Source organism: Peromyscus leucopus, chromosome 4, assembly GCF_004664715.2.
Source record: "Peromyscus leucopus breed LL Stock chromosome 4, UCI_PerLeu_2.1, whole genome shotgun sequence".
Lineage (NCBI taxonomy): Eukaryota > Metazoa > Chordata > Mammalia > Rodentia > Cricetidae > Peromyscus > Peromyscus leucopus.
The window spans coordinates 101,561,810-101,810,640 of NC_051066.1; the positions used below are offsets into that span (position 1 = coordinate 101,561,810).

Sequence of the window (248,831 nt, forward strand, 5' to 3'; positions counted from 1 at the left end):
TCATTTAAACCACCACAATATATTCACTTAATAAAGGCTATATACAACAGACCTATAGCCAAAATCAAGCTACATGGGGGAAAAAAAAAACCAAAAGATTTTTCAATCAGATCAGAAACAAAACAAGGGTATACATCCTCCATTTCTATTCAATAAAATGCTTAGCAAGAGCAATAAGACAGGAGAAGGAAAGAACAGGGATACAAACAGGAAATACAGAATCAAAGAATTAGTATGAAAGCACCAAAGACGCTGGATGGCCAAAGCCCTCCTAAGAAAATGAATACTGCTGGAGGTATCAGCATAACCGATTTCAGGTTATACAACAGAGCTATAATAATAAAACCAACATGGCACCAACACAAAAACAGACACACGGGCAAATGGGAAAGAATAGGACCCAGGCAAAAGCCCATATAACTATAGCTTGATTTTTTTTTTTACAAAGATGCCAAAAATATATATTGGAGGAAAGACAGCCTTTTCAACAAATGGTATTGGGAAAACTGGATGTCCACATGTGGAAGAATGATAGTTACACCCTTATCTCTCATCCTGCACAAAAATCAACTCCAAATATATCAAAGTCTTCAAGGTAAAACCTGAAACTGTTAGATGAAAAGGTAGGCACAACATTTCAAGACATCAGGATGGGTGAGGGCCCTCTGAGGGACTCCAGTACCTCGGGAAATGAGAAACAATCAACACATGGGACCAGGTGGTATTGCAAAGCTCTGCACAGCAGAGGGAAGGGCAGTGAAGGGAGCCTGAAGAAAGGGCGGAACCCAACAGCTGCACATCAGACCGAGGATACACAAAGAACGGGGTGGGGGGGGGAAGCCCCAAACTGTAAGAAAACAACCCAATCAAACAATCATCTGAGAACTTGTGGGGGGCCTGCCCCCACTTTCCCCCCAGGGTACACTTAAGCAGGGAGAAATGAGGAATATGTAGACAGAAATATAGAGGAGAGAGACAGTTAGAAACACAGGATAGGCTCGGGAGGGCCTGGGTCAAAACCCACAGAGAATTCCCAGTGGAAGAAATACAAATGGATAATAAATATTTTTTAAGTGTTCAACATCTAGTCATGGTGCCACATGCCTTTACTTCTAGCACTTACGGAGTTGTGGCAGATCTCTGTGAGTCCCAGGCCAGCCCAAGCTACATAGAGAGACTCTGCCTCAATAAAACAGACCAATAGCCTTCAACATCCATATCCATCAGAGAAATGCAGATTAAAACCATTCTGAGATTCCATCTCACCCCAGTTAGAGCAGCTGTCATCATGAAACACGAGGAACCCACTTTTGGTGGGGTTGGACATGGTGCAACAACTATGGAAATCAGCGCAGACGGTTCTTTTGTTTCTTGTTTTGTTTTTTGAGACAGGGTTTCTCTGTGTAGCCCTAGTTGTCCTGGAACTCACTCTGTAGACCAGGCTGGCCTCGAACTCAGAGATCCACCTGCCTCTGATCCCCGAGTGCTGGGATTAAAGGCACGCGCAACTACCACCTGGCAGTGAATGTTTCTAAAAACAAACAAGCAAACAAACAAAAAAAAACCTAAAACAGAACTTTCATAGATAACCCAGCTACACCACAGAAAGGACTCAAGCTGTACCTCCTGGGGCCACAGCGGCAGAGGATTCATCTCACCACAGGGATGCTTGCTCGTCCGTATTTACTGCTGCAATAGTCACAATAACAAAGAAATGGAATCAGCCTGGATGTCCATCAAGAGATGAATGGACAGTGAAAATGTGGAAAATATACATAATGGAAGTTTATTCAGTCATAAAGAAAAGTAAAATGAGAATTGGGAAAATGGATGGAACCAGAAAACACTCAGCTCAGAAGCACAGCATGCTCTCTCTCGTATGCAGAGCCTACAGATTCTACCTGTTATAAATGCACATGTATGTGGGGAGGAGTATGTCTAGAGCCTGGAAAGCTAGGCAAGGCCCATGAAAAGGGAAACATTCTCTAAGGGAGGGAAGAATAATAGAATGCATGTGATACAAAAGCCAAAGATGGATAACTGAGGATGGAAATCTGTGAGTTGGGCAGGGAGGTAGGGGGAGGGTCAACCAAACACAGCCATGCAAGAAAAAGCAATAAACAAGAAATCAGTTACTTGGCAAGCTAACCAAATCCTAAAATTAAAAGCAAAACACCCAGCCGGGCGTTGGTGGCGCACGCCTTTAATCCACACTCGGAGCAGAGCAGCGATCTCTGTGAGTTCGAGCCAGCCTGGCTACCAAGTGAGTTCAGGAAAAGCGCAAAGCTACACAGAGAAACCTGTCTCGAAAAACAAAAAAAAAAAAAAAAAAAAAAAAGCAAAACACCCTATATGAGTGGCTAGAGCTGCTGTCCGATGCCATAGGCTACCAAATGAAAACCCCAGTGACAAGGGCGGGCTACCGCCCTAAGACTCCCAAAGCCCTGCTGACAACTTCCGCTGCTGGTGGCTAACAACAGAACTAGATGATGAAATCCTACTGCTAAACATTCACACACACACACACACACACACACACACACACACACACACACACACACAGAGAGAGAGAGGGGGGATGTGTCTAGTTGCAGGACACAGAAAAATACAGCAGAAATGGGGCTCCAAGCTTCCTCCCTGCTGGCTAGCCCTCAGTGGAGAAAATTCTATGCAGACTACTAAGAGAGAACTGCCAGCCTTACTCAGTGTAGACCTGTGTGCAACAATATTGACTGGTCAGGCAAGATGTGCCCACTGGTACAACAGAGGCAAATCTGTTATGGGGTAACCAACTGTTTCCTGACTGGAGTTGGGTCCCTTCCTTCCTTTTCCCTTTCTGTTCCTCTTCCCTTCCCTTCTTCATCATCCCTTTCTTCCCTCTCCTTCCTCCATCCCTTCTTTCCCTTCTCTCCCTTCCCTTTCTCAATAGCCTTTTTGAGACAGGACCTCACTGTAGTCCAGGATGGCTGGGAACTCACTGTACAGTAGGCTGCCTTCAAACTCAAGGAAATTCTTCTGCCTCAGATTACAGGTGTGATCCACCACCCCTGACGGCCCTTATTTCTTCAGTGTTTCTGTGGATAGATAATTTAAGGCCGACAGACATTTTTCCTGTGACACTTTTTAAAGGTGTTGGTGGGGCTGGGAGATAGCCCTGTGGTAAAGTGCTTGTTGTGTGAAGAGGGAGGGGAACTTGTTCCCCAGAGCCCTGTGGTAGAACATTGTTTTAAGGTGTGTTATTTTTGCTTATGCTCTGGAACATTTGTTTAAAGATGTAAAGATGTGTTTGATGAAATAAAATTTACCTGCTATCAGAAGGCTGCATCAGCAACTAGCTGAGAGGAAGTGGGAGGGAGGAGCCAGGCGAGAGGGTTTTTAAGGAGGGATGAGGCGAAGCATGAGGGCTTTTTTGGAGAGGAGGAGAGTTACTTGCTATTCAGCCTCTCTGAGGAGCAGAATTCCACCTTAACCTTTGAATCTTGAGTTCTTTAGAGCGATAGAGTTTCAGTTAAGTTCCCTTCGTAGCTCTGCAAGAGTCGGAGCCTGAGAGAACAGAATTCCCTCCGGCTCTGGCCCTTGGGGCCTGACCCCTAACTGCTGCTGGTAGTGGTGGAGTTACAGTTGCTGATTCAGATAGCCGTAGCTTAAAAGGCAGCAACAACTAAACAAAAGGATAACAGAGCCCGTCAAAAAGCTGAATACGGTGGCATGCACTTGGAATCCCAGCACTGGGCAAGCCGAGGCAGGAGGATCCCTGGGGCTCACTGGGCAGCCAGCCAGTCTGGCACCTCTGTTCTCACATGCACCAACACTGCATGCATCTATACACACACGCATGCACACACACCCAAACAGTGTTTGTTTACTGTTGTCTTAGGATTATTGCTGTGATAAAATACCATGACCAAAGCAACCTGAGCTTTCAATACTCGCTCCTTCTTGGACACAAAGACAAAATTCGACTGTGAAATATGCTCAAGCTTAGGATCACAAGCAGTTTATTTGGATCCGACTTTCTTACCTATTTTATACAATACACAGACTGAGTGTCCAGCATGAGAAAAGTTTCAATTTTGGAAAATTAAATATGTATCTATATATCTATATCTATATATGTATTATGTTGGAATGAGACTCGAGATTAAACATGAAATTTACTTAATGTTGTTATTGTCTTAGTCAGGGTTACTATTGCTGTGATGAAACACTATGACCAAAAGCAACTTGGGGATGAAATGGTTTATTTGGCTTTCACTTCCTCATCACTGTTCATCAGTGGAGGAAGTCAGGACAGGAACTCATACAGGACAGGAACCTGGAGGCAGGAGCTGATGCAGAAGCCATGGAGGAATGCTGCTTACTGGCTTTCTCCTCACGGCTTGCTCAACCTGCTTTCTTTTCTTTTCTTTTCTTTTTTAAAGATTTATTTATTTATTATGTATAGAGTGTTCTGTCTGCACATATCCTTGCAAGCCAGAAGAGGGCACCAGATCTCATTACAGATGGTTATGAGCCACCATGTGGTTGCTGGGAATTGAACTCAGGACCTTTGGAAGAACAAGCAGTGCTCTTAACCGCTGAGCCATCTCTCCAGCCCCAGCCTGCTTTCTTATAGAACCAAGAACCACTAGCATAGGGTTGGTGCCCCCCACAAGGGGACAGATCCTCCTACATCAATCACTAGTTTTAAAAATGTCCTACAGACTTGCCTACAGTCCCATTTTTATGGAGACATTTTCATAATTGAGGTTCCTTTCTCTGATAGCTCTAGCGTGGGTCAAACTGACATAAAATTAGCTAGCACAACTGTCTCTGGTCTCTATTTCTGATGAGATCTAACTTATCATCTAGATCATTATTCCCTTAGAAATAATGGTGGTTTTCTCTTTTTCTCTGGGTATGTCCAGGAGTTTCTATTTTTAGTTTTCAGAAATCTGTGTTGTAAGCTTTTTAAAACTTACAATTTACACAAAAATTGGGTTTGGGTAGGATTACTTAAAATGTTCTATTCTCTTTTCTGTCTCTCCTCTGAACTTATTATTATACATTAATGCAAACATCCTAGGTTCCGTTTCTCTTGAGTCTTTGATCACTGTGCTGCACATAATTCTACAGGTCTATGTTCAAGCTGAGTGACATCTTCTGTCATTTCCTTCACTGTTAAACCTATCAGGTGAATTTTATATTGCAGATAATTTAATCTTCAATTCAAAGTTTTGGGCTTTGGTGTTTTTTTTTTTTTCAGGGTTTATTTCTTTGCTGAAATGTCCTATCTTTTCATTTACTACAAGCATATTTTCCTTTACATCATTGGGTATAGTTCTGAAAAGCCATCTTGAATTTTCTAATCTGATCATTTCGACAGTGTGATCATCTGTGTTGGCTGTTTTGCTTCTCCTGTGCTGGATGACTCTGGATCACACACAGGTGAAGTGTGTGGCCATGAGTGGGTGGGGACGGGGCTGGACTCTGACACATCCCCCGAGGAGCACTCATTACTATTTTTGCTTTATGTCAGCAGTTTGTTAGACTCAAGCTGTCAAGTCCCATTTCTTGTGCAGCAGTCCAAACCCCCCATCTGTTACTTCACCCTTAACTGAACCACTTAGAACCAGCCCTATCCAAGAAGAGCTCATGGGTTCACGCAAAGCTGGTGTAGTTTGCACACAGGGTTTCTGATTTCCATTCTGGCTTTCGCGTTGCTGGGACTTCACTTTCTAATGCTCACCTGAACTCACTAACTCTTTATACATTTTAAGTGGGCATCTCAGACTCCATTTGGTCAGTTGCAGTCAGTTAAAAGCTGTGTAAACCCAGAGAGCTAGATCTTTGTTATCTCTTCCTCTCAAACATCGACCTCTCTCTAAAGTCTAATTACACTCAGCCTGCTGCATCCAGGCAGTTAGTTTTTGTGGCTGTTTTTATGTTGGTGCAGAGTTTGGAATTTTATGTGTGTGAGAAGCAGTCTAGTTAGTTATACCTTCCCTGGAGCCAGCTGCAAGTGTGCAAGGTCTCAGCACACTCACCACATTTCCTATGATGAGCAAGAGTCCCTTTGCTAACCACCAGGAAAGGCTTTGTCTCCCATTGTAACATTATTATTTCTCATCTCCCAAATGAAATTTCTTTACCTTGATGTGAGAGTAGAGAAAAATTAACTCCTTGGAGAACAAGTGAATGTTTTTACAGAGCGAAACAGGACTGACGATCCCACAGCAGAACTTTGTACTACTGAACAGGGGCGGCGGGAGCTGAAGGCACCACTGAGAAATATTGCAATTAGCAGGAGCTAAGGAAGGGCAGATCAGGGTCCTCCTGGTCGGTGTTTTCATCTCCGAGCGTTCTTGAACATTCTTACCCTTTCCTTACTGGGTCAAGGCCCTCCCCTCCCAGAGTGGCAACACCACCAGATATACTCACTAAATTTGACTTCCAATTTCCTCCAAGGTATAAGCCTCCTCTCATTGAGCCGGTGAGCATCTGAGTGTAGGCGGTCAACATCTGTGGGCAACATAGGCTTGTAAGTTAAATACTGAGGTCAGCTGTGAGAAGAGCAATCAGAAGCAGACTCCTCCTGGAGGAGTCACTCCTCATCTTGTGTGTGTATGTGGGGGGGGCAATCAAACTCATTGATCTTTGTTTTTTATACTGACATTTTATAGACTTGAACAGAAATGCTACAATACACGGGCAAGCTTTAAACACGCTTTAAATCCGTTCCTCTAAAACCTGCCCTCCTATTCCCAGGCTATCACGTGCTGCCTGAGACCACTAGAGGGGAGTAAAGCATTAAATGCGACCACAGTGCAGCTCCACCTGGGATCCTGGGTGGCTCATGCTTCCAGCTGCTGCCTGTTTGCTGCTTCCAATCAACCCCACTTAACTGCTTCAAAGCACACAGAAGTGAGGGAATCCCCGTTTCCATATGGACATCTTCCTGTGAGCTCTGAGAGCACACATTCCTCAAGCAAGAACAGCTCCTCAGACTCCCGGGCATGCTCACTCCAGCTCTGTTTCCATGATGACAGAACGGTTCTCGGAAGAGCCCAATGTTGAAAACAAATCCTCATGGGAAGCAACCACGGTGTCCCTGCTCCTTGTTTTCAGAGATCTCGGCACCCTGGCTGGCAAATTCCTTGCCTCTAGAACAGTGGTTCTCAACCTTCCTAATGCTAAGACCCTTTAATACGGCTCTTCATGTTGTGGTGAGCCCCCCAACCATAAAATTATTTCATTGGTACTTCATAACTGTAATTTTGCCAATGTTATGAATTGTAATGTAAATATCTAATATGCAGGATAGCTGATACATGACCTCCCGAACGGTTGAGACAGCTGCCCTAGGTGCTTGATCTCCGAAGCCAGTTGCCAAGGAAGGGCAGTGGGCACAGGAAGAAGGCTGCCCTGATGAGGTTGCTCTGGAGAGCCAGCTTAGAGGGCCAGGTATTAAGAGAATCCAGGCACACATGTATTCTTTGGTTTCTATTCCTGGGTAAGGGAACTGTGTTCCTCAAGTTATAGGTTCCCAGTAGTTACAGAATGATAAGGTCAAGACACTGTTAACTTCTGAGTCAGGTAGCCGTGAGTTTGGTCAATTAGCTGATTTCTAATAGTGACTGAAAACTAGTAATGCAGTCTTCTTCAGTCACACATGACAGCTGTGGCTACAAGGTGTAGAGAAATCAGGTTCTCCCTCCCTCCCTCCTCCCTCTCTGTCTCTCAATCTCTCAGTCTCTCTCCCCCTCCTCTTCTCTCTCACCCTCCCCTCCCTCCATCTCTCTCCCTCTCTCCCTGCCTGCCTCCCTTTCTCAGGGAGCCGTGGTCCTTAAAGTCTGAGCCCAGAACGGGTTCCAGCCGGAAAGAACAGCAGGCTGCTGAGATGAAAGACAGAAATTGAACATTTCCAACTTCTTCTATCAGTTAGGTATCAGAGTCAAGCCTGCGATCACACTGCATTCTTACAGCTGTCCATCAACGTTGACGATTTACATAGTCTTAATTTGTATAGGCTAAGCTATAGGTCCTCAGAACTCCCCTTCTTGTATGGTTATCATTAAGAAAGGCTCAAGGTATATGCTTGGGCAAGATCTGGATGGAAGGGAAATAGCCATACTGGACTCACATGCTTCTCTGTTACTCAAGTCCAGGTTACTCACTTAGTGAAGGGCTTTTACAGATGTGAAAAAAGCCCCACATCAAGTGACCCAGTTAAGAGGATTACCTCGCATGAGCCTCGCTTCCCTGTACAAACAGACGATGCCTGTGGACATTAGCTTCAGCTGGACACATGGGCTTCCAGCCTGATGCTGCATTCTTCCCTGGGTCCAAGGCTTTGGGCTTATGTATCCTGCCCCAATAACACGTGATCAAAGTCCTTAAGATTCCCTGTCATCCATCCATCCACAATCTGTGGTCTGTGTCGCTTGCTGGTTCTGTTTGTGTCTGGATGCCAGCCGGCTTTCCTTCACTTACACCAGAGCAGATGAGAAAGGCAGTTGGTCTGTGGGCTTCCCTGTATCTTCAGGCCCAGCCTTCTTGACCGGTGCCATCTTTTATATGACCCTCTTCCACTACAGAAGACACAAGTCACAGAATTCAGGGCAAAGGCTGGTAGAAAGGTGAGAGGTAGGAGGAGATGAAGACAGGTGGGGGAGGAAGAAGGGGAACAACGAGAGGTTGAAGGGTGGCCTGGGAGACGCAGAGGAAGATCAGGGGTGATAGCAGGGATACAGGAAGTCTAGCAAGAACACCTGCGCCCACCTTTGACTGCCTTTATCAGCATCCCTTCCTGTAAGTCAGGAAGGCTGCCCACACTGAGCTTGTGATTCATGTGTCTGTGTAAATAGCTATATGTGTAAGTAACTATATGTGTAAAAAGCTATTTGTGTAGTTTTATGTATAAATAGCTGTATGTGTAAATAGCTATCTCTTAAATCAGTTTTCATAACTTCTGGGTTGTTTATTTGGGACAGAATATCTCTACATAGCCCTCTTTGTCCTGAAACTCACCATGTAGACCAGGTTGGCTTTGAAATCAGAAAGATCCACCTGCCTCTGCCTCCCTACTGTTAACTCCCATCAGACTTACTTCAAGGTTTTTAACACTAAAAACTGTGGCCTGTCACTCATATGCTGGCTTTAAAGGTACATACAGAGCAATGGCGGTAACATGCTACCACGTATAGAACAAGACACGCCACTTCATGTGCGTCTGCGCATACACACTGGACACACGCCGTGCTTCAGGGGTGGACTTCAGCTGAGGCTTGGAACAAGCAACAGGGCTTTCCGAGCACGTCTACTTATAACTTCTATCACTGATGTTAATTTTAGAAATGTGGACTTGCTTGTGAACAAACTTATCACAAATACTGTTTTATCTGCTGCACTTGCAAAAGACTGGATATCAACATGCATAGAAGTTGCCACTGCCATCTGTGTTTCCAAAACATGATCCATGGTGACAGTGACCCAGCCCTCCCCGTGAAGGTATTTCCACGGATGATTTTACCTGGCCTCAGCAAGCAACGGGTTCTGCCAGGTAATGAACTTACAACAACCAATTCACACCAGGGCACAACTACTCACCCTGTGTGCTCACTGGGAAAGGGGACAGCTCAGAGCAGACAGAGTCAAGGTTTCTAGACTAGAAAGAGAGCACAGCTGTGTACCCACTGAAATGGAAGCCAGGCATCTGTTAGGGTATGCATCTCAATGAAGAAAACAAAGCTATGACTGCCCCGGAGGAGGCAGGGTACCAAGGAAAGATTTTCTCTGACAGACTAGCATTGCGAAACTGGGCCTGAACAGTTTATCTATGGTCTCTAGAAATCATGGAGGCAAAGGCCAATGGGGGCAGATCAACTGATTTTGTATTCCTAAAATCCCACAGAGAAACTTGGTGTGGTTACAAAGTATCAGGACAAGTGTGGGTTTGCCAGCAGTAACCATTGAGGGTAGGGCTCTCGTGGTAAAGCAACTGAACGTCCTGAGAAAGCAAGAATGTGTTGTAGGCCTGGTGGAATTTGCTTAATAAGTTGCACATTTGACATTGTAGGTCAGTTCTTCAGTGCCAGAGACAAAGCTCATTATATAATCACATACTTGTCCTTGCTGGGAATGAGTACTGAGGAAAGACAGTCTCTGTTGTTTCCAAGCTTTCTCTGCTCAGCCAGTTGCTGAGGTGAGCAGCCATCAGAGGTCTGTTTTGAAAGCTGAGTCTGGTCTGGGATGTCTGCCCCTTACACCTACCTTAGGCCTTCTCGGGAGGAATAAGGACAGGCAGGTCCTTCCGGTGGGCAGCTGGGGCCAGGAGAACAGACTATCTGAGCTTGACCCGAGCGAGGGAGCAGAAGCTGAGGACGCCAAGTTTTCTAGCTTACAGATTTCTGGCTGTTTGGCCACAGAATTTTTTTTCCCCAGCTACAGTAACATGGTCTGTGGGACCAAGGACAAAAGCCTCTTCAGTTCTGGCAGTCTTTGGTGCACATGGTGCCCATATCCAAACCGCATCAAACTTCTGTGTTTGTTTCTGGTCTTTACAGACTTCTCTAAAAAGGACAAAGCTTAGCACTTCACCGAAGGAAGCCACTGGGTGACCACGGTGCCTTTGGGATGATTTGCTTTCTCCCAGTACTTAAATGTTTACTTAGGAACAGGTAAATAACTGTAAACAATCCATCTTCAAGGAAGGACCATGTGAAGGTCAGCCTGCACTACACATTCAGGCGGTGACTGGAGAGGGAAACTGGCTTTGAGCAGACGACATCTTTATCTCTAGATGGAGATGCTGCTGCCAACTTTTCTTTGGCCATGGGCCAGATACATACCGGTCTGAGAAGGTCCTCTTTCCTTAAAACTTAGTTTTAGGCCAACCTCTGTGCATCCTGGGAACACAAGTTTGCTTGATCTAGAGCTGATACAGTCACATGTCATTTTTACCAAGTGCTGAGAACATGGAATGAAAGGGATCAGTGGGGGAAGATTTCACATCCGGAACCTTGAGGAAGCTAAGCTTCGATCACTCAGCTCAGAGGTACCCAGTTCTTACTATGTTGGAGCGTCACGAGGCCCTTTGCAAAAAAATCTCATTTGAGCCTTCCAAACCCTACGGAACATGCTATCATGGTAAAATGGTTGCAGGAGGGCTCCAGTTTTCCCAGCAATGAGGGTATGTAATCTCATGCAGTCTGGGGACATTCAGCAGGGTCTGCCCCTCCTCCCTAGTTGGTTTAATCTTCCAGGTGGAAGTGAGGTAGGGCAATAGATGAACACACAGACACAGTGGCCTGCAGCGTGCCCTGTGCATGAGGCACAGCTGTCTTGTGCCAGTCATTTTCAAGGTGGAAGGGGATGGATTTTTAAGAGCAACATTTTCTAGAGCTTTTCAGCCATTGGCTGGATGAGGGATGTGCACCACCCTAAACCAATTAGGCACAAGGAACTGAGACCATTGTGATTAGCTCAGGCCAAAGAGAGCTGAGCTACAGAAAGGGGCAGGCACCCCTCCTTGCTCTAAAAAAAAAAGACAATGTTTGGTTTGGCAGAGAAGCAACAGCATCACCGACATATCCTCCTTTCTCTTACGTGGAGTCCAGGCTTGGCAGAGAGTGATGGGATGCGGATATTAAATATGTTTTATCCCAAGTTATATCAGGAGATTTGAAATTACATTTCCAGAAAATGCCTACATTCCTTCTCATTCTTAATGAAACAAAGCAAAGTGAAGTCTGCCTACTGTGTGCCTGGCTTTCCCACTGGCTGCTTAATTTCTAATCACAACATAGCCCACAGATAGTATCCTACCCCATAGACATAAAAGAACATTACTTGTTTACTAAGTGTGTGTGTGTGTGTGTGTGTGTGTGTGTGTGTGTGTGTGTGTGTGTGCATGTGCACCATGACACACACACGGAAGTGAGGGACAACTTGTGAGCGTCATGCCTCATCTGTCAAATGAATCCAGGGTATCAAACTCAGGTCACCAGGCTTGATGACAAAGCACCTTCACCTGCTGAGCCAGATGGCTCCAATTCCATCAACTTTTAATACTGACTAAACTCTTCCTCCCCCCACATCGGTCTTATACAGGAGCCTGATGAATTCATTTTCTTTCTTGGGAACAGGGACGGGGGTGGGGTGGAGGGGGGAGAGAAGTGGAAAAGATAAAGGATTAATTTATCCATGACTGTGTTTGGCAAACACAAACAGCACCGCAAAGCAACTGAGTAAATCACCGACTCCCAAGCTGCCGCAACTTATACGTGAGGCCGTTAGTGTTTAACACCTTTATGAAATGTGAACAGGAAAGGGTGACCCAAGACAGTGGGAAAATTGGAAACTTGGACATGGGTTAGTCAGAATTAACAAACAGGAAAAACAAGACCAAAGACTCATGGCACAACACGGCATCACATAGAGAAGACCAGAAAGAGGAGCGTCTCAAACAATAACCGCATATGACATTTCCCCAAATATAACATCAAATGTTATTATCTAGAAAGATAGGCTCTCACTGCTCCAATAGTGGCAGGAATGTTATAGAAGCAACCAACCACTTCTGAGTTGGAAAAGCAGCCACTTTCGAATCATGACAGCACCCTAGACCTGTGCAAGCTCAAGCCAGACAAAATCCCAGTATTGGGGGTGGTGGGTGTGAGGCATGAAGGCCTACCCCTAATCAAGGAGCAACTGGCTTTAATAGTTGCTGGGTGTGGGAGTTTGAATGCACTTGGCCCCATAATCTCATAGGAGTAGCACTATTAGGAGGTGTGACTTTGGTGGAGTGGGTATGGCCTATTGCTTGCGAGTCAAGATGTAGCCAGCGCCATGTCTGCCTGTAAGCCACCATGCTCCCAGCCATAATGGACTGAACCTCTGAAACTGTAAGCAGGCCACCCCAATTAAATGTTTTCCTTATAAGAGTTGCCGTGGTCATGGTGTCTCTTCACAGCAATAGAAACCCTAACTAAGACAGAAGTTGTTACCAGGGACTGGAGTATTGCTATGATAGCCTGACCATGTTTTTGTTTGAAGTAATACGAACTCTGGGAGTTTGGGTTAGGAAAGCAGTGGAACGCTTTAAGTGCTGCTTAAATGGCTGTACAAGTAGGTGCATGGAAGACAGTAGCACTGAATGTGATTTGATGAACCGTGGGGATCAAGAGATTTTAGAGGAGAAGAATATTTATATGTAGCCTAGAGACTGGTCTTGTGATATTTTGGTAAGGAAAGTGGCTACTTTTTGCCCTTGTTCTTTGAGAGTCCAGCTCCCACCTTTTGAAGGGTTCTTAGGTGGAGAAGAGAAGAATTAAATGTTAGGAAGAGGGACCTAGACAACAAGAAAGACAGAAACAGGATAGCTTTGGGAGGGCCTGGGTCAATACCCACCACCCTCGTCTTTTATTGAAAAGAGCTTTTTATAACATTGCCAAGGAAAGAGGCAAAAGACCTTCCCCTTGAAAGATCAAAGCACAGCATACAGTCAGGTGTAAACCCTTCCAAACACCTAGTAAACACACCCGTGTTTAAATCATCTCCTTTACGCAGCCCTACTGGGTAAAGTGAGCCCAGATTCTCTGACCCTGATAGTCTCAGTAGAGCACCTCTGTGGGCTCCCACATTGTCCAAAGAGTCTGCCTGAGGCTAAAGTGAAAAGTTTTAATTAATTCCATAGAAAGTGGTAATCTCAGAATAGCCTAGTACAGACTCTGTTGTATGGTTATTAGTGGTAACTCGAATGAAGATATATAACGAAAGGGAGCTCACTGAGCAAATTACAAAATGCAAAATTTAAGGAGAAAAAGAGTGTCAGAGAGTGGAGTGAAGTCCTGAGTTCAAGGAGGAAAATGGATCAGAAATAGAAGAGAGGGAATGGTGACCTCAGGGCAAGATCCCACTCTGTTAAGTTTTCGGTTTTTGAAAAGGAACTAAAAAAAAAAAAAAGCTTAGAGCCTAGTGTGGTGGGGCACACCTTTAATCCCAGCACTAGGAAGGCAGAGGCTGGTGGATCTCTGAGTTTGAGGCAAGCCTGGTCTACAGAGCAAGTTTCAAGACAGCCAAGCTTAGGCAGTGAAAGACAGAAAGCTGGTGAAGATGTAATTGAAGGAGGGGGCCAAGTTCCAGCCCCAACAAGCAGCAGAACTTGGCAACTTTTGCCACATGACTATAGCTTTAGAATTAAGAATAGAATAAACGAGTTTTGCCTCCATGTCTAAAGAAAGCCTCTGAGGCCAGGCATGTATCAGGAGTGTCCTTGAATGGAGGCCTAATAGAAGATATTGCATGAAGCTATGAAGTTGAAGCCTAGATTGCCTTGGAAACCCCAAGATGTTAGAGATGCCAGAGTAGTGGGATACCTGCTGAGGAGAGCTAACAGGGAGTAGAAGCAGTCCAAGAGAAAAAATTGTGTTGCAGTCAACCAAGATGAAAGGTGCTGGAGATCTAAAGAACATTTCAACATCAGACATGGAGAGGCAGAGTTTGGAGTTTGCCCACCTCATTTTTGGTCTTGCTTTGGTCCAGTATTTCCTCACTATGCTCCCTTCCCTACATTTTGGAATGGTAATGTATATTCTGTGCCATTATGTGTTGGAAGTATATAATCTGTTTTTTTATTTTTATTTTACAGGTGATTAAAGAGACTGCATGAATCTCAGATTTTGAACTTTGGACTTTTAAACACTGAGACTGTGATAGACTATAGAAACTTTTGAAGTTGGACTAAATACATTCTGCATTATATTGTTACAAGTTTATGGGGGCCAGGGAGTGAAATATGGTAGTTTGAATGTACTTGACCCCCATAATCTCATAGGGAGTGGCACTATTAGAAGGTGTGGTTTTGTTAAAGTGGGCAGAGCCTTGTTGGAGGAAGTGTGTCACTGTGGGAGTGGGCTTTGAGGTTTCCTATGCTAAGGATACTGCCCAGTGTGTTATTCAACTTCCTGTTACTACAAGCCAAGACGTAGCCAGTACCACATTTGCCTGCATGCCACCACACTCTGTCATGATGATAAATGGACTAAACCTCTGAAACTGTAAGTGGCCATCCCAATTAAATGTTTTCCGTATAAGAGTAGCTGTGATCATGGTGTCTCTTCACTGCAATAAAAACCCTAAGACACTGGTAGAGGGAAGTCGGTTTAGGCTGTGACTTCTGCGAAGTTGACAATGATTCGGGGCAGGCCCTACACCCAAGAGTCTATATACACTGTTGCAAAAGAAAGGAAGGAGGGGAGGAGGGAGGGAAGAGGAAAGCGGGGAGGAAAAAGAGAGAAAAAGAGATCTTGTCTAGATAAAATTAAAAAAAAAAAAAGCAAGTTCCCACAATATGCTACCAGAGATTTCCATTAAATTAAAGGATTAAAAAAAAAATAGGGTAAAAAGAAGAGAGCAGAAAAGTGACATCAAGCGAATACTAATCATAAAAGAGTTGAAGTGGCTACAGTATTACTGTGGAATGAACTTTAAGATTAGAAATACTAAATTAAAAGGGTATCTTATAATGGTGGAGGATCAACACATTAGGAAGATACAACAAATATAAACAGACATATACACATATGTACCTAACAACATATATACATGAAACAAAAAAGAACTGAAAGACAAGGTAATGAATAGTCAGAAATTAACATAACTACTCAGTAGAAAATGTTATTATACATGGACATGTGTATCTGTTTCTCTGTGTGTGTGTGTGCGCGCGTGCGTGTGCGGCCGGGCGCGAGCACGCATACACACAGAGGACAGAGGTAGCTTTAGATTCCGGAATCAGCTTTAGACAGAGTTGCGAGGCACTCTTCTGTGGTGCTAGGAACTAAACTTGAGTCATCTGTCAGGAAAGCCAGCACTCTAAAGCACTGAGCCCTCTCTGTGGCTCTCCATAGCCCTTGCTTACTGGGACAAAAGGCAAAACCATCAGCACAGTTGGGGCAGACTTGGTGATGCCATTAACCAAAAACCTAAGGCACATTGAAAGCTTTTGGTGAATGGGAGATACTCTTGCCGGGTGAAAGGTACTCCACCACAGACCATAAAACCAGTCTCTATAAAAGAACTGGAATCATTCAAATTATATTCTCCAAAAACAATGGAAAAATAGGGAAAACCGTATATGTATATGTTGGGGGGTGGTTCCCAAATTCTTGGAAATAAAGTGACATATTTCCAAACAACGCATAGATCAAAAAACAAGTCACAAGGAAAACCAGTGCAAACTAATATACAACATATTGATATTTATGAGTTGAGCTTAACACTACATCTGGCTGGTCATATACACAAGTAACCAAAGTCTGTATTTTTTGAGTTGATTTCAAGTATGATGTCAATGTACCATTTCTAGACTATAAACTACCAAATAAATCATGACAAATCTACAGATTACACACAATTTTATTAAATACTTTAACACTGCAAAATAAGTCAGCTTATAAATATAAACGTAGAGGGCTGAGTAACCGAACAAGCACCACACAGACACAGCACACAGCACATCATCCAGGCCCCCAAGATTAAGGCAGCGTCAAGCCTCAAGTAACTGCATGAGAAAACTTTACTCAGGAATAGTATCAGGCACATGAAACGACAGACCTCATAATTGATTTTCAGTATAAAGTATTCCCATCCAGTTTCTCGTGTGAATAGTAATGATTCTTGTGAAATATGGCACATGATTAGTCTAGATTGGCAAACGGGCTGTCAAAGCCACTATCTTGCTGGCTAGTCAGGGGAGCAGTTAACTTTCTCAAAAGCTTTGGACATACTGATGATGGTCCTGTGCCACTCAGTTTTCTGTTCTGCTGGGATGAGTGTCCCAGAGTCGCACCCATCTTCCCTTGCTGGGAAGGCAGGGTCTCTCTGGGCAGATCTGGAGTGTAACCGCTCCGACGGACCATATTACTTTTCTGGGCGTCTGGAGGACAACTGGGTGCTGAGAACTGTTTCAACTCAACAGAGTCCCCCAGCATCTCCGGAGTCCTTTGTGACAACAGAGGACGATCGCCACAGGGTAAAATCCTATCAGAAAGCCGGCCTGGAGAGCTGCTAGGCCCCCCTTCATCCTTCACTGGAGTGTCCACACCCTGACTCGTCTCAGATACAGCACTCTCAGTTTCTGTTAGAGAACCACAAAGAGATGCTTTGAGCCTTGGTATTTCACTGGGACCTCCAAGGCTTGTGTGTATGGATCCTGAGACGCATCTAGGTGAAGATTTCTTTTCAGCAGTTCCAAGGAAGGGGATGGCTGAATAAAGAAGTGACTCAGAGCCAGCTCCACCGGGTGGGTCTTCCTTCTTGTGCAAATCAAAGGCACCTTCGCCCCTACGTGGAACAAAATCAGGAGCAACCTTCTTTGCCAAGATGTCTGGGGGCCTGCAACTCTCATCCCCCCACTGACGGTCAGAAGGCAAAGCTGTAGAAGTCACGGGCTTTATTTCTCTGTGTTCTGAATCCTCTAACTGCCTCTGGAAATTAGATGCAGCCCTCCTCCTAGGAACTTGCTCACACACACTTCTGGGGATAGTTTTTCCACTGTTTGGTTTGCTTTCAATGTACTGTGGAATATTCTGATTCACACTGCTCCTTTTTGATCTTTCAACGCCCATCAGCATCTCTGAAGTCAGGGGAAATGCTACTATGTGCAAAGGAACACAAAGTTAGGAGCACAAGAATTAAGAGAAAATAAACACTTTAAAGAGAACCATATATTTACAATTTTGTGTATTATCAAAGAAAATGCATCAGTGATAGACCAGTATAAATATTCTTTTACTCGTATCCATAGCAATGGTAGTTTTTGTGGCTGAAACGTTACATCCTGTGCTGGCTAGTTTTATGTCAACTTGACACAGCTGGAGTCACCAGAGGAGGAAGGAAGCCTTATTCTCAGCCATTCCATCTTTTTTTGGATGGGTACTACAACATTTTAAGAGCTGACTGCAAAGCAATGTGGCTCTGCCTCTGATGTCAGGCATGAAGTTCTGACACAGTGTGCAGAACAACCCCATGGTACTCAGAAGGAACACCCCTCTGTAAAAGCCAGAACACGGCCCCAGATCGGAGGAAAGCCAGCCACAGAACTGAGATGATCTGAGTAGTGACCTCGGAACCCTGAGTTGACCGACAGAAGCAGGTTCCACTGAGGACATGATTTTCACGTCCTTGCCCCCAAACCAGAAGTCGGCTTTCTTGTTACATGCCACTGCCCTTTGTACCTAAAGTGCACCAATCCAACACCTACACAAGTAAAGCCTGTGGCTATATGAGAAACATTCTGGGTGCCTGCACAATCTCGGCTTCCAGGTGACCAGAAGATCAGAGGGTTCTTCCAACATAGGCATGTTAATTGGGAAATAGCAATTTTCTCCTTGTGTTTCTACCAGTGTTTACTTTTCAGACGCTAAAGCTGTGTTCTACAGGACATCATTTCATTATCACCTGCTCCTTTAATGTACGCGCTACTTTGCCCGCTTATGTATTTATGTTTAAATTCCAATAGCCTCATTTCATCTCCTTGTTATCATTCTCTATTACCTTGAGTTCTTGTAAAAATAGCAAGTATCAGTATTTTGTGAAACCCTTACCCCATTCACATTCAGTGGTTGCTGATGTTGCAACCTACTTTTAGTATCTATTTATGTATGTCTTCTGGCTTTCTTTCTCTTTTTTGATTTTGTTAGACTAAACTTTTTCTTAAAGGTTTTCCTCTAATAGTCTGGAAGTCATATATTCACGTCTTCTTCTTGGCTTCCCTAAAGTTTACATCTTTCTAAGAACAGTCACTATCTTCTGAACATCCTCAGGTTCTGCTTTTTAAGTAGTCTTTTGCCTTCGGTAGGCATTGTTAGCTTTGTTCTGCATCTGTTTCTACATCTCTTTCATGCTGACGACGTTCTTGAAATGCATGGTGGTTCTTGGTTAAATGTTTACTCTTAGATGTCTTGAATGCAGTGTCTGCCTGTGCTGCATGACTGAGGAGCTGGTGGAGGGGAACAGTTGTGTTGCAAGGAGGCAGAAAGACCCGACAGCCGATGCTCAGGACAGAGGCTACGAGCACATTCTCGACGCCAGGCAGCCAGCACTCTGGTCTGCCTCCACCTGGTCCAATACCAGGGTTGGGAAGGGAAAAGAGAAACGGAACGGGAAGGAGAGTGGCGGGGAAGGGAGGAGAAGGAAAGGGGAGAAGTGAAACCAGTATTTCCACCTGGGCACTGTTCTACACCAGCAGCTCATCACCTGCCGGCACCACGGGCCGCTGCTTCTCCTGGGACACACGATCCCGCACGTGACACAGGTTTTGCTGTTGCCCCTCCCTGTGCTGCTCTGGGGCAGTTCTGAGCTGAGGTTCCCCATTTTCTCACACATCCTAGAGCTTCTGGCCTATCAAGTGCAACTGCTCAAAATCCGGTTACAATTTTGCCTTTTTTCCCTGCTTTGTCAATTAAAATCTTGTCCACCACTCCTCTGGATGGATGGACGCCACAGCGACAGTTGGTGAGGCTATGAGTTTGTACCTGTGGAAAGTGCAAACCGGCTTTCTTTCTCCGTACCCCAAGTACAACCTTATGAACCAGCTGACTCCTTATGGAGCCCCCTTTTTTCATACAGAGAGTATCAGCTATCCAATCGGAAAGAGAACCCACCTGAGTGGCCTGCCTGCGCACACCTGACTCCGCAGTCTGACTCTGCGATTGTTCCCAACAACTCTGCCATTGTAGCGAGCTTGCTAGCAGCGTTCATAATCTTCTTCTCAGCTCTATGGGGAATTCCAGAATATAAAATCAGAACAGTTTAAAATGAAACTCATGAGACTCCTCAGTCCTGGGATTGTTTCCTAATGGCTCTGCCAACACCGAGGGAAACCCAGCCTAAACTTCTCTCTCGATCACATAAACTGTCCTGGTGTGGTCAGGACACACAGTATACATGATCACATAAACCGTCCTGGTGTGGTCAGGACACACAGTGTACATGATCACATAAACCGTCCTGGTTGGTCAGAACACAGTGTACATGATCACATAAACCGTCCTGGTGCGGTCAGGACACACAGTGTACATGATCACATAAACGGTCCTGGTGTGGTCAGGACACACAGTATACATGATCACATAAACTGTCCTGGTGTGGTCAGGACACACAGTATACATGATCACATAAACCGTCCTGGTGTGGTAAGGACACACAGTATACATGATCACATAAACCATCCTGGTGTGGTCAGGACACACAGTATACATGATCACATAAACCGTCCTGGTGTGGTCAGGACATACAGTATACATGATCACATAAACCGTCCTGGTGTGGTCAAGACACACAGTATACATGATCACATAAACCATCCTGGTGTGGTCAGGACACACAGTGTACATGATCACATAAACCGTCCTGGTGCAGTCAGGACACACAGTGTACATGATCACATAAACCGTCCTGGTGTGGTCAGGACACACAGTGTACATGATTGACAGCACACTGTCCTGGTGCGGTCAGGACACACAGTGTACATGATCACATAAACCGTCCTGGTGTGGTCAGGACACACAGTGTACATGATTGACAGCACACTGTCCTGGTGCGGTCAGGACACACAGTATACACTGAACTCACCCCTCTTCCTTTCCATTATCCTGCAGGATCTGCTGAAGGCAAGTCAGATAATACTTGCGCATCTTGCGGGCAGTTTGCTGCCGTTCCCGCAACACTTCCGCCTTCACCATTTCTGCGGCTCTTTCCTTGCTCTCCTGAATGTATCGAAGCATGTCACCTGCAGAGGGTGAAGAAACCCCCATGATTTTCACTGTTTCTCCAAAAACAGAAGGTGCAAACTTCAGAGCAGTTTCCTGGCAGATGAGGTGAAGAGAGCACAGTAGAAACGTTGTACTTCCCACACTCTTTGTAATGGAACACTTCACAACGCTGTTTGAGTAGACTCAAAAGAAAAGCACTCTATCAGCCCTAAGATGGCGATGGCTGCATGTTGGGAAAAACACCGTGGATTCTGTTACGTTCTAAAACACTCAATGAAGTGAGCAAGAAGTCTGTGTTCTACTGTACCTTACGATACGGTTGAGGAAAGAAACCCCAGGAGTGGGCAGAAAGGCAGACACTGGAAAGGAGGAAAACATACGTCCTTCCCTGTGCTCTAAAGGTCTCTAGTCCATGCTCAGCCAGTGCTTTCAGTAAACAACTCACAAGGGTCGCACAAGATGTTCTGCACAGAGTGGAGAGAACTATGTTTCTGTCTGAAAGTCACATAAAATCATAATCCATACTTTTCTCTTCGTCTCTGTGGCTTTCATTTTTACTACTACTGATGAAAGCTAACTTTTAAATAAATCTAGGACTACATTCTACATCTAGAACTTAGCCACTCTTATATCAGGAATGCCTACTCACACAGGAACTGCCCTGTCAATGTCAGTAAACATCCGAAAATTAGATGCTCTGTGTACAAATGCTAACTGGGGGTCCACTTTTCCTCTGTGAGATGGGAGAACTGAAATGATGTTGCCACATTAACCTCCAATTACCCTTCCGAATGTTAACTAAACCAGAACACGTGCCTTATGTCAGGATGAAAACTGCATCATTTCCACTTCTTGTAAGAGTTGTTTGCTGTAACCTTGCCCTTTGCTAGTATGATGAAGAGTAACTGAGAAATCTCACTGATGAAACTGACTGGCCTTTCACATCTACAAATGACTTTGATACCCAGCGATTAGAATCTGAGATTTTTCCTGCCTTTTGTTAAAAAATGAAAGCAATTTTAGGAGGAAAGTCCATTTCTCTACATAAGCCCTGACTGCTGTATGAGATACACACCCATGCCATGCACTTTTGTAGTTAAAACACAGGCGTCTTTACTCTGGAGGCACCCTGGAGATGCTCTACAAGGCGGCTGGTACTGACAAAGCCCTGACAAATTCCTAGCCATTTGGAATAAGAAGAAATAATACTGACTAGATTCATCCCCACAGTTCCTACGTCTACAATAGAAATCTGACTCAGATGACACACTCCCCCACTCCGTCCCTCCCTCTGTCATATTTCAGTCTTCCCATGGCATGTTCTTTACTGCAAGTTATTTATGCTCTGAGGCTATTACATTTTAAGGTAATTTGAGTCTAACGTCTAAACAAAGATTAAAAAATGATAGTCAACAATATAAAAGTAACTATTCTTAGGAACTAGAGATGACTCGGTGGTTAAAAGTACTGGCTTCTGTAGCTGAAAGTTTTCCTGTGTCCCACCCGGTCTGCAGCTGCTCAAACCCAAGCAAACACACAGAGGCTTACATTATTTTTAAAGTATGGCCATGGCAGGCTTCCTGTTAGCTAGCTCTTATATCTTAAATTAACCCATTTCTATTAATTTATGTTTTGCCACATTTTCTGTGGCTTTACCTATGTCCCATTACATGTTGCTCCTTGGGCAGCTGGCTGGCATCTCTCTCTGCCTCCTTCCTGTCTCTCTAGTTAGAATGTCCCACTTGCCTCCAAGCTGCCTTGCCATAGGCCAAATGGCTTTATTTATCAACCAATCAGAGCAACACATATTCACAGCGTACAGAAAGACATTCCCCCATCAGGCTTCTCTTGCAGAGGATCAGGCTTTAGTTCCCAGCATCCACACAGTGGCCCATAAGCACCCCTAACTCCAGGGCCAGGGGACCTGATGCCATCTTCTGGCCTCCACAGGCATCAGGCATGCACATGGTGCACAGACACATACTTGAATACATGTAAAATACATGAATACATGTAAAACAAAAATAGATGTTAGAAAAAAAACTACTGGTGTCACTTGGGCAAACTAATCCATTACTATGTGATTTTTGAGATGGCATCAATAATCTCTTCTAAAGCTGAAGAAAAAGGCAGTTTGGAAAATTCACTAAAATGGTAAACCCTGAGTTTCAATTTTACGACAGTGAAAAAGACCCACCCCAGCAAGGATCTGGAGAATCTCTTTAGGGACTTACGTTTAATTTTTTTGACCGCTTTAATGTACTGTCCACGGAGTTCTTCCAAGGCCTGCCTACTACATGGCAGCCACTCGCTCTCAATGGCTCCTTCCGACAGTGACCTAACCCCCCCCAAAAAAAAAAAAAAAAAAAAAAAAAATTGCAGAACAACAGAAGCTGTAAATAAAAAGCATCACTTGAAAGAGTTACACACATTCTTACAATCTAATAAAATGACATGAGATATGCCCAGGACGCCACACAAAGGAACCACCATTATTCAGTTATTTAGTATAAGGGGAAAGCCGGGGTAGAAACTCAGTTGGTAGAGGGACTGCTTAGCATCCATGAAGCCCTGGGTTCCACCCCAGAAATCAGGAGTCATAGTGCACACCTATACACCAGCACTCACTGGACTGAGGCTGAAATTCAAGGTAATGTTGAACTACATTTGAGGCCAACCTTGGGAGACATTAAACCTTGTCTCAAAAACAAAACAAAAAAAAGGAAATCGGCAAATCAACATTATGATTGCCTAAGTAAATACTGGCAAATCCACAAGGTGAAAATGTACACAGCTACTGGAGAGCACGTTGTAGGAGGTTCCTAGTAACACAGGGAAATGCTTCTCTAATCTTATTATATAATCCCCAAATCCCAATTTTTTGAACATTGTACACATGGCATGTATATATAAACAGCCTAAGTGATACAAAACAAAGGAATAATACAGTCTTCCCTGTGAATATATTTCATGTGAAATAACACAATGATTCAGGGCGACATTTCTACTAACATTAAGGCGCTCAGAATGAGATGGTCTTAACTATAAAACTTTACCGTGGTGGTGATCTGCAAAGGCCCCTCAACGCTTCCAATTGATTCTTCATGTCATTGTTTTCTTCTATTAATTCTTCAACCACTCTGCTGTTCTCTTCTACAATAGAAAGCCAGCATTAATCTACGGACGTGCTTCAGAGGGGGCTGCCTACTTTCCGGTTCTCTCCCGTGTTACCTCCCCGGTCAGCCCTGCACTGAACCTTCCCCTGTGCAGTTTTCTCAGCATTTAAAATGTTTCCTCTTCATCTCCACTGCACATATCCTGAAACTGGTGTCCCGCTGTCTGGGGTGAGCGTGCTGAGCTTCCCAGCTGCAGGGAAGCTCTCCAGAATGGGGCTGCTTTGCTTCTTGACGTGCTTCTGCTGGAACTGAGTGCTGCACACAGCATGCAAGAATTCTGCCAGCAGCTACATTCCCCACCAAGATCCGGTTTTCTAATTCTATGTATGCTCAGCTCCTAGTACAGAGTTGATGTTCATAAAGACCATCGTTGAGCAAGACCTCAAGAGAAAGTAAAAAGAGAATAACCTAAGGTAGGTACCCTTCTTTTACATAGTGCAAGGTGTTCAGAAGAGGCTGACAGAGCCCAAGGGCTGGGGAGCAGAAAGCTTGCCCGGCAGAGTGCAGACCCAAGGTGAAATAACACAATGTTTACTAACTCAGTTTACTGGCTGGATGGGACTGAGCAAATTCCTTATCTTTCTAAGCCTGAGTTGTCCCAGGTGTAAAATGGGGACAGTGTTACACATCTTAACAGATTACACACTAATAAAACAACTACTGCATACCAATGCTCAGTAACTGTGAACAAAGCCACCCCATCAGCAGACCCTAAGAACTAAGACACAAGCGCAGTGGACTTGGAAGCCACTCACACCTACTCTATCACTCTTTGATGGATGCTATCAAAAAAGGAACTTAAAGACAAACAAGCGGAACTACAGGGGTCATGTAATAGATTTATGACAAGAATGCAATACAATCATCAATGCCTTACTTAATTGTGACCCTGGCTCTTTCATCAGTCCACTGTTTGGAAAGAAGCCACCTTCCTTGGAGCTTTTGACTGGCACAAGACACCAGCTTCAAAACTCACTGTGCACAGTAACTACACAAGGTGTGGCGACACACGGCTTCGATCTCAGTGCTCAGGAGGCTGAGGCAGGTGGATCTCTGTGAGTCTAAGGCCAACTCAGCCAACAAAGTGAGTTCCAGGCCAGCCAGGGCTCTATAATGAGATGCTGTCTCTAAGTAAGTAAATACAATAAAATAACCATTTCATGATCACAGTGTAGAGTGCTAAATATTACTATGTAAAAATTACAAACACTGAGGAGGGCTTAACAAGAAAGTGTTACAATCCAATCCTTTAGCTGCTTCATGAAGGACAGACTAGCAGATAAAAAAGGAAGCAGAAAGGCGTGAGTGAGTGTCAACATCAGACCAGATGTGACATGAAGCCAAGAATAAGTGAACGGCTTGCTTGCCTCTCCCCACCCCCACACAACTGTTTGAGACCCGGCATTCAGGTTTGTTTTTATTGTTATAATTAGTCATTCAAACATTTACTGCTTAGTATAATGTGGGTACTATGATTCTGACGACAAATAAGATAAGAAACAGTTTGGATGGTAGAATCCAGAACAGCAACAGAGAGAATGGAGGAGGAACCCATACTGCTGTGCCCACCCATCTCCGTTGGGAAAATCAAGGACTTTGCAGAGAACATTTCGTGAGTTAATCCTAAAGCATGAAAGTTAGACCAAAAGGTAAACAGCAGGGTCAAGGACACACGACAGAGTGATAATACCACAGGCAAGGCTCAGTAGCAAAGGAAACAACCGGAAACGGTTCAAATGTCCAGTCAAGAAGACGGGGTAGAGGGAGTGGAGAAGAGGAGGACAGAGGAGCCACGGAAGGCCAGCAGCTCCCTTCTTCGGAGGGCCATGGGAAACGGCAGTGGACAGCCCTGTCAGCATGCACGAGTGCACCGGAGCGAGGCTGGCCCAGACCCCCACACTTTATTTATGCTATTCCCACTTCCCAGAGCAAAGCTGGGCTTGACCAACACTTCCATTTCCAGTGCACGGAGCACTGCCTGACACACACTCAGGCCTGCGAGGTCTCATCCATCGAGAAAGGAATGTGAAGCTCTTTAATTCAGTAGTAAAGACAGATCCAAACTGGATTCCATCAGCTCCACAAGAGCACTGGTGCCCACGTTCACAGAAGCGTTCCACCTCAACATGGGAGCCAGGCCCCGCCAGCCTCCTAGGGTAGCAGTGAGCCCGAAGTGCTGACCTCCAAGTTTCTCCACTGCAGCCTTGTACGTCCTTTCTAAATGCTGAAGGTGCCTACGGCACTTCTCCAGCTTCCTTTTCAGATCTCGACACTCCTGCGTTTCCCTTTCAAGTTCTCGGAAGCAGAGTCCACAGCACCAATCTTTAATTTCAAAGATCTTTTTATCTGGAAAAAAAAATGAAATAATACAAAACCTTTTTATGAAACTGTTTGGGTTACGGGCAGGCAGAGAAAAAAAACCCAGCTGGCAGAACTCGTGACCAAAGGCCACAGCATAATTGAAAGAGCAGGGTGCTCAAGAGGGAGGCCAGGTCTAACTTCGGTCCCAATACTTGTTGGCATGGTTACTTAGCCTCTGTAAGGCTTAATGCTTTGATCCATTAAACTCGATAATGCCATCCAGTTTAAAATTGCTATGAAACCAATGCCCAGATCTTAATATTGAATACCATTCTCCATAAAGGGAACTTCATAAAAGACAATTTAAGAAATGGCTAACTGGGGCTGGAGATATGGCTCAGAGGTTCAGAGCATTGACTGCTCTTCCAGAGGACCCAGGTTTAATTCCCAGCGCCCATATGGCAGCTCACAACTGTCTGTAACTCCCATTCCAGGAGATCTGACACTCATGGCAAAACACTAATGAGGAGAAAAATGGCTAACTTCAAAAGTAGAAGATGCATGTACAAAATGAAACAGAAATATCTTGGCAAGCCAGAAAGTATAAAGTATTGAAAACTAAGAAAATGTGAATCGTACACATAATGACACGAATGGAGAGATAAATAGCTGAACAGATGAACCAGTAAATAAAGAGAATTGTTTTTATTATTATAAAAACATGCTGAATGCCAAGTGGTAAATGTAGAGAGATGTTCGGAGTTGGAAAACTTATCATTTTGCAACCAGGATATAAAGACAATCAGGCAAGAATCACCAGCGACCACCATATCCAAGAGAAGGCTTTAACGAGAAGGCTGTTTGCACAGTCCTCAAAGTGCCTCTCTGCAGACTGCTGACTGGCTGCAGATGGAGGGAGGGCAGTAATTATATAATGAATAAACACAATTTTGACCAGGTGATCAAAATTAACCTCAACAATAAAAGAAAAAAACGGCCACTGTGCTTCCAGATGTGAAAAGATACTATCAGTGTAGCCTTCCGGCCAAAGAGACCCAATCTGAATAGATCTTGAACAGAAGATAAACCTCAAATGAATAAGTTCTGTTTTGAAAAAAGAATGGCTTTGTTGATACCCATGGAAAAGCTGCCCCTTTCTGCACAGAAACAGAGGAGGAGGGAATGGGGGAGAGGAGGGAAAACGTGGTTGGGATGTAAAGTAAATAAATTTAAAAAACAAACAAGCAAAAAAATGAGGGGAAAGAAAAGAAAGAATATTAGTCCTCAACACTTCAAAGCGATAAAAGACAAGGAGACACCATGGGAACGCTTTCTGTCAAAGGATGCAAAGGCGAATGAGTACAGGACACAGTGTAAATGAGTATAATGTACAGGGGAAGTGCTATCCTAGACATCCTTTAGGCGAAGAAAAATCAAATTACAAAGAATATAATGTGTATTAATCCATTTTTATCATGTTTAAATAAAAAATATATAATTGTCAAGATGAAAAAAAAGAAAACCTAAATGGCTTTTGGAACTTGTGGGAACCCGTTTCCAGGTTCCTCGTGGCTTTACCCAGCAGTCCGCATATAGAGGATGATTGGACCACGGGCCTGAGTGCAGGTGTCTGAGATGGTCTGCACTTGGCTGTGCTGGGGGAGGAGGTCTTTTGCTCCACCCCTTGGCATCTCTATAAATCCCCTGGGGCAGAGACAGTCAGGGCCCGTTGGAATAGGTTCCAGGCCCTCTTGAGGCTATCCTGTATTTTCTGTTTATCTCCACAATCCAAATCCTTCTATCTAATATTCCCTGCTGCTCGCACTCAAGAAAACTCTGGGGAACTGTGGGGTTGGTGGGTAAACGCCCCGCAGGAAATCAGGTTCTCTGTTACCACAGGCTGGGAGCTGCTGTGGGTGGAACTGTGGTGTACTGCAGACCTACTATTTCATAAGCCGAATGGTGGGTTCCTGGTGTTAGCGTTCATAACTTACCTACACACTATTTATATTCTTGGCATATATGAGATATTTCATCATCAGTGGTCAAATTACTTAAAATAATAAGATTAGGAAACTAAAACCAAATCTCATATCCCCCATGGTAACTTCTGGAAGTAGTACTGTGGTAGTTTGAATGTAATTGGCCGCATAGGCTCATAGGGAGTGGCACTGTTAGGAGGTGTGGCTTTGTTGGAGTGGGTGTGGCTTTGTGGAGGAAGTGTGTCACTGTAGGGGCGGGCTTTGAGGTTTCCTAAGCTCAGGACACTGCCCACTGTGTCAGTCGACTTCCTGTTGCCTGCAAGATGTAGGACTCTCAGCTCTAGTCTCACATCTGCCTGCACGCTGCCATGCTCCCCGTCATGATGATAGCGGACTGAACCTCTGAACTGTAAGGGAGCCATCCCAATTAAATGTTTTCTTTATCAGAGTTGCCGTGGTCATGGTGTCTCTTCACAGCAATAAAAACCCTAACTAAGACAGGTACTATAAAGGACTTTACAAGATTTAGTCTTTCTGTGATTTTTATTATTCTATTGTCAATAAAAAAAAAAAAAAAAAAAAAAAAAAAAAAAAAAAAAAAAAAAAAAAAAAAAATAAAAAAAAAAAAAAAAAAAAAAAAAAAACTGAGCCAACAGTAAGCAAATAAGTCTGGTTACTGGGGGTCTGAGAGGCTGTGGGAGGGGGTGACAAAGATTTTCTGATGTAAGCAGGAAAACTTAGCTACAATTTCCTAATGAGTTTACAGATATGCTCACAGGAAAAAGACAAGAGAAAGAAAAATGAATTTTTGTACAGTGCTGTTGGCCTTCAGTCAAAGACAATTTCTTTCACAAGAAGCCAAGTCACATCTAAATTTTATCTCTACCATTTAATAGGTTACAATGTAACTCTCAAGTTATTACAAATGTGATACATGAAACAAAATACAAATTAGGGTCTTACTGCCATCCACTAAAGAAACTCAATAAGGTATTCCCAGCCACCTAGAACTTAGAGGTAAGGGGAAAGGCTCTGCGGAGAACATTGACAAAACCTGCCAGCTAAAGACCACTGTGATACTGCGTTAAGTCATGAGAACGTGTGACTCAATACACAGTTCTGTCCGCTCTTTGCATGTTACAACAGAAGTGCCAATTATGCAGCAGGAGAGTAGGTGTAGGACAGGAACAGACTACAGAGGTTCAGTATACTAGAAAGGATGGACTCTTAGGAATTTGCCAAGTCCTAGTTCAGAAATCTCAGTGAATAAGAAACAGACTCATATTCCCAGGTAAACTCTGAATACAAAGGGCAACAGCAAAGTGTAAGATATAAGTTACTTGGGGCTGGAGAGATGGCTCAGCAGTTTAGTACACTGGCTGCTCTTCCCGAGGACCTGGGTTCAATCCCCAGCACCCACATGGAGACTCACAACTGTTTGTAACTCCAGTTTCAGGAGATTCAATGCCCTCTTCTGGCTTCTGTGGTGCACAGACATAAAAGTAGGCAAAACACTCAAACACATAAAATTAAATTTAAAAAATTTTTAAAAACATTACTCAAAAAAGGAAAAATTTTACTGCATCAAATGCTTATGCATTACCATGTACTTTGCTATGTTAGAAATGAATAGATGAAAAAAGCATCATACCTGTCCTAAAATCTATACAAATAAAAAATGGTCAAAGTGCACCAGAAAGATTTGCATTAAATGAAACAGTTGAAACAGGGCTCGCAGGATGAATCAGCAGGTAGAAGCACTTGCTGCACAAACCTGACTACTTGAGCTTCATCCCCGATCCCATAGTGGAAGAAGAGAACAGACTATAGAGTTGTCCTCTGACCTCCACACCTGCATGGTGGCACATGTGTCCCTACCCTACACTGCATGTACACACACACACACACACACACACACACACACACACACACACACACACACACACACACACACATGTGTATATATATAAACAACTGGGGAAATAAGATAAATTAGGAAGGTTAGAGGGAAGACAATACAGAAGGAGGGGGAATGGATAACACTAAAGATGTCTGAAATAGCCATAGGGAATCATATTTTATATTTACCTAATATTATATGCAATACTTACATGTGCATACACAGAGTATAAATGAAGTTATGACACTTGGAAAGATAATATTCCCCCACAAGTCAGAGATCTAACAAGATCCCCAGAACCAGGCATGAGAAACCTTCTTCTGAGTTGTTGGTCAAGTTAGTCCAAGAGACTCCCAAAACAATACAGGTTATTTATGCTGCCCTATGTTGCCTCCCCAGAGTTGAAGGTAAGTCCCTATGGCTGCAGACCACACACACAGTGGGGGATTTGAGCTTGATCGAACCTGAAAGACTAGCTTTCTTAGTACCAAAAGTTGTCAAGGGAGGAAAGCAATCAAGTCCTACCCAGTTGTCATGCCTACAAATCACAACAATGACCAGCAAGGCAAGATATTAAAGTCAACAGTGGCATAATTGGCAGCAACCAACAGCTGTGGTGGTATTCTAATTGTACTGAAATGTGATTTTGATTGTATGTAATAAATAAAGTTACCGTCAAGCTATTAGACATAGCAAGAGTGTGCGGTGCGCACACGCCTTAATCCATAGATCTCTGTGTCAGGATACAGCCAGCATGGAGACATATGCCTAAGACTGGCTGTACATACAGACAGTGACAAGCATCACGTGTTTTACAACCAATGAGAAGCAGAATGACTATGAAAAACGACTTACACACAGGAAATAGCTCTCTTTCGGGAAGCTGGGACACAGCAGGAGGAAGGGTGAGATTTTAGCTCTGAGTTGACCTCTTGCTTTCTCTTTTACTTTTTCTGTTTCTTATTTAATAAGACGGTTGGTTACATCTACAAACAGCTCTGTAGTTGGACTAGGAGACCCACTCAACAAGAGGGAAATCATGCCTGGAACTGTCAACCCAGCCAACCACCATGGTTAGTGAAGTCCTAGATCCTAATACTGCCACTTTCCTAAACCAGTAGAGTTCTAACTGCATTCTAAATAGTTATCCTTATACCCACAGATAAATGAAGCACTCACCTCTCTCCTCAAAGAATATTCATTTTTGCAGAAGGAAACTATTACAGAAATCCACAATTGCCCAAAATGCAGAGAGCAGCTGATTGTCAGGCACCCATCTCTAAATGATACATCTACACCACTACTCCTACACCATGGCTCAGGGAACACCATGGAAATTACGGAGGGGGTCTAGGAAGACAGCTGTAAGATTGTACCTTCTAGATATGACAGGCAAGAAACACTAATGAAATCTCAACAACATGGCTGCTTAAACAAGATCTGAACAATTATAATACCAGGTGACATGCCAAAGTAGATGAGCTAAATCTCACAGGGCTTCACCCCCTAAACAAGAACTACAGGCAAATAAGGCAAGCAAAAGAGAGGAGGGAAAGAGAGAGGGAGGGAGGGGAGGAGGAGGGAAGGAGAGAGAGAGAGAGAGAGAGAGAGAGAGAGAGAGAGAGAGAGAATAAGAGAATTAGTCTTTCCCAGAGATGAGCACTTTGACTACCCAATACTAAATGGTCTGCCCTGAAATTATATATAGAACCAACACTAAACAGACTCAAAAGTTTGCATTTATCTATTTTTCTTCTCTCTCTCTCTCTCTCTCTCTCTCTCCCCTCCCTCTCTCTCTCTCTCTCTTCTCTCTCTCTCACCACACTCACTCTAATAATAATAACAATAACAACACACACACAATAATAATAATAATGAAATAAAAAGAGACTATAAGTTTGAGGGGATGGATGGAAGGGATTGAAAGGACATAAGGGAGAGGCTAAATGACATAATTGTATTTTAATTAAATAAAGAGAGAAACAATAAGGAATCAGTTTCAGTGATTTGAACGTAGTCTCCACTATTCATATTTGGCAATTTCTTGTATGAAGCCCTTGATTTCTCAACAGTTAGGACAAATTTCTGACTGCTCTAGCCAACTCTCACTCTTCACTTTGTAAGCATCATCTGTGCACAGAGAGAAGCCCATCACGCTAGAAGAGGCCTAAGTGAACCCTGCCCTGAACACAGAATGCAATCTAGACAGGAAACAAAATCAGTACCAGTTCCCGCTCCCGCTTCTGGCAAGGCCAAGGGCTGAGCACAGCGTCCAGAGGTGCAGACAGGAAGGAATACTGGGACTCCAGGGTCTCCCTGGCCAGGGTTCCAGCTGACAGGATCTGCAGAGGTCTTGACCACATTTCTCTGAAATAAATTATCTTCTTACTTAACACCTGGGAAAAATATCTACAAATATGTGTTTAAAATTCTAATTTTAAAGAACAAAGAAACATAATTCTAATATTAAAAATGCAAAAGGAGTCAGGCAGTGGTCGTGCACGCCTTTAATCCCAGCACTTGAGAGGCAGAGGCAGGCAGATCTCTGTGAGTTCGAGGCCAGCCTGGTCTACAGAGCAAGTTCCAGGACAGCCAGGGCTACACACAGAGAAACCCTGCCTCAAAAAAATAAAACAAACAAATACAAAAAGAAAACACCACCTATCAACAGTCTTGCTTTAATTATCAGCAGTGTCTCTCTTAGGATGGTATATGAACAGCATCCAATATGCAAATGGACAGGCCTCCCTGGCTGGCTACAACACAGGACAGGAGATAATGAACAATATCAGAATTATTTCTGATCTAGCACACTTTCACTACAGCAGGAGTCAAATTCTCTAGCAACTATGATACAAATATTTTACTTCCTAACATATTCAAAACAAGTACTTGAACATATTCTGTTACTAGGCTAGGTAAGAAAGACACTTGAATGCCAAATTAAAGACAGACAATGCTTACAGAAATGGACCTATTGCACAAGGCCTTTCTTCATGATGAAGGCTCTTAGTGTCTGTCACTCTCTTGGGCATTAGACTTACTAAATTCAGTGGTTTTTAAAGCAGTATGTTTAGATTTTGGACACCTACTAACTACCAAAGAAACAGAACATGTGACATTGCTATCTAGCTTTAACTTGTCTCTAGAAGGTGACAGAATGTGCTGCCTTAAGTTTGCTTGAAATTCTCCCAATATTTCCATTCTCTTCCATCCATTAACAACTATTTTATTAATATCTTTTGATAAAACATTTTCTTAGAAATTGTCTTTCTCACTCCTGCATCCTTCCCATCTTAGCAAGCTCTTGGTCTATTTCGATTTCCATGAGCAATTCTAAACCCTATGGATTTAATAAACTATAGATCAGCCTTTCATATTTTTGGAACATGGACTGCAAACTTGGAATCACGAATTGACCCCCAGTGTCCTGAGCTGAGTTGACTACAAGGCAGCAAGCAGGTCAAGTGCTTCTATGGCAAACAGGAGATTAGGCGTTTCAAGTCATCGTCCCCAGGAATGCAAGTCGACCCACCCAAGGACAGCTGTGCAAGTCTAAACTCTGAGCTGCATTGTCTCATGTCCACAGCCGTGAGCCAGATAAGTCACACAGATGGGCTTACACTGCTTGTGCAATTATAAGCCCTGGAAGAGCTCCAGATTGATTTTGCATTGACATAAAATGAAATGCCTTGAAAATCCCACATTTCCACTAAAGGAAAAGTCAAATTCATTAGCAACTAAACTTGGAATGTAATAAACATACAAGGTAGTGTCAATTTGTTCACTTGTAAAGACTCTTTTCTAGACAAACAAATTTGAAAGCATCAACATGATTTCTTCATCACCTCTACTCCTAAAAACTGCTATTTTTCTTATTTTAATATTTCTTCCCAAGATTCTCAACGAAGTATTAAGCAATGCTCATGGGAAGTAATCTTGCCAGTCATTTTTATTGATGGCAACTATGTAATAGTAACACCACTGTAAAATCAAGGATAAACACATGAACAGGGATAAGGAGGGCTGCCCACTTCAGTCCCTCCGGCTCGAAAGTTCTGTCCTTCTTCATACGGAGGATGCAGACAGGCCAACAGACGTCAGGGTCAGGAATTGGGCCAGGGAGCTGGATTCTCTTTTTTCTGGATGGCCAACCACAAAACAGATTTGCCCAAAGCAACTTGCTAGTTTGTCTCCTACACTGGAATGCCCACCCTGGCTTATAAGCATTTCCAGTAGGCATTAGCACTGAATGCTCAAAAATGGCCTAGAAAAGCCTTTAATGGTGATGTCTTCATAGACCTGAATGCTAATGGCTAACGTTTGCCTCATAATCTAGTCAGACACTTTCCCACCTGGTCCTAAACACTGAAACAGGCTGGTCACACACTAGAACATGATTCTGGAATTTTCATGAATGTCTCATCCTTCAATCCTAAATTGCTCAGGCTGGATTCATCTGGTCTCAGACAGTACTTGTATGACTAAAAGAACACAGAGAACTCATTCTGCACGTACACATATGGGGTACCTACGAAACGGACTCCAGGAATTTTGGCAAATGAATCAAACCTCTTGCTTGTTTCTTTCTTTTTAACAATTTTGGGACCTCATTGGCACTTTGTGTATAATAAGACATAAATTCATTGAGGACAAGATATTGACTTCTAACCTTTTCAGAAAAAACAAAACAACAAACAAACAATCCTGTCTTCATATGACGTATACTTCTTGAAGTGGTTAGGACTACAATTATTTAGTTTCTAAAACATCATGCCCTTATAAAGAATAACACACATATATGTTTAAGTAATAGCTGTCTAGAGGCTAAATGACCTGCCTCATAGTTGGAGCTATGGAGCAATAAAAAAAACAGCACCAAATGGAATCCATTAGCTCTGCTGCAATGAAGCTTGTTTTCACTGGTGAAAACAAACATATTTACCTATTAATCATATGATGAAGGCAAGAAAAGCCCACCAGAGTCACCTCCTACAATCATAATTACCCTTGGGATTCAACAGCTCTCTCTACTCTAAAAACGTACCTTTTTCCACTCAGAGACAATACTGTCTGTGAGCAAGGGCAGCATATCTTGAAAGGCTTTTTGTATGCAGGCTTTTACTTTCTCAAAATACTGCACAGATACCCATTTTGAAGAACAAACTGACATGACTTCCAAAAGCTGCCTGCCCTGGGAGTCACCAGCAAACTCCTTCTGGGTGTCCCTTAGGAGGAACTCCAGCACAGTGAGGATGTCATCCTCATACTGATGGATTTCCAGTTGCGTCCGCTCGGCCTCCTGCAGTGTCCACTCCCTGCGACTCTGGTCCAGACATGCCTGGAACTCTGTCTCCTTCTGAAGAAGTAGCTCAGTTTTCTGCTTCTCAAAGTCCTCTTTCGCTGCCGCAAGCACCTCATTAATTTTATTCCGATGATCATCTAGAAACTGCCGGTAATCTTCCTCATTTTGTTCTTGAATCCTATGGATTTCTTCCTGTTTTTCTCTGTTCCATTCAGTTCGGGCCTTAGCCAACTCAGCCCTGACAACCACAGGGACTTCCTCATCCTTCAACTCCAGTTCCTTCCGGAGAGAGTGAATTTTCTCTTCCAGTTCCTTGACAGGTATTACATGTGGCTTCATATTTTCAAGCTCACTTTTCCATTTCTCTTTAGCTTCAGAGAGTACAAGTGACAGCTAGAAGGTACAGGAGCACACATTTCAGTAGGTCAACAACACAGATCTGAAAGTCTCTGACAGTCTTTACTAACAACAGATCCTAAGAATCTGGGCTAACCTCCCAATTAAACAAGCAATTTAAAACACAAAATAAAGGGAAAATAAATCTAGATGTGACATACATTCTGTAGAATATGCTTACACTAGACTTAAGGATCTTCTTTATTCATTTTAGTGTGTGTGTGTGTGTGTGTGTGTGTGTGTGTGTGTGTGTGTGTGTGTGTGCGCATGCGCGTGCTCAGGTACACTCACCTGTGAAGGTGCCAGAGGCTGGCACTGGGACCCCTGCCTCTCATGCTCCATCTTATTTTTTGGAGCGAGTCTTTCACTAACTCTGAATCTTGTTCCCACTGGATTGGCTGGTCAGCAATGCCCCTGCTCTGGCTGTCTCCAGCCATGCTCAGGTGCACGTGCACCTGGCTTTAGGTGGCTTCTGAGGCTCCAAACTCGTCATTTCATGCTTGCACAGCAAGCGCATTACCGACTGAAGCATGTGAGATCCTCCTGCCTCAGCCTCCTGAGAGCCGGGACTGTAAATGCCTTCTGTACTCTTAGAGACCTTCTGGCTATCTGCTTTCTGTGTTCTACCCAACTTTAATATTTTACTCGACTTCTGAGTCTCATCATACTGCTTCCTTTCTCTCTCCCTCTGAGACATTTCCTTTCAGATATTTCAGACACACAAAAAATACATAAATAAGAAATACTTATGCACTTACTATTACACAGTAAGAAAATACTGAAATTTCATTATTTGTCTATTTTTGAGACAAAGTCTCATGTATCCCAGGCTGGACTCAAATTCTCTGTAGTCAAGGATGACGTTGAGCCAGACGGTAGTGGCGCACCCTTTAATCCCAGCACTTGAGGCAGAGTCAGGCGGATCTCTGTGAGTTCGAGGCCAGCCTGGTCTGCAGAGCAAGATCCAGGACAGGTACCAAAGCTACACAGAAAAACCCTGTCTCAAAAAAAAAAAAAGATGACCTTGAACATCAGGCTTCTCAAGTGCTGGAGTCACAGACATGCACCATCACACAATTTCATTGTTCAAATGTTTAACTCTATCAATCTAAAGTTTACTGTGACACACAGGTGGGTAAAACCACTTTCCCAAAGTATTACTGGGTTATCACAAGACTACTCAGCATGGAGTAATCCATTCCTCGTTCTTTGGCTTGGAAACAATTTGTTAAACATTTTATTCAAAGTTGGGCCTATCTTTCAAGTCTGTCTTGTATGAAGTATGTTGTTATGAGTCAAGGCAGTTTTTGCTTTCAAATACATTGTTGTGTGGACTACAATACCTTTTCCAAAACAGTGAAATAAGGAAGTCTAGTCTTTTATTTTTCAAAATAAATTTTAGAATTACCATGCCAAACTTTAAATTTATTTCCAGCTTGCTTCCCCTTTGATTGCAATCAGGTTAAGATTCATAAATTAAATGGGGGTGGGGGTTACACATCTGGGTTTTTCTTTTGAAGAGCACAAACCCTTTAGAGAGCTGGGTATTTACAAAGTGAACACGCTCTAAGACTACAGTCAACTCAGGAAATCTTCACACGTGTGAAATGGTAACAAGGGGCAAAGAGGCCTGTTCTCAATCTCAACCCAACGGTCCACAATAAAACGGGGTTAAGTTCTAAGTGCAGCCATGTCTCCGATGTGAGGGTCAAGGTGCTGAGGTACACGGCCTTCCCCTCCAGTGAGCTAAGAGCGATTCCACGTGCTTAGGCTCCATGCGCAGTGTGAGGGTTCAGCACCAGCAGCAGGTGCACACTCCAGAGTGGAGGTGGGAGGACATGGACAGAACGGCGCAGCACTCACCCTCTGGGCCACCGCCAGCTCCTGCTGCTCCGCCCACTCCTGCTGCTGGGCTCTCAGCAGTGCCTTGTACTCTGCAAGCTTGGGCAGCTCCTGTAGCCAGCGACTGCGGGCATTCTGCACAGCTGTTTCCACCTACAGGCGATGACAGGAGAGAGGCACAACAAGGGTAAAATTTCACAGCAACTATGACCTCACATATATTTTACATTGTGTCTCCCTAAGTTACAACCACACTGATTTCATAAACAGCAAACAGCAATCCTCTCTAAATTACATTCTGTCCCCTGCAAAGGGCAAGGCGGGAAGTGGGAATCTGTATCTGATGAGCAATGCAGTCATCAGAAGCTTCATACAAAGCTCTGTCATTCCCCACAAAGTTCTATTGCTCCTGGAAGGAAAACTAAAGTACCCCAGCAGGTCGCCTAGTGCCAGCTGCTGTCAATCATCACACCCACCCCTCCTCGATCATGCTGGACCAGCACACCATGTGCACACGTACACGGACATGCCTCATACCTAGCACAGATTGCTGCTGTCAAGAATGAATTTGGACGTAAGAATGCACATGACCCTTCAGGTTCAGACAAGAACTCTATAAACATGATGAACTTTAAGGGTGAGCAGGTTATAATCTGTCAGCAATTACATGGACAAAGCTTATTAAACTTTTTTTCTTTCTTCTAAAACAGATAGACACATAGCAATGCAGAGCCAACACAAACATTTTCCAGTGAAAGGACTAATTGCTGTGCATATAAACTCCAGGTAGTTAAACTAGAGCAAGAAGATAAGAGTTCCTACAGAAATTTATGTTTTCTGGAGACATTTCCTCCATACTGTGTTGGCTTTTCTTACTTTTCTTCATATGATCTAAAATTTCATATATACTGAAGAAGCATTCTTAAACACTTCTCTAACCAATGTTTTCTGAACCTTATTTAGTAAAGACTTCAGAAGATTGCTGACCTGGAACTCACTATGTAGACCAGGCTGGCCTAGGACTCACCATGTAGATCAGGCTGGCCTGGGATTCCCTGTGTAGACTAGGCTGGCCTGGGACTCACTATGTAGACCAGGCTGGCCTGGGACTCCCTGTGTAGACCAGGCTGGCCTGGGACTCACTATATAGACCAGGCTGGCCTGGAACTTGAAATCCTGCCTCTCTTTAAGAGCAACACCAGGCCTAATTTCAGGAAACTTTAGCAGACAAAGGTGTCCTTGAAATGCCACATATGTCTATTTGCCTATGTTTCCTGACTGTAAGACAGCCTACAATAACATATAGAATAATGCATATGCACAAACTGCTGAGTATTTATCAAAAGCTAAGAATAGTTAAATACCTTCCTTCAGTTACTGTTTTTCGGTTTTTGTTTTTGTTTTTGTTTTGTTTAGTACAGGGATTGAAATGAGGGTTTTATTGTGCTGGGCAAGTATGATATCACTAGTCTACACCCCCAGCCCAGGCAGCTTCTTATTTAAAGTAAAATATCTAAAATAATAAATAGATAATAGACTTTTAAGACATGGCCTGCCTTCGGCACTCTGCTCTTTTTTCGCACATCAACAGTGCAGCTCTCCAGGAGAATCACTGCACTAACTAACCTAGGTACACGAGAATAAGTCGTCTTTACTCTGTTAGCACGAACCACACTTTCCTCAGGACAGTCTTGCTTTGCAACTGTTCTCATCCGTGTCTACAGCCAGGCTGTGGATGCTGCAAGGGAAGGCAATGGCACCCCTTTTTGGCCACTGACGGGAACTGCAAAGCTGCACTGCGGGGCAGACCTGCCAACCCATTCAGCAGAGAACTCCAACACCACTGCCGCTAAGTATCTTCATCCAAAACTGCTAACGAAGGCACCTTAGTGGACTATTTTCTACAAAACTAGATGTGAAAGATTCTTCATTACTTCTTAATTTGAATGTTAAAACAACCAATGCACGTGCACACACACAAACACACCCTCAGGCATCCTAACACTTAGATTTCAGAAAGCAAGCACTTTGAAAACTCAAAGAACACAGAAAGAGTTTTATAACCAAAATGAAAAAAGTTTTACAGACACTGCAGTATCTATTCCAGTCTAGAAATGCTAAAACCTTTAAAACATATAAAGTCACACCCCAGTTCAAAGGCAGCATTTCCGGGATTTTCCTTGATCAGCAACCCCCAAACTTCACTCGGCTGACCGCGCCCATCACCTGTTGCGTAATACTCTCACAGTACTTGAGCTCCAACTCAACTTCAAGCTTCCTCAGAGCTTCCTTGACGGCAATCTCCTTCTCCTGCTCCAACTCCCGCTGGACCTTGCGAGCCTGCTCCTCTGCCTGGACCGCCGCTTCCGCCTTAGACACGGCATCCGGAAGGGCCACCTGGTCGGTCTGACTGCCGGAGTCGGAAGTTGCCTTTCTCGGGGTCTTTACTCTGTGGTTCAGCTTGGACTGCCACTCCTTTTCCAGCTGTTGAATGAGTTTTTGTCTGTTCTGTTTTTAGAAGGAATAGAAGAAAAGCACTCAATAAAGTAAAAACTAGAATTAAATAAACGTTACTCAAAGAGAGCAACTACAGGTGTACTTAAAACCCTTGGAGGGTGGCTGGCGAGCGTTCTGACAGGGTGACGCATGGTGTCATCTATCAAGTTCACGGTCCACAGTCACACAGATCGTCTCCTTTTAGGTAAGTTTAAAGTTCTGCACATTGGGCACATGTGTCCTGCAGCAGCCAATGGACACAGCTGATACATACTCCTGGAGTTATTATATGAGGGCTAGATATTTAGTCCACAAAAATACATTCCCAAGCAACACTTGAAAATTCCTCTTCGGTTTACTACAGAACAGAATTCCCATGAAGACTTAATGACAGTGCTAAGGGCAGAGCACCCCACGGTCAGTATGTGACCAAGAAGTTCTGACTCTGTCACTGAAGAAATGTCACGACAAAAACTCACAGAGTCGTTTGCTATTAACTACAGAGTTTCACATCGACACCACTTTCCACGAGCAAGCACTGAGTAAATCTAATCAACAGGGTGTAAGAAAGTCTCATCGACTTCAACACCCTGGAATCTTAGTCAGTATATATTAAGTTGGAGGGAGGCGTCACAGACAGACCCTCTTCATGCGTTCCCCATGCTCAGCAACGCAGTGGGGTGGGTCTAATTAGTCTTATACAAAACTATAAAGGAGCAGACCGGCCTTTCCTTGTTTGACTGTCCCATTTGCTGATACCTGGAGTTCTAAAAGAACTTCCTGGCTACCACACTAACAGAATAGCAAGCTCAAAGGCAGAATCTATGACAGAATCTTCAACAAGCTAGAATTCTGGTTTGTTTGGGTTTTTTTTTTTGTTTTTGTTTTGTTTTGTTTTGTTTTTTATTTCTAAGTGTTTAATATCATACTTCAGTCCTTAAATTTCTAAGAAACCAGCCAGGCATGGTGGTGCACGCCTTTAATCCCGGTACTTAGAAGGCAGAGGTGGATGGATCTGAGTCCAAGGCCAGCCTGGTCTACATAGCAAGTTCCAGGCTACAAAGTGAGACCCTGTCTCAAGAAGAAGGCAGAGGAGACAGAGGAGATAAATGCCCATGCTGGCAAGGATGCAGACCAAAGGAAGCCTGGACGCTGCTGTCAGGGACGACAAGCCCAGTCCAGCCACTGTGGAAGCCAGTACGGAGTTCCTCCAAACCAAAACTAAAGCTGGGAAAGGGTACAGCCATCCCACCACCAGTGTTTATCCCAAAGACGACGCAAGTCAGCACACGGCAGAGACACTCACACTCCTGCCATGCGCCATACAACAGCTAAGTACAGACGCAACCCAGATGTCAGCAACAGGGGGACCAACAGAGGATGCCATTCACACACGACAGAGCGCCCTTCAGTCACGAAGAACCACCAAGCCACAGCATTTGCAAGAAAGCAGATACAGTTGAAGACAAATGAAGTCAGCCTCAGAAGAATAAATACCTCATCTCACCGTGGGTCTACAGAGTTCATAAAGATACACACAGTCAAGTATATACAGGAACATGAAAGTACAAGGAAAACCATCTAGAAAATAAAGGACCAGTGGGATGGGGGAGGGGTGAGCAGAGAAGCCAGGCAGGGCACAGCACTAGATCTAAGGACAGTCTTATACTTGCATGAAAGTGGCCTAAGTAACACGCTACATTTTGTAATTAAATAAATTAATTTCTTAAAGTTTCGGCTGCTGAGCCTGCTCATCACTTTTCTCCTAATCCAATGCATTATTCATTTATGACTATAATGACATAATTAGAGACATTGGTATAGACTTACTAGAGCCATTTCATAATAGGAAATGAGACCATAGTTTTATTTCTAGGAATCAAAGAAATATCCAAAAAAAAACTTATATCCTGATTTGGGATAAAGATCATGGAATAATTTTGAAAAGTCAAAGTGGTATGATGTGTTCTAAGAGCCAGATTCTGAGAGAGAGAACAGATGCTATCTACATACTTGCTAATTAATTATAAGCCCCGTGTTCAGGAATTATGACTTCAGTTACTAACACACAGAGTGACCAGAAGCCAGGTGTGGTGTCTCAGTCCTTTAATCCCAGCACTCAAGAGGCAAAGGCAGGCAGATGTCTGTGAGTTTAAGGCCAGGCTGTTCTACACAGCAAGCTCCAGGCCAGCCAGGGTTGGGAAAAATCAAATAAAATAGACAGAGTGACCCGAAGAAACTCTGACCCAGCCCCTTTCTGCCAGTGACGTCACCTCTTCCTCGGCCCGCTCTTTAACGCCAGCTTCTTGCTCTTTCAGCCAGTTCTGTTTCGCCGTCTTAAGAGTTTCTTGGTACTTCTCCTCAAGTTCTAACTTCAGTTTGCCTACATACTCTTCTTTGTCTTCCAGAAGCTGCCTCTGTAAACAAAACTCAGGTTAGCATCTCAGCATCTCTATGTAGGACCGACAATCGCCATGTTAGAAATGTGTCAATGTGGGCACGGTGGAGGCAAGGTCATTCCTGGCTTCATAGCAGGTTCAAAGCCAACCTGGGCAACAGTATGAGACTCTGTCTTTACAAAAAACAAAACGGTGCATGCGGCATGAATCTTGGTCCTACACGTTTTATAAACTCTGTACCTAACACTCATATTATTGATTCTCTCCTTATTTTAATTTTTATAAAATTACTAAAAGTTAAGTTCTCACTTTCTAAATAACTTTAAATCCTTTGTAATTCTTCTGTAGCCAACACTAACTAAAACCACCCCTTTAGAAATTCATTTTCCACTGAGCGCCATAACACACACGGCATGCTTTCCGTCATGTTGATCTACTGATATATAGCCAAACTATTACATGAAAAGAACACCCATTTGCTCGTGACTGCCGTCCCCACATATGTGATGGCAATACCTTGCTTTAAGATCTCATATTCAAAAACATCTGGACAGAATGTTGAGTCAGGACTCTGGACCTAGCTTCGAGTCTTGAAGCAGGTAGCTTTCAAACTGTGGCCTGCAGGCTGATCCAAGCCAACCAGAGTCAGATCTCCATCTCCAGAGGACAGAGCTGACCACGGCTTCCCATGAGCGCACCAGACATGCAGCAAGGGCAGCAGGAAGGACTGGTCACATAAAGAACCCTCTGCTCTTCCTCCAGCTCCCGAGAGACCAGTGGTCACATTCTCCAGAGTCTCACCTTCCTTGTCACAAGATGTCAGTCAAACTCGTCCTTCCCAGGACAGTAAGTGACAAGCTCTGCTATGTGCAAAAGGTGAGGGAGAAAGCCAAGAATGGCCTCTGCACAGCACTCACAGCCGCAGGCACACTGTGCACGGCACTCACAGCCGCAGGCACACTGTGCGCGGCACTCACAGCCGCAGGCACACTGTGGGGGCACTCACAGCCACAGGCACACTGTGCGGGGCACTCACAGCCGCAGGCACACTGTGCGGGGCACTCACAGCCGCAGGCACACTGTATGTTGTGCGGCACTCGTAAGCTGTGCAGGACCTCCTGGGCAGGCACAAGCAGCAAACACGTGGAAATGGAGATGCCAAGGGGAATGAGTTGGTCCAGACTGCTTTGTGTCCCAGAATACGTCTATAAAGGTGAGGCTGGAGAGATGGCTCAGTGGTTACAAGTACACTCTGCTTCTGCTAAGGACAAGGTTTGGTTCCCAGAACCCATGCCGGACAGTTGACAACAGTCTGAAACTCCAGCCCCAGAGGTACAACGTCCTCTTCTGGCCTGTGACAACTGCACTCGTGTGCACAACATACCCAGAGATATACACATACATATAATTAAAAATAGTAAGATAAATCATAAATTAAAATTTTAAAAAAGAAATGGGATCTTCCCCCATCTTAACAATTTCAATAGTTTTTAATTCTGTGAGCCGTTATAGCTTGATATAGTCAAATAAAAAGGCCTCTATGAACACCTTCCCTTCCTCCCCACTTCCACAAAGCAGAGGTTTTAGTGTAAGTGATGGAGGCAGGGAAGGAGATGGGAGCAGCCTACCTTTTGCTCCTGAGCCTTTTCCACGGTCTTCCTGAGGGCAGATTCCAGCTCATCCTTCTCTCTGCAAACTTCCAGGTAACACTCCTGCACAGAAGCCATCTCCTTGTTCATCTTATCGAGGTCAGACCTTGGAGACACACAACCAGCAAGTAAGTGGGTGTGTGCATATATGCACGTGTGAATACACACACACACACACACACACACACACACACACACACACACACACACCTCCAAATTACGGAGCAAACAGGCAGTGAGGCCGCCTCTTACCTGAGCTGTGACTGGGTCGCCTCATAGACTTCAAAGAGATGCTGCTTTTCCACAACGTGCTTCGCTAAAAGGCTCTCTCGAATCTGAGCCTTCATGGCTTCGTGGTGCTGCTGGTAAGTCCTCTCACACCTAGCAAGAGAGAGGGGAACTAGAGCCACGCAGCACCAGGGACAGGATGAACTGGCCTGCCTCCCTTCCTGTCTGTCTTCCTACCTGTCTACCTTCCTGGTGCCTACCTGCCTGCCTTCCTTCCTCTTGTTCTCATTAATGCAAATTATAATTAGGTTAGATTGTTTTTCCCCAACCAAAAATAAGAGTTCATTTAAAAGCACTGGTCTCACAGGAATCTTCAAAGATTTCTTTCTTACGTTTCTAGAGAAAACTGGACTTGGGTATGACAATGTCCCAGTACTTCAAACAGAATAGTTAGTCTATACTGAGGACTGGTATTTATAAAGAAATAACTGTTTAATTGAAATAACTGAGAAACAATCCCCAAATTCAAATCATATATGTTTGATACTCAAATACCAGCAGCAGCCAACTTACAGATTATCTTCCAAAGGACTGTTTGCAAATGTGTCACTCAGTATTTGGAAGACAAATGCCTCCAAGATCCCCAGATGAGCCTTTAGAATCAGCCTAGTATTTCAGTGCACTACAGCTGTGATGAGCTGGGTTAGCCCACCACATAACTCTGTCTCTGTGTTCCAAGTTATAACGTGGGAAGTAGGGGCTGACCTCTGTCCAGCTGAGATCTCCACAGGGACAGTTCACTCCATTTGGAGAGAGGGCTGCAAGGGGAGAAGACTGTGCTACCCAGAAGATGAGCAATGGACACCAACGGGACTCACCTAGCCACAGCCTCCTGCTTATCATGGTCAAAGTCCTGTACCATCTGTCTCATCTGATTACACAAGTCTTGGTTTGTACTTCTCAGTTTCTCTTCAGCTTCTTTAAGTTCCTAGACACAGAACAAAGGATTACAGAGAGAAATCCCACCTTAATTGATTAGTCTAACATCTTAACACCCTCCATCTTATACCATTATCTCATACAATCTCTCTCACAATTCTACAAAAGAAAGAGTATCTTCACACCTAAGTAAGATAGACATATTTCTGTAGTAAGTAGCATTCTACTAGGAGTAAACATTAAAATATTGTATTTGTTTTAAAATGCATCAAATGGAAATATTTAACCAGGGAAGTATTAAGCTAATTGATATCTTAGAATTCAATAATCTTTATCAAAATAAAAAAGGTTTTACATCTTGGTCAACAGCTGGCTAAGAAGACAGATTGGTCTATTGGTCGGGCTACCACACAAAATGGGAACCACTCAACCTTCCAATAACAGTACCATCCAAGCAACAGTAAGGGAAACAGCCAGAACCACAAGAACTTCCCAAAACATGCCCACTAACTCACACCGCCGTGTCTGCCACATCAGTCTGTGCTCCCTGGGGATTCAGTAAGGCCACGAAAGCCTCATTAAGAGACATTCATTCACCTGGTTCTGTTGCTGTAAAACTTGAACTTCATTTTTCAGACGCAGAATATCTTCTCTGACAATTGCCTCAGAAGAATCAAGCCATAACTGATCAGTTGTTTTTTCAGAGGTATCTGTTTTAGTCTGAACGTTTAGAAAGGTTTTAAGTTTAAATAAAATAAAATAAAATTACACACTGTGAAGTAATTTCACTTAGGAAAAAAAATGTCTAAATATGTCTTTTTCTTCATCTTCTTTCTCAAATACAATCAATACAATCATCAAAACGGAAAGCTAATACAGATGTGTAACCAGCCAATACAGATGTGTAACCAGCCATCCTACAGACTTCATACAAGCGCCTCCATTTTCCCTCTAACTCCCTTTTCTGCACCGAGATTAAATCTACGCCACATTGCATTTAATTGTCCGGCTGTAACAGTTCTTCAGTCTGTCTTTCAAACCCATGGCATTTTCGAGGAGTACTAATCAGTTACTTTGTAGGGTGTTTCCCTTATTTTGTTTTTCTCTAATGTTATTCAATTCAGGTTAGGTGTCTAGCCCGAATGCTAAGAAATGACCTAAGTTCCTTGTAGAAGACAAGGGATGCACACGTCTCATCACTGGTGACGAGCAGCTGAAAGCAGAGTCTCCAGGTCCTGCCCCCACTGCCTGCTGTCTGCACATGCTGTAGTTAGTGAGGTGTATCTCAGGAGAAGGCTGTTTTAAGATTAGACAATATCCCATTTTGGTTACACTTTCACTCAGTAGGACTCATATATTCTATTTATATACTTTTTGCTAGCATTACCTCACATATATGTTTATTCAGTAGGTACTATTTTTAAGATATATGATATGCTTCCATACATTACTTTCTAGACAAGCCATAAAATTGGACACACTGCTGGGTGGGGCAGGAATTAGTTCCAGTCTCTCGACCGCTACATCAGCAATTATCTTCAGCTGCTGAAGTGGATGGGAATCGGGGAAACAGTTCTTTCACCTGCGTTCTGTGGTGCCACCACAGTGGAACCTCTTTGTTTTTATAACTGCTTGTCTCCTTCCATCTGAACATTTCCATATCTATAAGTTCCTTATTCTCTAAAGGAGAGTCAATACATCTAGTCAGTTTATGAAAATATCTGAAATCTATTCCACGATGCTATCTGGACACTGTCATGAGAAAAGTAACTAACACAGATTGTTCCAAAAAAGGGCACTTGCTGCCCTGACTACATTTCAGAGATTTCAGACCGTGAGCTAGAGAAATGATGAAATGCTGTAGGCAGAGGTCATTGGACAATTCTGGTAGAATCATGGGAAAACCAGGAGGCTAACAGAAATTTAGGCAGTGAAGTCTGGCTCTCCAGGTTTTGGCTGGCAACTGGACTACGGGCCATTCATGGAACATTCTAGAAAAGAACACAGCTGCATTCTGTAGCATCCTGAGAATTTGAGTGAGGCTAAATTTGAACGTAATGGACTAATTTGTTCTGGGGAAGAAATTTTAAGGCTTTACAGCATCTGGGCTGAAGTGTGGTTACTACTGACTACACTGTTCTGCTCTCAAGTATCCAGTGAGAGAGAGGAGGCAGAGCAGAAAGGTATTAAAAATGTAGTTTGGTAGGAAAAGGAGTGTTAACAAAGTGAAAGTTGCAGACATGGCAGATGTGGGAAAAACAAGTGTTTAACGGTTAGAGATTATTACAGAGGAACCTCCCACTCCTCACTGGGTGTGTCTGAGTTAGAGTTAACTGAGCATCAGAGGTGCGATGTTATGATTAAAACTGATATGCTCGGGTATCAAGCTGAGAAAGGGCAGAAGGATGACTGTTAGTCTGGATCATTAACTTCGAAGTCCTGAGAATCACCTAGGAGACACACCTCTAGACGCCTGTGAGGGCACTTCCTAGGAGTTAAACTGAAGAGGAGAGGCGATCCACCCCTAACACAGGCGGCAGCATCTCATGAACTACAGACTGGGATGGAGAAAAGGAAGCCAGGTGAGTGCCATCATCCATCTCTCTGCTTCCGGACTGCAATGGCATGCCACAGCCAGCCCTGTGGCCTCCCCACCTCCATCCCTTCTCCAACACGATGCGCCGTATCCCTTTACCACAAGCTAAAACACACTTTTGAGTTGTTTCTTGCCAAGGGTGGTAGAGCTATCTTATATATTATGGCTGATCCCTCAACAGTCATTTTCAGCACACTGACAGATGTGCATCCCCACATGAACACACACAAAAGAAATTTACTGGGGACCAGACACAAAAAGCTTGCTTTCTGTGTTCGGTGTTTTATATTCACAAAGAATTTAGAATATGGACTCTGTTGGAAGGTCAGTATGGTTTTCCTAAGACCCTTACATATTCTATCTATATACACATTCTATCTTTATTTATATATATTTTATATATATATACATATATCTCATATAAATATTTTTAGTTATGTGTATATGTGCAAGTATGTGCTCATAGATGCAATGCCCAAGGAGTCCACAAGAGGCTGTCAGATGCCATGAAGCTGCCCAACAAGAGTGCTGGGAAGCAAACTCAGATCCTCCACCAAAGCGACTGCACACCCATGACCACAGAGCCACCTCTCTAACCCCACTACATTCAGTCTTAACTGCCCAACTGGTCAAAGGAAATGAACTGATCTACTCTCAAACACTGCCTAATGCTATATATGAGCAGTCTCCTGATCTCTGTCATGTATTAGCCTGGAAATGCCACAAAACAGTATGCTTTGATTGTTTGTTTTGAGACAGGGTCTCACAATGCAGCTCTGGCTGTCCTGGACCTCATAGAGTTCCCTTGACTCCCAAGTGTTGGGATTAAAGGTATGCACCACCACTTCCAGCTGAATTTTTAATAGAAACAATTTTTTTTTTAATTGTAGATGTACCAAAGTGCTAAAACTATATGTGGCTCCACATAGCCAAACTGCCTTTTAAATATTAATATGCACCTTATATACTTCTATTATCAGTGAATCCCACAAAGTCTTACATATAATAGCTCTTCAAAAACAAAAATGAATAACTACCAAGATGCAGGACAAAAACAGGATATCCAAGAGGAGACCCAGTGAGGGCCCAATATTGATGGTGTAGCAGAAGCCAGAGGCCTCAAATTGGATCAATGACTCTTTGCAATGAACACTTGCAAGTAAAGCTATATGGACAAAAGGTTTACTACATGACTCACTGTGTCACATGGCAGCTTCCATGATGAGATTTTCTTTTTCTTTTCTTTTAAATAAATATTATTTTGTTTTATTTTGAGGGGAGATTGCAGAGGCAGAGAGCAGATGAGGGGGATGAGGAGGTAAGTGTGATTGAGATGCATGTGGGGTTCACAAAGAATGAATAAAGACTTAAATTAGAAAAAAGAATAAACTATTTTCTCTCTTTCCCAATTATGCTTCCTAACTTTACAGACCAATTGAAAGTTCTGTTATAAAGATTTGGGAAAGAAGAGTCCATGCAACATTCAAAGGTGATCATGAACTCTCACTCACCATAAAATACATATAATACAGTCCAGACTTGATTGTTTAACAGAAAACAAACCAACCTTCTGGCTTTTATAGTACCAGAAGGAACCTTGAAGGATACTGGTAGGAAAAAAAAATCACTCAATAGTCTCCCTCAGCTAGCTATTAACACTGTGGGCTACAGTACTGATTGGCATGGCAAGAGAGTCCCATATGTGCAGTAGTGGCACATCTGTCATGGGTGGCACATCTGTCATGGGGTGGCACATCTGTCATGGGGTGGCACATCTGTCTTGGGGTGGCACATCTGTCATGGGGGTAACCATTTTTTAAATTTTAAGTCACAATAATTGGCATCTTAGAACATCTCACGTACTTTGACAGAATTTTTTAATGAACAGGACTCCTGGGTTAAGAATCAGGACATAAAAAAGCAATAGTCAGATTAAAAACTATTTCCCTTCAAAAGAAAAGGCATATACTCCCTGCATTCCTTTCAATGCTCCATTTTCTTTTCTTAATTATCAATTCATTTCTGCATTATTTTTCTTGGCTGTAAAGATGATGAGTTTGTGAAATGAGGAAGAAAAAAGCCATTCCCAAGATCTGGTGACAGGAGCTTCCGGCAACGACCCTGACCCTTATCGTCATATAAAGTAACTTCAATTTCCTAAGACTGACTGTGAAACCTCAGATGGGCCACAGACTCCCTACCTTCATTTTCCTCATCTCCAAAGATACTGGCTAAAGAATACTGAGGTGGATGTCAGAAGTGGGTATGGTAGCACACTCCTAATGATCTCAGTACTCAGGGAGCAGAGACAGAACATGACAAGTTGAAGGCTAGCCGGGGCTATAGAGTGAGACCCTGTCTCAAAATTTAAAAGACAGAACTCAGAAGTAAGTACTGACCAGTGCTATACACCCCATTTCCTCACAGAGACAAGTTCTTTCCTGTAAGAACACAGCCCGGGAGAGTTCAGGAGCAGAGCTTCTAAGGCAAAGGTTTTCAACCTATGGGTCATGACCCCTACTGGGGGAGGGGCAAAAGACCCTTTCACAGGAGTCACATAAGACCATTGGAAAATGCAGATATTTACATTATGATTCATAACAGTAGCAAAATTGTAGTTATGAAGAAGTAATGAAAATAATTTTATGGCTGGGAGTCACCACATGAGGAACTGTATTGGAAAATCAGCATTAGGAAGGTTGAGAACCACTGGAGGGATCTCACTGGACACGATTACTAACAGGATTTTCAAGCACGGTTGGTTCAAGCCAACCAACAAAATGCACGTGCTTTTTACAGAGTACTCCTTTCATCTGTGAACAAAGAATTTAACCTAACTGGCATCTCATTTACTACATGCCAAGAACAAGCCAAATCAGCCTTTCAAGTGGCTTTTTTCCTGTAAGCTTTACTTCTAGGAGTCAAAGGAACCCCAGGAAACCAAAACCTTAACTGACATCTACAAAGCATAAAGGCTTTCTTTACTGGGCATTTCAAAGGGACTTCTGAACTGTACAGGCTCCATGGACCTCACCTCCACGCCTTTGTAGTCATCCTTCGACTGGAGAGCTTCTGTGATCCCACGGCAGTCTTTGAGATCTCTCTGTAGCTGAGACACCAGATGACGCTTCACGGAGTTGCTATTCAGCAAGTGCTGAACTTGGGCTTTCAACTTCAAGATAAGCTCATCCTTCGAAAGCTCTTCCTTTGGGGCTTCTTGCTGTGCAGTACTGATGGGGGAATGGCCAGTTTTAGGATTAAACCAAGTAACCAATCAAACACGGTTATTCTTTAAAGCCCTAACCACACGGTAATGTTTTTTTGTTTTGTTTGTTTGTTGGGTTGGTTGGTTTTTGTGAGACAAGGTTTCTCTGTGTAGTTTTGGTGTCTGTCCTGGATCTTGCTCTGTAGGCCAGGCTGGCCATGAACTCACAGGCTCTGCCTCCTGTGTGCTGGGATTAAAGACGTGTGCCACTACTGCCGGACAGGTAATCATGTTTTTTATGCCTCAACTGTCAGGGCATTTTGGACCAACTGTATTTTTAACATTTTGTTTCTTTGTCTTCTGGTGCCTCATACATGCTAGGCAAGTATTCTAACACTGGGGCTTCACCCCAACTCTGCTCAAGGATTTGGAACTTGGGGGCTGGAGAGATGGCATGGTGATGCTCTTTAGACCTGAATTCAATTCTCAGCACATGGTGGCTTACCACTAACTCCAGCTTCAGGGGATCTAATGCCCTCTTCTGGCCTCCAAGGTTACCAGGCACTTCAGCAGGGCACACGCTAACATGCAGGCAGAACACTGGTACACATAAATCAAAAATAAATAAATTTGAACTTTGTCATATACAAGGACATCTTCTTTGCACAAAAGTTCATTCCTCAGAAGACATTCTCCCCACTTAGTCTTTCTGCCTAGATACAAGCAGTTTAACTCGGACATAGCTCACACCTGTGACTTTTGGGTATGTGGCATGCTAATATTCAATGAGGCAATATAGATATTGAGGAGGAAAAAAATAGCGAACATCAGCTACCCTAACCAACTACTGTTAGCGCTTCCAATTTACGGACATAGAAGTCTGGCAAATCCAGGCAACGAGAAAACTGAAACAAAAGCCACGCTACTGCAATCTAAAGTCCTTTCTCTCTCCTTCCTCCTTCCCTCCCGTCTCTCGACAGTAATAAGGACTGGACCGCCTGGCCTCCTGCATGCTAAGCAAGTGCTCTGCCGCTAAACTGTATTCCAGCCTTTAAACGCAACTCTATTTTCATTAAGCTTAAGGCTTACAATGAGACTCTATTTTTTTAAAGGCATTCTATTATTAGTGTGGGAGGTGACATGACAGGACCACTGCCCTCATGAACTCTCAGTAGCTGTGGCTGCCTGTACACGACCTACACACGCTCAAGCCAGTCACCACTGTCACTACTGCAGCAAGAGGGGGAGCTTCATCGGTCCCCACTCTCAGCTGAGGAGCTGTTCGTAGCTGATGGCTTTTGGGGAGGGAGAGTCAGTTTTCTCTAGGGGAATGGCCCCTGGTAGGTTCATGCCTCAGTGGACGGCCCTACACGCATGAGCACATGGCCAGCAGGTTGGACTCAGTGGCTTATTTAAAACAAAACAGCAAACAGGCGTCGGGTTGGAGTGGATCTAGGAAGCAGGAGGGGAGGAGACGGGAAGACAAATATGATCAAAATAGTGTATGCAAGTATGAAATTCTCAACTAATAGGAGTGTCTTCTTTTCTATATTGGAAACAGTGATGTAAGTTTCTAAACAGTTTCCCAGTGGCTAGCGACACTCTAAAATCATAGACACTGGAGAAATACTAAGGACAGCCAAGCGAACCTCAGACACTAGTGATAATGTAAATATACTGGTCCATTAACTTTAACAATACAAACTGTTAATAGGGAGCATGGGAGCTGATATATAGAACTGTGTAAAATATAAATCTCTATTTCCAAAATATTCTAAAAGAAAAAAATCTATCTAATAAAGAAATAATGATAGCTGAATTAAAGTTTTCCTCCTGAAATTGAAAGATTTCAGATGATTTTAAATGAAATGTTAGGATATCGTGCATGTGTGAAGAGAGAATGAACAAATCACTAAGTAAATTTATTTTTAACAATATAAATGAAATGTCTTAGGATGGATATAGTATATATAACAATATGCATATACTCTACATGCATGTCTGCATATATTAAACCTCACCTATTTAAATCATTTCTATTTCTGTAGAAGTAACTATATTTCTGTACTATTCTGTAACAAAACTTTAATACTAGCAGGCGGGTGAGTTCGAAGCCTTATGTAAAAAAAAAAAAGAAAAAAAAAAGAAAGGAAACACAAAATACTCTGCAATATGGTATGGTAAACTGTGAGTCCTCACTTTACTCAGCTAGCAAATGAGGCCTCCATAATTCCTCTTCTAACTGAAAGCAGGCTGATAAAAATTGTTAACAGGGCGCATTAGCACGGGAGCTGATATATAGAACTGTGTAAAATATACTTTTTGTATAATAACACTTTGTACTCCTAGAGGAGGCCCAATCAGAGAGCAGAGAAAGTGCTTGTAAAATAATTTCCCTCCTTCCTCGAAAGGAAAAAAGTCAGAGTGGTGACCATTCTGCCCGAGGCCCACAGCACCCTATGGAAACTGGTTCCCTGAAACCCAAAGAAACTGTAGTCCCTTATGAAGCCTGCTGAGAAGACCAAAGGAAAACGGCATTCCACTTGGTAAATGTTTATTACTTGAGCGTAGCAGCCAACTATAATAATGGAGAGAGGAAGCCGTCTGCAAATGTCTACAGATTTAGCCACTCAGATTCCATGAATGTAAAATAGAACACTGAGGCTGCTAACCCTTTAAAGTTTACTAAGCAGTAGCTGAAGGAGGTGGTGGTTGGTAATAAAAGCTGGGAGCCACCGATACCTGGGTCAGTGATTTGGAAGCCGCTCCAGAAGAAAATAACTCACACTGGGAAAATTTGCTTCCTTTTATTCAACAAATCAGTTCACTGGAAGAAAAGTACAAATTTCTTCTTTCTTGAAATTTGACATGAGAATGCTTCTCAAACATGGACAATCAACTATTAACTGCTGTTGTGTGAGAGGATTCTGAGCTAGATGCGTCCTCTAGATGCTGCGGTTATTGGTGGCTTTTCCAGAGCTCTCCTCTCACCAACTACCCACTCTGGTTCACTCTCCACTTACCCAGCTGAGTGGCTCAGTCTTTTCTTTATAATGATGATGAGATGCCCCGAGTCTGTTAGCTATAGGAACATACATTAGAATTTCTATGAGCCAGGCGGTGGTGGCGCACACCTTTAATCCCAGCACTCGGGAGGCAGAGCCAGGCAGATCTCCGTGAGTTCGAGGCCAACCTGGTCTACAGAGTGAGTTCCAAGAAAGGCTCCAAATCTACACAGAGAAACCTTGTCTCAAAAAAAAAAAAAAAAAAAAAACAAAAAACAAGCAAAAAAGAATTTCTATATTGTGGCTATGAATGTTATGTAAATAAAAATAACAAGGGTAGCTAGGCAAGGTAGTGCATGCCAATAATCCCAGTACTTGGGAGTCCAGGGCAAAATTGTGCATTTGAAGCCAACCTGGGATACACAGCAATATCCTACCTCAAGGGAAAAAAAAAAGACACAAAAGGAAGAATTCATTTTAATGGATAAAGATAAAATGTGTCTATTGAAAAAGAGTTCAATGTGGATGTATTCATCACTCAATTCCAAGGCCAACCACAGCACAAACTAAAATGAAAGTAATAACAAACTAGAGAAAAATATTTTTGAATCAACTATATCTTTAATCTTCAACATAAGAGAGATAAAGAAGAATGAAGTTTAAAGGCAAAAGGCTTGACTATTTCATAAATATGAACAGAAAACTAGACCAGGCCTAAAGAGATTTGAGTTCACGTCCTGGCGGCACCAGTGACTACCTGAGCCAAGTGATTCACCTCTCTGAGCTCCAGTAAAGCCAACATTAGTCACAAAAATGAGGATCAAAATGCTTTAAAAGTATGTGTTGAATTCAAAGTTGATAAATGTAAAATCTGACCAATGGCATATTTTAACCAATAATGTATAAAATAACAGAAATAGCTATCATTTTTTTTAGCTAGGTCATACTCCAAGAGACTCACATTCATTATCTATTTTAATTCTCACTTTAAGTTCCAAGAAAGAGCAAGCCCGATAAAAGTAAAAACAACAAAACAAGCTCAGAGAGTTAACAAATTGGCGTAAGGCCATTTACCTAGCAACAAAAGGCAACGCTGTGGTTCAAACCGTCCTGCATCTGAAGCCTATGCTCTTTCACTAGTTCCTGAGAATTCATTTGGCACTGACAAGAAATGAGGCATTCACGGCAAAGTCTGTGTTCAAGATGATTAGTGGAAGCCTTTGCTCAACACCGTGTCAGTGGGTCAAAGCACTCACACTGAGAGCCGCTTCCCACTGCAGGCCTTCCACACCTCTGCTAAGGCTGAGCTGACAGCAGTTCCCCCACTGCATCCATACCAGGTAATTATGGGATGGAAAGAAATATGGGTCACATGACCCTAGATAAGAGCCTGTGGATGACTTCCACCAAAAACATCAGTCTAGTTTCACTATTTTCTTCTTTGCTTACCTCTAGGCTGTCATCTGTAGAGATGAGAGCCCGAAGACAAGACACTCAGGTAAACGGAGCCTTACTAAGCTAAATAACAGCATTTTCTTTTGCAGTATCACCTCATTACTTTAGATTTCTGTGGTGATGTTTTATTTGTGCTGAAATGTGGTGATATTTTACTTGTGCTTTAATAAATAAAGCTTGCCTGGAGATCAGAGGAAAAGGGGCCAGCCATTATAAGTAAACAAAGAAGCCAGGCAATGGTAGCACATGCCCTTAATCAAATCACTTAGCAGGCAGGATCTCTGTGTTCAAGGCCACACTAGAGAACAGAACCAACCTTGGTGATATATGCCTTTAATCCCAGTACCAACCATAGAGGTCTGGAGGTCTGTACAGACAGTGACAGAGCTGCATAGGAAGAGCAAGTGATGTAGCTGGGCTAAGAGAGCCAATGAGAGAACAGAAGAGAAAGGCATATAAACGTGAGTATACAGGAAGAAGCTCTTTCTGGAAGCTGCGGAGTTGGTGAGGTGAGGTTAGCTCGTGGTTTGTCCTATTCCTCTGATCTTTCTCACAGAAATTTAACCCAAATTTCTGGCTCCGTGTTTTTTATTAAGACCGTTTAGAAATTTGTCTACAGATTCCAACCAACTAAATCCCATCTTACTGCTCTACAACTAAAACGGCAGTGTTAAAATGCAATCTTCCCAAAGGCCATTAAAGGGGAACTAACTTGTCAGGAGACTGAGCTTTGTACTCGGTTGCTTAATACTTGAGACACAACACGTATTTAACAACTCAGTAAGGACAGTGGACAGTCAGTGTGGCGGAGGTCAATGCTTCAAGAAACACTTTCTTCAGAGTTGGAAGTATACGTCGGTGATACAGCTCTTTGAGTGAGTGAGGTCCTAGGCTCCATTCCTCAGTAAAAGAAGCACTTGCTTTGGCCTAAACCAGCAGGGGGAACAGATAAACCCTTCAGGCAAGCCCAGCACTGACCAAACAGCACTTGGCTGCTTATTGGGTATGTCTCCTTTCCTCCAGCCAGGCCAACTGCAAACTCCTTGGGGAAAGGACAGCATCTATTGGATATTTTGTAATCTATTTCAGGACCTCACAAAGCACCTTCCATGTAGCAAGGATGCCAAGTTCACCAAGTGTGTAGAACATCCTTTGATATAACTATAACTAACCTATAACTAACCCTTCAACCTTCTCCACTCCCTCTCCATCACCCTCGCCCATGTGACTGGTAAAATATCTACAATAACAGTAGCATAAAAGAACCCCTGTTTTAAAAGTGAGATCTCAGAGCTAGAGAAACAGCTCAGTGATTAAGAGCACCGGCTGCTCTTGCAGAGGACCCAGGTTCAGTTCCCAGTTCCTACGTCGTAGCTTACAACCATCCATGACTCCAGTTCCAAGGGATCTGAGACCCTTCTAACTTCTGTGGACACCAGCATGTGCACATGTATACACACAGGCAAAACATGCCCAACAGAATCAATCCAAAACGTTATTTATGATCTCAGGCAGGTCCCAAGGAGAATGCAATGCCATTGCCAAACTTATTTTCTCACAGATGACTGATTAACACAAGACAAGTGTTTTTAACATGCGAGGCTAACACTAACAACAACAGGCATTTGCCTCAATAGTTCAAACACATAGTCTGTATATTTGTGGAGTGTGTGTGGTGAGTGCACATGTATGCACACAGGTGTGTGCTCCCACACTTGTGTATCAGGTGTCCTGCTCTATCACTCTCCACTTTCTTCCCTTGAAACAAGGTCTCTTACTGAACCTGGAGCTAGGCTGAGTGGCCAGCAACCCTTGGCCATCCTCCTGTCTCAACCTCCCACAGTGCTGGGTGCTGGGGATCTGAACTCAGGGCCTTATGCCTGCACAGCATCCCAACTGAGCTATCTCCCCAGCCCCATAATCTGGGTATTTTAACTTCATAATCCCCTCCTTAGCTTCCAGTAACTGGTGTCTACCTAAATGATGAGGACTACAAGCACAATATTAATACTTCAGATTTCTGTTCATTGGCTTTTCAGGTATTTATATTTCATTAAGAATTTCTAAAGCACATTATCCTCTAATCGGGACTTTATCTTCTGCACGATGCCACCCAGGTCCCATGCCTCCATCACCAGCTTTATTAACAGTCTTCTACTATTCATGCAGTACCTGTTAGCTTTGGATTGTTTCCAATTGACTTTTTTAATGCCCAAGTCCACACACGATTCAGTGAGCTCTATACTCAAGTCTCCTTCTGAGTCACCTGGAAGTACTCCGAGGTCTGCAGCAGACTCATAGAGAGAAATCTCAGCTTTAAGCTCTGTTAATTCCTCCTAGAACGAAATTATCAAAAACAACTTCCATTATTTTCCTGGATAAAAAAATCAGTCATTTGGGCTGGAGAGTTGTCTCAGGGGTTAAGAGCACTGGCTGCTCTTCCAGAGGTCCTGAGTTCAATTCCTGGCAACCACATGGTGGCTCACAACCATCTGTAATGACATCTGGTGCCCTCTTCTGGCCTGCAGGCACACATTCAGACAGAACACTATACATAATAAATAAATCTTTTTTAAAAAAAATCAGTCATTCTATGTTTCAAACTTTAATGAGCAGTAGAATGCAGAAAATCGTCTTCAAATACATTCTTAACATTCATTCTACATAACTTCATGAAGGCCAGTTCCTGCCATATTTTCAAATAAACCAAATGAATGAGGAAGCAAAGGCAGACAGTTCTTTCCACAACCCTCTTATTTAAAAAAAACAAAACAAAACAAAACAAAAAAAAAAAAAAACCCTTAGCTGGGATACCTCTGGCCTCACTGTAGCCGAGGACAAAACAGATAGCTAGGCAGGGGCGAACTATGCTCTGCCTGCATGATCAACAGGCCGAGCGCTTCCTTCGGCTGAGGCAACACTAAAAGTCCTCTCCAGCATCTTCCTTACCTTTCAGGGAAATTAAAGTGGTGGAGGCTGTGAGAGAATCACATCCCAACTAAATAGTCCCCACACCTGTAGATGCCTGGTCCCCAGGATACACCTGAAGACTATAGATACCCTGGTCCCCAGGATACACCTGCAGACTGAAGATACCTTGGTCCCCAGGATACACCTGCAGACTGAAGATACCCTGGTCCCCAGGATACACCTGAAGACTATAGATGCCCTGGTTCCCAGGATACACCTGCAGACTTTATATACCGTGGTTCCCAGGATACACCTGCAGACTATATATGCCTGGTCCTCAGGATACACCTGCAGACTGAAGATACCCTGGTACCCAGGATACACCTGCAGACTACATATGCCTGGTCCTCAGGCTACACCTGCAGACTGTAGATGCCCTGGTCCCCAGGATATACCTGCAGTGTCAGGAAAGACATGGATAGACTGACTGGCAGGAGGCAGAGGCTTGGCTCTGCAGTTCATCAGAACTGGGCTGGAACACCTAGGTCTAACTAACAGTGGCATGGTATGGGTGAGATCTTGAAAAACTTTCCTGGGCTGGTCTGAAGAAGGTCCAGTCACTCTTATTACATAGAGAAACCTAAGGTTCAAAAAAGGTGCTGTAACATTGCCTAAGTCTCTTCCGAGAGACAGCACTCACTTGCAAAGCCTTATTCATGCTCTCACTTAAGATGTGGGCCTTCTGTGCTTGCTGCAACTGTAGCTGTAGCTGAGCCACCTCCTGCATGGAGCCTGCAAGAGAGTCATAGAATAGGTTGTTGTGGAATATTAAGATGTGTCACATCTGTTTATTCTGTGGAACATTTGTTTTAATGATGCAAAGACGTATTGCATTCTTTTAAGTTGCATTTGTTTAACTCTATGAAGCTGTGTTACTGTGCCTGTCTAAAAACACCTAAATGGTTTAATAAAGAGCTGAACAGCCAATAGCAAGGCAGGAGAAAGGATAGGCGGGACTGGGCAGAGAATAAATAGGAGGAGAACTCTGGGAAGAAAAGATCAAGGAGCGAGAAGAGAAGGAGAGGACATCGGGGCCAGCCACCCAGCTATATAGCCAACCACGGAATAAAAAGTAAAGAAAAGTATATAGAATAGAGAAAGATAAAAGCCCAGAGGCAAAAGTAGATGAGAAAATTTAAGAAAAGCTGGCTAGAAACAAGCCAAGCTAAGGTCAGGCATTCATAAGTAAGAATAAACCTCTGTGTGATTTATTTGGGAGCTGGGTGGTGGACCCTCTAAAGAGGAAGGGCCAAAGAGCCAAAAGAGTGAGAGTAAAAACCAACAACAATGTGTAACTGGAAGGAGACAAAGCACCACATCTACAAACCCAGGATCCACCGAGGCTTGAGGTGGAGTCTGCTTCACTGTTGACTTTAGAGCCATGTAGACAGGGAGCCATGGGAGACCTCAGAGACCTAAATCTAGTCCACGTGTTTCTCAGATTTGTACTCAGGAGCTCAGGGCCTGGGCAACTGGAACATCGGACCCTGTGAGCCCAATCAGCCACAAGCAGTTGTGAGCCCCATGGGTGCTGTGAACTGGACCCTTGTCCTCTGCAGGAGCAGGAAGTGCTCTTCACCTCTGAGCCATTTCTCCATCCCCAACAAACTAATACTCTAAATGTACTCAGAGAGATTCTAGTGCAGAGGGCCATTTGAGGGTTTCCTTAAATGAAAACAGGCCTCTCAGAAATAGCTGAGGGAAGCCAGGCGGCGGTGGCGCTCGCCCTTAATCCCAGCACTCAAGAGGCAGAGCCAGGGGGATCTCTACGAGTTCAAGGCCAGCCTGGTCTACAGAGCGAGATCCAGGACAGGCTCCAAAACCCTGTCTTGAAAAATAAAATAAATAAATAATAAATAAAAATAAAAAAGGAAAGGAAAGGAAATCCTACCTTCAAAGCCTTTAATAACCAAGGAAAAGACTCACCAGGTCATGGCAAGGGCAAATGGATCTGTAGCCAGGCAGGGCTGGAGGAGAGCCTAAACTGGAAGGGTCCAAATCTGGTCCCTCAGCAAACACACATCCATAGGCAGCCTTTCCCGTTAGTACGTTCACGGTGTGATTAAACTACACTCCTACACACTGCCCATCGTCTAACTAGTTCATATGCCAAAATGTGACTTGTACCTTAGTTAAAAAAATTGATTTTGTCAACCAGAAATTAGGATGATTTAGTCTGTTCAACAGTCTGCGCATCAACATTGACATTTAATTGCCTTTAACATCATCTTATAAAAATAATAATTAAAAGTATCACTACCATGAAAAGCATCAGAAGCATGTCTCAAGTACCACAGAGGCCACACTAGAAATCTTAACAGTGACAAAAATTTAACTTGCTGTCCACATAAGGACACGATGAGGGGATGAAAAACTGAAGGTAAACAAAATGACAACTATTTAATCAAATACTAGGTATAAAATGACAAATACAGTGAGATCTTATCATCAAAGGTGGCTGGGACAGAACCTCGTCTTTGGGAGCAGAGCCCTGCCTGGCATGTGCGGTCCTTTCCTCCGCAGGAAGCAGGTTCAGGCATCACAGCCCAGGTTTCTCAGAGGAAGAGTGCTGGCGATTTTTATTTGGAATGTACACTTGTTTGGATTTTCCAGACTGTGTAACAGAAACAAACCCTTCAATAGGAACTGCACATATAATCCTCCCTAAAGGAATCTGTCACTCGTGGACTTCTGTCTCCTCTGGCTTTGTATAGTTTGGGATCTGGGCTGGTGAGACGGCTCAGTGGGGGAAAAGCTCTTGAAATTCGTGTCATGAAGAGGTGGCGAGACAACCTGAGTGTGAGTTCCAGACCATGAAGGTTGTCCTCTGTCCTACAACCATGGCATGCAGCGCAAGCCCACACACCCACACACATGATAACAGGAATCCAGCTACATTCTGTACTGTTGTGGAATATTCCTTTACACTGTGTGAGATGTGTCACTGTGATTAGTTTAATAAGGAGCTGAATGGCCATTAGCTAGGCAGGAAGAGATTAGGCAGGTCTTCTGGGAACAGAGAGACTTCAGAGAGGAAGAAAGGCGGAGTCGCCAGCCAGATGTGAAAGACATAGGATGGGCAGGTACAGAGTAAAGGTAACCGAGCCACGTAGAAGAATGTAGATTACAAAATATGGGCTAATTTAAGTTGTAAGAACTAGCTGACAACAAGCCTAAGCTAAGGTCAAGCTTTCATAATTAATAAGAAGCCTCCATGTCACTGTTTGTGAGCCAGTGGTCCTGAAGAAAAAGTTCGTTTTCACTGTACACGCACCCCATTGCCTCTGTGGGACCCTCCACAAGACACGCACCTGACTGCAGCAGGTGGGCACACTGCTTCTGACTGTCCTCTAGACTCCTCGTCAGCCTGTTAATGAGCTCAGTCTTCTCTAATTTCACAGCTTCTTGACTCCTCTCCAGCTGCTGCACGTGATCCTTTAACCGAGCACAAACGCTTTCCTAAACGAAGGCAACAAGTCATTTTCACAATCAGCTTTAGCAGAAATTAAAGTGTCCAACGTAAAATCATCACCTGGTAGTGTGATCTCTTGTACAGGTTAACCTGTTCACATGTGACCTGGGGGGAGGCCCGGCTAACAAAGGACACTATAAGATACTGTTATTTTAAAATCAGATTTTACCCATGCCAAAGGAAATATATTACAGTCCTGTTTGCATTTTACGCTGTGTTAATGAATATATACAAATGCAGGCAAACCACTTTGAGTCACAGAATCCGTATCCTCAGACAAGGAAACACATGAACACATGGAAAATCTATTCTGAGCAGCCAAAGGCTCATTCTGTTCAGGGCAGCCAAAAATAATCTGTCCCTCCTCCGAGTTTCTTTTCAATTTGACCTGTTTCTCTTATATTCCTCTTTCTACCTTTTACACCTCTTATTTCCCTTGTCTCCTGAAGGCATCTCTTCAGCATGTTATGCATACCAGGCATTATAATGAATACTTGAAAAATTAATGACAAAAAAGACATGGTAATTGTTGAGTGTGACTGTATGAGGATATATAAAAAATACACACTGTGGGACAAGGATCTGTGTTGACTACATACATACATGGAGAGGGAAAGGTACTGTGCCAATATTTCTCCACAAAGAAAACATATTTGGAAATAAGAAAGCATGGGAATTTGAAGAAACCATCACTGTAACAATCATCACTTCTCACCTAAAAGCCACTCAGGCTGAATGTCAATCAAAGCACGGATGAGGCAGGAGAATCAGTGGAGCAGCAACCGTCTTAAGCTTCCTGAGAAGCCCTAAGAAAACCATTAGCAAGAGCTCTGAAGTAAGAACACATGGGCCTTTGGTACCAGATTCCCTAGCACAGCCTAAACCTCAGCCATGCTCTCGACATGAATATAGGGATGCCCAAAATGCAAAAGATCTGGGCGTGTCCCAGTGCAAAGGAAGGGGCTCTCTCTGAAGGCTCTCGCTTTGCTTTAAAATCCTGTGAATTTTCTATGTCATACTGCAGCTGTGTTTGCTTTAAATTTTTTCTACCAAATTTTTAGCAAAATGAAGCTTCTGGAAAGCAGTCCCTGTTTATTTAGTGCTGCAAACTTCTTGGCTTGCTGCTGCTGTTTCCCAGACCAGCTTGGGAAGCGCAGCTCTAAGGAGCTAGTATAACATGGCTGACGCACTATGGAGCTATCAGGAATGCAGTACAAATGCTTGTCGTGCAAGGGTGTCGAGGCACTCCAGGTACCAGTCTAGAGGTCCCAACAGTTTTGAATTGTTACAATGTTGTATATACAGTCTTTTCTACATTGAAAATCTGATGTCTAAGGAATGCATTAAGTTAATAATATGCTAATAACCATGTATTTCTCAAATCGCACTAGGTACACAGACATTCAAAAAGCTCTGCTGTGTCAGAGAGTCGCGCCTCCCGTTACATGCAATTAGCAGTCTCTGTGTGGAATTCTCTTTCAAAATACAACTAATACCCATCCGTGATTTAAAAGAAAAATAAGTCTTAGGAACTTTCTCAATTTTTCTTTAAAAGGAGAAAGAAATCTAAATCTAGCATATTTAACAGGAAAACCTGAAGCTTTCCCACAAAGATGAGGACCAGGGAAGGGATGTCCCTTCATGCCTTTGAGCAGCACGTTGGAAGTTCTCACCAATGAACTACAGTAAGAAAATGAAACAGAAAGAATACAAATTACAGAGAACAGAGCAAGTCTCTCTTTGTCTATCAGTGACATAATCTGCTACACAGAAAATCGGAAGGAGGAAACCTACTAAAACTATAAGCAACTGCACATGAGCTGCGGTGTGAGCTAATAGGGGAAATCACCTTCCCGTACACCACAACACACAAGTAGAACTTGAAATTTAAAAAAGTCATGTCATTTACAATGCCACTCCAAAATGAGGGTCTTTAGTTGAAACGTAAAACATAAGATCTAGTTGGACAAAACTACAACACTGAAGAAATCAATAAAGACCTATATAACTGTAACAGTACTCTGTTTACAACGGAACACTCGGTATCATCAAGATGCCACTTGCTCCCAAAGAGACCTACAGAGTCTGTGTACTCTCAGCACACCAGCAAGTTACTTTGTGGGTGTCAACAAACTGAGTATCTTAAGTTTATATGAAGGGTTCCACACATCACCACTACAGTGGGAGCGCATTGAGAATGAAGGAACACTAATCACAGAGGGCAGGAGGTGAAATCATGGGAAATTCTTTATCTTTCTCTCACTTCTGGTGTAAACCTGAGTTTTGTAGCACTGTTCCAAAGGAATACCAACTGGATTATAAAAATACAGATTGGTACAAGTACTTTGACTCCTTATTACAAATACTGCGGAGCCAATTGATAACACGTTTAAAGGGGATACCATAAAAAAACACCCCAGGTTGGGGATAATCACAGCAAATACAGCTCAGGTTTAGAATCTAAAGTCCACTCAGCACAGACCAAGGTTCGGTTCTATCTTCAGTCTGAGGTCTCTCTTCTCAAGTGGTGATGGCAGGCATGGGGACAGATGAAGAGGCCAGAGGCACAGGCTCCGACTCCTTCGCTGTCCTGCGATAACACAGACTGGAGGGGACTGGTGGCACTAGAGCGGGAAGGTTCAGGGAGGGTGTCCTGAGAGCCGTTTTTGGGTCTGCCACATCTGTACCAACCATTCCTACAAGAAAGGGTTCCAAACACACCAGGAATTCCTCCCAGCCCTCCCAGTGAGACAGTGTCAAGGCAGCGAGGCAAAGCTCGCCAAACACTCCACGGGAGCTGACAGACTCCATTTTCCTAAATCTGCCACCACCAACCGCTGTAATACCACTGTGTATGTTATCAAAGGCAACATGCATAAATAAACATTTTAAAGCAAAATAAGAACTATCTTTTAACTATATAGAAGGTCACTGAGACGTATAGACTTTGGGTCTACTTAATTTTGGTGTGTGTTTTTTTTTATAATAAAGTTTATTTAAAAATTAGATAAATAAAAATTCCTTAAACAATTGACAAAAAAAAGGTAAAATAGAAAAAAAAAAACTGTACCCCAAACTCCAGTTAATTTCTATAAAGCAGACTCTTCAATGGTTGAGCATAGCCTTTATCTTTGTCCATCCCTAGAAACCATTATGATCAAATTCACAACAGTTTTTATGTAAAAGGGAAAAAATAATTAATAAATTGAACAAAACACATAAATAACATAAAAAGAAAATGGAATGGGGATAGAGTCACACTAACAGAGCATAGTAGTGCATGCCCATAACCCAGAGTCACACTAACAGAGCATGGGAGTCACACTAACAGACATGGTGGTGCATGCCAAACAGAGTCACACTAACAGAACATGGTGGTGCATGCCCACAACCCAGCATCACACTAACAGAGCATGGTGGTGCATGCCCACAACCCAGCATCACACTAACAGAGCATGGTGGTGCATACCCATAACCCAACACTCAGGAAGCAAAGTCAGGAGGATCCAAAGTTCAAAGTCACCGTTAGCTACTTAGCAAGTTTGAGGACAGCTTGGGTTATGTGAGACTAGGTAATAAAGCAATATATATAAAATAGAAACAATAATGAAGTAAAATGTCACACAATTATTCTGCCATACTAGGTCTACCAAACATGGGAAAAGGCAGAGTCGGCCATGGAAGTCAGAGATAACAACCCAAATCAGAGTGAACTATGCGTGTGGGAGGTTTGTCGTGCCCTCTCCTTAGTTTCTTCACCTTTTCTCTTGGGTTAAATTAGTTCTTAAACTACATTAGGGAAAATTCATTCTGAAGCTGTACTGATTCAACCTCAGGTTCTGGACACAGGCAAGTAACCCCGCCACTCGACGCACTCTGAGCTTTCAATACTCACTCCTTGGACACAAATAGAAAGTCGACTGTGAAATATGCTCAAGCTTAGGATCACAAGCAGTTTGTTTAGATCAGACTTTCTTCCCTATTTTATACATTATACAGAATGAGTGTCCAGCATGGGAAACATTTCAATTCTGGAAAATTTGAAAACCCATATATGTATGTTGGAATGAGACTCAAGATTAAACATGAAATTTACTTAATGTTGTTACTGTCTTAGTCAGGGTTTCCACTGCTGTGATGAAACACCATGACCAAAGCAACTTGGAGAGGAAAGGGTTTACACTTGTTTGGCTGACACTTTCACATCACCGTTCACCACCAAAGGCAGTCAGGGCAGGAACTCAAACAGGGAGGGACCTGGAGGCAGGAGCTGAAGCAGAGGCCATGGAGGGGTGTTGCTTGCTCCTCACGGCTTGCTCAGCCTGTTTTCTTATAGAATGCAGGACCCAGCCCAGGGATGGCACCACCCACAATGGGCTAAGCCTTCCTCCATCGATCACTAATTTTAAAAATGCCTACAGGCTTGCTACAGCCTGACCTTATAGAGCATTTTCTCAATTGAGGTTCCTTCCTCTCAGATGACTCTAGCTATGTCAAGTTGACATAAAAACTAGCCAAGGCATAAATATATTACACTCAGTCCAAAGATTTTTCTTATACAATACTGACTGTGACCTAGAGGTTTGGTGTAAAATTTTCTATTTGAAGCATCTGTCAGCCATCAGAACACTGGACTCCAGATAGCCAATTTCTATTCTCAAAAGAACCATTACTCTACACTCTTTAAGGAGAAGTGAATGTCCAGAGACCTACAAAAGGCTGCTGGGTCAACCCCAGGTTCTGGTCAGTGGCGGTATACCCATTCCTTTCAGTTGGCATTTACTCTACAGGAATATGAATACATATAAATATTACAAAAACTAAAGTTTGACTAGCACTCTGAGGTCTGAGATGGTACCAATCGATTCTACAAGAAAGGTACCCAAAATTAGGGTTTCAGATATATTCATGATTCAAAAAAAAAGTGGGTTTTTTTTGGGGGGGGAGTTCAGTTACAATTTTATACCTATTATTAGCAGCAAAATTTCTACCTGGGGGACCAAAAAATATCAGTTACAAAAAATAACCACTTTACTCAATGGATAGTTGCTCATCAGGAGTCACCTGACCTGCTCCTGAAGTTCGGTTCGGGTGGCATCCAAATTCTTCTGTAAGGATAGCACCTGCTCTTCGTACTTCTGTGTGAGGCCTGTGACGATGCTCTCGTGCTGTTCCCGGGCTCGCTGAAGGGATTCAGAATGATGGAGCTCCACCAGCTGCTGTTTCAGGCTCTCCAGGGTGACTTCAGTTGTTCTGGCCTTCTTGGTCAACTAGCAAACACACACAGGGTAGCCATGTAGATAGCATCTTAACTCTGCTCTTTAAGACTGTCCCCGGCTGCTACTCACACACCCACGGATGCTAGGCACAATTCTTCCCTGACAACTAGACTGCACAGTACCTGCAGAGGGCACATGAGGAGTCTGAAGAGCAGTGGTCCTGCTGCAGATCAGCCCTGGCACTGTCTGCACGGCTCCATGAGCAAAGGGAGGCCACCCAATTGTAGGGTCTCAGAAAAATGTGTTGCTCATTCAAAGACTGCAAACCTACAAATGGTCACTTACTAAATAAAAAGATTTTTGGTCTTCTTTTTTGAGACAGGATCCCACTGTCTGCCCAGGCTGGCTTCAAATTCCCAGGCTAAGTGATCATCTTTCCTCAGCCCCGAGTGGCTAGCACTAGAAGTGCATGCCACCACATTCCAGCATAAAGAGTTCTAAAAGCAAAGCTGATACTGTGGGTAAAATCACAACCCACAGATGGTTCCCCAATGCCCTAAATCTGTGATTATGCAGGCTTTATAGTAATTAATTAATTGATATAAAGTTATAGATAGGATTACAGTTACTAATCAAATAACATTAAAATAAGGAGACTCAAAAAAATTTAGGAAACTTGATTTGGATCAAGATGTTTACACTCTCAGCATTTGTCAATAACTGATTTTATGACCTTGGGCAAGTAATTTGCCATTCTAAGACCTGCTTCACACATGCATAAAATGGTAAAGTATAGTGTCTTCCCAATCAGAATTCCAATTAGATTTTTGTTTTATAAAACGTTAACCATTGATTTACAAAATCTAAAGAAAAAAAGAGAGGGAAATTTTCAAAACATTTTGAACAGGGACAAGCCTTGTTTGCCAATTTTAAAATACACCTGTGGTGATATTGTGTTTCCCAATATATCATGCATCCTAATAAACTTATCTGGGGGACAGAGAACAGAACAGCCGCTAGATAGACACAGAGGCCAGAAAATGGTGGCACTCACACCTTTAATCCTCGCATTCTGGAGGCAGAGATCCATCCAGATCTCTGTGAGTTCAAAGCCACACTGGAAACAGCCAGGCATGGTAACTCATGCCTTTAATCCCAGGAAGTAATGGCAGAAAGCAGAAAGGTATATAAGGCATGAGGACCAGGAACTAGAGCCTGGTTAAGCTTTTAGGCTTTTGAGCAGCAGTTCAGCTGGGATTCATTCTGGATAAGGACTCAGAGGCTTCCAGTCTGAGGAAACAGGATCAGCTGAGGAGTTGGCCAGGTGGGGTGGCTGTGGCTGGTTCTGTTTCTCTGATCTTTCAGCGTTCGCCTCAATACCTGGCTCTGGGTTTGTTTTTATTAATAAGACCTTCTAAAAATTCATGCTACACACACCACAAAGCCACCATCATGACAGCATTCAAACAGAAACAGAAAAATACATAAGAGAAAAAAAAAACGTGTGCATGTTAAGTTTCATCTCAACCAGCACTCAATCAGCACACACTGACCACCAACTGTACGCCAACTACTGGCCTAAATGGCTACAGGAATGAGGCTAGCCCAATGATGCCTTCGAGATATTCTTTGTCTTTTATAAGAAAGTGAAGAAAGAGACTCGGGGTAAAAGCTATAAGCAGGAGTTGGCTGGTTAGATGGCAAGAGCCATGGACTAGGCATTCCCAAGAAGAGGCAGTGTGCGCGGGCATACAAACAAGACAGGAGGGAAGAGATGACCCCTGACAGAAGGTCACCTTGTCCCACAGGTAAGGTAGGTCACGCAAAGCCTTTAAGTAAAGAATAACAAAATTAGAACTATATTCTGGAAATATATATATTTATAATTTGCAGGAACAGTAAAACTAGAGGAGCAGAGAGACTTGAAGGAAGAACATGACGCTCGGAAAAGGACAGATGCTGTATCCACAGAGAACTGCCACCTCCCCCTGGTACCCACAGAGAACTGCCACCTCCCCCTGGCACCCACGGAGAACCGCCACCTCCCCCTGGCACCCACGGAGAACTGCCACCTCCTCCTGGTACCCACGGAGAACCGCCACCTCCTCCTGGCACCCAGATGATCCCAGGTGTGTGGCAGGACATGTATCAAAGTTCTTCTGAATGCAGTCTTCTACAAACTAAAAGATTTTTGTTCTTTTAATTCTATTTATTTATTTATTTATTTATTTATTTTTTTTAATCTGTGAGTGTTTTGCCTACATGTATGTCTGTGAGCCACACATGCCTGGTGCCCACAGAGGCCAGAAGAGGGGGTTGGACCCCTGGGACAGAAGATACAAGTTGTAGCAAGCTGCTATGTGGGTGCTGGGAATTGAACCCTGGTCCTCTGAAGAGCAGCCAGTGCTCTTGGCTGCTGAGCCACGGCTCCAGTCCCCAACTGAAGTTCTGTTGAAGAAAGATAAAAGCTTACCTTTTCTTCACTGACTTTGAATGCTTGAATCTGGGTCTCTAGCGCTTTTATCTGTGCCTCAAGCTGGATCTCCCTTTCCTTTCCATTCTGAAAGAGTTTCTGGGATTCCCGAAGGCTGAGGGTCAAGCCGTCCTTCTCATCTGGAGCATGAAAGATATTTACATAAATACTGTCACTGTTGTGGGACCATAACTGTCACAACCTCTAGGATATCTACATCTGAATGAAATTCAATTCAGAAAAACGAGTTTTAGTTGCTTTAGAGAAAAACAAAAAACAAAAAAAAAAATTTTTTTAAACTGACACCAAAAATAATTCAAAGAACCTTCACCACAAAGATTCCCAATACTTCGAGCATCTGCTCACTTAAGAAGCTTCACAGATACAAAGCTTGTGCCAATCAAAATGGTTCCCTAGAGCAGGTCATAGTTGGACACAGCTGTGATCCCAGTACTCAGAGGACCACATAGTGAGAAGTACTGATCCCAGTACTCAGAGGACCACACAGTGAGAAGTACTGATCCCAGTACTCAGAGGACCACACAGTGAGAAGTACTGATCCCAGTACTCAGAGGACCACACAGTGAGAAGTACTGATCCCAGTACTCAGAGGACCACACAGTGAGAAGTACTGATCCCAGTACTCAGAGGACTACACAGTGAGAAGTACTGATCCCAGTACTCAGAGGACCACACAGAGAGAAGTACTGATCCCAGTACTCAGAGGACCACACAGTGAGAAGTACTGATCCCAATACTCAGAGGACCACACAGGGAGAAGTACTGATCCCAGTACTCAGAGGACCACACAGGGGAAGTACTGATCCCAGTACTCAGAGGACCACACAGGGAGAAGTACTGATCTCAGTACTCAGAGGACCACACAGGGAGAAGTACTGATCCCAGTACTCAGAGGACCACACAGAGAGAAGTACTGATCCCAGTACTCAGAGGACCACACAGAGAGAAGTACTGATCCCAGTACTCAGAGGACCACACAGGGAGAAGTACTGAAAACAAAAAAAAAAAAAAAAAAAAAAAAAAAAAAAAAAAAGTACTCAGAGGACCACACAGGGAGAAGTACTGATCCCAGTACTCAGAGGACCACACAGGGAGAAGTACTGATCCCAGTACTCAGAGGACCACACAGAGAGAAGTACTGATCCCAGTACTCAGAGGACCACACAGGGAGAAGTACTGATCTCAGTACGCAGAGGACCACACAGTGAGACCCTCACTCACAAAACAAGGCATCTGGGGACTAATCACTCCTTCACATCCTTGTAAGGAACTCTTGAATCCCCCAGTCTTCGGTCCTTCCGTAACATTTCACAAATTCTTCTCTCCAAAAAGATCTTGTGAGCATCACAGAAAGAGCTTTTGTTTCACTACCAGTTAAATTTGAAATGAGATGAAATGCAGTCATAAAATTATTCCACAAATGGAGTAACACTGGCTACAGCTGGAGCACAGAATAAGCAATCAGACCTGCTCTGTGTCCTCCAGGTGATTACACCGGAAATGGCGGCAAGGGCTCCTAAGTTCTGCTGCACCGCAAACTACACATGTCATCTCTAAGGGGATGGTCATCAAGGTAACGATGTAAGGCCGCCAGCGGTTCAATAACGCCCACACTGCCCACACTCTCTGAATCTAACACCTGGGAAGCGGGGGTGGGGGGGTGTCAACAAAATAAGAGGAAAGGAAAAAAGAAAATGCCTGGTCACAGAAGTCTTGCCAGGGCTTGGGGTCTGCTCCGACTCGCGTGAGCCCTCTGCCCAGCTCAAATGAGGGTACTGGAAATGAAAAGCACAAGAAGCTAGAACAGAATAAAATGAATTTCTTAGAAACCAACTGCCCAGCTCTCATGCAGCAGAAAAGGCCCCAAGCCAGCGGCCACCTCACCTTGGATTATTAGAAGCTGGTGGTTCAGATACCGAATCTGGCGCTCACTGTCGTTCAGCTTTTCAACTAAGCTGTCCAGTTGTCTCTCCTTCGCTTTGTTAAGAACCTGGAGTTGAATAATATGTATATTTTCTGCAGAGTCTGCTTTGGAATTAGAGACAATTTATTAGATAAAAAACACACTAAAATATAAGTCTGTGATCAGCTAGGGTAGTGTATTTCAAGCTCTTTAAACAACTTGGTGAATTATCATGAAACTAATTCAGTGGATTACAACTAACATCCTTTTGAATATGAAGACAGATTATACAGAATGTATCAGAGAGCATCGTATAGTGAGAATACTCATTTACATGAATGGACTACCGCAGGACAAACTCCACACTTTCCTAGGGGTCACCACCAGGAAAGGAGGCATGCCTCTGGGTTCAGGTTAAACACTGACTCACTATCAGTGTAGACAACTAACACGGAGCTGCGACAGAGAAAAGTGCTCTCGTCAAAGCAGGGCAAGACACAAGCCCAGGAGCTGCTGTCACACTGTCTGAAAAGGACACTGCCAGGTACACTTGTCAAAGCATCCTCCAGCAGAAGGGTAAATACATTGGGTTATGTTTACACTGGCATATGATGGCTATATTCCTTAACTAGTAAAGAGAGGAGTGAACGCTGACATCTTCAGCAGAAACAAAGTTATTGTAGAAAATGTTTAGATTGGAGGGAGAAGAAAAATGACAGGTATAAAAAGAATAACACTTCATTTCCATAATGATATTCTTCATTTCCCACTAGGCATATGCTTCTAGAAACTTATGACCAGTAAATACATATAAAAAATTTTAATATTTATTAACAGAATGATTTGAACTCTTTTCTAAATTAAATTTAAAAAAAAGAAACTTAAGGCCAGGCATGGTGCTACATGCCTTTAATCCCATCATTCAGGCAAAGGCACACAGGTGTCTGTGAGTTCAAGGTCACCCTGGTCTACACATCAAGTTCCAACCAGGGCTTCATACTGAGACCCTGTCTTAAAAAAAGAAAAAGAAAAAATCTGAGTATTGAAAGCATCTCTCTGGCCTTACAGAAGGAGGGGGCAGAAATGTACTGTCTCAAAGCTCTCTCTCTCCAAATTCACCTGTTTTTATTAATTTTAAACTTTACTATAAAAAAAATTGCAAATAAAAAGATTACACACCAAAATTAACCAGGCCCAAAGTCTTTACAGTTCAACGAACTTCTAAACAGAGTAGCCATTCAAAACAGAAGCTGTGGAACTTCACATTGGATTTTACAATTCACTATCAAATATATTTTATGCATTTATTCACCATCGAAAACAAAAACCCCAAGAGAGTTAGAACTAGAAAAGCAGTTAGTTTATGGCCCTCTCCTAGCTCCCACTCATCACCTGCAGTCTGTCCTAGTTCCTCTCCCGACACTTCACCCCTCCTCTTCTCTTTCCATCATGTTTCACTGCACCCACACGTGCGTGTGTTTACACATGTGCCTGTGTTACCGGCTAGGTTCCCACAGGCACGAGAACATGCAGGGTTTCTGCCTGAGGTTGTGCGGCCTCGACTGACCTCATTCTTTAACTGTTGTTGCTGGGAAACTTGGCACTACCATAAAGTTACTCAACTAACTTCTAAATGTCAACTTAAAAAAAAAAATGTATAATCACCTTAGAAATAAAGTAACTTAATGCAGATTTTTAAGAACAGTAAGGAGAGACATAAAGCATGTCACTACCAGAGAACCTGAGGGAGCAGATGCGGGCGTGGCTGTTGACAACTGCCACTCCATCTCAAACCACCCCAGCCACATGCTAGTTCTACTTCTCTGTGGCGTTCAAATCGAGAGAAGCCGCTCCCACACTTGCTGCTGAGCCTTCAAGACAAATGCGCTCTGGGGCTCCCTATAGCTATTCTGTGGCCCTAACAAGCCTAAAGCAACACTCTGCGTCCAAACAGAGAAGGCCAGTTTTCTCGAGGACCTAGCCCACACATCCAATAGTATATAGGACAACTTCTCCAATCACTCTAGAATCATACTGGCTCATCAATATACACAATAATTCAAAGTTAATTTAATTCTCCAGGAGCACAATGATAAAAGCTTCCATCTATGAAAACACCAAGGCTAGTCACTGCATAGCTTTTTGTTTGTTTTTAAACAAGCATTTCATCTCAAAATCCTCTAGTGGCTTTAAGTGTTTTCCTTATGATGATTTTTTTTTTAAGATTTATTTATTATTATGTATACAGCATGTATGACTGCAGGCCAGAAGAGGGCATCAGATCTTGTTACAGATGGCTGTGAGCCACCATGTGGTTGCTGGGAATTGAACTCAGGACCTCTGGAAGAGCAGTGAGTGCTCTTAACCTCTGAGCCATCTCTCCAGCCCCTTATGATCATATTTATACACACTCTACATCAAAAGTCAAAAAGCCTAGGAAGTGTGGTGGTTTGAATAAAAGGGTCCCCACAGACTCCTATATTTGAATGGTTAGTCACCAGGGAGTGACACTGTTTAAAAGGATGAAAAGGATTAGGAGGGGTGCCCTTGTTGGAGGAAGTATGTCACTGGGGGTGGGCCTGGAGGTTTCAAAAGCCCATGCCAAGTCCAAAGTCTGTCTGTCTGTCTGTCTGTCTCTGCCTACAGATCATGATGTAGCTCTCGGCTACTGCTCCAGCGCCAGCACACACGCCAGCACGCACGCCGCCATGCTCCCTGCCATGATGATAATGGACTAAACCTCTGAAACTGTAACAAGTCCCAGTTAAATGCTTTCTTTCATAAGAGCTGCCTCGGTCATGATGTCCCTTCACAGCAACAGAACACTGACTAAGACAGGGAGCAAGTAATGTATCAACATCAATTCTGAATACAGTAGCAGGTTTGTACAATCATCACATTAAAACATATAAAACGAAAAGAAAAACTAAGAAATTCATAATTGATTTATTAATTACCCGCCTACAGAGTAAGGAACCCAAGACTAGTAGGATAAGTGTAATCATGTTCCAAAGCAGACAGGAAAACACTTAAGTTCAGTGTGATTCAATGCGAAAACTTTCATCTGACATTTTAGTTTCAAATAGTGCTACATTAGGGAGCATAGCACAATGAATCGCAATGAAATATTTAATTCACAGCTGTTTTATTTTATCTTTACCCCACCAACAGCTCCCTACAAACGTTTGCTCTTGTGAGGTTCAGGAATGAAAACAAGGGCCTTACAAATTTACAAATGCCACACATGCCCCAAGTACATCAGGCTGTCTGGAATGCTCTTTGCACTCAGGCTGGCCTTGGCTGATGCCAGATCCTCCTATTTCTCCCCTAAGAGCTCATATTACAGGTAAACCACCGCTCCCTAGTTCAATAAACTATTTTGAAATAAACATTAAAGTGCTTATTAGTTTGCTCATAAATAGCTCAGTATATACTTTCAATATAAGGAAATGGGGCTTGTTTGAAACGTCAACAATTCTATTATTGTTACTTAAAAAATATTAATTCTTAACTATATATATAAATATTCATTAAGTGTTCAAAATTCCCCGATTATGTCAATGAAAAATAATACAGCTGGCTGTAGTAACACATCTCTAAGCAGAGGGATTGTCATGGGTGTGAGGCCAGCTTGGGCAACACAGCAAGGCCCTAGCTGAAAATAAAACAAAAACAGTCAAATAAATAAACATAAACAGAATACCTACTTTCATTAGCTCCTAAAAATTGTTGCTGCAGGCCTTCAAACGTGTCACTTGCTGCCATCTCCTGGGCTGGTGAGCTACCGCTCTGGCCAGAAGATTGGTAAGGTTTATAGATTGCTTTATATGGCTCCAAAGCTTGACAGCTGGGCCCTGAGATGAAACAAATTGCTATTAAAAGATGACAAATAAAATTAACAATTAAGATTTGGTCTTTTCTTCCAAAATTACCTTGCTAGACACCTCCCTCCACTTTCCAAGTGCTGGAAGTTACAGATGTGCACCACCATGCCTGGTTTATGCAATATTGGGGATTGAACCCAGAACCCCATGCATGCTAGGCAAGCATTCTACCAACTGACCTACAACATCCCCAGCCCATAATCAAATATCCATAGACATTTGTGCTCAAAACTAGTACCCACGGTTACTGAGTACTATGAATTGCTTCCTAGTCCTCTTGAGCAGACAATGGAGTCAATTTCAAAAATAAAATTTAAGCCGGGCGGTGGTGGCGCACGCCTTTAATCCCAGCACTCGGGAGGCAGAGCCAGGCGGATCTCTGTGAGTTCGAGGCCAGCCTGGGCTACCAAGTGAGTCCCAGGAAAGGCGCAAAGCTACACAGAGAAACCCTGTCTTGAAAACCAAAAAAAAAAAAAAATAAATAAATAATAAAATAAAATAAAATAAATTTAAGAATGGCAATGAGATTTGTACCACAAATGGTTAAGATAATGTCACCGTCTTGGGAACATAACACATGTACATGCTCAATAAATGAGAATATGTGATACCATCTCATGTACAATAAATTCTCAATTATTTTTCAATGAACAACATTCTCCAGAGACAAAGAGAAAATAACTATCTTTTAATGGACCCCCCTCCCCCAAAAATCATCATGTCATTGAATGATACAGAATAGCAATTGGGAAAATGAGACACTTCTTGTCATTGAGAAATTCTAAGACACACTATCTCCTGATGCCTTCTTAGAACTCCCCACATTCAGTTCATGGCGTGTTCCTTTAACAGTCACCCCATCTACCGCTGCAACACCACACAAAGCAGGAACTGGATTTGAAGTGTTGGACTTGAACTCATTAGAAAACTGGTGAACACGGAAATGAAGGAAATTAAATGCTGTGATCTACATGAAACTGCTCCTTTAAAAACAGCTTGTTTCCCAGGGAAGCACCTCACAGAAGACAGAAGCGGTAAATGAGGAGCCACTCCTTGAGAGACTTAACCTTTAACGTTTAAAAAACTATTCCCCAAAGGCTTCTATTGTAAACATCAGGCTTGGCATCGCAACTGCATTTGATCACAAACAGAAAACTAATTGAGCTAGAACCTGAGTGAGTCGATTCGGAAAAACTGTTGTAATTACTTTACCAGTGTAAGTACATGCGTACACACAAACTCTTCAAAGTCACATTCTCACAGTACCTGAAACGTGTCCCTCTGAGGATCTGAAAAGGTAATGACTCCAGCTGCCTGCTTGTGAAATTCCTGCTTCTGACCACCGGTGTACGGCCTAAAATCTGCCGGAAGGTGATACAGATCTGCCGGCTCGGGTTTACTTGGAGGGCTATAGCCACTTCCGCCCTCATCCCCGCCTTCTCCGGGATGGTACCCGAGATGCTGCTCTTCAGTTTTATGTCGATTTTCTTCCCAGCCATTGCCACACTGTTCTCCAAAACACAAGTCCGGTACAGTCCTATCAGTCAACAAAAGTAAAGCAAAAGCACGAGCCTGCCCTACCCGCAACAGCACTGTGGTCACCACCGCACTTACATTCACGATGTGAGATCTGGGCAGTACGTCATAGTCACGCTCCATCCACTTCCTCTCCAGTTGCTCAGAAGGAGGCAGTCTTGAGAAAAATCAGTACTTTAGATCTACACTCTATCATATTTAGCCAAAATAACACAAAGAAGCCCAAGATTCTAGTGTTTGTTTTTCCTTCAACCTTAACCCCAAAGTTTTAGAAAGCAGTCTCAAGTTTACATTCCTATCAGCAGAGGATCAAAGGAAGATTTATGGAGTACAATAAACAAGAGGAAGTGATCCCAGGTCCTTACTCTCCCATTGGGCCGTCCACACTGCAGTCCGAATCACGGCGCTCAGGAGAGGAGAGGTCATCATCCAGCATGTCGAGAGGGAGGTCTGTGAGTAGCTGCTGCAACTGAGTCAGGAGAGTCCCATCAGCATCACGCTGACTGAAACACAAGACACTACCCAAAGCTGCCTGAAGCCGACGAGTGACCGAACAAAGAGATTCCTTACTCCTCCACTTCATGAGCTTCTTGAATTGCGCACGAATCGTGTTCACATTTTCACTTGAGGAAAGGGGACAGCCTGACACCAGGATTACCAGCAGGCTTGACTTTTTCTACAAGGGTGTCAGGTTTATATGCACACATCACAACTGAAAAGCCTCTTTGGGAAGCACAGCAAACCTGTAATCACTGTGCTCATTCACGGCGTCGGGTTCCACAGAGCAGACCTGCCTGTCAGGATCCCACTTCACCAGAAGTCAGGGGCGTGACAACCAGACAGCCCACAGGAAATCTGAGTTGCCAGATGTACTCACCCAGGTGGTGGGGACAGCAGCGACAGCATTATGACCTAGGAGCCCTTAAGCTCTGGTAATGCCCTCGAGACCCCTCTAGGGAGTGACTGGTTAGAGAAAATTGTCTAACCCCGGGATGAAAAGATATGTGATATTCTCTGCTCCCAGAAGATGCAAAATTGTGCGTTAAAACGAACAAAACAGGGCTCATTTCAATATCAATGTGCAACTGCAGAATGACAGGCATGATGATGGGGCGGGAAAGAAGGACCCCAGATGCCACGCATCCATCTTTCCAGCCCCCACTCCATCCTTTAAAAGTGCGGTATTAATGAGGTTATAAGCTCTGTTTTGTTGAAGTTTAATGAATCATAGATCCTTCAAAACGGCACGAGATGACATAGGATGAGTCGGTGCGCACTGGGCTCAGGAGCTTTCTTCCGGGGAACTCACCTCTTTTTCCCTCTCGTAGTCTTCTTTGTCAAATTCTTCATCTTCATTCTGTGTCTGCAGGGCTACACTGCCAAACTCCAGTGACATGGTTCTCCTGAGGGGGGAGGAAGAATTACCACTCACACAAAAACCAGCCATATGACAGCCATTCATAGCAAAGGGAAAAGGCAAAGGATGATCAGAACAGTAACCAGGCTTCCCAAGAGGCGAGGAGGTATTTGCAACAGTAAGATGTTTGCGAACCAAACTCAGAACGCTAACAAACTAGAAAGGCCGAACAGAGAAACCTTAAGGATCCACTCAAGTGCTGCCTCAAGTCATGCACCGAATGCCGTAAGGGTCCTCAAGACTCTGCCCCGTGCTCTGAATTCCACAAATACAAACTACATGTTTTCCAGAGAGAAGTTCCTCAACCCTCAGCTAGTGACTGTTCCCCAGAAACTGTTCACACACCACAAAGCTTAGGGTTCCATGACTCCCCCTCAGCAATCAGGGTCCGGGAAAATACTACAGGACAGATGAGAAGCCAAGGACCGTACCACCATGAGGCTCTAACACCAAAGCTCCCAGGATAGCAACTACGAACGCTGGACAGACTTCTAATTATTTAAATTATATCCAGGGACCTAAAGGCCCCAGTTTCCAAAATATTGATAATTCTGATCAAAAGAAAAAAAAAATTGTAAGTATGTGCTACCTACCAGTGGTCTGGTTAACACTGTCTGCAGTCCAGGCTCCGCACGCCAGGGAAATGTACTTCTGTGTGTGGTCTGAGTCACAACTCATTCACTCCAACTTCCAGGCTGTAAAAAGTCATTAAACTGAGTCACATAAGAAGCCTACGGACCCAGCAACACAATTGCATTTTGTCATAAAGAATATAACTCCCTTTCTGGTAACAGTTGTGAACTACATCACAAATGTCGTAACCGTTAGCCCTGTACATAAAAGAAAAAAAAAAAAACCTTTATCAGATCTCAGACACCCCAGATTATATGATGTAATTCCATTTGTATACCAAGAAAAAGAAACCCATTTCAATCATGACACAACACTACCTTTAAAATACAGACTGTTTTATAGCTGTTAAAAATGTGAGCTCAAAATCTGTGCTTTTACAGATGAGGCATAAAACACACATGCACAATCTTACTGGGGAATGGAAGCCTTGTCTCTACCCAGTCCCTGCTGGAATTCTCTTGTATATATCATACAATAAAGACCAGAATATGATAACCTAAGATGGCTCATGTGGGGAGGAGAAAACAGTACTCCCACACCTCTGGGTTCAGTTCATTGCTCAAGCAGACATCACGTCTGGACAGTCTCAGAGGATGGAAACAGAGATACACTTTAACCTATCACCCTAAGGAAGTGGGACAAAGTTGAGCCAAAGGCATCCTCCAGGAAGAAAAAAGGATCCTTCCAGAGACTGGAGAGTTGGCTCAGTGATCAAGAGCACTTGCTTCTTCTGCAGAGGACCCAGGTTCAATTCCAGTGTCTACATGGCATCTAGCAACCATCTGTAACTTCCAGTAGAAAAAAAAAAGCCCATTTCTGTCCTCCACAGGCAACAGGCATACAAGTGGTGCCGAGATATATTTGCAGGCAAAAGACTCACACACATAAAATAAAAATACATTTTTTAAACTGTGGAGAGCAAAAGATATCAGTCATAAGTCTGCATTCTGTGTCACAGAATACATTAACAAAGTCAAGAGTACCAGGTGTGGTGGCGCACGCCTTTAATCCCTGCACTCGGGAGGCAGAGGCAGGCGGATCTCCTCCGTGAGTTCGAGGACAGCCTGGTCTACACTGGGAGTTCCAGGACAGGCAGGGCTACAGAGCAACCCTGCCTAAAAAGACAAACAAACAAACAGAAACAAAGTCAAGAGATAAAATTACAAAAATTGTAAAACTACTTACAAAACACTTAACAAAAAGTACCAACGTTTTCCCCAAGAAAATGAGAATAAGGTGGGAAAATAGCATGAGAATTCATTTTAGAAAGATACGTAAAATGCTCATTTAACAAGTGTCAGAGTCTGAGCTCAGGCTCGGGAGACGGCTCAGTGCATCAAAATTCTTGCCATTTGAGTATGAAAAGTTCAAATCCTCAGAGCCCACATTACAGCCAGACACACAGCACAGACAGGCATCTGTAACTCCAGCTTCAGAGACTGTCCAGGAGGTCATGGACCAGCTGGCATGCCCAACACACTGGAACAGCAACAGAGACTGTCTCAAACAAGGCAGGAACTGAGGACTGACACCAGAGATTGTCCTCTGACCGTGACACATAAGGCATGACACCAGCATAGACATGTTTACATATACAAATACACACACAGACTCACACACACACACACACACACCTCGTATACACAGCTACATACAAAAACAGAGGTTAAGTCCATGAAGAATTCAGGAAGCTTAAGTAACAAACTGCCCCCTTCAACTACTGCATTCAACAGTCACACTTAACCTTGACTACGTTTTTCGTGGTTTACAAAACTGCTGGTGAAATGTGAAAAGATAATCATCTTGGAAACCATCAATACAAAATGATTATGTGCCCTAGTAAAACTGCCTCTGGGTGAATATGGCAAAACCATGCATTACTAGAAACAGTGACTCCTATATTTGACCAGAGAGCTGACCATTTAAAAAAAAAAAAAAATCAAAGCATAGACTATATATATGGATAGTGTGCTTTTTAAAATACAGCTACTTGGTTCACATTTTCATTCTAGCCAGGAAACTTTTCCTAACCCCATTAACAAGAATATAAAAAGCATGTTCTGACTCAGACCAGACAGACCTCTGACCCAGCACTCATTTTCTGGTCTTCATCCCCACCCCCAACACACACACACACACACACACAAAGGGATAAATACTTCCAGAATCTTGCTTTTGTGACCAAATTTTAATGTATATTTTCTTTTTCAAAAATACTTTTTTTTTTTTAATTATGAGTGACCATAACCACTGGGTCACAGGCCTTAGTGGAGCTGGAGTCACAAATGGCTGTGACCTATGTAATGTGGGTGCTGAAAAATAAACTCACATCCTCTTACAAGGGCAATGACGAGCTCTTAGCCGCTGAACCATCATCTCTCCAGCTGCAGTAGAAAGGATCTTTAGATAGACCTTACAGGATGCAATAGAGCTGTCAGCAATTAGTACTGAAGGTCCTCCTTCAAAACCCTGGACTATGGCAGCTGTGCTGTTTCCATGTCTTTACTAATGAGACAGGGTAAAAACAGCGTAGGTGTAAGAAAGGAGTGACTGTAACTGACTGTGGGAAACCTGACATCTCCGAGATAAGGACTCCGCCCTCCTGTAGATGCCTGCTTCATCAAAAGTCCACTCTCCGCACTTCCAGAGAGCTCGTCTTATTATCCTTCGCTTGTGGCTTCAAACTTCAGCCTTTACATGAAAACAATCACGTATTGTGAAGCTATAAAGCGAGATTCTGCTTAAGTCACACTAAAATTCATGACTACAATTGTGAACTACATGTTAAGGGCCCTGGGAGTTAGGAAACGGCACCCACTAGGCTTACACGCTAACTTCTCTTACAGAATGGAAAACAGCCAGAAAGCAACAGGTTGCTTCAGACCCTTTCCAAATGCTGTTCTGACTACAAAGGGCACGGAGAAGCAACTGGGGGGGGCGGGGGCACACAGCCATGGACACAAATGACGACAACCTCCTGCGATCCGTGGTACCGACAACCGCTTGCACAAACCAAGGTAGGCAGAGGACAGCAACCCTAAAATACAGGAAGGTTCCTCCACCTAGTGTACTCACGCAGCGCCCTTACCAAAGAGCTGGGCCCGGCGCCCAGGAACCCGAGGCGCGCACAGGTCTGCCGGTGCAGCGCCGGGGCCGAGGGCCAGGCAGGGAGCCAGCGTGCACAGTCGCCCCGGTGCAGGAGACTCGAAGGCAGCTCCCGATCCCGCAGCAGCCCGCCCGGCCGTGAAGACTGCAGTCACCGAAGCGCCCTCCAGCCACCTGCAACTCCTACTTCCAGCCTCAGAGCACCTTCCCGGTCCAACCAAGCCCGCGAACCCCGCCACTCGATGAGCAGCCGCCTCCTCCAATCGCCGCCGCCGCTTGATGGGCCGGCCGGCTGGGCGGAGCGACAGGGCGGAAAACCCGCCTCCCACATGGTCGGTTGAGAGGTCGCCTGCAGTTGCTAGAGCGCGGCTGTTCGAAGAGGGCGCCAGTGGCGGCGGGAAGCTCCCCGGAGCCCCCATTGGGGAAGTCGTAAGCCAATCACAAAGGCCTTCTGAGAGGGCGGGCTTAGAGTTGCCTAAAGACGGCGGAGCGTTTGCCCTTCCAGAGAGAGGTAAGCGAGTGAGCACACTCGGTCTTTCCCCCATCAACTCTTAGAAGTTTCCTCCAACTTCCAGCCTTGGTAGTTGTTAACTTTGGCCATATCCTCAGACGTGACATGTGTAAATGAGTGTTTTTTTGATGATAGGATTGTGCGTGCTCCCAGGTGCCTCTTTACGACATGCTTGAATCCCCTTGGATGTTAGCCTATCGTTAAATCCCATTACGTCGTTGACCTTGGAGACCACAACCACATGGAGTAAATCTTATGTTTGCCTTCCACTTTTAGCTCGTCTCTCTTAATTGAGGAGGGTGGCCGGGCGTGGCATGGACACAGGTTGTAGCCCCCTGAGTTCTGTGACAATTACTGTCTCTGGCTTCTTTGGTAAGAAGGGTCCCGATGAATACTTGGTAGCGTCAATTACCACGTCCTTTTAAACCTTTGCCATGTGTACCATGTGGAGTAAAATACTTTTCCAAGGCTCTTCCAAATCTGGCTAGTTTTGCTCCGCCAACTGCCACCCCATCCTTGTAATGCCCGCCTTGACCCCCCAGCTGGGTATCTGATACAGAATGAGAGCTCGATCCAGGGAAACAATGAAACCCCAAGGCTGAACTTCCAAGATGGCTTCTGTTTCAGCTGTGCCTTTTTTTTGTTTTGTTTTGTTTTGTTTTGTTTTTTCACTTCTACAGCCCTTCACCCACTCCGCCCTCAGGACACACTTCACTTAGTGGAAGTGGAGTCCGCTACCACGGTCCACAATGTGCACACCTGCTGCAAGGGCAGCTGCATCTCTTTCCTGTTACAGTTGGTTACTATGTCTTTTTCCCTCACAGAACAATATGAACATCTTGAGGTATTTACTTTTAAGCATTTATCATCCTGCTTCATGGCCCATGCTAGGCACTCAAAAACAACAGTGTTAACTTGTTCATGAATAAATTAAAGGAATGGGCAAATAAAGGAAGATGTTGGGTGCAGAAAAGATCAATGAAAGGCATTCAGGTAAGTGGCAATTGTTCAGAAGGTGAGCCAAGATATCTGCTAAGGAGAATGAGACTTGGGCACACTTCATTACCAAACTATGTCTAGTGTTCCATGCTGAGGTGCATGGTGGAGTTCTGTAGCGAGAACAGTAAGACATATGAGAGGAAGAGTTGGCTCTTTGAGTTATGTATGTACTTTTCCTTCCAGAATTTCTGTCCCCTAGCATCCTCAATCTAGAGCTGCCATGAAGTTCTGTTGGGTCTACCTGCCTTTGTGAAGCCTCACTCAGGCGGGTGTAACTTTCGCTGTTTCTTCTCATGTTTTCTCTGGGAACCCACATATGTTTTCTCCGGGACTTTGAGCTTTTACACTCTTTCTCTCAAGCTCCCCTCCCCGACATCTGGCTGCTGGTCCACCATGTTGGCCTGTACTCCAGCTTAACTCAAACATCATGGCCTTTTCTCCTCCTCTGGCAACTACCGAGATTGACAGCTTGACTACTCTGGGGGTTTCCTTTGAACGCTTGTACAATTGTCCTCAAGCTCCCATTTGAGTTCATTCTTAGTTCCTGTTACTAAGGAGACCAAGAACGGGGACCCTGCTTTCCCTGGAATCACTCTGCTGTGCCCTGGGAAGCCGACTTTTAAGGGAACATCAACAAGCTCCCTCACTCTGCCTTCAAGTTACCTCAGTCAGTAAAGAATCCAGCAGATTAGAGACAGAGTAGAAAAAAAAAAATCAGGTTATTAATACTCTTAGCTGACCCTCTCTTTTGCATCCTCAGGATCAGCTGTGACCCCCATCCCAGGACCCTCCACAGCTCCCCAGAATCAGCTGTGATCCCCCCACCCCAGGACCCTCCACAGCTCCTATATGCAGCCATATGGCTCTCCAGATTCTATATCTGCTCTCACCCTCTCCCTTCTCCTGGGCCCTAGAGCACTGCATTCTACTTGTGGTTTCTCTATACTTTAACCATACTTTAAATACCCTTTATTAAGCTCTCCTCAAATTACTCAGTTTGAATGAGCCATCTGTTTCCTGTCAAGACACTGATCCACCACACATATGATAAAATTTCCAAGTCCCAAAATACCAGACATATAGTGTCTGTTGTCACAAAGCAATATTCATTTATTTTTTTTTTAGAAAAGTCATTTACAGATATTTACAGGCAAATGAACCACCATTTTAAAATAGAGGTTGAGAATATGAGATTAAAGTAGCATGCAGACATTTCTTGCATCTTTTGGGTGTGTGTGAACTTTAGTGTCTTTAGTATCTGAAAGTGCAGATTTGCTTCCCTAGCTACAACACCACTTGAGTCCAGTGTTGACTACCCATGTGTGCTGCTTACGCTATCAGAGCTCCCTGCATCTGGACCTCCTGGCTACCCAGTCTCTGTGCATCAGCTGGAAGGAAACCATAGTCCTGCCCTGTCTCTGATGCAGGTTGCCTATAAGTTCCTATCACTGCGCTGATCCCTTTTATGAAGAAAAATTATGAAGACCTAAGATATATGGGGGAAATCAATGAAATATACATTATTTTCTAACTGTGGAAAGGAAACCTACATAAGAAGCCAATGGTAGCAGAAATAAAATGGTGAGCTGTTACATAAAAATGTCAGACTTCAATGTATTTGATTTCTGATGATTTCTATCCAAAAGAACTAGTCCATATTGTACTCAAAACTTACCAAATATATCATAAACCACAAAGGTTAAGTTGTATCTACTTAGCCAAAATGAAGTAGTATTAAGATAACTATCCAGAGAACTCAGAATTAATATTTCTCTCCTCTCCCCCTCTCTCTCTCCTCTCTCTCTCTCTCTCCCTCTCTATCTCTCCTTTAGTAATGGCCATTTCTTTATATGCAAATGCAAGTAAGAACTGACTGAGTATTTCTGCTATTACTAAAACAACCAGATCCACTTATATCAACATTACCTGCTTTACACTGAAACACCTGGGGTAGAGCTATGTGAGTGATGACTTGTTTAAACCCTTGAGCAGTTGAGTATAGACACAGAGTAAGGGGAAGTCCTAAATGTTTCCCCTTGACTACACAAGCTGCTTCTCAGTATTAATTTCTAACAAAGGAAAAACTATGTTAGGGTGCCAACGGACCTTGGAATGCACCTCTGAGCTCCCTCATCTTATAAACAAGAAAACAGGAATACAGACAGGTTTAGCAACCTGCCAAGAGCCACAGAGATGAATAGTCTGAGCCTAGAGCTTCTCTGAGGATTCTTAATTTCACCACCAGTTTACCATCGGGCTGTGTGTGACAGGCCTTTCCAACCCTTCACCTATGTGTCTTCTCTCCGTTTGGTCTGATCACATGTAGAGAGGGAGACAGGACACACCTAGAGGTGGCAGCCAATCAAAAGGAGAGTTTCCTCTACTTTGAATTACCTTCTGTACTCTCAGCAAGGATGGAACCAGTGCGGACTGAGCATGAAGAACACTGGCTTTGTTTACTGTCTTTTATAGCCATGTACTCAAAATCAGAAGGAAGCAAGAGATTTGGCCTCATGAACTTGTCCCATGCTGCATATGAACAGTGCAGATAGCTAAGATTGAGGAACACGGGCCAGTGAATTCGGGCCCCACCTTTTCATCAACAAAGGAGACAGAATGATGAAACCGTCAGTGGCTTTCACTTTCATTGCATGACACAGACACAGTTCTGAATTTGATGTCAGCGTCGTCTTTAACATGGCAGCAACAGTGAGTGCTACTAAAGAGAAAGCGGTTCAAGTCAACACTGCTCATCAAATTGCTTCCTCCTGCTTTTTTAGCAAGGAAAAGCTGTTTTGGCAACTGGTTCTGTAGCTATAGAAGAGGAAAACACCTGGAACTACCCTCCCCCCATATGAAAATGTCCCCAGATTATCAAGTCCAAGGCACATACCACTGCCTGAGCAGTTCGAGTTGTCTTTAGCATATGAAACTGTAGTTGTGCTTTTAGCTCTTAATGCAATGTGGCCTTTACAAAGTGACCTCCGTGCATTTGCATAACTCCTTCTCAGAGGGATCGAAATTCTTCCTCTCTGACTTTCATATTTAGAGGGCATTTTATTAGTTCTCTCTTTTATAAAAGACATAGTCCGTGGTGGTCTCAGAAAGACATGTTTCACACTTTGTGTTCTATTTCATCTGGAGAAAAGGCTTGAGTTGTCCTTGTCCCTGACACAAAAAGGATATTCTTCTGATGTCACTGCCACAGTGTCTGGAGCTGTCATTTCCTGGAAGGCCCAAGTCCTGTATTATTACCTTTTCTTACTGGCTGTTTAAGGCTTAATTCACTTCCAGAAGAGATGATTGGCAAACTATTATCCATATGGTATTTGATAAGGTGGCCAACATTATCAAACACATGGTCCTTGGTCCTCACCTGGGAAAGGAAGCACAAATATATTCAGGTTGAATACTAGTAGTTCTTCTGAGAGATGTAAACAATTGTGGAGGGTGTGTCCCTAGAGTAGATATTTCACAGAGTAAAGGAAAGGTGCTTTTTCACTCTATCCTCCTTGATGAACCGTTTTATCACTCCCCATGACCCTTATACAGCAGCGTTCCTGTAGGTTCAGAAAATGGCTAGCCCTTGCCATTAATCCAAGTCTACAGTCAGTCCTCTCTGAATGCTGTTGCTTGATAAATTCTATCACATCACCACTTCTATAAATATCCAGGTGATTTGTGTACAGGCACATTACCAGGATTACAGCTATCTCCATAGAATGGAGTGTTCCACACTACCCCATCTCTAACCAAAGCAGGCCCCTTGGAGAAGTCCTGCCTCTCCCTAGAGCCTCAACACAAATCCTATCCCCTCCAAGAAGGCTCCTTGGACCTTCCCAAGAGGCATTCATTCATGTCACCTTCCTGCAAGCTTCATTAACTGTAGCTGACTCAGAAATGTCTGTTTCATGGTATCTACTGTCCGCATGCTGAAGGAAATGGATTTGTAGTATTTCCTCCAGGATTGTCATGCACCTACCATCTGCATGCTTTTCTGTCTCCTGGGCTCACTGTCTTGGTCACCTGACCTCATGTATGCTCCTGTGTGGAGATAGTGAAACCTTCCAGGAGAGAGAAGGCCTGCCGCCAGCACACACCTACTTAATAATCTTGCCAGCTTCCTACAGGGGATTCTGAGTTCTGCCTGCGTATTGGTTTCAGCTTATTGGAATAACCGGCAGAATTTGAATATGGGCTATAACCTAGATAATGAATTTACAATTGAATTTCCTGATTTTGATTATTATACTAGAGCTATGAAAGAAAGTGTCCTTAGTTTTTGTAAGCACACAAGACAAGGAAAAGGAGACAAGGATTTTAGTATATTCTCTAAGGTCTTTGAACCTCAGTGAAGATTTTCTCTCTTCCTGTTCCAGTTTAGCTGAGGAATCCTGCTGCATTCTTAATTCCAACTCATTCCGTCTCTTCTCCCTCCGTGTTTCTCCAGCCAACACTGTGCTCCAGGATTCCACAGTTCCCACCCTGAGGTAGCAGTTACTGTCCCTGTGTGTCCCACACACTCCACTGTACTTCCCAATCAATCCTGCAGATGTTAAGTTACCCCTCCTAGCCCACAGACCACAAACTAGGCACTGGACAAATGCACAGGTGCTGTTGAGCCGGAAGTTTTAAAGTATTCTAAGTTGAAAAAGAAGAGAGCGTACATAAAACTCTATCTGGTGACCCTGCCGGCCCCTGCTCTGCATGGCAGCAGTCGGGGACGGCTGAGTGGTGACTGTTTTTGCAGTTCGGCAGAGTCAGCCCCACCCTGTGCTCACCCCATTATTTACCCACTTCTTCCTTATATACGGTTGGGCCTTGCAATATTTGCCTTTGTAAACCCCACCTACAAAAGCTTTTAAAAACTGTGTGATTAAAAAAAAAAAAAAATGCTGGTCGGTGGTGGGGCAGACCTTTAATCCCAGCACTCGAGAGGCAGAGATGGATCTCTGTGAATTCGAGGCCAGCCTAGCCTACAGAGCGAGATCCAGGACAGGCACCAAAATGACACAGAGAAACCCTGTCTCAAAAAACTAAACTAACCAACCAACCAAACACATTACATGAGACTTGAAATATGTCGTCCAATACTGTCAACTCAAACTTTCTCCAACTGAAACTACGCTGCTTTCAGAACCACAACTCATTTCCCCAGACGGTGGCAACCATCCTTCTACTTCGTGCTTTTAGGAGTCTGGCTTCCTAAGATACCTCATTTAAGTGGAATCATGTGACACTTGTCCAGGGACTGGCTGGTTTTTACTTAACCAAACTTAACGTACTCTCAACATCCTTGAGAACACGGTGGCATGTGACCGACTGTCCTTTGCATGTCTCAGCAGTATTCCTTTGCATGTACACAGCATATCTTCTTTCTCCTCTCATCCATGAACTTGGCCATTACTTCCACTTCTTGGCTGTTGGGATATCACTACCGTGAGCACAGTGGAGTTCTCCTGAAGATCTCCATTCTCCTGACCAGAAGTGAGGCTGCGACTTTGCATGGCCGGTATACTTTTAAGTTTCTGAGAAACTTTCCCACTGTTTTCTGTTTTTAGGGATGGATAATAGCCAGCTTAGTAGACTTGAGGTGGACACTCACTGTGGCTTTGATTCGAATACGTGTTGATTAGAAATGTTGGGCACTTTTTGCCATCTGTCACTCGGCTGTGGGCCTTCTCTTCTCTGGAGAAATGGCTCATCCTGGAGGGATGTTTTGTTTTGTTTTTGTGAGTTGCAGGGTTTCCTTATGTGTTTTGGATATTAACGCCACCAAACATTTTCCTCATTCTGTGGTTGCCTATTAACTTGGTAGTGCAAAGCATTTAGTTTAGTGCAGACCCACTTCTCTGTGTTTGCTTTTTTGGTGCTGGAATTCTGGCAATCTGTTTGTTTGTTTGTTTGTTTTTTGTTTGTTTGTTTGGTTGGTTTTTGGTTTTTCAAGACAGACTTTCTCTGTATAACAAACAGTCATGGCTGTCCTGGAACTTACTCTGTAGACCAGGCTGGCCTCAAACTCACAAAGATCCTCCTGCCTCTGCCTCCCAAATGCTTGGATTAAAGGCGTGTGCCACCATCCCCTGGCTTCTGGCAATCTTATCTAGTAAATAGTTAACAAGACCATTGTCATCGAAGCACTTCCCCTTCGCTTTCTCCTGGCAGTTTTGTGGTTTCATGTCTTGCAGTTGAGTCTTTGACCCATTTTGAGTTAACTTTTGTTAGTGGTGTAAGAATCCAGTTTCCTCCTTCAGTTTCCCACGGGCATTTGGGAACATCCTTTCTCTGATGTTTGCTTTGAGAAGATTTAGTGAGCTTCTTAAAGATCGCTTGACTGCACACATAAATCTGTTCCTGGGTCCACGATGCTGGTCCATTGGTCTAGTTGTCTAACTTTATGTCCACACTACTGTTTTGATTAATGTAGCGCTGTAATGTGTTTTGGGGTCTTCAGCTTTATTATTCTTCAAAAAAAAAAAAAAAATAGGGGGAGGGTTTGGTTATTCAGACTTCTTTGTACCAGGTGACCGTGAATGTTAGGGTTTCCTGTGTCTATAAAATGCCATCAGGAGTTTTATAAGAATTGTAATTGCATGTGTAGATTGCTTTGGGTGGTGTGGACATTTAGTGATGCTCAGTCTTCTAACCAACGAAGAAGACATCTTCCTGTTTATTTGCATTCTTTTCAGATCCTTTCATTAGTATTTTATAGTTCTCACTGAAGAAATATTTCTGTTGTTGTTGTTGTTGTTCTTGGTTTTTGTTTTTGAGACAAGGTTTCTCTATGTAGCCTTGGCTGTCCTGGAACTCACTCTGTAGACCAGGCTGGCCTCAAATTCTCAGAGATTGGCCTACCTCTGCCTCCCGCCGACTAGGATTAAAAGCGTGTGCCACTACCTACTGGCTGTATTTTTTTCTTCTTGGTTGAGTTTATTCCTAAGTACCTTTTTATTATTGGTGCCATTATAAATGTAACTGTTTTAATTTCCTTCTGGATAGTTTTCATTTGTGTGTAGAAACTCAACTAATTTTGCATAAAATATGCTGTCTACTGTGAATTCTTCCTATATGACATTTATTATGTCCTTCCTATTTTTATTTTTGTAATTTTATTACTATTAATTTCTTCCTGATTTCTTACGTGTGTATGTGTGTGTGTTTCCATCATGAAAGGATGGAAATTCTGTTAAATGCCTTTTCTACATTCATGGAGATGATCGTGCAGTTTTTATTCCTCTTCCCATTCTGATGGCTAATCTTGGTTGTCAACTTGACCACATCTGAATCACCTAAAACCCAAGCAGCTGGGCACATCTGTGAGGGATTTTCTTGACTGGGTCATTTGAGGTGAGAAGACCCACTCTATATGGCCTTGGTGTCCAGATAATACTCATCAAAAAAGATGAGTTCAGCTGTTCCTTTCAGCATGAGCTTGAGAAGGGCCAGGGCTCATTCTCTAGATACTGGACATCGTTCACCAGTAAGGCCACTTGGCCCAGTGCCTTTCTCTGGTGGGGGAGTTTTGATTACTGGGTCCACCTTCCTAGCAACTTTATTATGTTTAGATTCTCTATTTCCTTGTGATTCAGTCCTGGGGTGTGATGTGTTTTTAGACACCTGTCCATTTCTTCTAGCTTATCCAGCTTGTTGGCATATAGTTGAATATAGAAATCTTTTATATCTTAATTTCTTGATACCCATTATAGTGCTTTTTTTTTTGTATCTTAGCTAAAAGTTTATCAGTTTTCTTAATACTTAAAAAAAAAAATCTTGTTCGCGGCCTTATGTCATTTAATTCTGCATTGCTGTGACTTGGCTGTGGTTTTCCTCACCTGCAGGAGTCTGCTACAGCTACACGTTTGTCCTACTGAGCTGAACTGAAAAGGGCAGAGAGAGGCTGTCCTCCACATCATGTTCCAGCGTGCCTTCCCAAGGCTCTAACCACACCACTTGTCCTGGCTGTGTGCCTCAAGGAAAAGCAAACCCTTGGCCTTGACCTCTGCTGGATACTATGTGCAGATGAGAACTGTGATGTACAATGATAACACAGTCATACCTTGCCTTCGGGATCCACCAAGAGGAGGTGCTTTGCCTGGCCACCTTGTAGTCCGCTCAGCACATACTGGCCAGGAGATGTTATACTCTCTCGAACCAGGAAGTCCCCATCCTTCACCAGCAGTCTCTCGGCTGCCCGCCTGCTCAGCCTGCCGTGGAAGCATTCCTCATTCCACAGCTGCTGCTTGATGTGTGGCAGAGAGTGTGAGCTCACAGGCTGGGCTGTGGCTCCGGGCTGCACAGTTTCTGGTGCCTCTAAAACCAAAACACAAAAGAGATACCACAAAGTATCTCCTCATCAGTCCATTCATCCTTCCGTGTTCAGGCCCTGTTTAAACAACACCGCAGAACAAATGTCCTGCCTGGCAGGCCCGAAGTTAGAGGTGAATTTAAACACTGTCATTGGCTTCTGTCACTAGGAAAGGTGACCAGGCACAAGAGTGAACACAGTGTTATTGTGGACTGTGGTGACGATAATTACTGTGTGGTTCTCATTTATTATAACAGGCTCTTGTCAGGGCTTTACACAGTTCATGTTATTTTATTTTCACAATTAGACAGGCCTCCAAATTAGATTTTAAGAAAGGATAAGTTACTTATTCAAAGCCACTCTGTTAATGTTGTAGATCTGGGATCTGAAACAAGGATCATCTGACTCCAAAGCTTGGGCTTTTTAGTCCACAAACTCCAAGGCACTGGCGCTGGATGTAAAAACTTTCCATTTTCCAAATTTGTCTAGCTGTTCTATCTCTGTAATGCCCATGAAGGTCGATGGGAGATGGCAATGGTGTCAGGGTGATACACAGCATCTCCTAGACATAGCACACTCAAGAGGCTGAGACAGGAAGATTACTGAGAATGTAAGTCTAGCCTGGGCTACACAGCAAGTTTGAGACAAGCCTATAACTCAATGAGATCTTTCCTCAAAGCAAAGTAAATGGCTCAGAGGTTAAGAGCACTGGCTGCTCTTGCCCAGGACCCTGAGTTCAGTTCCTATGACCCACAGGCTGGCACACAACTACCTAGAACTCTTAATTCCAAGGGATCTGGCTCCCTCTTCTGGCCACCATGGGCACTACATGCATGTGATGTACTTGGCGGGGCGCGGGGCAGGGCTCGACAACACATGACTCACTCACATATATGTGTATGTGTATGTACATATATATCATTAAAATAAATAAATCTTTTTTAAATCCACCAAAATAGTCAACTATCAATTTTTATGATTGAATTTTGGTAAAAGTCATATATTTAATGACAAGTTAACACAAAATGAACCACAGAAACCAACACTGTGTTTTGCGATGCAAAGACTCTTTTGCATAGAAACCAGTCTTCACTAACACAAAGGAGCATTCCCAGGCCCTTATGGAAGGGTCTCACCAAGAGAAATGCACTGGACTCAAACTGTGGAACTTATATCCCACCATGCTGTGACGTCACTGGTATCGACAACCTGCAGTACCCTATAGACAGCCCAAGTCCCCTGTCAGTACGCTGGAGCCCTGCCCTACTTAAGAATGTCTGTGCACATGATAATTATAGTTAGCACCACGAACATATCTTGTAAAAAATCTTCAGTCTAAAAACTAATGGTTGGAAAGAATGCTCCCCCACAAATCACCATCTCTTCCGCCGTTGCCAGAACGGGCCTGAGGAAATGTGTCCAGACAGTGACTAATACTTGTAGTTGGCCTTGGTGCTGCTTGTTCTTGGATACAGTGGAAATCGTCTAACGAGCAGTCCTGTGTGTGTTTGTGTCCGGGACGGGCGCCACAGAGTGCAGAGCGATGCATGCAGGCATGCATCATGTCAGGGACATGCTCCCCACAAGTGCGAGGCTATGCATGCAGGCATGCATTGTGAGGGTGCAGGCGGCTTAGTGTGGTGCGGGCTTTTGGCTTGTTCTAAGATTATGAACGGCTTTTGGACGAGGACAAAACAGAAGAAAACAGACATTATATCATCTTGAAAAGAGTCAACAGTCATGGGCCAGCCTGGGAATGCAGACAGCGTTTTCTAACACAGGTTCCCAGATTAGGACAAAATACAGCGCACTGAGCAATTTCAAATGTTCCTTAGCATCAAATTCTGTTAGAAGCAAACTATGTGATAGATTTTCCAATTCGTTTTAACTTGAAAAGTTATATATGTTCATTTGTCTTAATTTGGGAAACGAAAACAAAGAAAAAGTCAACCATGGTCTCATCACCAACTGTCACGGCTCAGTGCTGTGGCATGTCACTCAATACCTTGGTTCTGTGTGACAACTGATGCTAAATGAACTGCATGCTTAGGGTATGCAGCACACAAGCACACTTATTCTAAAACAGAAGGGCAGGTTCAGAGGGGAGTGCCCATTTTTTAAAGACGGGCAGAGGGGTAAGTAGTAGGTCCTTAGTAATTCATCAGCATGGAGAGTAATCAGAGGGAACTGTTGACATCTGGAGTGCTAGGTACAGCCATCGGGGCTTGGAAAGAGGGTTTTTCATTTCTCAATTACCCCCATTCTTTATCATTTGCATTCTGTGAGTATCTATATTACTTTTGAATGTTTAAAATGTCTAATAAAATGCATGCAAAAGTGAGGACAGTCCCATAACTCAGGATACAACTGGAAGGCGCAAACTTTGAGGAGACTGTCAAGTTTGAGGTGAAATTTTCCATTTTCTAAAACTCACCCTATTCTCCTCTCGGCACATGGCCTCGTGTCCTGTCGCAGAAGACCGAGAGTGTGGTCAGTTCTGGCCATGTGTAGTCATTATGCTTCAGAAAGTTGCTGTGATGTTGAATTCGTGAAAACAAACCATCACTCCTACAGGAAACGCAGGGTCTCCTTCCCAACAAGCCTCAGGCCACAGCAGTCTCTTCAGTTAACCCACAGTCTTATTTGATGTGAGTTTTGGATTAAAGATACTGGGTGTAGCATATTTTGTTAACACTGAACTCACAGCCATGGCACTATAATTCATACTTGATTGATGTTTTTATAAACCTGTCTTTTCTCATGAGGGCACTACACAGTTTTCTTTCACTTAGAAACACTACACATCACTTTAGTACCAATGCTTGAGGACGATTTTAAACAGTGAAATCATCAAGAAAAATGGCACAAAAATGTGGGGAGAAATTGGCATTAAATGTACCACAAAAGGACACTTGAGGTTTCTGTTTGTTTGTTTGGTCTTCATTTTGTGAGACAATTTGACTGGGTAGTCCAGACTGTCCCCAAACTCACTAAGTAAGCCAGTGTGGAGATCCACAGAGGCGATCTAGTGAGAACTTACTCAAGGTCAGAGAATCTGAGCTTGCTTTACCCAGCAGGGCTGCATAATGGGATGATATGGTAACTAGGGGCGTGGTTACCAGGTGTTTGGAAGGGTCTACACTTGTGTACTTTGTGCTTTGATCTTGCAAGGAGGAGGTCTTTTGCCTCTCCCCTTGGCATATTATAAAAAGCTCTTTTGAATAAATCTCTGGGCGACTGGGTATTGACCCAGGGCCCTTCCGAAGCATCCTGTGTCTCTGTCTTTCTTATCGTCTCTTTTTACCTTTCTACCTAATATTTCCTCATTCCTCTCTCCTCCACCTAAGAACCCTTCAACAGGTCGGAGCTAGACTCTGACAGACTCCCACAAGCCAGTTTGGTCTTGAACTCTGTGATCTCTGGCTCGGCCTCCCAGGTGTTGGAACTGTAGGTGTGCACCACCACTACACTTGGCACTTAGAGAGTGAAAACCAAAATGAGGTAGAGCTTTCCCTTGCTGACGTCAGTCAGAAACATGTACGTAGAAAGAGTGAGAGTCTTTGTGGCTCTCCGTACGTCCACAAATCACAACAACCAAGGCATCCTGAGTATTGATTTGAGGGTATGACTAAATCATGCTGAGCAAGCCACTTCTCAACTGTAAACCTGTAAATACTGAGAACTGATACAAGATTGTATGATGGGAATTTACCTGTATTGCTGAAAGTAAGAATACACCTCCATCAAGTGCCTGAAAATTTGTTAGAAAATTCTGACAAAAAAAAAATGTTAAGTGTAAATGAGAGGTTAAGATAGTACCCCAAGTTCAGGCATGGTGGCCACGGTTTTAATCCCAGCACTTGGGAGACAGAGGTAGGCAGATCTCTGTGAATTCAAGGCCAGCCTGGTCTACAGAGCAAGTTGTAAGACACTCAAGGCTACACAGAGAAACCCTGTCTCAAAAATCAAAGAAAGGAAGGAAGGAAGGAAGGAAGGAAGGAAGGAAGGAAGGAAATTACAAAGATATGTCAACATAGTATATACAGCAGTATAGAATAGGGAACTGGCCCAATAAAGTGTACTGAGGAGCCCTGAAATACACGTATATATACAGGATCTTAATATAACAGAGTGGTAAGATGAAAGAAAACGTTTTTAATCAACAGTGTTTGGAAAGCTGATTCACAAAAAATGAAGCTAAATCCACTATCTCATAGGAAGTATAAAGGGTCTAGGTAATAAATTATAAAGTCTAAAAGCAAATGCAGTACAAGCCAAACAAGGAAAACTAATCAAAAGGTGTATGTTGGAAACAGTGGAGATAAAAAACGGAAGTTAATCAAACAGAAAACAAGACAAGCCAGCTGCTTTAGCAAGATTGATAAAATCAATAAACCTAACAAAGGGCCGGCCACTCAAGTAATGAGAAAACAGCTCCAGAGGGGATATATTACCAGAGATCCACAAGACAATAAAGCAACAATCAGAGGAAGAGTCTGTACCAAGTTTCTGAAGAAATGACTTCACCAAGGAACTGACATGCCTCCCTGTTTTGTGTTTTGGCTCCTGAGACAAACTGCAAACTCTCATGCCCACGGCAGTGTGAAACAGGCTGGAAAGAGCTGAAGACTCCAGAGAGGCACGCACGCTGGCATCCGGTCCAGGTGAAACGTGGAGGATGGTGGCAGGAACAAGGCAGGGGGCACAGCAGGGACGGCAGGACAAGAGTCATCTCGCAGAAGTGAGCCAGGGCGGCAGCAAGTGGCGCCTGTCTCTGGCTCTGTCTTCAGAGTTGCCGCCATCAGGACTCCCAGGGAGTGCTGTCCCTTTGTGAATGTGAGTGTTCAGGGCAGATGTATACCTATGCCACCATCGGGCTTGAGTACAGAGATGGAAGGCAGTTTGGCGGGTGATAAGGACAGCACAGCCACTGGATGCTGTGTGACATGTTGTATAGAGCGTCACTCGGCTGTTTCAGAGGTAGAAATGTACATGGAGGCAGAGAGAGGTAGTTGTCGACAGGTAATGTCCTCCCTGCCACCTCACTACTGAACCCAGACAGAGTAACTTCTAGCTTCCCTTACAGGGAGGTGGCCACGTGTCCGGGTTCTACAATGGCAAGTGAAGAAATGAATGATGTCTTCCAGTGAGAAGAAATGATGTCTGCCACTTTGGGTCACACCACTTAAAGGAATATTCATGCACTGCTTGTCTTTCCTCTCATTGTGTGAGTACAGATCAGGACCCACGAAGGCACCTTGAACCAGCCATGGGAGACAGATGTTCTGCCTAGTCCCAGCCCTGGGCTACCAATGCCTGAACGAGTAGGTAGAAATAAATAAGCCAGTCAGTTCTACACTACAGGGTCTGGGAGCCTGTGCTGTGTCCGGCCTTCCCTCTGCCCAGCCATATTCTCTTCCTTTGCATCCAGATACGGGTGCCCTGAGACCTGAAATACCAAGCCCCACTTTAGTACTTGCTTCCGGAGAATGAGCCTGACTGGACTGTGTGAGAAGAGTGACCTTGCCTCTCTGCCCAAAGACAGACTACCTGTCACACAGCTGACAGTGAGGGCCGCTTCATCTAAGGCTCTGCTTGAAGGCCAGGCCCAACCAAATTTTGAAATGTCTCAGCTCACAGCCTCCCGAGCTGAAATGCTGATTTGGGGCAGCTCTGAGGAAGCTTCCTGGGCAGTGACAGACCCTCCTCAGGGGCTGCTTCCTCAGCTTTGGAGCAAGCCAAGCTTAGTATTACACTGCTGACCCCAGTACTTTGTGAAAAACATTGTTGTTTATTTTTCAAAAGATTTTAGGCTTTGGGCTTATTTAGCTTTTATTTATCCGTGTTTCTACTTCAGCTTTCACCATCCCAAGCAAGCTGGCAGAAAAACGATTGCTCACCTCACTGTGTTTGACCCACAATTGAAGTGTAAGATTGGAGAACAGAGCACCTCATTTCAGTGCCGTACAGATGCCTTATCCAGGGGTTTGATGGGGTTAAAGTTAGCATGGCCACAAAACAGGACAGAAATAGTGGCCATTGTTTCTCTCGCAAAGAAACAAATGCAGGATTACTGCCTGGCTTTGAGAGAGAGCCTTCCTTGATTAAAAATACACATCAAAAACTCAAAAGAAACGGAAGATGTGGGAAGAATTATTTAAAAACCATATACTAAATCCTTAAAATCCATAGCATGTCCACAGAGAGAGATCTGATTGTCATTAACTACAGCAAAGGTCTGAGGTCAAGAATCAGCAGGTAGGCACTTGCCAGCAAGGCCCACACTCAAGGGCAAGACCCAGACCCACAAGGTGAACAGAGAAAACCCGCTCCTGAAGATTGTCCTGAATGCCTTTGTATGTATTTGTGCATGTGTGTGAACACACAAAAATAAATAAATAAATGTAATTTAAAAACTTAAAAAAAAAATCTTTTTAACACCCCAAAGATGAAGCCAAGGCAATAGATTTTAAAATGAGAGACTGTGCCTATGCATAGTGGTCCCTCAAAAGATATGTTCAAGTCCTAATCACCTGTCTAATTTGGCAAAAGGGTCTCTTCAGATATAACCAAATTAAGGATCGTTCACAACCACCTCATCTCACCCAAAATGCAGTGACTTGTCCTGTTGGGCAAAGACAAGGGAGCCACAGGAAGTAGAGAGGTGAGGCCGATACAGAGATTGGAGTGCCTGTAAGCCAAGCATTGTTGACATTTACCAATCAGCCGCAGACGCAAGGGCAGGGGCACTAGGCAGATTGCTCAGGGCACCGAGAGGAGTCAGTGCTGCCAACAGCTCAATTTGGACATGTGACCTTCATAAGCAGGAGAATCGGGAGCTACTGGGCTCAGACGCCAAGCGTAAGGTAATTGGTAGTGACCAGTTCACCGGGATACGAATAATGCAGGCAGTGGGAAGGCACTTACTTCCAAGGTGCCACGGGCTCCCTTGTGGCTGGGTTGAGCTTTGATGTCCAGCAGAGCCAGGGCTCTCTGCAGAGCCTGTGTATTGACATAGCAGGGGTCATCAAAGAGATCCCCTCGACAGTTCTTCATGGATGCAATGTCACTGTGCGCCCCGCCCTCATGGGGGATCCCTGGAGAGGAGAGCAGTGAGCAGTGAGCATTCTGATTTTGCTATGTAAATCATGCCGGAATGGAAGAGCAACAGGAAGCTGTGCATCACACACATGCCCACCCCAAACAAGGACTGAACTCTGACCCCAACAAGGTCTGGCCTCCCTGCACCTCTCCGCCAAGTTTGGCAGCTTTACCACGGACTGAAGCAGCCACGGGGTAACAGGAAACCCTGAAAGAAATGGCCAGTGAACACAGGTACCTGCCGAGCGCCAACGCAGGGTGATAGTCTGGGAGGAGGGGAAATTTATCATACTGAACTGAACATGGGTCGCTAACCCCCTTTTAAGGGGGTTATTAAGTCTTATTTCCTTTGCACTAAATTACCTTAAAAGTAATCAATGAATGGATCGAGTAAAGTTCTTATATTTTTGCTTGTGAGCCTAGCCTTTTTTAAGGACTGAGTCATCTCTCCAGCCTTTGAGTACAGAAAGGACAGAAAGTCTAGCTCTTTTCTCCTCTCCTAGGTTTTTCTTGCCAAGCTCAGCCTCTCACCAGTTGCTGATGGTTAGCTGTGTTTGATAGAATGGCCTCCACCCTCCTGCCACTTCCTCCCCTCTCAGCCACTGCATCCCAGTCTACATACCGTGGCCAAATGCTCTCTTAAGACTGAAAATCCAATCACAGTTCTCAGAGACTTAAAAACCTTCTTGCTGCTTCCCACACTCTGCTGGGCTCCTCTATCTACCTGGCTTCACTTGCACGGCCCTGCCAGAGGCACACTGGCCTTCAGCAGCACGATGGCCACTTAAACCTCAAAGGTCAATTCAAACCTTTCTTCAGTAGACCCGTCCCTTACCCTCCGAGACTAGATGGCTCTCTGCTTCCCTGAAAGTTTGGACTTAAGCTTGGAAGGCCATTCCATGGGAGCAATTAATTCTCTCGTGTCTGTTACTGGTTAAGGTCTGTACTGCATCGAGGCTGCATGTTCTGTAAAAGCAAGGGTAATGTCTGCCTTGCTCACAGCTGCTAGCCTTCCCAGGTCTGGCACATGGCTGTTATTGGATGCATGGGTATTAGCACAATCTTTCCTGATCTGATGGCATGAAGGACTCCACATCATCCAGATGGTTGTGTCCTAAGGATGCCAGGGTGAATTTTTTGGCGTCTATGTTTAAATGAGCACATTTATAAGTTTCAGCTGTACATGCTCCAGGATCGGCATGAGGTTGTACCCGAAGCAGTGATGTTTCCCTGCCCCAGAGCCGTAGCTCTTGACTGCCTAACTGTAAAACAGCATTTCTTCTTCTATTGCTCCAGTCACGCAACCCCTTTGATGTGGTCCACACAAGACAAGCTCACACCAGACTTCACACGATGGTGAAGAGAGGCCCAGCGGTACGACTACACTCTTAATGCTGCTCCTCGTTCCCTGTTTCCGTCTGTCAGCTGTTCCTGTCATCTCGCCAGGGTTACACTTTGTATGTAGGAAATCCCAAGGGAGGATCCGGTCTCTACAGAGGGAGGGGCCACCAGGGCATCGTATTTGTGCATTCTGTGGCATATGACTGCTTGCTTGGTCAAGGTAGTGCTTGCTTGGTAGGGTTGGGGTGCCTACTTTAAACTTATTTCACAAATAAAAAGTGACTGCAAGCAGTCAAGGCCTGGAGACAGTGTTTCTACCGGTAGGGCAAGCTCTCTCTAAGCATCATTATGAGCTTAGAGACGACAATGACCTGGCCAGGTTAGGCTTCTGCCCCAAGTTCTAATTCTTCCCATACTCAAAATTATCAGGAGCTGAAATGGAGATGTACATCTGCTTTTATATTTCAATGCTACGAGAGGCCTCAATACATATCACTGAGGAGATTGTTGAGTAAATACAGACTACGTGAGACACAGAACAAGTCAACCTCAGCACGGGAGAGCGTGCTGAGAGAACTGCAGAGAGGTCAAGTCCATCCCATTGCTAAATCTAGCTGGGAATTCCCAGGAGGAGGGAAAGGGGAGCTATGGTCCCAAGAGAGCATGATTTCAGACGAACTTGCACTTATCGTCAGTTCATTTCATATTTCAGCCATATAACTAAGAATTAGTTTAGAGTTTTACATTTGATCTCAGCCAGCCAAGAAGTAATTAACTTAGGGTTTTCATTGACTAAAAGGAATTTCATGGACAAAATTTTTTTTTGAGATGCAGTCTCACTATGTAACCCTGGCTGGCCCAAAATTGCTATGTATACCAGGCTGGCCTTGAACTCATAGAGTTCTGCCTGCCTCTGACTCTGGAGTGCTGGGATTTGAGGCAAGTACCACTATGGAATTTTAATTTCTATCAAAAGGAACTATGTTTTCAGAAGGTTAAAATGCGGCCTTAGCTCACAAATCTTTTGGTACAACGTGTAGAATGGTGGTAATCAGAGATATACTATAAACAAAAGACCTTCACGTGTCTCCAATTGTATAAAAATGGTCAGTAGGCTATACTGGCAAAAATAGATATGAAAGGTGATAAACGGTCTGCTGAGTCCTTAAAAGTCATCTAATTCCTTCCCCACCTAACCCTGCAAGACTTAACTTCCTAAATAAATAAATAGTTCTGACAGTTAATAAGAATGAAGCCACTAGCTGGCAGTACAACTGCTTTTATAAACATATTTCTAATATGAGAGTTGAAGCCTTGTGTTTGTGTCACAGGAAGTCTGTCTTGTAGCCGTGAGCACACACAGTGATGAGCACAGAGCTCCTGGGCAAGGTTATGGTGGGGGATTATTGATGCATTCACATCTCAGTCATCTCCCCGGTTCCCTCTGCCAAACCAGAACACAGGTTACATCTTAATCACTGTGGAATCGGCATCTGTTTCCATACTAATTCATCACCTAGTCTTTGGAGTGGAACTTCTTTGAGCTTTGCACAAAAGACATCCCTTTCCAGTGAGAGTTTTCATGATGTCAAAGCAGTGCAAAACCCCAGAGGTACAGCCCCCAGCTTGGGGAATCACATGAGATCAAGGGAGAAGCGTGAAGCTGTTGAATGATACACGATGACATTCTGACTACTCTGGGAAGCACGCAGCCCAAAGAGTGCATGCTTAGTCTCATGTCTGCCATTTAAGAGCAGGGGCCCACACATTCATATGACTTAAAAGGAACTGGAGTGGCGGCTGGGACGACATTGTACCTACCTATTGACCCGCTCTGTCCCATACAGTTCTCGTACACACCGCTGCATTTAGAGTTCCCGGGCTGCACAAACAACAGATTGCAGGATGTTTATCAAGAGGACACATTCATAAAGTTCACAAAGAAAAAGAGAGATCTCAAGAAAGTATAGCAGGCCACTTCCCTTTCTGGCACAGAAGTCTGACAAGCTGGGAACAGAGAATCTTGTACTTGATGGTTTTCCTTTTGGAGTTAGCTGCAGGGGTGAATCTGATGGGGGGGGGGCGGTGTCAAAAGAGCTGTCCACATCCTGTGTCTTGAGAGCCCCTCTTCTCCAGAAGTCACATTCCAGCACTCAAAGTCTCAGCCAGAAAGTGATGTTTAACTCATTTGTGTGGATGTTTGTGGATGTGTTTGTGAGTGTGTGTTCACATAAGTATGGAAGACAGAAGACGATCTTGGGTGTCCTTCTTTGGGAGCTGTCCACTTGGTTTTTTGAGATGCGGTCTCTCACTGGAACCAGGGCCTCACTGATGAGGCCAGGCTCGCTGGCTAGCCGGAGAGCCCCAGTTTTCTGTCTCTTGCCCCCCGCAGTACTGGGACTATCATGCCACCTTGCCTGACTTTCTCTTTTAATGTGGGTTCGGGGTTTAAGGTCAGTTCCTCATGTTTGTACTGCAAGCGCTTTACAAACTGAGCCGTCCCAATCTCTGCCTTGTTTTGAGATGACAAACTAGAACCCTCCTCTACTGAGGTTTCTGTTAGACTCACTTGTCACTCTTGCAAACCTCAGCCAATCAGAGGGCTTCAGTCATCCTCATCTTTACATGTATGCTCTTCGTCAATTGAATGGAGATGTGGGGATGCCTTGGAGAAGTGCAGTGTGCATGCTTTAGACAGGTTTATCTGGAGCTACAGAGGTGAGGGCTCAATGCTGTGTCAGTTGTAAGGCTGGAGTTTGGATTCTCAGAGTCCATGCAAAGCCCTATGCAGTAGAACCCTGGAATCCCAGTGCATGTGTGGGAGAAATGGGAGGCAGAGATGGGTGAATGCCCAGAACCTCCCAGAACATCTAGCTTGTGGTATAAAGCCAAACAAAACAAAAGACACCCTGTCTCAACAAAGTATAAGACAAGGACTCACCCTCAGATTGTCCTTTGACCTCTATATGCATGCTGCAGCATGCACATACCCTCACACATGAATGTGTACACACCACACATGCACACACATTTTTAAAAATTAAAATAAATGAATAGACTTAAAGACATCTGACAACAGCATGTAAGATGATCTGAGGTCATGAAATCAGTGACAGGCATGTGGCTTTCAGAATCATTTAGGCAAGTAGGACCAGAACTTGATTAGGTTCAGTGAAGTCTGAGTGGATAAAAAGGATATTCCCATGGTGAAAGCCTGGATACTGGACACAAGTTGGTATGGGCTCCAAAATGTAAGAAAAGACAAAGTCTATTGATGAGAGGAAGAGGGACAGTAGCGTGAATAAACATGACTAGGGGAATGGAGTATGGCATGAGTGTACCTTTAACCCCTGCACTCATGAGGCAGAGGCAGGTGGATTTCAGTGAGTTCAAGCCAGGGCTACATAGTTTGGTATTGGAGCTGAAGAGAGAGGTAAGGGCTGAACGGTAGGAAAGGTAGAGGACAGATGTATACTCGGGCGAGAGGCAAGGTCTAAGCCCAGGAGGAGCCATGGAAATGCTTACATGGTGGTAAGTAGGGCTGGGTTTTCCAGGGGGAAATGGAAGAAAACATGATAGAAAAAGGAAAGACTCAACTTGCCTTTGAAAGCATCAGAAAAAGGTGGAGGCGTAGCTCTGTGGATAGAAAGCTTTCCAGAGAAGCCTGAGGACTGTGGTCCAGGTCTCTAGCACCATGTAAATACCAGACAGCTCCCAGCCATCCCAACACATGAAGAAGGGAGAGAGAATCCGTTGAGCAAGCAAGTGAAGAGTGCTGGACGTCAGCCTCTGGCCTCCATGTGTGCTCACAGACATACCATTACACATATGTGTACATATCTACACACAACAAATACGCAAAAGCAAATGTCAAGATGGATCATGGATGACAAATGTTACACATGTGAGCATTCACTGTCAGGATTCTTTCAACTACAGTGAAAATGTCAGACAGACAACATGGGAGCAGAAATGAAAGATTCAATAAGGGAGGACCAAGATGAAAAATGATGTTTAGGAAGCCAACAGAAGAGGACTCTCGGAACAGCATCCAACAGGTGCCAGCCTTAAAGATGCAGGAGAAGGCCATTTAGCAAGTAAGTCAGTAGGGGCCATTGTAAGTCATTTACATCAGGCTGTCAGGCAGAGTTGGGGGTCTCAAAGTCAGTGTCCGTGTGAGAGCAAGGTGGTCCTTACAAGTGGGAGTGAGAGGAGGTGAGCCAGTGTTGGGTGGGTTGCAGTGGCCAAAGCTTATCCACAGGCAGAAGAGAGAGAACCAATGGGGTGACTTTGAGACAGAGACTGGACAGAACGAGGACAGAGCTGTCTGGAGGGGTACGTCAGCACAGGGGAGGGTCATATTTGGACACAGTGGCTCAGGAAGAGACGCGGGAGCATGGGAAGACTGGGGAATGCAGAAAGATAAAGATGAGAGTGATGCTCATTGGACGGTTTTAGTTTTCCTAGTGAAGACAGATATGACGTCATCTGCGGAAGCTGTGGGTAGGGTATTGGGAGTAAAAACAATCCAGTGTAGACTGTAGATCACCCTGCTTTTAAGGAAGATGGTACTTTCACTAAACTCACTTTTGAAAAAATCCTCAAATTGAGGGCTCTAGTGGTAAGAACAGAATCACGTCTCTGGTACCAGTAACAATAAAACATCACTTACTAAATAGCACAACTTTTCACACCGGATAGGGCAGTAAGCCATTTGATCTGTAGCTTGAACTTTGATCCGCACATCTGAAATGCCGCCTGCAGGTGGCTGCTTCCCTGGAATTGCGTTGTAATAGTCATGATCTCTGTCTTCAGATGTGCTGTCAACATGTACCTCCTCGCTGTAAGGGGAAAAAAGAAGTCCCAGGAGGCTGGGTTGGGATTCAAAGGCTATAGGGGATACAAAGAGATCAGAGCCAAGCAAATCATCCTGAGAAACTATGTATTTGAGTTTTAAGTTTATTGCTGTGATTAAGCAATGTCAAACATCTGGACTGCTGTGCTGAATTGTTTAGAAGTCTGTAGATAATCCAAATGGAGGAAGCCAGCGAAGAGTGTCAAGGGTGAGACTTCTGCATTTCTCTCCAGTAGTAATAATATTGATAGTGAACAATGCCTTGCCTGGATGGAAGGCTGTTCCAACACAGCATCACAAAAATGTAAAGTCTTCTTGAGTATCTCTGGCTCACTCCAATTGCTTCATTTTGGAAATGTTTTGGTCAAAGAAAATCTATATATTGTTCCTTGGGTACAGGGCCTAGCCTAGTTCACTAAACTAAGATGAAATAGAACAAGAGATCTGTGGCAGCTATCTTGTCTGCACAAATCCAGACAAGTATGGTTTTCATAAAGAACTATTAGAGTCACATGTGGCAAGTGGGGGAATTCTATAAACATGCAATTGTTTTAAAAATTGAAACAGGATTAAAAGAAAACAAATAGGCTTTTCTTCCAAATTGGAATTAACAAAAGTTTCTTATAAAAAGAATAAGTCAAATCAAATCTCCTTGTGATTTTGCATGCCTGTGAAGGGCGATGTGATTGAGTGCAGGCATGTGTGTGCCGTGGCATGCATGTGGGAAGTCAGTTCTGCCTTCATCCTTGTTTTGGGGGAACAGTTCTTATTTCTGCTGCTTCACTGTGGACTCCAAGCGAGCTTCTCCTGATTCCACTTCCCATCTCACCATAGGAGTTCCAGGATGGCAGGTGCCCCAGGGCCATCTTCTTACTTGGTCTCTTGGGATCAGAACTCAGGTCATCAGGCTTGAGTGCCAAGCTCTTTTACCCACTGAGCCATCCTCCCCAAGCCAAATCAAGTCTCTTTAGAATGAGCTCACCTACCAATCCACATGACCGGGTAGGATTCTGGGTAAAAGTTAGCATCAAGGGTGACCCTTTCCTCTGTTGCCCTGGATGATCTACTTCATAAAGAGGCATCTCCAGACTCAATGCTTGTTGATACACAGGATGACAATTTGGGGAAGGGTACATTTAAAAAATACCCAAGGATTTAATTTCTTGAGCGTGAACTTGGTGGCAGGTGGTGGCCTGAAAAGATCAGCTTTCATGGCCTCAGACACCAGCTTCTTGGGTCACATCTTCTTCACCCCACAGACTACATAGCCAGTTCTAATGCCTACCAGCAACTAACAGATTCCCGCCGAGACCTTTGATTCTTTCTGTTTTACTCTTCAGTTTTGGTTTGGTTTTTTACCAATATGCACGAGATCCGGAATTAAAGAAAATCAGAGGAGCTTGTCAATGTTTGTTATTTTAGAACTCCATGCGGTCTGTAGCTTTGTGTAACCCTGGAGAAACACGGTTGATTCCTTCCCACTTTGGTGTCAGAAGAATGTCTGAATAAATGTGAGTGGAAGAAAAGTAAACAGCTCTTATTTTTGTACTGAAACTGTTACTTGTAAGAAAAAATATTCATTTCATTAGTGAACTTCAAAACATCATAGTAAGTGTTTTGGTGTTTTGTTTTAGACGGGGCCTCACCATGTAGCCTCGACTGGCCTAGAACTTGCTGTGTAGACCAGGCTAACCTTGGACTCACAGAGATGCACCTGCCTCTGCCTCTGCCTCCCAAGTGCGGAGATCAAAGGCATGGCCCCCATGCCCCACCATCATAGTAACGTTTCAAATATTCAGAAATAAAGGAAGTTAAATAATTATGGAACTCGTGACTGACCTTTCCCAAGTGTTCAAGGAAGGATTTTTCAAGTACTGTTTGAACCGGAGCTCAAAGGCCTGCCCTATGGTGCTGATGACATCTTGGGCCATTCCACTGTGACATTCCAGGATGTGGCATGCTGTGAGGAGGCACGAAAAGTATCGTGAGAACGTTATACAAAGTCAAAATAGCTTCAGAATACGAATTTGTAGTTACATTTAAAAAAAAAAATCAGGCTTACAAACTCATCTCTAAAATGGCATAATCAAACCTCATATTCCATGGGAATCAGGGAGAAAAATACAATATACATATCTAAAAACTTAGAAATTTTGGTCTCAAGGCAGATATTTAGGCACATTTTAGTAAGATTATCTTAAAAAAAATTTTTACAATTTTTTATTTAGTGTCTCTGTGTGTGTGTGTGTGTGTGTGTGTGTGTGTGTGTGTAGCTCTGAGGACAACTTGTGAAAGTCTGTTCACTCCTTCCACCTTGTGAGTCCCCAGGACCAAACTCGGGCTTGGTGGCAGGTGTCCTTACCCACTGAGCCATCCCTCCGGGCCTGGAGGCGCATCGTGACTGAATGATGGCACTACCAGTTACGTGCCAGCTCTTCAACTCAGCGCAGGAGAGGAGAAGCGCAGCAGTCACACCGGAAGCAGTCACACGGGTTTGAGGCCTCGTGTTGTGTGGTAGATCACAGAAGTCAGGAGCAAAGAGGAATTGCCAAACCTATCCCCTAAATGAGCGGCTGTCAGGACCCAGATGGGGAGAGCCTTCCTCCACCCACCCTTCGCCCTGTCGTTGTTGCCGTTAACCAGGGACGCAGATGGGGAGCCTCACTGAAACCCCTCCGAAGAACTCTGCAGTAAGACTGAAATTCCGGATTTGGAGACAGTGTCATTGCCAGACACTGACAGGTTCACTGGATGTATTCTCACAGAAGCAGCTACCTAGGCTAATTTTCACATGTTAAATAAACAAGGTAGAGGCAGTTAACAGCATGTCACCATTAATAAATTGGTTGCTGCTTTGTTGCCATATGCAACTGCCTTCTTCTTGTCTCACGTAGCCCAGGCTAGCTACCCCCTCTCTGTAGCTAACCTAGAACTCCTGATCTTCCTTGCCTCCATGCCCAGGTGCTGAAACTGCATCAATGGTACCCAGCTGGAATGTCATTCTTGACTTGGTTAGAGTGTGGTGCCATGCTGAGGGCCTTGCAATATGGAGAGTTAATTGACTGAAGTTTTCTAAGGATGGCTAGGAAGAATACTTGGGATAATATATAGACAGAAGCAATAATAACAAGAAGGTTAACAAAGATAGGAGAAATAAAAGATAACAAAGCAGGATATTTGGATACTTTAAAGAATAGAGGCATGAAGGTAAGTTTAATAGTAGTTCAATATATGTGAGACTGTTGTTGCTGTTTTAAGTGAGCTATTATTTTCTTAGAGTCAGAAAGGCGGGGGAGGCCAAAGAGAGCGCACAGGGAATTAGACGAAGCACTGGGGAAACCATTGGGACGTTCCTTATTGTGACTCTGTCACTGGAACAAATTCATCACAAGGGAATCTGAGGAAGGAGGAGGCCTGCTTGTGTGAGACCTTAACAGTTCTCACCTGCGGCCTGAGTCTCGGGAGAGACATCAGCTATGTGACTGTAGAAAGCCATCCACACCCCTGACAGAACCCTCAGGGCTGACAGGGACTGATAATAGGCTCTGTAACAGGGTTTCTTCAGCTTGACAACAACCCAAGGGATCTCCCAGAGTCTCATCCAGAATTAACCTGACTTTTGGACGAATGATTTTACTAACTTGTACATTGTATCCGAATCTCTTTCAGGGTTTTTAGCAGTGTGTATTCATTGTGCGTAGTATTGGGTTTCATATCACGTCTTTCAAGTGCATCGTGTAACTTGACCATAGTCATGCATTCCTCTTCCCTTTTCTGTTCCTCTCCAGGTCTCATCCCTTCCCTCAGACTCCCTTTGCCTTCATGTCCTGTGTGTGTGTATGTGCACGCGTGCACAGGTATTTGGATATGTGTACATGTGTAAAGGTTTTATGTATCAGTAGAGAATCTCGGTACCCACAATTGAGAGAAAACACATATTTATCTTTCCACACCTTTATTGAAAAGATTTATGTCTCTGAACACCTTCAGAAGGAATGTGCTCTCAGATCCTGAAACAGACAGGAGCTAATTATAATTTTTGAAAACTCAAACTATCTTTAAATTCACATCACTTCTACAAACAGAAAATGTTTTGTCTCTCTTGAGACTGTCATTTTATATTGCCCCTATATTTTTCTCTACTGGAACTTGCCAGGGTAAAAAACACATAGAAGTGGTTTTAAGAATATTTACTGAATGAATATTTGGTTCATCACATCAATCTCACTGTTGTGAGAAACAGTTGTGGAATTTACTGAAGTAAGAACTGAGTGATAGATATTTGCTTTGATTGCTTGACGAAAGAAAAGTCTCTCCCTGCAGGTAGTCTCATATACTGAGAAGTGCCAAGTACCCTTAGAGGTGTGTTCTCGGCCGGGCGGCAGTGGTGGCGCACGCCTTTAATCCCAGCACTGGGAGGCAGAGGCAGGCGGATCTCTGTGAGTTCAAGGCCAACCTGGACTACCAAGTGAGTTCCAGGGAAAGGCGCAAAGCTACACAGAGAAACCCTGTCTCGAAAAAAAAAAAAAAAGAAAGAAAGAAATCAAAATGAGAATGATACCAAAGTAGAACCAACAATTGTAACTTTTTTCCTTCCGTTGAGAAGATGTCAAGAGGTAAAACTCAGGAAGACAGAGAGAGAGGCAGGAGATTCCAGCACAAATAAGTAAACAGTCAACACTGGCTTCTGCTGAGAGAAGTAGAGGAGGAGAAACTGGAAGTGCTCTCTCTGTGAAAAAGATTTCGAGCCGAGTTCCAATTCCAGTCACGCCATCATGTGGGTAACCCTGGACATGCTGCTTGTGTGGCCTGAGTGAGAATGGCCCCGCAAGCCCGTGTGCTTTAACGATTGGTGCTGAGGTGATGGAACTCTTTGGGAAGGATTAGGAAGTGTGGCCTTGTTAGGGGAGGTGTCCCACTGGGGGTGGGCTTTGAGGTTTCAAAAGCCCTTGCCATCCCAGTGTGCTCTCTGTTATGTGCTGGTGGATGAAAATTTGAGCTCTCAGCTACTGCTCCAGTGCCAGGCCCGCCTGCTTGATGCCACGCTTCCCACCATGAGGATCATGGGCTCACCCTCTGAAACTATAAATCCTTCATAAGATGCTGTAGTTGTGGTGTTTGTCACAGCAACAGAAAAGTAATTATGACACTACTCCATGGTGAGGTCCTCACTTGCAAGGACAATAGGGTGGGCGATCGGCCTACTTTAAAGGAAGTCTGGCTTTTCTTGTTCATAGTAGCTTAAGCTCTCTAAGGAACAGGACGAGCAAGGGGAGCACACAGGAAGAATTAAAGCCAATTACCATCCTGTGGTGGTTTTGGGTGGCTCCCAAAGGGAGTGGCACTATTAGGAGGTGTGGCCTTGTCGGAGTGGGTGTGGTCTTTGTCAGAGTGGGTGTGGTCTTATTGGAGTAGGTGTGGTCTTGTTGGGGTGGGTGTGGTCTTGTCGGGTGGGTGTGGTCTTGTTGGGGTGGGTGTGGTCTTGTTGAAGTGGGTGTGGTCTTGTTGAAGTGGGTGTGGTCTTGTTGGAGGAAGTCTGTCACTGTGGGCGCAGGCTTCAAGGTCTCTTTTGCTCAGATTTCCCTCATTGTGACTGTCAGTTGATTTCCTGTTGCCTGCAAGATGAGGACTTTCAGCTACTGCAGTACTACATCTGTCTGCGTGCTGCCATGTTCCCTGTCATGATGATGGACTGAACCTCTGAAACTGTAAGAGAGCCACCACAATTGAATGTTTTCTTTATGAGAGTTGCTGTGGTCATGGTGTCTCTTCACTTAACTAAGATACATTCTTAGCCACTTGAGCATACTCTAAGATGCTCTGGGGTTTTTTGTTTGTTTGTTTGTTTTGTTTTGTTTTTCCCAACTTCTCTGACTTGAATGCCTGGAGATTTGGGTTTTGTCTGTCCAGAGGCAGATTCTCCCAAATGATTTTCTGCTTTGCTTTGATAACCCTGTTGCAGGCCTATTACTTTTTAAGAAGACTGAATAGAATAAAGAAAAGAAAGAAAAGAAAAATGGGGTGGGGGGGAGCAAGGGCACCTGTCTCTGTCCATGAAAATGGCACTGGATGGCAGGCTGGCCCTGGACGGGTGCCACACCCAGCCTCCCCTTGGGAAACACCCCTATTCTGACAGTGCTACTCTGTGAACTGTCTCTTTTAGTTTGATCACAGGCCAGCAGCACAGGAGTAGACTTCGAATCATATACAAAAATGCCAAGCTAGAATGCTTGCTCCGGATCCGCCCCCTCTGCAGCCACCAGGCAAAGGAAGAAAGATGAACACATAAGAAGTTCCATATTCCCAAGCAGAGAGTGACTCTTGGTGACATCAAAATAGCCGTGGCAGTCTGAGCTTTACTGTCCACACCTGGAATTAGTGCAGACCTGGTTTCTTTGCCAAGTCCACAGTTCTGCCTATGTATATCAGTAAGAGTTAGAAAGTCATAGGAGCCCAGCCGTGGTGGTGCACGCCTTTGATCGCAGCACTCGGGAGGCAGAGGCAGACGGACCTCAGTGAGTTCGAGGCCAGCCTGGTCCACAGAGCGAGTCCACATCAGTCAGGGCTGTTACACAGAGAAACCCTGTCTCGAAAAAACAAACAAACAATAAACAAACAAAAAAGGTTTTGTTTCTTTAAGTTCCTCAGAGGATGAATCTGTGACCCTCAAGGCTAGGAGTGTGGCAGCAGGGAGGCAGGCTTGGCAATGATACAGTTAGCTGAGAGATTGCATCTTGATCCACAGCATGAGGCAGAGGGAGAACTGAGAACGATGTGAGCTTCTGAAACTTCAAAGCCCATCCCTGTGACACACCTCCTCTAGGATCTCACTCCACACCCCTGGCTGTCCTGGAACTCACTCTGTAGACCAGGCTGGCCTCCACTCACAGAGATCCACCTGCCTCTGACTCCTCAGTGCTGATATTAAAGGGGTGCACCACCACTCTCAGGTAGCCATGTGTTTGTTTTTCATAAAGACCAACATTTGTCTAGAATTAGATCTTGTAAACGATACAGTCCATAGGTCAGTGGCTCAGTTCATCCACCAGATGGCGCTGTGGGACGCAAATGCAGTACAAGCCTTCTGAAGCAACTGACTCAAAAGAACAGTAGATTCACAGACCTGTGAACAGGAGATTCACGGCCTGTGTACTTTCTAACCACAGATATAAGTTAGCGGGTCCATTTAGGTTGGTTTTCTTTGGCAAGGGCTTTGGTTTTACAATTCTCCTTCAGTATTCAGCCCATGGCTTTCCTATACACAACTAGTCCAGGTAAACGGGGGGGGGGGGGGGGGGGGGGGGGGGGCTCTTTTCAGACTCAGTTGAGACAAACCTCCTTAGCCTGCCACAACTTTGGAGAGCTGAGGACAGCACGGACTTCTCCCAGCCACTACAGGAGAAGGCTGGCCTTGCCACTGACGTTTTGACTGGAACTTGCCTTCTCTACAAAGAAGGCCTTTCATAAACTGAAGAGTTCATGAAAGGGCCCTAGCCAAGATAGGAAAATGTGGTAATAGCTTGATCTGGATGTCAAAGTTGAACTAGGTATCCGGGGCGGCACACGGAGGATTATTAGCAGGAAGCCTGTTCTCCTGTGCCCACCTCCACTTCCGGCCAGCCATACTTCCTCCTCACCCTTGCCCATGCTCCTGCCTTTCTAAGGCCGCCTGGTCTGTCTGCTCTCTGCTGGACTGAGTGGTGCTCTCTTCCCTTCAGCCCCTACCTCTCAGGGGGTGACCATCCCCGTGTCTTTTCCAGGACAAAGGGCTACTCCTCCTAAGTCGGCCATTTTATCCGACTTCCTCCCCTTCTCCCCAAGTCAGGTCTCCTCTGACTTCCCCACTCTCTGAGAGCCCCCGTCCTCTCCATTCTGGATTCCTCTGTTGGTGATCTTCCTCTCAGCTAAGAAGTTCTCGTTTTCCCAAGCCTGCCCCTGCAGCTGGCTCTTGTTTCCTCATCCTGTCTTCCTCTCTTCTCGCCCACCTCGTCTTAGTTAGGGTTTCTATTGCTGTGACAAAACATGGTGACCAAAACGCAAGTTGGAGAGAAAAGGGTTTATTTGGCTTACACTTCCATATTACTGTTTGTTTTTCGAGACAGGGTTTCTCTGTGTAGTCTTGGTCCCTGTCCTGGAACTCGCTCTGTAGACCAGGCTGGCCTCGAACTCACAAAGATCCACCTGTCTCTGCCTCCCGAGTGTTGGGATTAAAGGCGTGCGCCACCACTGCCCGGCCAACTGTTTGCTTCTGAAAACCCCTCCATGAGCTTGGTCAACAATGCTCAAGAGATACCTTCTTAAAGCCCGCATGCCACTAGCTGTGGGCTCCCTTCATGCAGCCCAGCTCTACTGAGCCACTCAGCCTAGAAGGAGCATTCTGCACGAGCACGCTGTATCATAATGTTTTCTGCTTGTTCCACTTAATTAATGAAGAAGAACGATTTGCAATTACATGGCCTTCACCCTCATCACCTAACTCTGAACTTTGAACCCTCACTACAGTTGACTCAAAATCAAAGGCAACAACGTGTCTGCAGATAGCCATTGACTTTGATGTTCATGTCAGCTATCAACTCGATAAAATGCAGAACCACCTGGCAGGTGGCTTCTGGGCATCCTGTAAGGAATTACTTTGATTGTAGTAAGTGAGATGGGAAGATCCACCCACTATGGGTGGCGCCATTCCCAGGCTGGGGTCCTGGACGGTATATAGAGAGACAGGGAACTGAGCAGCAAGCATGTGTTCGCCTTTCACTGCTTCCTGATGATGGATGTGACGTGACTTGGTGTTTGAGGCTCATGATATCTTGAATTCCCTGCCTTGACAGCTACCCTTAAACAGTGAGCCAGAATAAACCCTTTCTCCCTTAAGTTGCTCTGGTAGGGTACTTGATCACAGCGACAGAAAACAAACTAAGACAGTGAGAGATGCCAAAGTGAATCCACATCTGTATTCCAGATGCTGTTCTTTATCCTCTTTTTAACGGGGTATCAGGGTCTCAGACTGGCCTGGAGCACAGTGCATACATAGCTCAGTCTGATCTCATCTGGGCAGTGATCCTCCTTCCTCATCTGTACTTTTTGTGGTAAGAAACAAATGTTATTCAGAGGACTTCCCAAGTACAGCAAGCAGTTAGTCCGTCGCTCTTTGCTGGAAGCTTTTCCTGTGCTCTGCTCCTTCATTTCCTGACTCTTCTCTGGCCATCATCCACTCAACATGATGCTGCTCAGAGCGACTCAGTGTCAATGGACTGGAGTGTCTGTCACCTGCTCTTTCTACCTCCTCAGGACTATGTCCTTCTTGGCAAGCAGTTCCCAGGCATCTACTCTGTGCCAAGCTCTGTGCTGATGGCTGCTTCTCACAATTTCACTCTGACAATCATACTGCTTCCATGGCTTCAAGTTTCTCCCTAAATGCACCTCCTACAGCCTGCCAGATCAGTCTTTCTAGACCTCTGCTTTCAAACAGCACCTCTATCCATCTACTCATGGGATCAAGACTTATTATTAGCTCTTTCCTATCTGCCCTGGTAGAGCGTTTTCCTTCATCCATATGTACTCTACAACGTGCTTCCCAATATGCCATGGACATGTCCATCTTTCAGTTCCCAAATATCACTCCATGGTAATTTAATCAGTTACTTGGAGGCAAATCCCATCACTATTGGGGAAGTAGTCTCCAACTCACAGTTTCTACTTAAGGGGAACTGGCCTAAACCCATCTCTAAGAAGAGTCTGGATGTCCCAGGTTAAGGATGAGAAACAGGATTAACCACATCTGTCCAGAGAGGTTCAATTTTCTAAGGAACCCCAGGCCTTTAACGCAAAGCATGGCCAGAAGATGCATTTCTTCGGCATCCTTCTTATACCCTGGGATGAGACATTGACTCAGCTCTTCCACTAAGTCATTCAAATCACAGTTTCTGAGCATCACTTATGTCTGAGCCATTGTGAAGAGTGTCTGAGAAACAACAGTGAGAGAGATAGGTCCCTGCCTCCGTGGAGATCTCAGCCTGATAGAAAGAAGACACGAAACATTCAACAAATATGTGAGGAAAGCAAGTAATGAAGTGTGGCTTGTTCATAGGAAGAGAAATACAGTGTCATGGTAGGGGTCGGGAGCATGTGACTAGAGGCAGGAGATGCTGTCAGTCGAAGGCCTCGAAAGAAACATTGGAGCTGAGACCTAAAGGAGAGCAGGACTTGCCTAGCACCCACCAACCCCCGAGTTCTAGCCCCAGCACTGCAGAAAGCTGGGCATGATGATGCATGCCTATAATCTCACTCAGGAGGTGAAAGCAGGAGGATCAGAAGTTCAAAGTTACCCTTAGCAACATGGTGAGTTCAAGACCAGGCTTCTCTCAAAAAAAGAAGCCATACTCTAATTCAAAGTAACATTCCAGGCTCTTCAGCAGCAAGTGCATAGGGACACACACACACACACACACACACACACACACACACATACACACACACCATTGCTTCATTGAGTTTCATGAGCAATTTCTTTATCATCCAGAGATATGGGAGCCCTGCTACCATAACAAAAAGCTTCTTTTCTGAGTATGTAAATACATAAGCTTTTTAGCTTGTGAATCTTTCAAGTGATTGAGCTTTAAATACTGCCTGTGAATTTTTCCAATTTTCTCTGCTGGTAGGATTATTCATTTCCAATTCAAATTTACAGTTTTCTTAGACTCCTTCAATATCACACTACAGTGACGGTATACCATTACTCTGTGTGACATTCATTACTGTGTGCATTAGAGATAAACCATCGGCTTTTACAGTTGACACTTAACAGTTCTTAATGAAAAACTGGAAGTTACTTTTCCATACCTCGTTGGTTGACTGGATCTTTAGCTACATAGGCAACATAGTCTGTGGTATCCTATTAAAAAGAGAAACAATTGCATTTAAAAGTAATGAACTTCAACCACTGGCAGACAAAACTTCCTTAGGGCCCAGCACTGAGGCAAACACTTAGTCATAGCTTTCTTTAAGGCAGTGGTGCTCACCCTTCCTAATGCTGCGGCCCTTTAATACAGTGCCTCAGGTTGTGGTGACCCCAACCATAAAATTATTTTCATTGCTGCTTCATAACTGTAATTTTGCTGCTGTTGTGAATCATTCTATCTGTCTTTTTCAATAGTCTCAGGCGACCTCAAAAGGGGTCTGTGATATACTCTGTAGAGTTTAACAATTAAATCTGCATTTTCTGGTCCTCAGCGGGAGGGTGTGAAGACTGAAAATTCAGAGGCAGATTGTATCATTAAAAATAAAAGAGAGCACAACTGAGAAGTTCTTTAAAACTGTCTAGGAACTGCCTCCCCGAGCTGGGTTGAAATGTGCACAAAACTGTACAGCCACGTAGCTAGCGGCAGCTGGGATGTAGCATCCAGACTGGCCTGTGTAGAGCAGACTCATGTGTATCAGAAAATGAGTCGATCAGAAGTCGCTTGCATGTGCATGATGCAAGCTAGCTTCCAGAATAGTACTGCAAAAATACAAATTATTTCATCAATAGATGGGCAAATGGTTTTCAAGCAGAGAACCTAGGAATAACTTAAGTTCAAAAAGAGGTATGTTGCTGACTTCATAAAGACAAGCAAAAGGGTGCTTGGAATTTCCAGCTTTTATTGAAAACAGTAAGCTGATGAATGGTAAGATCTTAATAATTAAATATGCTTTCATTATCTTAATTCTCGGAGGGAAAAATACCTACAATGCCATTTTGGAGTTTAAAGTAGGTCTCTAGAGGGAACGTGCAGTCTACCCGGAGGAAGTAAAAGCCATGTTGGTAATGCCCTTCAGGATAGCCACTTAACAACCACAATGAATCACGCAGGAAGCAGATCTCAGAGTCAGCAGAACTGTCTTAAGTCATTTTTAAAAATAGCACACACCTAAGTAGATGATGTCTCCAGCAAAGAGAAAGATGCGTGGAAGTGGCTTCTAAATCAGTGAGGTCCTATCTGTGCGCTTTGCTCTGTGTTTTCTTAGACTCGGGGGCACTGACGACCTGAGAAGCCCTGAGACCACTCCCGCCTGGCTCATCATCTTCCAAATGCTCTCCCACTTTCTAATAGTTTTAAAATTCTATGACTGTAAATATCTGGGAGACAGTGCAGAACAGTTAAATGGAAAGAACAAATATCAGGAAATAACTGCAACTTTTCAAAAATCTGTGCCATGTTTTCAAAATAGAGAAAATATGGTGGCTGTAGAAGCATTTGCAAGAGCTGCCGGAACAGTTACTAGGCAGACCAAGGCTCTCTGAGAAAGAATAAATGTGAAGGCGAGCAGACATCACAGGTTAGGAAGAGTGATCCACATTTTTGAAAATTGGAGAAAAATTGGTAGAAAACAGATGACAATGCTGGACCACATGGGGACTTCTCGCTCAGCCTCACCTTTCCCGTGCCCAGTTAGGTAGTCCACTGAAGTAGGACACTCGGGGGGCATCCTAAAGCAGATGTGGATATAAATTCTCTCTGTGAGCGCGTACCCTGCTTGTGCATCATCTCACTTGACTCTTGCAACACTAAGGTGGCAGGCACTGTCCCTGCCTTGTAAAGGAAGACCCCAAACCTTAGAAAAGTTAGTACCTCCAATCTACTTGACTCTGATGCTTACCACCAGCCTACACTGCTTTCCTGACAAGAGGGTAAAACATCATTGGCTGGGAGGGGGGGTCCCTAATGTCAACGCTGAGGATAGAGTCAGATCATCATTTAAAACCCAAGCCAGTGGATTTTTCAGAGCAGAGATGTGCAAGTTTTCCCACAGTGGCTGCGGATGGTTTGATTTGGCAAGAACAATACTTGAATGAATTTAAAGCTTGGAAGCTATCTGAAGACAGGATGGAAAGCCTTACAGTTCTGAAGAACAATAACAAATCATGTTGGATGTAGAGTAAATGAGGGTCTGTGCACCAGCCCTAACATGACAGCAACCTGGAACCTTGAACAGGGTCAATTCAGGACAAACACCAATCATTATTTTTTAAAGTACATCGTAAATAGTAAGTCTCTTTAAAAAGTGCCTGAGTCCTGATAAATCTAATGGGCTAGGAGAAGAGAAAGCACCAATATTCTACCATCTAGACTCACTGCTCTCTCTCTCTCTCTCTCTCTCTCTCTCTCTCTCTCTCTCTCTGATATCCAACTTTTGGTTTCATAGTTGAGGACAAATTACGAAATTGAATAGAGTATAAATATACCCCTGGGCTCATCATGAAGCAAAAGCCATCCTGCATGCCCTGTTAATGGATCAACAATTAATTAACCATGTGTAGAGCCCCTCTCTAAAGACTCTGATCCATAAACAAGGAATGACATCTGAAAAGCAGTCTTGGAGAGAAACCCTGCACAACATGTGGGGAGTGAACACTACACAGCCTCCTGATAGAGAGGATCTGCAAATTCTCCCTCCATAGGCTTTTGCAAATCTGGATGGTCATATAGATCGGACTTAGTGGCCTTGGCTGACAGCAATGATGGTGAATGGGATTCCCATCATGTATTAAATCCAACTGGTAGTTTGCTTAGAATGCTCTTGGGATGATTCTGGAAGAGGAATGGCAATACACATAGGACACACACACCTCTCACAACTTCAATGTTAACAACAAAAAAGTTATCAGACGATAACTAACACGACAGAGTGCTAGCAGTCTTTCTAGTAAAGCCTTAGCTTTTAAAATCCAGACACAGGAAACATTTGCCCAAAGAGTTTTGTTCTGTTTTGTTTTCTACCTGAGACATATAGCGTTTAACAAATTGCAATATCTGGAAAAAGACATGTAACAGTTAACATTCTGTATATGGGAGTTCTTAGGAGTCACAAAAAGAACTTCTATGAATCCGTACTTACAGGGTCCCCTCCAGAGGCAAATGAAATTGATTGCATTTGATGCTTTGCAATAATCTGGAAAACAAAAACAAATTAAACATGTATAATGCTATAATGTATTTGCTCTGTCTCCATTAGCTTAGGGTCCCTTTAGAAACCACTCTGCCTACATTCTAAACCCTTTTTGTTGTTTTTTAGTATAGGGGTTGAAGTCAAAGTTTTGTGTATCCAAAGCATTTGCTCTACCACTAAACTATTTCCCCAAGCCCTGAATAATCTCTCATTAGCCCATCGGTGTTTTGTGGGAGGAACTGAGATAGACAGTAGGAATGAGAGCAGCTCTCTCTTCCACTAAGGACCATACTGGCCTAAGATTTCTAGGGGCCATCTTTGCTGTCACATGGGCAAAGCCTGCCGGAATATGAAATTTTCCATCTGGAAAAACTAAGAGCTGAGAGTTAAAAACAGAAAAAAAAAAAATAACCGGTGGGAACATGTGTTTCATCATTTTAAACAGAACTTTCCCCCACTTCCCCTTATATTTCTATTATTTTTTTCCTATTTATGCTTACTTTTGTTTTGTTCATTCACTACCATGTATCCAGTCAAACTAATATTAAGACTTCTAACATGGGACTGGACAGGTTGATCAGTGTTTAAGGACCCAGGTTCCACTCCCACACCCACACGTTGGCTCACAACCATGTGTAACTCTGGTTCCAGAGGCTCCATTGGAGCACCAAGCATGCACATAGTACACAAACATACGGATAAGCAAAACACCCACACAAATAAAACTGAAATAAATCTAAAAACAATTTTAAAATGTAAAGATTTCTAACGTGAAATATAACCTGCCAAATTAATGAGCCCAACATTATTGTTTTATTTGAGATATTAATTTGTTTGTGTTTGGAAAACCAATACAATACAATGCAGTACAATAGCTGATTTGTAGGGGTTAATTAGTATTAATTTTAAAGGTTCATCAAAATACCAACAGTGCAACTACGGATGAATCCTGATGGCAGAATGGTGTGGCAGAACCTGCGACCTGGACATACAAGACAGCCAACACATCTGCTCCTAGACAGGCATCCAAAGAGAATTGAAGAAATACGTGCAACAAAATGGGTTCTCGGGAAATAAATGACCATTTAAAACAGCCCTGAAGTAGAAGCATTCCCAAGGTGACTGTTGTGATACTCCAATAGTAGACTACTTACACCGTAACGACATGTTTGTGAGGTTAGAAAAAAGAGTCAAAGACAAAGTAAATTAATGCATCGTTTAATTTATGAACAACAGCAAAGATTTTATTGAAGTATTTGCTTAAAGTCTGTTCAGTGCTTATTCACAAGGCACAAGAAAAGGGAAAGTGATTTTCTGGGGTTCACAAATGGCTCCTTTTTCTTCTGGTTAGTAGGTGAACAAATACATTCAGTTTGTGATAATTAAACCACACACATTACTTGGGCACTTTTCTGTATAAATATTTCAGTAAGAACAAAATCAACATGCAGAGATCATATATCAATAATTGTTCATCAGAATAACTGCATTTAATGGGCAAAAGAAGATTTCATACAAATATGCCCAAATATAAAACCAGTAAGAATCATGTAACACTTTAGGGAAAATATCATTGAAGGGTATAAAAAATGACCTTTGGCAGAAGAGAAGGTAAAAATTATGTACCGGTCAGAGGATAGAGGGGAGAGGTGTGAAATGCTGTCTTCTGGACATGACAGGGCCATTGCCCCCAGGAATTCACAGCAGCTGTGGTTATCCTCACAATTCCTGCATGAGATCAAGCTAGCCCAAATTCCAGCATTGGTAGGGAAGTGCTCTCAAGGCCAGATGCCTAAGTGAGGAGCCATTAGCGAGGATAGTTTCTGGGAGAAGAGCCATTCTTCTTTGGAGGGATGGTTACTGGTGAGGTGCCCATTCTCCAATGAATGGACCCACATTCAAGCACAGATGGGCAGCACTAAGTGGGTCATTAAAAAACAAAACAAAAAAGGGGATATTAATTTTGGAGGGGATATGACATGTTGGGAGGCCTGAGGGGAGTTGGTGGGCGGAAATGGGGAATGAATGAGATCATATGTCATTGTATAAATGTACGAAACCCTCAAAGAATAAAATTTAAATCTGCTTAAGTAAAAAGATATATATATATGTATATATATATATATTTATTTATCACTTTATGGATATGAAGGCGATATTATTATGAAGATGTCAATGATTGTCCCCTAAACTAATTTACAAATAGCATGAAATTCTATTAGAAATTCTACCAGTCAGTGTAGCTTGTCAAGCTGCTTTTAAAAAATGTATATTGAACAATAACTATGAAAAAACAGCCAGGGTATTTTTTTTTCAAACAAGTGGACAAGGTTTACCTTGTAAGGTAGCAAGGCATATTACCAAAGTTGGAAAAACCATCTTAATAGTACAAAGGGGGGGGGAGGGAGAGAGAACTTATTTGATTACATAAAAACTAATTTTTTGAAGTTTTATATAAGACTCATCCAGCATACAGACTCAAAGAATATATGTGTAAAATTAAAAACAGTATTCATACATTTTCAAAGAATTCCTTCAAATCAGCAAAATAAACATAAAGCAAGGCCCGTTAATGCATTAAAAGAAAGCAAACGTTCCCTATACCTATTGAAAGATAACCGTCCTCTAAAAAATTAAAGTCATGGGAGGATTATAAAGATACAATCAGGGCTGGCGAGCTGGCTCAGCAATAAACAGCATCAACTGCTCACACAAAGGATTAGAGTTCGAGTTCCAGCAGCCACAGGGACCGTGCACAACTGTGACCTCATTTCCAGAAGATCAACAGCCTCTTCTGGTCTCCGCAGGTGATGCACACACATGACACGTGGACATTACACGCAGGCAAAACACCCATACACATAAAAGAGAACAAATGGATAAAACTGAAGTTTAATTTTATTAATTCAATACAACAACAGATGACAAGGGTGTGGATATTCTCAAACACTGCAGCTTAAGTCTGTAGGGAAACTGGAGCGTTATTACTTGTGTTTATTTAAAATATGCATAGCCTATGATCCACCTTTCCTGGTCCTAGGAAAAGTGGCTTCCGTTTCCCCATTGTGTATGAATGCGCACAAGCGGGAACACACACAAACAACACACACACACACAAAAACACACCACACACACACACAACACACACACACACACACACACCACACACACACACACACACACACACACAACACACACACACACACACACACACACCACGGCCAAATTCACGGTCATTCACACAACAACACACATGGAAAGCAAATTTTCACACACACACAGCTACACGGCGACACGGCCTTTGAAATGATGCTCGCTAGCGGGCACCCTGATCACGGGATGCTGGAGAGACAGGGTGGTGGTGGTGGTGGGGGGCTGTCTGTCCCTGAAGCCCAGGGCTCTCCGGCTTGCAGCGACGTGACAACTGCGACAAGGAATTTAGAGCCGGGCTGCAGGGGGGCAAGGTCCAGACCCAGCAGCAGCTTCCGGAGCCCGGTCCAGAGCCGGGGGTGGGGGAGGGGTCCTGGGAGGGGGGTTTGGTGGGGGGAATGGAGTGTTGTCCCGGCATAGAGCTCGCGCACGCGCACCACGCCCACCGCGCGCCAGGCCGCCTTACTCGCCTGCGCACGCGCGCCAGGCCGGCACGCGCGCCACGCCCGCCTCCTCGGCCGCGCACGTGTCCCGAGCTTTCCCCCCTCTCCCGGCACGCGCACCACGCATGCCCACTGGCCTGCGCACGCACGCACGCACCCCCGCACGCGCACCACGCCCGCCCGTTCGTCTGCGCACGCGCGCCACGCCCGCTCCTGCCAGCCACACGAGCGCCGCGCCGCGTCCGCCCGCCCACTTGCCTGCGCACGCGCGCCACGCCCGTCTGCGCGTCCCTCTCCGTGGAAGGGCTTTTTTTTTTTTTTTTTTTTTTTTTTTTTTTTGACTTGGCTGAGTTAAGCGGCTTCCACCATGGCGGAGATGGCAGAGCTTTGCGAGCTGTACGAAGAGAGCAACGAGCTGCAGATGGACGAGGGCGATATGGAGGTAGGCCGCGGGGCTCGCGGGCCGGCCCCGGAGGAGGGCCCCATGGAGGAGGAGGCCGCGCCGGCCGCCGCCCGCGCCCAGCGCGGCCTGTTCGCCGAGGCTGGCGCAGACCTGGAGGGCGACGAGTTTGACGACTGGGAGGACGACTACGACTTCCCGGAGGAGGAGCGCTGGAGCGGCGCGATGCACCGGGTGTCCGCCGCCCTGGAGGAAGCCAACAAGGTGTTCCTGCGAACGGCGCGAGCCGGTGATGCCCTGGATGGCGGCTTCCAGGCGCGGTGCGAGAAGAGCCCTTTCGACCAGCTAGCGTTTATCGAAGAGCTGTTTTCGCTGATGGTCGTCAATCGACTGACCGAAGAGCTCGGTTGTGATGAGATCATTGATCGAGAGTAAATGCTGGCGAAAGAGGAGGAAACTACCTGAGAGGGAGAGATTCAACATTCTGCTGTTTTTGGGTTCATTCCAAATAGTTTTGTGCAACAAAAATAAAGAATAAAAACGGTTTTTTGTTTCTCGGAGTAGAAGACAAGACAGTGAGTGACCGTGCAGTGGTGGAAAAGGAGAATCGAGGAAGGAGGGTCTCGGCACAAAGCTCTGGCTCAGACTGTTGAACGAGATGGTTTCCCCTGCGTTGGAGAAGAGCTTTCCTGTGTTAGGCTTGTAAAGATGGCTTTGCAAGAGAAAATCGTGACTGCCCATACAAGAATCTAATTAAAGAATGAGGAAAAATACATCCACAAGATATCTTTGATTCGAACTGAAAGCCTGTTGAGAAAACTTTCCAAATTCTGTTTTATGGTTTATATAAATCAGTTATCAAAAACTAAATTTGAGATTTAAGATTGAGTATTCATCAACCCCAAAGGATAAGCAAAGTAAATATGTGTGGTGTACAAGTGTAGACGTGTTATCATGTGTACTATTATCTTAAAATGTGTTACAAAAGCTTCTGGAATTTTGACTGCACATGTATCTTCATGATTTATAAAGCTACTGTGATCTGTAATTTGGAAAAGTCCATTGTGGTGATTTTTAAAGTTAAAAAAAAAAAAACAACCAGGATGTCTTTTTAAAAATGTTTTAAGTTCATGCATTAAAATGTATGGGAAAGCCCAAAGACAAAACTTTCTAATATCTTTTATACTAGGGAAATTTTGCTTGCTGTTTTTTACCTCGATAGATGGTAAGACTATAGCTAAACTTCATATTGTAAGAACTGTTTGTGAAAATTGTCAAGTTAAGGGAAACCCTGTATCTATAAAAGATTTTATGAGCTATTATGCTGTCAAACTTTGAAGGATTTAAACCTGCTCAGAAGTCCACCTGGGTACCTGATACTCATTCTCTCTCTCTCTCTCCCTCTCTTCCTTTCTCCCCATCCCTCCTTCTAATTATGCTTGTTAGTCCTTATGCACCAGCATTGGCGATAATAAATTTTCCTGTTCTGTGTATTTTGTTTTGTCTAATAGCCTTGCATACATACTTTATACAAGATTATTTTACAGTGTGTGTCATTGCATCCACCCTAAGATTTAAACAGCCAGTGCTTACAACATAAAGTGAACCGTTGCAGTTACCTGACAAATGGATTCTGAGAAGTCAAGATTAAGTAAACTTAGGAATTTTCTGAAAGAACTGACCAGCCTACGGAAGCCTACTCAGTGTGTATGTTGCTGTGGGTTATTTGGTGAAGATGCTGAAGTTCCTTGAGTGGGAATTGCAACAAAGGCCATACCAGGAAAAATGATGTTTTAGCACATCCTTTATGATGAATTAAAAAGTTCTGAATGTCCCTGTGTCACAATGGCAACAGGACAGTAGGAAAACTCAGGTTTTTGTGTGTGTGTGTGGGGGGGGGGGTTTCTGTTTCATCTTGTTTGGGAGGCTGGGCTGGGGAGATGGCTCTGGGTAAAGGCACCTGCCGTCATACAGCCAAGCCTCATGACCAAGTTTGATCTCAGGAGCCCATGTGATGGAGGGAGAGAAATAACTCCACCAAGAATGGACCTGTTAGTAATTTTAGACCCTCCTCTGGGGTTCTAGTCAGTCCCTCCTCTTCCTCCATGGTACCTGTACATAAGTCTGCTCCCGTTGCATGTGGTTTCAATAGGTACTAAAATATATGAAAGAAGTTGACTGATATGGGGACCCTGTTATGTGACATTTGGGAGATTGTCACCCATGTGAGTATGGGACCTTTTGGTAGTGCAGCTATAAACACTTCAATGAGTAACCCCTTAGCCCTCTTTTTTACTCACCCAATAAATTCTCTGGCTCACTGGTTGGATTTGGGGGAATCATTTATTTGATTTATTGGTGTCTATTTGGGGTCAATAGTCCTTTGCTCATCCTCTCCCCTGGAAAAGTAATACAATGTCCATAGAATTGAATATATTTGTGTTTAGGGAGCAAAGTGTATCTTGAAAGTTAGAAGAAGGAGCCATGCATTGGTATTTCTTTGTATTGTTTTTTAAATTTATATGTATTTATTTGTGTGTCTCTGGGGAGGGTGCCTGCTGTAGCAAGCAGATATCAAAGGCTTGCCTTCAGAAGCTGGTCCACTCCTGCTGTCATGTGGGCCTGGCAATCAAACAGGTCATCAGGCTTAGTAGCCTATCTCTCCAACCCGTATTCCCTTAAATTTAATAACCTTTAAATACTTAGTCATTTTCTCATGCTGTGTCCATGAGGACTCTTCTCCACTGGTTTCATCTCTTGAACATTTTAGCTGTTCTTTTCATGGTCTATATGAAACACCTCAGAAATCTGAGGCCCCTGCTCAAGGTTATGCAAGCCGTAACAATGGCCAAAGGATTCTAAACAGCCCAGCCAGAGCTAATTGTGCAGGGAGCCCCAGGGAAGCAGCTCTTGAGAGTCCTCATCTGTCCTGGATGGGCTTTTATGTTTTCACTGGTGCAGCTGCCTTTGAGGTCATCCATGCACCTATAAATAACCCCTCCTCACCCACTGTCCTGTAAGTGGGCTCAATAAACTCACTGCCCACTAAGCTAGATCTCAGTGGAAATGATTGTTTTGTCATTGGTACTTTACCTGGAGCAAACATGTTTGTTGACAGATCCCCCAGCAAAAGTCACACAACACAGCTCTAACTGCTGTGGTTAAAGAAGAAAGAGACAGCCTGGGTGATGCCTTACCACCATGTTCACCACAACCCCATTGTTCAGACCCCCTAATCCAGTTTAATCTCCTCATGGAAAGGGCCGTTAGAAAACAGTTATTAGCCAGAGGTGGTGGCATACACTTTTAATCCCCACACTCAGGAGGCAGAGGCAGGATCTCTGAGTTCAAGGCTACCCTGACCTACATAGCAAGTTCCAGGACTACCATAGAGAGACCCTGTCTCAAAAACAAAAAGCCAAACAAATAAAAACCTATTACTAGATTCTGCACATACAGCTGTCACCATGGTATCTCTAGCTTTGCCTCTTAAAAAACAGTGAGTAATTGGAGTTGTTCAATGAGATGTCATCTGTAAACACAGTGAGACTCCATGGTACCATATGCAAGTAAAACCCGAACTGCAGTGTACATATACAAACACCTTGAGGTCAGAATGGAGGAATGAATGAAATTTCACTTGTGTTGCATCTTCCCCATTGGCCCCTCAAAACTATACAGCTGTTCACCCACTATAGGTATCACTGACACTTGGATAGATAAATCAACACCCAACTGAAGAGGACTATTAAGTTATTTCGTATTTAAGTGTCCTCTGAGGTAGTTTATACTACTAAATAAGGTGTGCATTTCATCATTAGAAAAAAGCAGCAATGAAGTTGTTGACAATTTTACATATGCTTTTGCCCTCTTGGGCACTAGGAATGTATCTGAAAAGGCCTTGGAGAAAGAATGAGTAAACAACATTGGGCACCACATTGCCAGCATTGTGCTAAGTGATCTGCATTCATTACCTCCCTTAATCCTCTAAATAACCTCATAACAGCATTCAAATGCAAGAAGCCTTGTAAATAGGTACTGTGACCCACAGGTCACCCACCGATGAGGAAAACTGAAGCTGAGTGATGGAGGGAAACTGTCACCAAGTGGCAAAGCCCCTATGTGGTCTCAAGGGTCTTAAATGCTTTGTCATTACCAGTGAGACTGAGCCATCCACGAGTCCTTGGTAAGCAACACTCCCTGTAGTAAGAGCCTCTGTTACTATATATTAGACAGAGAGCAAGGTCAGGCTCCAGCAAGTATAAATAACCGGGCATAAGGATCTTACATTGCAGTTCCCATGCCTATTCAGTCCATTGTCTGTGCATCTTCTATATTTGTTGCAGTAGTGTGCTTCTCTAGTGAGTCACATTTGCAGGAAACCCAGGCAGACCGTAGCATTATAAATCAGGGAAGGAAAATAATGTCCACATTGTTACATCTCCGAGAGCTTTTCAACTAAAAGACCTGGAAGGTAACATTTTCTGCACAAATTTCAGTTAGCTGCTTTTGCTTGGGACTGTTCTCTGAGCCAAACTGCCTCCATCTTCAAGAATTTAGCTGTACCCATTTGCAAAAGATCAGTCAACAAGACTTGAGATCCCCTCACAGGGACAGGGAGGGTCATGGGACCATCATGGGACCCTCAGCAGAATAGCCAATCCTTCCAACCAGTTGAATGCAATTCTACCCTGCATGTGGTCTCCGAGAGGGGCTAGAACTCCATAAGGTGGGAAGAACTAGGGACGGGGCTCCGTCTACACAGCCATAGGAGAGTCGCCATCCATGCTGGGTGCAGACTTTGCAGTGTTTTAAGGCCACCCATGCTCCTGCCTGGAGGCCTTCCCCTGTGCTTCATAAGGGAGCCAAGTCCATCAGTTCTCCAGGGTAAACTTTGGGGGACTGTACAATTTGTCAGGGAGGGGAGGTAAATGATGCCTAGTCCCCCACCTGTGAAGGAAATTCTCATAACACAGTAACCTAACATGTTAACCCCAATACTACCTTTGCTCTTTGTCCTTCATCTGACCCCAGTCCAATAACCACATCAGGGATATTAATTGGCAAACAATATTAGCTCTGTCCTTTTATCTTTGGTACTTTATACAGAGCCAATCAGGTGCAATAAGTGGTTTTGTAGGCAATTAAACTCCCCAGCAATAGTTAATAACGCTGTTAGGATCTATAATTACTGAGTGCGTAAATCTTGGACATTTTTTCCCTGTGTTATTTATTAAATTGTAAGCACACTCTCACACCTTATTCTTCTACTAACTACAGACATCCCGGAAAAAAATAATATACTAAACTATAATCCCTGGCTACCTTACCTGTTGGTTGTCAAGATTCATCAGTATGAGGCTGCATGTCGAAACGGTCAGTTTGATATTCATTCCTGAAAACTGAAGATTGCTTTTGCCAAGAACCGTTGATAGGACCTTAACGGGAGCCTTTAAAGATAACAAAACACTGTTGTAAGTTATGGATGTGCACCGCCTCCTCTCTGATTTCATATAAACCAAGTGAGCTGGAATGGTTGTGTGGTAATACTTCACCGAAGTCATGTTTCTTCAAGTGATATGTGGATATCAAAGTGCATGCATCAGAACCCACAGCTCCAATGCATGTTGCACCAATGTATGCTGCCTAAAACATCTTGACACAGATTAGAAACGATGTTAGTATTTCACCATGCTTACAGAGTTTCTGCTCTTATGAAAAATAGTGGTTTGAATACAGAAGAGAAAAAGACACAGTCTTTTCCAACTGTCATTCCTTAGCATATTGATATCAAATTATTATATCTTTTTATTGCGTTATATTACAATGTTGGCTTATGAAAGAAAGATTGCTGCTTGAATCATTCACTTGAGTTTCATAAAATATCACTAAGTGAATTCTGGCTTGAGATTAGGTCAAAATGCCAAAGAATTTTGAAATGGCCCTAGACATACTTCTGCCACTTAGTACTATGTATTTATAGGAAATGACATTCTCAGTCACTTCAATCACAAAATAAAATAGTGATCAAATCTGAAGAATGTAGAAGATGTTCTATATCCTGCATTATCAAATATGCATAATTTAACTCTTTATATGAAAACAAGTAAGCACATTCTCATTAGTAAGCAAATTTGCTTTCATCATTAATAAATGTTTTCATAAATCATATGTATACCAGACATGATTTTTTTATTTATTATTATCTTTTTTTAAAAGATTTATTTATTTATTATGTATACAGAAGAGGGCGCCAGATCTCATTACAGATGGTTGTGAGCCACCATGTGGTTGCTGGGAATTGAACTCAGGACCTCTGGAAGAGCAGTCGGTGCTCTTAACCTCTGAGCCATCTCTCCAGCCCCTATTATTATCATTTTATGTGTGTGTTTCAAAGTGTGTTTATGAATGTGGGCATGCGCATGTCAGAGCATATATGTGGCGGTCCAAGAACGACTTTCAGGAGTTGGTTCTATCCCTCCACTGGGGGATCCAGGAATGGAATTTAAGTCATCAGGATTTTTGGTGGCAAGTGTTTTTACATTCTGAGCCATGTTCCAACCTAGAGAATTGTTTTCCGATAAATCTCTTATGTCTTATTATCAATAAATGTTTGGTTTGTGTACTTAACACCTCTATAGCTGGACCCGTGTAAACTCTCAGCCTGGGGATCTCCCCAGCTAACTAGCTCAGCCTGGAAAGATTCAAATTCAAGGACCCAACTTCTATCCTCAGAGCACACACACACACACACACACACACACACACACACACACACACACACACACAATGGTAGGGTAGAGACAGATCCCTTGGGCTTACTGGCCAGCTAGCCTAGCCTACTTGGCAACTCCAAGGCCAGTGAAAGACCCTGTCTCCAAGATAGATAGATAGATAGATAGATAGATAGATAGATAGATAGATAGATAGATAGACAGATAGACAGATAGACAGATAAATAATGGAGGGAGACCGAGCCTCCACAATCACGGGCACACGTGTACACCCACACCCACATTCAACTATGCACACACATACATAAAATTCTCAGGCAAAAAGGGGCCACAAATAAAGAATTTAAAGAAGCCCGAGAATAGAATGACCGCTTTTATATCATTTTGCCATAGTTAAATTGACATAAAACAAGAAGCTCCTGTAAATATTCACCTTTCGCTTTTTAATGGCTCCGTGGGCCCCAGGGACAGCATCACACAGGCGGCTTATTGCTTCCCTAAAGACAGAAAGGGGAGAGAGTCTGAGCATTCTACCTGAGGACTGTAAAAGATGAAGAACGGCATTCAAAAGAGTATACAGAAAGGACAGTGGTGTGGCTGATACAACGGTTTCAGCTCAGTCGCACACTAGAAGGCACTGTACTTGATTTTTCTGCAGTTCAAACCCAGGAAGACTTAGCAACACTCTAATACTGAAAAGCTGTCTTGCAAGGAGTCCTATGATTCTCTTTATTGCTTCTTCCCACCCCCCTTTGGATTTTCAGATTTATTTTATGGTGATGTTGATTTTTAACAAGCAAGGAGAAACCATTTTCTTGGAATAAATCACAATTCCACCCTGAGCAAAATCCTCACCATGGTGTTGTGACTAAAGGTCATACTATTTCACCACAAAAGACAATGAAATATGAATGAATCTGACAGGAGAGGGATGGGAAAGCATTGAACCTCAAGGTGGTCTCAAATAGCCATATTGACTCAGCTACTGCTGCAAGCCATTGAACTCCCATGGAATCTCACAGAGCAGAAGAAAATCAATTTCAAGTCCTCTCCTTTGCTTATTTTCTGACCTTACTGTATACTGTGCTTCCTGAGGAACAGGCAGCACTATTAATAAATAAGAGTTGCTGTTAATGGAGGTGCTGAAGGAGCAGGCGCCTCCTCCCCGGAAGGGCGGTTACAATGAGAAGCTTCTGGTCCAGGGTTGAACATTCATAACCTACCAGGCTTTCCTTCTATAAGTGGAACACCCAGGCTGTTCACAACGCAAAGGGAAAAGATCGTTGTTAAAATTAACGAATTCCATCTGTACATACATACAATGGTGTAGTGCAGCTTTTTAATATATTTTAGGATGATTTCAAAGAAAGGTAGGAGCCATCAGAGCAAGACTGCAGACATGCTTCTAAAAAGCCAGCTAGGACAGGTTGGAGATCCGTGTTCTAAAGAATACTTTGTGGAAGTAAGCAGAATTTCCAAAGATTCTCGGCATCATTTCTACAGAACATGTTTTGGCTCAGACTCTCTGGTTTTCTCTGAATAAATGAAACTTTCTTCCAAGGCGTTCTTCTTCTTTCATATAACTACTTTCGCAATTCACCAAAGGAAAGAACTACTCTTTGGTTTAGTATTCTCTTGGGGGGGCCACATTTATTGTTCCTCCAATATCCCAGTCTTTGTTTTCTGGAATTAACTGAAGGATGATGAAGAAGGTTGTGCTTTCTTGCGTGGCTGTTTGTTGGATATTTTAGTCATCTAAATGATTATTTGAATTGATGAGATTCTTATAATTGGTCTAAGTTGACCTCTGGTATCACTAAAATAACTCATCTATGCTCCTTACTGTATTGATAGAATTCAATAGAGTATTTTAAGAAATGGAAGACTGTCTACTCCCTGGGAGCCATTGGGAGTGCCGGGTAAGTGGTTTGAAATAACAATAGAAACGGTGATGGATGTTGATGCTGCCACATAAAAGAATTGCTAATTAGCATTAAGTCGCTACTTTCTATAGTATCTTGTATTTTTACAAAGTGCTTTCCCCAACACTCTGATTCTTGTGCATCAACTGTCAGTATCATCTAGTGAAATTAGCATTGTGAATCTGACTTGAAAGGAATGGGCTCTCTCAGAAGGTGAACCATCCTGGCAGAGTGGAATTGGGATCACAGACACAGAAGTATGAGCAAAGACAAGCGGGCATCCCGTACTGGATGAAGGGCGCTCAAGCACGTGACAGCGCTGGAGCCTGGTGTGAGAAGCTGAGGGACAGATTACCCGTTAAAGGCCAGATAGCAACTGTGTTAGGGTTTAGTTCCAAGGAAAAGCAGCCCAAGACAATATCTAAACAAGTGAACACAGCTGTGTGCTAATACAACTTTATTTTTAGGAATAAGGGCTGGCCAGGCCATAGTGTGCCCTCCCCTGAATTAAACCACCTACACAACAATAGAAAAGCTTAGTCTTAGAAAACAAAGCTGGGTATGGTAGCTTCACATCCTAGCACTCAGGAGACCAAGCCTGGAAGAGCTTCTGTTCCACGCCAGCCTGGGCTACATAGCAAGACATTGCCTCAAATGACAAAAGAAAACAAAAAAAAAATGAGAACATGTTCATATTCATCGTGCTTTTAAAACTGAAAATTAAAAACACTACAAGATATCTCATGCACATTTAAATTAGGGGAAAAAAGAAAATACAAAATTGGTTTTTAGGAAAAATGGGAAATTCTAGTTCAAACATATTTATCCGTTGTTAGGAACCTACCAAATTATTCTAAGGGGTAATTTGGTAAAAATTGACAAATATTGGGCCTGTGAGGTGACTCCATTAGTAAAGGCATTTACTGCGACCTGAGTTTCATCCCTGGGACCCACATGGTAAAAGTAGAGAATCAGCCCCTACAAGCTGTCCTCTGACCTTCACAAGTGCACCATGGCATGCGTGCCCTCACACACACCCAAAAAATAAATAAATGAAAGTGCGAAACATTTTAAAATAACAAATATAAAGTTTACCAAGAGTTCAATACCAAGTGATTGAAAGAGCTGAGTGCTGTGTTTGTAACAGAAACTCTTTAATTAATACTGACCCACAACCAAGTGATAGATAAAATGTAAAAGCTAGATACTGTGATTTGGGATGCTAGGTATTCGAGCTACAGAGGAACTAGGGGGAGAATCACATAAAGCAGGGGGGAAAGGGTAGACGTTCAAACGTGACAGGCTGGTTACCTTCATCCTGTACAAACAACATTACAGAAGGTGCGTATGAAGTTATGTGGCTGTGCTGCCAGCCTGCGAGCCCAGCACTTGGTCACTGAGATAGAGGCTGGGAATTGGCAGCCAGCCTGGGCTACATAGCAACATTGTCTCCAAAATCCAAACAAGCTTACAAACACTAACGGGTTATTTATTGGCATTTGTGACTTAGGGTTTATTATTTCTCTTGCTTTTAAATGTTTATTATGTATCTTAATTATTATGGGTGTGTGTGTGTGTGTGTGTGTGTGTGTGTGTGTGTGTGTGTGTGTGTATGCAGAAGTTCACAGAGCTCAGAAGCAAAAAGACATCAGATCTTCTGGAACTGGAGTTACAGGCATTGTGAGCCACCATGTGGGTGCTGGGAATTAAACCTAGATCTTCTGAAAAAGGCTCTCCTCATTCTTTTGAGGATGGCTATAGTCAGAGACCTTCACACTCTCAGAAGCTACAGGAACCTTGGTTGGCCTAGGCTGTGTGAATGTACCTTGCATGAATGTTCTTGCCAAGGCTGGGAGAAGGCTAGTCCACCAACAGCGCCTGTCCTGGGTGTCCAGCACCCCAGTTAAGTGCTCACAGTTGAGCCACCTCTCTAGCTCTGGATTGTTTCTTGCTTCAGATTCTGTTGTATTTAGATATGAGCAATATAAACAATGTTTTACTTCCATTTGAAGTTGGTTGAATAAGCAATCTTTTAAAAATAGTTTTGGTGGTTGTTACTTGTTTTGTTTGGGTTCCGTTGTTTTTTGAGACAAGGTTTCATGGTATAGCTCAGGCTAGCCCTGAATTCCTAACTCTCCAGCATGCTGGAATTAATGAACTGCCCCCCTTGGCTAGGGTTGCTTTGTTGGCCACTCTCTAATCTGGCCTCTGAGTGCTTCAACTCCGGTCAAGGCAAGTATTTGACTCCATTTTGTAAAGAGGAATCGACGCTTGAACAAATCCAGATTTTACCGTTTTCTATTAAGGCAGCAAAAGATGCCAGAGAGCAAATCCAGACCCACACTTGGCAGAAAAGAAACAGAAGGAGCTTCCAGCTCTGGGACTAGAGCAATGCGTGTTGGTTGTCCTTTGCTGACAAATGCCCCCAACAGAGAGATGGGTCTACACTCTGGACAGCCCCTTACGGTAGTGGGGCTCAGATAAGCTGCTAAGGGAAAAATGGCTGCAGCAGTCTACCCAGGACAGGCACTGTTGGTGGACTAGCCTTTTCCCAGTCTTGGCAAGAACATTCGTGCAAGGTACATTCACACAGCCTAGGCCAGGAGAGGTTCCTGTGGCTTCTGAGAGTGTGAAGGTCTCTGACGATAGCCATCCTCAAAAGAATGAAGAGAGCCTGTGCCTTTGTGCCTGTGAACTTGGCTTTCACAAATACATATTTTTGGATGTATGTAATGGCACATACCTACAGTTTCAGCTCTCATGAGGCAGAGACAGGAGAATTGCTGAAAGTTCAAAGCCAGCCTGGGCTATATAGTCTCTCTCTCTCTCTCTCTCTCTCTCTCTCTCTCTCTCTCTCTCTCCTCTCCTCTCCTCTCCTCTCCTCTACACACACACACACACACACACACACACACACACACACACACACTTGGATTTGAGACTCCAAGATCAACTATGGGTTATCTCTCCCAAAGCAGACCTATTGTACAAACTTTATTCAAATTTAAAAGACCAGTTTCCCACCCTGGTCTCCCAGAAAACATTCTAGAAATTGCTTCCAAATAACCTTTCACATTTCTGCTTTCTTTGCTTGATATCTGGGCTAACTCACCCAGAATCCCAGTCATGGGAGACAAAAGCCCCCGCATTTGAAGCATTTTGTTGCTTTTTTTTTTTCTTTTCTACAAAGCTCTTTTCTGTCCCTGAGACGGAGACCAAGAAATTAACTGTAACATTGCCAAGGATGAGTGTGACTCTCAGTGACTTTGGGAGCTTCGGCCACACCCCAAGCCCAAGGCACTGACTAGAAAGGCAGTGGGGGACAGGAAAGGATCTCTCCCAGGGTCCAAAGTGCCAGGCTGTCTTATGCCTGCCCACCGGGCAGAGAGGCCTTTAGGAGCTGGGGCTGGGACACGGGGGGGGGGGGGGGGGGGGGGGGGGGGGGGGGGGAGAGGGGAGAGAGGGGAGAGAGGGGAGAGAGGGAGAGAGAGAGAGAGAGAGAGAGAGAGAGAGAGAGAGAGAGAGAGAGAGAGAGAGAGAGAGAGAGAAGAGAGAGAGAGAGAGAGAGAGAGAGAGAGAGAGAGAGAGAGAGAGAGAGAGAGAGAGAGAGAGAGAGAGAGAGAGAGCCTGCCTCTGACCACAGCACCAACAGTGGCCACTTTGTTCATTGATTCTCCACGTGAGAGGGAAGGGGAGTGTGGGCTGATGTAAGGGGACGAGAATGCGGCTGAAGCTTTACTGTTGAGACTGCAAAACCCCGCCCACGCCAGAAGACAGAAAAAGAAATTTTGCCTATCTCCACAAAGTCCAAACTAGTCATCCCAACAAAAACCATCTTTCTTTACAGACTCTGCCCACTGCAGGACTGAAGTTGGATTTTATTTTTTTTTCCTATGTCTTTAGCCCTTAAACAGTTGTCCTCCTCTGGGAGCCATGTTGCCTAGCAGTCCTCTCCCCGCCCCCGCACCCCTCCCCCCCTCCCACTTCAGGTTTGTAAGACGGTAGCGCTTTTCATGGGGGACGTGCCATAGAGCAAACCCTTTGCCTAGTGAAAATGCAGTTCTTCAGTAAACAGGAAAGCCAGAAAGTAAGTATGGGGGGTGGGGGTGGGAACGGATGGACCCCAGGTAAAGGACCTAGTGGGAATCATTCAAGGATCTTTATCACCCCCGGTCAAGAGAGACAGATTATATCGCCCTCCACCTCAGTTTTGTCTAGGCCAACAGACATGAGATTCAAATTTCAATCAGAGCAAGAGCCTTTCCAGATAATTGTCAAAAATAGTCCAGTCAAATAAAATTGCCTGTAGTTCCCAGGGGCATTCCCTGACTTCTGATCTACCCAGAATCCTGAAACAATGGCTGGCTGTGTCGCCCCCACTCCGTCTCCCCCCCTCCCCGCAGCCTGTGATTGCCTTCACGTGACAACTAGAGGCACTCCCTCCACATGCATGCCTCCAACTTGTTGGGATCATCCCGGGGAAACGTGAAATCTTTTCCTCCAGAACATCAAGACTTGGCGACCTATGTGTTCGGTTTTGTTCAGCGTGGTGAAATGAAAGACAGGCTGTGAAAGCCCACAGACAGGACACTTTAGAACGGAGCCTGCCTTCACCGCCGTGGGAACACAATGAGCGCAGTCAGGGTCTGCAGACTGGGGAACAGTGGAAGGCTTCACACTCCCTTTGTGCCCTTATCAAGGGGGCATCACCAGCTCCCCAGGAAGGTACACCCAGCTCTTAAACTATATCCTTTCACTTTAGAAGCTGGCCTCTCTGGTCCCAGAGCAGTAAATAAAGCCTTTCAGAGTGCCCAGCATTCACCCTGGCAAGGACTTATCTGCCCACTCTGTCCACTTGAATTGAATTATGCTTAAAATCTGATTCCAAAGAGCATTTGCAACCGAACCCAGCTCATTGTCTGTGAGTTGTTCTGTCTACCCTGGTGTTCTCTTTTGGCTTGGATGCAAATGTAGACTCATGAATCACACTAGAACCCAGTGGAAAACCCATTCTCTCCTAGGTAGCACATTTCCCCAAGTCTCTCAAACTAACCGACAGGATGATGTCTGGCACCCCTTCACCATGATTTCTTGTAAGAGATTCATATGGCTCAATATTTGAACACCTACACCCACAAACCAATGGCTCACAGGGTTTGGAAATGCTCAAACTTTGTGAAAATGGCAATAAAGAAATAGAGTTGGCTCAAACAACAACAAAAAAATTGTCAATCCAAAAGTTTTCCTTTACTTTGGGATACTTTGGGCCTCCTTAAGACAACTCTGCTTTACATAAAATATTTTAAATATTATGAATCCTCATCTTTTGTAAATACTTTACATTGGATTGGATTGTTTTATATTGTATACAAATTATATATATTGAAATTGATATTGTTAGAAAATGCTATGTGTATATTCTAATTGTACTTATATCGTTCATTTAACAATGTAATGCAATTTTCTGATCTTTGAATGTTGTTATTACCAACTATTAGATATAAAGAAATGAAAGTTAATAGTTAGACATTATAATAGAACTTGTAGTCCTATTAGATATGTTTTCAAGATTGAGTAGATATATTTTAGATAGACAGGTTATCTTCAAACCCTTCAGAGATCTAGAGAATATGACATTTAAAATGTTTTAATTACTTAGAAAATTTTTCTTTTTTGTCATGACTATGAGACATGTCGGCTCCTGGCAGTACCAATCTACTTCAGAGAAAATATGGGCATTGAAAAAACTGCATATGGAGTCAACTTTCATTGTGGCAAAAGTTAGCCACTGGACAACAAAGTATCCTCGAATCAACTGCTGACAAACAGGACAGACAGGACATGAAACAAGGAACTACTGATTCTTGCCAAAACAAGTGTGGTTACGACTTTATCAAAAGGCGTCTTCTGAGGCCAGGACAATATGGCACCATCCCTGAAGTGGCCTTCGCAATCCGGAAAAGGTACAGTTCCCTTTTCTTCGAAGGCAGCTTAACAGGCAGTGGGCCGATGGCTTCTGATGTGCAATGGAACAGCAGATGAAACAGTTATTCTTGAAGAGTAATTAAGCTCACGCCTCTCAATAGTAGAATGACATTTAATAGAGGGATATGGAGAAGAACAGGATGCTGAGATGAAGCCACATACACACATAGCCAAGAAGAATGGACAGCTGAATTCAAAAAACATCAACAATTTCCAGAATTTAAAATCCTGAATCATGACATGACACTAGTGGAATTCAGGTGTTTCTGGTACATGGACTGCTCTCACCCAATGTGAGTTTGAACTGTTGACCCTGTGTACATCCTACTTCACAAATGATTCTGTCAGATACGCTAAGCCGATAGGCTGAAGATGCTGCCCCAACACTGCGGAAAAACCTCAGATGACTGTCCAAGCAGCTGGCTGTTTCTGTCAACTCACAATTTTTTGGAAGTTGCTTGCATGTACTTCCTGTTTTTATTTTTGTTAGCTAATATTATTTCCTTCTTGGGTCTCTGAGGGAGTTGAAGATTAGTAAGTTATAGTTGAAGATTAATTAGAATAGAAAGTGAATTAGATACAATAGGATAGATAATGGAATTATTTTCTCTGAATTTGTCAAATACAAATGAACTAGACATTGTTTAGGTATTTATTACTTGTATATTATATATTATATTGTATATAGTTATTGTACTTTTGTATATAGTTTTTCTTATGTTAGTTATAAGCTTTTTCCTTTTTTCTTTTTATTAAAATAGAAAAGGGGAAATATGGTGATATTTTATTTGTATTAAAATGTTATTTGTATGTTAATAAATAAAGTTGCCTGGGGGTCAGAGATATTAGCAAGCCATAGGAAAGCAGGGCAGTGGTGGCGTACTTGGTAGGCAGAGCTAGGTAAGTCTCTGTATGTTCAGGGATATAGCCAGTATTGGGTACACATGCCTTTAATCTCAATACCAACCATAGAAAACCTGGAGGTCTATACAGACAGGCCATGACGAGGATGTCATGTGGTTGGGTTTACAACCAATGAAAAGGCAGAACAGAAACTCTATATAAAGACTTTAACACAGGAAGTAGCTCTGGTTCGGCGAGTTAGGACCACCACAGGAGGAAGGGTAAGGTTTTAGCTCTTAGCTCTGACCTCTTGGCTTTCTTTTTTGCATTGGTTCTGTGTTTCTTATTTAATAAGACGGTTGGTTACATCTACAGTCTTTTTTGATTTAGCGGCTGCACTGACTTGCTGACATCATGTTTCCTGGTCTCCAGGTGTAGCAGTTCTGGCCTTGCACGTAGGAGCACTGATTTGATCCCTAGTTCTTCAGAAACCAAGGGAGGCAAGAGCTTATTTTAAAAAGGCAAGGTCAGCTAATTTAATCAGCCACTTTATTTACCCTAATTCATTTAAATGGTGGCAATGCACTTCTAAAAATTAGGCCTATCTTTAAAGAAGGAAGATTTATCCCCGTTTAATCTTGCTATGGACAGTTTGCCGTAGAGATGTCTGTGATATTTAGAGACAGCATCTGATGGAATGAATGGGTAGCTTCTGTTATGTCTTCCTTTTTAAAGCATGAGCTCTCCTAAAAGCAAAGTTGGCATATCTGCCACAGACATCGTGTGGGAGCCTCCATGGTTTCAACGTGTGCATACGTAACCCTGAGGGGAGTCGCTAACTGGCCTGGCTAGTTAAGTTCACAATTGTAAACAGTGGGAGAACAGCCCTGACCCGCGCATCTGCCAAGAATTCATATCATAGCTATTCAGGTAAGCGTGACTGCGCTGAGGTGATCTTAGCCCACTAGTAGCTGGCTCAAGTGCAGGTGTCTGGAGCAGTTCCTAGAGATATTAACTTTGCACGTCTGAGCTGGGGCCTAGCGACCTGCAGCTTAACCAGCTGTGCAAGCACAGCTCAGGGCCAGGACTGCACAGCGGATGAAGCCTTCTCTTGGCCACACTGCACAGGATGACTGGTTCTGTTCTACAGCTTTGACCAGGTGGCTGTGTTTATGGATATGAAGGAATTGGGGTACGTGCTCCTAGAGGCTAGGGCAGGGAGGGCTGTACTACCTTTACATTTAATGATAGTCCATTGTGGAGAAACCTGCTAGGATGGATGTTTGGCATGATTCTTCCTCTAGCTCTTCCCAGCCTGCTCTGGGAGAGGGATTTTATTTTAGGTTTTATGACCCTTCCACACGCAGGTGGTGATGGTGACCTGCACTTTCTTTTACCTAGCAGCCTGGGGGCAGACAGGCCTCCATCTGCCCATTCAAAGGCTTACAGACATTAAGTCCTATTCCTCGACGGTGGCTACACAGAGCAGAAACACCAGAAAGTGTTGGCACCACTGCAGACCGAATCTCACCTCCAGGCATTCTGATTAGATTAGTGCAGGATAGGCCTGCAGGCCTGTGAGGTTTTTGTTTGATTCTCTGCTTTTGAGACAGGATCTTATGCAACCAAGGCTGCTCTCAAACTCCCTGTAGCTGAGGATGAACTTGAATTCCTAATGCTCCTGCCTCTGTTTCTCAATTATGGGACTACAAGTTTTCAACTCTCTTCCAAGTACTTCCAACAGAGCCTTAGCTGAATAGCATTCAAGGGCAGTAATCTACAAACATTTTCTGGAAAAGTCTAGAAAGTAAATATGTTAGGCTTTTCTCTTTTTTTTTTTTCTTTTTTTTCTTTTTTTGGAGCTGAGGACCGAACCCAGGGCCTTGAGCTTGCTAGGCAAGCGCTCTACCACTGAGCTAAATCCCCAACCCCTACGTTAGGCTTTTCAAGCCAGACAGTCTGTCACAATTCTGCCACTATGACTTTAAGAACAGCCATAAGCAATATATAAAGAGTAGAAAGGCACAAACAACATGCATCATTTTAATGCCAACAACACTCATGGACACTCTTATTTAAATTTAATTTCTACACAGCACAGAAATACTTTTCTGGTTTCTTTTCAACTATTTAAAAGTATCCAAAGCACTCTGGGCTGAGAATGTGGCAAGATATAACCCAGGCAGGAGGTCAAATTTAGCTCATAAGGTCAGAAGAGAGGGTTGGATTCCTTGGAACTGGAGTTGGATGGTTGTGAGCCACCTTGTGGGTGCTGGGAACCAAACCCAGGTCCTCTATAAGAGAAACAAGTGCTCTTAGTCCCTGAGCATTCTCTCTACTTCCATTCTGTTTCTTCTGTGTGGAATAGTAGAGCAGGAAACCATTTTTCGGGGGAGGAGGGCTTTAGTATCAACTAACTTTCATCAAGCTATATCACATACATGACGCTACAGTGTAAGGTTCATAAGGATTCAGGAGTAAAACAGAAACATAAAATTATAGAAAATGCTACAAGGCACCCAAGTGAGGAGCTTAATGTCTCTCATCTTGCTCCCATGATAATGAGGAGTGAGGAAGGCTGGTTAAGTAGATATCCATTCAGAGTTCACACTCCAGTGGCCTTTATCAATATCTGTAGCCTTGAACAAGTTTCTAAATCTCTCTCTATGTGTGGTTTAAATGAGCATGGCCTCATAGGCTCATAGATTTCAATTCTCAGTCACCAGGGACTGGCATTATATGAAAGGATTAGAAGGATTAGCAGGTGTGGCCTGGTTGGAGGAAGTGTGTCCCTAAGGGTAGGCTTTGAGGGTTCAAAAACCCATGCTGAACCCAGAGTCTCTCTCTCTCTCTCTGCCTGTGGATCAGGACGTAGCTCTCAGCTACTTCTCTAGGACCACACCTGCCTGCATGCTGCTGTGCTGCCGCCATGATGATAATGGATTAAGACTCTGAAAGTGTAAACAAGTCCCCAATTAAATGCTTTCTTTCATAAGAATTGCCTTGGGGCCGGATGGTGGTGGCGGCGGCGGTGGCGCACGCCTTTAATCCCAGCACTCAGGAGGCAGAGGCAGGCGGATCTCTGTGATTAAGGCAGCTGGACTACAGTGAGTTCAGAAAGGGCAAAGCTCACAGAGAAATGCTGTCTCGAAAACAAAAAAAAAAAAAAAAAAAAAAAAAAAGAATTGCCTTGGTTGTGATGTCTCTTCACAGCAATAGAACACTGACTAAAATAGTGTGTTTCAAACCCTTAAATATATAAAGTAGAAGTCTATAGTGCTTTGAACAATGTCTCAATAAATGACATTTTCTTATTTTCATGGCTACCTTAAGACCTGGATCTAACCTTTGTACAATGCCCAATAAAGAATTCTACCAAGTAACTCGTGTGTGTGTGTGTGTGTGTGTGTGTGTGTGTGTGTGTGTGTGTGTGTAATGGGGCAAATCCTGCCTACTGTCCAATCATAATAGATAATACAAGTCTCTTTAAAGATAGATCATGTACCTGATTTCCTTCAGGTACCCCATGGCACCTAGCAGACTATATTGGAACAGCAATGCATTCAGGGTCTGATGTAATTTCAGCATGTCTGTGACACGGATACAAGGCACAACCCTCATCTTCCTACAGAAGCCAGAGACTAATCCACAACTTGACACAGCCTACAGTCGCCTGGGAAGAGAGTATCAATCATGTGATGATCAGGTTGGTATGGAGGAATGTCTGTGGGGTCTGTTTTGGTTGTTCATTGATACAGGAAGACCAAGCCCATTGTGTGTGGTGCCATTTCATGGGCCGGGCCCTGATCTATATAAGAGTAGAGTAAGCTAGCAAGTGTTTATTCTCTTTCTGCCCTTGACTGTAGATGTGATGTGACTAGCTGCTTGACCTCTCCAAAATGGTGGACTGTAACTTGCACCTGTACGACCAATAAAACCTCTCCTCCTCATGCTGCTCTTCAGTGTGTCTTATCACAGCAACAGCATGGATGCTAAGAGAGCCCCTTAGAGTGGATATACTAGTTCTCTCCAGTGCTGGAATGTTTCTGGCTGGTGGTTCACAACTAAGTTCCTGTCACAGATATTGCCCTGTCCGAGATCATCTTACTCATGCATTTGTTCCATCTTCACAGAGAGCAGATATTGGACAATGCCTAGACACTTTGTTTCAGTTCAACACTGAAGAGCCAGTCAAGTCCCAGAACTGTCCATCGAGTCTGTGGTGACAGCATTCTTCACCCACTACCTTTGCAGAGACCTGTCCCCTCAGTGGGTCAAGGGATAGCTTCAAGAGCCCCCTACAAAGTTCTCCATCTGCCTGAGACCCAACAGAGGGCGGCGGTTACAGTCCTCACATTTGCAAGCACCCTCACCCCATGCTGTCTTCTTTCCCTCCTAAGAATTCATGCTACCACAGCAGAGGAGACATAATTTTCAGGAATAAATCCTAATAAATTAAAAGACCCTGCTATGGTGCAGACACCCACAAAATGCAGCAGCTCTCATATGTACAGCTCAATGATACATCATTAAAAGGGACTAGGGACATGTATTTATCCTACTAGGCCAGGCTCAGAGTTTCTGAGAGGAACGGCAGCAGGAATGAGAAGCCTGTAACTCCAGGAGACGCACTAACTGGCTTGCGTTTCCTTTGGCCACAAGCTCTCTATTAATCAAGGTAAGGTCTTTCTCTGGATGCAATTCATGTTTGATGAATTCTAGAGGCCTCTTAGCATGTGTCTCTAAAAGAACCATATCACTAATTTCTGTCTATGTAAGATGTTGAAGAATGAAGACCCACTAATCTCATATCCCTACTAGACCCATTTGGTCCTATAAACAAAAAAGCCCCACATGGTTTTAAGATTTTTCAAAGAGCCACCTGTTCCAAAATAAGGGCTTGCTGTGTGACACCCAGTCTAACTCAAGACCTCCTTTTCAAATCACTGGATAGGCAGGCGTCCCTTACATCTAAGTCTCAAAAGTGTGGTCCCTGGGCCAGTAGACATGCAAATTCCTGAGACAAAACTTCCAGGGGCATGCTCCAACATTCTGTTTCTAACCAGCCCTTTTATAATAGTTGAGAATGTTTGTCTAAGGCTATTTTTCCCTCTCTTTAGTCAAGATTTAGAAAAATAAACACTAAAATATCCTTGGCTGCAGATCTCCAAAACCTTGTGAAGGTGTTTGAGAGAGAGCTCACACATGAGGAAGGAGTCTGACATTTGAAAGCCAGGTCCAGTTGCAACTGAGGACTAAGTGTCCTCTTACTCTGCCACATCTGGCTTTTAACATTTTCCTAAGATTTGTCTCTTAAAATTTTCTCCCTTGGAGGTAAAGAGCTGGAGAGTCACCAGACAAGCTTTCCACTCCTACCATCTGTGGACATGTGAACCAGCCTTAAGATTCACATGCCTATACACCTCAGAAGGTGCATGGGTATCATGATACACAGTAACATTTGGCTTATGGATGCTAGAGTTTATGCTGAGGAAGATGATGGTAATAGAATCTACTAATTAACAAACTTCCGGCCACTGTTTGATAGCTGGACACCCCATCTTGTCCCTTCATAATGAAAAAGGTTGGGGCGCAGCCTGTCCCACTCAGACTGAGGAGTTACTCTTGTGCTCAGAGCCACATTGCCAGACCTCGAGCCCATCAGAACCACACTGAGGATCTGTGGTGCCCTTATTCTTTTCCTTTGCACAAAAATACACATGCGCAGCACCAACAGGCCAAATGCTGGGTTGAACAGCTGAGTATCTGAATAATTTCCCAAGGGCTCATTATTCTAGAATTCTGGCTCACTTCAAGATTCCAGATCCTGTGAAATAGGTTCTCTATCTTTTTTGCCCTTTTCTAGCCGTGAAGGACCATGAAGCTTTAAGAACTCCAGAGTCACTTGAAGATATGAGAGTTATGACCAAAAGTTGTAAATATTTACTGATGGTTTGAATGAGAACCTGCCCTCATAGGCTCATGTATTTGAATGCTTGGTCCCTAGGTGGTGGAACTCTTTGGAAGAATAAGGAGACGTGGCCTTGGTGGAGGAGGTTTGTCACTGGGGGTGGGCTTTGAGGTTTCAAAAGCTTACACCAAATCTAGTCTCTCACTCTCTGCCTCCAACTTGCAGTTCCAATGTAAGCTCTCAGCTACTGCTCTGTGCCATGCTTGCCTGCCTGGTATCCCTGCTATGGTCATGGGCTCACCTTCTGAAACTATAAGCAAGCCCCCAAATTAATGCTTTCTTCTATAAGTTTCCTTACTCATGGTGTTTCTTCCCAGCAACAGAAAAGTAACTAAGACAGCTGTCAACCATGTCCCAGACATGTGGGTGGCTCCAAACTCAGAGAGAACCCTGAAACTCAAGGAGTGAATAACCAAGTGCCCTGGTAGCTCCACATAGGAGCTCGGGGGGGGGGGGGTGCTGTCCATGAGCCTCAGTGGCTGAACATGTGCTTTGCATGCCCAGATCCAGGATTTAATCCACAACAAAACACAGAGATTTGTTTCTGAAGAACTGCCTTGAACATCCCATTGAAGTCCATTGCTAGCCCCTTGCTCTCTGCTCTGCGCTCTCCCGGTACTTAGCACCCTGCATTTGTAACTCATATTTCAAAGTGAAACCGCAGCGCTTAGTCAACAAGCACAGGATTAGCCTACTTTGAGGCTGCAGGGGCAGCTAGGAGGTAATGGCTCATGGCATCAAAGTTTTCAAGACAGCGAGATGAACTTGCAGGGTCACTGCTCTAGAAAGGGAGAACAGGAAAAGAGTGTGATGTCTGTCAGTCCTTCTGAGTTATAATCCTGCTCCCTTACTTAATATCCCCAAATTCCTGCCTTTTATCTGTACTCAAAGGTTCCCACCCTGCCCCTCATGGAGCAGGGCAGGGCAGATAATCCCTCATGTGCAGCCTGTTGCTATCAGCTAGAGGAAATGAATCTTAAGCCAAGACCTCCAAAGGGAGCACTCATCGCCCATTCTCTGGCAGCTCTCCATTTTCCCTCAGAGAACCCGGTAAATTGATGCCCTTCCCTGTGAGTCGTTACCTCCTTAGCTGCCTCTGGATACCCACAGTACAATGATCCCATGCTGTTGGCTTAGCATGGCTGGTTTCATTCTCAAATATGAGTTCAAATGTGGGGTGCTAAATACTGGGAGAGGGCAGGGCAGTGAACAAAGGGCTAGAGGTCCCACACTTTGGAGTTATATACCATGATGATGAACCAAATGTGGTATGGTAGTTTGAATGAGAACGACTGCCCTCATAGGTGCATATACTTGAATGCCTGGTCTCTAGTTGGTGGAACTGTTTGGGAAGGATTGGGAGGTGTAAGCCCCCAATTAAATGCTTTCTTTTATAAGTTGTCATGGTGTCTCTTCACAGCCATAGAACAATGACTAGGATACATGGCCTCTGAAATTTCCTTGAAGCTCAAAATATCAAGTTCTGTTGTTCAGGATGAAAGCCAAGCCTTTCCCACCAGCCCTCCCCTGGGGTTACCCTGGTACATCTGTTCATCCTTCACTGCCAGGCAGGTTCCCAGGCAGGCAGGTTCCCACCTACACCTGTATGATGAGGAATCCCAAGGAGAGTGAAGATTGGTTCTCCTGTCATTATGTAGATAGTTAATTCAGGGGAGGAAGGTGGACTTTATTTACTAATGACTTGATTCCTGGTTTATCTGTTTCTTGATTTAGGGCAAACTGGGTTTTTTTGCTTAACTTAGTTTTTAAAATCACGGGGAGGGCATTTTTCTCTATTTTTTTAACTTTTATTGATTCTTTGTGGATTTCACCTCATACATTCTTATCCCACTCGTCTCCCTGCCTCTCTGAATCTGCCCTCTACCCTTGCAACCTCCCCTCAAATCAAAGCCAAATTTAAAAGTAAAACCAAAAACCAAACAATACAAAGAAGCAAAATAAAACAAAAACAAATTAAAAAAAAAAAAAAAAGGAAGAAGAATCTTATCGTAGAAGCTGTAGTGTGGCCTGTTGAGATACACAGTTTACCCTTTAGTCCATTCATCTATACTTGAAAGTGTCCATTGCCATGAGTCAAGGCCCCTGGTTTCTGCTACATCATGAATAATGAGCTGTCACTGGGGCTCCTCTTGGACATCCTGCTGTTGTCCTGTGCCATGGAGATCCTGACATTTTGGATCTGTAGGTTCACCCCCTTCACATGCTCCAACAGTTCATAGATTTGGTGGGTGTTGGGGTGGGCCAGCACATAGCCCTGGCTCTGGGCCTGGGCGGTAGCTGGATTGGTCAGCCTGCTAGCCTTCATGGGGAGGGCATTTTTATGGAGGAGAGAAAATGACCACACTGTCTGCGACACGCTTTTCCCTTTCCCTTTCTCTCTTTTCTATTGGTTTCTGTGTTCCAGATATTTGAAGACAAATGTGACTGTGTCTCTGCTTTCTTAATCATCTTATCTCTCTGTACCAGCAGGAAATGCTACTTCCTTGCCCTTTCACATTTACTTACAATTCCTTAACACCTGAGATCTGGGCCGGCATCAGGGCTGGAAGCTGGGATAAGAATTATGAGGGAGGGAATGGAGAGATGGCCCAGAGGTCCAGCTCAATGGCTGCTTTTTCAAGGACTCTGGTTTGATTCCCAGCATCCACATGATGGTTCACAGCTATCCGTAACTCCAGTCTCAAAAAATCTGATCCTTTCTTCTGGTCTCCACTGGCACAAGGCAAAAATAAATGAGAACAGAGAGGAGGAAGCATTCAGAAACGGAGATAGGAAATAGATGCTACAGAGAAGGTGAACCATTGTCTGATTCTGATCATATGAGAGGGATGAACAGTTTGCTCAGGGCTTTGATATGACTCTAAGATGCCCATTTGCCTGGCTGCATTGGTCCTAATGTTCATGGGAGGGGGGACCTAGAGGAAAAAAATTCTGGACTCAGATAAAATGTTTCTCTCCTAATAATACACAGGGTGAACCTATTATTGTGTACTAACATCCAAGCTTACATCCACATGGAGAATGTCTCCAGAAGACCTTCGTTTTCAGAGAAAAGTTTCAAAAAAAATTACCATTACTTTCAGCAATATGTGAAACATCGTAAAAATTTTTTTTGTTCTGTTTTTGTTTTTTGTTTTGTTCTGTTTTGTGTTTTTGGTTTCTGTTCTGTTTGGGTCTTGTCCTGCTTTATATATTTTGTATTTTTGTATTTCGGTACACAGGGTTTCTCTGTGTAGCTCTGGCTGTCCTAGAACTCACTTTGTAGACTAGGCTGGCTGCCTGCCTCAGCTTCCCAAGTGCTGAGATTAAAGACGTGTGCCACTACCTCCTGGCATAAAAATAATTTTTAAATATTTTTTTTTTTTACACAGGTTTTGCTATGTAGACCAGGCTAGCCTCAAACTCATAGAGATTGGCTTGCCTCCCCACTGCTGGTATATGAGGTTGTTGTTGTTGTCTGCTGTTGGTGGTGGTGATGATGATGATGATGAAGGTGGTAGTGGTTTCCTTCTTTCCTTTTTGTTTTGTTTTGGTTGGATGGCTGGCTGGGTGGGTGGGTAGGGGTTTTGGGGGAGGGGAGTGCTGGGAATCAAATTCAAGGTTTTATACATATTAGAACAAGAGGTAGCCAGCCCTTAGAATATATTTTTTAAAGCAATGTATGGGTAGTAACTAAGAGTATATGTTATTCTGGGGAGATGAATGCATTCTGGGGGTGGATGCTAGTGATGGTTATACAGTAGTGTGAATCAACGTATAGTTCCTGAACTTAAAAGATGGTTAAAATGGTAACTTTGCTTTATGTATTTAAGCACAATAAGAAAAAATGCAGCGCTAGGAAAATGTTCACTGTGGTAGAGGTATTATACAATGTTGTTTATATGTTTGTAATCTTATATGTAGAAGTAAAGGCTGGAAAGATATTCTGAATACAAAATGATAATAGATATCATCTCTGGGTGGGATTGTGAGCAGTTTTTTCCTCCTATGTGTTTCTTAATGTTCTAATAACTATTCAATATTTGTGTAATTAGGAAACAATAAGGTTTGGAAGAGCTCCGCTCACAGGTCCACCTCTTGAGCATTATTTAGAGCAATAGTACTAGTTGTTTCCTGCAAGCCCGCCGTATTGTTCCTTCCTTTTAATGGCCTGTTTCCTACCTCGAATGTTAAGTTCCGCAGGAGCAGATCCTTGTCTTGCTCAGGCAGGACCCATAATGCTTAAGCAGTTTTGAGGCCCTTTGTAAACACTCAGGTAGAAGAGTGGGTCTGTGTGTAAACAGATAGACCAACAGTAGATAGTTCTTACTATCTCTGTGTGTAAACAGATAGATCAACAGTAGATACGTTCTCACTATCTCTGTGTGTAAACAGATAGACCAACAGTAGATACGTTCTTACTATCTCTGTGTGTAAACAGATAGATCAACAGTAGATAGTTCTTACTATCTCTGTGTGTAAACAGATAGATCAACAGTAGATAAGTTCTCACTATCTCTGTGTGTAAACAGATAGACCAACAGTAGATAGTTCTTACTATCTCTGTGTGTAAACAGATAGATCAACAGTAGATAGTTCTTACTATCTCTGTGTGTAAACAGATAGATCAACAGTAGATAGTTCTTACTATCTCTGTGTGTAAACAGATAGATCAACAGTAGATAGTTCTTACTATCTCTGTGTGTAAACAGATAGACCAACAGTAGATACGTTCTCACTATCTCTGTGTGTAAACAGATAGATCAACAGTAGATAAGTTCTTACTATCTCTGTGTGTAAACAGATAGATCAACAGTAGATAGTTCTTACTATCTCTGTGTGTAAACAGATAGATCAACAGTAGATAGTTCTTACTATCTCTGTGTGTAAACAGATAGATCAACAGTAGATAGTTCTTACTATCTCTGTGTGTAAACAGATAGATCAACAGTAGATAGTTCTTACTATCTCTGTGTGTAAACAGATAGATCAACAGTAGATAGTTCTTACTATCTCTGTGTGTAAACAGATAGATCAACAGTAGATAGTTCTTACTATCTCTGTGTGTAAACAGATAGACAACAGTATAGATATTCTGTGTAAACAGATAAAACAGTAGATAGTTCTTACTATCTCTGTGTGTAAACAGATAGACCAACAGTAGATACGTTCTTACTATCTCTGTGTGTAAACAGATAGACCAACAGTAGATACGTTCTTACTATCTCTGTGTGTAAACAGATAGACCAACAGTAGATACGTTCTTACTATCTCTGTGTGTAAACAGATAGATCAACAGTAGATACGTTCTTACTATCTCTGTGTGTAAACAGATAGACCAACAGTAGATACGTTCTTACTATCTCTGTGTGTAAACAGATAGACCAACAGTAGATACGTTCTCACTATCTCTGTGTGTAAACAGATAGACCAACAGTAGATACGTTCTCACTATCTCTGTGTGTAAACAGATAGACCAACAGTAGATACGTTCTCACTATCTCTGTGTGTAAACAGATAGACCAACAGTAGATACGTTCTTACTATCTCTGTGTGTAAACAGATAGACCAACAGTAGATACTTCTTACTATCTCTGTGTGTAAACAGATAGACCAACAGTAGATACGTTCTCACTATCTCTGTGTGTAAACAGATAGACCAACAGTAGATACGTTCTCACTATCTCTGTGTGTAAACAGATAGACCAACAGTAGATACGTTCTCACTATCTCTGTGTGTAAACAGATAGACCAACAGTAGATACTTCTTACTATCTCTGTGTGTAAACAGATAGACCAACAGTAGATACTTCTTACTATCACTGTGTGTAAACAGATAGATCAACAGTAGATAGTTCTTACTATCTCTGTGTGTAAACAGATAGACCAACAGTAGATACTTCTTACTATCTCTGTGTGTAAACAGATAGACCAACAGTAGATATGATCTTACTATCTCAGTCTAGGGCTCTTACTCCTACAGCAAAATATTTTTTTTTAATTTTTATTTTATGTGCATTGGTGTTTCACCTGCACATATGCCTGTGTGAGGGTGTGAGATCCCCTGGAACTGGAGTTACAGACAATTGTGAGCTGCCATGTGGGTGCTGGAAATTGAACCTGGGTCCCCTGGAAGAACAGCCAATGCTCTTAACTGCTGAGCCATCTCTCCAGCCCCCCTAGAAAATTTTAAAACTGAGAAATTTGTGAATTATACATATTTATTTCTTACAGTTCTGGAAGCTGGCAAGTCCAAGGTGAGAACGCCAGCAGATTCCGTGTCTGGCAAAGTCGCCTTCTTTCATAGCAAAGAGCCCCTTTCTGTACCTTCATGGGGAAGAAGGGGCCCCAGCTCCCTGTACTTCTTTGAAAAGGGGACTAATTCCACTTAAAAACAGATCTCTGTCTTTGTTACTTAATCCCTTCCAAAAGGTATTGTATCTGAACACGACCACATCACAAATAAGCCTCACTGTATAAATGGGGACACACTCAGACTATGGCACTCAGGTTGGAAGAGTTGGCATTTTTCTGTCCTATGCACCCTCCTGAGGCACCCAGGATCAACCCACTTCCCAGCATCTGTAGGGAGGATTACAGGAAGGGTTTTCTCGGGTGTAGGATCATTGAAAGGAAGCCTAAACAGGTTTACAGGATGGAAAGTAGTCTAGAACCCGTGTCCTTTGGAGAGTAACACAAAGCATGTGAGAAAAGTAGTGTAGAAAAGAGGAGAAATCCTGTGACCACTTCCGGGCACGGGATCTGCAACCAGGTAAAAAGACACATCTAATTAATAAATATCCTCCAACGCTATTCTACAGGCCAGGGTCTGAGGTTGGTGCCACAAACACAATTATATGTCATTTGTTTGATGTCTGACAAAGATGATAAGATCTTGACGCTACTAAATTCTGTGTTTTTGTGCATTTATGTGCCTGTTACAGCACTTGAGGAATTGGACATTTCTGTGTTATTTGTCCCCCATGTATTTCTGCTTCCTCTGACATTTGTCCAATTATGCCTATAAACAGAGGAATGCCAACGACTGCTGAGGAGAAATTAGGAAAGGCAGAATTGAATGCTTCAGAAGGCAGAGTCCAAGTCAGCATCCCCTAGGGTGCATTTCCTGGAACCCTGGAGATACGTGGGTTCATTTTTATTATATCAAAAACCTAGTTTGGTCTAAATAACCTAAGAACATTTTGAGATAAGGTTTTTTTTTAAACCACAGCACAGAATTAACACTTCATTGTATACTGCAAGTCTGCTAGATGGGAGAAGGTCTTTGTTCTCAGGCTTCTGGGTACCAGGGCACTTCTATGTATAGAATCGCATCAGATGAGCATCAGGAAAGGTCATTCTCTCTCCATAATGAGAACATTCACCTTTAAACAGGTGGCTTGCAGTCACAGATCCAGATGGGAGCTGTGGCACTCCTCTGAGGTACACTTGGCACCCTGCACAACAGATGCCTCAGTCTTCATTCTGAACCATTTATCAAACCATTCCTCTCACCTCATCTCCTCCCGTCACAGCCTTCCCAGCTGCCGGTGTCTCTTATCTCCTTTTCCATCCTTGTTTTAAAGTTGACTCTAAGGAAGCCTGCCTTGTCCTGATGCTCCTGACTTGAGCCCTGCCTTACAAGGGCTCTAGTTTCTTGTATTGAGCTACATGGGGCAACTCCGGGTAGACGTCCGCCCACTTCAATGTACAAAATGGAAAGCTATCCAGACAGGTTCTCCTGTCAGAGAATGAATGAACAGGGTAGCCTGGCCTTTATGATGTTGAAAGTTCTTGCTTGGTCTCATTTTGAGTGACCTCTTTGATGTGTTGGAGACTCTTAATATCTTATTTCTAGGCATACTTTTAACCACTTTGGTAACTAGGAAAACAGTTACTTCTGTCGACCAAACCACCAGCTACCTTGTCAATCCTCATATGTAACGCTAATGCTTGTCTATACAGGTCTGAAGCTTTCACACAACGAGACTGAGCCAGTCACAAAAGGTCAATGGGGCAGTTCTCTCTTCTGGCCACATCAGTGACTTTGAAGACATCCTAAGAGATGCACAGGAGAAGCTACAGAGACTTTCAACTGGAGTCCCTTAAAGCGCTCCCCAGTTTCAATCTCTTACCTTGTAACTTGGGTCCTCATTCCAAAATCCAGAGACCTCATTGATTGTAGCACTTCAATGCAGCCCATGTACTAGAAGAAAAGAAAGGAGAAGTAGAAGGATGCAAATACCAAAACGCCATCTCTGAGCTACACAGTGATGTCCTGGGCAGTCCCCACAGTCGACTCCTGATGGCAACTACGTGTATGCCCATCACCTGCGTAGATACTTCTGACCACCAATGTGCACACATGTCCCCTTGGCTACAAAACACCAGTTAACTACAAAGTAAACACAAACTTAGGTATTGGGAATGCCAGTGACAGGGATGACCTCAGGCTCAGAAGCTGGTGAATGTGAATCTGAGGTCTTCATACTGTGCGGGGTGCAAGATTCATACACTGGCTTTGCAAATCTTCATTTTAAAGCCCGTTAGTGACCCAACTTTTCTACATTGGTTTTTTCCTTGGTAAAATGAAAATACAATTGGAACTGTTGGGAGAGCTAAATTATTTCACCTATGGAAAGCTTTTAGAACAATGCTTACTAGGCATAAGGGCACAGATGTCAGAGAAAACAAAAATAAATGGGAGACAAATAATACAGGACTTTTCCATCTCCTAAGTGCTGGCAGAAGCTTACAAACTCACAAAAGACAGAATTTAATAGCATTAAGAAGTCTTATTATTAAGTCTTATCAGGGTGGAGAGATGGCTCAACTGTTAGGAGCACCAGCTGCTCTTACAGAGGACCCGGGTTCAATTCTCAGCATCCACATGGCACCACTGTCTGTAATGCCAGCTCCAGGGGATCTGAGACCCTCACACAGACATGCATGCAGGCAAACTACCAATGCACATAAGATAAAAAAAAAAAATAATTATCATCTTTTGTAAGATCACTGTAGCTCAAAAGAAAAAGAAAATAATCATGCCCTAAAACAGTGCTTGGTAAGTTTAGCTTGAACACGGAACGTTGGAAAAGATGTTGTGACTTCGAAAACAAAAACTGTTCATATTCAACATGACAGCAGGGGAGTCAAATCAGGGATGTGGTTGAAGAGGCTTAAGCCAGTGGGAAGGTGGGTAAACAGAGGATGCAGTAGGATGCCGCCTCCCCCCGACCCCCCCAGAGAGGGAAGGAATGCTAGCCCACTCGGAAGAGGGACTGTAGCAATGAGGAGGAGACAGATTCAAGTGACATCATGGAAAGACATACCACAGGATTCAGCAGTTAATTTGCTGCTAGAGTGGGAGAAGAGTGAGTCAAGGCTGACTCAGCTGCTTCCAGCCCGGGCACAGAGGAACCTGTAGGGCCATCAACAGGACGGGGCTTGGGGGTGGGGGTGGGGGCGGACAGGAAAGAAAGGTTATGAATTGCTTTGGAGACCATTGATTGCAAGACACTACTTGGGGAGCCAGGAAATAAGAGGCTGACAGCGAACATTGAATTCAGTGTCCCCGAGAGGACAGAGCAGAGGAAGGGACAAGGCGGGGACACAGTCCCAGCTTTCTAAGCATCTCGCAGGTGAGGCTGTGTGATCCTCTCAGCACAGCAGCAGTGATGGGACAGGGTTCACTGAAAATGGCCTTGGAAAGCCGAGTGGTGTGGATGAAAGGGCTTTCAGGGCCTCAGAAATGAGGCACTTCCTGTTTGTTGTCCCTTGGAAGGCGTCAGCCTCCGTTGGTGATGGGAGAGGAGGGGGCACTCCTCAGATCCTTCTTGTAATGTTTCTGAGTGGGTTTTTATAGATGCCTCATTCCCAAGCTGGCTGGGTGCTCAGCTGCTGCCGTAAGTCTGGCTTGGGGGAGACATTCTCAGACCCCACTAGTCATATTGCTCCGGGGGGTCTCTGATCCTGACACAAAACCACTCTGTGTTCTCAACTTTCTAGGTTTGAGCACTGCAGCGAGGTGAGCTGTCTGGGGACAGGGACTGACTGACACTTAGGACTTACTAGACAAAGGAAGGTCACTTGAGAGGCTCTGCTGGAAAGCACATTTCAGAACTGTAGTGAAGGAGGATACTCCAGGCCTCCATTCGCAATGAGGCAGATGGAAAGGACCTCCTGAGAGTCCTCATTGGCTGCTCCAACTGCATGGCCCTCTCTACCCTCCTCACCCCAGAACCTGACTCATTCACCCCAAATTCCTACACACCCATCTGGGGAATATTGGGGTCCATACACAAATGGGGAGCAGGTCTGGGCTACCCTTCCAATTCTCCAGGATGCCCCGTTGGTGCTGAGGTGAGTGCCTGCCAGGCAGTCATACATCACTAAATCAAGCTGATATGGTACACTGACCTATCTGTACATGCCTGAAAGGTGACAGGCACTACATTTTCACACTCCGACACAGAAATTTCTAAAATATAAATAAATATATATTCATATGTATATATTTATTTTTATATATTCATATGTACATATACTTATGTATTTATGTGTATATATTCAAGCAGTGAGGGTGTGATTTTTATATATAATATATTTTAAATATAATATACAATATAGTATAAATATTATATACAATATAATATGCAGTATAAATATTGTATATAATATGATTGATATATTATATCATATATTTATATATAAATGATATATATAAATCACTTACTCTCACTGATGATATCGCTTCACATCTATCACCAAAACAGTCATCACAACCAATGCCTAGACCTTTGCTCTCCTTGATCCCATTACTAAGTGTCCCACTCCCACACTTTGAATCTTGGCCTCCGTTCTTATCCTCAGACCCACCCAACCCTTCCCAAGGGCAGGGACTTCCCACTAGCCACTCTCCCTGACTAACTTGTCTCTCTCCACTTTACTGAGCTGATTATTCCTCTTCCTGCAGGCTTTTTTTTTTTTTTTTTTTTTTTTTTCCAGACAGGGTTTCTCTGTGTAGTTTTGCGCCTTTCCTGGGACTCACTTGGTAGCCCAGGCTGGCCTCGAACTCGCAGAGATCCGCCTGGCTCTGCCTCCCGAGTGCTGGGATTAAAGGTGTGCACCACCACCGCTCAGCTTCCAGCAGGTTTTAATTAAATCAAAACATCCTTAGGTCCTCTCCTGCCGCTCATGAGCACAACCCATACTCATCGTTTCCACAACACTGAGCATCAGATTCGTCTGTCAATTGGCTTGCTCATTTCCTTGGCTGTAAACACTGTTGAAAGAAGGGACTGAGACTATGCCCAGCACCCTGAAGTACTTAGCAAACACACACCACACACACACACACAGAGAGAGAGAGAGAGAGAGAGAGAGAGAGAGAGAGAGAGAGAGAGAGAGAGAACACTTCTGTTACCCTACAGTATCTGGTCCTCTACTCTATGTACCTTTATTATTTTATTTTTATTTTCCCCATTGTACCTTGAAAATGAGTAGAGAGAAGAGATGTGGCAGAGGGTGATGAAGGCCGAGTCTCTCCACCCTTTGCTAAAGGAGAATAGGAACACCAAGGTCTCAGAAAAAGACGTGAGTACTGCTTCAGTCTCACTTCCTGTTGTTGTAATAAAGGACCCTGACGAAATTCACTTAAGGGACTAAGGTTCTCTTTTGGTTCAGAGTTCCAGGGTATGGTCCATCGTGGTGAGGAATTCAAGGCAGAAGGAGTTTGAAGCCGTTGATCACATAACATTCTTTTTTTTTTTTTTTAAATCTCATCTGTATTTACCTTTTTAAAGCAGAATGTGATTGGGCACTATATTTCTATTCACAAGCCTTGCTGAGTTATAAGACTTAAGGAAGCTTAGAGTTTTGTTCTTGATCCTTTGGAAAACAAGCCGTGTGGGGAATTCCTCTGGTCACATAACATTCTTAAGGCAGAAAATGATAAACAATTGTGCTCACTTTCTTTGTCCAATTTATGCAATCCAGAATCCCAACTAGGGAATGGGGCCACCCACAGTAGGCAGGTCTTCCCACCTCAATACAATCAATACAATACATCCCCTGGCCCTACATGTTTAACATTTCACCTGCAGGGACCACAGCTTACTAACAAGAGTTAAGGACCTTTGAATCGACTCACAGTCCCTTCTGTGATGGTTACTGTTTGTCAACTTGACACAAACTTGGGAAGAGAGAACCTCAGTTGAGGAATTGCCTCCATTAAATTAACTCATGGGCATGTTGGGGGCATGCATTTTCTTCATACGTGATTGCTTATCAAAAAATAAGAAAGTAGTCTGAGCAAATTATGAGAATGAGCCAGTAAGCAGCATTCCTCTAAGGTTTCTGATTCAGTTCCTGCCTCCACGCTCCTGTCTTGAATTCTTGTCTTGGATTCCCTCATCAACAGATTCTAGCCTATAAGCTAAAATAAACCCTTTCCCACCCAGGGTGGTTTTGGTCATGGGGTTTCGTCACAGCGACAAATAACAAAAAAAGGACACCATCGTTACAGTGAACTACCCCTGGGCTCAGAGTGGGGAAGACTACCATGCTCACGGGACAGGCATTTAAGTGACAGGCCCTGCAGTTAGTAAGTGTAAAATAAGACAGAGAAGAAAATACATCGGAAAGAAACGCTAAAGACTGTCACCCAAGTACCACAGAACAAAGCCGCCCTTGCAGCAGATACCCAGCCACAGCAGAGGCTGCCACACCAGCAAGAGGACATTGCAGGGTTCTCCCGCCATCTTTAAACAATTTCTAGTCCTCCTCATTAAAAAAAAAAAAAAACTTAGAGAAGGAAGGTGAGACATCCCTTCAGAACCACGAGGCTGTCTGCACTTCTAGCCCTGCTCCTGTGTGGAGGAGTAGACTTCTGAAGACCCTTAGGCTCATGCAGGGCTGGTGAGAAAGCCCAGGTGCCTTCCACACTCACTGAAACTGCCTGAGCCACCAACTGCTTCCTCCTCCTCCTCCTCCTCCTGCTCCTCCTCCTCCTCCTCTTCCTCTTCCTCCTCCTCACCTCCCTACTACTTGCCTTCCTCCAAACATCTCTCTTTCTTTGGCTTTTGTGAGAACATGTTTCCCCAATTTATCATCTTTCTCTTTGGACCACCTTTCCTCGGTGTTCGCTGTCGGTTTCTTTTCATCCCGTCTGTATTTCCTCTAAATGATGATTCCTGCTCTTCTCCGCCTGTGCAAATGCTTTCCAACCCCACTAGAATCATGAGGGAAGCTTTAAAAATGTCTGATCTGGGTCAGTGAGATAGCTCAATGGTAAGAGCCCCTGCCACTGAGTCTGATGATCTGAGTTTGAAATTACTCCAGAGAGGATGTTTAAGTGGCCAGTAAGCATATGGAAAGGCATCCAACATGATCCATCAATTAGAGAAATGCAAATCAAACCACTTTATAACCTCTGGGAGGCATAATTTAAAATAAATAAACAATAAAGTCAATATTAGTAAAGATGTGTAGAAATTGGAATTGCCTCACAGTACTAAAAAATGCTAAATAAACTGGGTGGTGGTGGTGCACGCCTTTAATCCCAGCCCTCAGGAGGCAGAGCCAAGTGGATCTCTGTTTGAGGCCAGCCTGGTCTACAGAGCGAGATCCAGGACAGGCTCCAAAACTACCAGAGAAACCACGTCTTGAAAACAAAAAACAAAAAACAAAAAACAGAACCTAAGCGATGTGATGTAGCCATGAGGGGAAGTAGCTGAGCAATGCTTCAAGAAAACTAAAGAGAATTAATGTCCAAACCAGCATTCCCACCTCCAAAAGAGACCCAGGAAAACTGAAAATAAACAGCAACACAAAAAGTGCACGTAATTGTTCATAGAAGTTGTAAGTCCCAAGCTAGAAGCATCCCAATGTCTATCAACTGACGTGTGGAGAAAGGACTTATAACTGTGCCCCAACATGGTGTCTGGCAATGAAAAGGAATGAGGTGTGGAAGCATGCTATAACACAAATAAACTCCGAAATCATTCATCTGGGGGGTGGGCAGTGACAAAAGAATGCCTATTGGATGATTTCATTTATATAAAATATCCCAGAGTGCTGCCATCTTCCTTCCTGCCATCCTCTTCTATTTCTCTTCACGCATCTATTGCTGAAAAGACCAGATATTTGTCCATTTTCTGTCTCCCATACCGGAAGATTAGTAACTAGGAAATAGAACTGGGAAGGATGGGACAGCGTGTGGCTGCCGGCAAGTGTGGCTTCTTTCAGAGCTGATGACAATGTTCTAAAGTTGGTAATGGTTGCCCAACTTGATGAATATACAAAAATAAGCCCTAATGAAGGGTGTGCTTTGAATACTATTATGAATGAACCATACGGTTCGACACCATAAATGAACTGGATGGCACGTGAACTACATAGTAAAGCCATTGCCCAGAGACGATGACAGGTAAGAAGCCAAGTGAGCAATATCTGCAGGCAGTACATGACCCTGGAATAAACCACTCAGGTATGAGCGGCTGACTAATGAGTAAATGACCTGAGGATCAGAAGTCATCACGGTCTAAAATGGTACCCACTACCCTGGAGGCAGTGGTCTCTGTTTGCCCTTTGGGATCCCAGAGAATTTTGGTCACATCTCCATGCTGCACTGACCCAGTGAGTCGGGAATTTGTTTCAGTGTCTAAACCCCAGCTACCTCACAGGCGTCTCAAGGACGGGGAAGCAGCAGTGTGGGGGGAGGGTGTGTCTTAGTCATCACTCTGCCCTGCACCTCTGACAGTGCAATACACGATTTATTTCAAGGAATTTGCCAAGAAATGATGTTCAGGAAGTCTCAAAATAGCCTGCCTCCTAGCTGGACCACCTAAAACATGTTCCTTTTTAAAGGAGTATGGCATCTCTTAAGATAACCCTGGAGCTAGGTCACCCGAAGCTCTCCTGACAGGTTTGATTTGAAAGGTGGGTCTTCTGGAAATGGATGGGGAAAATCCTTCCTCTGGACTGGGAAGATGCGCTGCTCAGAACACATCCCTCTCCCCTCCAGAAGTCACCTGGTATTGATTGACAAACATTGCTTCTCTTAGAGATGGGGCAGCTAGGAAAACAGAACCACCACCACCCCCCCAATTCCCTCTGCTTCCTTCTCTGTCCTCTTCTGTTTCTCTCCCTGCCCCTACTACTGAAAACATTATGGATGTGTCCATTTTCTGTCTCCCTCACTTGAAGCAAATAATGGAAAACAGGATTGCTCTGTCAACATCACCTGGAGTACTGCCTGGCACCCCGCAGCTCCTCAAATACATCTTGGTTAATTAAATTGAACCTTAAAAAAAAAAAAAGAAAGAAAGAAAGAAAAGAAAAGAAAAGAAAAACCTCTAAGCATGAACTGAAAACTCCTCTTTCTACACCAAGGTCAAAGCTTAGAAACCTGGACGTCTTCACTCATTTACAAATAGGAACTTGGCATACAGGGAATTCCAACCTTCTGGAGTCCTTAGTGCTCACAAAAATGGAATCTTCCAAAAGTAAGTTGTTCCTTCTGCTGATTCTGCCAAGAGGGAGACCTCATGCTCCAGGAGAGAGCCCAAGCCAGACGGAAAGACAAGGGCTGGAAAGGCCTGTTGCTCTGGGACGAGTTCCCTGTCTTTCTCTCCACTGAGCAGACCCCATCACTTAGAGACTATGGAGGGAACTGTCTCCACTCTGCTTCTGTTCCTGGTTTCCCGGAAGTCAGCAGAGCTGGGGACATCTAAGGCAGAATTTCTGATGATTTTTAGATACAAATGAAGCTTTAAGTTGATTCAAAAGAGTTTCTCTTTGATAGAGGGAAATCCAGGACCCTGCAAATAAAATAGTTTTTATTTATAGGGGGCAAAAGTCAGAATATACAATAAAAATCTTAGTCTTGTTGTCACCTTACAATGACTAATAGACTGAGTTGCCTGTAGCTGTGCATAGAAACCTTCTAACTCATTTGAAAAAGGCTCTGGTCATCAGTGGGCAAGGCAAGAATGCCGGCCATTTCTTCCCTCATTCCACCCGTCCTACTCCCATTGAAAATCCCTCACATGAGAAATGTTTTGAACTGAGGGAGGTCTCATCTCTGCCTACAGACCTGAACACAGACGGAACCACCCAACTGGAGGTCATCCCAGAGGCAAATCCCACACAGAGACATTTTCAGGGCTGTGACCTCGCCGAGGAACAACATTGAAGTCACAGTAGTTCTTTCTATTGCTGCGCCCAGGCAGAACAATCATCCTATGTTACCGTGTGCTTTTGCACAAACAGGGATGTGCTCCGTCTACTCTCAGAGGTATCGCTTCCTTTGATCCCCAGGATGAAACTGGGGCAGGACCTAAAGAAGTGGGCAATCCCTTTTGACATCTGGAAAAACTGATCGTCAGAGGCCCAGTGCTCTGCTCCAGGGTCCTGGGGCTGGTTAATGTAGAGCTCAGATCTTCTGATGTGAAGCTGTCTATATCATGGCACCTTCCCACCCCCAAAGAAGTTTATCAGGTAGGAGAAATGCTACCCTCTAGGTCTATGAAAAGTACAAGACAGACACTTGGATATTTGAAAGAGTGTAACAGTGTGTGCCCGCTGGTGTTGAACACTGCTTTAAAGTCAAGATTATGGCATCTTACCCATGAGACAGCTATTAATAACAGTTCTCCTTGAGGCCCTGGATCACGTAGAGGTTTCCCCATACCAACTAACCTCTTAAAGTATGCCATATACCAAAATTGCTGTAATACAGGGAGATATTTAAAATGAAAATTAATCCAGGAACCTGAACATCTACAGATTAAAGATACTTCATTGTCTCTCTCCTCTACCTATCCATCCACTAGACCCGAAACTAACACACTAGCTCTGTCTCACCATGTCATCCCCTTCGCCACATTATGATGTAGCAAGATGGCCCTAGCCGGATAGTGAGCACCATGTCCTTGGACTTTCCAGACTCCAGAACCACAAGTCAATAAAGTTTTGTTTTGTTTTGTTTTTCGAGACAGGGTTTCTCTGTGTAGCTTTGCACCTTTCCTGGATCTCACTCTGTAGACCTGGCTGGCCTCGAACTCACAAAGATCCGCCTGCCTCTGCCTCCCAAGTGCTGGGATTAAAAGCATGCGCCACCATGGCCCGGCACCAATAAAATCTTTATTCTTTATAAATTGTCCCTTCTTGAGTATTAGGTTATAGTGTAACCACTCTGTCAAGGATGAAGATATTCCAAGTAGAGACGCTTGTGCCCCTCCCTCCCTTTAGTTACCAGATTATTGAATCAATGGACCCGAAGAAATAGACTATTCCTAAGACTCTCATGCTGTGAGAAGGGAAAAGCTAAAGGCTGGTGCCAGCCAGAAAAGGAACTTGTCTTCCAGGAAGAGATTCTGCACAGTTCTGACACGTTCTCAGACCGCTGTACGAGAAAGGACAGGCACTGGGCCAAGGTCAGTGATGGGGAAGCGCACACCTTGCCTAGCCTGCTTGGTGGTACGTCCTTCTTGCCTTCCTCCTACCCATAAACCTAATGCCCAGACCCTGAAGGTGGACTTGGGGGGCACTGGACCCTCTTTATTCATACCTCTTACCTAAGTGGCCAAATTGAACACATCTGCTCGCTCTGTTTTCCACTATTGCTCTGTCTCTTCCGTTGGCCAATTGAGGACAGGCTAAAGTCAGGTTGATCGCATTGCTGGGACTCAGGCCCCGACTCGAAGAACAACAGCATCAGAATATGAACTCAGCCACCTCAGATGGTGAATATGTCTTCAGTTCCACCTCATACCAATCATCCTTTGTGTTTCAAGAAAGCAGAAATTGGAGCGGACAAAGATGAATTCTCTCTGACAAAAATTCTCATTGTAGTCTTTGTAGAGAATCCCTAGGCCTTGGATTTTGCATTCAATGGCTTTAATTTTGAGACTAAAACTCAAAAGTTGCAACTAATACCTTTAAGCAAGCCTTTGTGGCCCTGTGTCCAAGGCTTCCAGGCAGCTGTTAAGAGATTTTTATCAATGTGTAAAGGCCTAATCCAAGGAGACCACGAATGCTAGCCTCTTGCTCCAGGAGAAAGTCTTCAGCCTTTTGGGACTGGTGGCTTATGATGCAAATGGGAATTGAGATCCTGGCTTGCAGAGCCTTGTGGTATCAGTTGAATGCTTTCTCCTGGCTCTTTCCTGATGCAGGCAGGGGAATCCCCGAGCATGTCAAAGAATTAATACATTCAGAGGAGGAAAAGCTTTAAAAGTACTAATTTGGGGGTGGGCGACTGAATAATTGATGCCTAGCAGCTGCTGAATCAGAAGCCGTGGTTAGAGAGGCAGGCCTTTCTTCCTCCCCAAGGGTTCATTCCTCTAGACATAGTCTCCTTTTATTTTCATTTTTCTGCTTCCTCTGCTGCTTTCTTTCGTATACGTGGGAATCATTAGTGCCAATCCAAAAATATTCCCAACTTTTCCCTTCCCTGCATATGGATTTTACTCTGTTAGCCTCTTTGGTGGACACGGCTCCTCAGTTGGTGGGCGACATCACACAACAGTGACCAGTCCTATCTTTTTCCTCTTAGAAATCCGAAGTCACTGCTGTCCCTGGTGGTTGCGTGAGGACGCTCCAGAACAGTCTCAGACAGTGTGCTGTGAGGAAGAAACACTGAGCTCCACACTGACGTATTAACACAGAACAAGCTGACTGGCCCTGCCAGGGTCCACATGAAAGGGAAGTGAGACTATCACAGTCTGAGAGTATGGACGTCAAAACTCAGACAGGCTTGGGCTTGAGCTGAGCCTTCCATGCACTGACTAGCTGTTCAATTATGCAGACCATGTGTTTGGCCTATGGAGAGGCTTCAGCGAATAGAAGTCCCTATGTTGGGATGACAGTGTTCTTTCTTGGACATCTCCAATGCCACCTGCTTAGTCTGGAGAGCTGGTGAAAAGGCCTCAACTACTGTGAAGGGACTTCATCAGGAGCACTTTCTATAGGGATGTGTCAACACACTGCAGAGCTGTGGGGCTGTGTGGTAGGAGGAGCTTCAGCTAAGGAGCTTCAGGGAGCCAGAAGGTTTCTCAGAACAAGGGATGTGGGAGGAGTCGGAAGGGCAAGCAAGGAAGGCTGGAAGAGGGGTTACCAGGTAGTGGGTGTGGGGCAAGAATAAGGGGTGCTCCACAGCTCCAAGGAGTACAGTGAGACTAAAGCCTGGCGACGTGGCAGGGGGTATAATACATTCCTTTCCAAACCAGATGCGATGGTGCACACCTTTGATTCCAGCAATCGGGAGGCAGAGGCAGGCAGATCCCTGAGTTCAAGGTTAGCCTAGACTATGGAGCAACTTCCAGGACAACCAGGACTACACAGAGAAACCCTGTCTCAAAAAACCAAAACAATACATTCATGATGAACTGTTTGACCATTAGAGTGTGGAAGCTGAGTCTTCCAAAGTCTTCTATTCTCAGAACCTAGAACAGTGTGGAGCCACCGTGGACTTTCTAAACAATTGCTGAATGCCTGATTATTATTACCAAACTTCAGCCAAGCCTTGCTTACACGTGATAGCAATTTCTCCTCGTTCTTCCGTGGGATTCCAAACTACATTTCCTTCCAACCCACTTCTTAGACCCAAATAAATAAATCTAAAAATACAGCCCGGGTCATGAATCATAAATGAGATGGAAAAGCAGAGGCTCACAGAGGCTAATCTGTTTCCCGGAGAGGCCTGCTGGATGTCCGTTGCTCTGAAAGGCTAGGCAAAAAGCCAGCACCATGTTCTTCAGACCCTCAGTGTGATTTGCAGGCCTGCTACCCGTAGTCTAAGCTTGCCAGGCCCAGAGGTAAAGGACTGGAACCTTGTGCCGCCCATTACAGAGATGCAGGCCCAGAAGCAGGTGTCAATAAGGATGCTAATGGCTGTAGACAAAGAAATGATGTGACTATTGTCCTTGTGGTCCAGGATGTCCACCATGGCTTTTGTTTGTTTCTTCTTTTTGGCTATGACTTCAATCCTGTAGCTTCTGTAGCCAAGGCAACACCATAACTCTGTCAATCATTCCAATGGCTTAATGAATGGTCTATCAGTTATATTTTGTATACATGTTTAATTAAATTGGGATGTAATTATAATCAAATAATGATGTGTCTGTATAATCTCTCCTGACCACCCATAATCCACTTAAAGTGGAACATCCTTTTTATGACATTATTTCTCAATTCTATTTCTATAAGTAGAATAATTCTATTTCTCAATTCTTGAAAAAATTAATTATGCCCTCTATTCACAAATCTGACTGAGTCTTGAGAAGTGAGAACCTAGAGTATGTGTTGCATCAAAATAAGGAAGGGTGAGCTGACCCTTCTCTCCACATTTCCCAGATCAAAAAAACACATGAATCTTTCTAAGCCCCTCCCAATTCCTTCCTGTCCTCACTATCATATCCTGGGTCCTCCAAAATCTCTATGACCAATTCCAGTCTGCTAGTCATTGACTCCATCCCCTGATTCAAGGTTAACTTTATTAACAGTCTCAGAGTGTCACAGTACAATCAAATATCCTACAACAGTTCTGTGGTGGAGTCTGATTCTGGTGGTAGGCTGAAGGAAAGTCCAAGCTTGGAGGAATCTCTGAGGTTATCCATCACAATGTCTCTACTTTGCATCAACAAAATAATCATGGTGCATCTCAGCAAAGGGGAGGCAGAGACAAGCTCACTAAACACAAGCGTTTAGTTTGGCTTTTGCTTGTAGGAATCTGTATTTCAAGGAAAGAAACAATAAGCCAAGGAGAAGAGCGATTTTAAGGGTAGTCTAGCCTTGAGCATGCTCAGTGACAATGTTGACAGTCACTGGAAAGAGGAGAGACCATGATAAGTTCACAGTTCCTGGGCGAGGTGAGAACGGAAACATTCATAAAGCTCGCAAGGCCTAATTCAGATAAATGATCTTTTTTTTTTTCTTTTGGTTTTTCCAAGACAGAGTTTCTATGTGGTTGTTCTGGTGCCTGTCCTGGATCTTGCTCTGTAGCCTCCTGAGTGCTGGGATTAAAGGTGTGTGCCACCACCATCCAGCTCAGATAAATCATCTTTAATGATGAGTTGGGTTCAACTGAGTTCCTGAATCAAGCAGCTTCTGGAGTGGGGAGGAACATCTGCTCTTTCCTTATGTCTGGGTAGCTTTCAGGGCATCTTACACCTGATGAGGAACAGGGGCAGAGCCTCTGTGGTAAATCCAAAAGCGGCTGTGAAATGTGGCGGCAGGACCCAGGCCTTCGACGGCCATAGCTGTTCCTTCGGGATTAGACCAAGGACTCACTGTGATGCCGTCAGAAAGGGCAATCTTGCTAGTCAGTATTTAAAAAAAAAAAAAAAAATAGACAGTATTGGGCCTGAGATGGCCCAGCAGATAAAAGCTCTAGAAATCAATTCTGATAACCTGAGTTCAGGCTCCAGGAGGACCCACATGGAAGAAGGAGAGAGCTGATTTTCCTCTAAGCTCCTCCCTCACACACGCTAGGGTGCAGGTACACTCATGTACATGCATACACCACACACACACACACACACACACACACACACACACACACACACACACACACACGAAGGAAGGAAGGAAGGAAGGAAGGAAGGAAGGAAGGAAGGAAGGAAGGAAGGAAGGAAGGAAGGAAGGAAGGAAGGGAAGACTGAAAAAAGAAATGTAATTTAAAACAAAAATCCCACTTTGAGTTATAAACCCTTTGTTTCTGAAGCCAAAAGTGACCAGAGCAAGGTCACTATCATTGGGCTCTAACTGAGCATGGCAGTTTGTCTAGTTGTTCCCTTCCCACAGACAGGAAGTTCCTGATGCATCTACAACTGGGATTCCGACTTAAATACTATTAGGCACTCTATTAGGTCAGTACCTTCAGAATGATTCTCCAATAGGACCTTAGATTCAGTTGTATGTTTTATGGCCTGTACTCTTTACAGGGAGAAAACCCAGCATGTTTTAGTTGAGGAGGAAAAAAGGGTACAAGGAAGTTCTCTGTCTCCTTTTGTTCGGTTGTGTGTTTAGGAATTTTTGTTTTGTTTTGTTTCTATTGTCCTTTTTTGAGATAGAATCACTACATAGCCATGGCTGGCTGGGAACTTCCTAAGTAGACCAGGCTGGCCTTGAACTCTCAGAGATCCACCTGCCTCCTGACACCAGGCCCTGCCCGTCCCGTCTCTTTTACAGTCCCTTAGTGTGAGGTGGGTCATGACACAGAGTGACAACTCTGTAGGAACATAATTCAGCGTAAGTAGTCAATAGCACAGGTGTGTGGTGGTTGGTCATCAGTGACAATCTGTTTGGCTTCGGAATCACCCAGGAGATACACATCTCTGTGCTTGTCTGTGAGAGTTTGCGAAGAGGCTTAACCGTGAGGGCGCCCACCTGCAATTCAGGCAACAGCATTCCAGGGGCTGGAGTCCAGACTCAGTGCTAAGGGCAGGAGGAGGAAGTGATTGAACCTGTCCTCTTCCTAACCTTGGGCACGAAGTGAGCAGCTGCTTCCTGCCCCGCTTCCACCATGCCTTCCAGCCACAATGGGTGGGCCATATTCCCTTTTCCATGGTGAGCCCGGATGAACCCTTCTTCTCTTAGTCACTTATTTTGGGTATTTTGTCATAGCCATGAAAAGAGTAGCTAACACAAAAGGCATGCTCAAGTACAATGCTAGGGCCCGAGAGAACTCTGGGAGTCGAACACAATGAAGAGTCCATCTCAAACTTGACTCCCATGGAACCAGGCAGTTTCCCTCCTCCCCCTGACACCTACACTCCAAGCCTATAGCTATGATCCCTGACTGGCGGCATTCGTGAATAAAACAGTGGGAACCATGAAGAGTAGGTGGTAGCGTGCCGGGTGTAAGCCAGGCACTCCTGTGACCTCCAAAGACGGCTTGCTCACTGAATCATTTCCTTTAACATCCTTCTGAAGTATCCTATGCTGAGAGTCCTCTGATCCTCCCACTGAAGAACAGAGACAGCCAATGCGGCATGACTAGAAGAGTACCCTTGTTGGTGATCTCTCTGTATGTTTGATAAGTAGATATGAAATCTACCCCCCCCCCGTAGCAAATTTCTAGTATCCAATAGGAAATTACTAATGTTAGCCCTGCGCTGAATGCTAGATCTTTAGGCCTAGTGACCTGAAAGTTTGTGTCCTTTGACATATATCTCCCTGTCTGTCCTTCCTCATCCTGGTAACTACTGTTCTGCCTTCATTTCTGTGTTTTCAGTATGTGTGTATGTGTTCACATGTGTATGTGTGTGTTTGTTCCTGCGTGTGAATTCCATATAAGTAAGAAATGTACCCTCAAATGTATCCAGTTTTAGAACAACCATTTTTCCAGCTTCCTCTTTCAAAACCACGAGACAAATGTAGGAGGATGTCATCAGGCAGGACTTGAAGTGGAGTTACTTAAAAGGTGGCTAACTCAGCCAGAAGGTGCAGCATTTTACCCTCACCCTTCTTTTCTCCTACTACCTAGACAACAAATGTGGCGGCGGGTGCTCCAGCAGCAATGGCGCCACCTTGAGAGGACCCAAGGATGGAAGCCATGAGTTAAGGATGGCCAAACAGAAAAATGGAAGGAGCCTGAGCTGACGACTTTGTGGCAACCTTGCAACCCTGATCCAGCCACTTGCAAACATTTTTCTAACTGAGCAAACGAGGGGACTCTCTGTCTTGGTGAAATCCATTCCTCTCAGAACATCTACACCCAAATGCCCAAGGCCCCTTAATCCGTTCTCTGGGGGTGGGGGTGGGGAGTTCTGCCCCCCTTGGTCCGGCTTTCCCAGAGAGTTCATCAAAGAGTTTTCTCACGAGAGGCTTGATGGTTCTCCAACAGCAAGATAACGTTTGAATCACTGTTGACTGAAAGTGGAGCCTTCCAGACTGGATGACTGGATGTTCCAGACCCACAACTCCTTCTGTCCGAAGCTCAGCGGAGAACACACAACTCTGTCCCCAGCCATCTTCGACATTTCAGAGAAACACAACAATGAAAAAGTTAGACGAACCAAAACAAAAAACTAGAAAAGCTGGTGTCATTGTTGCCCTTTGCCAGCCAAGTGAGACAACATCTCCTTCGTTAGGAGACCAAGGTCTGTGCCAACAGCTGGAGTGTTGGAGTCAAAGATGGACTAACATGCATCCACATGATGGGGTAAAGCAGCTTGGGGTTGGACAAACAGATGAGGAAAAGCAAATCGGTTAAATTGAATTTCTTTTTTTTAGTGTTTCTCATACACACACACACACACACACACACACACACACACACACATTAGGGCCAATCATTTGGGTTTGGATAACCATTTAGGGTACTTGTCTCTGGGGAAGACTAATTCTTCACTACATGGTAACTAATTGCTAACACTGTCCTACCTGAGAAAAGTATTTTCTCCAAATGACAAAAACTGTTGAGAACAAATTACACCTTCTTAATAAACTTTATCTGAATTTGGTTAATGTTTACAAAATGCTGCGGAAATGTATAGGGCATCCCAGGAGACCAGAGGCTATCACTGAGAAAAAAAAAACATCAAGGCATCATCAACATCTAAGGCATTGACTCTTAGTTCACAGCAGGTAAAAGCAGTAAGTGTGAAGGGAACTTATACCTCCCAAATAAAGGGGCAGGCCCTCAATGAGCCATGGATCACAACTAAGGGACAATGTATATCGCGACAAAAGCCGCAGGGGCCTTGTGAGTCGTGTCAACAAATCATGTCGCAGAATTGCTAACATGTGATAGATACTACAATAAAATTCCCTGTCAGGGTTTGCCTTGACCCACCTCTTGCACAGAGCAGGATACTGGTGTGTCTACACCCACTCAGAAATGTGTCACTAGGCTGATGTCTTTGGCTGTGGACTGTGAGTTCACTGGGAATCATTTGTGTTATTGCCACATCTTCATTTAGCGATCACTATACATATAAAATCTACACAGACCTTGCACACACTGATAAGGTGTAAATGTTGGATTTAATTTTTTTAAAGTCATTCTATGAAAACAGGTCAAAAGCTTGGTTCAAAACTACTCTGTGATGACAGGTTGCTTTTAAAAAACAATGTTAAGTTGGAGGTAGCTAAGGCTATTCAAAAATGTAGTAAAACATGAAGTGCTATTGTCTCTGCCCTCATCTGCTTTGAAGATGTCTGCAAGAGCCCTTTCACTGTAGAGAAATGAAAAAGTGGAATTCGGATGGGATGCTGTGGGCAGAGTTTACTCAAAAAGAATATGAATCATTGCATGTGGCATTCAAATAGAGAACCTTGACTTCACAGCGCAAATGTGTACTTATATAAGCTATGTCTGTGTCAAAATTATGTATGTAACGTTTTCTGGTTTTCTTTTCCAGTCTCAAGGGTATCAGAGGAGCGGCTTCTGCTGTGCAGCATTAGGAGGCTCTGCAGTCTCCACCACTCACTGAAATCACCTACAGTCCCTCCATTTAATGGGACAGTTGTCAGGTAAAGGCGGCTGACCCCTGATCTACAAAGCACAACACAAGGCAGGTAGATGTTCCCCACACTTCTGTCTGCTGCTCGTTACCTCTCTCTCACGCCCAGTTCAACTTGTCTGAAATGGGACCTCCCTCCTGATGCTTCTTCTCCTGCTGGGGTCTCCATGTCTTTCACTGGCATCGCCCTCCACCCCAAGGTACCCCCAATGCAAAAAATAATATTTGCAGATATGATTCTGTACATTAGAGACCATGAAGACTCCACCAGAAAACTCTTGGATCTGATAAACAGCAAAGTGGCAGGATATGAAATTACTAGTAAAACTGGTAGCCTCCCTTCATAAACAATTTTAAAACCACTCTTCACAGAAAAAAAAAATCTTAAAATTCCTATGGAACCAAAAATCTCTGGGATAACCAAAGCAATTCTGAGCAAAAAGAATGATTCTGGAGGTGTGGCCACAGCTGATTTCAAGGTGTACTACAGAACCATTGGAATAAAAACAGCTTAGTAATGTGCCTACACAGCTACCTGATGTTTGTCAAAGATGTCAAACATATACACTGGAGAAAAGACTGTCTTGGGCAAACAGCATGTGGGCATACACACGGAGAGTGATGAGACCAGATCTGTATCTCCCACTCCACACAAAATCAACTCCAAAGAGATCAAAGACCTTCATGCAAGACCCAAAACTCTGGAACTACCAAACAGGAAAAGACTTCAAGATACAGGCATAATCAAGGACTTTCTGAACAAGTCTCCAGTCATTCAGGAAATAATGCCAACGCTTGACAAACAGGACCCTATGAAACAGAAATACTTCTGCTCAGCAAAGGAATCAGTCAACTGAATGAAGAAACAGCAAACAGGATGAAAGAAAACCTTTGCTATTTATGAACATTATAGAAAAAAACTAAGAAAACTAAACAAGAACTCAAATAACTCAGTAATAGATGAGCTAATGAGGTAGACAGGTCTCAAACGATGAAATGGCTCATAGATATTCAACGTCACTGGGCATCCGAAAAAAATACAAATCATGTTTAGATTCCATCTCACTCCGGTCAGAGGGCAGTCACAAAGCAAACAACAAATGCTGGTGAGGATGTGGCAGAGGGAACCTTTACACACTGCTGGCAGGATTAGAAATTTGTCCAGCTGCTATGGAAGTCAGTATGGAGCCTCCTCTGAAAACTAAAATTAGATCTTGCATAGGAGCTGGGTACACCACTCCTGAATTTTTCCAAAGGACTCCGAGTCAACACATCACAGAGACAATTGCACATCCTGATGATTGAAGCACAGAACACAGCCCCATGGAACTAAGCTAGGTGCCCATCTACAGAGGACTGGGTTAGGGAAATGTGGTGTATGTACAAGTGTGCATGTGTGTCTGTGACAGCCAAGGTCAATCAATGTCCAGTGTCCTCCTCTATTGTTCTCCACCTTAGTTTTTGAGACAACTTCTCTCACTGGACATAAAAATGTACTGACTAGCTAGGGTAGCTGAGCAACTACTCTGAGGAATCCACCTGTTTCCTTCCCCACCACACACATAGACACACATACATACACACACATGCACACACACATACATACAGGCAGACACACACACATAACACATGCATACACACACATGCATACATATACACACACATACATACACGCACATGCATACACACATATCCACTCATATGCACACACACATACACACACAGATACACATACAGATACACACACACTTTGCATAAATTCTAGGGGTCTGAACGTAGGTATTTACTCTTGCAAGGCAAGCACTTCACTGAGCCATTTCCTACTCCCTCCAACTAAGTTTGAATTATGCGTTTAATCATTTTCCAACAAATAGCTCAAACAAATTATTTTCTAATGCTGTAATAGATAATGTTATGTCAGTTTGACACAAGCTAAAGTCATCTGAAAAAGGTCTCCATAATACCCAACTATAGGGCATTTTCTTAATTAGTGGTTGATGGGGAAGAATCCAGCCCATGGTAGGTGGTGCCAACCCTGGGCTGGTGGTCCTGGGTTCTATAAGAAAGCAGGCTGAGCAAGCCATGAGGAGCAAGCCAATAAGCAGCATTCCTCCATGGGCTCTGCATCGGCTCCTGCCTCCGGGTTCCTGCCCTGTTTGAGTTCCTGCCCTGACTTCCCTCAGTGATGGACTGTGACGTGGAAGTGTTAGCCACATAAACCCTTTCCTTCCAAACTTGTCATGGTGTTTCATCACGGCAATAGTAACTAAGTCAGCCGCTGAGAAGAAAAGTCCAATTTCTAACATTATTCTTATAGCACCTGATCTGAAGGTTTTGGTTTTATGTCATGTCTTCTCAACTAGAGGGAACCTCCAACCTCAGAGTAGATTCGGGGCCTGTCAATTAGTTGTTAGAGCTCTGAATGTGTTGCCCTACGAAAATGCTGGTGCCAATAATGGTAGGACGTGACACTTACCATATTTAGTCACTGTTCTACTGCTGTGAAGACACACCATGACCAAGGCGACTGTGTTGGTCTATTGTCATCAGGGTGGGGGCACAGTGGGGGTAAGGCAGCACTCACAGAACTGGAGCCGTTGCCAGCTACATCCTGATGCACAGGCAGAGAGCCAGAGACCAGGCCTGGCAAAGGCTTAACGAGGCCACACCTACTCCAGCAAGATCTACAGAGCCTATGGGGGCCGTTCTTGTTCAAACCACCACACATACCTGATACACATCCTGATACACAGGCAGAGAGCCAGAGACCAGGCCTGGCAAAGGCTTAACGAGGTCACACCTACTCCAGCAAGGTGGCATCTACAGAGCCTGTGGGGGCCGTTCTTGTTCAAACCACCACACATACCCACCCAGCCTCTAAAAGCTGTTTACGTTGGGGTGTGCCTGTTACCGTGGGATCTGCTGCTAATGGGAGCATACTTTATCTTGCTGTGAGTGTGTTTGATATCCTGAGGGGTTGGGGTACCGCTGGGACGGAAGTAGAATGGGAAGGTATGCATTTCAGAAAGTGTACAGGCTGAGGAGAGGAGAAAGAAGGAGGAATATAAGATGCAACTTAGGCTACAGTTCCTAGGAATCCCTAGGTTATTCTTCCTTTCATTATTAGCTCCTGACTCACACACATCCAGGCTGATTTTCTTTCTCTGAGTGACTCAGCACTATTGGCTGGTTAGGCCCCACCAGGCTCCTCATGGGAGCTGCCTGCACTGAGAGATGTTTGGCTGCATCTAAACACTAAGGCCAGAAGAACTCCTTCCTTCCCAGTTGTAACTCCAGGTATCGCCAAATGGCCTGAGGGGTAAAATAAAACCATCCCTGGCTGTGAACTGCAACACTCCTCAGAGTCAACATTTTTTGTTTTTATGTGTAGAAGAATCATGTAGAGGGTTTAACAAAATGCAGATCCTCTGCCTCATATATTCTGGTCCAGGATGGAGGTTAGAAATCAAGATTTTTGCCGGGCGGTGGTAGTGGCGCACACCTTTAATCCCAGCACTCAGGAGGCAGAGCCAAGAGGATCTCTGTGAGTTCGAGGCCAGCCTGGGCTACAGGGCGAGATCCAGGACAGGCACCAAAACTACATGGAGAAACCCTGACTTGGAAGAAAAAAAAAAAGAAAGAAAAGGAAAAAGAAAAAGAAATCAAGATTTTTAACAGATGTAGGAGTTCCTTGGAAGACTTTTGGAAATAACACAATGAAGAGTTAGTAAGATAAACAAATATCTTCATCTTGCAGAAGGTTTTTACTCTATTGCTCTGAGGGATCAGAGAGAAGGTTCTGGTAGGGCCAAGGGAAGGGACATGGTGAGGTACCAAGGTCAAATTTAGTCATACACACACACACACACACACACACACACACACACACACACACACAACACCTAGCTTCAAAGTATATACCTTTGAATGTCCATTCCTCCCCACAATGAAACAAATTTTGTTTGTACAAAGCTTTTCATCCTTTTCTCATTTTATCCTGTTCCTAACCACATGAGAAATCTTATCAAGTTCAAGCAAAATTTGTTTTAAAAGTTTTCTCGCTCCCAAACAACTGCTATACAAAGTGACTGCTGACACACACAGACTCTTTGTGAAGTGTGGACAGCCTGTTCCAGGGTGCTGCCACATTTACAGGACAGCAAAGGCTCTTCCCACAGAGGAGGCAGGGTCCCTCCCTCAGTTCTGTCCCCAAGTACTCTTTGTCCCACTACATAAAAGAAAGAAACCCCAGTATGCTCCCTCAAAAAGACATCTCAGTTTGTCAGTCCGGGTTTTCTCATCTGGAAAATGAAAGATAAAGAGAGGGGCTGGAAGCTTCTTCACGTGGCCATGCCACAGGCTGATGTGCAAACAGAGCCACCTGTGGGCACAGACAGCCAATGGGGGTGAGCGGAGCTGAGCGGAAGGGGTGTAGAGCCACCTTGACCCGCACGTGAAGTGTGATCTGCAGGCCACTTGCTGGACTGTGTGCTGGGAACCACAGCTGGCTCGTTCTTGCAGCACAGATTGAGTGGAAGGTGTGCACGGCAGATGAAGTCATAGTCAGGAAACGGCGGCCAGGGATCCCAGCACACTGCGTCACTCTGCTCCAACATGGACACGTGCCACCCACAAAATGCTCCTTAAACAAGAGAGAAATGGGCAAAGCCTATGTTCTCTGGGGTCTGCTACGGTTTGGATATGGTTTGACTATGTCCCCAAAGATTCAGGTACTGAAGCGTGGGTCTTAGTGTGGCACTGTCAGGAGGGGATGGGATCTTTGAAAACTGGAACCTAGCAGGAGGAGAGGACAGAGAATTTGGTCTTTGGGTGCGTTCCCTCGGAAAGTTCTCACAGTACCCTAATTAGTTCCCACAGAAGTGAGTTGCTATAAAAGAAGAAGCCTGGACCCTGAGTCACTCTGGCTTTTTATCTCTCCCATAACCTCCCTCTCACTATGTTTTCATCAAGATGCCATCTACCATATTATGATACAGTCAAGGGGCTGTCACCTGAGACCAAGTAGATGGTGCTGTCCAGTCCTGGACTTACCGCCTCCTAAGGTGTGAATTGAGTCAACCTCTCTTCTTTATATGTTATTCCAACATTGGATAATTCTTACAGCAATGGAAAACAGACTAATACAGGCTCCCTCACACTCTCTTTTACTTTCTTGCTATTATTTTAAGACTACTTTCCTATAAGAAAAAAGCTTTCACTTTGATCATTGGTGCTTTCAAAAGCACGCTCACCATCTTAACCAGGTAGAGCCAACCTACAGTAGAAGATCCAATGCAGGGAACCAGGAGAAATAAGCAAGGTGAGCTTAGGAAACAAGAGTGTTAGCCAGTTATCTGGATTCTACCACTAAGGGGATGTGTGGTCAGAGGCAAGGTGCTACTTATAATTAAGCCTCTGTTTGCTCAACTGTAAGAGCTTAGGCTTATTGATCCCTATGACTGTTTTTCACTACTGTCCAGTGGTATGAAAGAACTGGAGAGGTCAAGGGATGTGTAAGGGTCTCAAGAGAAGCTACTTCCCATATGTATTGCCCTGCTCCCCCACACTCCCTACACTCCACCCCTACTCTCTCTACATCCACCAGCTCCACTCAGGAGTAATATGCCTTTCCTGCCTCAATGGTGGCAGCCAGCTGAGGACCACACAGAAAGGGACAAGAGCCACCCACTGTGTCCCTGAGGCCATTCCTTCAAATGGCCACCAAGAAGCTACAAATAATTTTCTTCAGGAAGCTCTAATAACAGAGATCCTGATAATACAGATGAATGGAAAGGAAGGCCTGACTCAAGCTCCAAGACAGCATTTTGTTCCAATTTCTGGCTTTAAACAGGAACAAAAGAAGCCCCGGGGGTGAAGTGACCCACCCAAGGTCATACAGCCAGTTGGTATCAGAGCCCCTGCTTTAGTTCAGTCCTGTAAAGAGAAAGGAGACCTGGAGCCACCGAGTGCTGGTGCTGGGAGATGGGAGTACTGCCCTTGGTGTAACTCTAGTCCTGGGCTCCCCACAAAGTTCACAGGTAGTATCGTGGGGTATATCCAGATCAGACAAAGAGGATGCAGAGCGTTAGCTTATTGGCTCACAATCAGACACATCCTTAGACAGGGGTCATCTCAGGAAAGGAGCAGGCTGTGATATCTACAAAGGAAAGGAAGGAACCCCTCAACTCATGGACAGCTGCTGAACAGTGGTGAGGCCCGTGTGAGCAGACATGTAATTAAGACGAGTCCTCCCCACAGGAGCAGGCCTTAATCCAGCTGTTCCTGCTCCTGAAGGACAGGATTTGGCCACGGGCACCAAGGAAGACCGATGTATGAAAAGAGTGGCGATGAGGAGAGGGATGCCCTGTCACCGCCAAACACCCGGAACTGTCGGCAGTTACCGGAAGCTGTAAGAGGTGGGCTGTTTTAGAGAAGACAGGCTTCTGCAAGGGCCACTAGTGGAAGTCTCCAAGGTGCCTCTTTCTGCCTTGCTCTTTGAATTCTGTTAGGGTTGGAGAGTGGTGGGAAATAAAACTGACGTTCTGAAGGAGAGAGAAGGAGGAAAGGACCCTGGAGTCATCAGAGGCTGGCACAAGGTTCTCAAGAACTCAGAGCTTGCTCCTTTTGATCCCACATTCACTGCCTGTTGTACAGGGCACCTCAGACCAACGTGAGCACCAATTGATGACTAGAGTGCCTTGGGAAGACCTCAGAGAGGTGAGCCTTTGTCCTATGGTGAAGACAGAAGTCATCGTTTGACCCTGTGTGATGAACTTCACCCACTCCAGTACTTTACCTAGACTACAGTTCTAGTCCTGGTTTGGTAGCTCACAAAGAATGGGTTGTTAGGTCACCTTCCCTTCCGAGAACCTTCCAAGAGAATAAAAATTCTAGCTAAGTGAAAGTTCCTTAAAAATAGGCTCCTCTGTGAGTTCAAGGCCAGCCTGGGCTACCAAGTGAGTTCCAGGAAAGGTGCAAAGCTACACAGAGAAACCTTGTCTCGAAAAACCAAAAAAAAAAAAAAAAAAAAAAAAAAAAAAAAAAAAAGAAAGAAAAAAAAGAAAAAGAAAAAAAAATAGGCTCCTAGGAGTCATAGAAAAAATTTTGATAGAATTACTAATTCTACATCTTAAGACCACAAGAAGAATCATTTCATTTTTTTTAAGGTTGTTTAACCCAAAAACTCTAACTTAGGGTAGATGGAAAACGGAGTCTCTGTTGCAATGAATGAAGATACCATCACAGTGCTAATCCTGACCCAAAGGATACAGCATCTCCACCCAAGTGCCTGGCTTTCTGTTTACCCTGCTTTCCCACTCTCCACCGGCATCACTGACATTTGAAACAGGACCCCAACTTGTCTATCTATTAAAAGCTCCGCAGGGATGAGAAGACCCATCTGACGCTTAGAGTTTGTCTATTTTGTTAACCAATGTCCAGGTTCTACAACAGTTCCTGCAATGGGATTGGTTCACAACATGTGTAAGTTGTACAAATGAGTGACAGGGAGTAGAGGGCAATACATATGTGGATAAGGATGTAGAACATGGGGCTCCTTTTGCCTACAAAATTTGCTCCTAAGCTCTCACTGGACCCATGTCTACTTGCCATTCAGGACATCTCTTGATCCCTTGACCTGAATCTATTGCTCCAAGCAAGCTTTTATTCACATCTTCCACATGCGTGTACCCGTAGACAAGAGTACAGCATTCATGGTGTGTCTTGCTAATACAATTATTTTCACTGAAAATTAAGAGGTTGGTGCTTCATTTTTAGAAACTGGTTCACATCCCAACAGAATTTTCGGGAACAGAAGGCCAGCCAGAGTGGGGCCCTGTGGGGAAGATTGCTAAGAATGGTAAACAGGAGACATGAGTCCAGACCTCACTCTTCTGACTCGAAAAATTAGTTCTTTGAAATTCAGTTTCCTCAGAGACATTTCAACTTGATAACATGACAAATATAATCCCTTTGTTTTTCGAGTTAGGATCTATAACATTATGATATTTTAGGCTTTGTGGAAAAGGCACCTAAAACCATAGATGCAGGTCACAATATTGTAACGTTCATCTGGGTCACAGGGTCAGCACTTCTCCTGAGGTAAGTTATTATCACCGTGAGAAGACAGCTGGCCTCCTCATTAAAAACCCAGAAACACTGGTAAGGGTACCTCCCAGGGAACATGGACGTCACCCAGCAACTCTTCACCCTTAAAATTAGACAGGTATGCGAGTGTGAGGAGCCAGCAGGGGGTGCGAGCAGAAGGAAAGGTGGGGCTGAGGGTAGGCAGCTGAAGCAATGGGCAGGTGCCAAGAGCACAGATTTGGGAGTCGCTCCAAACCATAAAGGGCTGGCTCCCTACAGCTTGACAAATGCAAAGCACTTGTGAACTTTCCACAAACATGCAAGCCTGGCCAGGGTGTGCTGCTCCCTGTGGAGGTCAGGAGCTGGCCTCCACATGCTTATCTTTGTTAGGGGCTCTATCAAGTCACCCCCCAAACCCCGTTCTCTTTGCAATCCTTCCAGCATCCATCATTAAGCCTTCCTTGAGATCTATGTGGTCGGTTTGCAATTCTCACACTTCAGTTTCTACCGTCCGTTCTGACTTTTTAAGCTCGATGCTGAACTGAGGTATACCAGCACCTCTAGATATCTGATAAGATATCTGCTGTAATCTGATAAGTCAAAAGTAAACTTAGGAATTCTCTTTCCTAATTTACTCCATTTTTGTCTCTGGTACCGTGAGTGTCACCCAAGACTTAACTTTGGTTAAATCTTACTCTTCATTCACCAGCCTACATCCTACATCTATACCCTCCGTGAAGAACAGCAAACAGTCTCACTGGTCCCGGGCATGTCTTCCTGCTCCCACAGGAGCTAAATAAACCAGCAGGTGGATCTTTTAAAAACCACATTCGTGGTTTGCCTGTGAACCTATGAGGGTCTTGCTCACCGGAGTTTATAGCCTCTTCATTTGGCCCTTGGGGAACTTGATGACCACTGTCTCTTCCCTGCTCTAACTTGTTCAGTTCCTGAGACTGTGTGCAATCCACCCCCCCACACACACACACACCCGCTTCTCTCACTCTCCAGGACAAACCCCATGCTTCCCTGGAGGCCTCACAGTGACTTGCCATTGTCATGGCAACTTCATAAATCTCAGAACCCCAGGGATGCAGAGATGGCTTAGGAGTTAAGAGCATTGGCTGTTCTTCCAGGGGACCTGGGTTCAATTCCCAGCACCCATATGGCAGCTCACAACTGTCTGCAACTCCAGTTCCAGGGGAATCTGACACCTTCACACAGACGTACATGCAGGCGAAACAAATGCACATAAAATAAAAATAAATAAATTATTTTTTTTTAAAAAAAAATCTCAGAACCCACCTACATCCTCTCTTCCCAAGCTCCCCAAGTATCCTCACAATATACATCAGTTGTTGAACATTGCCCTCCTGTTACCGCATACCTTGAGACCTGAGCTCTAAAAGACAGAGGCTCCGTCTCTACTTACTCAGGGTTGGGCCAGGACAGACACAATGCCAGTGAGGAGCCGGGCTGTAGACATGCACAGGATCAGGCCTTCCTCCTCCTGTGCAGGCTACTGCTCAGGCTAGCTCCAGAGACAACACTCAGGACTTTCCTAGGCTTTCAGAAGTGCTTGCTAAATGTCAAGTTAAAAAAAAAATAATAAACCAAGTCCAGTCTCTGGTATACCACACATTCCTCTATCTTAGCACAGAAATCTCTACTGTATTCACCTCAAGTATAACAGCCAGAATAACCTATTAGGTTTCAAATATGAATCCAACAAGAAATCCTTGACACTGGACCAGAGGAGACTAGAAGTTGCCATCTTGTCTGTCTCTATGAGAAGATATGTCTGCACCAACAGCTGCCAACCGGTCAGCAAGAGCTCACATCCTTGGAGCAAAGAGGGTCTGACTCTGGTACATGCCAGGTCCCTGTAGGAAATCTGTATGGCCGAGTCCCTTCTACAGATACAATGGTAGGAATGTCTTCTTGCAACCTAGAGCCCAGCCAGGTAAGGTGAAAGCCCTGCTGAGAACAAGGCTGCCCTCCTGCCAGTGCCCAGGGAGCAGACCTTAGGGACTTACCCTCACGGAGTAGTTCAGACCGGACCCCAACAGGTGCTGCACAGAGTGCCTGTCCTGCCTGCTCCTGGGGGTTGGCTGTCCAGGGCCAGGCAGTGGACAAGCATCAGGAGGCAAGGGGGTGGCCCTGTGTCCCACCTGGTCCGGATGCGGTGTAGGAGCAGGCCCAGTCCTATTTAGACTGGTTTCTGGGGAAGCTGGAGTGCTTGGCGCTTGATCCTGGCTCTCCTGGAGCTTCAGCCGGGGCACCTCTTTGGTACCCAGGCAAAAGGCTTTCAGACTCAGAAAAGTGACTGGGTTGGCCAGCTTCATGCTGGCCATACGGGGGATCAAGGTACACAGCGCAGTGGGGCTCTCTTGGGTGGGCACAGCGGCATCTTCAGCCGGCAGGTGAGGGGCCAGGGCTGGGTAGGGAGGCGGCGACGAGCCCTTGTTTCCAACCGAGCCTCCGGGGCTCCCTTCATCCAAAGACGTGATGGACTCGTTCCGAAAGCGGCTGTACTTGGCCCTGTGAAGCATCCCCAGGTGCGCAAAGAGTCCTACATACAGAGCGAGTCCTGCCTGGCTGTCCTGGCTGCGTTCTCGCATAGCCTTGGAAGTGCTGAGACGGGGCACCGAAGCCTAAACTGCTTCGCTGTCCGGTAGACCCACAGGACAGCCACCTTTCACTTCTGCCCCGGAGGCCACCCGCCCGGGTCCCTGACGGCTCAATGATGACAGCCCAGGAAGATGCCTCCCGGCTCTGATTGCAGTCCCTTCCCGGCCCTGGCAGAGGCCCCGGGGCGGGGGGAGGGGGGAGTTCCTCACCCCGGAGTCCCCCAGGCTGGGGCAGCGGGTGCTACCACGTCTTTAGCCTTAGCAAAAATAGTTACCCCTTTCCCTCTGCGCATAGGAACTTTCAAACCTGCTCCCTCCAGCTCCCACGGGGCGGGGCAGCGACTGGCCCATTAACCCTTTATTTGTTTCCGTGATTGCTCATTTCAAAGGGAAAAATAAAAAAGCACATAAGAGTCAAAGGCCCTTCTGTATGGGCTGGGGTTATGACGGCTGCCCTCTCTCGGAGGATCTTGGTTCTGGGCCACCAGCCAGGAGTCCTAGCGACGGGCGCTGGTCCGCATTGTTCCTCCGGCTTGAGGTCCGGGCATCCTCGGTGCAGCTCCGGTCCGATCCCGGCCGGCCCACCCCTTCTCAGGGCTCCCTTCCCTCCCGGACCCTCCTGCAGTCTCCTTCAGGAGCCTGTGCACAGCAGAACGCTGAGCTGAGCGGATGATACGCAGGCTGTTGAAATTTTTATGAATGAATTTTGCCGAATGAATTTCCCTCGTTGTGTGAGAGCTAATAAATCTGTGAATGGAGCCGAGAATAGATGTAATTGACTGACCGGTTGGGGTGGGGTGGGGGTGCCGCTTGGTTTTCGTCCAATCAGGCTGCAGCTTCATGAGTCATGCACAGTGAATATACTAAACTAGTAGCCCGGAGAAACGAAGCCTGGCGGGAGAAGAGGGAGGGTGGTATCTGAAGAACAGGTTAGAAGTAAAGGCAGTCTTTGCTCCTGGATCGTCAGTATGCTGGGAAGCGGAAGATTACAAATCGATTTCTTTCTTGTTGAGACGGGGAGGGGCGAGAAAAGAGCTAGAAATTAGATATACAGTGCCGTGGACATTAGGGCATATGGTATACAAATAACTCTTTGCGAAGCCTAGATTCATTTTCCTTAGAAACGTATTTTTTTTTTTTAATTGATTGCCGCTCCATCTTCCGTCTGGTGTAATTTCCTGAGCCCATCAAATGCCCCGGGAAGACGGCAGTGAAGTCAGAGCACACAGGAAGCGAGAGCCCAGCTGGGCAGAGGAAATGCAGGTTCATTCAGGAGCTGAGAAGAGAGACCGGCTGAGACTCTGGGGTGGGGGTGGGGTGAGATTCTCCGGGAGGAAGCAGCTGAGGTTGCATTTCTCTGTGAGCCTTGGCTCTAGTACCTGGGACTATTCATGAATTCAAATACCAAGACAGCAGCCAAGAGAATCTGGGAAGAGGGCCACCTCATCTTCCCACTGACCACAGGCTGCTTTAGCTCCCGAGTGCTCAGGACTTGGCCTGAACTCCCGGGCCATCCAAACACGGGTTTGAATGAAGCGAGTGCAGGTGACCAGGAGAAAAGCCACCTCACCCCAGCTTCCTTTGCTCTTGGGCTCAGAATGGCTTTTCAGCACCGTCTGCTAACTTTGTTAGAATGTGTTCTTCTCTGGGAAGGTCTTCTGTAGCGTCATACGCTTTCTTTTTCAGTCCTTTCCTTTTGCATCTCCACACTTGGAGAAATCGAAGGGAATGGCTAAATCAGAACGCCTATGCCCAGGGCCTGGGGAGACAGGATGGGTCAAGACAGAAATAATCTGCTTGGTACTTCTGACTGTTCCTTATTCCTCTCTTTCATCTCCTCTGCTTTCTCCTCCCCACTCCCTACCCCTCCCTTACTTATCCTCTGCCACAGTACCCATCACACTGCCTGGAGAAAGTCCCTTGCTTCTGTGAGTGGTAATGGCCTTGTCTGTGAGAAGCAGCTAGTGAATGGTGTGAAGGGGCTTCTGAAATAACTTTAATCGCTATAAAGTCTTGGCACAATGCTCCAGAGAGTATCTGCCTCCCTAAGCACCCTGGGCAGCATTTTCTAAAGGCCACTGGAGGGCCTGGAGAGATAACTCAGCAATTAAGAACATGAGCTGCTCTCTCAAAGGACCTGAGCTGGGATCTGTGTCAGGCAGACCACAGTACCTCTGGCTCCAGGAAACCCGATGCCCTCTTCTGGACTCCATGGCCACCTGCACACACACACACACACACACACACACACACACACACACACACACGTACTTAAAAATAATAAAACAAATCTTTAAAATAAATAAATAAATAAGTAAAAGGCCATCAGAACCAGGGTGGCCCCCTGAGTAGTGTCCCTTCCTGCTAGAGTATGCTAGGTCATCTTAGGCAATCAAAAAGACAAAGTACCACAAGCAGGGGACACCAAGAAAGGAATACTGTCTCAAGAAACGATTCCCAGTGCTCATATGGAGCCGGGGAAAAGTGGTAACATTGCTGACTTCTACAAGGCCTGGTGAGGTTGTCCTGCCTGTAGGCCTGAGTGACATGGAAGGCCTTCTCACCCAGCTCTGAGTTGCGCTGACCAGATCAGCATAATAGGGCATTTCTGGAAGCTGCGGACAGAGCTAAGTGAGGACAAACAGATAAGCAAGCAAGCATAACTGCTGTGAGCCATTTCTTCATCCTGGGAGCCTGGAAGACCTTGACCTGCAGCGGCCAAAAAACTGTTCAGCAGCCCCAGAGAAGGCTGGCTAAGCGGGTGGGCTCCTTTGCAGGTAAGTAGGAGGGCAAGAGGACCAATACATCATCTCCGGCTAGAAACAGGAACAAAGACAACACTAAGTAACGTTCACTGGAGCTGCTGCTGCTGCGTGCCTGCCCTTTAGCTACCAGCCTGCCTGGCAGGATTAGCAACTGACTGGGCCGCCAGGCTATCTTACACATGCGAAGACCCGAAAGAAAGCAAGTTTAGCAGGCTGGCTCTGGCTATAGCCACTGCCTACAGTAGCCACTGCCTCCTGAAGACCAGAAAGCCCACATCTAGATTCTGGCCCTTGTTGAGACCACAGGCATCTATATGATTACTCCCCAGAGCTCTGGCAAACACTTGAAGGAGAAGAAGTGGGGTTTCTTCTTACAGGTTCCAGAATTGTGGAGATGCCCGAGTCTGCCATCTGAGACCAGTCAGAAAGTAACTGCTCCGCCACCGATTTCTTTCCTGTCTCCGCTCTGCAAAACTGCCTGTAGAAAAGAAAGTGTATGTGGCCCACCAAGGACTTCTTAGAAGTGAGGATAAACGAGACTAGAGATTATAAGAAACCCTGATGGTCAGACCACTATCCACATACTCTCTGCACTGGGCAGCTTGATGTTGGGAAAAGACCCTTAGCTGGGCTGGCTTGGTGGAACTGGGCTGTGATCCCAGCTCTTCAGGAGACTGGGGTAGGAGGATACAAGTTCAAGGCCAGCCTAGACTAGAGTGAGTTCAAAGCCAATAACTCAATAGCTTCAAAAGAGACAGAACCATGGGTTCAATTCTTACTACCGTTAGCGGAGAGGGGAGGAAAAGCCACTAGCCTGGGAGTTAGAGCCAGGGGCCGGCTGTTGAGGAAGCTGTTCTGCTTTCTTATCTGTCTGGGGACAGCCACGGGACAGTCACATGGCAGTAGTATGCAGCAGGCTCCTCCTTCAGAGCAGATTCTAAGCTTCACAACTGCACCTGCCCTCATCACTACTGTCAGTGTTCTGGAAATGATGCCCTCACAGAGGTCTCATTTTGTCCTGGCCACCAACATGGCGCAGTATCAAGCTGCTATTCCACTGTCCTCCTGTTCCCACACTGAAACCCGGCACAGGAGGGTCACCGCTGCCGCAATCTCTCCCTTCTTCGATTTGTTACTCCACCACGAGAATCCACATCTCCTTTTTCCCAAATAGATTTTTAAGTAGCTTTTCAAGACTGTTCCCCACTGCAGCTGGATTTGGAAACCTGTCGCTGCTGTGAAAGGCTCCACAAAGATGGTTATCAATGTCTACTCCAAGGCTACCATCTATCTAACTTAAGACAGACAAAAGGACTCGGAGGACTGACCCATGTACCTCCTACATCTGTTCCCAGGCCTTCGAACCTGGGTTTGTCAGGCCATATTTGTAAACTGCTTGAAACACAATGATACTTTTTGCTTTTAACTTTCCTCTCTCTCCAAGCTGGGTTTTCTCTAGCTGTTCTCCCGTGCCCGCTCTATTTTAAGAGCAGACACTTTGTTCCTTTCCTTTCTCAGGTCCCCAAAGGGGGAATACTTTTGTCCCAGGGTAGCTCCTTCTCAGCCATTCCTAATTTAGATGGCTTAATGAGATTTGGGACAACTGAGCAGATGAATTAGGTGAGATTCTAGACTTTGAATCAGTAGGATAATGAGCAGGGAATTTTGAGGACCTTGGGATGAGATGAATGAATGTTGCACATGAAATACAAGAACCTATAGTGGACAGAAACCAGACTAATTAACCTATGGAAAATTGACACCTTAGGTTAGTTAAACTGCTAAATTTATGATGGACTTTTTTGTTTTGTTTTATTCTTAATGCCAACATAGTGACTTTTTGTGTTACATCAGAAAGAAAGAACATTTTGCACCTGATATTAAGAGAATAGTATGCCCAGCCTGGATTGGAAAGTTAACTCTTCCTATTCTCCCTCAAAGCAGATCAAGATGAAGAGAAAAATCCAGTGTGGGAACTTCATCCACCAGCCTGACTTGAAGTCATGTGGGGAGAGTGAAGACAGACTGCCCCGAAGGTCAGGTATTGGAATAGGTCACAGGCCAGGCACCTGTGTTTTCCAAAGCCACCTACGTTCTCAGGTTCTTCAGTGCCAGGATAAATGAAAAGATCTCAGGCCACTGCATAGTGTGTGGGTCATGGCTAAAGAAATCCTGGAGCCATGTCTAAAGGCATGAGAGTTAAGGCCAGCCTGGGCTACAGGGTGAGTTCCAAGATAGGCTTCAAAGCTACATAGAGAAACCCTGTCTCAAAAAAACAAAAACAAAGCAACAACATTAGTTTTCAGTGAAATGTTGGAAGGGAGGGGAGGGAATAGCAGTTACCGTCACAGCATCTGACATAATGTGAACATCTATAACCCCAGCTAGTGGAGAGGCCGAGGCAGGAAGACCATCAGCTCAAGTCCTGCCTGGGCTTCAGACACAATGCAAGGCCAACCTTCACAACTTCGCAAGAGCCTGTTGCTAAAAGAAAAGTAAGAAAGGGGCCAGTAAGATGGTGTGGTGGGGTGAAGGGACTTGCCGCCAAGCCTGATGACCTGAGTTCAGGACGGAAGGACAAACTGAGTCAGCAAGTTCCCCCCTGACCTCCACATGCATTTGCACACACACACACACACACACACACACAACAAAACAAACAAACAAACAAACAAACAAACAAACAAACAAAAAGATGGCTCAGCAGTTAAGAGCACTGGCTGGTCTTCCAGAGGACCTGGGTTCAATTCCCAGCACCCACATGGCAGCTCACAACTGTCTACAACTACAATTCCAGGGAGATTAGTTTGGTGTCACTTCAAGGGTAACTTGAAGACTTTGTCTGGAATAGAGACAAACCATTTCTCAAATGTTGTCACTCTAGGTAGTGAAATGTAAAGTAAAGCCTTTATGTCCAGCTTGAAGTGAAATGTAAAGTTTTTGTTCTGGTTTTGAGAGAAATGTTTCAGCAAAGGCTTTGTTGTGTTTGGGTTAATCAGTAGAGGCTGAGAAATTGTTTTGGGACGGTTTGAACCTTGAGGAAATGCTTCTCTGAAGAACCTGCACCTGATGCTATGTGAGAGCTTGCAGCGGCCCTGACCTTGGTCCGAAGACACTCAGGGCAGACCTGGAGTTTGATTACGGCTCGTCATAATCAAAAGGGGCTGAGATTTGTGTGGGTTGTCTGCTCTCATGGGCAGCAAGAGCAAGAAGACCGTGGTGGGTGGAGCCTTTCCCAGCCCCAATTAACCTTCTCACTGTCTGAAAAAAGTAACTGGAGTGAGCTAGCTGGCTGTGAGTCTTTTCTGAGAAGGCTGTACCCTTCTGCTCCTTCAGAAAATGAAGGCTTTAGTGTCTTGGTGAGCTTCTCTACTATGGCAGCTTACAACCCAACATCAAACAATAACTCTATGGCCTTTTGACCCAGTTCGGTCTCTAACGTGGCAGGCTCACTTCATGACTCTCCTGATAGACTGACTATATGAACTTCATGTTTAATTTCTGTTTGAAACCTACCATATGCGTAGTCATTGCCTCTTTAGGATTTTTGTTTGTTTTTGTGTAGCCCAGGCTGGCTTCAGGGAACAAAGCTGGTGTGCAGGCATAGACCTGTAATCTCAGTGCTTAAGAGGTTGAGACAGGAGAATTGTGAGTTCACCCAGCTAATGCTGAGTGTTGTCAAAATACTTTCTCTAAAGTGAGGGTTCTAGGTGAGGGTTTAAGCTGGAAAAGGTTCGGAGCATAGAGGGAACTCAGGGCCCCTTAGTGCTGCCTCTGGGCTACGCCAGAGAACTTTAGGGATTCATTTCACAAACCTCTATCTCTGTTGGCCCCTCCCTTGCAGAGCCTGAAGCTGAGACTGGAGGGGGGGCACTCAGAAGAGGTGATATGAGCAGGGTATGCAGTTTATGGCGCTAGTGCGCAGTTTAGGGCCCAGAAAAGAAAGGCAGACATGGTATGACACCCTAATCCCTGCTGGGCTGGTGGAAGTGCAAATGGCCAGGGGTAGTAACCCGGCCACGTGTATAGGCCCTGTAGAAGAGGCCGGCTTCCATCAGCACACCACCAGAAGCCTGCTGTTGTAATCCCATGAGCCTTTTTGGCCTCTCGAGCTGACTTCACATCTTAAGCCTCCTTTTCATTTAATGTAGAAGTACCTTATTGATAGAGATAAAAACATGCCAGAGATGAAAGTTAAATTCATCCACATCGTAATTTAGACACGGTTCTTGCTGGTAGTTTAGTCTCACGCAAAGCACATCCACATATTCTCCCTCATACAGAGCCATGGTTTTTTTTTTTCTTTCCCTAACAACAGCAACAAAACCCCATAACATTGCACTCAATTTTCTACCTATTTTTTCCCCTGTTTGGAGAAATCCTCATATTTCTCATGCAATCACAGATGGGTTATTTTAATGGCTATCTGGTACCATTGTGCAAATGCACCATAATTTACCAGTGGGGCACTGAGGTTCACACGGAGGTTGAGCGCTCTAAATAAACCTTCATGAGTGTGTCCGCTCTCCCAGGCTTCCGTCTTTTCTGTCATGTTTGGATTTTTTTTTACAGTAATATTTGTATGATTTCCCCCTCTCTTAATATCCTCTCATAAGCCAGTTTCTTGGAATGACTTTCTAGAAGTTGGTTGCTTACTTTTAACTACGAGTCTCTCCCAGTGCAGCGCTGCGCACTCTGGTGGCGGCGGCGGGAACTGCGTCCCTGGGCAGCCATTGGCTGTGGCCTAGGCTCGGGCCGAAGCTGGGGCTGTCAGGGGAGCGCGGCGCCGTGCTTTTGCAGGGACTGAGCCACGGAGCCAGGCGACCAGGCCCGTAGCACCGAAGCTGCAGGAACCTGAGAAGAAAGAGCCAGTGTGCGCCGGGCAAGTCCAAAGGCTTCTCCAGGCACAGCGATTCGCGGGGAGGGGCGCGGGCAGGGAGGCCACAGTCCCCCGCCAGGACAAAGGGGCCTCAGTGCTGGCGAGCAGGCGACTCCCGGGGCCTGGTGGTAGCATAAAAGGAAGCTGTGTCTCTGCAGCACTCAAGATCACCTTTGTCTTCTGAGTCCAAGTCAAAGAAAGGTTACAGAAGGAGCCTGCAGGCTCTCCTCCCTCCGCAGGGGTCGGTCCAGAGTAAGAGCCAAGTTCTTTCCCAAGATGCTGGGAATTGAGATGAAAATAGAAATGTGCCTGCCTGGTAGCTGCGACAGTGGTCAGTTGTGTAGAAGGCACGTCCTTTGGCCAGGGCTCCCTTGGAGGGAGAGCCAGATCAAAGGACTGAAACCCGTGGTCCGGAAGGGGCCCAAGCGCACGAGATACGCAACGCAGCAATGAGAATTCACCCTCGTTGGGAAGGGGGGGGGGAGTCTGGAGGTGGGCCCATTTCTTCTCTGCAGACTAACTAGCCAGCCGTTCACTCATAGCTGTTGCCTCTTCCGATCAACGCAGCAACTCGGTGCTGACCTCATGGCTGCACCCCTTTGGCCAGCTGGAGAAAGCCAGCAGGACAAGGGTAAAGGCCACCATCCTCACATTTGGTCTTTGCTTGGTCTTCTGGAGTCGGCACAAGATTAAGTGTCTTAGACCAGGCCTCTGCTGACACTTCAGGCCAACAGAGGCGGAGTGCTCTTGACTTACCTCCCTAAGTCACCCCAGTAGCTTGCAGCAGAATGAGGAGCTGTGATGAGCACTGTGAATCCCCCTCCACCACACACCCACACACCCAAATGGGCATCAGTTGTGTAACCCTACAGCAGGCCATCTTTCCACATTCACTAATACACCCCTCTCTAACAGTCCAGCGATGTCATCAAGGCCCACTATCTGAAAAATAGCAAAGCCACGACTCCCGATGTTCCACCCCTGCACACTGACTTCCCTGGCAGCGAGCAACTCATGGGCAAATGTCGAGAGACACAAGGGGAAACGTGGCCCTTAAAATGATAATATCTAATAGCCATTAAAAATCTGGTAAGAAACTAAATTAACAGAGGGCGTGTCAGTCGGTCATGGCGGAAGGGTTTCAGGTGAGAGGCTATGTAGAGACGGGGGTTTAAGCCACTGCACTCATTTCTCATTGTATTGCCCTTCACGAACACTGCTGTACACAGTCTGGGGGTTTGCACTGACCCTCAGCTGAGCACATCTGTTGGCTATATGCAACTTACCTCAGCTCTCAGCCTCTTCGTTTCAGTAATCCTCCCAGTGTTTCAACTGTGTTCATTGTCATTACATTTGTCCTGGTGATCTGGGCTCAGTGACATTTGGTGGTGCTGTGTTATGTAACTGTTTTGGGGTGCCCATGACCCATGACTGTGTAAGACAGAGAACTCTGCATCAGTAAAAACTGTAAGTGTTCTGGCTGCTCCGTCAACCAGCTGATATCTTTCTCCATCTCCCCAGGCCTCTCTCTCTGTTCTCCAAGACAGAACAATATTGAAATTAGTAACCATACAATGGTTTGTAAGTGTTGACCTGAAAGGAAAATCTCTCGCTTTCAATCAAAAGCTAGAGATGATGAAGCTTGGAGAAGAAGGCATGTCCAAGACCAAGAAGCCTGGAAGCTAGGCTTCCGGTAGCAGCTGGCCAAGCAGTGAACTGCGAAGGGAAGGCTCCTGAGGGAAACCTGAAGCACCAGTCCAGTGCACCCACGAAGGACAGCAGAGCACAGACGGCTGGCAGAAGTTTAGTGGTCTGGACAGGAAAAATCCACTTAGCTCCGGCATTCCTGTAAGAGAAAGCCCAAGCCAGAGAAAGGCTCTTTACGTTCCTCAACTCTACGAAGCTGTGTGACTTAGGAAGTGTGCAGATGTCTGCTCATGGGGATTCAGGAAGGCTGCTGCCTCTGTAACAAGAAAGAACAAGGTGAAATGGCACCTGGGGTAGAAGCTGTGGCAAACTGGCTGGGTGTGGCAGCCCAGATCTGGAAAGTCGTTGTGTGGGAAGTGGAGGCAACTTAGTGAGATATCTCAAGACAGACCAAACTAGGGTGACAAACCAAAACCCCCTTTACTTTATACATAAATATCTTACTATAGCAACAGAAAGATAATACATCTTTGGAAAGGCCATAGCCACCATAGATAGTGATTCCTCTGATGGATCTGGGTGAAATAATTTAAAAACCTTCCGGGAATGACCACTCCAGATGCTATCAGTCATGGGCTGGGGGTGTGCCTCACAGAGTATTTGCCTGGTGTGTGCAGGAATTTGGGTCCAATCCCCAGCACCACATATAGAAATGGGGCTCACGGGAGAAGGTTTTAAGTGTCAGCATTGACTCCAGCTCTTGGGGATGATTGTGAAAAGCTCCAGACTTCAGCGGAGAGTTAACTGTGGACGTGGCAGACATAGCAAAAGAACCAGAACCAGCCCTGGAGTGAGGTGGGTGAACTGCTCTCTCACACAAAGCTTCAGTAATGAGTTGCTTCTTACACACGGGCAAAGGCAGTGGTTTCCTGAGAGGGAGGAGATGCCCGGCAGAGCAGCTCAAAGTCCTGCTGCCATGGTAACAAAATGGCACATTCAGAATCAGTTAAAGAAGCAGCAGCAGCAGGATTCGCTCCAACTTGTCATGTTTTACACGAAAATACCACTGAATCATGCCGGGGCTCGGGGCTGGGCTTGCTTAGCACTCATGAGAGTATGGGCACAATCCCAGACTCCACAAAAACAACAGCAGGACATGCTAAAGAAACCTCTGTGAAAGGAGAGCCCAAGGAGGCAGTGACTTCACTGCCCTGTGTCAACAACTGCCATAAGCACCCCACACCAGAGCCAACACTGATCTGTCACCAGCCACCAGCATCAAGGTTTCCTTTTTCCACTTACAGCTCATTGGAGGTGTTTTTTAGTAATAAAGTATTCTGGAATTGTCACATGCATTGTTTAGACAGAATTCTGTCACATAGCCAATAAACTACAGCATAGTGTAAACACACAGAGAAACCAAATGTGTCATGTGACTTGCTTTGTGGAGGTATTTGCTTTCTTGGATAATCTGAAACTGCTCTGGTTTAGATACCTCACAAGGCATTACTCAACAGATGGTCCAAATGCCTTCTTGAACTAAAATAGCACCTGTGGACATGGTTTCCAAGTTATAGCATGCCAGACTAGGAACTAAGCACATGGCAGAAGACCTGTTGTTTAATATACTTCTTGGGTGGCTTGAAATGTATGGCCTCCATAGAAGCACATGTGTGAATGCTTAGCCCATAGGAAATGGCACTATTAGGAGGTGTGGCCTTGTTAGAGGAAGTGTGTCACTATGGAGTGTGGTGATATTGTGTTCCCCAATATATTGTGAACACTAATAAACTTATCTGGGAGTCAGAGAACAGAACAGCCAGTAGCTACAGAGGCCAGAAAATGGTGGCACACACACCTTTAATCCTAGCATTCTGAAGGATCTCTGTGAGTTCAAAGCCACACTGGAAACAGCCAGGCATGGTGACTCACACCTTTAATCCCAGAAAGTGATGGCAGAAAGCAGAAAGGTATAAAAGGCATGAAAACCAGGAACTAGAGCTGGTTAAACTTTTAGGCTTTTAGCAGCAGTTCAGCTGACATTCATTCCGGATGAGGACTCAGAGACTTCCAGTCTGAGGAAACAGGATCAGCTGAGGAAGTGGCAAGGTGAGGTGGCTGTGGCTTGTTCTGCTTCTCTGATTTTCCAGTGTTCACCCCAATACCTGGTCTTGGATTTGTTTTATTAATAAGACCTGTTAAGATTCGTGCTACAATGGAGGTGGGCTTTGAGGTCTTATATGCTCAGGCTAGGCTTCATGTGACGTAACTCCTTCTGCTCCCTGTGGATTAAGATGTAGAACTCTCAGCTCCTTCTCCAGCACCGTATCTGCCTGCACGCCACCATGGCCGCCTCGATGATAATGGACCAAACCTCTGAAACTGTAAGCCAGCCCCAATTAAATGTTTTCTTTATAAGAGTTGCTGTGAGCCGGGCGGTGGTGGCGCACGCCTTTAATCCCAGCACTCGGGAGGCAGAGGCAGGCGGATCTCTGTGAGTTCGAGGCCAGCCTGGTCTCCAAAGTCGAGTTCCAGGAAAGGCGCAAAGTTACATAGAGAAACCCTGTCTCAAAAAAAAAAAAAAGAGTTGCTGTGGTCACGGTGTCTTCACAACAATAAAAATAAACCCTAAGACAACTCCCTTTCCCTTTTCATCAGAAAAATAGTACTTCAGGGCAGCTTTCAACTGTCTTCAGGAGTTATGCACACCCTCTTCTGGTCAATTTGAAGAAAACCCAAGTGACAAGTTTCTATATCTTCTCAATGTTTTCGTGGGACAGACATCAGCAGGTGCGGCAGAGTCCACTGCTCAAGGTCCATACTGCCCCAGAAGCACTGTGCATACCTGGGCACGCTAAGACACAGTAGAGTGGAACAGGCTTTTTGGACCAACAACCCCCAAATCATGACACACAGACTTATTATGAAACCTCGACCTTAGCTTAGGCTTGTTTCTAACTAGCTCTTATAACTTAAATTAACCCATTTCTATTAATCTACTGTGGTGATATTTTATTTGTATATTAATAAATAGTTTGCCTAGAGATTAGAGGAAATAGCAAGCCATTTTAAGTAAACACAAAAGTCAGGCAGTGGTAGCACATGCCTTAATCCGATCATTTATCAGGCAGGGTATCTATGTGGCCACACTGGGGAACAGAGCCACGCGTGGTGACACACGCCTTTAACCAACCATAGAGACCTGGGGGTCTGTACTGACAGTCAGTGACAAGGAAGTGAGGTGGGCTAAGAGCCAGTGAGAGGGCAGAACAGCAAGGCAATAAAGGCGCAGGTAAAACAGGAAGTAGCTTGCATTTTGGAAGCTGCAGAGCTGGAGAGGTAAGGTTGGCTGGTGGCTCTCACTATTTCCCTAATCTAAGGCTTTCACTCCTATATTTGGCTCCATGTTTTTTATTAATAAGACCATTTAGAAATTCATCTACAAGCTACATGCTGTCACATGGGTCATGGCTTTTGCCTCTCCTCCTGCATGCCCTACTTCTTCTCCTTCTCCTCTGGTGTCTCTCTCACACCTAGAATCATCTCTTCTCTCGGTCCAGAGGGACTGCCTGACCTCTTCCTGCCTAGCTATTGGCTATTCAGCTCTTCATTAAGCAATTCAGAAGGCGCCTTGGCAAAGACACATCTTCAGTGTACAAAATAATTATTCCACAACAGTAAAGCCATGGCTAGGGTTTGAATTCCAGATCTGCCACTTACTGGCTGTGGGGTCTTGGCTAGTTCTTAGTTTCTCCACCACTGCATTGCCTGGGAAGGACAGAGCAGCCATAGCACCAACATGATGGCTGCTGTGAGCCCTGAGGGAAAGGAGGGATCTACAGGAGTCTACCACCAGGACAGTCTGCTCAGAAGACAGGTGGGTGCCACAGATCATGCGGACCCCTCCATAGAGATTGATATTGCTCCATGAGAATCCTGGCAAAGACGTGTGAATGTAAGCGACAAGGCAGGCAAATCCTTAGTCATCATGCACAGGGGGGATCAAGGAGCTGGGGTGACATCAGAATGCATTTCAATAACCACTTTATTAGCAGAGAAGACCCCACTAGTACTTACAAAGTGCAAAAAGGCTGTTATTAACCTCAGAATGTGAGACAATGTTTATCCTTCACACAGAAAAAGAACACAGAAACCCTCTTTTGGTATAATCCACTAATTTTGCTAGTTTTTATTAGAGCATTACAATTAAGACATTAAATTATAAATTCAGGTGGTATATTTAGAAATTAAATTACAAAAAAACCCAAATACTTTTAAGGTGTGATGTGCCAACCAAGTTTAAATGTTATCATTAAACAGGGTTCAGGTTTAGATTCTGCAGAATCTATGATGTGTACAAAGGCTGGAAGGGAGAAGGGAGGAGGAAAGATGTCTGCAAACAAAATGTTCCACAGAAAAAATTTAAATAAAAGGATAAGCTTTCAGCAAATTAAATTAATGTTCTAATCTGTTGGCACAATGTACAGAAAATACTTACATGATAATTTCTTAAGCAAACAGCAGCTTTACAAACAGTAATACTTTATACATGTATTAGAGTAACAATGTGTTACGATTTAGCAGTTTTGTGTTAAGAGTCAAAAATGAATGCAAAGGTCACTCTTTATTTGCACACTGTAATTCCCACCCACCCCCACTTTCCCCTGGTTATTAAAAAAATCACACATGTTATTTGGATATTAATTTGTCAATATTTAAATTATTTGAATTCCTTTTGACTAATTCTTTTCCAAATACTGGAAGCATATAAAATACCGTCTCTTCAAAAATGATTCCAGTCAAAGCCTGTAAAAACTTTTCAATGTATAACACGTTATTTTTCCATGTTTAGTCAAAAGAAATTATATTACATCATTTACAAAGATTAAAACCAATTAAGCTATTATGAACATCTGCCTTTGAGGAGTGATCTTCACAACAAGCAAGCCTACCAAAGAGGGAGTCAAACCAGGGGAGCGTAATTTATACTGTAATTCATGTACTGATAGAAGTCTACCACTAATTATTGCCAGTAAAACTACATCTACACACTAAGGAAAAAATCAATTTTTACTTCTTGTGCCGATAAACTCGTATTCTTACCATTAGATTTACTTCTAAGTCTCAAAGAGTGAATGACACCTACTTCCAAAAATAAGACTTTCCTATTTCTCATACCTCCTCTAAAGCCTGGAATTCAATATACACCAACAGCCCCAAATTTACCCAAAGGAAACAGATTATAAAGACATTGCTGATACGTATTTAAGGTTATTCAGCGTGGTAGAACTTCCTTTGATAAATTTTTGGGCTGTCCTCTAGAAGTGACCAGTTTCCTGTATAAAGTCTGTGGTCCCTTAGATTTGTGGCAGGAAAGCCACTGCCTCTGAGAGGGCACTCACTGCACTTCTAACAACTACAGCAAAAGTAAGTTGCTGGCGTTTCTAAGATTTCCTCAACTTCTCTTTTGGTACAAGTGTCCAAACTCTAAAATGATGATCCACGTACAGAAGAGAATAAAATATACAAGAAATCTTTGAAAAGCCACTACCTCAAGATCAAGAGTGATCTGAACTACTGACATCAACAGGAAAATAACATCATGAAAAGTAGGAAAAGTTTTCAAATCCACTTTCAAGATTGCCAGTCGTTCAAAACCTCTATCATCTCTTTAAACAAGCTAAGGCTTTCAAATATGCAGACAGTAAGAATCGGCCCATGCAAATCACTCTGTCAGCTTCATTCCTTACGTCTAACTGAAGTATCAGAAGATTAGTGCCTAGAGTCTACACTGGACAACAGTTTAGACTGGACGGTATACTACTGTCCCCTTTAGCACACTAATCAAGTTGACTGACATTTATTTTAAATAAAACAATGCTCCTAAACTTTCACAATTTGCAAATACTATGCCATCAGCCATGGATCTCATCTCTCCAGCATTATAAAACCTCAGAGCTCCACAGTAGGTCCCAATTATTTCAGCAAAGACTTTCTCTAACTTGTCTCCTGTCTCTGAGAGGCAAAGTCCTGCCTGGCATGACCAGGGGATGAGAACTCCTGGCTGCTGCCTGCTTCTGGGAGCTCGCAGGGAGAAAGCTCATGTGTCTGTGTACTGGGAGCTGGGGTGAAGGAAAGGAGATGAAGACAAAGACGGTGATGTACGATTCTTCCACCTTACAGACACCTGCAGACAGCAGAGTCCAGGTGACGACAGGTGGACAGCAGACGGAACAGCTCATTAAGGTAAGATTCTTCCAAAGACACACACAGTCCTCGAGAAGGGTAGAGATAAATAACCATGAATAAAATTAATTTCTGCATATGTTTGCATATGATAAATCATCTGAAGGATCTGCACAATTAGAATAACCTTCTCTTTTCTTCAACAGCTTCTTCCAAGCCTTACCTGAACATGTCACAAACTGTGCAAAAGGACTTTCCCTGACTTCCTGGAACTGTGGTTCTTGCCATGAAGAAGGTGCATTTTAAAAGATGAAATGACTTACAATGTGGATTTGTTTGAATATGCAAACAGATCCATGCCTCAAAACAAGAGGGTCCTAAAGCAAAAGCAAGCAGTAGAACACAGCAGGATAGCCTTGCTTCCGGTGTCCACGGGAAGTGCTGTGGTAATACAAACCTGTACACTAGTCACCTGTCATCGTCTGCCTAACTTTACATACTATGTACAAGAGCATTCCTGAGGTAAGAGGCAAGTGTTAGGTAGACCCTGGCAAGTCGCACCATGGTGACTGCTCTGACAAACATCTATCCCTTTTCCACAACGAGGCCAGCATGGTACGCTCCAGAGCTCACCTAACTCCTGCAGGCTGTTTCAGCCCGTCCTGACTTTTGTAGGTTACAATGGCCAGTGGCTTCTGAAATAAACATTGCGGACCAAGCAAAATCTGCATCCATTTTTGAATACGCACGCTGGGCAGCCTTGCTGCCCTCGACTTTTAGTCCCTCCAGCACTTTTCCAAAGCAGCTTACACCACTCCAGCAGACAGATTATCCTGAAGGAGATGGAGTCTGCAATCAGACACTGGTCCTTACAATCTCAATCTTTAGTTCGTAAAATCATCTTAACTAGCCATTAGGTGTTTATTTTTTTCTTTAGAATTTGGTCTTCTTTCTTTAATCATTATTTTTCAGTACAAAGTAAGTTGAAAGAAGTCTGAATTTTCTACACAATTCTTAGAAATAGACTTGGACACTAGTTAAAAGCAAAGCTAGAGATCATAACAAAATAGGTAGGAGCTACAAAAGGTCTGTTGGGAATTAAAAACACAGTAAATAACTGGACAGAGGAAAATGTTGAGATGGAGCGTCAGATACAGGGCTGCAGCCGGACACAGCCGGACACAGCCGGACACAGCTGACACTTCCTGAGTTATAGATCTGGGGGAGCAGAACTGGAATCAGAGTGCTCTTTGTTCACGGAGTTGCTGGGTTTCGGCTGCTGGTCAGGGGTCCAGGTCTCACTGTCCACCCCCGATTCCAGCCCCTCAAGTGCTTCTGACGATTCCTCTCCACTTTGCTCTGCGTTGTCTTCCTCGGAGCCAGGCAGGGCCTTGCCGAGCTGAAGCGTTTCCATAGTCCTCTGGGTCTCCGAGACCCAGGACTCAATTCTACTGTTGAGTTGCACTTCTACTGATATGGGTTCATGAGAATAATCTTCCTCCTCTTCCTCTTCTTCATCATCCTCTTCTTCAAGCATGCCAGGTACAAGCGTGCTGGTGGTGCTGGTGATGGAGGAATTCAAAAGATCTCGGCAACTGCCATCCAAGGAGCCCGTCTCTGTGCTCTGCTGGGAGGCCCACTCCAGGTCATCTGGCTTCAGGTCATCCTTGTCACTTACGGCTTTCCCCTGGCCTGGCGCCAAGGTAGCGCTGCCCGCAGCCAGCGGCGGCGGCGGCTGCTTACTCACAAGGGTTGTGTCGAGGGTGAGTCTGCTGGGCTTCTCAGAAGGGCCGTGCTTACAGGGAAGCTCTTTCTCGTTCTCCGATGTTTCCAAGCCATCTGAAGTCTCGACCATGCTTCTCCAATTAGTTTCTACAAATAAGAACACATTCTTGAGAATCAGAAGCACTGTTTCAGAATCATGGAACTTACACCAAAATAAGGGGCAGGAATAACCTATAGAAATTTGCTGGCTCAGCAACTTAGTGAGGGAAAATTAAACATTTAGTTTGTTCTACAATGAGTTTAAATGTTATAAAAATGTTCAAAGCAATGTGCCTTCAAACAAAGAACTAAGAGACAGAATGCACCACTGTGTCCGGAAGGAGAAGGCCATCTGCAGCAGAGCTACTGATGCTCAGGTATAAAACCTACAAATGAAAGCCAGTGTGCTAACTCTCGGTGTCCGTGTCCTCTACAGCTATGCTGACTTCGAGGCCCCCAACTCACAGGCATTACAGCCAAGATGTCCAACAAAAAAAATTCTGACCTCAGGGGTTTGGAAAAGCACATCAGCTACAATTTGAGTCATATGTTTCATTTATACACAACCAATCTAACATGTATTTCTACGTCTGGAAAATCTGACTTATAACACATGTAACTCGGCTTACACTGCGTGTTATACAACAGTGTTGACAAAATCATCTTTACGGACTAGGACTCCAGGATGAGGGTGGCTCTCCCACTTCTCCAGGTTTATTTTTTAAATAAAAATATCCAGTTATCTTGTAGTCATAAAATGTACTTTACAGGAGTAATAAATACCATCCTCATGTTGCAGTGAAAAGAGAAACCACACCCAATACACATCAGCTTTCCTGGCTACAGGTACACACACACACACACACACACACACACACACACACACACACACACACACACAGACACACACACACGGATGCAGACGGCACTGGGCACTTCGTCACGACAGGGGATACAGAAAGGGAACCAAACAGCCAGCCTTCCTTCCCTGCAGCTGCTTCAGCACAGGCCAGATCCTCCGACTCTCACTCCTACTATGGAGGCAGTCCACTCTCCTACATGCTCACCTCCTTAGTAACACAATCCTTCACAGTGTAAAAGCACAAGAAGCCGGTTGGTAACCCTTGGCCCACCTTTCTTCCTTATTCTACACCTCTATCCCATCAAACTCATTTCTTTGTGCCACTTAGCTCAAAAATACATCTGGTCACTGCCTCCATCTCTCCGTCCATTTGCTGTATGTCCCTAGCTTATTTTGCAAGCTGGCTTTATCTCCGACTGGCTTTGGGTGTCCTTAAGACCAGAGGCAGACTCCTTAGTTCTTCTGAGCCCCTCATGACCTGACCTTGCTTACCTGTCTTTCTGGTCCCATTGCATCCTGCCCCCCGACCATGCAAGCTACCCCGAGTATCAGTAAATCCTCACTGTCCCTGCAGTCATCACAGGGTAAGCTATGCCTTAGCATACACTGCTCTGTGGCAGTCCTGATGGCCACTCCTTGGAGCCTTCCTTCCTGACCCGGAGACAGATGTTCACTGACTGAACCCACCGCACTTCACATAACCATTCACAAGCGCTTCCTGTTTGCTATTCCATCCTCATCATTCCTCCCTCACTCCCACCACATCTGTTGTGGCTGCCACACAGGAAATAACATTCTGGGGGGAGACGGGGAGAAGGGTTTCTCTGTGTAGCCTTGGCTGTCCTGAAATTTGCTCTGTAGACTAGGCTGGCCTTGAACTCACAGAGATTCAACTTCGTCTGCCTCCCAAGTGCTGGGATTAAAGGTGTGCATCACCAGGCCGGGCGGTGGTGGCGCACGCCTTTAATTCCAACACTCAGGAGGCAGAGGCAGGTGGATCTCTGTGAGTTCTAGGCCAACCTGGGCTACAGAGTGAGTTCCAGGAAAGAAGCAAAGCTACACAGAGAAACTCTGTGTTGGAAGAAAAAGAAAAAAAAAAAAAAAAAAAGGTGTGCATCACCACCGCCCGGCACTAAATAACATCTTTAAAAACAGCTATTAAAGACTGGTAACCTGTGTTTAATCCCTGGAAACCATGGGGAAGTGACTTCACAAAACTGTACTCTAACACCATCGCACATACTATGGCATAGGTGTGCCACAGCCTATCATGCACATACACACACAATAAATATACTTTTAGAAATTAAAATAAGTTATTGTTTCATATATATTTAATTATGAAAAATAAAGCCTGAAAGCCACATTTGCATTTCCTTCCATCAGCTTTTCTTTTTCCTAAAGAGAGGTTTAGCATTTAGCATTACTTCTTAGGTAGAGTGTTAAAAATACAAACTAAGGCTTCCCAAGTGCTGGGACGAAAGGTGTGTGCCGCCGCTGACCAGCCAGAAGCCTCAGGAGAGGTGTGGCCTTTTGGAAGTGTCACTGTTGGAAGGTTTTGTGCTTTCAAAAGCCCACCCCAGGCCCAGTGTCTGTCAGTCTGTCTATGGACCTGGTTGTAACTCTCAGCTACTGCTCTAACACCTGCCTGCATGCCTCCAAGCTCCCCGCCATGACGATAATGGACTAACCTCTGAAACTGTAAGCCAGCCTCCACCTAAATGCTTTCCTTTATAAGTTTCTATGGTTATGGTGTCTCTTCATAGCAATGGAACAAGTGACTAAGACAAAATGTGATTAAATTTCAAGGTCTTAGAAGGGCAGTCTCAGTAGCCCTGATTGTCCTGGAACTTGCTATGTAGACCAGGCTGGCCCTGGAACTCATAGAGATCCACTTGTCTCTGTCTCTCAAGAGCTGGGATTAAAGGCGTGTGCTACCATGCCCAGCCAAATATTCTATTTTTAATAATAATGTTTAAACTGATTTTTTAAACTTTCTTTTTATTTATTCTATGTGTCTTTTATTAAACTAATTTTTTTTTTTAATTTTATTTTTCGAGACAGGGTTTCTCTGTGTAGCTTTGCGCCTTTCCTGGAACTCACTTGGTAGCCCAGGCTGGCCTCGAACTCACAGAGATCCGCCTGGCTCTGCCTCCCGAGTGCTGGGATTAAAGGCGTGCGCCACCACCGCCCAGCTTAACTAAATTTTAAACCAAATAATAATAATCAAGAATAAGAATATATGGGCTGGATGTGGCTCAGTTGATGGAGTCCTTGCTTAGTTTGCATGGAGTTCTGGGCTTGCTCCCCAGTGTCTTATGAACTGTGTGTGGTAGAACACACCACCAATCTGAGAACTTGGGAGATAAAGATGGGGTTAGGGGGTGGGAGGTGTCTGAAGTTCAAGGTCACTCTTATCCACACAGTGAGTTCAAGGCCAGACTTTAAAAAAAAAAAAAGGATAAAAACAAACAGGAAATACAATGGAAGACTATATACAAAATGGTTTGGGCCACTTAATTATTTCATTTAGAACAGTATGGGTCAGCTTACCATACTCCTTTTCATTCACTTCAGAAATGGGTTCAGAAATAACACTGCAGAAAGAGATGGCGCTTGCTGCGGAGGGGTTCCGGGAGTGGCCCATGTGGTGAGGCACCGTCTTCACACTCTTCAGGGCCTCCTCGGCTTGCTCCTGCTCTGTTGCGGCAACCATGTCCTTATAGGCCTTCCTGGCTTCCTCAGTCAGCTCCACTAGTCTATTAAACAGGCTCTAAAAAGACAGAGGTTCCTCTGTGACTAGTCATTTTTTTTTAATTAAGTTTTTTACGTTTTTAGTCCTGATGAAATCTGGACAGTTAGTAAACCACAGAACCTTACAAAATGCACCTAACACACACGGGGCTTATGAATACTCATGGGGTTGAGACAGCTGATGCTAGCAGTGGCCTCTAAATGCACTACATTTCAAAGGTTCAGCAAACACGCTCCCCTTCTGTCGGCACTCCAGAGTGAGACCCGCATCAACTCTCCTCTTACAGAACTTGGGTATGACTGGCACCTGCAGAGGTTTCGAACTTTTTGTTTTACAAAACAAAACAACGCCAACAAATGAACAACACTGTAGCTTTTAAAGACATTACGTCTGACTGTGAGCATCACTGAGGAACTCAAAATAGGTTCAGTTCAGTGAGGAGGGGGCAGTTTGGACCAGCTGAGTCTGTGAACACAATTAAGGGGAACACAAGAGAAACACAGGCTGGTGGGGGCAGGGATGGTCTTTCTTGGGTTAGACCATGAGGGAATGAGCACGTGGAGGGAGGTGGTCAGGGCTAGAGAAGATGGCAGTTTCCAACGGAATTTGAAGTCCTCTAGCCAAGTGTGCTGACAGATAGATACCTTTAATCCCGGCATGGGCAGAGGCAGGCAGAGCTCTGTGAATTCCAGGCCTGCCAGAACTACATGGTGAGACCCTGTTTTCACCTGCCAAACCAAACCAAACCAAACCAAACCAAACCAAACCAAACCAAAAACCCAACCTTTCTGCAATGCTCACTTGTGGGAAGAACTGAAAAGAGGCTAACAGGAAGTTGATTTGTATAGATGGTTAGGGCCTGACGATGGTTAAAATATAACAAAACAGGTAAGCATGATTACTGAGCCAAGGGTAATTATAGAAACAGAATACAGAGCCTGGATGTAGACTAACCTAAACCTCCTCCCTCAGTAGAACAAAGTCAGTATGAATGAAATAAATACCTGAAGTGAAATGGAGTGGAAATGGGGGCAGTCTTCTGTTTAATAAAATGGCAATATTTACAGAGCACTACAGCCACACTTCAATAGCTCTATCTCATGACATTCTCAAGCCCCGAAAGAGACAACAACCCCAATGACAAAGCCTAGTGCTTCCCAGAGCATCATTCAAAAAGACCTCACTCCAAGGAAATGGTTTTTGTTATTGCTGGGTTTTGTTTGTTTTTTTCGAGACAGAGTTTCACTATGTAGCTCCAGCTGTCCTGAAATTCACAGAGATAGCCTGCCTCTGCCTCCCAAGCACTGGGATTAAAGGTGTGCACCACTATGCCTGGCATTCCTGGCAAATGTTTTAATGTCTTGTTTAGTAAGAGACTCTAAACATGACTTGATACAGAGTATGTTGAATTTTATATATAAAACTGTATTTTAAGACAATGGGAAATGTGGTGATATATTGTGTATTAAATAAAATTTGCCTGAAGATCAGAGGACAGACAAGCCACTAGATTAAACACAGAAGCTAGGCAGTGGTGGCACATGCCTTTAATCTTAAGCACTCGGGTAGCAGAGATCTGTCTGGATCTCTATGAGTTCAAAGCCACGCTGGACCACATGAGATTGACTCAGTCTAGGAGAAAAACAGAGCCAGGCAGTGGTGACACATACTTTTAATTCCAGTACTTGAGATCTCACACCTTTAATACCAATATGTGGGAAGTCACATGCCTTCAATCCCAGCAATAGGAAGTAAGTAATATAGTGGGCCGAGAAAGGTATATAAGGCATGAGGAGACAGGAACTAAGGCTCTTTCAGGCTGAGGAGTTGGTGAGGTAAGAGGTGGTGGCTGGGGCTTGCTCTGCTTCTCTGATCTTTCAGCTTTCACCCTGATAACTGGTTCCAGGTTTTTATGAAAAGGAATTCGTGTTAGAGTAAGAAGCCCAACAGGCTTTCTTCATTCTCATCGAGGTACGGCCATGACGTGGGTTCAGAGCATGGCAGACAGCACCCCAGTGCTGCTCAGAGGGCCAGAACTGTGCTGACTTCTAGGGCAGGAAATGCTGCAGCCGGCTACCAAACACATGCTTACTATTTGTTTTTATAGAGGAAGAGGAGTGTTTAAAAGCAGCCTCTTCATGGACCACTAATAATGACGCATTTAAATGAAACCACTAAAAAAATAGGCATGAAGATTTATGATTTTGATATTAAAATAGGTATTATAAGCAGGACAGACAGAAACAGTTAGAAACTAAAGGATATAAGGGAAGAGAAGAAAATATTGAAGAAAGAAGCTCTGGTCCACTCCTCTGAGTCACTAACTCACTCTTAGCATGTGTTAACCGGATGGAGAAAGAAATTATGCCTCGTGTGTGTGTGTGTGTGTGTGTGTGTGTGTGTGTGTGTGTGTGCGCGCGCGCGCGCACGCGCGTGCATGCATGTATGTGCGCACACATGCACTACAGGCCAACGGCAGGTGCTGTTCCTCAGGGCCAGTCACCTTTTCTATTAGACTGGCTCTCTCACGGCCCCAGAGACCCTTGTCTCTGGCTCCCCAGTGCTGTGAGGACAAGTGGGCACCACCTGGCCTGGCTTGAGGTGGGTGCCAGGGATCAGACTGAAGGTCATTTACTGACTGAACCATCTCCTTGATCCTGTCTCCTAATTTCTTACCTCAGCACCGAAATAGTTGAAGATTCCCACAACACTAACAGGAACCAGCTTGTTCACACAGCGTCCCAAAGCTTTCCTTCCAAGGGCAAACACAAAAGGGATCTCCTGTTCCCGGGCCATGGCTATGACATTATAGAGAGCCTCATCCAGGCCACCTAAGGAAATCAAAGTGGAAAGGCCTCCATTCAATCACCTTCATGTCAGAGCTAACCAGGCTGAAAAACAGAGTACTGCAGCAGAGCAATGTCTTCCTTGAACTGTAAAACACACACACACACACACACACACACACACACAAATTTGTCTTTCTTCAAAATTAAATCCCAAATTCCTTCAAACCCAGTATTTTATTTTCTCTATCTAGAAGGGTTAGCAGAGCAGGGATCAAGTTTCAATGCACCAAACATTTATTATGGAGAGCTTAGTTGAAATGGCTAACAGGAGTTAATTCTTTGTTTCAGTCTAAGCTCAAGTAACAACTGACCATATTTAGGGAGACAGATGAACAAGGAGGCATTGGTGTTTTCTCTGTACCAATGTCTACCACTGCTACTGATGCCTCCATCTGCCTACTCCACCACCACGGTCAAATAGGGCTGGCGAACCAAGAGCCTCTCTAGGTGTGCTGGTCAGCTTTAGGTCAACTTGACACAAGCTAGAGTCATGTGACAAGAGGGAGCCCCAATTAAGAAAACGCCTCTGGGTAAGCCGACGTGCACTTTTTTTTGTTTTTTGTTTTTTGTTTTTTGAGACAGGGTTTCTCTGTGTAGCTTTGTGCCTTTCCTGGAACTCACTCTGTAGACCAGACTGGCCTCGAACTCACAGAGATCCTCCTGCCTCTGCCTCCCGAGTGCTGGGATTAAAAGTGTGCGCTGGCGCCGCCCAGCTACATGCACTCTCTTAATTAGTGATTCATGTGGGAGGGCTCAGCACACTGTGGGGGAGGACATCCCCGTGCTGGTGGTCCTAGGTTCTATAAGAAGGCAAGGCTAGGGAAACCCTGGGGAGGAGCAAGCCAGTAAGCAGCACCCCTTCATGGCGTCTGCATCAGCACCCGTCTCCAGCCTACTGCCTTGAGGTCTTGTCCTGACTTCCCGAATGATGAGTTATAAGACGGAAGGGGAAATGAACCCTTTCCTCCTCGGCTGACCTTGGCTCTGGTGTTTTATCACAGCAATAAAAACCCTCCCTCAGATACTGTGTAACCACTGGTTTCTGGGAGACAAATCTCCACCATAAGCAGGAGCTGATATCCTTACCTTTCTTCTAACTGTCTTTATTTTATTTTTTTGAGATAGAGTTTCTAGGTGTAGCTCTGGCTGTCCTGGAATTTGCTTTGTAGACCTGGCTGGCCTCGAACTCACAGAGATCTGACTGCCTCTGCTCTCCAGTTTTAGGTTTAAAGGCATGTGCTTCTACTGCCCAGCTTTTTCTACTTGTTTTTAAAGAGGAAAAATCATTAAAGAAAGGTTATGTAAAGTTTTCAGAGAAGAATCTACAGATGCAAAGTGGATGCACCTGACTTGTTCTGGCCTGATCACAGTACGGAGACAGACACTTGGGGGCTCAACGGAGATACTTAACCACTGTTCACACACAAGGATTCCCTTTAGAATCCTGTCTTAATCACACCTACTCAAGTTTAGGTATTGGAAGATTTCTCAGGTTCAACATTTATTCCATAACTGTATTGTAGAGATAGACGTGTCCCCGGCTGCAGGGCTTGTTTCAATTCCCTACAATGCTAATGAAGAAACGATAAACATTTCTACGGCAAGTGTACACACCCTTTGACTGGATCTTCTCACAGTTTGGGGAAATGATGACACACTTGATCTTGTTCAGCTTCATGTGCTTGGTGACCTCCCTCAGCCCCATGACCAGCCGCCGCCTGGCTTTGGCTCTCACGGGGTCCTTCTGGTAGATGCGCTCCTGGAAACTGACAAGCTCTTGCAGAAGGAGGGTCACACATTCATCGATTTCTTTAGAGAGAACCTGATTACAATATCTGGCAAGGAAGCAAAGAACCAGGTCATCCCATCCTAATTCATTTCCTGTAATTACAGACTTACATTAGGAAATATCTTTGAGGGAGAATACATCCAACATGGCATTTTTATAAAAAGTCATCAGTCTGTACAATTTCTAAACACGTCAATCAGAAAAACAGCAATACTGATTATCTTTGCTTGTGAATTTCAACTAAGTAGCTTTTAGTCCAGGACAGGCTGCCTCAGGGAAGTACTACAGAACTAATTACTAACTTCCTAACGATAGGAACGGAATGCTGGCTTTCTGAGCAGTCACAGTTTTTATGTCCCTGTGATAAATACTAGCGGTGCCTCTAGTCGGAAAGCAACGCGCTCCTCTGAATCTCTTAGTAACAATTCATCCGCTCAGGGAAGAGAGGAGTCCTGAGACTGCTGACGGTGGGAACCATGAAAATCAGAGCTGCCACGCACAGGGCTCAGCTATCCCATTCCTGGGTGTAAACCTGAAGAACTCCAAGTTAACAGAGCAGAGAGATCAATGTGTACCCATTTTATCGCCATACTAACCTATCAGTTAAGAAATGGAACCAGCCTAGATGCTTTCCAACATGAATGGCTAAATGAAATTGATAGAAATTTATTAATATATACTGAAATTTTATTCAGCTGCCTAGAAAAATAAAATCAAGACATTTGCAAGAAAACAGATGGAACTAGCAATCATTATGCTAAGTAAAGTAACGGACTCAGACAAATATTGCATGCTTTCTCTTATGTAGAATTTAGATTTAAGTTTGTGTGTGTGCACAGGCCCACACCGGAGCACAAGTCATGAAAGTAGCAAAGGATCAAAGAGGGAGGAAAACAGAAGATAATGAAACATTTGTTTTTGTTTTTGAAGACAGGTCAACCACGTAGACTTGGCTGTCCCGGAACTCACTATGCACATCAGACAGGCCTCGAACTCTGGAGTGCTGGGATTAAAGGTGTGTGCCATCACACCCAGCTAAGGTAATGGGAATGTAGTGATGTGAAAAGAGGACTATCTGGGACCAGAAAGTGAAGCAGTGTAAGGTGGGCCGTAGGAGAGGGAGGCAGCTGGAGAAGTTCATGAATGAGCACAAAGCATAATGATACCTAGGTATGAACATGCCATAATGTAACCCACCCCTTCACGGACTACATTAAAGAAAAAAGTCAAGACCGTAGTTCTTGTTACTGCATAGCCCATTGGTCCTTACAGTATACCCAATAAACCTTTTGCTAAAAGGAAAAATGTTATAAAACATGCCAAGAAACCTAAAAACACTTCATCCTTTGAGCCTGAACCATGAAAGCCTTTCCAATAACGAAAATAAGTTTAGTTAGAGGTTCTGAAAACCTATGGCTATGGATGATGAACTCAATCAGTAAACTGAGGCCTTGGGGTAAAAGTCACAGGCTTTTACATCCAACAGAGCAATCAGAGGTCATTTGAACATGTCGGCTCTATCAGAAAAACAAAGTGTGTGGTTGCTGTGCACTTAACTGCAGGGTGAGGAAGTCATCCAAGTTTACTTGTGGACCATCAACCATCCTAACTCTTACCTCACCTCCACCAGAGACAGGTAGTCTGCGTCATATGGTGGAAGACATGTCCAGGGAATGTCACATTTTGCATGAAAATGTTTAGGCAAGTATGACACAATTTCAGAAGATAGAAATGGGTGGATTGAGGAAAGATTAACCATCATAAACACTCAAAGGATTCAACATCAACTACATTTCTTTCCCGTTTCAAGCTGTTCGTTTCATACATATGTAATTTATTCTCCACGTGTTTCATTTGTTCCACATCTGCGGCCTGACATATAATTAGCTGCTCAGAGCCTGCAGAGAGGCTTCTGCTCAAACGCTAGAGCTGAGGAGCGAGCAGAACAGGGCAGAGGCTGCCGGACCACACTGACTCTCACTCCAGGATTCCTTCAGAAGTCATTTTTAAGGTAAAACCACTTCATCCACACAAACACTAAAATATGTCACAGCAGTTAGCTTAGTGATTCCCTAATTATCCTAATTCTTAAACCTACACATATTTGCTTACAAGCAAGAGCTTGGGTTGACGGTGTTGCTCAGTGGTCAAACACTTGACCAGGAAGCAAGAGGCCCTGAATTCAATCTCTAGCACTATAAAAATGAAAACAAACAAGAACAAAATGACATGGCTTTATGTGACAAACTCAGGGACTTAGACAAAGAACCATGTTATACGTTATTAACTAATTAGCAAGCTTTTCAAAGTACCTGTATTATATGCAAAAAAACAAAAAACAACCAAAAATAAAACAAACAAACAAAAACCCAACCCCAAAAAGTATTTGGAGGGGCAAAACCCACGGTACATTACATTCTATATGCACATATACATAACATGCATCTATAATATACATCTGATGCAAGAGGCCAGGATCTGGGATAGAAACACCGTACGTGATAAAGAAAACCTACTGCTGTGAAATCCCATTCCATGGACATCAGAACTGCTTTAAACAGACCACACCCTGCTGAACAAGAGAAGGGCAGCCCAACCTCTGCCTTCCACCGTGCTCTGCTTACTAGGTAACAAGGATACAAATTCAGAACAACCAAGATCCTTCAACTGTTTGACCTCAATATCGAGAGAAAAAAAACAAAAAACTTACTCTCGAAATCTTTTGCTGTGGATTTTGGTTATCGTTGATGATGCCATCGGGCTGCCTATGCCAGAACTGGCAGGAGAGCCTTGCGACACAGGCGTCATACAGTACGGAGAGTTCTGACTTGCTGGAGACAGTGAAGCATCACTGGGCATGCTCAGTCCAGTATCTGGAGATAAGAGGTGAAAGGGAAGCACCTGACAACTTCAAATGCTAAGAAGCCCCAAGCGGACAAGGACAACTAAATGGTAGACTTCTCGGGTCATACCCTAATTCTCTGGAGTAAGTAAGTTAGGCATTCTCCTATCACAAATTATTATTTCTTACAAACTAAAAGAATGAAGTATGAGATACTATTATATCCAAGGACAAGCATAGCTTAGAAGTTTCCACAGAGGAGATGGGGAAGCAAACTTATCTAGGACATAGCCGCCCAGAGACCCGCGCCTCTCTGCATGGCATTATTACACATCTCTGTCTGGCCATCCATTTCTTAAATCTTTCTAACTCTATCTGGTAGTGGCAATGACATCCCATGTTACTCATTCTCTCCTGACTCTCCAGGCCCCACCCCTGCTTAGCCTCCCCAACTCTCCACACCCACCCCTGCTCAGCCTCCCCAACTCTCCACACCCATCCCTGCTCAGCCTCCCCAACTCTCCACACCCACTCCTGCTCAGCCTCCCCAACTCTCCACACCCACCCCTGCTCAGCCTCCCCAACTCTCCATACCCATACCTGCTCACCATCTCCTGACCCCTCTCCTGACTCTCTTCTTCCCCACCTACTTATCTGGCCTTTGCTTCTGGGCTTAGGTAGCAACACTTTTAGATGCAAACTATCGACTCTACCAATTCTTACTAAGTTACTCCTTCTCTTCAACAGGTAAACTCAAGAACTGAATTTGTATATTAAATCTAATAATTAACAAAGTCACACATTAATCCTATCTGTTTACTGGATTATCAGCCTTTGATCATTCTGTTTTCCTGTCTCTTCCCTCCACTACTCACTGAACACCTTCTGTATCTATTAATCAAAATCAGAGGGATGAATGGATGAATGGGCACACATAAATCTAAGGGGAATCATACTGAGAATAAAGGGGAACCCAAGCCAAGCACATCCTAGATAAATGAATAAACTTTTCTAAAAGTACTGAAAAACTCCTGCTTGACTTCTGTGCAAATCAGATTTACCCTGCTGCAAAACGCTGTGTGGCTACTTACTGTACCAGTTAGAACCTATCTGCTGGAATTACATGTCCTGGGTATGAATAGAATCTTTGCTCTGCTTTGCAATTCTCTAGTCCTTGTGCCTTATGCATTAATTCCCCCAAAGCAAGAAAGGAAAACAATAAAAAAAATGATTTGAAAAACATTCCTATAAAGAAAACAACTGGTAAATAGTATTCCTGATGTAAAAGATGATGAACGAGAGGTCTTATGATAATCCCAGGAGTCCCAGGCAGTGGGAAGAGCCTAATGTTTGAGATGTTACAACAAATGATGGATCTGGCCTCCAAAGTGTCAGAGATCAGATATGTCACACCTGTCTACCCTCTCAGCCATCTGCCTTCAAAAAAACCCCATGCAAATCCATGTACATAAAACACAGTGTGCAACTTCTGCTTGAGGCACAGCCAGCAAGGCTTCCTCTCCGTGGCAACACTGCAGACTGCTATGGTAGAGAGGTGCCCTCACCTTCCTGGGAGGCAGTCTCCTGAGGCAAGTCACTGGTGAGGTCCAAATGCGTTTCTGTTGGCTCCTCAGCTCCCAAAACGCTGTGTTCCACAGTCAGACGTCCCTTCTTCTCCTCTCTTTCTTTCAAAATAACCTGAAATCCATTGCACAGCTCTTTAATTACCGCTCATTCTTCAGCTAGGTACAAGCTACTACGATGTCACACTAAACACAGGCACAGCCCTGAGGAGCGCAGTGGGCTGCATTACCCCACTGCACAAAAGCTGACCTGTACAAATGTGACTGGTATGTCAGAAATGGCAAGTGGAAGGGAATGCTGCACAGAGACTACAGGGGGAGCTGAGAGTGCACAGCCAGACACACTTCAAATAAGGAGGCAGGGTGCTGAGAACAACCAACACGCCACATCCGCCTCAATCTGGAGCTCCTAGGCGACCAAGTAGGATTTCCCAAACAGTGACTATAAGTTTGGAAATCATACAGTTCATGTGACTTATACTCCACAGTTTTCAACTATTCAGGAATGAATTGCCTCACTCTGACCCTCTAATACTAAACAAAGCAGATACCACCATCACTTTATAGGCAAGGAAGAGGGGAGTGAAAAAGAGGACCTGAAGTTGCTCTACTACACGCAGAGCAAACCCTGAAGTTACTAAGGTCCAGGGCTAGCTAGCCAGGAGGCAGAGTGCCTGTCTCAGATGTATGAAGCCTTGGGTCAGATCTCCAGCACTGAAACGAGGAGACAAGAAGGAGAAGAAAGAGGTGGGAGGGGAAGGGAAGGCTGGCCAGGAGAGGAGGGAAAGAGAGAAAAGAAAGGGGAGGCATGGCCGTGGAGATGGCTCACTGGATAAAGCGCTTGCTGTACAGTAACAACTGAAGTCTGGATCTCCAAACGCACAAAGATGCCAGGTGGGTGTGGCAGACCACCCAGAGCCCAGGAGGCTGACATGTGACTCCTGAAGCAAGCTGGCTGGCCAAACCAACCATATTGGTGAGCTCTGGGTTCAACTAAGAGACCCTTCCTTAAAGAATAGGGAAGAACAGGATCAAGAGCAATCGAGAAAGCTGGGACATGAACCTTAGGCTTCTACATGCAGGCTGCCACACAAGCATGCCCACATATGCATGCACACACATATATACATAAGAGAAAAACATGCAAAGGAAGGAAAGATCTGGACTTCTGATTCCTAAGGAGTTTAGTGTTTGGGGATATGAAATGTCTAGTTGCTTATTTTCTAACCCTTATAGAAAAATTCACTTTGTAGGGCCTTCTTACATACAATGCTGGTTTTGAATTAACCAGTCACAGATAGCCAAGAGGATAAATATATTATAACATCTGCTTCCTAAAACACCACTGATTTTGCAAAGAAATGAAAAGGAAACCCTTAACCATCCTATAAAAGAAGCATTTCCAGATGGGTACCTTTTTGAGCGCTGTGGGCCGTTTTAGCTTCGCCATTTCCTTCTCTTTCCCTTTCTTTGCTTTAGCGGAAGTCACGTCCAGGGAGTTGCAGGACGTCAAGCAGGGCTGACTTCTGGTTAAAGGCTTTCTGTTAGCAGTGTCTTTAGCGTGGAAAGCAGCGGCGGCGGCAACTGCAAACAAAAAGGTTAGTTTTACTACTGCAGCCAAATCCACACTCTTGGACAATTCCAATAGCAAACCTTCAAAAAACACAAGCGTTCTCTTCCGGTGGAAAAGGATAAAACATATGTCGTAGTAACAGGCTCAGCAGAGTCCCTCAGACACACCTTCTTTCCAAGTCTTTGACCTCCCTAAGATGAGGAAGGTAAGCCAATGCAGTCAGCGACCGAGAGCTCTGAAAGTAGGCCTGGACTGTTAGTTCAACTCAACTGCAGCAACTGAGCGGGCACATTCTCTGCAACTGACCTCCAGTCCCAATGGCCGACCTCTGGTGTTCTCCTCATGCCTACAGAGTCAGCTACTCACCTCATTTTAAAAACTTCTGCAGCCTACGGCTCCCCTTCAGTTGAACGTCAGGAAGGAAAGCTGACTCACACCCACTCAGTGCTCCCCAGCACCTGTTACACCCCCATTCTTTACCCCGATCTTCTAATATTTCTAAGCCTCCAATCTCAACCCCTCTACTCTAGCAGAATGTTCCTGTCACTTTGAGAAGACTGCCTAAGTTACAAAAACATCTAAAAGGAGGGGACAGATATCCTTACAACTGGCCAAGGCCCACTAATGAACTTAATGTCGTCATTTTAGTTCCTCTGGGACCTTGTGCTGTTCCTTTTCACACGCACTTCCTCCACCCCATCTCTTTTCTCTGAGTCGCCCCCTTCTATCTACAAGAAAAGAGGGGCTGGGAGGCAAACACACAAAGCCTCTCTTAACTGGCTTGCCTTCAGCCTAAGTGCTCTTACTGCCCACTCTCTCCCAGTTAAATGTCTCAGCATCATTCTGACATCATTCCTTTCCAAACCACTGCCATCTGGTCTCGGCCATACTCACTCTATTGAAAGTGTTACTGTCAAGACCCAACAGAAGCCAGATGGTAGTGCACACCTTTAACCCCAGCACTCAGGAGGCAGAGGAAGGCAGATGTCTGAGTTCAAGGCCAGCTTGGTCTACAGATTGAGTTCCAGGACAGCCAGGACTATACAGAGAAATTCTGTCTCAATGCCCCTGTTCCCTATCCCCCTTGCCACTACCGAGGGAAAAAAAAAAAAAAGACTCAACAGAACCACCTTGTAGTTGTCAAATACAATTTCCCAATCGTCAAAAATTCTTCCCAGAACACTATTCATTCATTCTATTTATATGTGTGGCTCTTCTTCTCCCTATCCCTGAAACCTGGTCACTCCATGGGTTTTTCCCTCATTTTAAATGCACTGACTTCTAGCCTGAACTACACATGCAAAGCAGAGCAGGGCAAAGCAGGGAGAAAGAGAAAGACTACACAGCTCTACCCCAAGGCTGCAGCGGACTGCCCACACCGAGGAGTCACCTGGATACGCGAGCGGTCTGGTGTTGGTGATCTGGCGAGCTTTCATCGCTTGCTGTTGCTTCTCCAGAGCAGCTAGCATGTCCCCCAAATCTAGCTGCACAGGGGTCTTATTCTTCTTTCCAGCTGCTTTTGATAAAGCTTCCTAAAAGGTGGATAAGAAAGGATTCACTGTTTCTGACTAGGAGAGAACGACAAATCATAGTGACACTTGGCATTCCTGTCCATCCCGCCAAGCCGGCAGACAACCGTACCTGCAGAAAATGACTACATACCTGCAGTTTTTTTTGCTCCATACTTATTTCCGAGTATTCTTGTGCTGTGGCAAGGGCTGCAGCTAATGCTTTCTTCTTTTGACTCTTGGCTCGTTTAGGAACTGAAGTGGTAATGGGAATTGGAGTCTGAACTATATTGATGGGTGAGTTTTCAGGTAAGTCATCCAACTATGACACAGGAGAAACACAGCTGTTAGTCATGTCACAGATGTCAAACCCTAAGGAGAGACAATGCAGACTGAGGCAGGTTCTGCAGGACAGAGAGGGAAACTCAGAGGACTGGGGGCCATTAAGAACAGGGTGAGAGGAAGGACCATTTTAGAACGGGAGATGAAAGGACAAAACCTGGATGTAACAGGTGGTGCTTGTCTGGGAAATTTCTATCTAGACTGCACATTGTATGACAGTACTTAATGTTTTCTCCTCTAGTGACAGAATTGCAGGTTTCCTAGATTTTGTTTAGGAAAGGAAACATTAAGGCTCAGCAGGTACAGGAGTCTGCTGCCCAAACTAAAAACCTGGGATTCCTGTGACTTACATGGACAGAGAGAACCAACTCCTGCAAGTTGTCCTCTGTCTTCCTCAAGCACACTGTGCACCCACCCACCCGTATACACACCTGAAATGAAGTACAACTGTAGTAACAATTTCCAAGTATGAAAGTAAGCAGTAAACATATTATCCGCACACACCATGCTGCCCCTATGTCCTTTATACCAACCTCAACACTTCTTTCCACATAGCCGAGTTCAAAGGGTGTTCTATTTTTCTTATAATTTTGAAAGGAGTTACTTACTACTTTTGAAGGAAGTTTCTGTTGAATAGTCTCATCTTTAGAATTTCCATTCTCACTTAGTTCTTGAAACCCATCTTCATCCTGAAATAGTTTCCCTGATGTCAGTGAAAATGTTCAGGACTAATCCTACAAAAGGGTATATGAGTGTGTGTGTCCACGCCTGCATGTCTGTGTGTGGGGTGTGTGTGTGTGTGTGTGTGTGTGTGTGTGTGTGTATAGATGTGTATGCCTGCATGTGTGGGTATGCTCAGAGTGTGTGGGTAGGGAGGTGCATGTACACCTGTGTGTGTTGTGTGTGTATGGATGTGCATGTGCACACACCTGCATGGGGGTGTGTGTGCTCAGTATGTGGGTGAGGGAGTATGTAACTTAAATCCTAAATGGTCTTTTAATAAAAACCCAGAGCCAGATATTGGGGTAAATGCTGAAAGATCAGAGAGACAAAGAAACATGCCATTAGAGAAACTTCTCACCACTATCAAATCCTCAGGCTGAATGGAAGGTGAGATCCTGTCTCCACGAATCCTCAGACTGAATGCCTAAGCCCTGAGGCAAAAGGCTTTCGTTCCTGTCTCCTCACACCTTATGTACCTTTCTCTGCCCAGCCACATCACTTCCATCTTAGTGCTGAGATTCCCCAAGTGCTGGGATTAAAGGTGTGTGCCACCACTGCCTGCCTCTGTTTCTCTCCTAGACTGAATCAAGCTCATGTAGTCCAGTGTGGCTTTGAACTCACAGAGATCTAGATGGATCTCTGCCTCCTGAGTGCTAGGATTAAAGGTGTGCACCACCACTGCCTGGCCTCTAAGTTTAATCTAGTGGCTTGTTCTGTCCTCTGATCTTCAGGCAAATTTTACTAGGGTACAACAAAAATCACCACACGGGTGCATGCACATGTGTGTGTGTGTGTGGGGGGGTGTTCATGTATGTGCTCATGCATATGAACATGTGTGTTTGCTGGGCATCAAACCCAGAGTCTTACTTAGGCTAGGTAACTACTCTACCAATGAGCAACCTCCCAGAATAGAAACTTTCTACACTGTTTGACAGTTCTGAAAGGTAGGAAAATAATGTATATTTGTGTTCTACTGTTGAACTATTTTAATCAGCCTTAAAAGGAAATTTTATTCCTCCCATGCTAAACCTATTTTTCATTCAAGCATGAAGTCATATCCACATCCATCCATCCTTTAGATTTCTGTAACCACTTTTTCATTTTTTTATACTAATTCTATCCTAACACAGGTAGGTAATTAAAAAGAATTCAAACTGGATTTATCACATTCAGATAATTTGGAGAAGATTTAAATAGTTTAATATTCATTTTTAAAATTTATTCCATTCCCTATTTCATATAATTTGAAGAGTGTTTAAAATATTTTTTAATATTTTTATTCAAATTAATTTTTCCCCCAGAGCTGAGGACAGAACCCAGGGCCTTGCGCTTGCTAGGCAAGTGCTCTACCACTGAGCTAAATCCTCAACCCCTTGGTTATAGGTTTTTCTAAGATCTTTTATTTATTTATTTTATGGATGAGTGCTCTAATTGCCTGTATTCATTTATGCCAGAAGAGGGCATCAGATTCCCCCTAGAGATGATTGTGAGCCACCATGTGGTTGCTGGGAATTGAACTCAGGACCTCTGAAAAAGCAGCCTGTGCTGTTAAAGGCTGAGCCATCTCTCCAGCCTCAAATTAATTTCTTAATCAATATCCTTCTGATTGTATGGAAACAATCATACAAGTGAGCCTATAATAAACTTGTCATATTTATAGTTAAACTATTCTTCTTCTGAGATTAGAATTAACTTTTGTTAAGGGAAGGAATAGAAGTAACATTTTATAGTTATAAAAATGTTCAGCATGTATAAAATCCACAAGTAAAGAAAGAAAGACTGGTCAATCCAGGATTTATGAAAACTCTGCACAAAGCCCTCATTCCTAAGAACAGAGAGACTAAAAGCTCTTAGAGCTGGGGGGTGGCTTGCTTGGGAAAGTGGTAACTCAGGAAGCATGAGGAGCTGATTCAATCCTCAGAACCTAAGTAAAAATAGCTGCACAGTGGCGGGCACTGAACTCCCAGTGCTGAGATGTGAAGAAAGACAGCTCCATGAGGCTCACTGGCCAGCCTGCCTCGCTTGATCACTGAGCTCCAGGCCAATGAGGGACCTTTTGTCAAAAAATAAATAAATAAATAAATAAATAAATAAATAAATAAATAAATCAAGGTGGATGGTGTCTGAGGGACAAGACCCAGGGATTCAGGCAAAACCCCAACTCAGTCTCAGGCAAACACTAATACACCCAGCTCCATTTTAAGTTTAGATCATCTGTATAAATAAAAACCAACAGGGGCTGATGGGGCGGGCCAGTGGCAGAATGCCGCTCCTCCTCAAGCACAAAGCCCTGGGTTCTAGCCTCAGAAAATCCCCAACACATTTAAACTGAGCTAAGTAGGCATAGTGGCACACACTTTCATCCCAGCACCCAGGAGAAAAAGGCAGGTAGATCTCTGTGAGTTCAAGGCCAGCCTGATCTACACATAGAGTTCCAGAACAGCCAGGGCTATAGAGACTTATCACTTAAAAAAAAGGGGGTGAGTGGGTGGGAGGAGATGCAGCTATCTTCCTAAGAACTGTTACCAAAGTAGCAGTCCAATTTCAGTATTAACAGAAAACCATTCATTCTAATATTATCAAACAAGAATTTAAATTTCCTAATTTTTGTTTTGTTTTCTTGAGACATAGTCTCACACTACAGCCCATGCTAATCTCCAGCTTAAAGTAATCCTCCTATTTCAGCTCTGGAGAGTTAGGATTACAGGTTTAAGCCTACCTGGTTCATGGTTTCCAAATTTTAACTGATGTTAATATAAAAACAAATGGCACATTTCTTAGAACCTTCTTCATTTATAAAGCCAGTGAGTTACCTGTCCAGTCAGGGGCTGCAAAACTACTCCGGGGAGAGTAGGTCAGACACCCTCAACTCCTTTGGGACATTATTCAGCTTAGTTAATATACTAATCCTTGTCCTCTGACTTCAAGAATTCCAGTTTAATTTACATCTATTATTCTATTTTATAAAAATCTATGCTCTAACCAAAGTAAGTTGCACAGATGAATTAACAGGAATGCTTGAAACAATAACAAACAACAAACTTATTCTTTAAGATCCATCCAAGTGGCTTGTTCTATCTCCTAGTCCAATCACAGCCAATCGTATGAGTATGTTCATGTTTGTATCCTCCCAGCACAAAGAGTTTCTCTGGTATCTACTCACAGCAACTCTGATACAGCCCCGGCCTGGAGTAAAAGCTAGCTAGCTGAGCAAACACTAGAAACAGTGAATTAGGATGTATGTTCTAGGAGAGCCAATAAAACAGCCATTTTTTTTTTCTCTAAGACTCTACTGAAAGGGAGCAGGAATTATTTCGATTGAATTACTCAAATCTGAAAAACCTTACAAACATATCCAACGACAACAGAATCAGCTTCTCATCCACACACCACGTCAAAATGAACACATGACAAAACTTCAAAACAGACATTAATAAAGGGGGTGTTAGCTTACATAATAAACACAACCAAGACAACTAAAAATGAACCAGTATGTCAAGTCATTTATAGTCTAACAGAGTAACATGTGAAGATACAAAAATACAATATTTATCACATAATAACATACCAAATTAATGTCTTAATTAAGACATTTTTAGAATAGTTTACAAACAGAATTTGAAAAAAATTACCTCAAAATATAAAGACTCAGAATTTAGGTCACTTCTGTGAGACTGAGCAGAGTTTAAGTGCTTATTGTCTTGTCTCTTTTGTAAATTCTGTCTTCTTTCTGAGGAAGTGCTATGTCCTCGGCATCGGAATCCAGCCTAAGGAACCCCAGAGGAAAGGAAACATCATTTTCAAGTGACTTTGTCCCTGAAGTACAGCAAACTCGTAAAGAAGCACATGGAGTGTGGGACTCAAGGAACTTCTATACAGCACAAAGTTTATCTTAACAGCTAAAGCTTCCAGTAAGACCAACAGTAAGGTGTGTACTGTTAACACTTCTCCCCCCAGAGGCTCAAGACTTTTATCAGCTTTATTCACAAAGCCCGACAACAAGCCTAAGGTCCTCCAGTAGGTGATGGTCCCAGTGACAGGTTATGTCCATAATACAGTACAGCACTCATTAGCTGTCCGAGAAGTATGAACTGCTAGTAAATCTAATCACCTGAAAATATCTCCAGGGAACCTGATGAGTGGAAAGAGCCAACCCTGAGAAGATCACAAGAACAAGGAGAGGTAAGAGGACCAAAAACTCAAGGTTATCCTTGGCCAGCCTAGGGTAAAAAACATCCCTAGAGATAATTTTTCTTAGTGATACCTTATTACAGCCTTGCCTTCAAGGAATGGGCTGAAGAAGCAAGATGGCAGAGGCCTATAACCCCATCATGAGAGAGAGAGAGAGAGAGAGAGAGAGAGAGAGAGAGAGAGAGAGAGAGAGAGAGAGGCAGGACTATGCAGTTGGGGCCACCCAGGGCTGTAATATGAAGAGTGGCAGGTAGCTAAGATACAACACAAGATCCTCATTCATAAATTAAATAATCACCCTCTCCCACCAAAAAAAATAAATAAAACAGAGAAGAAAAAAAAAGATGAAAGGAAATGGAACTTTATCTGATCACAAAGTATTATTATCCTGTTACAAGAGCTACTTATATGTCCCCAAATTCATGGGGTGAGTCCTGAGCCCTGGAAGACAGAGACTCTGGTAAGTGACTAACTCACGAAAACAGAGCATCATGGCTGGGATTTATGAAGCCTGTAAAAGGGACCCAGAGAACTCTCAGCCATTCTTCCCTAAGGACAACAGTGAGAAGGCCATTAGGTTGAAGAATCCTTCACCAGAGAGCCGACCTTCCTGTACCTTGACCTTGGCTTACTACACCTTTCTGCTCAGAAGCATTAAGTCTATGGTGCTCCTTCAGAGTACAGATTGAGACATCTTACTAGTAAGTCTGCAAAGCAGTCCACTGTCAGAAGGAAAAGAAAAAGCATGGTAAGCATTCTAAGAGCCTCAGATACTTCTCTTAAGAACCTGTGTCAGCTGATGCTAAACACCCCTTCAGAAGAAATGAAAAAGACATGACAAGTTCCTCTCTGTCGACATCCACCTCAAATCCTAACAAACAAGAAACAACATGAGGCAGTCAGGAGACTGAGAGCAACACACAGCCGTACCCCTGGCCATTCCCATGCTTGCTGCTGTGAACCAGTTCGTATATATGTATTGATGGTGTCAAAAATACACAACAATTTTCTTTAAAAGACAAATGCAACTTGATACTTACAGGGAGACAAAAAGTACCAGGACTGCCAAGCATGGACCTTTGAGCCCAGCACTCAAGAGGCAGAGGCAGACAGATTTCTGTAAATTTGAGGCCAGACTGGTCTACATAATGAGTTTCAGGCCAGCCAAGGTTACACAAAGAGACCCTATCATCAAAAATAAACAAACAAAGAAAAAAGCGCCAGCAACTTAAAACTTCCAAACTAACAGTTTCTACAAAGTCCATGGGAAGCAAATATTCCTATAACTTCTGAACAAATCAATAACCTCCTGCTAACTGAACGTTGTCTGTCAGTTCTTCTAAGTCAGTTTTGTGGCTGAAAAGTGAGCATATGAATCAGGCATGGTGGGAGCACATTCCTAGCATTCAGGAAGCAGAGGCAGGAGGATGTTCAAGTTCAAAGATAATCTGGTTTACATAGGTAGTTCCAGGCTAGACAAGGCTACAGAATGGGACTCTGCCTCAAAAGAGAGAAGCAGGAATAATGAATAAAACAAAAGCAGAGGGATAAAAAGAGACAAGAGGAGGAAAGAGGAAAGGAAAGAGATCAAGATGCAAACTGGGTATGATGGCACACTTGTAACTCCAAGTCTTGGGAGGCTGAGGTAGGAGACTTCAAGTTCAAGGCTTGCCTAGACTACATATTAAGACCTGGTCTCAAAATAAATCAAGATAAAAAGAAATAGATCCGGAGTCAAAAGCAAGCAGAGACATGACCAGACAAGTTCACAGAAAAAGAAACACAAATAACTCAAAACATGGAAATGCCCAACTGCATTAAAACCTTTTGAAAATCTAATTAACATGTTAATTGTTTTGGATATTGTCTGCCTCAAGTACTCCTGTTTTAGAACTTGGTTCCTGGAGGCCCTGGTGGTATTGGGAGGTGTGGAACTTCTAAGAGGTGTACCTAGGGCTGTGGAAAGAGCTCAGCGGTAACATACTTACCTGTGGTGCATCAGGACCTGAGTTTGATTGCCAGAATCCACTTTAAAAGGCCCGGTGTGGTGGCATGCCCTTCTAACCCCACTGCTGGAAAGGCAGAGCCAGGAGGATGGCTGGGGCATGCTGGTCAGTCAGTCTAGCTTAGTTTTTAAGAGCTAAGCTAAATCTGATCCCTACATCTCTCTCTGGCTTTCTAGACGTGGTTTCATCCCCTCTCTTCACAAAAACATTCCCATTACATGCCAGGAGGACTTCATCAGGGCTTGTATCATGCTGTTTAGACTTCTGCTCTCCAAAACTATAAATTAAATAAAGCATTTATCTTTATAAATTTGGCTTGCCCCAGTGTCATGGGACAGTGACAAAAAGCTAGCAAAAACGTAATAGAAATCAAAACTCCTGAAGCCCTTTACATTCCTCCCTTATCCCTTGATTTTCCTTTCTTCTTTTTCCTATTTTCAGTGTTTAGTCTCTGTGTGGGCCATCCACACACGTTTGTCTATGCAGACCCCTGTGTATCTGTGTGCAGCGCAGGTAGCCTGCTTTGTCACGCTCAGCCTTACTCCCTTGAGACAGGGCCTCTCAGGGAACCCACAGCTAGGCCGGGGGCCAGCAAGCTGCAGCATCCTCTTGTCTCTGCCCCCGGGCAGTATCAGGGTCACAGGCACACACGTCTATGTCTGATGTGACACAGGCACTGGGGACTTCACCTTGGATTCTCAGGCCTGCACAGCAAGCACTCCTACCACTCAGTCATCTCTCCAGTCCTACACTCAGTGAAGGAAGTATCTGCTGCATCGGAGGTGAGGCAGGAGGATCTCTGTGAGTTCCAAGCCAGCCTGGTCTACAGAGTGAGATCCAGGACAGCCAGGACTATTACATAGAGAAACCCTGTCTCAAAAAAAGAAAGAGAAAAAAAAAGTGGTTTGCTGCTTTAAAAATCTAGATCACCATGCATCAAAGTTAAGTCTCTGATAAAAATATCTCGAAACGCTGCACTATAAAAAAGTAGCACAAGGACTACTGAGATCATTCAGTAGCTAATGGTACTTGCTGTGAAACCTGGCCGACCTGTGCTGGACCCCCGGAACCTGTGAGAAGGTGGAAGAAGAACACTAACTCTAAAGTTATCTGACGACCTACACACACTCACATACAGGAAAAAAAACTAGTATAAAATACAGGTCAATGTTTTCTGTGGGACTTCACCTTCTAAAAGCCTTTTAAAGTATATATAGGAAACAATTAGAAGTTGCAAAAGGGCATAATGTTTTGACTTAAGAAAGGAGTTAGTATTTGGGAAAAAGCAAGTATATACTTAAGAAAAATACCAGGACAAGGAAACATCAGTAGTAGACAGTCAACACACTGTCAAAATCTGGCTGGATGCTTTAGGACTGAAGAAAGATACCAAATGAACAAAGCTGCTAGCTGGAGTGGCATATGCCGCCATTTGGGAGATGAAGGGAGGAAGGTCACAAGTTCAGAGCAATCTGAACTAACAGCAAGTTCCAGGCTAGCCTCAGATCTAGGGAAAGACCTTCTCAAAACAAACAAATAAAATACACTTAACTGCTTAGCTTCCTTTTTTCCCACCAGTTATCAGGTAAAGAGAAAGCATTTACAGTGTTTTTCATCTCAGGGTTATTTCCCTTAATGGACACAGATACAAAACAAACCAACAAGAAAACAAACCAGGCCAGGACCCAGACCAGGAACTTTGGAAAGCAGGAGGTTTCAATTTCAACAGAAAAACTCAGTAAACATCTTGCTGGCTTTGTCTAACCTAATCATCAAATAAAGCTAAAGCCAGATTGCCTCACAAGCCTGGGCCACAAAATGGCCTGATTCTGCAGAATCACAGGGAAGGAGCGTTCCTTCTGCTTTCCTGACAGCAAGTAGAGCCTACGTCAAGGAGTTATCTCAAGTGTTCTTCTCCGGGAGGCCACGAGCAGGCAGCAGCTGGTATATACAATCCAGTATCTTGTTCTTACTTTTGGTCCATTCATATTTATATGACAGCTTTAATTTCTTAACTAGACATAAAGATCCAGGAAGTCTATCTAAAATGAAAAATAGAAATCATGACCAATAAACAATTCCCTGATTTGACAGCCAATCACGGGAAGTACACAGGTGTGCACAGCCCACTCTGATGACTGTCAGGAGAGCGCCCAGTCTAGCCACACTGTGGCACCAGGTAACCATCAATGTGACAGTGCCGCTAGCATGGAAGGGTTAATAAGCCACATCAAAATACCCACGGCTGGAAAGATGGTTCAGCAGGCAACATGTTTGCTAGCAGGCCTGATGACCTGAGAATGGTCCTTATTCTTGCAAGCTGTCCTAATCTCACACCCACAAGATAAATAAACGTATGTTTAGAACCTACAGACCCCTACAGTCCTTAAGTTCAAACAACCATTCTTAAGAGAGGAAGGCTCCAATCTTTGAGAGGAAGGAAACAGACACAGCAGGTGAGACAGTCGGTGGAGGGCGTCCTTTTCTAGAATCCCAGCATCCCCAACCAGACACAGATGAACCACTGACACCACATTCTCACCATCCTCACTCAGCACACCGCCATTTCACTGTTTATGCTCTGCTAAGGCATTTAAGAAGTTTTAGGCCGGGTGGTGGTGGCGCATGCCTGTAATCCCAGCACTCGGGAGGCAGAGGCAGGTGGAATCTCTGTGAGTTCGAGACCAGCCTGGTCTACAGAGCTAGTCCAGGACAGGCTCCAAAGCTACAGAGAAACCCTGTCTCAAAAAACCAAAAAAAAAAAAAAAAAAAAAAAAAGTTTTAGATATGAGAGCTCTCTTTGCACATGTGTGATGCACATGCATGTTGTATTTCTGTTGTTCCTAGTTGACAGCCTCAGGTGCCCTTCTTCAGAAGACAACCACCTTTTTTAAAGACAGGATCTCTCACTGGCCTGGGGCACACCAAGGCATACTGATTATTGCATAATCATACGTGTGTGCCTTCTTCTGTCTCTCTTTACCTCACTGTTTCCAGACAGTCTTTCACTGAACCCGAGTCTCACCAATTCAGCTAGGCTCCCTGCCTCTTAAGCTCTGCAGTTACAGATGTGCACTGCAGCATGACAGTATTTAAAGTGGGGGCTGGGGATCCGAACTCAGGTCCTCATGCCTTATCAACAGCCCACAGCAGTTCACACTTATATAACTTTATGTACCTTTAAGGATAATGTGTTTGCTACACCATTATTATGATAAATTTAACACTATTCATCTCACACCTAATCAAATTTCCAACCTCATTCAAAGTACCTGTGAATTATTTCTCTGTTCAGTCTGCCTTCCCCCTCTAGAAAATGCCTGGTGTTTTTCCATCCACGGTCTTTTCTGGATTGCCTGGCAAGTTACTTTGGGCCAGTTTACACCACCTGCAACAAACGTGTAAAGATATTAAAGATTAGATTAGCTGATGATGGAGGCCAAAAAAAAATCTAAACAACTGAGTCACTACAGACATGGAATTTTCTCTGTAAGTTTAGAGTGGCATGTGCCTTCTTAGTAACACAAATGTCATCCTGCAGAATGCTCCAGATCACATTTTCTCAACTTGTTTGGTAAAACTATATATACTTTTCAATTAACTTGAATCACTGAAGACTTACAGTTTTTGTTTATAGCCCTGGTAAGTGCCATACTTAAAGGAAAACTTAAAATGGACAAAGAAGAAAATACAGAAAAAACACTGCAAAAAATAAGTACCTGTACAGCCTGATGATTCTGCATGCTAAAAACACAAAACAGAAAGGATGGTTAGTTTCTAGTTAAGAGTCAACAGGTCATACTTCGCAAATGTTTCAACTTAACCTAGTGTTAAATATATTAACAGTGCTTCATATTTTCATGAATAGTAAATACCATTAAGGATTGCTAAAAAGAAAAAATGAATACTTCAGTTTCAGCAAAGGACACACTATATTGATAGCAAGACTAACAACAGACAGACAGACAGACAAGTGAGGGGTACGCACATTCATGGTCCCAGGATCAGGATTCCGCAGAGCGCCTGCCGCAGGCTGGTTGTTATGCTTGGGGCTACAATAGCCGCTGTCGCTGTCGATATCAGCTTCACTGGCCCCCTGCTCACTGGAGGACTCTGCAGCAGGGTGGGAGGCTCTTCTCCTCCTGCCTTTGGCTTTCCAGAGCATTGTGGCTGTGCTCTCTGAGAGAGACTTATTAGCAATGTCTGATGGGAAGTCTACAAGGCAAGGCAAGTGGACAATTCTCTGTGATGACCAAGTTTATACAATCTTGTTAAATTATTAAGGTTCTAAGAAAATTAATAACAGAGTCTGTAAAGGGAGAAATATGTGACTCCTTGAAAAGATCATGTAAAATGTTCCTAATAACTTATAACATGGCATCATTATGAAAACAAAATATTTGTGTCATAAAACACTAAAATCATCGGCCATTTAAGAAAGAGCATCGCCAATCTTTCATAATCACCATCTGTGCCCACTAGACTACCTTCCCTGTTTAGTCTTCACTCAACTTTCTGTAGAGATTTTCCACAGATTTTCCTATTTCTAAAAACGAAACTGAGCCGGGCGTTGGTGGCACACGCCTTTAATCCCAGCACTCGGGAGGCAGAGCCAGGTGGATCTCTGTGAGTTCGAGGCCAGCCTGGTCTACCAAGTGAGTTCCAGGAAAGGCACAAAGCTACACAGAGAAACCCTGTCTCAAAAAACCAAAAAAAAAAAAAAAAACGAAACTGGCTGGGCAGTGGTGGTGCACACTTTTAATGCCAGCACTTGGGAGGCAGAAGCAGGCAGATTTCTATGAGTCTGAGGTCAGCCTGGACTACAGAGTGAGTTCCAGGACAGCCAGGACTATTTACACAGAGAATCTCAAACAAACAAAAAAACTAATAACAACAACAACATCCAAACCAGTTTGGGGGCTGAGAGATGGCTCAACAGTTAAGAGCATTGGTTGCTCTTTCAGAGGACCCAGGGTGAATTTCCAGCACCCACATGGCAGCTCACAACTGTCTGTAACTCCAGTTCCAGGAGATATGACACCTTTATACCAATGCACATAAAATAAAGTTAAATAAATTAAAAAAGAAATCTTTACTTTTACAGCTTTTGATTGTATCACTAAAATAATCAGCTATTATCTTATTCTCTGCTACTTCAACATTAGTTTTAAGATTCTGCTGTATGGTCCTCTGGTTAATTAATGCCACTGTATACAAACTGCTTTTGCATGAATGAATATACCAACACATTTATCCTTTCTACCACTCACAGTATGCTTTGGTTGTTTTGAATTCAGGAGGCAAAGGCAGGAGGATCTCTGTGAGTTCAAGGTCAGTCAGGTCTGCAGAGCTGAGTTCCAGGACAGCCAGGGCTACACAGTTAGAGTATCTCAAAACAAACAACCCATTGTTGGTTGGGGGCAGAGACACAAAACAATCAAAATGTATGTCATATATGTATGAAACTGTCAAAGAAGGAATTCAATGATAGCTAACAGTCTGAGACACATGACAGCAAATGTATGTACATGAAGTTTCTGTAAGGCAAACATGAATGGGTTGCACAGGACACACAGATTCAAACTGGATCATGCTAAATCATTTTTGAATGATTAAAACAACCTACATTCCAACAGTGATATATAAGTATGCCCAATTGCTGGGTGGTGGCGGCGCATGCCTTTAATCCCAGCACTCGGTAGGCAGAGCCAGGTGGATTTCTGTGAGTTCGAGGCCATCCTGATCTACAGAGCGAGATCCAGAACAGGCACCAAAACTACACAGAGAAACCCTGTCTTGAAATGCCCAATGATTCACACACACAATGATTGACATTGCCTCTCCAACTGTAACTTGTGCCAATCTGCTACATAGAAAAAGTGGCTTATTACAGTTTTAATTTGTACTCTGTACTTAATAATGAGGTCAAGAATCTTTTCTGATGGTTTTAGCTACTAATGTTCTCCTTCTGTGAAATTCTGATTAATTTTACTTTCAGTTTGACTTCTCTGAAATTTTCCACTGAGTTTTTATTTTAATTTCTCAAATATTAAGACATTTTTATTTAAAGCTTATTACAATTACCTCAACAATTCACAAGTTTTCCTTTTTCTACAGTTCTATTAAGACTGATTTGATTATTTGTTGATTTGTGTGTGTGTGTCTGTGTGAGCTGGAGTTATAGGCATGTGTGAGTCCCTAACATAGCTACTTAGAACCTGAACTCAGGTCCTTTGGGAAAGCATCAATCGCCCTTAACTGCTGAGCCCTCCCTCCAGACCCTCCCTCACAACTGATATAATCTGGATCTGTGTTGTTTAATACTATGTCATGTGTTATGACAAGTCCTCATACTTTACTGCAAGATGGCTTTATAAATTCTATGGAGGGGCACCCTGTGTATTCATGAACTGTCACCTGTCTCTGGACACTAGGAAGGTTTTGGTATTTTTCTTGCACTACGATAACAGTTTCAATCTCTTTCAAAGGGGACACTCCATGTTAGCACACCTACTATGGATTAACTGCATCAAAAAGAACGATCCCTAAAGCCAAAATTGCTCCAGTTCCCTAAACCCCAAGCCCCAAAGACAGTACACTACTATTTTTATTCTTACTAATCTTTAAAAATAAATAAATAAATAGATAAACTTTTCCAAGCTTATAGTTTATTCTTTTAAATTAAACTGAAATTCTTAATTTTGGGAATGGTCCTCTTCCTGCAGCCAGGCAGCCATGAAGGAGCGTCTGCATTCTCTTTGCTCACTGGCTTTCTTTCTCATCTAAGTCTTGGTCAACTGAATGGGGTATAAATTAGGATGCTGCGACGCTCTCCATGTCATCCCCATGGACTTCTCCCATTCTTACATATGACACTGATACCATAAACCTGGAGAAGGACAGCAATGTGGGAAGGGATTGGTAGGGTGAAGATAGGGCACACGGGGGTGAGTGGGAGTAGATGACCATGGGAGTGAAGGCAACAGAATTCTCTGTATACATGAATGAAGTTGTCAATGAACAAAGTTAATTAACTTAAAAAGCAGTAAGCTGACTCTAAGCTTTAGTGCACAAAGGACACCTTCCAGACCACTGCTCCTTTATTTTAGAATTACTTTGTTGAATTCCCGCAAAATTCTTATTGGGATTTTAATTATAACTGTACTGAACTGCAGACTAACTTTGGGGGACGCTAGTGCTTGATAATCAGGTTTTCTAAGGTCTTACACAACTGAGGGGTCCCCTCATGGATCCCTAACCCTGAGTCCAGAAACTCCTGAATTCCTGTTGCTGCTGTAAACCTTAAACTGCTTGTTTGTGTCACGTGGGAACGCAGCTGATCTTTGCTTTTCTCTTGTATCCAGACACTGTTTTTGTTTTTTTGCATTTGATCTGTTTTATGTGTGTGCATGTGTGTGGGCCTGAGTGCCACAGTTGAACAGAGGGCTGACAACTTGTGCGAGTTGGATCTCTTTATCCACTGTGCAGGTTCCAGGGATCAAACTCAGGTTGTCCAGTGTGACAACAAATAACCTTCACATGCTGAGCAATCTTTTTTTGTTTGTTTGTTTGTTTTGGTTTTGTTTTTGTTTTTTGAGACAGGGTTTCTCTGTGTAGCTTTGCGCCTTTCCTGGAACTCGCTTTGGAAACCAGGCTGGCCTCGAACTCACAGAGATCCGCCTGCCTCTGCCTCCCGAGTGCTGGGATTAAAGGCGTGTGCCACCACTGCCTGGCTCTGCTGAGCAATCTTGCAGCTCCCTTTCCTGACTCTAGCCCCCTTATATTCTTATTACATAATAATACAAGCCTGTTCAAAAGTAAAAGCCTGCTACAAGTAGAAAGACCTACTTCTACAAAACTAAGAAATTTTTATCTTTAGTGCTGCCAGGTAATCCTCAGAAGTTAAAAACAAACTAAGGAATGAAAATGCTGAAAGTATACACAATCTGTTCAAATCATGCTCCCAATTTTTATGTTTCAGGAGGCTATCCTTTTGATGACTTAAAGAGCAAAGTACAGATAGTCTTTTTGTTGTTTGTTTGTTTGTTTGTTTTTGAAACAAAGTCTCTCTATATAGCCCTGGCTATCCTAGAACTCACTCTGTAGACCAGGCTGGGCTCAAACTCTGAGATCTGCCTGCCTCTGCCACCTTGTGCTAGGATTAAAAGATCCACCACTACCACCAGTTTAAAAAAACAAAACAAAACACAGATGTGATGGCACTTTCCTTTAAAACCAGCTCTTGGGAGGCACAGACAAACAGATCTCTGAGTTTGAGGTTAGCCTGGTCTACAGAGTAAATTCCAGGACAGCCAGGACTTCACAGATAAACCCTGTCTCAAAAAAACAAAACAGTGTGTGCTACCACGCCTGGCTCGGACAGTACTTTTAAGAATCTTGCTAAGGTTTATAAAAGGATGTAGAAATGAGTCACTGTGAGGAAGAACAGATTTGGACCACATGACTTTCCTCATAACTACTCTAAGCATGGCAGCCTATTAAACACACTGCCTTAGGCCTTACAAGCTACACGGCACTGGAAGATCAACAAGATGGCTTTCAACTAACTTCCAGATCCTCTTTCTGCTCCCGAAGGATCTAAGCACATGTAAAACATCATACCACTAACAGGAAAGGCTAGACAACAGAAATCAACGAGCCACCTAGTCACACCAATCCAGACCTTGTCTGGAGGATTCTCCTGTGAGTCTTTTTAAAAGTTTTTATGAGCATATATCACTTATATGTAATAATGAGCTTCATTATGACATTTACAAATTTTTAAAAATTCATTTTTATGTTTAATAGGGAGAGGGTAATGTGCCTGTAAGTGCAGGTGCTCATGGAGCCCAGAGGCATCAGATTCCCTGGAGCTGGAGTTACAGGCTGTTGTGAGACACCTGGCATGGCTGTTGGGAGCCAATCTCCCGTCCTCTGCAAAGAGCAGGAAGCATTCTTAAGCTCTGAGCCATCTCTCCAGTCCTTACGATATTCTTTCAGACAGGCTCTCAAGTATGGAGCTGAGCTTGTCTTGAGCTCACAAGGCAAAGAGAATCCACAGCACAGGCTAGCTAGATAGACTGGCCAAGACAGCCAGGTCTAGGTTCATCGAGTCTCCACCCTTACACCCTGCCTCATCCCCCACCCCCAATATGTAGGGAGGAAAGCAACTGAGGACACTAGGCATCAACTTTGAGACAGTACACACACACCTACCCACACGCGCAAGAATAAACAAGAAAACAGACAAACAGAGCTCTGCCTTACCAGTCTGCTGGGAAGCATCCACCAGAAGCACAATCTTTGATCGGCTATCAGGACCTGCTGAGCTTGTTTCTTTCTGAGTGGCCACATTCTTCACCTGTGGTCTTTTGTTTTTTATATGTTGTTGTAAAAGCTGTGGCTAAGTTTAAAAGACACACACACACATAAAAAAAGGAACCCAGTAAATGTACTAAACATCAATTACACATCACATTCATCACAGAAAGACCAAAAGGTGCACCACAAATCAGGGGCTCTTAGCTGATCTGTGCAATTATTCTCTAAGAAGCATCGCAGGCTAAATAATGTACCATAAGCACATTTACACACATTTTTTGGATAATTATTAACACTATAATTAGTAAAATCTGAGTTGATTTTAGTTTTTACCTGCATTTTTATTTTTTAAATCAATTATTAACAATTAGCAAGATTTTAATAGTGCCATATGAAGGGTTAAACATTTTTATTTTAAAAGGTAGTAAAAGCATGAAAAGTTACCCAGTCACTAAATTTGGGCTCATAACAAAGATGAGCAAAATATTTCTACCGTGGAGTCCAAACAGAAAATATTAAAAAGCTGATTTTTCTTAAAATTTTTAAAAATTGGAGCAATTATTCCTCAACAGCAATTTATACACCAGAACTCTGAATTTAACTTCCACTTCCTGAGTCGGAACTGCTGGAAAGGTATTCTGAGAAACCCCATTCTTTGAACACCTGCAAAATATACACTACAATCTTACTTTTTAATACCTATTTCCTTTCATCCTCGGTCCCAAAAAAAAGTTCCCTTGATCCACAATGTTTCCATGAACCAAGGCAAAAATATTTTCAAATTCATTTCTGCTGCTTATTTATTTTTAATTTTAAGGCAGTAAAGACTTTCTACTGAGGAAGCTAGCTAATGGAATTTGGGAGAGTGAGAATTCTCCACAGCAGAAACGCAGAGAAATATCTTCCATCAGCTCAACAGTGTTGGCTACAAACAGGCTTTTCTTAACGGAAAAGCAGCCTGGGGTAAATAGAACTCTCCCATGACTTCCAGGAGGACTGCACTGCATCTTTAATATATATACATATATATATATATATATATAAAACAAGTCAAATGCTGGCCGTGAACAGAAGTGGCTTTGTCACTTACTTGTTTCTTCCTCTCCTAAGTGACAAATTGTTTTTCCTCCTAACGACTCAGAACACAGACCCTGAGGTTGAAGGGCTATGAGGAACCACTAACACTGTTCTCTCCCATTCTCCTGCTGATTGCAGAAGACTGAAACAGCTTGAGGCACATTAACATTCAACCACATGATCCATTTAAATGTTGGCATCATCACTGTGAAGTGATTTTAGCACAAAATTAAAATAATTTAGAAATAATTGTGCATTGTGTTTACATAAAACTCAATGAATGATCATGAAGATGACTTTACATTGTCAATCAAGAGTGAGGGGAAAATAATTATCACAGGAAAAATGATTTTTTAAAACATGCCTCTAACATTTTCTACTTCGTAACAAGTGAAGCGTTAAATGTCAATGAATCCCAGCAGTAAATTACCTACACTAATGCTAACAACAGACATACCATATTTAAAAACTACACCCCAAAAAAGTGGCCACTCACTTTTGGTACTACCGGCCCTCTGTTACCGTTCCGGCTCCGATGACTGGACAACGGGAAGGCCTGTCCCAGCTGATTTGGACGCTCTGAGCATTCTGTGGTTATGGCATTGACAGTATTCGCAGCCTGGAAGGTACTGGAGTAAGGTGTAGGAAAAGGGTGATAGAAGCCCATAACTTGGGCGCAGGGTGCTGGCATCAGCTGGTAATAGGTGTACTCTGTGGACACAGGTGGCTGAGCAGATATAATGGGGTAGGCAAGGTAGGGTCCAGTAGGGTTCGGGCTGGGCTGTTGCCATCGTATATCATTGTTATATAAAGGAAATTGTCTGTGAAACCAAACAAAACAGAGAAAAATCTATCAATGAGTCCAAGAGTAATATTAAAGCAGAACAATCAATAAAGACAGAAGAGCGCCTTCACAATAATTGTAGGGGAGAAGGCAAAACTAACGCCATCATGTGTCTTTGCTAAGATGCCCTGCGCTTATAACAACAGACATGGTAGTATAAAAGGATCTAGCCTGAGAGCTTGCCGAATTCCACACATCCCATTGAGTCTGCTCTCAAACCTCTCAAGATCTGCTTGCCTAAAAGTGAAACACCTAGCGTCCGCATCTACAACACGGCCACCCACAGTCCATGTCCAATACTCACAACTGCCCAGCGTTCTGCAAAAGCCAAGCACCCTCACAGAGTGACTCCCCACACCCCCTCTTCCCCTAATCACTAAGCCAATTCAGGTCTCGGCAAGGCTTCTCTCCTTGGCAACCTAAGCCCCATGTCCAAGGAAGTCAGGAAGAAGACTACACTGATACCTTTATCCTCTACTCAGTTCCCACAAAGCCCATAAGATGCTGTCTTGTCCCAGCAGCCCTCTCATCAATGGTTGCTGTTGAGGAACAAGGGGTCCTCTTCCTTGCCTTTGCAATGGCAAAGCAAAATGGAAGACAAGGTTCACTACCAAAATCCTAAAAATACTTAAAAGATAATCTGAAGGAAGGGTTGCCCATGAATTCCTAATGACTACCTCACATTAAGGCAAGAAAACCAATCTCTCATAGTGCACATGGCTATTTTGCTACAGAGAGAACTAGTATTATTGTTTATAGAAATGCTCTACATTATCTGACAGTGCAATCTTTAAAACAACAACAATAACAAAAACGGGTCTCATGAAGCCAAGACTAGCCTTGACTTCAAGGACGACCTTGAATTCACGATCTTCCTGCCTCTACCTCTCCATGTCTGTGACACCACACCCAACTGACCCAAAGATTTTCAATGAAGTCTAAGCTCAACTGAGAAGGGTTCTTTAGTTCTACTGTTTGCCTAACTTTGAAAAGTCTGGAGTAAGAAACTCAGGATCTTCACTAGGGCATTACTATTTCACAAGGTAGTCTGTTCCTCATAAATCACACATCCAGAATTTTGCAAAGACTGTGCTCCGGTATGATAGTGTGCCACAATGGGCTACAGATGTTGCTTCAGCCCACAGACCATTGCACAGAGCCAGACAGCCACAGCTCCCTCATCCATTCATCCCACAGTGCTGAGAAACACCATTTCCTGTACACGGCATAACTTGAAACAGGCAATACGATGCACAATACAATGAACTGTAGCAACGAGGGCCCCTGACGTCTGGAGGGTCAGCATACCCCAACTATCGCGAGCCCCGCCTGGTCCTACAAGCACATGCTATTTGAGCTACCGGGACCGGGCTAGATCTGGGGAAGCAGCAGAAGTGCACACTCAACCACAGCACCCCAACACCTGTCCCTCATGTCTCCTTCTTGTGCCAGACACTGTCCTGGCAACTATGAGATTAAGCATTTAATCTCAAAAAAAGGTTTCTTGTATTTCATATCTCCCTTGGGTCACTATACTGCAATATATTTCAATGGCATACTCAGAAAAATGCATTTCCTCTTACAAAAAATAAGAAAAAATACATGTTGACAGCTTTCAAATTTCTGCATATTTTTACTTCTTCTTTAAAAATACAAATAAATATTAAAGTTTGAAAGTTACAAGAGAAAAAGATTAATGGACTTTGCCAAGTTCTATATCCCCACCAATAAAAAAAATAAAGATATTACCTATTGGACTGGTTTTCCTGGACAAATGGGTAACAGGTAATCAGATAACTGGGGATTGGCGTTGGCTCGACACCAGAAATGCTTCCATTATCGTTTGGGAGAGCCATAGGGAGCACAAAGGCATCCAGATTCTTCTTCTGGGGAATAAACGGCTCTACTTCAGCAGACAGCTTGACATTCTTCAAAGAGAAAACAGAATGCACGGGTTACAAATGAACAACCAATACACATTGGCACTTATAATGACCTTCCAAACAGTCCTCACAGAACATACAGAAGGAACGGCAATGTCAACTTCAAGTAAGCGGATAACCAGGAAACCAAGGAAGGACTTAACCAAAGTCACAACATTCCAATGAAATCATTTCTTATGCAATGGAGCTGCTAAAATAATCAAAAAACTATAAAGAAGTCATAACTCAGCTCTAAAAAACACAGTAGTAGTAAGAAATCTAGCTTCTCAGACAAAATGGTATTTTTTGCTAATTTCGTAAGGGGGAAAAGTCCTATTCAACGTAAGTTCTGAAGAATAATTACATTTCTTTGAATAGTTGAAAAAGTAGTCTATTTCTGCCCATGGCAGGAAATTAAGTTTTGCATCATTAACTTACAATGAAGGGAAATGTCTAAAATGAGTCAAACACATAGGAGAAAAATCAAGTCTCACAGTTAAGTATGGAGGGAAAGAATGATAGTAATATTTTCCCAGGAGATACCCAGGCACTAATGTGACCCTATCACGGACTTCATGTCAGTCTCCCCCGTTCCTGTGCATCTTCTCTTATGATACAGTTCCACAAAACTAAAAGCCATGGAAAACTACCCTCTGGGAAAACACACCCATGGAAAAATATTAAGAAATGAGCTCTGTACCCATCAGGACAGGAACACACTTTTATCAAAGAGGCACCTGGGGAGCTTGGGGGTCCCTGGGAAGTTCTATATCTTTGAGGAACTTAAAAGCCATCCAACTTGTTATCAGGTTGTATGCTGATTTTAGTAATTTTCTGCACATTGTATTTAACAAATTTAAGTCTCTGAAACATAAAAATATCTGTAGGACGTGGGCACAGTGGCTCATCCCTATAATCCTAGGAGACTAAAGCAGGAGAACCGCCAAGAGCCTGAGACCAGCCTGGGCTAAACAGTGAGTAAGTCAGCCCGGATATAACAAGACCCGGTCTCCCTACAAGGGAGTGGGTAGCAACTGGGGGTCGAATCCAAGTGGTAGAGTACTTGCCTAGCATGCACAAAGCCCTGGGTTCAATTTCCAGCACCACATAAATAGGGCATGGTGGTGCAAGTTTGGAATCCCAGCACTCGAGAGGTAGAAAGTCAGGAGGATCACAAGTTCAAAGTCATCCATCCTCTGCTACATAGAACTCAATACCAACCTGGTCTAGAGACCCTGTCTCAAAAAGAGAATGAAAAAAAAAAGCAATCTACGGTATAGTTTTCAAAATCAGAATGTTAACCACGTAAATTCATAATCTAAAAAATACTAAACACCTTTTTATTAAAACAAAGTTGGTGAAATGTAAGTCAATATTTTTTCTTTCTTTTTTATTTTTATTTATTTATTTTATTTTATTTTTTATTTTTGGTTTTTTGAGACAGCCTCGAACTCACAGAGATCCGCCTGGCTCTGCCTCCCAAGTGCTGGGATTAAAGGCGTGCGCCACCACTGCCCGGCCATAAGTCAATATTTCAACCACTCAAACAATTACCTTAAAAACCAATAGTTCTAGATGGTGATGGTGGCACATGCCTTTAATCCCAGCACTTGGGAGGCAGAGGCAGGGGGATTTCTGTGATTTCGAGGCCAGCCTGGGCCACAGAGTAAGTTCCAGAACAGCCAGACTACACAGAGAAACCCTGTCTCGAAAAACCAAAAACCAAAACAAAACAAAAAACACAAAAACAAAAACAAAATAATCCTAGCTAGGACATTTTCCTACTAAAATCATTAATGTGACGTTTAATAAAAGCTCCCACAAAAACACAGGTCTCTTTTCTTACAAAAGTAATAACAAATGCATGAAAAGTTAAAGATAAGGTGTAATGGACAGCTTTTCCTCAGAAAAGCCAAATGATCCCTCGACAGTCTGGGGTACACATGAGAGACAGATCCGCACCATCAACAAGGTTCCTCTCTCCCTGCTCCACTGAACTGTGGAGTCCGCATTCACACTATCAGCCAAAGCTGAAGGAGTAAGAACACCTACTTGTGAACTATGGAGGTTCCTGCAAGACAACTCTGGCAAAGCACCTTCAAGTGTCAGGGAGCTGGCATTTCTCACTCTGCCACTTGTTAGAACTGAAAACTGATACACAACATACCAATAAACCATTTATTTGGGTAAAGAAGCTGACTTCCAACAATTCAGATAATAAAAACTTGTTTTATATAGTTTATACACATGCACAAAAGCAGAGAAATCCTTTTAATTACACTAAAATGTAATTTTTAGGATTTCTTTTAAAAAACAGAGTCCTTCTGAACAAGGAAGAACTCTGAAGAGTTGTAAGATCTAGACTAATATTTATTAGGTTTCTATAAAGCAAGGAATACAAATACACTAAAGAGTCTACAATGAAAAAAAGGAGTCATAGTAATTAACTATGAACAGTTTTAAATAATACTTTTCTTGTTTCTTCCCATGCCCCTCCCCCAATAAAACCTCATCAAAATCAAAACAACCTAATCAATTACTTTGGTAACAAATTCAAATTCTTGTTCAGATCAAAAGTTGCAACAAACTTCTACACATAGCCTAATTTGCATTTAAATAAACATGTTATAGCCCCAGGTAACTTGCTCAGAATGTATGGCTACTTAGCTGATGTGTACGCGCGCGCGCGCACACATACACACAGGCACACACACACACACATGAATGCATCCTCGAAGACGAAGACTTATACTGGTTTCTACTCTAAGTGCAATTCTAGACACCAAAGTTCAACAATAAAATTCACAAACACTGAAATGATCCTTTGTTTTTAGCAAAGTGAGAGAGAGAGAGAGAGAGAGAGAGAGAGAGAGAGAGAGAGAGAGAGAGAGAGAAGCCACTGTGGTCAACAGCTGCATGGGTAGAAGATGTCACCAGAAGGAACAGACTGACAAGCTTTTTCTACAGTTTCAACATTACATGTTTTCCGAAGTTGTTCACTGTGACTTTGAAGCTTTCAATTATCTACCATATACCTAAACAAACAGCCCCAAAAAGCAATGCTGAATGCAAATAATCCTTTAAATTCAAATGTCAAAATATAAATTTTGTCAATTTTTAATATTAGTATAGAAATTGAAGAAAATACCTTTGAAAATATTGAAAAATTAGACTAGTTACTTTATATAATATTATTCCTCAGTTTGAATTTCCATGTTTTAGTCACTAATTTGTATTGCCATTTTTTAAAGGTTCTCATTATTTCCAGACTAGCCTTGAACTCCTGATCCTCCTGCCTCACCCTCTCATAGGTATACACCACACCTAGCTCATGATCTATATATTTATATAGACATATTTTAAAGGTTTCTTTCCTTTTTAATTATATGTATGACTATGTGGCTATGTGTGGGTAAGTGAAATGAGTATGTGCAGCTAGAGGTGTAGAGTCCATGGAGCTGGAGTCACAGGTAGTTGTAAGCCAACCTATATGGGTGCTGGGAATTGAACTTGAGTCCACTGACAAGTCCTATGCTCTCTTAACCACTGAGCCATCTCTCTAGCCCCTCATAGTCTATATTTTGAGAAACTAAATTTTATAGAAGGGAAATATTACCTTACTGTAAAGAAAATGTAAATATGGGCTAGAGAGATGGCTCAGCAGTTAAGAGCATGGACTATTCTTCTAGAAGACCCAGATTTGATTATCAGCACCTACCTGGAGTCTCTAACTCCAGCTCTAGGGGATCCAATGCCATCTTCTGGTCCCCACAGTCACCAGGCATGCACATGTACACAGACATGCATGCAGCCAAAACACTTATATACATAAAATAAAATTAAAAAAAAAAAATAGCCGGGCGGCGGTGGCGCACGCCTTTAATCCCAGCACTGGGGAGGCAGAGTCAGGCGGATCTCTGTGAGTTTGAGGCCAGCCTGGTCTACAAAGCGAGCTCCAGGACAGGCTCCAAAGCTACACAGAGAAACCCTGTCTCAAAACACCTAAATAAATAAATAAATATAAAGTAATAGTATAACCACTGTTGTTTACTGTCTGCTTCAAAAACCCAAATCAGTGGTAAAACTATCTTTCACAAGTTATCTCAGAATTTCCTAAATTAATGAAAAATCTGAGTAATTCTGTCTGTGAAAATACTTATGCATTTCACTCATTTTTGATTTTGAACATATTAAAGCAAATGTCAATACTAAAATGACATTTATACTAATAACCTAGAAAACCAAACATGCTTTCAGAACATAAATATAAAGTCTCCTTAGTTCATTAGCCATGCACTGGCTCACAGAGCCTCGATGACAGCCTGCTGCCAGAGCTTGGAAAGCCACTGCACCGAGGTGAGCGGAACCCAAGCACAGAGCACTCAAAAGCACATCGCAGCAGAGAATGCATCCTGAGCTCCTCCTTGGAGAAGCCTCCAGAATAATGCAAATAATCTCCCAGATTAAGCAACAGAAAAGTGACACCCACCTAAAATCAAAACTGAAGCAGAACATAATGAGACATTCTCCCACAGTGAAAGCTCAGAGTATGTACCACACACCCACAGGAAGGACGATGGAAGCCTCCACATTCTATGTGAAGGGGAAAATGCATCAGACATTAAGGTGCTTTTTATACCCCCGGTACAGATAAAATAGGTACCTTCGGGGGACATGAATGAACCAGATACCTGCTGCTGAACTGTAGAAAAGTAAACCACTTGCAAGACAAACTGTAACTGTCAGAGTTCAAGATTTCAGAGCACACTGAGGAAAAGGCCAGGGGATTTACATAGAGTAACCACTTACCTCCTGACCCACACACTTTTCCACGGGACTATTAAAGCCTGTTAAAACCTGATGGTGTTTTCTTAAACAACAACAAAAAGTCACCCTTTTACATGTAATATTAATATTCATATATCTAATTTATTAATTTCTGCTTTTACATTTATTTTCTTTCTTGCTTTATTTAAAGTTTCTCCCCCAAATTCTTGCCTTGGACAGATAATTTTATCTTCCTTTTAAACGTTGATACTCAGAGTATTCATGACTACACATCTATCTCAGAGCAGCACTTCAGTCATACCTCGTAGGTTTTACATATGACATGTAGTTATATTTTCCTAATAGCCTACTTATTATTCTACTTTTTGTCCTTGACCTTTGATATTTAGTTAATATTTTTCTAATGACTTGTCATTCTGTTTTAAATATAAAGGCTTAAAAATGTCCAAATGTTTTCTCTAAATGAGCACATTCCCTAAGAGTATTATTTAGCCGGGCAGTGGTGGCACAGGCCTTTATTCCCAGCACTCAGGAGGCAGGGGTAGGAAAAGCTCTGTGAGTTCAAGGCCAGCCTGGTCTACAGATTTCCAGGACAGCCAAAGGAACACAGAGAAACCCTGTCTTAAAACAACAACAAAAAGAAAAACACAAACAAACAAAAGTATGTGAGTGAGTGTGTGTGTGTGTGTGTGTGTGTGTGTGTGTGTGTGTGTGTGTGTGTGTGTGTTAACGTCCCATAAAAAAACGTCAGTTGTGTGACCGGAGAAAAAAGGTTTTACAGTAACATTTAAAATACAGTTGCCCCTCACTGTCCAAGGCAGGTTACCAGCCCTTCACTACAGATCTGACAGTCCATGGCAGATGGACTCAGTTCTCAGTTCTCATACTCCCTCAGTTCTTGGAGGGAGTATGGCATTTACACACAGGCTAGTCACACCCCACAGCGTACTGTGTACCTATCTCTCTACTACTTACAACAACTAACAAACCCGAGGGCTATGTAAGGTCTATCTCTTAGACTGTGTTGTTTAGGGCACAACAAAGACAGCCTGCACATGTTCAGCACAGACTCAACTTTTTCTCCCTGAGTATTCCTGATCTAGTTGGTTCTCTCAGAGGTTGGAACCTGCAGATAGGGAAAACTATGCATTTAGTTTGGAGTCCTGGTTTTTGCTAACTGTTAAAACAATCGTATATTTTTATTATATGTCCACATGTATATGTGATGTGTATGTGGGGTGTGAAGAGGACAGCTTTTAGGAAATGGTTCCTTCCTTTCTCTGTGGGTTCCAGGTCATCAGACTTGGTGGCAAGTACTTTTACCAACTGAGCCATCTCTCCAGCCGAGTTTTACATTCTTATTTGTGACAAAACTGCAGGAAGCCATAGGCATTCATTGCATTTGTTTTTCTAGGAATGAAAGAGGCAAATACTCAGCGGTTTTTATAGCTCCTTTTAGAAGACTGTACTTAATGTATTAAATAAAGTTAAGATGATTTTAGAGAACTGTGACAATATAAAACAGCCTGCAAACCTCAAGTGTCCTGTCACTTCTACGTTATTATTTATTTAAAAACTCCAAAACATTCCTAGATTTCCTAAAACTAGAGACACTGAATCTTTACAAACAAATTAATTCCATGATTTATTCCTCACATCCCTTTACACAAGATTTATTATTATTATTATTATTATTATTATTATTATTATTATTATTATTAAGAAAAAGGAGGCCTGAAGACAGCTTGATCCATGAAGTGCTTGTTGTGAGAGAATGAAGACTTGAGTTTAGGTCCCCAGACCCAAGGAAAAAGTTAGTGCAGAGGTAGGGCCTGTGGTCCCAGTGCTGAGGGCAGGCAGAGGAACCCTGGGGCTCACTGGGAGGTAGGGGCCTGTGGTCCCAGTGCTGAGGGCAGGCAGAGGATCCCTGGAGCTCACTGGGAGGTAGGGGCCTGTGGTCCCAGTGCTGAGGGCAGACACAGGAACCCTGGGGCTTGCTGGCCAGCCAGTCTAGCTGCATCAGTGAGCCCTGGGTTCAGTGAGTCACGCCACAAAAGTAAGGTGAAGAGCAATGAGGAAAATATCTGCCCAACCCTGACCTCTGACCTCTACATGCACAGTATGCATTTTATTTCCCCAACCCCCCAACACACACACACACACACACACACACACACACACACACACACACACACACACGAAAATGCATCATACCAAATAATAACTGTCCTTGTAACAGCTAACTCTGGCTGTTAAAAATTGAGCTACTTGTTATTGACTTAATAGTAAGAGAGAATACTCCTGAGAGGCTCTTCCGTTGTAAGATGATTTCAGTTGTTATTACAATTAGGACTATCCATCTAGCACTACATTACCAATGACTTACTTCTCAGAATGTAAGCAAGGCTTATCTTCTCATAAAATGAGCTTGTGTAAATGGCAACTTTAAAAGCCTGGAGCACGAATGCCTTCAGACACAAATGTTTGGATTAAGTTACCCTTGCGCAGTCCTTCAGGGATTTATTAATTATGTTAACCTGAAATGCAGCAAGCCTAGTACTGAGTACAATTTAAAAAAAAAACAAACTAACTTACGTAAACTGTTAAGCACTACATCAGTTAATGCTGTAGGCGTTTTCAGAAATTCTGAATATAAGCCAGCAATGGTTTAAAAGGAAAAACCAAAACATTTGGAGGGTGCTAGGAATTTGACACAAATTCTTCTTGAGGGTTTTACCTATCTAAATGCTGTTCAGTAGTTCTCCTACTACAGGCTGGGCTGAGGCAAGAGGTACGGGAGGGGAGGGAAAAAACAAACAAACAAACAAACAAAACACCTTTGATAGGAAATAATTTTGCATGGCTTTTTTCTAGCTCTTAGATTTCCAAAGGGTTTGTAGATGGTGGACTTTGTGGGGTGATGCTCTCTAGACAACACTTGCTCTGAGGATAATGACATGTAGAGAGCTATGCTAAACGCTACCATCTGAATAGGTAATTACATTTCCTCTAAGATGAAAGGAGCTGTGAGTATACACATGCATTACCGGTTCCTGAGTGTCCACGAAGGCTCGGAATGTCCCACCCTTTCATTAGAGATGCACATGCAGGAAATTTCCTTTTCTTTTGTCAAACTCTGAAATCTCCGATTTTTTCCGGAATTACTTTTAAAAACGTTTTACTTCAATTTAAGACAAGCTGTATACAAAATACTCTGGGCCACAGGGAAGCCCCCCATCAATTTTCCTCTGATACTTTGTGCTCCTTAATAAGAGCAGACTTCTATTCTCTGAAACTTTCCTTTCCTTCTTAAAGGCTGTGTGGCAAGGCCCAGTGGAAAGTGCTGAGGCAGGAAGATCGACCCTAAGGGATCTGGGATAGAATAGACAATATGACAAGTCTCAACAACAGAAACGACAAAGTGCACAAAACTAGAAAGCTGTGTTTTGGCTTGAAAAGAGTGTAATTCAAAATCAAAACTGTCATTAACTACATATAAACATATACAGGAATTTGGGAGATGGCGTCTCGTTTATTCGAGTTCACTAACTATTAGCAAAAATAACAGGCAAGTCACTGGTGTTTCTTCTCCCTTCAACTATGTGACTACCTGACCAAGGCTTTGGAAGAGGAGAATTGACAGTAAAGAAAACTCAGAATCAAATTAAGACGTTTCCAGAGAAGCTGGGGGGAGGAGGAAGCATGACACTATTCTTGTAAGTTATTTTTCACACTGTCACTAGCCCTTCCTCCCAGCACTTACCAGCAAGAATTTGATGCAATCAAAAACTAAGGAGACCACTAACGGAACTACTGTGCGAACACGAAAAAGGGCTCAAAATGAACTCTTGCTCCACTTAAAAGGGATAATGATTTGCAAAGTAACTAGCTAGGAAAACAGCGGGGGGGGGGGGGGGAGCCACGGTAGTCGCTTCATAAAACGAATACATTCCAGACCGTTGCAAGAGCAACGCTTGGCGCCGCGGAGCACAGACCGGCCCCGGTCCACCTCCCCGGGCCTTCCAGCCCAGGCGGCCTGGCCCTCCCGGAGGCCGGGAGCAGCCAGGGCACTCGCGTACCTGCTCGGCCGGCGCTCGGTCCATGGCGCCGGCGTCGGGCGCCGGCTCTAGTCGGTGTGCGCGGCGCCGCGGGCCGCTTTCTCCATGGCCCCCCGCTCGGTCCCGCCGGGTCCCGTCCCCTCCGCAGCGCCGGCCGGACGCCGACTCGGCTACGCCACTGGCCCGGGAGGCGGCTCCAGCTCGCGGCGGTGGAGGCGGTGGCCGCCCCGGGGAGGGATCATCTGGGACGGAAGCCGAGCGGGGCCGAAAGGGCGGAGGCGCAGTAGGAAATGGAGGTGCGCAGGGGCGGGGACGGCCGAGGAGCAACCCGAGCGAGCGGGGGCGGCTGGAGGACGGCCAAGGCCAGGGGCACAACCCGGTTGGGAGCTTCGAGGTACACTCCTCCCCAGGACTGTTTAACTGGGAGAGTTCGGCCTCCCTTGAACCCGGGACGCCTCTGTTCGGTTTTTGCTGGGAGCTCGGAGTCTCTTCAGGAGCCAAAACTGACTCGGGATATTGGGAGAGCTTGTAGCTCCTCGCTAGTCATGTGATCCTTCCAGGACTCTAAAAGAATGAAAACAACACTCTTGCCCTCAGAAAAGTGCACAAATCAGTTGCATACACGGAGTAGCCGTGGGAAAGAAGCCCTGTTAAAATCTCCACAAATAATGATTAATTAATATATTGTTCAGGTTCAGACTCACATCTAGTCTCAATCACAGGTTGATTTTGCCCATCTCAAACCCTGTATGTACCCAGAATCTACATAACTACCCAAGAAGTGATTATCTTCTCCGCTGCCTTCCCCCTATGCTTATGGATTGTTCCTTTTAATCTTCCTGTCATCAACGCCTTAAAGACAGAGTCAGCCTTGAAACTGGACGCTACTGTTAAGATTCTCTCTGGGGAGTTGGGCACAGCCTCTAACACAAGCTCTCCAGAAGAGTTCTGGCTTGATAAAGTGAATCAGCTGAATTATATATACTTCAGTGAAGAAAGAGAGTAGGCTTGGCTGCTGTTTAGGTCACTAGTGAAGGGATCAATGTCTGGAAAAGTGAAAGAGAAGTTTAAGAAATTTGCTTTGTCATCATGCTTCAGGAGAGGTTAGTCAAGCTTACAAATTGCCTTTTTGGTTAGTCTGGGTTATTAGTCTGATTTTACCTGAAACCTCCAAGCAGAGGCTAGTCTATGAAGGTCCCAACTGTGCTAGTGTGGATGCTGTATTTTCGCCAACTTAAAAGAGCTGTATTATGTCAACAAGACATATATGAAGGCTAGTACGCACACAGCATAATGGAGAAACATGTACGCTTGTACATGGAGACTTTCATGCGTTTGGCTTTACTCTGCCATGCACACACTTTTATTTAAATTGCACACATATTTGTGTTAGAAATGTGCAAGCCGTGTAATGTTAGATCCTTTAGAGTCTATTACACACCCCTGTTCGGGATTCAGTGAGTGCAGAAGGAATTTAAGGATGTTCCACAAAAGGAAGCTATTTATACAGGGTAGTTACATAAGCTAGCAGATGTTCATCCTGCTTTCCAACAGAAAGATGAAAAGAACTGTGTCCCTTCTGGTGGTCTTCAGCGGTGAGACACCCCCATCTGAGTTAGAAGTCATAAATGTATTTTGTTTTTGAGGTTTTCCCCGTCTGTAGGATCTGTAAGAGGAAATTTAAATACAGAATCTCTAAATATCTTTCCACATTATGTGATTTCTGTAACTGATTGCTCAGGTTGAGCATCTTCTAAATCCAACATTTATATAAATTATAAGAATTATAGAAACAAGAAATGTCACAGTGTCATATTAATTTAATGGAATCCCAAAATGGATGGCTATGGCTATTAACCAGATCCAGGACAGGCACCAAAACTACGTAGAGAAACCCTGTCTCAAAAAACCAAAACTGAAACCAAAAAAAAACAAACAAAAAAAAAAAAAAATCAACTCTATGATGAAAACAAAAAAATTTAAAGAACTACTAGGTGATATAAATGAATTATTTTATTTAGCAACAAACGTTAATATAGTCAACGTGCCAAGTACAATGCTAATTACTGGAGATACAGTAGTTAATGAGCCATGGTGAGGGCAAAGGCCATATTTGTCTAATGGGCAAGACACACACAGAGCAAGTAATTCCCAAGGAAATGTATCTTGACAAAGAAATCCAGGAGGAATGGGGATTGGAACCAGAGAAGGTGGATCTGAAAGAACAAATTCTAAGAAGATCAGGCAAGCACTGTGATGGAGAAGAGGCTGTTCTTCTAGCATTGGAAGGAAGAGTGCGAGCTGAAGGGCTGCCTGGCCTAGAGAGTGAGTCAAAGGCGAGCCTGAAACCTGCAATCTATCTCAACATCAAGAATAAAGGGCGGGGCCCCCGCGGTGCTAGGGATAGATTCAGTGGTATACTGCATGGCTAGCATGCGCGAGGGCCTGGGTTCAACTCCTAGCAGGGCACCAACACACATACACATACACACACACACACACACACACACACACACAAAACACATACCACACACATAACACACACACACACACACACACACACACACACACACACACACACACGCCCTCTGAGGCATTTGGAGGGTGCAGGATACAAACACCACTGGAAGAAACTGGACTCCTATGGGAGGAGAGACAGTCCACTATGACAGAAAGTAAGGAAGAGAAGATATAGTACGGCTAGAGTTACATTCACCATAAGTTTGGTAAGCGTTGAAGGGATACGGCTTACTAACTAGCTTTTGTTTCCTCCTTGAAACAGGATGCCACACAGAAAACATATTTAACATTTGTGCATGCCTAGGAGTGCATGCCAACACAAAACAAACTCAGTGAAGTATTTTTGAGCTTTTTGTTTCATTATGTCTTGGCATTTTTTTTTGTCTTATTTGTCTTTTGCTTATTTGTTTTGATTTTTCTTTTTGTGGGTTTTTTGTTTCTTTGTTTTGCTCTGTGTGTGTGTGTGTCTTTTTTTTCTTTGAAAGAGAACATAAAGTTGGATGTGCAGGAAAGTAGGAAGGATTTGGGAGGAGTTGGGGGAGGGAAAAACATGATCAAAATATATTGTATGAAAAGATTTTTAATTAAGAATAATAAATTAATATATTTTTAAAGATGTGTGTATGTCATCAGATGTAAATTTTATAACAAAAGAAGTTGAAACCAAATCTAGTTTTAACAAATGCACACACAATTGCAATCCAATCTTTATAAAGGTATAAAATATTACCATTGTCTCCAATGATTTTTAAACCTTCTCTGTCTCTATCAAGTATTTCCCTCACACAGTATTTCCCTGTGATGTCTTCACCATCCATTCCAATGCCCAGGATCTTACAAGTGCTCAGTAAATATTTAGGAAATCAAAGGTCAGAAGCTTCTTGGGAATTGATGCTCTAGGGACTCAGGAAGGCAGCCTTTTGAGATGGTTTAAAGTCTGGTCTCCAAAGCAAGTTCCAGGAAAGGCGCAAAGCTACACAGAGAAACCCTGTCTTGAAAAACCAAAAAAAAAAAAAAAAAAAAAAAAAAAAAAAAAAAAAAAAGGATCCCTTGCTTAAGCAGCTTTGGGAAGAATTCCCTCCCACCAAACTCTAAGGTGTTTTTTTGTTGTTGTTTTGTTTTGTTGTTTTTTATTACTTTCTCATCCTATGACTCTCCATCCAGCTTTGCCTCTGTCTAACCATCCTAATTTTGTCATATATCAAAGCAAATGGCAGGCTTCAGTACACTTTTTCTCTGGGGAAAGTGCATACATCCACAGATCTACGGTCAGTAAAAAATGAAGTTTTATTCACAGTGTTTTCTGTGCCCACAAAATCTTCTCTTTCCTAGGAACTTGGATGTCTCAGTAATCCCGTATTCTCTCAGACTCTGGGAGAGGCTGTCAAAGTCTCCACGTATTTTCCTGTTCTGTGTTGGCTGGAGGTTAGGAGAAGTGTCGCTCCTCTCCAGGGTGGAAGTGGAAGCTAAGTGTCAGGCCTGTCCACAGCAGTATTCACCAGTGTCACCACCACACCAATACCACCTCCACCACCTCCACCACTACCACCTCCACCACACCACCTCCACCACACCACCTCCACCACACCACCACCACCACCACCAACACCTCCACCACTACCAACACCTCCACCACCACCAATACCACCACCACCATCGCCACCTCCATCACCATCATCACCACCACCACCACCTCCACCACCATCACCACCACCACCACCACCCACACACATACACATTTGGAAGATTTTGAAAAAGTTTGTTAAACTTGTATTTGTCATAAAGTTGAAGGACTAACTATCGGAATTAGTACTTCAAAGACCTAAAAACAAATCTGGATGTTTGTTCAAGAACTGGTTTATTGCTTTGAAGTTTTGTTGTTAAAAGTGTTCTTGTCTGAGGAGACTACTCCAGTGTTGGAGGTATTTCCCAAGCCTGACATCTGAGTTCCAGCCCCAGAACCCGAAGCAGGAGAAACACACACACACACACACACACACACACACACACACACACTAATAATAATAATAATAATAATAATAATAATAATAATAAATAAGAGTAAAAGTACCAGGAGTTGAACCCAAGGCTCTGGGCATGGAGGGCAAGCACTCTAGCACTGATCTACACCCCTAGCCCACTGGAGGCATTTTTACAACTAGGAGACAACCTCCGAGGCAAATTACCTGGCAGTCAGACGGAATAAGCCATAAAATCTCAAATAAGACCAGCATCTCTGAAAAGGCTGCACCATACCTCTGGCTCCATTTTCTCTCTCTCTCTCTCTTTCTCTCTCTCTCTCTCTCTCTCTCTCTCTCTCTCTCTCTCTCTCTCTCTCTCTCTCTCCCTCTCTCTCTCTCAGCTCTAGCAGACTGACCTCCAGTCTAGTCCCCAAACATTCCAAGCACATTCACTTCTGAGTCTCTCTGTTCTGGTCTTGCTGCCCTCCTGCTGACTTGACCGCTCTCACCCCCACGTAGCACACGTGATTCCAGCCTTTGCTTGAGGCCTCTGCCTGAAGATGGCTTTTGAATGAGCAGCACTACCTCAGAGCCAGGCCTTAGAGTGCAGGCCTATAATCCCAGCTACTTGGGAGGACTGCAAATTCAAATCTGCCTGGGACAGAGTTGAAGCCTAGTATGAGCAACTGAGTGAGACCCTGCTTGAAGACAGAAAGCCGGAAGAGGGCCTTAATGGCAGAACACATGCAGAGTCCTGGGTTCAATCCCTAGGACCACAAAACAAACCACAGCAAAATATTGTTGCCTCGTGGTTCCTGGCCTTTTCTGCATGGCTCTCAGCATTGCCTGTAATGTGCTCCATCTTATCATTCTATGTATTGACCATCAATTTCTGTAGAAGCTCCATGAAGACAAGGGTTTTGGGGTTTGCTTGCTGGGTATTTGGGTTTTGTCCACTGCTGGATAGTTCCTGTGCTTAAATCACCATCAAGCACACAGTAGGCCTTCAGCATATACTCACAGTGGTTGCTGCAAATAGAAGCTCTGAGCATGTGTCTGAGTCTAAAAACCTCAGTGGCTGCCTTTGCACATATTTATATGTACTCTTTTTTTTTTTTTTTTTTTTTTTTTGGTTTTTTCGAGACA

At 43.9% G+C, this 248,831-nt stretch overlaps 4 protein-coding genes across 8 annotated transcripts; 1 reads left to right on the forward strand and 3 right to left on the reverse strand.

Moving 5' to 3' along the window:
- Nucleotides 1–16,380: 16,380 nt before the first annotated feature.
- Cep152 (centrosomal protein 152) lies at nucleotides 16,381–82,335 on the reverse strand. Of its 4 annotated transcripts, XM_028858259.2 has the most exons (30): nucleotides 82,247–82,335; nucleotides 79,119–79,220; nucleotides 78,418–78,511; nucleotides 77,474–77,577; nucleotides 77,187–77,265; nucleotides 76,839–77,078; nucleotides 76,335–76,353; nucleotides 75,396–75,542; nucleotides 71,670–71,813; nucleotides 69,765–69,904; nucleotides 67,142–67,342; nucleotides 61,912–62,059; nucleotides 59,241–59,332; nucleotides 57,803–57,966; nucleotides 51,000–51,195; nucleotides 45,967–46,089; nucleotides 45,309–45,418; nucleotides 44,455–44,583; nucleotides 44,182–44,308; nucleotides 42,428–42,571; nucleotides 39,885–40,166; nucleotides 37,680–37,811; nucleotides 35,163–35,813; nucleotides 32,341–32,482; nucleotides 26,114–26,278; nucleotides 23,813–23,909; nucleotides 22,991–23,094; nucleotides 20,617–20,773; nucleotides 19,647–19,759; nucleotides 16,381–17,638 (listed from the first exon to the last, which is right to left on the reverse strand). In XM_028858259.2, the coding sequence occupies exons 3-30, from the start codon at nucleotides 78,502–78,504 to the stop codon at nucleotides 16,680–16,682; spliced, it is 5,196 nt and encodes a 1,731-aa protein (XP_028714092.1). In that variant the 5' UTR covers nucleotides 78,505–78,511; nucleotides 79,119–79,220; nucleotides 82,247–82,335; the 3' UTR covers nucleotides 16,381–16,679. The 4 variants fall into 4 exon arrangements, with proteins under 4 accessions (XP_028714092.1, XP_037061084.1, XP_037061085.1 ...); XM_037205189.1 differs by lacking the exons at nucleotides 76,335–76,353; nucleotides 76,839–77,078; nucleotides 77,187–77,265; ... (2 more) ...; nucleotides 79,119–79,220; nucleotides 82,247–82,335 and having other exon boundaries at nucleotides 16,381–17,635; nucleotides 75,396–75,534; XM_037205190.1 differs by lacking the exons at nucleotides 76,335–76,353; nucleotides 76,839–77,078; nucleotides 77,187–77,265; ... (2 more) ...; nucleotides 79,119–79,220; nucleotides 82,247–82,335 and having other exon boundaries at nucleotides 71,670–71,775; nucleotides 75,396–75,481.
- Nucleotides 82,336–84,858: 2,523 nt separating this feature from the next.
- Shc4 (SHC adaptor protein 4) lies at nucleotides 84,859–182,365 on the reverse strand. The gene is given in 13 exon segments (XM_028858262.2): nucleotides 84,859–87,149; nucleotides 91,830–92,083; nucleotides 99,006–99,071; nucleotides 99,074–99,175; nucleotides 102,342–102,402; nucleotides 105,193–105,361; nucleotides 107,215–107,335; nucleotides 116,215–116,266; nucleotides 119,251–119,304; nucleotides 128,625–128,744; nucleotides 130,462–130,525; nucleotides 152,885–152,955; nucleotides 180,337–182,365. Coding segments are annotated over 13 exon segments (1,875 nt in total). The 5' UTR covers nucleotides 180,922–182,365; the 3' UTR covers nucleotides 84,859–86,993.
- Eid1 (EP300 interacting inhibitor of differentiation 1) lies at nucleotides 123,195–124,787 on the forward strand. Its single transcript, XM_028858263.2, has one exon. The coding sequence runs from the start codon at nucleotides 123,262–123,264 to the stop codon at nucleotides 123,727–123,729; it is 468 nt and encodes a 155-aa protein (XP_028714096.1). The 5' UTR covers nucleotides 123,195–123,261; the 3' UTR covers nucleotides 123,730–124,787.
- An 11,883-nt stretch (nucleotides 182,366–194,248) lies between the features above and the next one.
- On the reverse strand, nucleotides 194,249–243,463 carry Secisbp2l (SECIS binding protein 2 like). Of its 2 annotated transcripts, XM_028858279.2 has the most exons (18): nucleotides 243,226–243,460; nucleotides 234,186–234,364; nucleotides 232,089–232,413; nucleotides 230,462–230,597; nucleotides 225,183–225,409; nucleotides 224,914–224,938; nucleotides 224,467–224,582; nucleotides 218,630–218,764; nucleotides 214,883–214,963; nucleotides 214,087–214,254; nucleotides 213,815–213,956; nucleotides 212,266–212,435; nucleotides 210,834–210,966; nucleotides 209,137–209,299; nucleotides 206,252–206,472; nucleotides 204,465–204,619; nucleotides 201,587–201,806; nucleotides 194,249–198,279 (listed from the first exon to the last, which is right to left on the reverse strand). In XM_028858279.2, the coding sequence occupies exons 1-18, from the start codon at nucleotides 243,247–243,249 to the stop codon at nucleotides 197,618–197,620; spliced, it is 3,282 nt and encodes a 1,093-aa protein (XP_028714112.1). In that variant the 5' UTR covers nucleotides 243,250–243,460; the 3' UTR covers nucleotides 194,249–197,617. The 2 variants fall into 2 exon arrangements, with proteins under 2 accessions (XP_028714112.1, XP_037061087.1); XM_037205192.1 differs by lacking the exon at nucleotides 218,630–218,764 and having other exon boundaries at nucleotides 243,226–243,463.
- Nucleotides 243,464–248,831: the final 5,368 nt, after the last annotated feature.

What these genes read in the sequence shown, in the direction of transcription:
- Cep152 (XM_028858259.2), bottom strand. Translation starts at nt 78,504, where the DNA reads ATGTCACTGGAGTTTGGCAGTGTAGCCCTGCAGACACAGAATGAAGAT. An exon ending in ATGACTACAAAGGCGTGGAG is followed by an intron (nt 46,090 to 50,999) that starts GTGAGGTCCATG and finishes CTAAACGTTCAG; the next exon opens with ACTAAAACAGATACCTCTGA. An exon ending in AAGCAGGAGGCTGTGGCTAG is followed by an intron (nt 44,584 to 45,308) that starts GTGAGTCCCGTT and finishes CTCTCTTGCTAG; the next exon opens with GTGTGAGAGGACTTACCAGC.
- Eid1 (XM_028858263.2), top strand. Translation starts at nt 123,262, where the DNA reads ATGGCGGAGATGGCAGAGCTTTGCGAGCTGTACGAAGAGAGCAACGAG.
- Secisbp2l (XM_028858279.2), bottom strand. Translation starts at nt 243,249, where the DNA reads ATGGACCGAGCGCCGGCCGAGCAG. An exon ending in AACAGAGAAATAATTCACAG is followed by an intron (nt 218,765 to 224,466) that starts GTACTTTGAATG and finishes GGGGTTCCTTAG; the next exon opens with GCTGGATTCCGATGCCGAGG. An exon ending in AGAAACTTCCTTCAAAAGTA is followed by an intron (nt 214,255 to 214,882) that starts GTAAGTAACTCC and finishes CCTGTGTCATAG; the next exon opens with TTGGATGACTTACCTGAAAA.